The following is a 242,500-nucleotide window of genomic DNA, read 5'->3' on the forward strand; positions in this document are numbered from 1 at the left end:
TGATCATAAGGACAAAATGTGTCGTTATTCCGCGTCTTCAGCTGAAATGAAAATGTTCCTGCAATCTGGTCCAACTTGGACTGCCAGCAAAGGATTTATTAAATTGACTGATTCTCCTCGAACGGCTGAATGAATTGTCTTTCAAATTGCTGCTTGTCTCAACAAAATGACTGCGAGGAGCGCGTGGAAGATCTGCAGATCTTATCCGGCAGGATGTTACGGGTTAAGTGTACCTGGAGGTGTGAGAGCACATACACTCGTCTCCGTGTCTGAGTGTCTGTAGTGTGTGCAACCATTCGATTAAACCCACGGCTATCACTAACAGGATTAGCTGACTGGACAGCAGAAGTCTATCATTGCTTATTGATTCCCCCTGATTCCCATCAGCCCATCAGGGCAGGACATTCTGCGAGTGGCCCCAGTGGGACTCGCCCGCCATGGGCCCGGGGTTAACGCATTGTGGCAAAACGTATCTGAGGGGCTTCAAAGCAGGCCGCCCATCTTTCTGTGTCAGGAAAAGTCAAATAAGTCAAAGCTATCGGGGGCAACAGATGCCGCCGTCTCCCCTGTCTGCTTGAAAAATATAGTTTGACTCCCTCCTGAGCGAGACCCCCTGGTGATCGATGTAATCAATGGATTACTAAGACAGTGTGTTAAGCAACGGCGAGTGGGTCTCTTGTGACATTGTGAAAGTCCGTCTGTTCCTTTCTGGCCGGTGATCAATTCTTTGTCGAATTAAACTGTGACGTTATTGACATTTTGTCGTATTCCGCTCTGAACCTTTGCAGTGCCCACGTCACGCTGCGTACAAGCACACTGTATTAAGAGCTACACCAATCAGCCAGAATATTATGACCAGCTGCCTGATATTGTGTATTAATTTATTTATTGGTTTTTTTTTGTCTTTTTTAACAAGGAATCCTGGTTGAAATAGTGCAGCTCAAAATATTAATTAAAAAAAATACATTTGGGAACAGAATGTAGAGAAGATTCAATGAGAAGAAATACGTTTATCGTCATTATACAATGTATAACGAGATAAGAGAGCCGCTCCTCTCACAGTGGAAATTTAACACAATTGTGCAATATGACCAAATGGAACCAACAACAGAGCAAATATCACAATAAATACACAAGAGCACAGAACACACAGCTCCGGGAAAGAGTCTGTTCATGACCATAGGTGTAACAGGTATGACACCTGCAGCTTTTTAATGGATCATAACATTACTGAACAAAGACATTCACTTTGGATAGGTGAGAGTTACCAGATCTGCTTCAAGATACACGGACTTCATATGTGTTGTCCAGTCGGCTGCTGAGCTGCAGATGGATTTTATTCTTTCGCTCGTGAGAGAAATAATTCGGCAGAAGGCGGGGAGACATGGAGCGGAGGGGAATAGAGGCCCTGCTCTGATTCACTGTGTATTTTGACACTTTTCTATCAGGACCAATATTAACGTCTGCAGCGGTTTGAGCTGCAGTCGCTCATCTGTCAGCCTCGGTCGTCCCTGACCCCTGGACACACTCACACACTCACACGGTTTATTCCTCTTTGGACCATTTTTGGATTTTTTTATTTATTCTTTTTCTAAACGGACTTGGCTGCACAATACTAATTCAATAGGCAATGATGTTGTTGAGTAAAGCAATCTCAACTTGACTTGTGTTGAATAAACACCTACAAAGTATTTCATGTTGATGTTTCTGTGCTTTGGTATTTGTACTTTCACACAACTGCTCTTTTTCTTCTTGGACCTAATTTGAACCGACTGGGCTGCATTTCTTTTCTTCTTCTTTCTTTTGTTTTACTTGCGCGTCTGCAATTTTCACCAGCAGCGTTTCAGAAGCAAAACAGAGCAGTTGTTGACTTTTTTGTATTTTTCAGTTGTTTATTTAGTTTTATTTGATTTTTGTGCTTCTGGTTGGAGCCTGGTGCCGCCAGGCGTGATGCAATGTTGAAATAATGAAGTGAAAAATGTTATTAGCTAGTGCTATCAAAAATAACTTCTTCACTGAATTAATCAATTTAAAACTTTTAACTTGTTAAAAAAAAAAATGTAATGCAATTAATGCAGTTTTGTTTACTTCTGTTTTTTGTAGTTGTTTTTTTTTTTTTTTTTTCTCCCTGACCGCTGGAGCAGCACCCCGGCTACAGAGCAGCAGAACACTGAGCAACGACGGGATAGTATTAAAGCAGAAGATTTAACTTTAAAAAGTTACTTGAAGGCTGTTGAAGCAAGTGAAAGTCGTTTGAATACATTGTAGAACCGAATTTAAGGTCCTCAGAAGTAATTCCGCGCAGCAAAACTGCAGTTTGCCAAGTTGACTGACTAGTAGGTATATCAAACTGCTAAAGCTGGAGGAAATAAAATACTTCCAGTCAAATCATTAATTTCTCCTCTCTCTCGTTCCCTCATGTAGATGTGTTTGCGTTGCGTGGATGTCATTCTCTCTCCCCCTCCCTCTCTCTGTGTGTGTTACTGGATATTACAGCACATTATTGCAACTTTGTTCATGTAATAAGTTCACAACTTTGTTTCTAGAAATATTTTAAATCTCAGAGTGGTTTTGTTATATTATCTGTTAGTGGATATAAGAAAGATTTATTTATTCATCTATCTATTTCCTTATGTATTTGCAAAGCTTGGAGAGAAACGGTTTCACTCAAAGCTGAAAGGAAGTTTTTGAAAATAGTCTTTGAATTTAAATAAACTTTCTGTGTGCTGAGTCTACATTAATTCCATGGCTTGCCATGATTAGATATGCATTACAAGCACCAGTCTTAAGTAGACAAAAAAAAAAAAAGAATAATGTCAATTAATTACAGAAAATTGTGAGCTTAATTAGTTAATTTTATTTTTTGAAATCGTTTGACAGCAGTGTTATTAGCACAGAGTCGCTCACCAAAATGCTAGTTTTGCAGCAGGACTCTATCTGATTGGTCTAAAATATTAATTTCACAATGACAATGGATTGTACGGCTCTAAAACTGACCACTGCACGCCAGAAACACGCCAGAATTGTTGCAGCTCGCAAGATGCTATGGCCTAATCACACCAATTATACCTGCTTTTAACACATCATTTGAGGACCAAATATTCTCTTACCATCTAATAAATCCCCACTCACTAACAGACGCTATGATGAAGATAATTAGTGTTATTTCCTTCTCTTGTCAGTTGTCATAATGTTACGACTGATTAGTGTGTAATTAGTAGGAGGGACTTCAATTTTGCTCCACACTGTCAACAGCATATAGTTTGATTCATAGTTCACCCGACTGCTCCACTAACACATACCATGTTTTATATATATATATTGTGAACACATTTTGCTTTAATATGATAGACAGCAGCCCCACTTATCCACCTTGCGATACAAACAGCAGTTTTTACCACCAAACATGACCCTGTACTCGTCTCAATATTCGCTGTGACGAGGGCGTTTGGGTTTTAACTGGAAATGTCAGGTGCGGAAGCTGAAAGGGCGTCTTATGGTAGCTTCTACTTTTCTTGTCATTTATTCTGGATCTGTATTTGTGAGGTAATGACAGTCACAGAGTACCTGATTTCGTAGTTATGTTGACTCGTGAGGTTGATGTTTCTTGTGTACGATTTTCAGAAATAATGAAAATGAATGACAATGTGTGGAACCTCTGCGCTTCTCGTTCTACAGACGTAAACACTCGTTTTTGCCCTTTTGCTTTGGCAAAGCACCTCTTGCTTTCAGTCAGTATGACTACTAGATGCATATTTGTATAAAAACTAGATCAAGTGACTGTATATCCACCTTCAAACATAATGCGCTGAATACATCTAGTGAATAATGTATTTCTTTTCAAAATACATTACAGTGTAGTATAGTTGTACTCAGAAGCCTCCTTGATCTAGATACGGGACTGTAGTACATTTGACAGAATTCTAGTGATTCATTCAATTTTTCAAAGATATAAATGACGAGATATGTGCAATTTTGATCAATTTTATGTTTTTTCAACTGATTTGCTATTAAATAAATAGTAGATTACTGGGCTCCATTTGTTGGAATTCATACATCCTGATCTGTAAGTTTTTCATGTCCTTTAACAACCTTTGGTTTAAATTGTCTCTTAGGGCCTAAAACAGACACTTAATTATCAAGCAACCTGGTTTCAAAAAATATACAGTAAAGTACTGTACTGCCATCGCAGGGGAAATAAATGAAGATAAGGGCTCAAACTATTGTTATTTAGACATTGTATGTGTATTAAAAAACTGAAAGCAAACAGTGACTGACATTTAACCTTCATGGCAATCTACAAACCCTTGTTTACCTGGAGCACTACATATATATATATATATATATTTATATATTTGCAATTTTGATAAAAAATGGAGAGTCTTCTAATCTCAAGGTCAGTGGTTTGATTCCCATTTCCAGCTGCCCGTGTGTTGATGAATATTTTGCATCGCAGCTGGATGACTGAATGTGTGTGTGTGTGTGTGTGTGTGTGTGTGTGTGTGTGTGTGTGTGTGTGTGTGTGTGTGTGTGTGTGTGTGTGTGTGTGTGTGTGTGTGTGTGTGTGTGTGAAAGTTGTGAAAGTTGTGAAAGTTGTGAAATTGCACAATATCATGCCATGAGATTATTTTTGGAAAAGGAAACTTCCTGCTCATGGAGGTCAGCAGATGAAGAGTCTTTCAGGTTTGTACGCCGTCACATACAATAAGTCTTCACTGTAGTTTTAGCTGAGAGGAGCCACCTTCAAGCACTTTTGGGCAGCATAAGCATTTATTAACACAAAAAGTAAGGACGTTTTTTATTGTTTGGTGACGTATATAGAGTTGTACCAATGCCCTTAGCAGTGACTCTTATGTAATTGGAAAGCCCATATATTTCCACTTTAAATGGAGACACATCTGTGAGGAAATATACATTTGTGGGATGAGCAGCAGAACTGAATATGTGGGTAACAAATGCAGAATAAGATGCGTGGTGCGAGCAGCCTGGTGACCTCCATGAGGAGGTGCGCAGTCGTTCCAAACATGACCGAGGCTCTGCATTTCCAACATCCCTCGTTTGTTCAGGCGCGTATCACCCAATCAAAAAAAATAAAAGTCCATAGCAGAAGGAGCCGGATTGAACTGGCAGAGAAGTTTAACTGACACACTCAGCTCTGTCGCTCACCCCGCAAATGCCTCTTAAAAAGGAGGAATCGTTTTAAAAGAGAAGTCAACAGGCCTGTCATTGGTACGCTGCTGCAACAAAGAAATGACGTAGCAGGCTGTTAAGATAATACAGGGTGTTAATGTGTGACATAAACACTGACTAATGTGAAGAAAAAGGTCTTCTGTTTTTAAAAATGATCATTTAAATAGAAAAAGTTAACGTAATCATACTTAAAATATTAAATGTGGCTACAAGGTTGCATTGATAAAAAAGAAAATGTCCATAAGATTTTTTGGTTTGTTTCATTTTGCCATCTTAAAGAATAGCGCTAGAAATGGAGAGCACGGAAGGAGAGAGGATGTAGTTGGTCTATGAAAGGGAAAGATAGAGAGATACTGGGGGAAGATAATAATCTTGGGGAAGCTGACAGCAGTTCACCCTCAGTGGTTCACATGTCAAAGGCTAAAAGAGGTCCACAAAAATTAATAATAGCGTTGGTGAAAAGGGCGAAAAAGACACGTACAAGGAGGCTTAAAACTGTTCCTGTGGATGCAACTGTGACAGTACCAGAAGAATTAGTCCAATTAAAAGTGGTAATTGCTTTGCTAATTCCTCCTATTAATTTCTCACAGTGTAAGATAGAGTGGGAGCATAATAAGCAAAATGTTTTAACCCTTCGATGCCTTAATTTGTTCCCCTAACCTCGTCTACTCCGATGTCTGCAAGAGCTGCATAATAGCTCATGTCAGCTTCGTGCCTCTTATTCAGTCAGCCATGATTTCTTGAGCAATAAAAAAAAAAAACATCTTTGTTTACTGACAAATTCAATATGTTTATCTTGGACTGATTCAAAGTCTAATGTTAATAATTGTATAAAAAAAATCCTGAAACAGATTTTGGTTTTATCATGAAGATGGAATAAATATCGTTTTTTCACGAATGTATTTTTGGTACTTTTCACACTATCTAATGCAAAAACACATATGATGGTGTAAAATGATGAACCACTGCTACAAATAGTTTTATTTTGCATTATTTACCATTTGGAAGTAATCATTGTGACATTAATATGGTAAATTAATTCATCTTCTTATATTTTCGATTTCATTGTAGCTCACTTGACTTTTTGATGAAAGGTCCCGTATGTACAACTTTACTCATAATGTAATCTATATGAATGTATTTGATATTTTTTTCTCTAAAATGCATTCAATATAAAGTCATTACAGAGGAATTACTATTGATATCAGGTTGAAATGTAGTTAAAATGGACTTCCTCCTCTCAGTGGTTTTAGATTTTATTGGAGAATGGCGAAACAGGCTTCAGTTGGTCCACAAGTCAACAAACTGTCATGAAATGACCACGAGGCCCTTTTTCTGGTTTGATGCAAATATTGATGCAAATATTGGATGTACCTGATGTGTATGCGTGTTGTTGTTTTTTTTTTAAAATCATTTTCTTATGGTTTCACAAGTCACTGAGTGCTTCCACCCTTAGAGACGCCAAGAGTCTTCAGAACATCCAGAGCATGTTTATCCAGGAATGATTATGTTAGGAGATACTAAGTACAAGTACAAGTTACATCAACAATACTTCATCAAAATCTCACAAACCTAAATAGTTGGGAACCACTTCTTCATTGATTAACAAGCCCGGTTCAGTTGACATCAGTTCGAGTTTTTAAAAGTCACATTGAGCAGGCAGTGCACATAAATAAATAAATAAATAAATAAATAAATAAATAAATAAATAAATAAATAAATAAATAAATAAATAAATAAATAAATAAATAAATAAATAAATAAATAAAGCAACTAAGTAAATCCCAGTAAGCGTGAGTGGGACAAATACAACAAAGAATGAAGGTCAAAGGTTAATTATGTATCAGCAGGAGGTCAGGCTGTGATCAGAACTGAGTTTTAGGTACAACCGATTGTTATTTTTATGTTGAGATCGGGGGGTCTGTTGTCGGCAGCTGCTTAAAGCAACTAAAAAGTTACTTGTAATCTAACTCAGTTACTTTTGTAAACAAGCAATCAGTAAAGTAACTAAGTTACTTTTTAAAGGCATCAGTAATCGGATTACTTTTTCAAGGTAACTGTGGCAACAGTGGACACTAAACACCTCCAACCTGATGGAGAAAGGCCCCAGTAGAGGATGTTGTTCTTCCTGAGGAGGCTGAAGCAGAAAGCTTTACAGAAGTCCCACCGTCCTCTGCCTGTGTGGCACACTGGCTGCGCAGCAAGAGACAGAGGACATCTGTCCCGTGGTGGGACAGGGAATCGTCGGAGCTGAGCTGAGCTCCCGGACTTGGACTCTGTGTTTGCTACGAGCAAGCAGAGAGGAGCACGGGCCATTTGAATGGACGTCAGCCATCCGGGACTCTCCCTGTTTGTCCCACTGCCGTCTGAGAGGAGGTACACGCACCATCTAAACACACACCAGCAGGCCGAGGAAGAGCTGTAGTCTTCATCACACCACCTCCCTTCCTCTCCCCCTCCCTCGCCCACAAACACACACAACCCAGAGCTGGAACTTTTAACCCCCCCCTCAAGTTATTTGTTGTTGTTTGTTATACAGTGCTCTTTTTAAAAGTGCCAACAAAGTTTGTTTGTAAAAATGCAATGACAATAAATATCATTGATCCTTTCTTCTTTTTCTTCTGCCTCCTCCCATTTCGAGATGCTGTTCTACATGTCAGTTGAATAGAATAGAATAGAATAGAATAGAATAGAATAGAATAGAATAGTTTCTTAATCGCAGAGGGAATTGTTTCATGACTTGTTGGGCATTTACCCTGCTTTTCTTTTGATACCTCATGAGATTAATAATAATACAGATGAATAAATGTATCTTATTTCTAGGAAATACTTTGTCAGGACCATAATTAATCATAAAGCAGTGCTACTAATATATAATACATACATGCTGTGTGACCAAACTTGGCTCTAGCTGATTTATCTGAGCTCCATCCATTCATATCGGTAAAATCCAAAGCATTGCACCACCTCATGATTTAGGAGAAAAATATATCTTAGGATTTTTTGGGGTAGATATTGTGATTCTGTTTTTTTTTTTTCAACCTTAAGTTTACATGTACACATCAAGTATATTGCAGTATGCCCTTTTCCAGTAAAGGTCTTTTGCTACTAAGATAAAGTAACAGTAATGCTCATATAGCATTTCCTAACCTGTTTGAAGTACTTCAGACATGTATGTGTCGTTAGTTGTTATTCAATCCATAGTAACAATATTCAATGCAAATATTAGTGTGAATGTTGTCAAAAACAATGTCTAAACAAATGGACAGGAGGAGCCCACCTTCAAGTAAACAGTCCTGACTTTTAAATACATTTATCAAATAAATAAATAAATCTCAAAAAGCTACAGTAAATATCCCACACGTTAAATTGACTGTGAGAAGAATATCAAGTCGTGTTTCCAAAACCACTGGACATGACCACATGAGGAGCATCACTTGGTTACAGAAAGGAGATTTATTTCACCTTCATGCAACTTTGTTGGAACCGGGAAAGTTTTGCTGTGACGAAGCCGTTGGAGTCACGTCCCATAGACCTCATGTTCACCGAAAGAAATATATCATCGCATCAGTTCAACTAAAACTGAACTTTAAAAGTACATGTAGCAGTTTTCAGGCTAACACTTCCAGCTACTCCTGCATGTACACAGTCGAACTGGAACAGGACGACCTACGGTAGAGATCAGTGCCAAATTGTGAAGCCAGAAGTCAAAGAGCATAAAGTAAACAGGAGCTCAGGCAGAAGGAGGCGACTGACTGCTATAGAGTGTTTGCTATGTTATTGTCTATGGTAATCCCTGTAACTCTCCAGCCATCCATCCAGCTCTCTTTTGCTGGTTGTTTTGGTCCGTGACGTTGTGAGCCAACTGGAAATTGTTGTTAAATTATATTTTGATTAATAGGGCGAGAAATGAACCCGTAAAGCCATTGCACATGATTAGACACACACGGCTTTGCTTTCCTGCATTGAAAACGCAACAGTGTGAAAGAAAACCACGGTGTCAGAATCGAACAAAAACCATTGTGAATTTATGACTGATATACAAGATACTGCTGGATGTGATGGATTATCTGACTCACGTGAGCGGGCACATTCATGAAAAGCACAGCGTCGACGACACCGCGGCTGAAAATAGACAAGGATGGACTTTGAGTGTTTTACACTCATAACTTCTCAGTACACGAGTCACAGGATGTCTGCGAGCAAGAAGGTACCAAGTGCTTCCTACTACAAAAAATCAAGGGGATCTGAGGCTTGTTGTTGTTTATGAATTGCCAAGCATTTTTGCTAACAACACCTTGCGAAGGCTTAAGGAAGCTCCAGATCTGTTTCACTGACTCTCTCGGCTTTCCGCTCACCTCTGATAACATCACCCTCACGATGGAACAGTCAATCATACATATATTTTTTACTCATTAATCATCATATCAGTCTCTGGTGACTGGACATTACTGTTGCGGGGTCAGAGAGGAGGATTTCCCTCACAATGCCGTCCCTTCTGAATTGATTAAAGTCCATGCATGTGTCAGAAAATATTCTGGGAACAAATGAATTTTCTCTTCTGCCCGGGCTGACAAGGTGGTCAGCTATGTAATTTGTTCCTGTCGGGCTCCGAGTGTGCGGAGTAGGCAGTCCATTGAATTCCCATCCGTCATGGTTAGTTACACGCTTGTCAGCTGCTCTCCCACTGCCCAGCAGTCGAGCCATCACCCCTGACCTGGAAGCATTATATCTAAATCACATTACATGGCCCTGTGTTCTTTCTTTCCCTTTTGAAGTCACCGGAGTGAGACATCTGTCCAACCCTGTTTGAGTTTACTTCCCACTCGGTCGCCACATCTTAATTAGCTGATCTGATTTTCTGTGTGTGTGTGTGTGTGTGTGTGTGTGTGTGTGTGTGTGTGTGTGTGTGTGTATTTCACAATGTGTATTCTTATTTGTGCTACCAGGGACGGTGTGTGTTTATAGGCAGAGGTGATTGACACGCTGATGTGAAGATAATATGCTGAGAACGACAACCAAAAGAACCTTGAATTCATTCACTGTGACGATAATGAATCTGAGCGAAAATCCTTGTGTTTGTTCATTAGCTATTAAGACTGGATGACACAGCTTTACTGGCACTGGCGGCCACAGATGTCCCTCACTGAAGGATTTTGCAGCACCTGAGTCCTTCCTGGCTGATAAGGTTGTAATTAGCACGGCAGTGAGAGGTGCATGGCCCTGAGACGCGCATCTCAATTAGAAAAAAAAATAATAATAATGAGGTAAACATTCGGTCCTCATTTTTCCATCAAGGCAGTCCTACTTCTACTCAGAACTCCTGCATAGCTCAATTCCCATATGTAACCTGGACTCTCTGAGTGTGTGTGTGTGTGTGTGTGTGTGTGTGTGTGTGTGTGTGTGTGTGTGTGTGTGTGTGTGTGTGTGTGTGTGTGTGTGTGTGTGTGTGTGTGTGTGTGTGTGTGTGTGTGTGTGTGTGTGTGTGTGTGTGTGTGTGTGTGTGTGTGTTTGTGTAAAACACTCTAGAGCCTCGGTTTGCACCTGAACTATAAAACGACTGCTTGCTTGCTTTACATTTGTGCCTCTACTGATAGGAAATTAGTTTAACTTGTTTTGCGTCCTTGTCCGTACGGTAAAGTGTTTGGCGTACATCGACTTGTCTTTTCTGTGTCCTCTCTCAGACTTTTGACCAGACAGTGGATGTTGGACGAGAGGAAAAGTCTATTAAAAATCTTTATTTATTTTTTTTTTAAACTGTGTGGTAGATGAAGAGGTGTCTTAACGAAGGTGGAAGAAAAGACTTGTGTCTCTTAACATTAGGCCATCACCCTGAACCTGTCACTGGAAACATTGTGCCATGAAATAGTTTCATTTGTATTCTTCTGGAAAACTAATTAGCCTTGCAGTACTTGACCCCTACTTTCACTCCACATACCATCTACATTCAGTGTCTGTGGTGCTCAAGGTATGCTGGCACTCAATTACACGATCGTGGCTGACAAAACTAAAGTATTTGTGTGATCACAGGCATTAACCTTAAGAAATAGATTTGTGTGTTACCTGTTGGATTTTAATATTCATCATTGACACGTAACACATTCAGGCCTGGGATGTCTCATGCTCGGCTCTCCCTCCACAGCCGGAAGCCACTGAGGCGGCTTTGTGATCATCATTTCGGATGATGTCACCTTTTCTAAGACCCGTGTCTGATCGCAGGGGTTGTTATTTCCAGAAATGTATGTGGGAGAAGGTGAAATCACATCACGCACAGCCATGCAGCAGGAAGACCGACCAGTGTCTCCACAGGACTCAATAGATCATAACAGCTCAATAACGGTCTGCTTGAAATGCAGAGGGAGTGAGATGAATCGTTTCACAACATTGTGCTTGGGAAGATATTTCTCAATTTCTCGGCGAAAACACCGTCTTTGTTATTATATATACTTTAATATTTAAAGTAGACGAAGTACAATCAGCTTCTAGTCGTGTCTCGTGTCAATGGGAATGGGCTCACGTATCAGAGCAGAGATAATGAATGGTTTAACCCTAATGCATTTTGTAAAAAAAATAAATAAAAAAAAGATCTTGATGTTTCATCTGTCTCTATAAACACAACCATTAGATGCAGTTAAAACCCTGTTTTATCTGGAGCTGGCATTCACTGCCCCTGAGATCCCATGGAAGTGCACTGGATAGAGAGTGAAAACTATCAGCCTTTTTAACCGGGAAAGAAGCGGGACAGCTTAAGGCAGGATCGGGCTCCTGTAAAGGGCAGGTGAACGTTAACTGAGTCCAAGGGCAAGGAAACCTTTAGTTTTAAAAATGTGGTATTAAAAGAGGCGATGTGGAGTTAGCTTATGTGGCTGAAACTGCCACTTTGCCATTTATAGCCATCTCAGAAATGGCATGCGGCATTGGGTTGGGGAAACACGTCATGCAGCTCTTTCATTGTGTCGACAAGGAGGCAAACTGAAAGTACGCTTGAGTAAAAGTACTCCCCATTAACGCCCGAGAAGACCATGGCTCTTTCGTCTACATGTGCTCGACTGGATTGCATTAACACCTACCACACGTGTCATCCTGCTCACATTGAAATAAGGTGGTTTTATATGTGGCAAAACATTTTTTTTAAATAAAAACATACAACCGTGAACATTCCATTTCCATGGAAGGATGGTGTGAGAACAAAAGAATTGGGTGCAGGGCAGATGCAGTGGGAGCTCGGCTCCTATACAGATTAAGGCAAGTTGTTCTCGGACAAAAGGCAGATTTCTTTTTTTCTATTTTGTGACATCGCCTCTATTGACTGATGCCACCGAAGGCCTTGTATATATTGGACCTTCACATTGATACATCATCCACCCACAGCTGAATTCAGAGTTCTGATTACTTTGAATGAGGGTTCAACATGACCTGACATTTAAGAAGTAAATTATGACCTATACTGTGAACTATAGAAAAACCTCCCGATGTAGGCAGTGTGGACAATGACAAATCATGATTGTATTATTGAATGACAGCGAACATTATCAAGAAAACCTTGTTTGGGGCCGTTGGCGTTGGGTTTGTATCAAGGGTCTTCTACTCCGAAGTTTTCCAGTTCAATACTGCATCTCACCCGGTCCACAGATCAAGGAGGATCGTTACCTTGTGGGCATTTGTCATCCAAATGCATTATCAGCGGTTCAATCCCCGGTTCTGCCTGTTGATGTGTGGAAGTGTCCTTGAGCCAGATGAGGTAGTAGGAGCGTTAGTTTGAATGGGTGGATGAGACTGTCAATGTAAATCGATTTGAGATTGTGAGTGAAAGTCCTTCTACTACTGTACTAAATGGGTGGCAGGGGCTTTCGTACTGTCAGGTGATGCCAAGAAGTGTCTTTTGATTATTTTCGAAAGGCAAATCAGGCCAGACATGAGATTTTTTAGTTTTAAGCCTAAACACAATGGAACTTTTTGTGATATTATTTGAAGACATCTATAAAAATACCTCTCTTGCCTTTTCTCTCCCTCGTCATTGTGTCTTTGCCTGCGTCTTTTGATAAAGTCACCTTTTAAATCCCCCAGAATATTCACAGGTACAATAGCTAATGATTTAACAATAGAGGCGACACGTACACACCTTCCCACACTCAAGATGTAGACAAAACTGTCAGTGGAAATATTTATTATATTACCATTTTTTGATTGAGACAACTTTGCCCCCGGACTGTTCCTAATAACTAAGTCAGGGCAGCGAAGTGTTTTCCCGACCTGCCGTTGATTAAAGCTGAGCTCAGGCTGAGAGTGGTTGAAGCTGTTCTACAGAATACATGAGGTTATGTGTTTTTATCTCTCGGGGTTAAACCTTTGCTGAACTTGTTTAAAGAGAGCGGTGCCTAGTGGAGTGGGAAAGCAGTAACTATGGAGTGAGTGTCAGCCTTGTGTTTAGTTAAAAGACATTTCTTTTTCACCCTTTCGGTTTGATATTAAACCAAAAGGGTTTGTCCCAGGAACATTATTCAAAAGACAATTTATGACTGTCAGGTTTCAAACTCAAACTGTCTCAGTTTTTTATAGACGAATACGCTGAAATGACACCATTCAAAACTTAGTTAACAGTTTAACACCATCATTTCAAACATAACATTTTTAATTCCAGTAATTTTACCGTCCGTCAATAAACATCCATCAGCGATTATCAGAGAAGCCAAATTTTATAAAAAGAAGTGTGTGTGTGTGTGTGTGTGTGTGTGTGTGTGTGTGTGTGTGTGTGTGTGTGTGTGTGTGTGTGTGTGTGTGTGTGTGTGTGTGTGTGTGTGTGTGTGTGTGTGTGAGAGAGAGAGAGAGAGAGAGAGAGAGAGAGAGAGAGAGAGAGAGAGAGAGAGAGAGATTGGATAAAACAAGAAACCTACTGAACTGAAAAACAAAAGAAAGTGAGCCAAGGACAAAACGTGGGATAAAGTCCGTCTATAGAAAAGCACCTTAAGAGAGAATTAAAAGAAGTCACAGATTCTCCAAGTGGATCTCCTCATGCTCGTTGTTTTTAAGAAAGACACACTGTCACTTTTTACCCATAATACCTTGGTACCGTGCCACTTGGTGACTCTTGAAAACAATATTACAGATTATGCCTGCAGTTTATTCAAATGAAGTCTTCCCTTGGGAGAAAAACTCACATGAAACCTTCAGTAGTTGTAGTTTGAATCCTCACCGCCACCGGGCTGACCGACCATCGTTTTCAGTCGAATGGGTAGAAATGACGTGTGGCTGAAATTCTCACATTCCTTTTACTTTGGTACTCGAGCTAAATGTAAACCTTTGACCGCCGCCGATCGTCCTGCAAGGGGCCAATGAGGAATCAATAATAATAAGAAAATTAGTAAACAATTTGAATTGCCATTATCAAAGAAAAGAGAAGAGAATCTTGACTGTTGCAGATCATCACGACATGAAACCCCGTGACACGAGTCTTTTTAATGAGATGTATTAATTTCAAGCAGAAATTATCTTTAAAATTAATTGTGTCGAAACTTGTTCTAATGATTGTATATGGAGGACAGTGCGTTTTGAGGTAACGTGTTGAGGCAAACTGAAGCTCTGAGCTCCACAAAGCTCCTCAACGCCTGTATTGATGGTGTGCATGTTTTCCATAACCAACACTCCAATGTCAAAAACTATTTATTGTATTTCAGAAAGGGGAAATGATAGAATAAGAATAATAAAACAAACATTTAGCAATGGAAATTGATACTCACAATGTAAATGATTCGATATTCATTAAATGATTGGTATTGTTTTGCTTTTCAACTTTTAACAATCATTTGCAATACTTTTATAAATGAGCTTATCTCACAATGTCTGATTCAACATCTAGGTCGAGAACATTTTATTTGATTATTATGTGTGTGTGTGTGTGTGTGTGTGTGTGTGTGTGTGTGTGTGTGTGTGTGTGTGTGTGCATATACTATATATATATATATATATATATATATATATATATAGTATATTGTGACTGTTAATGACAGTGAAATAGAAATGTGAAAAGAAGTGTTCATGCACTCACGTTCACAAGTAACAAGAATCTACACACCGCTTTTAGCTCCTTGTGGCGTCCTCAGTCCAAGGCCGCGAGCCACTCAGGCTCTCACAACTCACATCCAAACCTCTGCTGCCTTCAATTAGCATTTAACTCATGGGAGTCACTCAGTGTCTCCTCGTTCACCAAAGTAGCTGGGAATTCAATTTCCCCCATGCCTCCGTCCCACAATGGACACGGAGGGACTGGGATGGGGACAACCTGAAGACGATACCGAGTCCTCACAGTCATCTGCGCCTCTTCTGTCTCCCGTCGTCCTCCACCTCTCTCATTTTATATTCCTCTCTTTCCGTTCGTCTTTTCAGTTTTGTTTCCTACAGCTGCTGAAAGAAGCACAACCACTTAGATTTGACCATTAATCCACAATGATTATAAAAATAAATAAATAAAAGCAACTGGTCATTTTATTGATTTTCCACATGAGCAGGTATGTCTGAAAATGCCTGCGTGGAGCCGCATTCACACAACCGCACGGACGGATTCTTCAAATTCCTCCCATTAACATCACCTGGGCGGTGGTGAAAGACTTGCTCCACTGCAGAGAGCAGAGACAACAACAAGAAGCAAACGTATTCATATGGGGCTTTTTACAAGTTTTATGCACCATACAAACTAGATTTTTTTTTTTTAAAAAGATGAACGTACAGCGCTAAAAGATAAAACACAATGTGCAATGTGACCGCGGCACTAAACACAGAAGATTCGCCGGGGTCATCCAAATGCCCGTCTGAATAGGGGAGTCTTTAGCCGCCGTCTGAAAGTCAACAGGATCAACCGATGGTAAGAAATACTGAAGACCACGTTCACTGAGGAGAACTGCTAAATGACTGAATCACTTGGTCAGCAAAGCTCTTAGTTTCATTATTTTGAAGAGTTTATTAGGATTTTTTTTCAAATTTCAACAAACGACCAGATAGAAATCTCATTTCATGATGTTGCCTAAAGCAGCAAGAAGCTCAGTGCATCTTGTTTTAATACTTCGCTGCTTCCATCAAGACAGTTTTTCACAGTTTGTACGTTGACGCCTGCAATAGTTGCATCTTTCGGTAGCATAGTGGTAAAGTGACCAAAATTAAATTCTACAATTTTCTTTCTTGCCTTTTTTTTAAACCTTTGAAATCATAACTAATGCAGGCAACAAGCAGTTCTTCAAGTGTACTTGTTTTGGTTGCTTTTGAATATTCATCATTTCAAAATAAAACATTCAGCACTTCTGTTTGCTGAAGCACAACGTGATTAAAACAAAGAAAAAAGAAACAAGTAGTTTAGAGTTGCAGCGCCGTCTTGCCACTGTATGTGCGTGTTATAGAGTATTTCAGAGGAAAACATGTTTTATTCAAACAAATGTTTTTCAAAATTAGTACTTGGATCAAGTGTATTTACCACAGACTACAACTCAGTTCTTTGAATTTCTCTCCTTTCCTGCGTCAATGCAGCAGTGATTTAAAGGGTTGAATGAGTTTCTCTGTGATTAACTAACATTGAATATTTTTTACGAGCAGTTTACAGAGTTTATTTATTCTTTCTATAAGTGAAAACTCAAATAAGTCAATATGTATATATTATTTCCCAGATAGACTGGAACTCGTGTAAGTTTTCATAAATGATGAATCAATTGATATAATTCCTAATGAAGTGTCAGTGAGTGTAAATCATTATTACATAACTATTTGGTGCTTTTTTCCCCACTAAAAGTTGGTGTTTTCAACCTTTTCACACTACTGAGTCTGTTTGTTGTTGTTTTTTTTTTTTTTTGGTATCAGCTCCTTCCTATTCTCTATTCAGCTGCTTGTTTACAGCTTGCTCGCAGCCTTGAGCACTGCTCCTGCAGATACGAATGATGTAAATACACCGAAATGTTAAAATGTGGTAACAAATATTATGTGTGATATAAAAATGCCAAACCCAGGTCTGTGTCTGTGTGCACATAATTTAAGTTTTGCCATATGCACACTCCTGATAGGATTATCAGCACAGCTTGTACTACTTTCTGTTCTCTCTGCAAGTCCATGTGCCACTTAGACTGACCTCACTTTGCAATATACATCAGCTTATGGACTTAATTTATAAAAATGCAATTAGAGCTATTGAATCTTGCATTCATATCATCTCATCTAATAGAGTCTAATAGCCTGATGATCATTGTCTCTACGTGTTGCTTCTCTTAGTAATTCTACTGAGGCATTTTGCATAAAAACAAAATAGCGAAGCGCCACCGGCAGTCTGAACTTCTCTAAATATTCTGCATACACATAATGAGAACACACATACGGTACATGACACAGCACACACACACACACACACACACACACACACACACACACACACACACACACACACACACACACACACACACACACACACACACACACACACACACACACACACACACACACACACACTGGTCCATCAAGCCTCTCTCCATCTGTATATCCAAGAGTCTCCTGCGACCTTCCTCCCAACAAGGCCAAGGGATATTCATACTGATTTATTCAAAGGGACGGTTCTCATTCAATTTTCTCCATATTCATAAGCGTGTTTCGCACCCCCGCTCTCGTTTTCCTTTTCAGCTTTAAATTAAAGGTACAGGAACGAGCCAGGCCTTTCATCTAGGGCTGGGGGTGGAGGGGTGTGGGAGGAGAAGCGTGTGTGTGTGTGTGTGTGTGTGTGTGTGTGTGTGTGTGTGTGTGTGTGTGTGTGTGTGTGTGTGTGTGTGTGTGTGTGTGTGTGTGTGTGTGTTGGGAAGGCGGGGGGGTGGGGGGGTTGTGGTAGTGGTGAGACTCCCTCCACTCTGTATTTATTAGCCCAGACTCCCTCCCTCAGCAGCCTCACCCCCACCCCCCCAACGACACCTGGCGAAAAATGATTCATTAATTCAAAAAGCAGCATTTTTGAAAGCCGTATTTCAAAGGCATCGACAGGACAGAGAGAGGAGTTGAGTGGGGCAGAGTGAGCCAGGAGAGCGGAACGAACAGGAGGAGGGGGAGGAGGAGATGGAAGAGGTGGAGGAGGAGGAGGAGAAGAGGGCAGGGGGAGGCCAAGCCAAGGTGTTTGAAGGGGCAGAGAACACTTCAAGTTTCTGTCACAGCAAAGCTCAAGTTGGGAAGGAAGGAAGGGGAACGAGGGTGAAAACCGAGGATACCCTGGATTCACTGAAACTTTTGTTTGGCTCTCCTTTGGATGCCGCTTCAGACATAAAAAATATTCATTAAACATTTGTAAACTGCAGAGAGCAACCGTTTAGAGGTGCATCCATCATGGCATCGTGGCTGGATTTTTATTTCACCTGTTGGATAAATCAGAGGCCTCTTCCAAGTCGCCGCGGCCGCGGCGCGTTCGCTAACACACGCGCATTTATACACACAAGTGGTAAACACCAACAGCAAGATCAGGTGTCGGCCACTCCCAGTCCAGCTGAATCTTTCATACGGCTGCAGATGATGTGTTTAATTATAGATGGCAGGACAAGCCGGGATCCTTAGCCTCAATTAGACAGGGCCATAGGGTTACTGACCTGCACAACAACTGTCAGTGCCTATTACACACTACACATGGCCAGTGACAGCAGAGGGTCTCGGGGTTGGAGGGCAAGGCTGGGTTACAAGGGCTACGACTGTATTCTTTTCCTACCCAGAAAGATTTGACGGACACACACACACACACACACACACACACACACACACACACACACACACACACATACACACACACACACGCACACACACGCACACGCGCGCGCGCGCACGAACAATCAGAAACCCATAAATGAAAACACAATTGTCTCAAGAAGGTTGATTTTGTAATCAGTGAAATTAATCTCATTATTAGCTCATTACTGTTGCCTGATTGTGTGTGTTTGTGTGTCCACGGTGGCGCAGCGTTGTCTACATTGTTTTAGATGTTTGGTTTGGTTTTTTTAATTAGCATCAATCAAAAATCAGTAAACAAACAGAAAAATCTCAATCAGAAGAATATTTGGAGCCTTTACCCAGTATGGTTCCTCCACTTGCTCACGTGTTCTCGAGGTACTTGATCAATCATTTCGGACTGATGGTGTGGCTTTTGTCTCTATTTGCGATGCCAGACTACCATCTGTTAGTCGACTCCCACGGCTCCCACCGTTCATGGCTTGATGTATATTTCGGCTCATTGTTTTACCTCAGAATGAATTCGTGAGCGATCCGCTGTACCCACAGTTTTGAGTTTCAGTGAAGAACAAATTTAGCACGTCCGTGCTTCTGGAAATTTTTTCCGGTGTGCTTGTTAAAAAAACTTATTTGTATATGAGGCGAACGATTTTAACATTGTCTGACCAGTCCAGAGTCATGCTTCTATTTTTCTTCACGTATCCATTGGTGAGCCTCTTTGCTTTGTTTCTACATTACCAGCCAGTCACTGTGCCTGCTGCTAAATGAATGACAGTTCTGGATCTTTTTCCACGTGAAGGCAGCTTGATGTATGTGTTGTTGTTTTTTTTTGCTGCATCCCGGCACTCTCTGTTGTCTTTTGTTCCAACGCTCTCGTTTTTACATGAAACCTCGTTAACATTTTCTCTTAACTGATCCATATTTTATTCCCTCCACACACCTCTTTCTGTTTGAAGTTATTCATTATGGTGTCTAACTTTGTCGGTTTAAACCCCAACCAGTTAACTCGTAAAAAAATGTTTTGAGAAATTTTACCGGTGCAGTGGTGAGTGACCTCACCTCACAGTCAGAATGGCTTTTCTGTGTGGAGTCTGCATGTTCTTCCCACATTGGCATGGGGTTTGTGTGATTACTCCAGTTTCCTCCCTCTGTTCTAAACAGAGTGTGTGTGTGTGTGTGTGTGTGTGTGTGTGTGTGTGTGTGTGTGTGTGTGTGTGTGTGTGTGTGTGTGTGTGTGTGTGTGTGTGTGTGTGTGTGTGTGTGTGTGTGTGTGTGTGTGTGTGTGTGTGTGTGTGTGTGTGTGTGTTTGTCCTGTGATAGACTGGTGACTTGTCCTGAGTGCAGCCTGCTTTAGTTGGATTGGATTAACGCCAGCGCTCGGTATCCCAGAACAGGATTAAACGGTCTAGAAGATGATTGGACGGATGCTCAGTTGTTAAAAGCTTCATTTTGTAAAGAAACCAAACGGTGGGACACACGTATCCTTCCCTAGCAAATCTTATTTTTGTATTTTTGTTTAACAAGAAATCATAAAATTCAGTCGTTCGAAACTAATATTCACTTTATTCCAAAATGTTTTTACCACAGAGTGTAATGTAAATGACATGAGGACAGATTAAAATGATAAAAGACGCTTCAGTGTGAAAGCAAAAGTGCAACAGGTGCTACGAGATCAGGTTTATTAGCTTTTCAACGTCTCTAACTGGCACGTGGCCTGTAATGCTTTTCCTTGTTTTTCGATCCAAAGCAGCAGCAAACAACAAACATGTTTATTGTGAAACTTTTCTGAAATCTGATATCAACCACAATGATCCCGGGAGAGATATGTTAGATCACGCACTGCTATATTAACGGTCAGCTTGTTATTTGTGTGCTTTTATCTAATGAATAGAATGAACTGACTGGGAAAAAAAGAAGAAAAAAAGAGACATCTCACTAAAGTAGGTCACACGGGCAAAAACAAGACGGACGTTAGTGAAAAGAAAAAGTGATTAATGTGGAATTTTTTGAGCAGGAACGTCTGTGGGCTGAATGAATGGGTCATCCTGTAACTAATCCAGTTGTTTTTGTGTAAACCAAACCGTACCCATGTTTATGTGACATCATGGAATAAACTGATATAATGACTTGGGACTAATTTAGAAAGCATGAGTGTTTGTCGGATTATATGTGTGAATTGTTATGTCATAGAGAACAAAGCTTTGACCTGCAGTTTTAGATACTGATCTCAGCATATAGGTTGTTGTTTTTTTTCAAGTCAATCATATGTTTTGTACCTTTAGTTTTACTCATAAAGAAACAGGTTAGTTAATTTGTTTTGACAGTATAGTTGATGATGAATCAGTGATGTTTTTTGGATAATTGCACACAGCACAATGTTACCATGAATAAAACAAAAAGCAACAACCTCAAAATACTGAAAAAGTGGATTTTATTTAAATGTGAGTTTCAAAATGACTAAACAAGTTGATTTAAAAAATAATAATAAAAAAGTCAAACTTGTACTTTGTCTGAAGATGCTGGTGAGCGTTTAAAGTATTTTCTTCTCTGTGATAATGTTTGGTGACCTCCATCTGACTGAATGAAAGCAAGCCCATAAAAACATTACCGCTCATTGGCACAGAGCGTTGATATTTGCCATGTTTTTCTCACGGAGCTAGCTATTGGTGTAGAATGTCCCATTCCCAGGGTGTCTCTCAGAATACTGTCTCTGGGAACAAAACCAGGCAAATAGCCCTGAAATCTATCATATAATGATCCGACCCTAATGACTATGGCTTCAGCAATAGGACAGTCCTTGAGTTAATCACTGCTGTCTACCTTAAACTCTGTATCTTGGAATTACTGTGTCCTCCATCTACCCCCTCCCCCCGGCCTCGTCTCTATTCTGCCACCAGTTTGTCCTTCTGCGTACAATCGGCTCAACAAGTGGAAAGTTTGTTTTCAGAAATATAATTTTCTCAAAACTGAGGTTGTGCGTCTATTCAGCGAATTATTCATCGTTGAGAGTGTACAACATGAGACAGTTGAAGTTTTCTTCTCCTGATCAGAACTTGAGTCAAAGCTGCCGCCGCCGCCGCCGCCGCCGCCGCCGCCGCCGCCGCCGCCGCCGCCGCCGCCGCCGCCGCCGCCGCCACCACCCACGTCAAACCTGCTTGTGGTGCCCGCCCGCCTCCTCCTTCCTCCCTGCTGCCTTACCTGTACTCACCTATGTCTGTCTGTGCAGGTGAGTGAGAGCCAAGCCACCTTTGGGACCTGCTGATTAGGGTATTAAAAATAAATGGACTCCGTTTAGGGGGGAGGGGTTGGTGGCACGGTGGTATATATTTCTGTTAATTTTTCTTACCCCCCCACCCCCACCCCCCCGCCCTCCCTCTCCTATGTAGTGACTGATCTGGCAGAATATGATAGCATGGGCTGTCACGGTAATAATTAGGCCTATTTTCCGTGAGGTCATCTTACAGGGACGCTGGGCGGCTGTGGTTCACACACAGGGTGCTCTATGCTGCTCCTGCCCCAGAGCCCCCAGGATATGATCGTCCACACAGGGCAACAAAGAATCACTCCACAGCAAATGAGCGAAACACAAAACACCTACAATCTGATATGGACCGTGGTTTCCAACGCTTTATACGGTGGGAGAGTTTACCTATCTGGCCTTTTATGGCCAAAAAATCAAACAGCCTTTTATTAAATTGTTTCTAAAATGTTCCAAGATCCGTTGAAGGAATTGAAGTGTCAAGGGGCTGATGTGTGATGGATTTCAGAGGGTGAGCCTGAGTATGTTTGTATGATTTGGTGAAGTGGCTGAATTTTGAAAACTTTATATGTGACTTTAAATAAAACCTGAAAGGGAGCGGTAGAGTACTTCGCAATGGTTTTGTTACCAGAAAGCCAACGGTGCCAAGTAAGAGCGCAACATATTTCAATTCCATTCAAAACACTCCCTGGTTGGGTCAACAGCTGCAGGCTAGAATTAGAAATCAATTATTCAGCTTCGACAAGCTCATTAAGTCTCTGAATAGGATTTTCTGTTCTGAGTCGGCCTGCTCATTTCTCCTAGCTTGCAGTTTCTAATTAGTATTTCTTTTCTCTTTAAAGTTTGATGGGAGTTTGGGTAAAATCGTGGGCATTGACTTAACACTCACGGGCCCGCTGGCTCCTCTGAACAGTATCATTATCTGTAGAAGAGGCTGTATCGGTACATTGGAAGACCACTAAGGTTGTTTGCTTTCAGTTTGGGCACCGTCTAATGACTGGTGTCATCGGGCTAAATTAGGCATTAATAATCAAAGGAGTGTAATCTGGGTAAATTAAGCATTAATAATCAAAGAATGACTGGAAATTATCGCACGCAGTAAATGAAGCATCACTAATCAGCAGTAAGAAAGAGTGCACGGGGCCAACAAAGTATTTTGAGACAGAAAAACGGGAGAGATGTGTACAGGCAAATGCATTTCTAATCAGCTGCTACTGAAAGACTACTCCGTGCTAAAATGATTGATGTTGTCATAGAAACATCCATCCACTCCATTCAAAGGCATCCTTTGAGTGAAGCTAGACATGCGCTCGCTCGCCTTTCATAACGCTGCCTACTCATTGCCTATACATCACCTACAGTGCAAGAAGGCATATTTGCAAACCCCGTTCCCTCATCCATACCTCGTTCTCTGGTCACTCTGCCTCCTCCCATCGCTCTCTCTTCTTTCTCTCTCTCTCTCTCCCTCTCTTCTTCCTCTCCTCCCTTCCTCTCCTCTCCACATTGTGTGTGTCTATCTGATCCCGTGGCCTTTTGTTGCGCTATGAAAGGCCTGATGCCACACTCATTATTTTCTCCTTTATCTCTCTCCCCACTGCTCTGATTAGAACAGTCGCCCCTGACAGACGCCCTCAGCCAGCTCCTATCCATTACAGTGCGTGTGTGTGTGTGTGTGTGTGTGTGTGTGTGTGTGTGTGTGTGTGTGTGTGTTTGTGTGTGTGTGTGTGTGTGTGTGTGTGTGTGTGTGTGTGTGTGTGTGTGTGTGTGTGTGTGTGTGTGTGTGTGTGTGAGAGAGACACTACTTACCTATATAAACCATAAGTGTTTTGGGATTGTGAAAACACATAAATGATAAATATGACAGGTTTTTGATTTTAAGGTTCTTTCACATGTGATTACACACACACTCGCACACGTTCCTCTTTCTTGCACACGCAAATTCACATGTCATGTGTCACAGTAACTCGCTCTCGCTAAGTTTCCTGGACGATTTTGTATATTGCTGCGACAGAACTGTGAGGAGGGAATAAAATCTGGATTGCTGCTGAATATGCATTCGTGTGAGCATGCGTCCGAATCTATAGACCTTATTTACACACAAATGATTTTGTAGTGGGAAAATGAGCAAAGCATAAATGTACCAGAGAAAGGTTAAGCTAAATAGCAATTCCAGGGGATTTTCGACACATTCAAGTGCCCTCAAATGAAAAAAAAATAAAATACAGCGTCAGCCTCACAGCATCATGGTGACGGTATAATACTGTATAGGGTGTCATATATACAAAGTATGCAGCAAATCAGGAGCGAGCATTCGGCACATCAGTCGTTAATCTCCAATAAGCTGTTTACAGTTCAAGATTTAATTTATTCATAAATCAGTCACACTAACTTATTGGAAACACTTTAAAATATTTTTAAATAAGTAAAATAGAACAAAAAGCCTTGTTACTCACATATTATTTTCTTACAGGTGCTTTCCAGAGTAGTCTGAACATGTCATTATCTATTAAATTGTATTATTATTATGCAAAATAAAGCAAAGAAAATTGATGAAACTCAGATGGATTCACCTGAGTTAATGGAATATGGGTTTAAGAGGGAACTAATTATCCCAGTTTAGCAGAGAGTGAATGTATTTCTTTGCGGGGCTCGATTTTGAATGTAAACATTAATGGCCTCCTTGATTAGCATAAGAATGGTGCGTTATTGTCCTGCTCCCTCTGCATCCTATTGGATATGCATCTGTGGTGCTGCAGACATGCGCGCACGTGCACACGCACAGACCACAGGCTTTAATACACTTATTACCTGTCTTATCTACCAACGACGCCATTTCTGTTGTTATTGTTTTGCTAATCCATAAAATTATTTTTCTTCAATCAAATTATAGTTTTAAGGCCCAATATCATTATTCAACCCCCCCCCCCCCCCAGAATACCAGATAAACAAAATTTCATACTATAACTTTTGAGGTGAAGGACAAGATTTATTATAAGCACCCCTGAAGAGGCTGGGTTACTGCGATGCTCTCAGTTCTCGGGTATATTTCTTTTGGACGCGTGTATCATGACAACGCACCAAGTAAATAGGTCATTACTGTACAAACAAAGGTTGGAAAAGTGAAATGGCAAAGAAAGGAGGAGATGGGACCCAGGTGAAGAGTTAAATTAAGAAGAAAAAGCAATGAGGAGAGTTAAAGGGCAGGTGGAGAAGGAAGGCTTTGACTTGGAGCCTCCTGGGGACACTGACCTTATTTCAAATTCTGGGTGAGGGACTATAGTTCGGCAACTGAGAAGCCCACCCCCTAAGTCACAGACACACACACACACACACGCACACATCTACACGCACACAATCAAACACACTTTCAAGGCTGAGAACAGGAATAGAAGACCCCCCTGAAGTCCTGCAGCTCCCTCAAAGGCCAAGTCACTGCGCCTGTCGTTAGTGCAGCTGCACAATAGGTTCCATATACAATATTCCTCCCAGGTTCAACTTCATATCTGAGGAGCTCTCGAGGCAGTGAAGACACGCACTCCGCCTGACATGAGAGTAAATGTGTGTTTATTTTCTGACCAGTGGCTGATCTTTTCCTTTGCATCCCGACATGAAAAGAGTAAACTCCCTTGATAGACACACTGTGTGACGTGTGTTTTACTTCATTTGCAACTTCCTCCGTTATGTGAATTAATCTGGATGTTACGATCTCATGTCAGTTGTGGGCTCAATGATTTCTACCTCATGAGATATGTAACCTTAGATTTACTACATAAGTTACATGTACATACATATAACAAATAGTTTTTTAAAGCTAGCAACATGGAAGAAGGGCAATTTTACAACTGTTGACAGTCTTACAGGCTGAACAGGTTCTTTCCAGGGTCTATCAGTCTTAACTCACAGCGGCACCTTTAATGGCTTTAATGGTCTTTATTTTCCACTTTTGTGTCATTTCCTGCCCATATTTATTCTATGTTATTGTTTTTTTATTTGATTTTATTACCTCCCACACCATACCTTGTTGTTGTAACTTTTTATGTCGTCTTGCTTTATATGTACATTTTGGTTTTATTATTCATTGTCTGGCTTGTTATCGATGCACCGGCCGGCGGCAGCTGTGATATTTCGGTCATGACTTCATGTATGATGATAATAAAGCAATTCAATTTAATGACTATTCTTTTAAAACACAAGGCTTGTGTTCAGGAACTAATATAGGACAGTTCCTGATGTTTTAATGGTGAAAACCAAAAAAATTTAAATTATTTCTTAATCATGTCCCACATTACACTCTGGTTCTGTAACATCGTGTTGTCGATTCTTACTTAGTGCTGTTGCCTCACTTCAATTTTGTTTGAACTGTTGGTTGACCAACCTTTTGTAGTTTGTACTGTGCCTGAGTGGAACTTCAGCTTCTGTCCACAGTCTGGAGACAGCCTCTGCCCTCACTCTGATTATCCATCCCTCTGTGTGTCAGCTTTTGGTGGAATAAAATGAGTCATCGTACAACCTGCCTTTCACCAAGTGTTTGGATGGATGGATGGATGGATGGATGGATGGATGGATGGATGGATGGATGGATGGATAGATGGATTGATGGATTGATGGATGGATGGATGACCTTTGCCCCAGACAAAAGCGAGATCTATCTGATTCCTTTTATGCATAATTGAGTGTCGGGGTTTGTTTGTGAGTGAAGCGAAGTTTCTGGTTGCAGTGAGAAATTGTTTGTAGACGGAGACACTGAGAAGCGTTCCTGAGCCCATGCAGTGATTTCCAACACACATTTGTTTCTATTTTTACCTTCGGAGCATGAAAATGATAACCATCTAATACTGGTTTTCAACCTTGTCCCTTGTGCACTGAGAATTTCTGGATTCTCTGAGTCTTTTGGTGATATTATGTGCTGTAGATGAGGAAATTCCTAAAAGTCTTTGTTATTTTATGCTGCAGAGCATTCTTAAATCATTGTAATATTATCCAGTGGAGCGTTTCAGATAATCGGTGTACCCCCCCCCCCCCCACACCTCTCTGACTCATCTTTACTTTTAAAAAGACTCTCCAGCATCGTGGGAATGCTCTTTTAATACCCCAGCATGGTCTCAACCTGCTGCTAGATAATTGTAGGAGGTTCTCATGGGCAGATGTTTCTGTGATTGTGGTTGAGATTACACAATGTTTGCGGCAGCTATTTCAAACCTTTTAAAGGTTTATTGTTGACAGTAAATGAATTTTACTTTCTGAATGTGTGCAACACTGTAGTTATGCTGAACTCAATTAAGTATAGAATTTAAATTATCCACAAAGATTCTGTTGTAGTTATGGGTTATAAAATGAATAAATAAAGACAAAAATGAAACAGCTCCTTTGGTGAGTTGTCTCAGTTGTTCTCTCATATTTACTGCAATGCGACTACTTGTTAAATGAGGTACAACAGAGGTACCTGTACATTATTTCTCAAAAACACCAAAGCCGATGTACATTATGTTTGTTTAGATTCTTCATCCACGCAAAAATACAAACATTTGATCAAAAAAAAAGTCAACATAATATCATATGACCCAGTAAACATCTGATTCAAGGTCATTTGACGAAGCCATCCGAACTCGATCCATCCATCACACGGAGGCGGTGAGGAGAGCCTGCTGCCCCATTTTTTTTTAAAACTCCGATTCTTTTTCTCTCGCATCATTGGACTCCTGTGAGCCACCTTCTTCTATCTGTGCTTCTGTCACTCTGTTTTGCTGCCGCCATGCCAATTTAGTGCTGAAAAGTGTAAAAACATGCATCAATGGCTGAATGGATTGCAGAGTGCATCAGTGCTAACAAGGTCTAAGTGCCAAAGTGGTTAACTGTGAGTCTGTCTCACTGCCTTCCTCCCTCATGGTCATTCTGCCTCTCTTTCCGTCTCTGGCTTCACCTGAAGCTGCCAGCCGCTCATACCTCCTTAATTTTTTTTTATTTTAATTCATTTCTCTCCTTTCCCCCCCCACCAACGTGTACACCTGTCCAATGTCTAACATGAAAGATTTTACTATCATCAAAGAAAGAATTTCCATTAATGGGCCCTGACCTTGTCTGACTACTGTACTTAAAAACCTTCTGTGCAGCAAGGCACACTTTCCCTGCATCGCTCCATTCACTCCTTGACCCCCCCCCCACCCCCCACCCCAACTTTCCATTTCACCTCGTCTCCTTGCCGTAATCTCCCATTTTCTCCCCTCCTCTCCTCCATAAATTTTCTGCTCCTCTCACCTTACAAGAGCCCCCCTCTGTTGTTTGTGGGGGCTTGCCTGATAGCCATTAGTGTTACACCCTATTACATCAGTAATGACTGACTGTGAGCTCTAATTAGAGATGTGTTAGAGAGAGCTGACTTACCCCACCACCACCACCTCCTCCTCCTCCTCCTCCTCCTCCTCCTCCTTCTGCTTTTCCGCAAAGCTGTTACTGTGACTCCATCGCTGTGGCGACACCATTAGCACAGCACCTCTAAGAGTTGCAACTCCTGACTGTTAAAACCATTATGTTCATTACAGACCAATCAGAGGGGAAGGTGTTATGGCTAATTGATAAGCTGAACAATGCATAAAATCTTGTCTCTAATTGCCCTGCGGGAAAAGGAGAAAGCACCCAGGGAGAAAGAGACAGTGAGAGAATGAAAGAGCGAGAGTGGGGAAGCGACTGGCGTGCTAATTTCAAAATCTGATATTTTTCCACTCGAATAATTTAGGCTTACAATATGTCTTCATCCAAACATGCTGTAGATTTTTCCCCTCTTCTTGAATAATGGGATGTTTCTTCTGGGTTTGTCATCTGTGATAAGATGATTATCTGAAAGGTCTGTGGCACATTGTGAAGAGAGTCTCGCCTTCTCTGCTGGAGTAGGTAATCCTGGGTAATAGCATTATGGACACAGTGTTTTCCTAAAGCCCATGATTATCCGCTGCTGTTTGCCGTGGGATTGACATTGGCCTCCCTGGTCTCTCTCTCTCTCTCTCTCTCTCTCTCTCTCTCTCTCTCGCTCTCACTTTTGTCACTTCATGTCGTCCTGCCTCGGACTCACCACTCCATCAAACCCTCATATGCTCTTCACTTACGGCTCTAACAAGGGAAGAAGATGAAAATAGAGCACATGGAGCAACAAAAGAACAAATTGCTCGTAGACAAGAGTGCCCCAGATTTGAATGACATGTTATGCTCTCTTTGTCAAAAAAGAAATAAAAAATAAAACTCACACTTTTATTTGGCAGTTTGGGGTTACCATCCCGCTCCAAACTCAATAGGATCTGATGCATTATGCTGTTTACTTAAGTGTGTTTTTAAATCCTACGTGTTGAGCAGGTTTAGTCACTGTAACTATCAACTCAAACAGTGGATCTCCAGCCATGCAACTGAGGATTTCTGCCTTTTTATTTTGTGCATGAACTCTCTGTGATGTTTGTGTGTTGTGGCCCCGTGCTGTTTTTGAAGCCTTCACGATTTTGAGTGTTATAATATGGAGATTTGTGTATTGGAGAGAGCCCAAATGAACCGAGCAGAGACCTCTGCTTTTACCCAATTGGCTCACTTTTCCCTCAATGCTTTTAGGCTTGAACCTGATCTGATCTCTCTCCCGCTCTCTCCTGCGTTCCTTGCTTGCCCCCCTCACCCACTTTTATTTGCAGCAGTTTACCATTCTGTGTCAATCACCTGCTTGCGTGGATTTTTTCTCGTTGGATATGCTCGATCTCGACTCAAGTGAATGTTTAAAAATGACAGCGCGTAGAAGGAGTTTTAATCTGTGGATAGGCTGTCTTTTTTTTCCAGGAAAAAAGTACATAAAAATGTTACTTAACCAATGAGTCGAAGTCAAGAAGCCTCCTGAGGGTTATCTTGAGATTGCATGCCAGGGAATAAATGGGGTGTTCACGGTTTAGATGTGCCTTTCTATACAGTGTCCATGACTTCTTAACGATAATGGATGGAAGAAGGTGCACATATGTTTCGCATTCACAAAACAATGACTCTATAATAAATGGTCACTTTTATTGTAAAGCGTCTCTCAGAGTATGTTTTGTTGGGCCCTCAAACAATGGAAATCCCTGGAATGACATTTATTGGACCCACAAATTTTTCACCTTGGCTCTCCCAGTGGGCAGATGGATGCATGAAGCGGCAGAGACACCTGCCAGCTCCAGCAGCCACAAGTCAGGGAGTGTGTCAGCTCTGGCAGCCCTGGAGCCAGGATGCAGCAACAGGCAAAGGAGCAAGTCAGCAGAGAAAAAAGTGCCGGATTCATTAACAAGGAAGGAGCTGATCAGCCAGGCTGGACAAACTGGACCTGCAGGGTTCTACTGACCTGAACAACACTAAGCAGACAGGAGGAGTGTGTGTGGGCAAAAGAGTGTGTATCTTTGAAACCTGTCTTATAGTTTGTCTTCTCTGTGTGTGTGTGTGTGTGTGTGTGTGTGTGTGCGTGCGTGCGTGCGTGCGTGCGTGCGTGTGTGTGTGTGTGTGTGTGTGTGTGTGTGTGTGTGTGAGTGTGTTGCTTCGTGGCTGTCAGAATCACATGCTTACAAGCTGTGCATGTTGATCTGAACTGAACATGATTGGATACTGTGGACCTCACAGCGTGGAGCAATATTTGATGATTCCAAGATCATTTTGTTGGAAACAGCGAATGTCCTGAGTAAGAAAAAAAATGTATATAAAAAAAAAAAAACAGCCTCCAAAGTCAATATGTCTCCCATTCTCCCTCCCTTTGCGTCCTTTTCTGTTCCAGGATCAGTAATGGGAGTCAGTATCCAGGAGGAGGCGAAGGGGGTGCGGGGCTCCTCGCCAAGTCCTCGCCCCTCCTCCCCGAATGCGGCACAGCTGCCTTTCAGAACCCCGCCGCTCCAGCCCATTCATCCTGGAGAGCCCAAAAAAAAGTGGCTATTTATTAGAATACTTGTTTTGTATTGTTCTGTGCCGCACAAAAGACGCTTCATTATGGTAGAAGCAAGCCCCCTTTTCGCAGAGAGAAACAATAACTTGGAATTGTCTTTTTTAGAGTGTATAATAAATGTCATTTCTTCTTGTCTCTGCCCCTCAGTGTGTGTCGAGTGGTGGGTTTGGGTATACCGGGCACGGATGGCCTTGGCACTCGAGCGGCCAGATTTTAACGGGGAGTAGCTGTCTTACATACAGCTTTGGAGGGGTTTAGGACGGCTTTGGGGAGTATGGAGGGAGAAAACTGCCCATTTTGTCTGGAGTGAAGGGAATCGAGGGAAACATGCGTAAGTTCGCTCATGATATTGCCGTGCGTAAAATAAGACTGTATATATGGTCATTCAGCTTTTTGTTAACCTGTCTATTGTGAATTATATTGTATTGTAATGTCTTACTATTGTGGTGTGGGGGGTGGCGGGGGGATGTTGCGCATTCCAGTTTTAGTGGCTGCGCCTTCGGAAATGAAGGTCTTTGTTGAGTACCTTTATTTCTTTCGGAGCGTCTGCACTCTGCTGTTCAGTTCAGTGCAGATCGTATGTTTCCAGCTGCAGACTGTCGAATTATTTTGGGAGAAGTGAGCTGCACAGAGGTTTGGCTGCAGAGAGCGCGCAGTTCTGCCGCTCCCCCTGCTACCAGTTGCTCTCAGTTTGATTTCTCCGAAGTGGCTTTATATCGGCTCCAGATCTGTTCCCGGCTGAGAGGTTATCATCTGTGCCATTTTCATTTTATTAATTTAACATGAAAACATATCAAATTGTGCAATATGCACCCATCATTATTAAATGATCAATTGTTCCACCTGTTAGTGGCTGTCAGTCTTTTAACTTGCGTGATTCTGTGTTTCTATTTCTCAGTGGGCGGGGGGGTGGGGGTGGGGGGGTGCTGAGCGTCACACGTTTAGATTTTAGGGTGTGTAAATTAAAGCTGAGAGGCAGGTGCTTTGTCTCTGAAAATTGGTTAAATCATCGACTTCGGTTTATGTCCAGGTGTTCTTTTTTTTTTTCACTCTCCCCCAAAACTGGCTCCTCGTTGCCAAGCGCGGTTTTTTTTTTTTGCGCAAACGCACGGAGACGGACCGCAGAAGAGAAATGCGGTCCTCACTCCGCTCCAGGGGAAGACGATTAAAAGGGGCTGAGCTACAATTGTTCAACTGAAGGTTTTGTGTGTGCGTGCGTGTTGACGGTTACTTTGCGAAGGGGGAACTAAAAGTCATAATCATACACTTGCTGGTTGTTCCGCACAAGTATGCATTTGACGTAATTTAATTTCCATTTTGGTTTGTTGGGGGGTGGGTGTAAGTGTAGGGGTGGGGTGGGGGTGTAACTGCTTTGACCCTTGGCCCCAGTCGTGCACCATCCTCGCAGTGCGCATACATCCTGATACAGAGGGCGCGCACAAAGGAGCGAGGGGGGCTTGAAAAGAGGTTTGTTAAAAGACAGGTGACTGATGGGGGATGACAGAGAAAGTAAACGGGGGCTGTCGGGGTCCTCGTGTCACCGTAAAGGCTAATCCTCTATGTGCAGCCCCGAATCTACTCAACAATGAAAACGAAGAACAATGATAATAATTATGAGGGCATTAATAATTGTAATTAAAATCATTTTTTTTAATTGTTCCTGACTTGTTTTCTGGAAAAGGAAAAAAATGACACAATGAACAGGTCTTTTTTTTGTCAACTTGTTTGACTTGATTGCCACCGTGTGTGCCCTGGTGCTTTAATATATTGGACAACTCTTTGCTCCAAAAAGTCCGAAAAGTGTAGAAATATGTTTCAAATGTAGAATTACAAAAATGTCAAATTCTTTAAGTAATAGGAAATGTTACGATATAATGTTTATCTTTAAATTTAAAATACGTATTTTGGGGAATATGAAGGTTAAACTCTAATTACGCATGAATTCGTTATATTCCCACGTATTATTGTTCTTTTTTTTTAGTTTTGTCTTGTTCCTGGAAGTCACCTCCCCGAAGCTCACCGGATTGTTATCATTATAGTGTCATCGTCCCCGGGCCTTCAGCCTCTTGGCCCGGACCACTGGAAACGTTTATTGACCACTGTGACATCCCGTTAACCCTATTACCAAAGACGTGTGGATCCGTCCGAGTGATCCCGCTCCCTCGGGCCCTAAACAGGGAGCCATATCAAGCTAAGCTCTAATTAAAATAAAAAAAACACCAAAGGACGATAGAATGATTAAATCGTTAGTCTCGCCGCGGGAAGTGGTATTTCGTTTTCCCTTTCAATTAGAGGTTGGTTGGGCTTTTCAGGGGAGGTCAGCTGTGAAATCTGGATTATATATGCGCGGGCTCGAAGACACATAGACCCGCTTCCCTCTCGTGGTTTACATATGGGCTACTTGACTGGATATTAAATAAGAGGCGTAAAATGCAACAGCCACATTAAATGTCCGCAGCAGCAGCGGGGCAGTTTACGCGGGGCAATTCTTCTCATCTGTGGCTCCACTCTGTCACCATCACCAGCAGACGGCGGTAACGGCGCTTTGCCCCGGTAATTTCAAATCATTATATTGCAGTCCATCCTAACTGGGTTTTCCAGTATATTCGCTTTGTCCACGTTGTTGTTGTTGTTGTTGTTGTTGTTGTTGTTTTAACCAAGTCTCTTTCAGGTCGCTTTCTGTGTTGAGTGCGCGTAATTTCTGTCTTCTCTGACATCTACAATTACTATATACTTTAATTGCATACCTGGGAGAGCAGAAGTAGACGGAGAAGGAAAAAGAGATGGTCTGAAATGTGATTTTGAAGCACTGGTTCAACATCCAATCATCTCAAATTCAATTGGTTTGGCCTGATCATAGTGCGTAAAAATAACAGAAGGTCTGGAATAAATGTCAAAGTTGGTTTTTTTGTATAAGATATGAAAGAGGGTTTTCTTTCAGGTTGAAAAAGAAAAAAAAATGCAAATAAAGAGCACATATTTCTATATCCTAACTAATCTCAGTTATTTTGGGTTATTTTTGTGGTTAAAAACTGAGTGTGTTTGAACATTTCAAATGCCTCGTGCTATTTGTGGGATTGACCCTCCTTTCTGCCTCCTCCTGCTCCTCCTCCTCCTCCGGTGTGCTCTTCCTCTATGGTCCTCTAGTCACCTGACCAAACGCCATGCAAATCATTCTGCTGCTAGAGCCTCATTGGCCGCTTGTGGCTCATTTAACCGCTGTCAGTGCGCATCATATGGCCGCCGCTTTTACCAACTTCTCAACTCCGACAGGGAAAGTGGCTCCAATGCGCATTCTATCACAGTGGACGTGAACCAACCCCAGCGAAGACAGGGCGAAATACTGGTTGGAAACATTTCATATGCCTTCTCGGATTAATTTTTATCTCGCATTTGACTCATTTGGGGTTAAGATACTGATTTCGTAGCCCTGTCGTCCTGAGCGCACTCGTACTTGTGCGCGCGAGACTCGTCTTGAACTAGACTTTTTTCTCTGTTGGTGGTGAAGTTTTAAACCAGGTGAATGTATAGCATGATGATGGAAACTGACCTCCATTCCCCCGGCCCCCAAACGAACACGACCACGGGGCAAACGGGGCCGAATAGCGGGTCCAAAGCGAATCAGGAACGGGTGAAGAGACCGATGAACGCGTTCATGGTGTGGTCCCGTGGGCAGCGGAGAAAGATGGCACAGGAGAACCCCAAAATGCACAACTCTGAGATCAGCAAACGACTGGGAGCCGAGTGGAAAGTGATGTCCGAGGCTGAGAAGCGTCCTTTCATCGACGAGGCAAAACGGTTGCGAGCCATGCACATGAAGGAGCACCCGGATTACAAGTACCGACCCAGACGGAAGACCAAGACGTTGCTGAAAAAGGACAAATATTCGCTTGCCGGAGGACTGCTTTCTGGGCCCAGCGGTGGCGGTGGAGTTGGTTTAGGGGTCGGCATGAGTTCATCCGGGGTCGGACAGAGGTTAGAGAGCCCCGGGGGTCACGGAGGCTCCGCCAGCTCCGGCTACGCGCACATGAACGGCTGGGCGAACGGTGCGTACTCGGGGCAGGTGGCTGCTGCCGCGGCGGCCGCGGCGATGATGCAGGAGGCTCAGCTCGCCTACAGCCAGCACCCGGGGAGCGGAGCGCACCACCACCACCACTCACACCACCACCACTCACACAACCCGCAGCCCATGCACCGCTACGACATGACTGCCCTGCAGTACAGCCCGATCTCGAACTCTCAGAGCTACATGAACGCTTCTCCATCCGGCTACGGCGGGATCACCTACACACAGCACCAGGGCTCCGGGGTCTCCTCCTCGGCTGCCATGGGGACGTTAGGGTCGCTGGTGAAGTCGGAGCCGAGTGTAAGCCCTCCCGTCAGCAGCACACACTCACGGGGCCCTTGCCCCGGAGACTTGAGAGAGATGATAAGCATGTATTTACCGACCGGAGAGCCGGGGGACCCGTCGATGCAAAGTAGACTCCATGCCTTGCCGCAGCATTACCAGAGCGCCACGGCTGGAGTGAACGGGACGGTCCCTCTAACACACATTTAGAACTCACTGAATAATTTGAAAACTGCAAACGAACACATAACCAAATATTTACCTCTTTTCTAAATAACCCCGGTCCCGAGAACTACCTGCATTTTGTACAGAATGTTTATGATATTGTAAATGAAGGGTAAATAGCATATTCATCTCGGCTTTTTTGGAATAGCCACCCGTGGAATTATATAACGATTATGATGCTGAGATATTGGTTATTGTGCTCTCATCTTTTTGTCCATTACTTCACAGTCTTAGTTGAAGGTTATGCCAGGTTCACATGGGGGTATTTGCTTCAATTGTCTCATTTTTTTTTTTTTTTTGGGGCGGGGGGCGGGGGGGGGGGGGGGGGGGGTCTTGTAAGTTATTTGAAATTGAGATTACGTGTCATAAGAAAGTGCTTTAAAAGATATGGGAAAATCACATTCTTTAAACATTTGTGTTCATTTGCAGAAGAGCCTGTGTCTTGATTCTTTGAAATCATCTCTTTTTATTGTAACACTCTAATTATTGTAAATTGTGAATAATTTTAATATTTCAAAGGATGACGGGCAACTGCTGTTGTAATTTAAGTGCTTTTCTGCAAGTGAAAAGCCCTGATATTGCAATGAAGAATAATGAATAAATTTCACAAGATGTTGCTTTGATTCTTAAGAAAACGGTCTTAGATTGATTATTTTCCACAATGTTTTTTTACAGAACTGTTTTACCTCTTTTTTTTGACACAATAATGTCATCCAGTCTCCCTTCGAGGAAAAAAAAAAGCGTTCTCTTAAAATTTTGACACCGCTGCATTACACAGAAGCTTTTAAATGGCTCAATTGTTTCTGCGTAATTACGCGTAAAAGCTACCGTGTGCATGGCTGGAAGGGAAATATTTTAATAAATGGCTGTTGCTTCATGTAGTCAGCTTTGTTTGAGTAAAGATAAATGTATTCATAGTTATAGAAATATAAATATACATAAATTTTAAATATCACCAGCATCTAGGCCCAGAGTTATTTGAATATTTAGTAGAGGGCCAAAATCATGGCCCACATTCTTCTTCCAAATACATTTAATCCCATTTTCATCTTCTTTTCAATGTTTTTAAAAAATATATATACAAACATAAAAAGTGCAAGGATGCTTCCTGTTACCTTCTCAAGCTTGATTTATTAACGAAGCTTAGTCAATATTTAAATTATTACTTAATTATGATGGCAATTTATTGTTTTTACCTTTAACCTCTTTATCACTTAGATGACTGTTTTCAAATGTAAATTAACAAATATATTTTTCAAAATCCAATCTTTTTGGAAAAACGGAAACTTAGTATATTGTAGCTTTATATTTATGAATAAGACATGTTTATTTTGCTTATGACTTAAATGCTTGTGCAAGAAATCCCCTCCTTCAAGAAATGTAACCAGATTTTTATCTGAGAAATGCTTCTCCAAAATGTCTTTTATTTTGCATACCTATTACAATATTTTGGTAATTAATCAGTCAGAAAAATAATGTAAATTGTGTGAACTATGGGCTGACATGCGTTTTTGTTTTAGTAATTTAAAATAAAACTCCTCGAAGAACACAGTGAAAGATTAGTGCTCAATGAACAGTTGAGGGATTAGGGAAGAAACAATATTCAACAAGATTTAAATAAGCAAAAATATTCCGTAATTTCTACCTGAACTGGAAAGGTTGAGCATGCTACTCTCACTCTGATGCATATAGTATGTATAGGTTATTAACCAAATTACTGCATGATAAAGTAATTAGCAAAATATCAGATTTGTAAAGAAACAAAGTTATTAAACGGTATTTAAAATGCCACGTGGAGGCTTTTCTGGATAATTCCATGAACCTTGTTTTCCAGCAGCCTTTTCCTCCTCTGTGCACGGTCCCATCCTGTGTGAGAGCCTGTGAGGTGCGACGAGTGTGTTTCCTCTGTTTTGCTCTTGACACTTGATAGTCAGGGAAGTAAAAGGGAGGTAAAAAAAACAAAAAAAAACTGCATGAGGCACAAACTGGGATTTAGACGTCAATGTCAAGTTCGACGTGCACGACCACTACCAGAAAGTTGGGAGTGAAACAGCGAGACGGTGATTGAAAAGGCACAAAGAAATCTTTCAAGGCTACATTGTTCAGATGGAGTCTAAAACAAAGGTGCATTCAGTGTTTTTTAAAAAGAAAGAAAGAAAGAAAAACAGCACAAAAACAAACTGTTGCACAGAGACTGGACTTCTGGAGTAACTGATGACTCATCAAAATGTCAAACATATATGTTTGATTTTTAGATGAGATGTGGATTCTTAAATAAATCACACCTTGAAATTGTAACTGAAATAAATGGGGGAAACAATGTGAAGATGCTTTCATTTTTCTTGACAACTGGCTTTGAAATGCTACGTTTTTATTGCCTGTAGGCCCCATATGAAGATACAGACTAATAGCCATAGACATGCAAATGAGGGAAATGTATGCCTACTTAGACATTTTAAAAAAATCAATTAATCTCAAATACATAGTTAAAGGGCCTATTTCACACTGATGAAGACTTGCATGGTATGTCAATTAAACCTGTTAGGCCTCACAGTAAAGCGTGTAACGTCTGGCTGCGCGTTAATCTATTGGAATAAATCAGAGGAACAATGTCTGAGAATTAGTTTAAATTCCCAAAACCCGAAAGAAAACCGCATCTATGGAGACATCTCTGCACCACGCACCCGTATGGAAAAGGGGGCTGGCCTCCCCGTGTGTTTTGCATCTGTTTTCTATCTTATCTGTTGATGTGAAGAGATGCGGATTAAACAGTGAATAACCCGGAGAGGCGGAGCGCGTCACGGCGCATCGCCTGGCTAAAAGAGGAGCGTTCTGGCAAATTTAACCCGAATAAATTACACCTTGAGGTGGAAAAAGGGGTAAGTGTAGGGTGCATCCGTGTACAGGCGACGTGGCAAGCGACGTTTGCTGCTGCTGCCTCCTGTGCGTGTGTGTGTGCGTGTGTGTGTGCGTGTGTGTGTGTGTGTGTGTGTGTGTGTGTGTGTGTGTGTGTGTGTGTGTGTGTGTGTGTGTGCGTGCGCGCGCGCGCGCGCACATGTGTTTAGCTGACCGGCCAATAAATCTCTCCACCGTGCGCTACTCTTATCTTGTAGCCACCGATATATTCCGTGCTAGGAGGCCATCAGCACCAGCGCACACTCGGTTGTTCGTAAAGCCCCGATCCCTTGCACTCCCTGTCCTAAATGGGGATAATTAGCGTCACTTTATCACGCCTCTGCATATTTTCTCCGCTTCTCTCCCCCCCTTTTTCCTAAAAAAATTACCAAGCAGCCTGCTCTCGTCGTCCGCTCTGTCACAGAAGATTATGGAGACAGATTGCACAGAGCGAATGTGCCGGGTGAGATTAGCGCGGAATAGAGAAAGCAACTGGGCCAATGAATTCCTCGGAAGGGCCTTATCGTGCAATTACACGTTGACATGTTTAACAATCTTGCTGCCTCTTAATCCTGCAGTGCTGCTCTATCTACCCACAGCTACCACGCTATATGCCGGCACACAGACCTAATGCACCGAAACGCAGCACAAATGCACTGAAAAGTTATGAGAAATTGCTTTATTTTCAAACTTTGTCCGGCATCCACCAAAACGTCTTTTCCATTTTTTTGTATTTTTCAGATTTCTCCGTTGTTGGAATAGCATCTGCACTGGGACGTTTTGAAAAGAGGTGAGATACTGAATGCACAGTGAAATTCTGCATTATTATTATTTTTAGATAAATAATAAATAAATAAATAAATCACAGTTTCACGTTAAGGTCCCATTCAAAACGGGGATGTGTGCGTGCGTAATGTCCACTCGGAGGGGCAAAATGACGCTGGAAGTGTGCGTCTTCTATGGAGTTAAAAGAGGACTTTTTCCGTTTCTCTGCCCAGCAAACACATTTACCATCACCTCCTCCTCCTCCACCTCCTCCTCCTCCTCCTCCTCCTCCTCCCTCCTGCCTGGCTATATATCGGGGCCTGTGTGGGAGTGATTGTGGTGCGCCACTGTAGGAATTTGGCAGCGTCCGCGGTTTGGAGAGCCGCCCCACGCTGAGCCCCATTCAGCGGCCAGCGCGCTGTGAGGTTGGGAAGTTTCAGTCAGCTGAACAACTCAATGGCCCCCACAAAGGCGATTACAAGCCCCAGCGCATTCCTGTAGGGACCTGGGAGCAGCGCAGGTGCGAGGGGGACCGGGGCGACCCGTCAGAGGAGTGATAAAAACGGGACAGTGGTGGGACCACACAAAACCAGCCACTCCACGGGACCCGGGGAAGGAGGAGAAAAGAAAGAATAAGTCTGTAGAAGATGCAAGTTTAGGGGGTGGGTGCAAGCAGCATACTGAGTGGCCTCACTGTCCATCACTGAATGGAAATGCCACAGGACTCCCAATAAGGGCTGCAGCCAGGATTACACTCAGGTCAGGAGTGCACAGCCTCCCTGGTCCAAATCATACATTTGTACCACGGCTTCTAAATTAAAAGGAAAAAAGTCACAAACATTTGCATTTCCTGTAAAAACATAACTATATATTCTGATTTAAAAAAATTTAATTATTGGATAAAAATGGTTTCTATCCTCACATTTTAGACACTGGGTGTAAAATGAAATTGAATATCTGAAAGCAAGCGTGTGTAGTATGTGTCTTATTGTGGGGGGGAGAAAAAACCTCTGTAATACCAATATGTTACAAAAGGCCTAATCCCAGTCCAGCCTCCAATATGGAACAAAAAATGCTCTTGCTGAAAAATCAATGTAAAATAATGCAGCGCTCACTTGCCTTTGAAACAACTCTGCAGCTTCAATCAATTTACTCAAATCAAGTCACCACAAAAAAGACTTCCTAATGTACATTCTTTTTATCGGTTTATATCTATAATCTCACCATCTGACAAGATAAAGAATTTGTTGAATTCTCTTTTATACTTTTTCTAGTTTATTGTAATGCTTCAGGTGGTCAAATTCATTTATGAAAGTTGTTAAAAAAACAAAACAACAACAATAGTGTTTTAGTTAACACTGGCAAATCTCATATTTATGGTATAAAAGGAAGCAATGTTGACAGTTGGGAAGGAGATACATTGAGAACAACAGTCTCCTATATCAGAGTCGGGCGCTTTGTTTGGGTTCCATTGTCATAGACACTGTATTGTGCCAAATCATCCACCTCAGCGTCCTGCCTGGGACTCTTCTAACGCACATAGACGTCTTCTGAGTGAGATTCAACACACCAATCAAAATAAATGAGTAGTATGGAAAGTTAATGTGCAGAAAATTCGTTTAGACTCAAGGACACAAGTGGTAGCTATATTTCATTGAGGTTCCAAAGGGACTGAAGTGGGCTTGATTTTAATGACAGAGCTGGAGGCCGTGAAGGCAGCGCCACGTTTCCGTTGCCCTTCAGGCTCGCTGTTCCCTTCTCTGCTCGCTGTGTTTGTGATCGGGGCTGAGATGCTGCGTGGCACACAGGTGGGAGAGGAGCAAACCCGTGGGCGTTTTATTCAAATGAAGCAACGCAAGTTGTTGGTGTTTAGGTCTCTCATTTACAAATTGGATGACTCCGTCGACGACGGCGAGCTAAATACTTTTATCCATGACAACACTGCTTCAGTTAGTGGAAGCGTATGACGAATCGGCCTGCCGACCTCTGAGGGCTGCAGGGAGTCACGGTGGCGTACGATATCCGGTCCATACCGCCTCGGGCACGGTCATCATTCACAGTGACCTGCTGCCACTTAACACACAAACAACGACCCAAGTCACACTGTCGAGTTCCAACAGCAGTTTGTGCAGGAGGAGATAAACTACGCGGCCTTCTTTCCCCACTTATTTGACATTTTCATACTTTATCCTCAAAACCGTTTTTCTTGAAACAGGTATTTTTGCTTCTTTGTTTCCTCATTTGAAAATGATAGTAAAGATTGTACGAAAATAAAGAGAAATATGTAGTAAGATCCTGCCAGCGGACGGAGAAAGCCAAGAATTCACTGCTGAGGGCAAACATGAGCCTGCACCTTCAGAATACCAAAAAAAAAAACAACTTGAGAAATGATGTCTTGAGGAATTACGTTTAAAAATCTTGAACTAATATCACATAACAAGCATGAAATAAAAAGGCTTCACAGTTTAACTTGACTGAACGCCACCTGTGTGACATTAATATTGAAATATATGTTGGAGATAACGATGTGTCAAGATGAAAGGGGGATTATAAATAGTGTGACACCATTGAACTTTCATTATCTGCACAAACACAAACTCCTTCCTTGGCTGTAGATTTCTGGTGCTCGGCTCTCAGGTTAAGCAGCTCTGCACCGTTCAGATAACGAAACCACGTCTTATGAAGTTTGTTTACCACTGGGATTACCGTAACTGTTTTTAGTGGCATGATGCTGTAATGATTAATCACAACCATTTTCTTCTTCTGGCTTTGTATTTACAAGCCTTTTTTTTTTTTTGTTTTAGCTTTCATCTCTCCATTGCGTTCTCCTAAGTCATGATATTTGATATTAAAAACATTTTTTTTAAAGAAATTCTCTTGTTAAATTCTTTTAGAAAAGACAATGAAGACAAAGCTAAAGTTTAAAAATTCATTTTCCAATCATTCCCTTTAATCCTTATGATGTTTTAGATACTGTTAATTTAAGGTTATAATGAATTTTTAATGATTTGAAAACTTTTGCAAGTTGTTGTAAAGTGCAGTCTGAATTATGCTATATAAATAAACCTTACTTGTTTAATATGACAGTCCTGGATTGAATCCAGATGTAAAAAATAGTTGTTTCTTCCATATCAGAGAAACAGAAAACTTCTAGTCATTTTGGAGTTTTCGGTTTGAGGTAAACTGCTTCAGGCCCATTCAGAGAAGCACTTCTTTTTTATTTATTTTGCCTCACCTTGAGGTCAGTGGACTAAAATGTTGGTTTGTTTACAGTCTGTTTGACTGTTTGACTTCCCTCCCTGCCGATCTATTTTTCAATACACCTGCATTTTTAGATTTCGGCAATTACTTTTGGTGAGTACTCTGACAGGTGCTTCAACCTGAACGACCGCGGGTCATTTGTGTGTTCCTTCTGAATACTACAGACACGGTGGTGTTCCTGCTCCTGTTTGGTGAGTTTCCTGGAAAGATCAGAGCTCCTGATAAGGTAGAGGACCATCATTTTGGGAGCAACATTAAACACACATTTCAGGTTATGGATCAGTCACGGCTGAAAAGCAATTTTGACTTTTACGAGAGGAAACAAACTGCTGCAGCCCAGAAGAAAATCTAAAGTTTGACCGTAACCTTCCTCCCGATGCACTCAGTAACCTCTATATTTCTCCTTTGCTACTGCCATAACTGCTTTGACCACTAGAGAGCACTGTCAACAATGGAGTGTGGGTTACGACAAGGTGCTCGCAAAAATAATTAAAAGGACAAACTTCCTGTATTTGAAAGATCGATTGTACATTTTCTTTAAAATGCAGCAATTTCAGAGTGTGATAATGATTGTGCCACGAATGACAACCATGAGAATAAGACGCATGTGTCAAACGAAATGAAATATAAAGAGAAAATTAACCCACAATCGGCCGGATTGACTAACATCATGATTATATTTTAGGAAGATTGATATAAGAAAATGCACCATAAAGAGGGTAGTAAAGTCAGTTTGTTCCAGTTTGATTTTACAGACTTAATCTGTAAACCCCAAAGAGCAATCTCCACAGATTGGCTCCTACATCAAAACACTAAACTCAGTGTTATGATGCTCAGATAAGACACACACCTTTACAAATAAAACAACCAGGAAGTGCCACATGATAAGTTTTAAGATACGTCTGCGATCCTCCTGTTGGTGCTTTTCAATTCAGATTCTCTAAACCAGAAGTCACTGTTGGTTTTTCTTCTTATTTAATATACAGGTAATGTTTCTTTTGGGGAGATTTGCAGACAAACTTTCTGTTTTGGTTCAAACTGAAATAGTTTAGGTTTTGATAAAAGCTTTTTTTTTTTTACAGATTTTCCTGCTTTACAGATGGTAACAGTAACTCAGCAGGTTTTAAATTTCAGGAATAGTTCAATTTTGCCTGTCCTAGATAGAAGATGAGCAACAATGACAATGTTTTCAGAATGGTGTTGTTATGTCATGCGGTGGAAGGGGTTCACAGAGGGCAACGTGTGAACATGCAGCTTCAGCTCATTTTGTGACTGTTGCTTCAACATACAGTTGCTTACAGCTTCGCACAACCAATAGAACCGACAACCGACAGCAGTGCTGCATCCATATAATGGTTTGCAGATTCCTGAAGAGGTATTTCTAATACCTTTTTTTAATACCCTATACCTAGTTTGTCCCTTCTCAATTCCTGGTTATTTATGAAATCCCCAGTTCCGTTCCTCGATGTCTGAAGTGTCAAATGTAGTTGTGCTTACCACCTGTGATTCCGGAGAAAGGAACTTCCAGCAGTCAAACTTACGGTCGTATCCAAGTTTATCAAGTCCATGTTTGCCCATGAAGTCTGTAGGAGCCTTTATACAAGAAATCTTTTTACAGTCCCTAGATGACTGCTGATAGTTTCCCTACAAACAGCACAAGACTGGCAATGATGCGTTTTATTAAAATGTTTCAACCAATACCAATTAATCAATAGGACCCTCATATATACGTTTCTCTTAGTGCCAGGAGCAGGCCTGGAAATACACCCTATTGTATGATTAAATGCCAGAAAAGTAAACGTCCCCATCAGCTTCAGTGCACTTAAGATGCAAAAGTCAGTCCACATAGTACCTTTGTAACAATATGCTCTCTTCATGTTGCATGTCATATCACAAATTACAATTTATGAACATCTGACTTGATGGTGAATATCCTACACCATTATACCTAAAATGACACTTAATAATAAGGAAGACGTGTCTGACAGCCAACCAAATATCACCAATAGACACGGTGTCATACTGTCAATGCACAGTATTTCAATCCTCCCCCAACCAGCTCTAATCACACAGCTGTCCTGCTGAAGCAGAAAGTTAAAGCGCACGGCTGCAACCTGTCCCAAGTGACACAAACATCTGCGAGTTTTCCTGAAGAGTTCTGGGTGGAAAACAATCTATAAAATCTTGTTCTTTAAAACATTACGACAAGCTCTGTGTCTGACTGACGGCCTCTCCCGCCCACCAACTCTCACTAACTCGACACTCACTCAACAAAGTGTGGCGCACAACACACCTGCTGGGTTTCTCTATCACTGGCCCGCACGCACGCCAACCCACCAGATGCTGTGGAGGATTTCTGCTCCTCTGTGGCAGGCGATAATTCTCGGAGCGGCGGCGAGGGGTTAATGAGGGGTCAAAGAGTTCAGATAAGAAACAGCAGTTTTGTGGTGCCTACTGCAACCTGCAGCTCGCTGATAGCTGTTTGAAGTGCGCGACCTTTGACCTCCCCCCGGGTCAAGTGATCCACACACTGGGTCGTTTAGATAGGTCAGATGGAAACACGTGAAGGATGCGTATGTCGCAGCAAAATATCGAAGCGGGAGGCCAGATAAATTGTGCTTAATGATTATAACCCTGCTCAATTTGTTTTGGGAGCCATTAGATTGTTGTCAGCGATCGGACTGTTTAAGGTTGGGGGACAAATTTGATTCATCTGGAATTAATTCATAGCCAACTAACTATTAAGCAGTCGGCTTAATCTACTGTCCGCAATGTATTTTCACAATATAACAGCCACATCTGTGAAAGTGCTGGATTATAGTTCTTCTTCTTTGCTGTGTCTTTGTTATTGACTTTTGACAATTGATATCCCAACAAATTGAAACCCTGTTTGTCCGTCTCCTCTCTCTGTGTTTCACTCTCTTCCAGCAAAGTGATCATCGCGACTATCACCAGTGGACATGCATCACTGTGGGGCGACTGTGATTAGCAGATAACACCTTGTCTCTTCTGCTGGCAGGCCATCATTACATCGAGCACTGGGAGATAGGTGTTGTGGGGAAAAAAAAAAAAAAAAAAAAAAGACCTTTTGGAAAATGTCAGTAACAGTCAGAGCCCCAAATTTCCTCCATTAACTCCTTCCCCCGTGATGCCACCCGCTTCCGTTAATTACACAACCCCTTCCTCCAATAACTCAGTGTTTTTTGTTGTTGTTTTTTTTATTTTATTTTTTTAAATCTAAGTGCAGTATTTTGAAGATGGGACATGAAGAAAAAAAAAATAAAAAAAATCCAGCCCCTTATTTCACCTTCTTTAGCAACGCCAAACACTAAAAAAAAAAAAATAAATAAACTGCCTGCAATGGCTCTGCCTCCCCGCTCCCTTTCACTGCAGCCAGCTTCACTGTCTTAATACTCTTAGTCCCTCAGTTGGCATGTTTTCCAAGAACCCCGGTGCATTTTCAGATTTGTAAAATCCGTCAAAATGCCTGTAATGAATATTTCTACAGCCTTGAGTGTATTTATTGTGCTGTGTGACCAGCCCAATAGGAAATGTGCAAAGATCCAGAGACACAGTTGATGCTTTATTGTTAGTTTTCATTGGGCCACAGCCTTCAGTCAGAGGAACGAGTGACTCTCTTTTGTTCTCAAACGTCTGCTGAGCTCGGAAATACACATTTATCATTTGAATTAAGCTGATATTTTCTAATTGCATCTCTATATTGCATGAGTGTACATATTATGTTTATATTTTAAACAGAATTGTTTTCTTTGATGGATTGGATGTCATCTTGGTGAAACAGGTCTTTGTTATGCTCTCAATACTTACATTTCAGTTTGTTTTTACCGCTGTCTTACATTGCTTTTGTGGAGAGAAAAAAAAAAGAGTACATATTAAATAAACTCCTGCATCTTATTACTGCCTAAGAATAAAAAAAAAGGTGTGTTGTGCTTTCTGTCATTTATTTTCACATTCAGCTTGAGAGGTAAATTAAATCTCTAATGTGAGAAGTTACAGAAAAGTTTGAACATTTAAAACTAGGTCATAATTTCAAGGCCTTAATGCGCCCTCAATTATTTCACCATTGCCCCTATGTAATTGATTTTGGGTAGAGAAAGCGAGAGGTTGAGGGAGGGAGGGTGGGGGAGGGGGGGTGAACCACACAGCCAATAAATGAAAAAAAAAAAAAAAAGAAACCTGACGTTGTAATTGCAATGAGTGTTGTAACCTTGCTCATATTGATTTTATTTTTTTTTAACCAACACATTTTGCAACCATCAAAGTTGGGCCCATAATAACACAAATTACTTCACAGCCATTTGTGATAATTTGGATTTTTCTTGTTTTCCGCTCCCTCGCTGCAGTCGTTTGGTCTCTCAGTGACTGGTTCAGGCGTGTGCAGCCTCGCTACACAAGCAGCGGAGTGACACGCCGCATGCTGAGGTTCAGACTCAGTGAACAAGTCAGAGACAGACTCGTGTACTCGGACCCGATAATGAGCATCTCAGGTGACTACATGCAGTGATTATAGAAAGTATATCACATAAACAAACGTTCCCACTCTGCATAGGCATGTTCAGCTTACTGTATATGCACACACACACGTACATACACACACACACACACACACACACGCGCGCGCTCACAAACACACACTCTTGAGAGATCCTTGGTTATCACACCCTTCCAGATTGTTCTGAACTACTTATGGAAAACACACACACACACACATCTCAAGATGTGGCCACTCTTGCCAATATGAGCCCAGTGTTAAGAACAGTTGTTGTTGTCGTTGTCGTCGTGTGTTTTTTTTTAGCATCTTTAAATTCCGAGCGTTGCTAAGGTGCTTTGGGAGGGGATTAACAGAGGCTGGCGCCGATGAGCAAGCCTTGCAGATTTCCAACCAGCAGGAAAAAGACAAAGAAAGAGGGGAAAGAAGGAGGAAAGGCAGCAGAGGGGTTAGACAACAGGGAAATGGCAGGAACAGCTTGTGTAAACATGATGACTTGAAGAGAGGTAAAGAGGTAGAAACGAATGAGGGATGAGCAACAAAGTGGGACTAAATAACAAGTATCCCAAAGAGGAGGCCTCAACTTTCTCAGAGACAACTTGGAAGACTCTCTTTTTCTCTCTCCCCTGCATCGAAATTTCTCCTTGCCCTCCTCTCCGCGTTCCCTCGTCTCTATTTCTTCTTCCCATGTTTTTATTCCCCCAAGGGCAGCGGCTTCAGATCCAGACGCTTTTGTCCCTCCTGCGCTCCGTCACAGCTTCAAACAGAGCCGGCGCTCAGGTCATGCTGATGTGCCAGGAGCATCGGTGACTGCGTTGTCTCAGGTGAACGTCTCCCAGCGTGTCCTTGATGACACTTTCTCCCTTTCTCCCATCTCGCTGCTTTTAATTAGTGCAGAGAGCAGCGGAGGCAGCGGAGGCAGCGGAGACAGCTGAGCCTCATTTAGCAGCTATGACCCCGCTCGTGGCTTCCTCCGAGGTGGTACGGCGACACCTGTAACTATTCTGTTGCTGGTAGGAGAAGAAATGAAATCAATAAAAGCTGTTCTTAAACTGTACTAAACCTCTGCATGCATCGGGGAGAAATCACACTGGGGTTTTTTTTCTAACAGTGAAATCTCCATTAGCCAGCGGAGGTGCACCAAAGGGAGGGAGGTCCACATGCTTTTCTTTGAATCCTCTCCTCAGGCTCAGCTTCTCAGGTAAAGTGTAACTGGATGCGGCCTGTTTGTGGAATACAAGGCACTTGACCAAGGGCCAGCACTGCTCCTCCCTCACCTCCCATCCCCTCCCTCCCCTATCCTTCCCCTACCTGGTTCAGGTTTCCCCTCAGCCCCCCTCCTCTTCCTACCTCCCCCTCCTTTCGTTTCCTTGAGTTGGGGCAGGCGGTGTGTTTTGCGGCCACGTCAATGCCTGTGGATGCTGAAACGCATGTGTCTATATATGTTGGTACTTCACCAAGACAAGTGTTTATGACTCTGTTTGGGCTTCGGCAGCTGGGCTCCTGTAACTGTGCCCGTCTGGCCGGCACTGGCTAATGTGACTGGGTTGGCTGAGGTGCAGAGGCGGCTGTCTTTCAACCACTGATCCCTCAGAACTACTCATCTGATCAGGCTGGATCTGCGCTTCACGGCTGCTGGGGTCACACAACCCAACCCCGGGGTCAAACAGCTAATTACAGACCCCGGTGTCCTCCGTCTCTGTCACCACAGGGATATGGGAAAGGTAGGGTGGAGAGAGAAGAAGCCTGGGCGAGGGGAAAAAGAGAGAACATTGCCTCAGACATCAAAAGGTCAACAGTGAGGATAACCAAGCCGTGTGCTCGTTTCCTGCTCTGTGAGAAAAGAGCAACGAGTTCTGGTTTGCAGCGTCTTGGTCGCACCCTTTCCAGCCCTCGGGCAGAGACAGAAGCTTAGACCCATGAGACCAGAGCTGCGTCATTGTATGTGGATTTATGTGTCAGCCTCCCACTAACTTTACTTCCAGCTTTGTGCCAGTTTCTCTGTCATCTCACCTGCCTTTGTTTCCAGGATTTACTGTAGCCGCCCTTCATAACTCTGCTGTGGTGTGTCATGTCCATGTGTTGTGTGTGATTTCCTGTGGCCTGACCTTTAGCTGTGACGACCGACTGAACTGGGATCTGAAGAGTACACCACACCGGCACACAAGTGCACGCACACACATAAGAAAATAAGTAGCAAACTATTGTTATATTATATTAGGCTGCGGGTTCATTAATCAAAAATGCGAGGGCTTCTCAGCCAACGTAGGAAATTAATCAAAAAAGGGGACATTAATCACATGCATGAACAGCAGTAGTTACACCTGTGACAATGCCATCTGATTTAAACGTGTTACTCCAGCCTGTGCTAATGATGCCACCCAGGGCCAGGCAAAGCAACCTCTCTGCCATCACTGAAACAATAATGCACTAACTAAGAAGCAATTTTCTTACATGTAGTGAAGGGGTATGCTGATGCTCATTGCACAGGGGTCAGTGGGTGTTGCAGCAATTACCAGGTGTAGCTTTTTCCGCACAGCTTGACCACTGGGTTTTTCACTCTGGCTGTTGAAATGTCTCTTGAAATTATATTAGTCTCACTTCATTTCTTTCTTCTTTTTTTTTTCTAACCGCTTTGCCCTTGACAAATAGAATAGTCTTTTAAAACAAAAGCTAGTTTCAGCTTAAAAGGTTCAACCTGCAGCTATATAAACTAGAGACACATTTGTGTGTTTGTGTGTTTTAGAGAAATTGTAATTTGGCTTTTGTGAGGAATTCCAAAAAAGAAAGATGAGCTTCAAGTAAACCCTGCATGTGTGGTTACACTGCCCTCTTTTGAAGGCACCGCAGCGTATCCCGGTAATCTGCTGCAGGAGAGGAACATTTAGAAAAGAAGAAAGAGAAAGAAAAATGTTGTCAAATAGATATGTAAAAAAAAAAAAAAAAACCTACACCACCGCAAATTATTTTTAAACACACTGAATAATTCTCATAGTGCTAATGAGGATGTGACGACAAATACAGAATAAATAATAAAATCACAATTACATTTTTTATTTTAATGCAGCCATTCTTCTTTTTTGATTCTCTTACAATCACTCCAATGCAACCCCATGTTAACCTCTTGGTTTATCTTCCTCCTTTCACACATCTAAAATACACTTTTCTAAACCTATTAGAAACTATTGGAAAACATCAGAAGATAATTTGTTGATTTCTATAATGAGGGTCTTCTGTCTTATGCATTTTCTAATAATATTGCTTTATTGAATTCACAAGCAATAAGCAACTTCAATGTGAAGATTGCTATGTTAGAGATGATGGCTTAAATGCATAAAGTACTCTTAGAATATTTTTGAGAAATGTGAAATAAGAGCAAAAGGAAAGAAGAAAAATAGCGGTGGGGATTGATGGATTGAGCTCCTCCGCCAAACTTTCAAAATATCTGTTCAATTCAATCACCTTGACAATTAAAAGCAGTGAGAAGTAGGACTGAAACTTCTAATCCTTGCCTTACCTTGCAGAAAACACTGACAAAAGGTCATAACTGGGTTGATTCGTCTCACTGTTCAATGTAATCTGCCAAATGAAATCCCAAGTGCTTAGAAATTAATGATGAAAATCACTGAAGTGGTGCAACACAGTAAACCTTTAAGTTCATGGGGAGCGTCAGTCTTTCAAAGACAACTCAATAAATGCCAAAAGAACATTTTTCTATCAGTGGACTTAATAATGAATACTTTACATCCAGGCTGGAGCCACAATATCATTTAACGACTCGTTCTGTCCTCTGCTGAGGCCGTCTGCTGCATCCCTGAGCTCGACAACCAAACGCCTCCGTTTCATTTCGCCCTCGTGGCTGAGTTTGTGCTGAAGCTGCTGCGTTGCCCAACAACACGGTCCTCTGACCCCTGCAGCCTGACAGACAGCTCTGATAAACTCATATCACACATGGCAGGGAAACCCAAGACCCGGCCTAATTAGCAGGCGGGACGAGGGAGGAAGGAGCGAGTAGTAGATTGAAAATCAAAACGAGGAAGACTTTATTAAGAGAGCTGGTGACCCCTGCTTATTTATTCATGGGATTATTAAGCAGGACATTGGAACAAAGCGATCTGCCAAGTTCCTGCCTGCTGCTTTTGATCCTGACGGGCTGCTGAGAGTCAGAAACTGTTTTATTTCTCTTCCTTTTCCTCTATCTCGCATTCTAACTCACATATGACACCTTCCAGGGTGGAGCTGTACCTGTACAGGTATTCCTGTAATCCAGGCCAAGGCTTGTCAGGTGGAGGAAAGTCTATCCCAGGGTGGAGACGGGAGGGAGGATGGGGAGGAGGAGGAGGAGGAGGAGGAGGAGGGGAAGGGGGAGTTGCAGTAAGTCTAGCCGGTGATGAGGTGGAGGAGGGAGGGTGAGGACCAGAGACAGGGGGCAGGTAAAGGGGATCGTATTCAGGCTCCTGGGGACAGGAGGCTTGGCGTGGCACCACACTGCCCACCCAACATCAACACTCTCAGGTTCCCTGGCTCAGATGGGCCAGATAATCACCGTCCCTCCACAGGGACCATCTGGAGGCAGGGAGGGAGGCGAGGGCCATGTTTCCATAAAACATAAATTCACTCATCCGCTTGGGGAAAAAAAAAAAAAAAACCCGAAAGAAAACCCTCCTCCTTCTTGCCTCCGCCTGACAGCTGATTCACACCACACATCCACACATGAGCACAACATGGAACACCCGGTCCGCAGAAAACATCCCACGCGTGTTCACGCTCCCGGCAGCGTTTCCTCTCATCTCCGAGTGCCCCCAGTTTGATTGACGCTCCCGTCCCTGTAGAGATCAGAGGACAGCTACTGTGATTATCATCTCGCAGTGGTAACCGAGACACCCTTAATCCCATAATAATCCCTCACAGTCGGCACAAGAGTGTCCTGACCTCCTGCGGGGAAGGCACATGCACACATGTGGACATTTTACAAACACTTTTCCTTTGAGGAAAACAAAGATCCTTCTCTCCAGTTCCACCGTTTAAATCTCTCTCTCTCCTACGCACACACACACACACACACACACACACACACACACACACACACACACACACACACACACACACACACACACACACACACACACACACACACACACACACACACACACACACACACACACACACACAAACCTCCACCTTCACTTTTCTGATGTTCACAAACTCTCCCCTAGCGACGAGTCTGTGGGCATTACTAAGACAACCAGCCTGGGTGAGAAACACCTCCTTCAGGCTGGAAGCACGGCCCATTTTGGAAACAGACACTCACCTGCTGCCTCTCATTTTCAAAGGCAGCACCTGGTGTCGACGTTGTCAGGTTTGAAAACATGTCAGAGATACTGTTGCACCGTGTGCACACAACATATCTATGACCATTAGACACACATATATTCCCACAGATCAGATAAACCTGAGCAAAATGACTTTGTTAGAGTCGTCAAAACAATTTCTTTCTTTCTTTTTTTTTTTTTTAAAAGCATCCGTTTAATTTAGTTTTGTCGGAGCAAGCATGACATATTTTCTTTATTCAATGTCTTTTTCTTCTTTATGAAAATCTGACACCGAAATCTCACACAATGCTACTCAACTGCTGTCACTACCTTGAGAGCGTTTTAGTGTGTAAGTCACTGAGTAATGAAGCCTTGAGCTGTTTTGTATTCTTTAGCCAGCTCCACCTTTTAATGTCAGCGCTAACAGAAACGCATTGACAAATTTATTCCTTCTTTTTTAGTCTTTATTTGTCTTTGGGGCATATAGAAATAGACAATTGTTAATAATGGCATTTCGTTTTGACGTCTGAGCGTCGCTCAGCCTGACTAGGTGGCAGAGATGGTTCAGTCAGGTTGAGTGAAGGTCCACAGATCTTCGGTCATGAATAGTTTTGCTTAATCAAAACATTTTGCAGGATATTAAAGGATTACTACATTTTGTGACCCATACAAAAGTTAGTCAACATGTAAAGCAAGCAGAATATCAATGTACACTTCCTTTTTTTTCTTCATAAAACTAATTAGGAATAAGGTTTTTTTAATGTATTGAATGGCCCATAGATAGGCGGGATGGGCTCCAGCAGCCTCAACCGGATAAAGCAAAAGGAAGATGGATGAATGGACACAACTCATAGTGAGAAAGTTTTTGAATCCAGGCCGAGTTTTTTCTGTGGACTTTGCAGCGTCTCCCTGTGCTCCCTGTGGGGGTTGTTTCCAGCTTCTCCACTTTCCTCCCAGAGTTAAAGAAAAAATGCATTTGAGTCTCATTGAAGAATCTAAATAGACATTGTGATTATCAGTCTCTGAGTTTTGTTTGTATGCTGCTTTCACCCACACTCAGCTGGGACCAGCTTCTTTTATTAAATATGGAGCAATAAAGCACTAATACATATGGTAAGCCAAAGTTAATGTGAGTCACAAAGTTAACAATTAATATTAATAATAAATAAATTTCCCTAAGAAGAAGTTCAAGCCCTCATATCCCCAATAAAACAATGCCAAGTCAAGACATTCATCTATTCAGTCTCATTTCAGTGGTCATCAATATTTACCGTTAAACTTCATATCTTTTTTTAAGAACTGTACACTGGTGCTGTGGTTCCCCTTCTTGCCCCAAAACATGTGTTTAAGGATGATTACCGACTCTAAATTCCCCACATTGGATTAAGCGATATAGATCACGAATGCATGGATGAATGGATGAATTACTACTTATTTGGTAAAAAAATCTCCTGTGAGCTTCAATCATACATGGTTGTGTCTTTATGGTTTAACGGATGTAGTTTATGTATAAAAAGTCCTTTTATACTTCAGTTTCAGGCCTTATGAAATCTTTCTCAAATGTGGAGCTTGGGGGAGATGTCTTTTCCCAGCATAATTAATTTCTATTATTTTTGATAAACTTATTGCCATGAAAAAAATAACTCAGTGGTAAAGCCATTCATTGTTTCTAGTACAACATATTTTAAAAACTGAATTTATTTAAAGTGGAAAAGAGGTGAATAAGAATTACAATTAAGCTTCAATGCAAAGGTGGAACAGTTGTAACAGTTGTGGATGTTTCTATCATCATTAAAGACTGACGAGCAGGAGAGGACGGGTGTTTTACTGTCGATCCCAACAGCCAGTGACAATAAACATCTTATAATGTGGAAAACATTAGGAAGTCTGGTGGGAGGGGTGCGATGTGGCTAAAGCTCTGTGAGACGCATCATCCTCAGAGACATTGAAACCAATAATCTAGGATAAATAAAACTCATGCCAATTATCACATGTGATGGATTAGAATGTATAACACCCACAGAGCAGACACATGTAATACATGAACGCAAACAGCAAGAACAGCTACAGAGAGGGGTATTTACATTTGGCTGAGAAGAAAAGTTATTTAACTAGCTGGTACAATAACAACAGGAAGCGCTGTGTATGGCGAGCAGGCGCATGTGTGTCTGTCTGTCCTTGGGGGGCCCAAAAAACACGTAACACATTTGTTATGTGTGATACAGAGGTGGTGTTTACCACAGAGGTTATAAGACTTGGGTAAGTTTTGGGTCATTAAAGTGGATCAGATTGATTTGTGAAGGGTGTGTGCGTGTGCGTGTGCGTGTGCGTGTGCGTGTGCGTGTGCGTGTGCGTGTGCGTGTGTGTGTGTGTGTGTGTGTGTGTGTGTGTGTGTGTGTGTGTGTGTGTGTGTGTGTGTGTGTGTGTGTGTGTGTGTGAGTAACGCATTCTAACTAGTGTGTTCTTTCGATTTGCTGTCATAGTTAGCAATATGAAGGCTGAAGCAGCCCAGCAGGGGTCCGATTTGGTTATTACTGTACCTCAAAGAAATTGGTCCTTTTTTTTCTTTTTCTTTTTTTTTTTATAATTTCTGACAATCAAGAGGTTTTCTGATATTTTTTTACGTATGCTAAATGTGTCTGATGATTGTTACATATAAGAAGTACTGTGCTTCAACAGGCTTTCATGTTTGTTTCAGAATTAACATTACTACTGCAGTTCTTTTTCTTTTGCTTTTCAGATTTGTTTCAGTGTTTATATTGGACCCAGCTCTGTTCTTTAGTAATCAATTACTTGTCTTTTTTTTTTATATACATATAAAGGTTGCAGTCAGGCATTTTCTTCAAGTGGTAAAACTGATTTCAGCCAATTGAGTAACTCTCAATGCCTCAGCCTCTAAATTAAATGATCTGTTGAGAGACGTGATGAGTTTTCAGTGAGATCTGAACTATTTCTGTAGCCACTGGATTTAAAACGGTACACCACCACTCAGCCAGACACGTCAACAAATACTGCATGTAAGGAACAGCTCAACACGGAGACTACAGATTATCTTCTAATGATATAAAGTCTTTAGACAAACACACATACAAAAGCTGTTCTCAAAGTAATTTCATATATTTAAATACTAAAAATTTAATGTTTTCCATTAAATGAGGTTCGAGGATACGGTTTTTGTTGGTGATCGGAGTCTCGCATGTGGTAAAAATTGACATCTACATTTATTTGATTGCATTCATATTTAGTGCCAGATGTTTTTGTCATCTTTGTGGCCAACTGATTTCCATTAAAATAATATTTTAAACACTGAGTGCGATTCATTTGTAAAACTATGTGTTCTTTAAAATTTCATTTTGAATAAAAAATTTTTTTTTATGTATTCTGTGTGTGCGTGTGTGTGTGTGTGTGTGTGTGTGTGTGTGTGTGTGTGTGTGTGTGTGTGTGTGTGTGTGTGTGTGTGTGTAATTTGTATTGCAGGGGACAAAAGGTGCAGAATGCATTGAGGCTATAAACGATATAATAGATTATATTAATGATCACCGAATCAAATATATGATCAAATAAAATTGCCAAAGATGGCATAAGGTCAGGATCAGCCACACTGATCATAGTGATGTTCACACAAATGTCTTCCTCCAAACTTTACTGGAAATTGTTGGGAATTGTATGTGTGTACTAGGTTAATGTACAGAATTAACTGAATACCAGAAATTACGCTTATTTGGATTCCTTTGATGCAAGCATATTTCCACTTTAAAATACATTCAGTTTTACAATATTTAGGGATTAATTGTTCTTTAAATTGACTTCAAATGCGGTTGATAAACCTTCCTTGCATCCCCAGATTAGCAGATTGAATGTGGCCCGGTTACATGAGGAAAAACACTCTGAAGGATCCACTGAAGAGGAGAGATTTTGTTTTGCATGTTTGTATTCAGGCCGCTGTTCCTTCTGCAGAGATGCAACAGGGACATATTGATGAATCTTTATCATTTTATTTTAGAACAAATTGGTTAACTGAGCCTGTTGTGTATTTCATTGTTCCTTTGTCATCATATTTTCTTTAAAATGCTGAAAATGTAGGTGTTCTTTCTTCTGGTTTTTACTTGCAGAAGTGAAGAAGTTAAAAGTTGGAGCTGCACAGAGGGTGATTCTCACTTTCCAGTTTCCACAAAATGAGTCTTAGAGAACTTGAACAACAATGGAAAACACTTTAAATGTAGTCACAAATGCAACATGCTGATTGTCCGGTGAAATAATTGTATATAATCTACTTGAGAGGTTTCGATGTTACCTCGCCCAGCGGGATTTAACCATTTTAGCATTGTAAATTTACTGTGAGAAGCATTGTTTTTCAACCTGGATTCTGTCAGAGGTTTTACAAATACAACCATGTATTAGAAAAGTCTGCTGCGAGTCACTGTCTGTCTCTTAAAAGACAGTTTTCGTGGCTTAGGTGCACACGCCAACTTACTGTACATGGATAAACCTTGGAAAAAGAGTGCACCAGCTCACTAACACCACAGGATGTCACATTTTTATGACTGGTCTCAGTGGTCTAAGTACAGCACACATCCATCTCGTCGGCATTAGCGTGATAGATGTATTTTTCATGCTGCCATTAGGGCTGAAGCAGTATGCTGTGCAACGCTTGTGTATGCTAATGTGCCCTCTCACACCTGCAGTTTCCAATTACCCCTGAGGATTGGAGCCAAGACTCGGTTTGCAGCCACCAGTAATAATATGAGTAATGGCACAATTGCACAAGTTCTTTTGTAGAAATTGGGAAGGAGAAAAAAAAAAAAAGACAGAGAGAAATCATTCAGAAGGGGGCTGCAGAGGGCAAAGAAACAAGAGGTAGAAAAAGAGGTGACAGGTGAAGTAGTCATGGGGAAAAGTGTTCGAAAAACAGAAAAGATTAACAGTTCATTTTTTTTTTCCCCCTGAAATGTAATAGATTTCCTGCTTTGATCAACAGCAGACTGTCTCAGAGCGACGCCGGCTTTCCTCGGGTCAGAGCCGATCGCTGTGTGGTATAAACAAATGTGTAATATTCAGACGGAGCCGAACTCAAAAAAGTTCCTTTGAAATGCCTCCATGAGCCCTTCAGTCGTCTGAACTCAGGGTTGTAACTCAGGCGTGTTGAGACACCTCAACACGCCTCATTTCAGCATTTTCATTTCAGAAATGATTCACGTTTACATTTTAAATAAGAATGTCCATTTCCATGGAATCAGCAGAAACACTGACAACAGTGTAGTTAACATGCCAGGCCAGGGGTTGGCGCTGTTGTTGGTTTTTGTAGTGAAACCACACACACGAGAACAATACACTATAAATATTGATAGTGGCGAGTAACAAACATTCATATGGACGGAGGACAGAGTTGGACGAGTGACTCCAAACTCTAAAAGTCCCAGGAGAACATGGACTGGGAGTCATGACCCTCTGGAGACAAACATTGTTGTTATTGTCTATCTACTCTCATATGTGCAGAAGAAGTATTTACTCAGGCCGTGGGCTGTTGCGTTTCGTCCCATTTACACGGAGATGAAGTCGGAGCTTTTTTTGAAAAGTTCCACCCTGGGACCCGTTTTCAAAAAGTTTCCTTTTCCGTTATTCCAAGAACCGCTGTGGTATAAATAGACCCCCAAAGTGTAACAAAAGTTTGTCGTCTTCACAGAAGATGCTGTGGAAACGGGGTCTAGATTAGTCTAACTGGGAACTAACTACTCTCACTGGCCACTTTATCCGTTACACCGCTGGCATTCAGAATCGCCTCGATTCTTCTCGCCACAGTGTGGAAGCCAGTGTCACTACTGTCTATGGGGAACATTGGATACCCTCCATGCTTCAGATGATTTAACTTTGTAAATACTATAATTGTTAACTCATTTGTAAGGTTCACGATACTCACCTTGGTTAACACTTTATGGACAGGCACTGTGGTTTGTTGGGCAGATTAGGTACACAGGCACTTCGGGCAGCTGCAGGGTCCTGTGTTGCAGGTGAGTGGTGAAAACGTTAACGTTACAGTGCACCAGGAAGATTGTCGGCGTATCTGTGAGTGAGGAAGCCAATTCCGAGAGTAACCCGCCTGTATAAATGTGTAATAGTGACGGTGATTGTGTGACACGTGTTGATTTCTGGTATGAGTCGCCGCGACCAGCCAACATCAGCAGTGATGCTTGTATATGTTTGAACGGGTGTGTAACAATAGATTCAGACGTTCTGGTCCATGATGACATGAGAGCTCCACACCGTTGCTGCAGATGTGTTGTCCACACATCCCTGCGGCCCCATTCCTCCATATCTCTAAGGCATTCAGATCGGGTCCCTGTGGAGGCCGTTGGAGTTCATTGTTTTGTTCAAGGAACCAGTTTGAGATGATTTCAGCTTTGTGGCATGGTGTGTTATTCTCCTGGAAGTAGCCATCAGAAGGCGGCACGCTGTGATGATAAAAGATTAGCCATGGTCAGAAACAATGCTCAGGAGGGCTGTGACATTTCCACAATGTTCAATTGATAAAAAAAAAGGTTCTCAAGGTGTTCCGGGAAATTATACTCCACACGATTACACCACCAGCATGAGAGTCACCAGCGTGAACTGCTGTTACCAGTCAGGATGAATTCACACGTTCATGTTGTTTGCTCCATTTTCTGATACTGCCTCAATGATGCAGCAGAAATCCAGACTCGTCAGAGTGTCCTATATGGATGAGCTCGTCTGAACTGTCGCCTCAGATTCTTGTTCTTACCTGACAGGAGTTACACCTGACAGTCTTCTGGGTGGTTCTTTGAGTTACTGTTGCATTTCTATCATCCTGATTTCGTCTGGTCCAGAGAACTGTCGCTCACTGGACATTTTCTCTTTGTTTTTGTTTTTATCATTCTGAGTAAACCCTAACGATGACTATGCATGAAAATCCCAGTGAATCAGCAGACCAGCTTGTCTGGCATGCATGACAATGTCCTGATCAAACTCTTCTTTCTACATCTGTCTTCATCTTTCTTTGATTTAAACTTCATCCGGTCATCTTGACCTAAATACACGGGAATGCCGCCATGTTGTTGGCTGATGAGCCACTAGAGTGATCAGGTATACCTAATAAAGTGGCCAGGGAACGTATATTCTCCCTTTTGTACTTTCACACGTTCACATACAGAGCTAATTATGCTGATTGGATATTTGTCGTGACCACGTGAGAGGAAAAGAGAAAGATGATGACCACACTGGATAGAGGTGTGTGTGTGTGTGTGTGTGTGTGTGTGTGTGTGTGTGTGTGTGTGTGTGTGTGTGTGTGTGTGTGTGTGTGTGTGTGTGTGTGTGTGTGTGTGTGTGTGTGTGTGTGTGTGTGTGCGTGCGTGTGCGTGTGCGTGTGCGTGTGTGTGTGTGTTGGATAGGGTCCTTGTGGCTGCTGTCCTCGATAACAGGGGGCGGAAAATCAATCACCTACTTTGACAGGCATGTGAGAGGCCTCGCCCTCTTTACCACCCCCACCACCCACCCCCCAACCCCCACCCCTGTGTCTCCTCAGCCTCTGTCCTGTCACCTATTGACAAAATGCATGCAAGGAAACAGAGCTCAGACACACACCTCCTATGCAGGCACACACACACATGCATATGCATGCAGGAGCACCTGGTAAGGCTCTGGCAGGATTAGAGTTGTGTGAGTTGTTACGGTGAGGAACACATGTTCAGGTCACCGTCTCTCTGACTGTTACTATGTTATTGCTCCAAACACGGTTCCTCTTATTATACTCCCCTCTCTTCCTCTCCACTCTCATCCTCCCCCCCTCCCCTCTCTCACATCCCCGTGCGCGCGCGCGCAAAGAACCTGAATGCATTGACAGGGTAGGGGGGCGGGGGGGGCGGGGGGGGGGGGGGGGCATCAAATCCGTAGAGAGGACTTGGCAGTTGCTTTTCCTCCCTCTCGCTTCATTGCTTCGGTCCTTCCCAAATCCTATTTCACGGTGCCAAGCATCCGCTCCCTGGGATCTCACAGCTCCCATCTCCAGACGCAGGTTTAAGCCCCTCTCCTGGCACCCGGACTGGGCATGGAGAGATGGCATGTGACGCACGGCAGCACCGCCAGAGACACAAAACACACCTATTATCTTTGCTCAGAGAGGGACCAGCGTCCTGCAGCTTGCACAATGCTTACTCACACAATCTGAAGTCTCAGAAGCTGCTTTAACCCCCAGACAGGAGTCAGAGGAGGCCACACGTTAAAACACCCGATTCACTCGTTCACCCACTAAATCACTCAGGCAATCAAAAACTCATTGAGTCAAGTAACAACAAATCAGTCTAATGTGGTGGCTGACAGTGCTGAAGCTTCATGAATTAATAAACAGCAGGAAAAGAGACAATAGTCCTAATTGTCACCTTCTGCTCATTTGTTCTGCTATGATGCAGGGTAAAGTCATCCTTTAACGGTCCTCCAATTACAACTAATCAAAGCTATTAATTAACTACCAAATCACCTGAATCCGCACGAGGAGGATGCGTCGCCGAGGCAGCTGCTGTGTTTTTGCACAGCGGCCACTAGATGGCACCACATACCTGAGTTTACTGCATGCGTCTTTGATTCTCTTTTAAACCAATGGAGTGGAGCGATGCAGTCCCACCCGGGTGCTGTAGGACCCCGGACAGGGACTCTCCAGGACCAGGGTGGGACACCTGTGCTGTTAATGTTTCCGTCCATTGATCTTATAGACGTCTTTATGGAACTCAGGGTCTTATGTATCTGATCCCAGCTGTGCACACCCCGAAGAGTCACATTTTATCCAGAATAAACTCACGCATGCACAGGGAGAACATGCAAACTCCACGGAAAAGACCTTCCATTTCAAGCGTGCATACAAACTGGGGATACTCTTACTGAGTGGCACCAAACAGCCCCGATATTAGAGGTTTAATAATCTCAGAAAATTATACATGCAAGCAAACAGATCTGTAATAAACAGCCATCCATCCATCTTCTTTCCTGCTTTGTCCATTTGGGGTTGCAGTGAGAAAGCAGAGAAGCCCAGGCATCCCTGTACCCTGCAACTTCCTCCAGCTCCTCTGGCAATAAACATTTTAATCTTAATTAAAGCCCAAGATGCATTAAAGTCATATCACTTGATTTCGCTCATAGTTATGCAGATTTATGCTGCTGATAGTTAAACCAGGATCTAAACAGCATGAAGCAGAAAATATCCTTTTTATTTTAGCAGACTTTCTCAACCGTTTCTCAACAATTCAGGATGTCTTATTCAGTACAGTACATGAGCTATTTTCAAGTAAGTATTAAAAAAAAGTTAACATTTCGTTCGATGAAACCAATTGATGAAATCAGCACTCACAATCATCAAATTTCCCCTAAAAGGACAAAGAAGCTTCCTAAATTGTATTCATATGGTGTACTCCTTAACATTGTATGATGAACTGAAAGCCTGCAAAACTAAATATCCATGTCACATAGAATAGTTTAATGTCGTCTATATGATATCTTTAGATCTCAATGCTTTCAGAGATTACAGCAAAGACAATTCAGCTGTTTTTCTCCCCAAATTCCTTTTTTTTATCAGAGTCAGTGTGTTGTTATGTGGCTATTTCACATCTGCAGCATAATAGGATCCATTGTTTGTGCTGACAGCATTGCAGTGTCAGCGGCTCACAGTGCAAAGAAATCTGCAATGATTAAACAACTCTCAGAAAATGTACAAATTTTTTTTCGTTTTTATAAATACTTTAACAGTTCACTGGAAATGAAACATGTCAGCATATGGTTGATTAACGCAGTGTTTTTCTTTTTACCAAATTAAACTGTGAATGGTCTCTTTATTGCACCTTTGTTAGATTTTATTGACTCTGTCTCCAGTTCCTGCTTTAAGTCCCAGCGTTGGATTCTTTCTGTGTGTAGTTTGTATGTTCTCCCCTTGTTGCTTTTCTCCAGGAGCTCCAGTTTCTTCACGCGGTCCAGAAAGACGTGTTTGAGGTACGTTGTTTCCTCTAAATCATCAGTAGTTGTGTTTGCCTGTCTCTCTGTGTTTGCACTGAAGTTCACCCTGCCTTTGTCCTTAGTAGTTGGGGTTGGCTGATACAGATAATAAAGCTGTGTAAAAGATGGAAGGATGGATGGACCGTTTACATGTTGCAACAAAGGCAAAAACTGACTTTACTGATGCCACCTTTTCTGCATTTTTCTATATACCGGTACTTATTTTCTACTTATTACCAGTGTACAGTGCTATTACATGCTTCCAGAATCAACATATGATTGAGTCTTGCTGCAATAGCAGACCAAAGCTTTGTGGATAACACAGTTTGTGATGGATGCTCTGTGACGCAGCGGTAAACTCATTCTACTTACAGTAAAATATCTATATTTGAATTTCAGCAAAGGATCTCTCTATGTGATCTTTGCATTTTAATTCTTCTGCGTTTGAATTTAGTTTTCTTGTTTGGTCCAGCTTCCTCCCAGAATCCGAAGATATTCATGTAATTGATGTCTCTCAATGGCTCGTATGGCTTGAATGTCTGTCTCTCCGTTAGCCCTATAACGGACTGAAGACCCTCTCAGGATGAACCACACTTTTCACCCAGAGTCAGCTGGGACTGACTGCAGCTGCCTGTAACCCCATGTTAGGTAAAGCACACGTTAAAAAAAAACATTATTGCTGACAGTGTGCGATAACTGTGTGATGCAAGAATAAACACCACGTGGACACTAAACTACAAAAATATATTTTAAAAGTTGATTAGCTCATGCTGCAGCTTTTTTTTCTCTGATTCATGTTGATGATTTACTTTAGCCGTGCAATTCTAACAGCAAACCTGCTGTTTGTTAAATTACCAAAACAGCTGACGGCAGTGAATCTGGGTCTTCTGGAAGCCATTGGGAATATGTCCATATGTCCATTAAAATGTGTGTAAAGCTTGTGCTTTCCTGCAGGGTCAGCAGGAGTGGTCGAGAGAGAAACACCTGAAAAACAGTAGAATATGGAGGTCACCGTAAGAGACAAGTTTGACACCTGTTTTTGGTTTGTTAGTTTTTAACATAATTTGCAGCCACGAGTGTTTCTCTCTTCAGTGCGTCGTGTCGTTCTCATCTTTTAGACACAGTGTCTTGTGGAGTCTGTAAACACAGCGACTACATGTAGTACAGTACAGAGAGTCTGCCCACGCTGACGTGACGTCAGCCTGAGGAAAGTGTCCCACTGTCCCATCTGTAGCTCTTTCTCTCTCTCTCTCTCTCTCTCTCTCTCTCTCTCTCTCTCTCTCTCTCTCTCTCTCTCTCTCTCTCCCTCTCTCGCCCACACAGAAGACAGGAGGAAGGAGTGAACAATGACCCAGTTCCTCCTCTCAGATGGAACGGCTAAGTCAGTCGACTATGTGATAATCCCAGCAACAGCAGTGGTAAGAACACAGTTTGCTGCAAATTGAACGGCAAATTCTGGGCCAGTTCACTTGGAAAACCAGGCCAGCTGCTCGTAGTGGAGGAAAAAGTGATTTCATTATCAGTGAAAAAGCAGATTTTCACATAAAAAAAAAAGATAAAAAAGATAGCAAATGGATAGAGGGTAAAAGATAGCAACACCATTGCACTGGGAATCATTGGTTTTGAGCATAGAGGAAATAATCTGTAAATATAAACGTATGGTTTTATCCATTAAGAATTTATTCCCTACTCTTAAGCGTACGTTAACATGACCTGATAACAGTAATGTATCTGCTGCTCTTGCTATCCTGACTCCTGACAGACTGTTATGCTGGAAAAACTCTGTAAAAAGGGCAACCGGGATTTTCTCCACAACATTACAATGACATTAAAACGTGCATATAATTGTTGCAGCCCATAAACAAAGAACATGTTGTAATCTGTCCACTGGGGCAAACTCATCGTTCGACTCTAAATGCCTCGAGGTCTTGAGGGAGGTAAACAGCCACATCAAGCATTAGCAGGTCAGAGCGGAAAGTGCTGGATCCCTATGCATTATTAATAGTGTCTGTGCTAATTGAAAGCCATAACTCCACAAATGAAATGTCTGGGGCAGACATCATGCCCTGCTGCCCCGCTGCCCTGCTGCCAGAGGATCCCCCCTGTTGACGGAGGCTGAGTGGAGATGCTGTTAATTTTAGATTTTCTCTCTTTCACAAAAGCACTCAGATTTTTTTTGGAATATATTTTTATGACAGAAGGTCTAACAGTGGCATGAAGCTCCAATGAAAACTTGCCACATAACAGGCAGGGAACTTTGCCTTCTGTTCTTGATCTGCTAATTTGTGAATTTGTGTCTTTATATGTCTTTATTTTTGCTTTGTGTTGTAATATTACAAGGTCACGGGTCCGTCTGCATCTCCTGCAGCCGAGTGTCACGTTGCAGAGAACATTAAATAAAGTGGAATAACCTTTGGAGTTCATCGTATCGTACTTGGTATTTTCTGTTTTTGTCTCATGACGTTCTTGTCATAATGTCACAACAAACCAAAATATCTGATGTGCAGCAGCTTGGACAGGGAAGGCCGACTGAAGAAAGAGCGGCCACTTTCTAAAATTGAATGCATTGTCACTACTGTCCTTAATTATGATCACTAATAATAAATCAGCTAAGTACCCCCGTCTTCTATTGCTGTTTTCAACTCAGGGCTGCAGGATGATCCCAGGAGACACTGAACAAGTTGCTTGTCCATCACAGGACAAACACGGACAGACAGACAGCTGATAAGACAAAACTATGGAGTCTAAAAATAAATCTGTGTGTCACAAAGAAATCATACAAGATCGATGAGTGTATAAACTTAGCATTAATACAATGGGATATGAGGAGGGCGGAGCTCCCTTCTGGGAACAAAGAGACAGTTGTCAAGTGTGCGACCCCCATAAAACCCCCTCATATATTATTCATTCTTTATTGGACCATTAAAATAGATTAAGTCAAACATTTGTGGACGGTTGTTGTCATCTAAGCTCGTAATCTCTTTTCAGCCATTGCATTGGATTTTTTTATTTGCAATCAATATATTAAGATTATTGTTACCATATAGTAGGAAAACATACATTCTGAATATCACCTCAATACTTTATGATTTTCTTTTTTTTTGTAAAGGCATCACTCACTTGTTTTTACTGAGAAATGCATTAATATATTGTGATATCAACTAGCAGAGCAAAACAATTAGGTTAGAGTGTTTTAGGATTTATACAAATGTTACTTTAACAGTGATAAAAGGTGAGAATGTCTGTGTGTGTGTGCCTGTGAGGTGCTGCTATTTTCCATGAAGCGGAAAATAGCTGCTAGCATTTGTAAAATGTGAAATATCTCCGCTCATACATTTACTGAGTGGCTAAATATACTGTGTGCAAAAATGATTACGTCAGAGATACAGGCCCAGAATACAACGGACACGGAGGTGAAAAGTAGCTTTTGTAATCATTTATTCAAGCACGCTACTTGAATACCATTCTGAGATACTTCTTATTGTATATACTTCTCTATAATGGCCCAGCAGCAGGTCACTCTGCAAATAAGAATCTTGTAAAAGTTTATAATCTGCTTGAAGAATGTTTCATTGCTGTTGTGTATTTAAAACCGACACTTCAATTACAATTCTGCATATACTACTACTACTACTACTGGAGGTTGCATTGGTGTGTAGCGGTGAGTACTGCTGCCTCTCAGCAAGAAAATACCTCAGAGTGGTTCCAGGCCACAGTTTGTATGTTTGCCCTGCACACGTGTTTCTTACATGCATGTTAGGTGAACTGGTGACTCTAAATTGAACTTGATTGTGAATCCAAAGATTCAGCCCAAATATAGATGAGTCAGCAATATGTAAAAAAAACTACAAAGTGGAAACTGACAAACAAGTAAAAGACAACAGCTTCAACCGCCGCACACAGAGACAGACGTTACAGTAAAAAAAAATAAAATAAAAAGTAAGAAAACTGGAAGGTTACAGACACTGGACTCGGAGAGTTTCACTGAATATGGCTTCATGAAAGCAAAGGACAAAATAGGTTTACAGGTTTTAGAAAATGGGTCCCGCGAGGAAAAGGTTAAGAACCACTGGTATAGAACAACCTGTGAATCTGGAGCCACATATGGCTCTTTAGCCTGTTTGTAGTGGCTCCCTGAAACTTTCACAAAATTCTATGTAAAGAAACATTGGATCTTATTTCGATTACATTTACACACCAGAGTCCTTTTTAAAAGGTTTTATATCTCTTTGCTAAAAAGGGTTTTGAAAATTGGCACAGCTAAAAAAAAGAAAACAAGATAAAACCACAAGAAATGGGAAAAAATGCAAAAAACATCTTAAAATTATAAGATGGGGGGGGGGGGGGGGGGGGGGGGGTTTACAAGACTGCTTAAGAGGGAACCAAAATGGTTAAAACAGCTAAAATGTCAAAATTATCTTGGGGGAAGGTGAAACCATTAAAACCAGCTGAAAAAGAAATGTTGACCCTCCTGAATTGTAATTTAAACTTCCTAAACGCAACAAGAGACAGTTTTTATGTGTGCATAAGCTGCATTAGCCTAATTTTAAAGGTTAAACGTGTTTTGCGAGTCCAGTTCAATTTGATTTGGTGGAAAATCAAAAACAAAATTCTCTTTTGGTCGTAAAGGTTGCAGATCCCTGATATAGAAGACGGTTTTTCTTCCCCCAGTCATCGAGCAAACTATTTGGACATTTGTCATCCAGAGTTAGTTAGTTTTTGTTGTGGCTCCAGAGGCTGTGCGGTGATGTGCAGACAGCAGTGGTTAATGCGCGGCTCTGAGGGGACATGAGAACTTGTCTCAGTGCGCCACTCCGGGACATGCTTGGAGCAGCCAGTGCGCATGCGCAGCCCGGTCATCTGACGACGTCTCGCGGCCACACGGAGGACCACCGCGGCTTCCACTGAGCGGGACACGGGCAGCCTGCGCGAGGGGACCAGCATCTCCTGCAGGAATACACGGATCGGTGTGGATCAGAGCCCCCGGCGGAGCCTCCCGGAGCTCCGGAGCTGTGCTCGGTGCGAGCGGCGCGGCTCGCCCTGAGATGTAGCGCGAGCTGCGGCTCGTTGTGTCGGCTCGGTGGCTGCATGGCTCTTCCCGGGGATGCCATGAAAATCAGAGCAGCCGAGTGACTGAGAGCCCGCTGCTTCATCCCCCACCCACCCTCCCTCCCTCGCTATCACGGACACGGCGGAGGTGCGATGGATCCCGGCGGTCAGACCCGCATCAGGTAGCGTCGAGGAGGATCCAGGGAGAGCTGAACGTCTCGGTCCGCCGCGGAGCCGCCGGAGCTGACGGGAAGGATGGATTTCAGCCGGCTCCGGAACATCATCCGCAGATACGTAAGGCCCCCAACGTCTGTCAACACTGTCACAAGTGTACCCCCCCTTCGTTTGATATCACACACACACACACACACACACACACACACACACACACACACACACACACACACACACGAAAAAGAAATGGATGTTTGTGTTTGCACCTGGCCCCGTGTTGCAGGGCTGATTGTGCTTCCTCCAGGTTTTATTGTTGAGGGACAGGATGATAAATACTTTGCTCATCCGCAATGATAAGCACTTCACTGGAGCTGCTCTTGGCAGGCCGGGGACTGTTGGGGGGCTTACAATGTTTTTGTGGGGCTGAATGGAGAATGTGCCAGTGGCTACAGATGCAGTGATGGCTGGTGAATGTGTAGAATAGAAATGAACTTGGCTGGCCTATTTCAGGGAGGAGAGAGAGAGAGACACAACATGCATGCATACTAAACTATCTGTTGGTGTCCACTGGCTTCGGTCTGCAGAGGAAATAAATCCAAATTAAGGCTCACACAAGCGAGAGGCCTTGCTGGCACTTATCACATTTTGCAGCAGTAGTGGGGTTTTTTTTAGTTCCAGAAACTCTTGGTAGTACTTGTTGTACCCAGCCTGACAACAGTTTTCCATAATCAAGGGGTTTTTTTCTGAAGGTAAAACAAAACTTGCTGCACTTTTAACTTGTAATTTAAGATATTTTATGATAAAGATCTAATTGTGGATCAATGCAAACACTTATTTCAATAATGTTAATGTCTGTGCTTTCAGATTTGTGCTTCCAAATAACAGTGCTCTTTCGCTTGCCTCGTGTTTTGATATTGGTTTTGTTTTCCCATCACTTGTACACCAGCAGTTCCATCCAGCAGCTGTTTAGAGACATTTATAGTAGATTTATGTGCTTCTAACTTCTACCACGAGGCCCCCAGGTTTGAAAATAACACCGGTTGACAATTGATTGAAAAATTGGACTGGTAAATTGCATTATTTTTGTGAAGTTAAGATGAATGCACAGTGCATGGAAACATTTTCCTAATGTAGTTTTTTGTGATCCATTATGTTGATATGGTGATATTATGTGCAGCCATAGATACAAGAGGCTGCCAGGCTTGTTCCAGATAGTTTTAACCCTTTTAAAATGCATTATTCTGTCCATGTTATTGTGGATGCACAATATATGAGAATATGTTGCCTTCTTCTGCATGTCCACACATTTAGCCCGTCTGCACTGCAAAATTACATCAAACCTGGCAACATCCATCCATTTTTTCCCGCTTATCCGTTTCCGGGTCGCGGGGGTGTCAGTCTGAGCACCGTCACCCAGATCACATTGCACCGATTAAGAACCTTTCCTGCAGGTGGTGAGCCCACGGGAAGTCAAACCTGGCAACAAAAGGACAGAAATTAAGGAAAAAATGTCTTAAAACTGCAAAGTCAACAACTCATCAGCTTCTGAAATGCTGCTGATGGAAACTACAGATCATCACACTCCCACAATAAATGACGCTGTTATTTTAAGGCACGGAAAACATTGAGATCAAACACTTGATTGTTTAATTATCACAGACATACAGGGATCACAAGACTCAAGAAAAGTATATTTAACTAATGTCCTTCTGCCCTCGTGTCCACTAATGGATCACGGTGCTGGAATCTGCATGGTTTTGTTATGGTTATGGTTTTGGCACACGTTCTTGCTGTTTTTATTATCACAGGTGCTTCTCAAAAACCTAACAAGACAATGATAAAATGTACTTTTTTTTCCTCCATGAAAACAAGTTCGGACTGTGAAACTTTACTTCCCATAAACTGAAATGTTTTGTTTTATTATAATTTGTGGTTGATAAGTCATGAACATCAAAAGTACAGTGTCTTAGAATATTAGAATATTTAATAAGATGAGATTTTTCTATTTTTGTTAACTTTTTTTTTTTCTTAACTATTTTTAAATGTTTCTCTACGGAGGTAGTTCAGTTGATATATTTGGTGGGACATTGTCACTTTTCCCAAACGGCCCATGGCCCCCTCATGATATCTGCCCATGGTTATGAACAGGAGCCACCAATAGATCAGTTTGAAGGCTGCATTGTTTTGTTTCTGTTTCTGGCACAAGAGTCTTTGGTCATTATTAGATGGTTAGAAGTTAACTCGCATCCTGTTGATTGTCAAAGTAACACTGGTGTAATTTACACAAGGGCTGCTCAATATATTGCAAAATTAGAAATCTCAATGCTTTGCAAAGTTTGATTGAAATACAAAACAACATGATCACAAATTGCTTTTTCACCTGATATCGTGCAGCTGAAATCTAAAGTGATTCCTTTAAGCGGAGCTGTCAAACATGAGATCCGTGGGCCCAATCCGGCCACACCACCCAGCAAACTGCAAACTCCCAAGAGTAGCAGACACGACGCAACGCTGAGATATCATGATGCTGCTGCCATGGAAGATAGAAAACAAGCATGAGCCCCAAAGCCGTGCTGTCAGGGCGAGTTTGTAAAAACAGCTATAGGAGGAGTGGGGGGGGGGGGGGGGGGGGTTTGTGTGGGGGGGGGGGGGGGGGGGGGATTTCACTGTATTTTGCAGCAGATGGTATCATTAGAATTAGTTTTATGTTGAGATTTAAGTAATTTCTAGTCGTAATTGTTTGATTTTGCATAAATATCGACATTTTCATCATGTAACAAAGAAAACCTTGGATTAAATTTGACACTTCTGCCTTAAATTGAGCACGATAGTGAGCTGTAGTCCACTGCATAATAGTAATAATGGCTTGGATTTATATAGCGCTTTTTTCGCACTGACTCAAAGCGCGTACAGAGACCATTATTCATTCACACCAGTCCCACCAGTGATGGGAAGCTACGTTGTAGCCACAGCTGCCCTGGGGCATGCTGACAGAGGCGTGGCTGCCATTTTGTGCCAACGGCCCCTCCGACCACCACCAACGTTCATGTTTTGTTTTTTTTTCTTTAAGGAATGGGCTAAACCCTTAATTTCCACCTGTGAGCAGGTTATAAGTGGAGGGGTTTATAAGAGTAAAGGCATGTTGTCTCTCTCATTAGAACAACACTTGGATAGGCTGTTCGGTGAGCATCCTTTACCATCGGTAATGAGTGATCACGTCTGTCTGTTAGCAGGAAATGTCCACATAATGACAGTGAGACCGAGCTGTAATTATATTACTGGTTGGCCTGGTTTGAATGGGCTGGTGCCGTCAGCAGCCTGTGATTATCCAGCAGGACAGGAAGCAGCTGGCTGGTGGGCGGATCATTTAGAGAGAAAACACGTCTTCAGAGGAGCCCGCTCTGACGGGAGCGCTGAAGTCCATCAGACGGGGGCCACCTCTGGAGTCCTGACAGATCCGCTGTATGCTGTCTGGGGCCCTTTCACCTGACCCCGGGCCCGGGCTCAGGTGTTGTGAATATAATGGGCAATGTGAGCATTTGAAGTCTGTATTTTTCTCTACAGATTTGTGCGTCTGTGTGTGTATTTGTGCGTGCGGCGGGCGGATGACAGCGTGGAGGGGGTTTGATGGATGCTCCAGAAGGGCTAATATCAGGGGAAATCAGATCCACTGGTGAGGCGGGGACGGGGTGGACGGGAAGGCCGGGGTCACTGAACACGCCCATCATTTCTCACCCCCGCTCCTTTTGCACCCCCTCTCCACAGCGTTATGAAAGCAGACCAGAGATTAATCAATAATTCAATTATCCACATATTGATTTGGAATTGGGGGTGATGGGTGATGTATGTCAGGCCCTCTATTACTTGCGTATCACCTTCTATTAACCCTGCCATATTCTGAACAGCCGCTCCCGTAATGAGGCTGCATTGTAAAACAAACATCACATCACAGGAGGCATTAACATGTGAGCGGCTGCGGAGATCAAGAGAATGGGCCATGGGTGCTTTTAATTTAGTTCATGTCAGATTCTCTTGGGGATTCAATTAAAATTGTGCACTTTATATTGTTGTTTTTCATCTTGCTACTGGTTTTTATGAGCGAAAAGGCAGATGTTTAAGGAACCACAGCTCCAGATAATTAGAATAAAATCTAAATTTTGCCATGTCTCCATTGTTCTGTCCTGCTTATAAGTAGTTGTTTTTTTTCCAATGAGAATTCACAGTGTTTTTCAGTGCATGAAGTTTAAATGGGACAATTTGTTGAATGCCAAACTGAGTCTGACTTTAATTAATTTTTTTCATCCTGCCGGTATAAAATAACAACTCAGCTCTCAAACACTGCGATATGTCATATAATAGAGAGATAGGCTGGAGAGGCCGTGGGCCAGGCCGTGGCAGGAAGAGAATTTATTTTTTTTATTAGATTTATTTGTAAGAGGACCTGCTGTGCTGCCAATGGATCTTCGTGTGTGTGTGTGTGTGTGTGTGTGTGTGTGTGTGTGTGTGTGTGTGTGTGTGTGTGTGTGTGTGTGTGTGTGTGTGTGTGTGTGTGTGTGTGTGTGTGTGTGTGTGTGTTACAGGCGCACCCTGTCTCCACTTCACTTCCCTCACTGCCTTTTCACTATCTGGGGGTAATAATAGTGACGGCGTGATGCCAGAGACTGGCATGAGGTCATGGTTTGGATTAGATGGATGCTGCCATGTGTCACTGGTGGTCTTATTAAAAATACCTGATTCCATGTAAGGACGTAAATATGTCCTCAGATTTGCAAAGCTTACTTGTTCATCTCTCATAACGACCTCTTAAATGACATCTATATGGTGAATGCTTTCCCAGTGCTTACCGTTACTTACCCACGTGTCCCACTGGTGACTAATTACATTTTCCTGAGGGGACTAATAAAATTAGGACTGCTGAGTTTTAAATTGGACCCAATGATGCTCGATATAATATATATATATCCTAATTAAAAAGCATCATGTTTAGTGTTTGTTTACCTTTTGAGTTCAGTAAATAAGAGCTTAGATGTCCACGTATGTTAAAAACGTCACATTCTGCTTCAGTCTTTCCTTTTTTTTTACCAGAAAGTGTATAGAGAGGGAAGCTATGACAACAAGCACGACCTACATATATAGAAAAAAAGAAGAGAAATAAATACCTGGAATCCAACAGGCAAAAGGGCTTAAATGAACAACAGGAGGCCGGACACAGCCAGCGTCCTGGTACTGTGACTGGAAGAACATCGGGGAGGTCGGCTGGGTCGGGGGTCGCCTCAGTGGATCATGTGATACGCATGTTTGAGGTTTTACTCTTCATGTTCTACCCGACACAACCTGAGCAGTTGGATGTTAAAAGGCCTTATTTCGATCACATAGACGGCATAATGGTGGCTAAAGAGACGATAATTCTGTTCAGCATCACGATCAGGGTAAATAAACAGGCACACGTTGCTGCAAAACTTTGCTGAAACATAAACATGAAGCTCTTTTCAGCCGATTGTTGTCACGTTAATGGAGCTTGATCTTGATTTTTCTGCGTCTGACATTTCTGACGTTTGTTGCCACCAGGTATGGCGTACTGTTGGGGGGGGGGGGCTCCATCGGTCGGCTAAGTATGTTGACACGCAGAGCGCGTGGAAACCTAACCCGTCGTCTGTCAGTCGATATTGCAATAACAAATTGACAATACATCATGCAGCCCTCGTGCTGACAGTGTTGAACTGTCAGAGTGGGTTTCAAACCAGTGAACTTTTAGTTCCAAGTGGACTTTTCTTAAATCCGTAGGGCTTAAGGCCGTAAATAACACAAATTTGGTTTGATTCAAAATTTCCCGCTGACATGGTGCGTTCCAGTTAAGAACTGCCACATGCCTGCACTGTGCCCATATCTGACCCTCGGCCTTATCCCTGTACGTCTGACTGTTATTCTAACAAAGTCGTCAGATAGACGAGAAACACTGGTGGCGTCTCCCTTTGATCACGAGGATGCCAGTCGCGCCGGGCGGCTTAGGTCAGGCTTGCAGCATCTTTACAGCTCTTGGAATCCCCTGGCCGGTGTTAAAAGGCAGAACACAGCCTGCTAGATTGCTATTTGCCACATTAGTCCGCACGGCTACAAACAGTTAAGGGCAGTCTATTCCTGTCCGCTGGCCCCTTTGGAGACGAGGCCCTGGCGGAGAGGCGGCGGCGGCGGCGGTAGGTGAGAAAAACACACAGGATTTGTGTTTTGGTTGAGCTGAAAACAGCCCAGTGTCTGTGGCGTGGCTTATTCACAGGCAGCTCTATGATCCAAGGACAGAGCTCTCATTATAAGACACACTTTCAACCCCGTATCAGCCTGTCGATGTGAACAGAAGACAAAATGAGAGGATTTTTTATTTCATATTTTGGGGGGGGGGGGGGGGGTGCAGATTACAGTGGCAGGAGAAAAAAAAGGAGAGATGAGAGGGAGGAGAAAGGAGAAGCAGCACAGCTGGATTAAGGAGTTATGTAACTGTTGGATCACGGCGAGTCAAGTGGGAGAGGAAGCTGGGACAACAACGGAATACAAATGTTGTCATTTTAAAGTAATCTCCTCTTGTTTATCCTTTGATTTTGTCGGATGTGTACAGATATTTACGTCACCAGGCGCCCGGTGGCTGATGTCGCGAGCGCCTTAGACAGATTTTGCAGGTTTATAATCACTATTTGTTTTAGAAATATCACATGGAAGCACTTTTAAATCTGTTTTCTGTTTGCATCTGCCTTCTGCCTCCCGTATTATCCTCGACTAATTAATTACACCAGCTAATGGCTCTCACCCTCCCTATCAGCTATCTTTCTTTTCCTTATTTCATCGGTTTTGTCTCCACCGTGGCTTTTGATGTTTGTTCTCTCCTTTTACTTTGTTCCAAAAAAAGGATTTTCCACAGAGAACGGAGTCTTAGAAGCTCTGTTTGAAAGAGATAATGGCATCAATACGATCGTGAGGATAAAGACTGCAAACTGCAACATTTAGAAATGTTCTCAAAGCCTCGTAATCTCTCCTCAAATCCAGTTTCGCGGCATCACGTTGAGGAGAAAATCCAGCGCGTTCGATTTGCAGTCCGTATACGACGAAGCCAGCACGTGTTACTTTTACATATTGAACTTGCAGACATGTTGTTAGTTGCTGCATGCCGTGTTGCTCTGAGGTATTTAGGTCAATGAGCTCCTCCCATTTTAGCTGATCGAAGTCTAACGGCTCCTTTTATCTGCGATCAACCTTACGTCAAATTCGGGAGCTTATAAGTGATTGAATTGCTTTCAGCACCCTGAGTTCACACAGAGAAGTTTCTGCTCAGCAGCTGAGCTGCTTTCATTTGAATATTGTGGATAAACGATGTTGGTACGGCCTGAAATATAACACAACATACATTTAGTAACAAAAATGTTGAACTATAAACATAAAGTTATTTCATTTTAAATCCGACAGATGTTATAAAGGCTCTAGTGCTATTGTATGGCTTTTATAAATACTTACATGACAACCTGTGTTGCATAAAGCGTATGCCCTTACATCGGTGAGCCGCGACAAATCATTTTGTGAAGGACTTCCCAAAATAACTTAAAAGATTTGCTGGGACTTGTAATGAGCCACGGGGGCTTGCAAACAGGTCGCTCGAATTTTGAACTTGAACAACAACCTTCTTCTGCATAATGATCTCATAGTCGCAGCAGATTTTCTCAATCTGGTTTCCACAAATGCACAAAAGTGTGAGAAGTGAGAGTTCAGCGGTTCTGTCTGGCCTCCATCCAGCAGCTTAACGTCTGATGACAAACCTTGAGAGAATCTGTGTTTATTTGGTCAAAAAACTGCATCAGGCAGTCGCAAGTGTTAGAAGTTTACAATTATATTTAGAAAATGTCGTGCAGCACGACACAAATATCACCAATATTTTATGTGACACTCTTGCAACATTTGTGTGACCAAAGCAATCATCACAACTAGATGCACATTGAAAATTCGAGCGATATTAACTTATTCAAATTGTTCGGTTTGATATGAAACCGGAAACGTTTACTACTTGAAGTCTGTGGTATGACAAAGACTCCTGTCACAGTCATATTACTGCTGACAGGACTTGGCATATATGTTTTCAAAAAGTACATAAAACATAAAAAAAAAAAAGAGCTTTGTGCTCATGTACTAGTTGTTATGATGGACTTCTGCCAGACATCATTCAGTTACAGATTCCAGAGCATCACACGTGTGTAACATACACACTCACACACACACACAGTAATATCGAATGACTGCTGGATATTGAACGGTGAAGCCATCTTGGAAAAAGCGGCACAAGCACTCACAACATGCACTTAATGTGACAATTCTGCACACATAAAATGTAAATAGACTCAGTCTATTTAGTCATAAGAGGGTAAACAATGCGTCTGCAGCTCCTCCTCCTCCTGCATTCTGCCTTTAAGGGCTCCGGGTTTGGTGAACTCTTTGACATGCCGCTTATGGCTGTTGTGTAATTGTGTTTGCATGTTTATACATCCTGCGGTAACATGAGGACTTCATTAAGGTGGCGCTCAGTCAGAAGAATTTGATCTGTGGGTTAATGAGGGATCCCTGCTCGACATGCACGGGGCCTCGGCGGCGCGGCGCGGAAGGACAGTGGGGGAAGTCGACGACACGACCATTTAATCAGGCCAGTTAATGGTGTATGTCCTATTACACCTCTGGCAAAGGCAAACTCCATCATGGAAGTGGCACGGATGGATCATGGCTCTGGTAGCTTTTCCACAATGAAAATGTACACATCCATAATGCTATTAAGCGCGATGGAGCGAAGCCTCTGCAGATGATGGGGCGCATTAACAGACAATGCCAGCAGTGGGAATGTTTCAATGGCTTTTTAACTCTTTATAGGTTATTCAATCGCATCTTGGAAAGTAGGCAACTTTTAAAATATATCTTAAATGATACAAATGAAGAATATATGCTTCAGGCCCCATTTATGCGACAAAGCACCTATTTTGCGTTTTCGTTTCAGAAAGGCAACGTTTTGAAAAAGATGTCAGTTTACTCGGAAACGGCAGAAATGCTGAAAACGATTGTGCTTTCATATTGAGCCACTAGTGGGGACCTTTGTTAGTTTTTATAATGAAGCCACACACACATGCGGGCCGAGAACAACGCGCCATAAACATTAACAACAGCGAGTACACAGACCAAATTGGTTTGTTGTTACTGGTGACTCAACTATACGACTACCAAGTACCAGGAGAATATGGAGTCCTGACGCTCTGAAGGCAAACGTTGTTATTGTTCCGTCTTGTCCGTCCGTCCTGTCCTTTTCTAACCCCGACTGGAATAGCAGAAAGCCACCTGGTTCGGTAAAGGTTTCTTCCTATGAAAAGGGGAGTCTTTCTTTTCGCTTATGCTTGCTCCTGTTGAATTGTTGGGCTTTCCCTGTAAAAGTGCCTTGAAATGACTCTTGTATTTGGCACTATATAAATAAAGTTGAATTGAATTGTCCAATGCACAGTCGCAGCGTATCCTTTGTCTACACGGACACCCAGGATAAGTCCGAATTGTCCCTCCTAAATCCTTTTATATCAACTTTTCCTGAACCCTGGAAGTGTTTTGTGTGGCGGCCATGATAAGGACTGTCCGAATTCTCAATAAGCAAAGGAAAGGAGGATGTTGCTTCCTTTAGAGCCTCCTTTAGCTTAGGAACCACTGATGCCTCCTTTCGCAAAGGAGGCGAGCTCATGCTGCCCCACAATTCCTTGCGGTGACAACATTTAAAGGGACCCGCTCATCTTGAGCGTTCAGGGAAACTCACTATGTCAGAAAAAGGAGCAGATCATGGAAGTTACCAAAGCAATAATCTGCCCTGAACAACTTTAAATCATATAAAACCCAAATGCGCTTTTTGTAGTCCATTTTCAGATACTTGTAGTTCTTTCACCACCATGGCAGACGTCACTAACTTGCGCCGCCGTCGCATTATTATGACGTCACTAAATGAAAGTGCTGTCCGACTGCCCCACTAACGTGATCGTCTTTCACTAACTCCTTTAGGAAGCCTCCTAACACCTTTCCTTAAGGTAAAGTCGATAGATACGGAGATAGGAGGGACAATTCGGACGTACCCCAAGACTCCCCCGATTACATCAAAACAAAGTCAAATCGACCCCCCCCCCCCCCTTTTTAAAGTTGCATTTGCAGTGGCTCAGAGCACCGTTGTCATGTAAGCGGACGCCCAACACCCAGCAAAACCTTAGCGTTTTCACTTTACGTCGTCGTGTGGCCTTGGTAGCCTTGGTTTGGTCCAGAGTTCCGAGTTGTCTACCCCGGGGCTTCCGCCACTGTTCAGCCAGAAACATGGAAGGAGAAGTTGCCGTGATTGGATGTTCTGCTGTTATTAACTCCATCTCTTCGTTGTCCATGATTGATGGTGATGTAAGAGCAGCGCTCTATGTGCGGAGACTCTTTCACTGTTAATAAAGACAAAGCCTCCGTGTCCCACAACCAACCAGAGAGCCACTTTGTCTGATGGAGCAGTGAGAGCGAAGAGCGAACTGTTGGCCGAGGGTTGATACGGATCAGTGAGGATTAATGATGAGATAACCGCGAACCACAATGCAATCTCCCTGCGTCTTCCTCCATCCCTCTCCCACCGCCGCACTGTCATAGTGTGACACTCGCTGCCAGGAGACAGTGGGAACAAAAGGAGATGACACCACACATTGAAGTACTGCCAGATGAATAATGGAATCAAAGAACCGTTTATTTAAGGGGAAAATCTCAGACAAGTGGAAAGTAGTAGATATGACATGAGCTCGGAATGTTCTTGGTGAGTGATTTCTCTGTCAACTAAATTAAAATATGAATTCAAGACTAGTCTAAAAAAAAAAAAATGTAAACAATTAGAAAACAGTCCAAAACTACAATCTTTAAAGGAGTGTTTTAAACATCATCCCTGGAATATATTGCCTGTATATCTATATCAGGTTTTCTTTTATAGAAAAGGACATTTGTAATGTCAAAGTCGGACTACACTCCCAGATGTTGGATGTATACAGAGTGGTTGGACTGGAAAGAGATGTGTCGTTTCGTGGATGCACTACAGCTCCATGTCAAAAATGTAAATAAAGAAACAGGAGCTCAAAAAGAAGAAGCTTCAAGCTGATGGGAACATTTTGTGATCGCTACGTCTCTGGGAGAACAGAAAGCTGCGGTCTGTGATGCAGTCGGTCAACCGGGAATAATTTTAAACTGACAAGCTGAGAAAGAGCACATCACCATAAACAATCATAACTCTTGTTCATGTATATTAGAACAAAGACAATGAAGTCCATTTTAGGTAATTCTTTATTATAGATTTGGTAAAAACAAATGAAAGTGTATTGAATGTGAAAATTCCATATTTTCTTTTGTCTGTAATTTTTTTCCTACTACAAACATAAAATCTGGAGATTTCAATATTAATAGATTATTATGCAATAACATTACTGGGCTAGCCCAATTGAGATCAAAGATTATTAGTTAAAACCTATTATTACACACCATTGAACAAAACATGTAAAATATAGCTCTCAGCTGCTATTTTTAATTCTATAAGATGATCTAATTATTAATGTACTTTAAAAATGGATGATACAGAGGCTCCAGCAGTGAAAATGGATGAATGTGTCATTGTTCTGAATGGAAAGATGTCCTTTTCTTTCTTGGGATTTGTGTCTATCTGAGTTGATATTATTGTTTGTCATTGTGTGTGTTTTTCCTCCTGTAGTCCAGTTTGATTGTGAGCTTAGAGGTTAGAGGTTATCACACCAGTCTTTCCTGCTGTAAAACGGGACTGGGTGTCAACCCTTTGGGTGTTTCAGTTATCTTGGTTAACACTGAGACATTTGTCATTTTAAAATGTGAAATGGCTCAATTCATCAGAGTCACTATCAGACATGACGAGAACAAGAGATGTATTGTTATTGCCACTCGTACAGATAACTCTTGAAGGTCCTGAGCTGACTGGCGAGATGTAACCAGGGTATTTTTAGCTTTCTGTAATGTTAGCCAGGATCCTTTAAGTTTGAAGGACGGGTCCTGAGGAGGCATTTCTTGACTTTCCACTGACTGTTTTGCTTTGAGATGAGTGAACATGACACTGTGTCTCCCTGTGGTGCACTGCAGGTGTTTTGACCCTTTAGTTTGGTGACTTGGGCTTTTTCTTCATGTCGGCAATGAGGATTTATATTTTTGCTGTCGACCCTAACAAACTTTGTTTTCTTAAAAAATATGTTATTTTCCATGTATTTCTGTCATAATGAGTTTATTTTATCCTCGTGTCCACTTCAACCCACTTCACCCATCCATCCCTCCCTCTTTTTCCATTTCACTGTATCTCTCTGGGTCCCGTTGCCCCCCACAATGTTTTGGAGGGGTCTGAAGTCGGTCGACACTCTTGGCTCCGCGGCTATTTTTAGCTCGGTGCCAAGCGCCTGTTGATCAGAGGGGACAAGTTTAGAGCCGTGACTTGGAGCTTTTTGGCTGTTGCCGGTGGACTCTGACGTCTCCCTGTGATCCCGAGCCCAAACTTCCCCCCGAACTTGCAGATGGAGGTCACTACAAACACATCGAAGCGAGTTATAGTGGGAAGAATATGCACCCGTGGACCGAAGTCAAACGTATTAAAACTTTTTGTCATTGGCAATAATGAGCTGCGTCTCTGCCAAAAAAACGTTGAGCACATTTAAAGCGGTGAAGCGCCGCTTCCAGCGAAGTGCTTGTCCCGGAACTTTTCTGCTAATGGTCAACACTTCTGCTTTGAGCTGCGTCAGGCCGGCAGCTTTGCCAAAGGCGGCGCTCACACTGGCCAGTCAGGCCAAAGCTTTAGGAGCCATGGAGGAAGCCAGATGGAAACCAACAGCTGACTGCCGCAGCCCCTTGACCCCTTGTTTTGTGCTCTCTTTGCCACTATAGCGTTTAATGAAAATATGCGCTGCGTTAAACTCCCGCTTTGAAAGTCAGTGGGGATCTGCATGCACGAGAGCCCGTGTGTATTTAATTTTTGAAGGCAAGACACTGAATGGATGGTCGGTGGGACAGACCGGCAGATGGACTGTTGTTTTGGACCTTGAATCGATCGACGGATGGAGCCGAGCGCTGGCTGCAGAGAGGGAGGAGTGAAAAGACAAATGACAAATCCACACCAGTGTGACTCAGAGCAGATCTCTCCTACACACATCAACAAACATGCACTCATCCCTCAGCCGGGCCTGTCTTGTCTGCAAACATGTTTGTTCAGAGGGATCGCTCGTCGTGTGACACCGTCTTGTAGAACAGCGTGTTTCCTGACACTTTGGTCTGAGTTGCTCTTCATCCTGACCAGAATAAATACGTTGCACCGCAATCCAGAGCAGCGTCACTGCATTCGTGAGGAATGTTTTTGTAAAGGTGCAGGAAATTGTTCAGATTTCTGTTGAAAAATCCAGAGAAAAGGTTGAACGTCGGAAAGCTTGAATCCGTATTCTGTGTATGAGAAAACTGTTTTGCTATTTGGTGATGAGGGACGCGCTTACACAGCATTTCAAATGAAAACGCATCGTTTCAGAGTTTGTTTGTTTCAATGAATCCGCACACACATGCATGCAGAGAATAAAACGTGATGAACATTAACAATGGGAGTACATTTGTAAGCTGGACTGTTATTACGGGTGATTCTCAAGAGTCAGCCGCCATTGTTGTTATTGTCCCTCTACCTCGAGCGCCTGAAGAAGAACTATTTACTACGACCGTGGTTCGGGCTGGGCAAAAAATCAATTTAATCGATTCATCGAATTTGTATTTGTATTTTATTTAGCAAGTTGAGTTTTTTTTCTCCCGACAGTTTTTTGGCGTTATTCACGTTCCGTTCTATCAATCCTTGTGGGTTTCCGTAGTTGCTGTTACACTTTTGCTTAAATCCGAGTTAAAGCTTGAATTTGTTGAATGACTGAGCCTCATTCACTTTTTATTTTGTTTATATGCATTTGAACTCCGATGACAATCACAGCAATAAAGTTGCACTTTTGACAATATATTTGATGTCTGCACTCATTCTTAAGTGCATTGAGAGACAAAAAATCTAAATCGAATTGACAATTTTTTCTTTTTCGGCCAAATCGCCCCGCCCAAGCCGTGGTGCGCATGACCAGTAGCAGCGTTTTTCAAAAAGTTGCGTTTACCCCCGTTTACACGGAGACGGCGTCGGAGCGTTCTTCAAAAACTTCCACTTTTTCTCAGCCGTTTTCCAAAAATATTTTCACCCAAAAACACTGTCGTGTAAACTGCACCTGATATTTCCTACGTCGGCTTTAGGGTGGAGCAACGGTTAGCGTTCTTGCCTCACAGCCAGACGAGCTGGAGGTCTCTCTGCGTTGAGCCCTGAACAACAGGCAGACATGATGGACGGAGTTTCTCTAAATTGCAGCTGCTGCCCGATGCTTCAGCATTAACGTTTTGTTGGTGATAACAAAATAAAAGCTCTGGTGCCTGATGGTCGAGTTCATGTCGTTGGGAACTTTCCAGGAGGCTTCTTCAACAAACGTCTGCAGCGAGTTTTCGCTTTATTGTGGCGGGTCAGTTTAATTCAGTTAAAGAGGCGAATAGTTTTGCCAGTTTCTTCTTTCCTGGTTCTAATCGTTGTGGCGAGGAAAATCCCAACACAGAACCTAGAAGCAGGTCATGAGTTAAGCTCACGCAGCCAAACAGTGTGATTCAGGCGCATCTTCTTCTCTCCCTCTGTACCTGTATTTCTATTTATATCTCTACGTATCATCTCTTTCTTCGTCAGTGTGTGGGGGAGGAGAACTGGGTGGACAGTCGGACGGTGTATATCGGGCATAAAGAACCCCCGCCGGGAGCTGAGGCCTACATCCCTCAGCGTTATCCCGACAACCGCATTGTCTCTTCCAAGGTGAGCGAGCCGCAGCCCCTGAGCCGTTTGTCATCGCGCTGCTTCTTCTGTTCCACACTCAGACAGCCATGTAATCTCTCCCGACGTAACGTTATTAAGGATGACACATTTCACTTCTCTTCCTTTTGTCAAGCAGTTTATCACAGTTTCTCTCGCCAGAGGGACTGTTACCATGTGCCTTTGTTTTGTTTTGTTTTGTTTTGTTTTTTGTTTTGTTTTGTTTTGTCTTGCCCCCCCCCCTTCCCATGTTTATGTGTCTTGATAGTAATTTTGCTGTCACTTTACCCCACAGTACACCTTCTGGAACTTTGTTCCCAAGAACCTGTTCGAGCAGTTCAGAAGGATCGCTAACTTCTACTTTTTGGTCATATTTTTGGTTCAGGTGAGATTTCCTCAATTTTAAGAAGCCGTTGTTTTTCCTCCCGTCGGTCTGTGATTTGATGATTTAAGTGAAGCATCCAAATGCTTCAAAAGTGTAAACATCTATTTATCAGACGTTTGAAATAATGAAGATAAGCTGAACAGTTTGACTTCCTGTCAGGTCAATAACAGGAGACAACCTGCATGGAATTTTCTGATTTCCACTGTTGACCTAAAAGCAAAAAAACCAATGTAGTTAGTGACATTGTTTGTAGACATTTAGAGGTGTGTAAGATAATGTGGCTAACCCAACTGAATGTAAATAGTTCCCGTTACATAGCTTTATAATGAGTAACTTTAGTAGGTGTGGCTTTTTTGAGGAATTGTATTGATTTCTGTTTTTATGGGTTTTTTAGCTTAAAATAAAAAATTGTTAATACAAATTAACAATGGAATTCTTGATGATGACTTGGTGGAAGTAACGTTACATGAATGAAAAAGCATAAAATTTCATCCTAAAAAGAATTTTCTAACTGTGCAAACGCATGAACGCTTCCACGGGTCAGAATGATGACTGAGAGGATTCAAGAACACAGAAACGCATTAAAATAAGGACCTTAAAAACAACATATTTTGAACATTTTTGCCTGATTCATATCATTTAAGATTCAAAGTTTCTTGCTGTAGTCATTTCCATCCATCAGCTATAAATTCCTGTTTATATTTCATGTATATTGAGGTCTAACTGAAGCAGCCAGCTGCTTTCTATGTGCAGCGACCCAGCTCAGGTAGCAAAACTAATTTATTCTCAGTAATCTGCTGCAGCTCACCCGCGTCACCGACGCACTGTTTACAGCTGTCGGCATGTTGTTTATATCTTCCCATAGTGCGAATGCCACACATATTTTTATAGTTTCCACGCCCGAGCTGAAATTAGGTCTTCACAAATTGTAAAGTGGAACTTTCTGAATATCAGTTAAAGTTTCAATAGAGCAGAAAGAAACGGAGCCACAGCTCCAGCCTGTCTTGTATTTTCTTTAACAGCAGTGTGTGAAATACCGAGTCCTCGTAACAAAGCAGGCCGGGCAGGCAGCTCCAGTGTCATTTTTCCTCTCTAAACTATAACTTTGCTGTGTTGCTTTCCTCCCCCACATTTCTCTGTATGTGTAAAGATTTTTGCAATAATAGAAAAAATATTTGGGAATCAACCTCCTTGTGCAGTGATGCTGACGCTCCTATTTAAACTTTTTTCCTTCTGCACTTCCACACTTGGCGTCGCAGTATTTGGCAATGGCATCCTCTCCTTTCTCCGCCCCCCCCCCGCGGGCTTTTACATCTTCCTCTCACTGTTTCTTTCCCCTGCAGCTTATCATCGACACCCCCACCAGCCCGGTCACCAGCGGCCTGCCCCTCTTCTTCGTTATCACTGTCACCGCAATAAAACAGGTAGGACACACACACACACACTGGCATTCCCAGGAAATAATACCCACAACTATCCTCCACACACACACACACACACACACACACACACACACACACACACACACACACACACACACACACACACACACACACACACACACACACACACACACACACACACACACACACACACACACACACACACACACACACACACACGCGCAAACAAACACACACACTCCCCACCAATCGACTGCCCTATTATCTGTATATGCACATTCCTCTCCAAGTGAAAGGACATGCCATTGAATATGTCTGGTGATGTGAGAAATATGATAATGAATGGTCTCCTCTGTTAATCACTGGAGCTGAGGATCCCATGCCCCTGGGAGATGCATCCTCTCTACTGTGTCCCGGCGCTGAGGGATGGGGTGCTATAGCTGATAGATGGAGCCGTTCGGGCTCAGGAAGCCTGAGCTTTACTGGGACATAAATCTAAAACATGACACATTGGCTAGAAATCCAGGAAACAGGTCACTAAGCTCAGAGAGCACAATGCTAATTAATTACAGTGCATGACTTTCACCTCTTTCTCTCTCTCTCTCTCTCTCATTTGATCTCATGGTGGCCCCAATTCTCTCTGTACAAAAATCTATCTTTCCCCCTCTTTCCCCCGCTCATACCAACAAACACATTCGATTTCTCTTGTTTTCCCCTTACAGCCTTGTTTTCCATTCCTCTCGCAGGGCTATGAGGACTGGCTCAGACACAAAGCTGACTGCTCTATAAACGAGTGTCCGGTGGACGTGGTGCAGCAGGGGAAGGTGGTGAGGACACAGAGTCACAAGCTCCGGGTAAGAATGGCCTCATTATAGCAGCATAGCACCTGAGGACACAAAGCATCGCTGCCGTACTGCTGCATAGCTCACTTTTTCTATAACTGTCGCTCCCCTTTCCCCTCCCGCTCTGCAGCCCACGTTTGCTTCCTGTCTCTCCCACTGGCTTGTTTTTCCCACCAGTTAATTGCACTGAAAGTGTAGTAGACGGTCCCTCGCTGCAGCACACGAGAATCCCCGCGAGGCTGAACGGGATTGATGTATTTCATGAGTTAGGATATTCCTGTCATCATCGCCTGATGCTCTCTGATGTCACCCTGATGCAACAGCAGATCACCGTTTGTTAGCGAGGCTCGGTTTGCCTCGTAACTTTTGTTTTTTTAAACATGTAAACCCTTCAGAGCTGATCCTCCCGGTGGCTGCCTTTCATTTCTGATCTGTTTCTTGTTTTCATGTCCAGTTCAAAGTGAGTCAAGTACTGCTTTTGATCAGAGGTGAAAACAGTTCACACAGTTGACCTGAAAACTGAAAATATCTGTGGTTTTTCTATATTTATGTATTTCTAGTGGGAGCGGGTCAAACGAGAGATGGATTTATGGATTTAAAAAAATCTTTATTGATCCCAAAGGATATTCAGAATTTTTCATCAAACATAAATGAATGAAAGGTTTACTTACAGACGAATACTGAAGTAAGTACACAGATACGATTGTGTGTTTCCTGGTTTCGCCCCACAGTCCAAAAGCATAGGTTTGATTTGAAATAGTTATTCCAAATTAACTGCAGTTGTTGACTTATTAGATTTCCTTTCAGCCACAATTAAAATGAAATATAGTGAAAGAACAATGATATATATTCTCATCATCACAAAAGTTTAGGAGAAAAGAAATCATTAGGAGAAAATGAGGCGTCATCCAGATTTGATCGTCATTCTAAGACGTTTTGAATAGTACAGACCCTGAGAGAATCAAGCCCATGCTTTTATTAGTGCAGGAGAGACATTGTGAAGGTTCAAGTGCATTTTATTCAAAATAGAATCAGTAATTATCCCGAGTGGATCAGAGTGCAGGAAGAGTTGATGTGCACATACTTCTGAGTTTTTTATTATTTTATTTATTATATACTTATTTATTCATTATTTTTATTTATTTTTTTTATTTAAAAAAAAGTAGACTTTCAGAAAACCTCTCTGCCAACTGTTTTTGATCAACTCAAAAAGTTCAAAGTTTCCTACCAAATTAAAAGCTCAGAAACGTCTTTTAGAAGCTTTAGTCTCCTCAGTATCTGAGGTGAAACTGCAGGTTTCCCTTTAATCGCCTGTGTTGAAACTAGAGGAATCCTGCGATCGCCCCTCGTGTTGTTTGGCTTTGCTGAAATCGAATACACTTCTTCCTTTCCGACAGATGAGCCGGACGCATGTTTGCTGCCTTGCGTTCGGTTCACGTGCCGTTTATGACTGAGCCTAACCCGGAGACCTTCATTTTGAAAACGCAGTCAGCAGAGTAAATCTGGCTAAAGTGGGAGATCTAAATCCAGCTCCGGCTGTTGCTTGTTAGCGAGAGAGGAATATTATTTGTTTTGATCTGTTCATGGGCTGTCAAGAGTAGACGCCAAGTAGAATCAACATATTTTTTAATCGTTTTGAGGGGTTTCAACTTGTGAACTTTTAAACTTCTGGTCCTTGCTGATTTTCAGAACTTTGTAAAAACCTGAAATTAAGAACGTGCAGTGAAATACATTTTTGTATCAAAAAAGGGCAAACACCGTTTGCATCAAGATGACAAGAGAAACTATTTCATCAATTTTAGTAATTTAAAAGGGATTCATACAAGGATTGACAATGATAACAGGATCACTCCTGGTTTGTTATCATTGTATGAAGGATTGAATAAAAAAATACAAGAAAAAGGTGGGAAAAGAAAAGTGATGTTAAAGATAAACTTAGATTGATCATTTAAATGAAAGAAAGAGATTAGACTTAGGACAGCAGCTAGACAAGATCAAATATAGAAATGTGGTGAAAGTGGTGTAAAAACAAGATAATAGAACCTTTAAAAATCTCAAAAGACAAAAGAATAGATTAAAACGAGATACGGTCAAATAAACCACCAAAGGAAGATTCAAAGTAAACTGAAGATGATGTCAAGAAGATGTTTGTATTTGAAACAAAAGCCACATTTTCCACTTTCTTTTAGCTTTGTTTGAGGTTGTTCCTCTTTTATTCGCCGTTTAGCTGGATCTTATTTACAGTAGTACCAGCCCTGGCAACAGCTGCAGGGGTGGATGTCAAGATTTGTGAGTTAAAACATGAGCCAGCGTCACTTTGCCGGCTTGCTGCTCTGCAGAAATTGCTCCTGCATCAGTCGAGCGTGAATGAAAACAGTGTCACGCAGCATAATGTGAGCGTCTGGCTCATCACTTCCTCTGGAGATGTGTAGATACAGTACAGTGTATTACTGCGGGGTGTCAGCAGGTGCTCGTACGCTTAATTTCTGCTGCGTCGGCTGCTGTGGCTGTGTGGGATGTCGAGGGTCCGCTCGCAATGTGCTGTCAATACAGCTGCCGAGTCTTAAAGGTTACAGAGCACTTCAGTTTGTGTAACCATCTCTGGGAATTTCATTGGTTGAGAGGAACGTTTGACATTCACACACTTAAAGGCGTCTCGGTCTGTCCTGTTCTGTTTGATTTTGCCAGTGAAGGTCTCTCTTCCTCTTCTCTTCCTCTTCTCTTCCTCCTCTCTTCCTCTCGCTGTGTCTTCCAGTGTTTCCTACACCAGGGTTTCTCCCCACCATAGATCAAACACAGAGGATTAGAGTGTGAATTGGGAGCAGGAATAATGATGAATACATTAATCATGCAAAATCAGAGCGCGTGTGTCATGTGTATGGTCACCGTGGAGATGGGATTTATCAGAGTTTAAGCTGCTCTGCTCGCATAATCCGTTATGCAACTTCTCAATCCTTCAAAAAAAAAAAAAAAAAGAATGGTAAAGGGTGAGCAGACAATTACCCGCAGGTCTGTCTGCTTGTCTTTTACTTGTGTTTATGTGCGCGAAAGATGAATAAATGCAGGGAATTTGTTTGTGTCTGTCGCCTCCCATCAGGTCGGGGATGTGGTTGTGGTGCGAGAGGACGAGACTTTCCCCTGCGACCTCATCCTGCTCTCCTCCAGCCGCCATGATGGGACCTGCTATGTCACCACCGCCAGCCTCGACGGGGAGTCGAGTCATAAGGTAATCACTGGAGTAAAAAGTCATTTCACTTGGCTCTTATTACCTTTCATGATTTGAAAAAACCCCAGGTTTTCAAAAGTCTGGAATATGGATGCATCTAGATTTTATGCCCTTTACGATGATAAAATAATACATACGTATAAACCATTTGGAAATAAGACAATGCATGTTTACTCACAAAGAGCTGCTGTGATTATGTAATAGTATAATAGTGTTACTGATGAGATTTGCTTTCCCCATGCATTCCTATTATCAAAGAAATCAATTCATGTCGGAAACAATGAATCAGGACAACATATTCAGACGCCGGTAAACAATTCTGTCTTTTTTATCATGTATGTGATTATAGCTGCACCTAGAATAGATTAGACTCTCAAACATTAAGGACATGGAATGTCTTGAAATATAATGCAAATAGACCATTTTGTAGTCCGGGATAGACATGTTGAAAACTGTAATGTTTACATCAAATAATCAAGAAAAGCAGCCAGCAGATAAATTCAGTGGCAGAAATGGTGGTCAGCTGCATCCCTGCTAGTGTAAATGAACACGTGCGCACAGATAAACGATAGTGAAGGTGACACATCGTCACGCCTTCCTTTCGCATTTTCACTTTTCATCTGATGTTCACTGATGTCACTCACACAGCAGCACGCATGGCTGCGCCTCCACCAACACACACACACACACACACACACACACACACACACACTGATTGCCCTTTCGTGTGGCACGGACCACTCAGTGCTCCCACCTCGCACACGCTCTCTCAGGTCGACCCCCTGATGTGCTCGCCATCGCAGCATGCTGTCGGCGCTGACCCGGGGAGCGCTCCATAGCAGCCCCACTCCCCCTTCCTAATGTCTCCTGGTCATTTAGGACACCTGCTGAGGCTAAAGCATCAAATGAACCCTGCTCTCATTAGTGGCTGTGGATGACATTTTCCCCTGTTGTCGTCTTCTTTTTCTTCCCCCTTTCTCCACCTTTATCTCAGACCTATTATGCTGTACCAGATACCATGGCCTTTAGAACAGAGCGGGAGGTGGATTCGCTACATGCCACTATTGAATGTGAACAACCACAGCCTGACCTCTACAAGTGAGTGTGACACACGCTCACTGATGCATGCTTATATCCAGACCTTTTCGGCCTCTAATCTCGTTTCTGTGCGCGTCTTGATTTGATTTTGCTGTGACTTCTTCCAGATTCGTGGGACGCATCAATATTTACAAGGATAAAGAAGAGCCTGTAGTCAGGTGTGTAGTTTATACATTTTATGAGATGATTTTGTGAATCAAATAGTTGGATAGGAAAAGGACTCAGCAGATTGTTTACCAATCTCTAAGTATTTCCCCAAACATTCGTTGAAATAAACGAGACAAAGTGTAAGGAAATAGGATTCAAACATATAAAAAGGGATGAGTAGCGCAGGGATGATTTGAAATAGTAACATAAATCCGAGTTCGGTTTAAAAAGAATCGTAGTGGAATCAAGAATTTATTTGTAAATAAGCATTCACACACAAGGAAACCCAAAGTGCTTCACAAACGCCTGAATTTATTAAAATAGACATACAATAGTAGGAAAGAGGTGTGAAGGCGGTAGAAAGGATAAATTGATGAATGTCGGTGAGAGGTGCAAGAGGAGGATGGAGGGATAAAACGAGTTCTGGTAGGAAAGCGATGTGGAGTGAGGATGAAGGGATGAAATATTTAGTGGTTTTAAAGGGAAGCAGGTGAGTGAATGAAACAATTAGTGGATATGAAAGAGATGTAGGATGAAGGGATGAAATGTGGGATGTGGCAAAGGGAAACAGTATACGGACGACAGTGATGGGAAAATGAGAAGAAGGAATACATTGATTGGTTGTATCAACGGAGATGTTTGGGGAGGATGAATGGCTGAATGAAGGATTATTAGGGAAGAGATGCATGATGAAGATTGGATGAAATTAATGATGTAGCAGGATGATGAATAAATTAAATACGGTATGTAGTGTAAGAATGACGCAGGGAGACTGGATGGATGAAATAAAGGATTGTAGTGGAAAGATATAGAATGAGGCATAGATGGGAAGCTGCGGATGAATGAATGAAACAATAGATGGAGGGGAAGAAAGCATGTGGTATACAGTATACAGTACAGTAAGACATGACAGGAGAGGGATAAGAAGGGAAGGTTATGGGATGAAGGTGAATAGATGAAACATGACGTAGGTGATGGAGGAGTAGAAGATGAAGGGATGAATTGAGGGATGTAAGGAGGATGTTAAAGGAGGATGAGTGAATGGGTGAAGGAAGTCTCGTAGGAGAAGGATGAATGGATTAAATCAATGCTGGTAAGAGAAGGATGGAGGAAGAGGGTGGATGCATGAAACAAGTATAGACGGATGTGGGGGGAACATGAATAAATTAAACCAAAGATGTAGCTGGATGAAATGTAAACTGAGCATCACTGGATGGTTTAACCTGGTTTAAGATCAGAGGCCAAACTAAAGTCAACAAGCTTCGTTTGTTTAGTTTTCCCCTTCACATATTGTCCGAGCCAATTTTCTTCCTCAGATTAATAAACATATTTGATAGTGTATCTTTAAATACGGTGTTTCTGTTGTGCAGACCGCTTGGTGCAGAGAACCTGCTCCTTAGAGGAGCAACGCTGAAGAACACGCAACATATTTATGGTAAGTAAATTTTACATGCAGAGTGCTGAAATGTTGTTGTGTTTACTAAAGGCTCATGTCAATGTTTTCTCTCCCTTCAGCTGTTGCGGTCTATACTGGCATGGAGACCAAGATGGCACTTAACTACCAGTCTAAATCTCAGAAGCGCTCCGCTGTGGAAAAGTATGAATCATGTCTCCTCCTCCTCCTCTCGCTGCACACGATTCAGAGTTGGCGCTTTACATCCTGATAATCTGACCACTCTGAACTCTCTGCAGGTCGATGAACGCTTTTTTGATCGTGTATTTGTGCATCTTGATCAGCAAAGCAGTGATCAACACGGTGCTGAAGTACGCCTGGCAGTGGTCTCCAGACCGAGATGAACCCTGGTACAACCATCGCACTGAGAACGAGCGCCAGCGCCACGTGGTTCGTCCACGCTTCTCCGCAGAAGAGCCAAAGTCTCACCGCCCAGCCGCTAACGTGATTTCATAGCTGCTGTTTGTCTTCCTTCATCCTGCAGGTAATCAGAGCCTTCACAGACTTCCTGGCCTTCATGGTCTTATTCAATTACATCATCCCCGTGTCGATGTACGTAACGGTAGAGATGCAGAAATTTCTCGGCTCCTATTTCATCACCTGGGACGAGGAGATGTTCGATGAGGAGCTGGGAGAGGGCGCTCAGGTGAACACGTCGGACCTGAATGAAGAACTAGGACAGGTACACCGGCACGCACACATCCCCAGAGATTATCTGGATGTACGCGCTGTGGAGCCCTGCCCTCACTCTACCCTTCCTGTTCCTCCCGCCCAGGTGGAGTATGTGTTTACTGATAAGACAGGCACACTGACGGAGAACAACATGGAGTTTATCGAGTGCTGTGTTGACGGGAACGTCTACATCCCGCATGCAATCTGCAATGGCCAGATCCTCAGCGCCGCCTCCAGTATAGACATGATTGACTCCTCGCCTGGAGGATATAGGAGAGTGAGTGTGCACACTTCACCAAATCCTGCCTGACGGCAAACTGGACTTTACTTGCACATGTGCAGAGACGAGAAACGTACAGAATAAATAAATCAGCCAACAATTTTAAATAGGCATCAGTAAGCATGCATGCTTGTTTGTTTTACTCCTTACAGCTGATGCCAGACACAGTTGCCCGTATCTACTTCAGAAAACTTCGACATTTCCTTTGTAGAGCCTAAGTGTTTTCTTTGTCTTACAAGGGGGAAAAAGTCCTCTGGTACTTGTAAAAGTGATGAGCTCTGCATTCATGGCAGAGGAACAAAGATTAGTTTAGATTTAATAGAATAAAAATTGTATAGTCAGCATGGAGAGCAGTGGCCACCACAGATGCCTGCGGAGGGAGAGAGAGAGAGAGAGAAGCCTGCTCCCTTGCCAGAGCTTCCATTTGCTGAACAGAAATCCTGCTGTACGTCTGTTTTCTGAGAGATGTCCAACCCAAGTATCACAACAATAATTAAAGTGAGTCTGCTGTGGCCGGAAAACTGTAGAAACCTGATTGCTGTATTTGTCTGTTTGCAGGAACATGAAGATCTATTTTTCCGAGCGCTCTGCCTGTGTCACACGGTCCAGGTGAAGGAGGAGGAGACGGTGGACGGCATCAAGAGGGGCATCCACCAGGGCAGGCCCACCTCCTTCTACATCTCCTCCTCGCCGGATGAAGTAGCTCTGGTGGAGGGGATGAAAAGGTGAACACACTGAAAGACATCATCATCCATCCATCCATTCATTCATTCATACCGCTTCCTATAAGGGCCCTGAGGGGTCGGACAGGGAGAAGAAAACAATCACACACTCACGTTCACATCAGGGAAGTTTTAACAACCACCAACTAACATTATGCAGATTATTTCTGACTGGGAGTAAAGCCATGCCTGCACAGAGAGAACCCAGGCTCACCACTATACCATCATACAGCCTGTCGCTCTCTGAAAGGAAATATGTCGAGTAGTTTTTGCGCTTGTTAAAAGTTTATGGAAAATCAAACGTAAAGGTATTTTATGGTTTTAGAAACGGGTGTTTTAAGGACAACCCTTCAAATTGTTATTTTCTCATGTTTTGCTTTAAGCATCATGAGGTAGTTTGACCCGATACGAATACTCTTTGTCCGTTTTTCCAGTTTATTCATTTATTCACACAGCCCCCTCTGGTACAGTGAATGACATGCAGGGGTCTTTCGCTTTGGCTGGAACTGCTGAGGCGTTCAACAACAAATTTGTTCCTGGCCGAACTCTTTCTCTCCTACATTTAGACAGTGTGAGTTGTGAGCGACTCGGATAACTTACACTCCTGGAAGAACACTTTCACGCATAAACGTTGGGGGCAAGAGAGCAGGAAATGACTCGCTGCTGGGAAATTTAAGTGCTGTATAATCCTTCCTTGGTGTATAACTCCTGTGCAGTATTTTAATGTCCAATAAATTTGCAAATTGACCGATCTAATTGTCAAACTGACCTTTTGGGATTGTATTCAATCTTATTTATTGTTGCTTCCTACCTCCTTCCCACATTTGATACTGAGCTTACTTCTCTTTTTTTGTTAAGCTGTGCTGTTTTCCGTCTGACTGTAGCTGAACAGCCAACATGCGCCATCACTCTTGTGTGGCTTACACAGATGTGTGATGTCGTCTGTGTGTGAGTTCAGGTTACGTTGAATGCGTCAGGACAGCTTTTAGTCAACAAGTGTGACAAACGTGTGTAACAGTGTGTTTGTGTGCAGCTTCATTAAATAACCCTGCCGTCACTCTGGTTGCCAGGCTGGGTTACACTTATCTGAGGCTGAAAGACAACTACATGGAGATCCTCAACAAGGATGATGAGATCGAAAGGTTGGTTTACTGAGTGTGTGTTGTGGTTACACCACAAGAGGTGAAATGGGAGCAATTTACTTGATGGATGTTGGGTCGTACATCAGCTCACTTAAGGGGAAACGGCACACGGCTTGTGTTTCATGTTCGGTAGAATCTACATTCAAAAAAAGAAGGAGGGGAAATAAAAAAATAAAAAAAACTCGAGCCGGGAGTTGTTTTTGGAAACCGCTCGATGGGATCAAACTGCTTCGACTGATGTGTAAGAATTGAAGGCAGCGAGATTCCATTAGAGAGTGGTTTGGTGGAAAGTGTTTAATGTTTTGATCTGTGGGGTGTGTTTGTGTAACCGCCGTCCCTCTCCATTACTCTCTGCAGTGGCCTGTCAATAGTGAGCTATTTTAAGTTGGCGGGGGAGCCACAGAGGGGAGGGCAGAGGGGGGCACCCTGCAGCCGGGGCTTAGGAAGCGGTGGGGAAGTAAAAGGTTTCAGAGTATTTTGTAGCGTGCTGTTTTTACTCCTCGTAATGTGTTTGTATTTCACGTTCCTTCATCTGAACTACTGTTCAATAATGCGCCTGATTTAAGGCCGGAGGCTGTTTTGACACATTTTGTTTACCAATGCAAAATCATGTGCAAAACATAAAGATTGGGAATATCGTCACTAGATAACATGCCTGCACTTTTTTGGATCAGCTGTGGCCATTGCAGGGGCGTTCTTGTGTTTAAAAAAATAAATAGGATTGAAATGTTAACACAGTATCAACAAGTTCTGTCTGATTCTACTATTATTCATATAGTTTTCATGATTTAATATGCAGTTTCCATCTCGTGGAAATCATGGTGAAGCCACTAATTCACTTCTCAAACCTGTAGTGGTTATTCTAACAGCTTAGTTGTTTATCTTTATCATCACCTTCAGTTCAGTTCTTTATACATAGCTTCAATTACAACATAGCCATTTCATGGCACTTTACATTCAAAGAAAATATATACAAAATTAAATAAAATACAACAAGCTGTGGAAAGAAAAAAAACCTCATTTTTTCTTGAGAGAAATCACCGACAGATCCAGACTCGGGTGGCGACTCTTTGCTTGTACCAGTTGGTGTTAGAGGATAGAAAGTAACAGACAAGTTGACTACAGCACAGACGACAGTAGAGATTAGAAAACTCTTGTTCTCCTAGTGGTCTAAACCTGCAGTAGATTAACTGAGAAAGCGGTCCAGTGTGACCTGTGCCTGCCCGAACTAAAAGCTTTATCAAATACAAGAAGTATTTAGAGAAAGATTCAGTTAGAAGTCGGTGCATTTTGTCTTTCAAGAAGCACACAGTGCCAGCGAATGATGACAAGCAGTGATTGTAGGACAAAATGAAAGAAAGGAATCAAGCATCATTCAACATTGTTGGACTCTAGATGAGTGATAAAGATGGATCTCTTTCAGGTTTGAGCTGCTCCATGTACTGAACTTTGACTCTGTGAGGAGAAGAATGAGTGTCATAGTCAAGTCAAGCTCAGGTAATACGCCTCCACACTGCGTTAATGCAACTAACAACCCCTTCATCAGCTTGAAGCGTGTTTGGTATCGTCTGTGTTGGTTGATTCCAGGAGAATACCTGCTGTTCTGTAAGGGTGCCGACTCGTCCATCTTCCCACGGGTGGTGTCTGGAAAGGTGGAACAAGTGAAAGCCCGGGTGGAGCTGAATGCAGTGGTAAGTAAACGACCGAATCTGAACCGCGATGAGGGATTTTATGCTGCAGGGGGGTTTCTGTGTGGGTAGAGTGACTCACATGCTTCTAAATTTAGCAAAACCTGAACAAAAGTGACATTTTAATTTATTGGTTTGAGTCTTTTTTTTTTTCTTTCTTTTTTTTAATGCTAAATATATGAATTTGTGAAAAAAGTTTCAGTGCGGAATTAATTGAATGAATGCATGAGTGGTTTATTTTGGTTACAGGATACAGTGCAAAACTCCAAATTTTGTGCTTTCAGTTTATACTACTGAAATGTTTTCACACACAATTTTAATTTTTTTTAAACTCTTTAGTCAAAATGGGTGTAGGCTGAAGCCAAGGCTTATTTTTACATATCTCTTAAAAAGTCCATAAAGTTACCCTAAACACCAGTAATATGAAAGAAAAGAAAAAAACTGAAGAACAAAACATAACAGAAGTTACACAAAAGAAGAGGAACACAAAAACTTCCTGTAAGTTTTTCTTCTAAATCGCTTCTGATTTCAGTCATTTTGCATTGGAACACTTCATTGTTTTACCTTTCAATGTTTTTTTGAAGCACAAGAGATTTACACAATTTGAAGTCATCACTGTATTTGTATTAGTTCTCACACTACCGCTTTCAAAGATACCCAATCTTCTGAAATTATAATTAATAATCTAATTAATACTGGTGGGAAGACTTTTATTTTTCACTCAGGATAATATTTCTAATGTTTTTAAGTATACAATATCTACGAATTTTAACGAGCAAGATTCTATAAATAGTTTATTTGTGGTTTCACGATATAAAACTTTATTATTCTAATAATTCTTAAAAAGCTTGAATAGGAATCAATATATTCTTGTGTGTGTATAACAAAAGTGTCTATTCAGCAAAACGGACAATTAAAATGCAACTCTTCAATTCCTCTCAGCTTTATGGAGCTTTATAGCTCCTTCAGCTCCTTTGCTTTTGTTTCATTGCCCTCCATTTAACTGGGTTATACTCTACTTAACCAGCTCTCTCAGGCCTGTTGGCAGAAAAAAAAAAGCAGTCAAAGTTAGCAACTGTTTAGTGAATCCAGTGGAGCGTGGAGAAGTTAATGAGGCAGAAAGTCTTCTGAAGAGACCAAAGCAGAGTGAATATCTTTGGTTAATCCAGTCATGATGATATTTCAGTGTGAGAACCGTAAAGCAGGAACGTATAAAAGTGTGCAGCTTCTTCCTCTAAAGCCAAATTTTCTTGAAAAGGACAAGTTAGAAATGAAATGAAAGCGAAGGCCGATGATCTTTCTCTCCGACACTGATCTTTATTTTCCTGCCGTTCATCGTCCAAAAGTGGGGAAAGAAATGTGATTTGCATATTGTTATAGCGTTCAACAATACCAACATTTTGTTTACATCCGTGTAGTGAGGAGAAGCTTCGTATACGAAGAGACTTTAACTTCATCTTCAGTGTTCGTGGGTCTAAGATTGTTTGAGCCTTGAAAGATTCAAACAGACATTTAAAGTACTGAACATATCACATTTTTAAATCCACCTTACTACAGATGCTCATCTCCTTTCCAGTGCTGCCTCAATAAACTGGTTTACAAGGCAGTAAATCCTGATCACAGGCTGCACACTTCTTCTTAGTTTGAAAGTCTTCATTGCTTGTCCCCAAGTCATCATCCTGATTGGCATGATACTCCCACGAGTTCAGGCCACGGTGGAAACAGACACAACAAAAGGCCATAGAAACTATTTTAGTTCTTTAAAGAGACGCACCGGGAGCTAAAGCTCCTCGGGACGTTGGTTGAAATAGACACGAGCCGCAATTTATGCAATTTGGGACCTAATTTTATAAATTAGTTTCTTATAAAGTGTGTTTATTGTTTCCAGGTAAACTTTTCTTTCATAATGACCTACAGATCTTCTCAGAGTTTAACTTCACATACGTTTCATTTCTCAACATCAAACCAACGTTGGAGGGTTCCGAGCTCTCTTCGCAGTCATACGTTTTCACTTGTGAGATCAGATTGCATTGTGCAGTTGTGAATTTAACGATCCCTGCTGGTCTCTGGTTGATCTCCAGGAGGGGCTGCGGACTCTGTGCGTCGCCTACCGGAGGCTGTCGGAGTCTGAATACGTGGAGGCGTGTCACTACCTGACTGAAGCCAAGCTGGCCCTGCAGGACAGGGAGCAGAGGCTGGCACAGGCCTATGACATCATCGAGAGGGAGTTTGTCCTTTTGGGCGCTACAGCAGTGGAGGACAGGTTGGTCGGGAGGGGAGGGGAGGAAGAGAGGTGGAGGGAGGGAGGGAGGGAGAGGGAGAGGGAGAGGGAGAGAGGGAGGGAGGGAGGGAGGGAGGGAGGGAGGGGGAGAGAGGGAGAGAGAGAGAGAGAGAGAGAGAGAACACGCTGTGTGAAACAGTGCAGCAGCAGGGAGAGAAGGGAAGATTAATGAATCATTAAGCAGTCTTAAGAGAACTGTCATGACTCATGAGGGCAAGAAACATTCAGTCAGACCTTGTATAGGTGACTTACTACAAATACTGCAGAGCTGAAGTGTTTCCTTTCTAATTTTTCCTTCTCGACTATCATATATGGCGCTTTTTTTTTTATCTACTCTGACAAGAAAGACTTCAATATTGATCCAAACTAATTGATTAACGTTGTGACAGTTTCATTTCCTAATAGAGAAGCTGCTGATGGGCAGGGACAGGGGTGGTCGTGCATTGATAAGTTATCACCAGCTGGAAACGGATGGATTGAAGCCCTGATTAATGCCCTCGCCCACCCCAGCGGAGGCTGAAACACTTACTGACTTATTGATGTTGCAGGCTCCAGGAGAAAGCTGCAGACACCATCGAGTCCCTGCACAAGGCAGGCATGAAGGTCTGGGTCCTGACGGGGGACAAGATGGAGACGGCGGCGGCCACCTGCTACGCCAGCAAGCTGTTCCGGCGCAGCACGCAGATCCTGGAGCTGACCAAGAAGAGAACGGAGGAGCAGAGTCTGCACGACGTGCTGTTCGAGCTGAACCGGACGGTCCTCAGACAGCGCTCCATTTCAGGGTATGAGTTATTGCTCACATGTCTGCATGGATCACGGCGCAAAGTGGTAAATGTGCTGCAGCCACGCTACACGTAATATATTCTATTGGTTCCTTATTAGCCGGGAGGTTTTCTAATTTAGATTCACCTATCAAAAGAAAACCTTTTCTAGAATCTAAAGGTGAACTGTTGATCTGCTCACTGCTTGTGTGAGTCCACCCTTGTTTGTCTTCATTCTAATTTTGGAGAAAATTAGACCTTGGTGGTTCTGCATCCTTTCTTGGAGGCAGTCTGAGGTTGGGAACCGCTGATCCATTGATTTCTGCTCGTTCTGCGGTCTCTTCTTCCAGGTTGTCAGTGGACTGCCTCGACTTTGGCCTGATAATCGACGGCGCCACTCTTTCTGCCGTGTTAAAGGCCCACCAGGAGGGCTCTGGCCACGGCAACTACAGAGAGATCTTTCTGGAGATCTGTCGCAACTGCAGCGCCGTGCTCTGCTGCCGCATGGCGCCGCTGCAGAAGGCACAGGTAACGTGTCTGCAGGTGTTGTAGACGGTTTCCTAAACGACACGGGTTGACATTGGACTTTGTTTCTGCAGATTGTGAAGCTGATTAAAGCTTCCAAGGAGCACCCCATAACCCTCGCCATTGGCGACGGCGCCAACGATGTCAGCATGATCTTGGAAGCACATGTGGGCATTGGTGAGTTATTTCCCATTTTCTCCAACCGTTGAATCCAGTTCAGGGCCGTTGGAGCCATTCCCAGCTATCAGTGGGCGAAGTCAGGTTTAACCCTGTGCACGCCACCGCAGAACAGACGGTCGCATCATTCAAACCTTCAGGAAACCAGAGAAAACCTGCAGAGGGAGAGCATGCAAACATTCTGCAGAATAATGAATGGCTTGATAACAACCGAGTCCAGCACCTGTAGCTTTTTTCTCGCACCCACAATACGATCACCACCTTCACTGTGACCACCTGATGATTGACTGTTTCAGTGACGCGCAGCTTGAGACCCTCATGCTGTGGATGTCCACATAAAATCCCACATTAACTAAAGGACCCTGGATATAAGACAACCACACTTTTTCTGACCTATTTACTGATCGATACGGAGCCGCTGAGTGGCCATAGAGAACAATTTCTTAGAACGCGTGGGTACAAGATAAAAGGTCGTTACCCCAAGTTAGTAAAGCGAGGGAACGAGACCATTTGACGAGATAGTAACTTCTTCCCTCGTGTTATTATACTTGAGGTAATGACTTATTATCTTGTACCCTTGTATTATATTTTTTTCACCAATGTCGCCTCCACCCCCGTCTAATTTGCTGTTATGGAGCTTTGATGTCAAATGATGCGGACCACATTAGATATTGGTGTTTTCTTACTGAAGCATGTGAAATAGGGACATGTTAAACTCACCTTGGTCCAAAAAGAGAGGATGTAAACCTCATCAGCTTCAAAATCTGCCCTGCTGAATCATATAGCCCCTCTTTAACATGAAGGAATGAGCTTATGGCTTATTTCTCAACATTTCGGCATTACATTGGGAATTTCTGCTCCCCTCACTTTATTTCTGGACGTGCCTGAATCAAATGCTTCAACATCAGGAGGGATGGAGGTGGAGAATAGTAGACCACAGCTCTACTGCAGTTTCTTATAGCAACCTAGATAAACACGCTGATCGACGTCAACAAAGGTTCTCTTTCATATGAAGAGCCATAATAAAGCACCTTTTATGGCAGATATCCAAGCTTACGTTGCAGTACTATGTACTTTGAGCATTTTGGAGTTACTGATGTGCCAAAAGTATCACTTCATTAGAAAGAAGTTCTAGGAAATACCGTTATTTTGATCTTAAGTACTGTTTTACATTTAATGCTGACGTGTAACAGACTTGAAAATGCTTAAATATGATAACCATGTTTGAACACATGCTTGTGTTTATTTTCCATCTTTTCGTCACTCAGGCATCATGGGTAAAGAGGGCCGACAGGCAGCAAGGAACAGCGACTATGCCATCCCAAAGTTTAAACACCTGAAGAAGATGCTTCTCGTTCACGGCCATTATTACTACATTCGAATTGCTGAGCTTGTTCAGTACTTCTTCTACAAGGTACTGGATCAATGCCTTCTATATTCCAGAAGCTCACACATTTTAATCACTTTATCGTAATTCCCAGTGAAGCCGAGTTACAAAGCACCCGATTTCTCAGCGACTCCTGACAGATTACTGGATTCATGATTCCCTGGTGCAACATTCTCCAGGATTCATGGCCGTGATGATCAGTGTGGGCGGCTTCCATAGCGAGCAGCGCCCTGCCAACTGATTCATTTTTTCCTTTTGGCAGGCCGGCTCGCTGCGGCCCACTCACTCAGCTTATAGCACCCAATCTCTGCAAAAACAGAAATGTGTAGATAGTAACATTTTTAGATTCTCAAATCTCTTTGCTTGTAAATGTCACAAGCTTATGACTTTCTCTTCTTGTTGTTGTCTTTTTTCTCTCTCTCTCTCTCTCTCTCGTCTCAAATCCCTCCAGAATGTATGCTTCATCTTTCCTCAGTTCCTGTATCAGTTCTTCTGCGGGTTTTCGCAGCAGGTCAGTAAATTTAACTGGGTCCGAACTGCAGTTATCGAGCACACGTTGTTAGTTATGTGGGTCAGTGACAAATTAGGCAAACGTTTTTTGTTTTTTTTATGTATTTAATAGCTCAGATTAGAATTGTTGAAATTTCCAGTTTGTGTTTGTTGATTTGGAGTTATTTGGGATTACAGTAATGCATTTTCACGATCTAGTATATAACCAAAGAAAAATGAATAATAATTATTGTTGGTGATTTTAGATTGATAAATATCTTCAAACATTGATATTACATTTATATTAATTGTGCAGCCGATATAATGTAGTTCGACACAAACTTTAAAGATAAGTGAAATGTGATGAAATAAAAACCTTTCAGACAAACCTGATCATTGTTTGTCCTGAAAAATAAACTTTAAAACCGAGTGTTCACAATCAATTTATACATATAAGTTTTCTAATTTTTCAGCAGTTTTACTTTTAGAATAGAATAGATAACTTTTATTGTCATTCTGACGATTTACATTAAAGATGCATTGCAGAATGAAATTTTGAATTACCTACTTCCTTTTTTAAATAGTGAAACTCACATTTATACAAAGAGAAGATTCTACCGAATCAGACACACGCTTTTTATATTTTATTATTTTTTTAATTTGCTCAGCTCTTCATTTTATTTATTCATTTGTTTTGAATAAGGGATGCTCTCTACATGCAGTGAGAGACAACCCGCCACACCCGACATACTTTCTCAAGGAGTTACTGATGTACCAGATTGCTAGAGTAAAGAAACAGCAGAAAATTAAAACTGAGCTTTGTTTACTTGTTTACTTGTTTACTTGTTTACTCGTTTAGTCCAAGTCCCACAATCATAGTCGTGAACTTTGCGTGAAGCCTGACAGAGTGAGATCCTGGACACAAGCAGCTAAACGAGCTCTCTGCAGGGAGTTGTAGAAACAGTGCGGCCGTTTGGGAGAAACTTCAGAACCATTCATCCTCATTATGAGGAGCCACTTAAGGTGGTTTGATCTTCTGATTAGGATCCTCTACTGTCACCTTCAGTTGGAGACGTACCAGATGTACCAACTGGGCCAAAGCCTGGAGGTCGGTTCAGGACCCGTTTGGGAGACGGATGTCTCTCTGTGGGTCTGGTCGCAGCTCTGGGACTCCTGAGTGATCCCGTGTGGGTTAAACCAGGAGGAGTATTGATGAATAGATGGACTGCAGAAGCTTACCTTCGTCACTGATGATAACGCATTCCCACAGTAGCTTTAGTTATGAATGTGAATTCTCAATATTTTGGATAACATCACATATTAATAATTGTTAGCACTCTGCCTGCCATTGATGGCAAAAGAAACTCCTGATTAACCCAGCTAGAGAAATATTTTCAGCACCAAATGGAAGTCAGACATGGTTTGTAATACGTCTGGGCGATTTGAACAATTCAAGTGTCGATTCGATGTTCGAGTTGTTTTCTCAAAGCACTTCAAAATGACTAAAGACATCGGATATAGTGTCAAAAGTGCAACTTTATTGCCGTGATTGTCCTCAGAGTTAAAATGCATCTAAACAATCCCAAAATAAAAAGTAAGTGAGGCTCCGTCATTCAACAAATTCAAGCTTTAACTCAGATTTAAGCAAATTCGATAAATTGATCAAATCGATTTGTTTGCCCAGCGTTAGTTTGTAACCAGCAGGTCAACATCAGGATTAGATTTGCACAAGTTGAAGGAAATGTTAACAAGACACTTTATAGAATCCACAACATGACGTGCCCACTTGCTGCTGCAACAATGCAAATTCCCCCATTGTGGGACACATAAAGGATCATCTCATCTGTTTGTCAGGTTGACTAAAGACCTCCTCTGTTGTGTAAATAGTAACTTTTCTATGACACCAATACGTCGGCTTTACATTTTGATATGGCCTCACGGCTTGTTGTTGTTTTGCCTTTGCAGCCGCTGTACGACACGGCGTATTTGACGCTGTACAACATCAGCTTCACCTCACTCCCCATCCTCCTGTACAGCCTGGTCGAGCAGCACGTCACCATGGACACGCTGAAGAGGGACCCCTCTTTGTACAGGTGAGGCCACAACAGACACACTTATCCCCAAATGGTAAATTTGTAAAACGTGTGTTCCTGACTGCCGTGGTGAAATGTTCTTTCAGGGACATCGCAAAGAACTCCCTCCTCCGATGGCCTGTCTTCCTGTACTGGACGTGCCTGGGCGTGTTTGATGCTGTTGTCTTCTTCTTTGGTGCCTACTTTCTGTTTGACAACACCACCTTCACCAGCAATGGCCAGGTGAGCCTCCGCCTGTGTATCGTTTCATGAGTCGAAGCTCGGCTGTTATGGGTTTATCCTTGAGATCTGAAAGATTAAAAGTAAGCGGCGTCCGTATGAACACTCACTCATCTCCATTGGATTCTCACTACAGAGGAGTTAAGTGCAGTGGCTTGACTCGCTGGTCATGTTTTTGTTATTCTGGATATGTGACGGTGACGTTTTTTGTCCTGGGTCCCCTCATAGGTCAGCAACATTGGATCTCCATTCATATCGACAACGCAATAGCATCTTTCTCTGTATTGTTGAGTTGTATCATGTCAACTGTTTTTGATTGCCTTCGGTCCTGTTTTTTAAGTTGAAACATCCTGAAATTCATTTTTACCCTTTGTCCTGATTCTTTTCTCTTTTTCTTCCCCTTCCTTCTCTCTGCTTCCTCTCTCTTTATTTTGCTCCTCTCTCCTTCTTCACCTTCCTCTCCTCCTCCTCCCTCTTCTTCTGCCTCCTCTTCTTCAGCTTATGACCACCAACACGCAGATGGTAAGCCTGTCTCCCTCCCTGTCAGCTCTCTCTGTCTTTCACGCTCTTTTAGTTTCTGTCGTATCGTTTATGCTTTCGTTTTGACCGTTTCATCCGGTTTCATCCCCCCTCACTTCACATCATCCATGCACTTTCATTTGAATGTGTAGTTTTTCCAGTGCTCCATTATTTCCCTAATCTCTGTCAAGCCCTGAATCCTGCACTGATTTTAACAACTCCACTGACATGGTAGAACTCCTCGACGCTTCCCCACATTATCCCCGTGTTTCCTTGTGGTAGTGAATAAAATATTACTAATATGTGCTGGAGACTGAGAGCCAACATCTGTTTCTTTCTGTGTCTGCCGTGTTTGTGCATTTGTGTGTGTATATATGTGTTCCTCCATGTAGTTGTGCTCGAGGTTTGGTGGGTATTAGTTGCCCTGCTCCAGCAGGTTGGGGAAGGAAAGTTTAAAAAAGAGAAGAGAAAAGGATGAGAGGGTTTCAGTAGACAGGTGTGTCAAAAAGCAGGTGTAGTCTTTCATAGTTTGCTCTTTTCCTTGATCTCTATTCCCCTAACCTCCTCCCTCTTCCATTCTCTCATCCCATCTGCTCACTCCTGATGTTTACCTAACTCTCTAGGATTTCAGCATGTAGAAAAATATGACAGCTGTGAGACAGAGAGAAAAAAAAAATCGAGTTTATTGGCTGAGTGAAAGATGAGAATGCTTTTTTCTTAAACAGATAGCAGTGAGGGTGTCTGGTCTCTTTTGTTGTGCTCACAGATGCACTTTAAAACCATAAGGTGTTAATTGATCAGGGTGTGTGTGATTGATGTGGCCACTAATCTTTTTCTTTCTTATCTTCTTTTTTTTTTTTTTTAGATGTTCGGAAACTGGACGTTTGGGACACTTGTCTTCACTGTGTTGGTGTTCACCGTTACACTCAAGGTGTGTGCGCCCATCCATCCTCTAAACAACGGAACGATCTTGTAGCCCTACAAATGCACAAAAACAGAAACGTGCTCCATACGGTGTAAACTTCACTGCCTTTGCATCCATTGGGTTGCAATGAGCTTTCAGCGATCAATATATCCTTACCTGCGTACCGACCAAATAATAATAAGAAGAGCAGAGTTGGTTTAGCGAACATGGCAGAGGAGGGAGCACTAACAGTGATATTTCAAAAAAAAAAAAAAAAAGAAGGAAAGGCACGATCGAAGGTGAATTCTTGCTACAAGGCGCAAGTGTTAACGACTACGCTACTCCGCCACCCTGTGAGAGCAAACGTCTTTAGAAATTAAATCAGGCACACAAAAAGCCCACTCATGGCTTTTGTGTTGCATAATCTCTGTGTGTGTGTGTGTGTGTTCATGTCTATATGTAAACAAGCTGGCTGCGCACATGTTAACTATTGTGTTACATAAATGATTGACTCCACTGGCCCGCTCAGTTTGCATAGTAGTAAAGCCTGAAGGCAAAGCCATCGACTTCATTGACTGGTTTAGAGTTTACTGTGTGTGTTTCTGCTTGTGTGTGTGCGTGTGTCTGCCTCTGTGTGTGTGTGTCTGTGTGTGTGTGTGTGTGTGTGTGTGCGTGCTTTGTTTCAGCTCGCCTTGGACACACGCCACTGGACCTGGATCAATCACTTTGTCATCTGGGGGTCGCTTCTATTCTATGTTATTTTCTCGCTGCTCTGGGGCGGCATCATTTGGTATGTTGTTTACCAATCACCTCCTGCAGCATCTTGTGCGTCAAGTTTTGTTGGACTCAATCCATTTCCTCTCTCTCTCTCTCTCGCTCTCTCTCGCTCTCTCTCTCTCTCTCTCTCTCCTCATCAGGCCCTTCCTCAACTACCAGAGGATGTACTACGTGTTTATGCAGATGCTGTCCAGCGGTCCGGCCTGGCTCAGCATCATCCTCCTTATTACAGTCAGCCTGCTGCCAGATGTCATCAAGAAGGTCCTGTGCAGGGCCGTTTGTCCCACCGCCACCGAACGTGCACAGGTACGGCCGTGGTATCAGGACTACAGCGAAGCAGGAGCTTTAGCGTCTCCCATCCTACACAGTGATGTCCGTTAACAGAATGCTCTGCTAAACTTCATTAACCAATGACTAATAATGTGAATTGAAATGACAGTACAATACAGCTCCAAAACTAAAGTGACTTTATTTAATAAGAGGAATTCTCTGAAGTCCTCGCACACACTTTATATTTTGATATCATAAGCTGCTAATCTGTTTCACTCTGTTAATCACCGATGAAGGCTATTTACATCCGTAATAGCTCCGAGCAGCAGCAGGATTTACTGTGACTTCCTGTTCTCTGTGGCTTAGCCTTACTTCCTGTGAAGCAAGCTTCTCCATGAATGGTAAAAAAAATTTTAAAGAAAGGTCTGACAGATTTCTTCCACCTGTGCTTTTTCTTCTCTTCTCTCCTTCCTCACTGCACCCAAACGGATCACCGTAATGAAAATTCACGCCGTCCTGCATCGCTCCTTCCCCCCTTTCATTCACGCTGTTCCAATTTATCCTCACTTCTGCCGACCTCCCATTTTTTCTCTCTCTCTCTCTCTCTCTCTCTCTCTCTCTCTCTCTCTCTCTCTCCCCCTCCCTCCCTCCCTCCCTCCCTCCCTCCCTCCCTCCCTCTCTCGCACTCACACTCACACACCCTCTGGTGGTATCTGCAGTCCACCCGCCCGTGCCTTACTGTGGAGCCGTCCACCATCTTCATGCTTTCTCAGTCCTCAAGCAGAATGAGTTTCTGATTGGCCCAGAGAGACAAGGGAGGAGCAGGAAGAGGAGGTGACCCCCTCGTTCCAACCCTCGTTATTCTTAGCATGGCGGCATGTCTCAGTGTAAACCCTTCTGCGCTGCCCGGCAATCTTACCTGGTGTGACACTAACCACACGCTAACGATTACAAGCTCTGGTTCCATTTGTTTTGTCGTATCCGTGATCTTACGTCGTGTTTTGCATTTCATTCGTGTTCCATTCTGCATGCAGGGTACCATGCCTTTATGTCTTTCATGTTGTCCTTTTTTTGTATTTGGTATTTTATGTTTGGTATAATATGGCCTTGCTACATTTAGGACCTCAAACTACGACAGAAAGTTTAGAATATAAACCGCTGAATCTGAATGCTGCAATCTAAATATTAGCTCTTTTCCATTCAAATTATAGTGTTCCGAATTCCATTTCACTAGACTCATCTTGAATCTATTTTTAGACACACACACAAAAAAAACGCAACAGGCAGTTTTTTAGATCAGTCCTGCATGTCTTCACTGCCTTCCTGCTCCAAAACACCTGAATTCAACAGATGTGTCGTCATAAAACTACAGAGAGCCTCATACTACGATCCCGCCTCCTTACGGTCTGGCTTGTTGCAGCACAACATCTGGAATCAGGATTACCTGCATCTGTTCCCAGAGGTGTCCTTTAATGTTTCACTCCATAATGTGAAAGTCTCATTTCGATAAAGACTCACGCGCCTCCCAAAACGGCTCCGTGACCTCAGGTTTGGAAGCACAAATGTCCCCTTCGACTCTGAATTGGTTTTATATATTTGGATGTTGGCGACAGCCACAATCGTTGTCATCAGTAAACAATTACATCCAAAACGGTACGCAAAATTAAATTACGTTTTTGCTGTTTTAATTCACAGGTTCACTGTCCATACGTGCTTCAAAAATGTGTCTTAACAAACAAAAACAAAGCAATGAACTAAATGCATTCCTGCCTCAGCCATGATGCACAGAGGCTGCACCGGTGTTTAATATGACGTTACTTTAAGCAGATAGATGTAGTCTCGTGACCTTATGTGCGTCATGTTGATGTATGTTTGGTCAATAAGGTTCACAATAAAGATCTAATGCAAAGCAAAGACCAAAAAAAACTGAGCAGCATCTTAAAAATATCAAAAGACAGAAGAGTTGCTCTTAGCTGCTGAGTGGATGAAGGCAAGTGTAGAATGAGCAGCCGCACCAGCGTTTGTTTAAACAACGTCTTTGCGTGCCAGCTGTGAACAGCAGTTAGGCTTTAAGTAGGTGTTGACACAAATTATGTGCAAGACGCAGGCAGGGTTGTTGGGTTTCCATTATCACCTCCTCTCCTTTAACGTCCTCCACAGAAGGTAAGGACAGGGGGGGCCCTGGAGGGCCGTGTGGCCCCCGGCCCCGCGGGTGGAGGGAGAGGCAATGAGAGGGACCTGCTGCACCCTGACAGGACCCGTGAGGGCGACACTGCTAAGACCTATGACTCCATGACGCCTCACAGCCACAGCGCCCCGCTCAGCCAACCCTAGAGTCCCGGGGTCGCCATGGTAACGGCACACAGAGGGCGTAGACCGTGGGGGTGTCGAGTTCTTAACGCCGCCGCCACCATGCTTTCTGCTGCTCTGAATTGCATGTGGCTCGGCCCCCCGCTGCGCCGCCGGCTGAAGGGGGGGTATCTGAGTGCGTTTGGCGAGAAATTTCCCCTGTCAAACCTACTTTCAGGAATCACAATCCCCAATTAAGTCTGCAGTGTCGGTTTCAAAGCGTGCTGTGCTTCTCACCGCATGTGGGGCAGGAATTAAGTTGATCTGGGGAGCAGCCAAATGAAAAATGTCATCCAGGTTTTATGAGATTCGGGCGACTTTGAATCCGTCGCCGCCACTTGTCATGTGGGCTCCAACAAGTTGCAGAAGCCCGCTGTGACTTCTTTTCTGGGTTAAAGAGACTTAAACTTGATGTAGTTATTTAAACGTTGGGCAGACAGCTTCAGCCTTCAGGGGTTTTAGTCTGGAAGATCAGTTGCAAAATATACTAACTGTCTCTATTACAGACTGATGTATGATTTTTAGGTCAGTGGTGGGAAACATGATCATTGCGAGGACCTCAATCATTTCCTCCTTACCCTCAGTTATGAATATTGATCTCATTAAGAGGAGCAACTGAGTGTTTCTAGATCAAATCATTATTTTTTTAATCCTGGGATTTAGTGACACAGTGTGTAAAACAGAGTTCAGAGTTCAAAGTGGTCGTTTCCCCCACCCCCTCCTCCATGAGCCAATAGTTTGTTGGTTTGTGTAAACGTGGATTGGGGGCGTCAGTTGTCCACGTCTGACTTAGAGACCAAAGTCACATTTCAATTGATAAAGTCACCAGCAACTGACCGAATCCAAAACTCGTCCCTTCTCAAGTTAACTGCTCATCCTGGTTGTCCAGGTAGTTTGACAAACTGTCCTGTGTCTGAATGTTTCCACACGCACTGATGACATCTAGTGTTGGAAGTAGGAATTGCACGTGTGATTTATCTTATTCATGAGCATGTTGACTCTTTATGGCACGACCGTGAATCAAGAAGGGAATTTTCAGAGGGTTTCTTCCTATTTATAAGTAAATTCTTGTTTTTTTTAGCCTGTTCATATCGTGATCCAAAAATCTTTATTAATTAGTTGTTTAAATGAAATCTAGATGTGCAAACAAACCCTCAGAAAACAACCTTCCCTCTTGTCCTTAATGTGTCAAACCTTCTCACATCTTTTCCTCATCTGCTGTTGTGTTCTTCTTGCATGCCCACCTAATTTCTTTTGTTTTGTCATTTCTCACAGTGGCACGTTTCTCGTTTCTCCGCAGGACGACGGGAAGCTGCTGCCGGGTGGCGTGGCCGAGCTGTCCCCACTGTCCTTTTGTCAGTCCTGCAAAGGCCTGAGCACGGACTCGTCTCACCTCCACCTCGGCGCCGCCGAGACGCTGTCGCTTCGCAGGTCTGATCCTCTTCCCCACAAACTCCTGGCCCACCTGGCCGAAGGAGGAGGGACGGACTTGTGCTCGCTCAGTCCCTACATGCTCCGTCTCTCGGGGGCGGGATTCGCCTACTACGCTCCGGGGCCGGAGACCTCCGTGTGAACACACACACACGCACACGTACACACGCAGACTCAGCAAACGTGTGTATGTGATACTTGTGGGCGGGAAGAGCTGCGTGGCGAAGGATGAAGGAAATCTGGAAGGGAACACGCGAGAAGCACGGCTGGACGGTCCGTGTTGTGTTCACCATGTGCATTTTCAGGGCTACGCCTGAGTTGAGAACCCTTTAGCTGTTTTCCCCCCCGACGCCTCATTCTCATCCTTTTAGTTTGGTTTGTTTCCGTTTGTAGCCCTCGTTTCCGTGTCGTCCCGCTCAAACTCTTACTTGAATAAGTCTGCGAACAAACGGGGAACCATTCACCAACATGTTTCTTACACTGTGGAACCGTCTCGCGTCTGCAGTCGACTTTTCTATTCCTTCTTGTCATTTTCAGTCTCACACACACACTCGCCTGTTCCTCCACTTTTTGTTTCCTTTTTTTTTTTGGGGCTTATTTGTAAATGTTTGTCCAAAAAAAACCCACAAAAAAAAAAGAACATTTCTGTACAGTTCGTGGTCCGGCCAAGTAAAGGGCAGCTGTCCAGCTCAGCCCTTTAGGTGTGCGTGTGCGTGTGCGTGTGCGTGTGCGCGTGCGTGTGCATGTGTGCGAGAGTACGCATGAATCTGCCTGTTACTGTATGTTTGTATGTGACACACCTTTGCCTTACAGGTAACCACACAGCAGCAGCAGCAGGCTAAGAGCCAAAGGAGAAAGGTGTTTTAAAAAAAAAAAAAAAAATGGCAGAAGTGGTGTATTACAAAGCCTTACACACACACACACCTATCAGTTGAAGGAGAAAATCTAAAGAGGGATGTGCAGTATTTTTAGCCGCCCTGCCTTAATTCATACAAACTCATCGTGGGTGGATTTCATGTGTCGGTCAATCCGAACACATCTGTGAGAGTACAAGGAGGTTCTAAGGGCATCTATGTCTGGTACAGCGTGTCTATTATTCCTCTTTCTACTTTCATATCCCCTCACGATTGTGTCGTTCTTTGTTTCCCGTCTTATCTCTGGGTGTAGCATGTCGGATCTCTCTCTGCATGCTGCTCTATTATTCCCTCAGTTGTTCCTTCCTTATCTTCCTTTTGTCCCGGGCGTCATTCATCACAAAAAAGGACAAAAAAAAAAAAAAACGTAGCATGGCACTTTTTACTTTCTCCTGAACTGCTGCACCCACTGCCGGCGCCACCATGTGGCCGTGCGGGGTAACTGCAGCTGCAGCTTGGAACTGATAAGGTTGTTTTTTTTTTGTTTTTTTTTATTTATGTTTTCTTTTTTCTATGACTTGCGATTCCTCCCATTGTGCTGGTGTGTTTGCTGCCATGCTCTGTGTTATGCAAGCGTTACTGTACGAATGCTGATGTCGTCATGTTATAAGGGGGTTGTCTTTGTGTTGCATTGATCCATGAGGTTTTTCTTTCCGTATTGTTCGAAAAACTATTGATGTCAGTCACTGTTGATGTATGGATGTAACTTAAGAAAAAAAAAAAAAAAAAAAAGCTATACATTATATTGAGACGGGGCGTTCTAGTCGGGTAGCTATCGCTTGTCGTAAGTAGGCGGGAGACTTGAATCGGCGATGTCACAATCAAATCCAGGAGAATGTTGAACCGATTTGTCCATCATGTCCTCCAGCTGAGGGATTGTAGCTCATAATGGATGAACGTCTCTTCTGCATCTCGGACGCCCGAAGTCGTTTTTTTTCCAAAGCATATCTGTCGGGTTACATAGCAAGTGGCTGACTCTGGGAGTCTTGAATGTGAGATTCTGACACATTTTTGTACGTTGATACAGTTTATTTTCATAAACACGACCATCTGCCAACATGTATAGATTAAATACCAGGTATTCAATTTTTTATTTAATTTTTTTTTTTCTCTAAACCAGGGGCACAGATGATTTTGTCTGCTTGGTGGGAGGTCTGGATCTCTTTCTTTATTTTTGGTTCGCCACTCGAAAGCCCACAAACCTCCACAAGTGAACGTGGGCCCTCAACATCCTGACCTCAGTTGTTTTAAAGGAAAGACCTCGGTGCTCGTAACGCAGCGCCCCACCTCACTGTGCTGTTGCCATATCGTGTCCAGATTCTTCTTCTTTTTTTTTTATTTCTTACACGACATGTACGATCAAACCACAATGATGCTGTAAGGTCTATTTAACCTTCACCATGTGATGGCTCGCTCCTCAAACGCATCTATTCAGTAGCCGAGTCCTCCACAGCTCACATTTCCCACAACTTTTGTTTTTTTTTATTTTTTTTGTTACTTTCCGTTTTGTCCATTGTGAATATTTCTTTTGCTACTTTTGTATCTCAGAGAGAAAAAAACTATATTTTAACTGTTAGAATGTGTTCAAGTTTGTAACCAAAATGAGAGCAAAATCTACATTATATGATTCATTAGAGATTTACCAGTATAGTTGTACACACACTGCACTTTGTTTTACAACAGATCAGTTTTACCCAGAGAGAGAGAAAGAGAGAGAGGAAAATAAAAAAGGTCTAATGTCTGTCCACTGAGGTTTATAGTTTACTCTTCCTCACGAGTTATTTTTCTAATAAGATTGTGGAGGGAGAGAGAGAGAGAGAGAGAGGGAGGAAATAAAAAGAAGTGACCAAATAACTTGACAAGGAATGAACCGTCTGTGGGCGTCGGCCTCTGTGTCAATGGGTTTATCACACCAGCCTTCTAAAGCTGATCCGAATGTCAAACTGCTTTTTCTAAGTCCATCAGCACAACAGCAGGTGCTCATCCTGTCACTCCTGAGCTCGGCAAAGGTCTGAAACGTTGACTTCTGTGCTCTGGGCAGCACGCTTCACTTCATACCTTTAGTATGGCACTGTTTGTATTACTAAACAGGTTTTGAGAAAATTTCTTTGGTTTCTTCTTTGGATAAAGATTTTAAAAGTTCACCTATATTGACTTTTTTGCCAGCCTGTCTGTAGCAAACGAGGGCAAAGCACTGTATTGTCATTCTGCTTGTAATAAAGAAAGAGAGAAAACACTCTTGTCTTGTAAGAGCTTGACGGCCAACATGTATTTCATGCTTTTGTTTCTTGCATCCAGTCATTTTCACTCTCGCACACTGGAAGTAAAGCTTCCATAGGGAGCAGTGGGAGGTTCAGTTCAGCTCCAGGACACTTGGGGACAATCTGGGGTCTCAAGCACAAAAAACTTGTGACTGGAAACTCGACGGCGGCCTACACCTACTGCAGAACCTCCACCCACAGGCGAATCCTGTCGGTGAGCCCGCCAGCCATCAAGTTTTTTCATTACTGATCCTTATTTATATCAGATATCAAATCAATCCAAATGCACCTTTGTTCAAAGAGAATAGAGCTTTATTGCTTTTTTCCCTTTATCCCACATTTTCACAAATGGTTGTTAGTTTTCAGAGCTGAAAACTTTTAAATTGCAACCTTTACCAGGCATCTCGGCCTCAGATTTGATCTTAATGCTCCTACATGCAAAATGTTACTGCTTAATTGACTGGAGGGCCATTCAGTGGTGTAGCTGACCGTTTGCTAGAAGCTGTAACTTCACCAGGCTGTGGAAATGTAACTCTCACACACACACATCCTCACAGTGGCAGCCCACCCCCCCATGTTTTTATAATGTAGGTGTGGGACCAGCAGGTTCAAACGTGTTTGTTGTGAGGTGACAGCACTAACCACTAAACTACTGCCGCACTGCCACGACAGATCTTCAGAGGAGAATTGGAAACGAGGAAAGTCGCAGGTGGAATTCAAATACCGACCAATAATAATGATTCATTCTGGTTGTTCTCTGGGGGAACTTGTGGAATTACTGGGAATTCCGAGTTGTTTCTTGAGTTGAGGAGTGACAGTAAAAGATTCCCATGAGGTGGAATCTTGAGTTTAAACTCAGAACAAGCTTCAAGGATTCTCAGTAACCCCTCTTCACTTGAGAATAACGTCTGAAGCATTAAATTCAATCAAGTTCAGTTGCCTGATCTCAATTTTTTGAAGTTGCAGCCCTTCAGTTTGTCTGGTTCTGTCTGATAAGTGTTGTCATCTTTGCTCTGAGGCGAGCGAAACCAGCTGAGCATCTCCACATGGAATCTTTACTCCACTGCCAAGTCAGACTAAGCACCAGAAATGTCCTTTTTGTGAGCAGCCGAGTTGTTTGCTATAAAAAATAAAGTACCCGACCATCACAGGGGACGATGCATTTGAACATTTGGCAGAACAACTTGGACGGAGGGAATTTCACTGATGTTGGATCTCCTACAAAGTGGTTGTCTGCAGAAATGCACCTTAAGTAAGTAAGTACATTTTATTTATAAAGCGCTTTTCACAGATAAAATCACAAAGTGCTGTACAACGAGGTGAAACTAAAACAATAGCAGGAACACAGTGGATAATAAAACATATGTGACTTTAAAACACCAGGAGCCACATAATTAAAGAAAATAACAATTAAAAGGCAATTCTACTAAAGCTTTTCACGTCTTCAGATGCTTTTTAAACGAGTCCACACAGTCGAGCTCACGAAGGGACTGGTGCAGGTTATTCCATGCAAAGGACTTAATGCTGCTTTCCAACACTGGGAACTGGATTTATTACCAGTTGGGAAAGTTCTATTCCTCAGTTTACGGCATTCACAAGACAATAAAAAGCAAGAAACATCTCCTGCAATGCTGCTTTATTGTTGTTATCAACGTAGAGGACGTCACCCAACCATGAAATTAAGCTCATGAAGTACAATTTATTGCCACAATACACTTCCTGTAGAGTCTTGTTTAATTTTCTCTTAACATTTCTAGCAATCATAATCATCATTGTGAAGATTTATAGTGACTTCATTTATACCTTTGAGTTCGACACAAGCGAGATAATACTTGTGTGGTACATTTATAAAGTATGCCAAAAATATTCTCCTGGAATGCTCCATGGAAGAATGCATATTTCCCACTGGGAAGTGGGGCATTTCCCACCTCCCAGTTACTCATGAAATCACGAGTGTGTTCCAGTTGTCTGGGAGTTTGACATTCTGAATTTATTCCCAGTATTTACACGTTTTGTAAAGTTGTACTTGGTTTTTTTTTGTTTGTTTTTTTGTAGAAATAAAGGTATTATAGTGTATTTAATTCCTAAAATAATTTTATGTTCGAACGAAACACTATTTCAAGTTTATTTTTCAGATCCTCAAAAAAGCAAGAGGAGTTAATGAGGAGAGAAGTGAGCGCGTTGAACCTGCTGCTGCCATGATTGGCTGTTTGCTTGTTGTGGCCAGTCACGCGTAAAGCGCGCGCCCGTGCAGGTGGAAACATGGCGACCAAAACACCTTTTGGATCAGACGGAGAAAAACATCTTACCGGCCACGTGTTCGGTACTCCCGTTCAAGTAAGCATTTAGACTTTCGTCAGGACGACCTGAGGTTCAAACTCAGAACGAGACTGGTGAAGAAAAGTGATAGAAGTGAAGTTGATCATCATGGATGAAGCAGAAACTCCTCGATGCTCTCGTGTCAATATGGACTAAAATCTCTGAGGGATGTTTCTTGATAAATCAATGGTACAAAGACTTAAGGCGGTTTTGAGTGTTCAAGGGGGTCTAACCCATTGAGGTGTTCCTAATGAAGTGGCTGCTGAGTGGACATCCACTATCGGTGCTTTTAGTCTCCATCAGTAAACACTGAGGGGGTTTCACCTCACAGACTTCTTTTGTATCATTTGTTTTTCATTTAAGTCATTTGGTTTTCTTATTTTAAGTAAATGTACATGGAACTGAACTTTGGGGACGATGAGTGCAACATCGGTTATTATTGTTAGTAAGAAGGCCATAGGTCCATCACTCCATCAGATTCAGGGTCGTCGGAGGCACCAGAGGTCTTCCAGCTGAGAACGGGTGGAGGCAGTGTGCTTGGACCGTGAGAGGAGTCCCCAGAGGAAACTCCACGAATTCACATGGGAAACATGTAAACTCCACACAGAGAGATCTCAAAGATTGATGCGACATTTCCACTGTTATTAGTTTTTTAATGTACAGATTAATCTACATTTCAATGCAAGATTTGTTCTGTTTGGTTCAGAACTATTATACATGTAAAACCTGGAGTTAATCTCTCTCTTTTTTTTTTTTATCACATTTAACCTATATATTATATCATATTTGGCAGCAGCAGTGGTGTAACCTTATCAAAACTCTTGTTTTTCTTTATTTGGCCAGGAGGCCCCCATGGTACTTTAGTTGGTGTGATGTAACGTGTGTTGGCCTCAGTGTTCGAACTTGTTGAACGAAGCTGTATGTAAACAGGTTACCAAAACAATAATCCATCCTTTGTATTTAAGAGAAATCGCAACGCCCAATGACTGAAGTTTAGTGGGACTTTACCACGTTTTGCTGCAGCCAACAAATTTTTGTCATAACCTCATCTGGTCACATGGTGGCAATGCAGCATAATCTGTGATGCAGGACGTGTGTGTGTGCGTGTGTGTTTCATGACAGCTGTTATACCTTTCTTTGCACGCTGGGTGTCACTGTTGGATCGACTGTTTGAAGCTGCACCGCTGACCTTCACTTCCCCCCCCCCCCCCTTTCTGCCAGCTCTGCACAGGTTTGCACCATCATGTGTGGCGATGCTGAAGCATGCATGTGTGAATGAGGCTGCCGTCTGCGCCGCCGCCTCCTCCTCCTCCTCCTCCCCATCCTCCTCGCTGTCGTTCGTTTTTGCGCCGCATCCCCGAGCGTCGTTCTCTCGTCAGTGTAGCTGGGGCTGTCACGGCCGCAGCAGCATCGGCATCATTCCCTCTGCTGTCAGCGCAGCATCGTCTCCATCCTCAGGAGCTTTTTTCACCAACATCCTTCCACTGCCAAGCTGCTTGCATCTATTTTCTTTTTCTTTATTTTTGAATCCGTTTTCTCCAGAATTGGAGAATTGCAGTTCCATGCTGGGCTAATTTTCCGCCGCTTGCATCTACGTCTTCAGTTCAGTTTGGTTGGGCTTGTCATTGCCACGTCCCCACCACCACCACCACCTTCTGCCGACCCTTTCACCATCCTCCTCTCTCTGAGGCGTCGGTTTGCAATAAGCAGCCAAGCTGTCTCTTCTTACCGCGAGAGCGTCTTTTTGCTGGACAGCGGGTCTTCCACTGTCACTCTGGAGGATGATCCTGTGGATGAAGACGGAGGAGATGGCCGTGGGGGAGCTGCTGGAGAGACTGAGGACTGTCACCCGGAGTATAGGTGGGTGACGACAACCACGACGTCGACATGGGCTCCGGTTGATATAGTCTTGGTCTGCTGGCCTCAAACGTATTCATATCTAGTGATCTCCCTGCTGAGCTGTATGCTGGTACAGTACACGAATAAAGGAAAAGCAGGAGAATCGTGTGAACGATGCAGGAGGGAAACTATACTGGGATTAATAAACAGCTGGATTACGTTGTGTAATCTGTATGATGAAAGAAGCAGAGCGGACTGCTCAGGGTCGTGGTGCCTTTCTGACCTGTTTCCCTTCAGGACTCCACACTAATCAATCACTGTGTTTGGAATATATTTATATATTAATATAAGAGGGAAGAAACGGGGGAATAATTTGACACACATATGATTCTCTCACCTGTTTCTCCTCAGACCACAACATTACATGGATCTGTCTCTTTGAGCTCCACTGTGTCTGCTCGGGCCATTTATTTTATTGTTTTGAGTGCTTCGGGGAGAAAAATGTAGTTGTGGTGGCGGTTTGTTGTGCTGCTTTTATTTCCACCTCGTACTCTGTGTATGTCTGCCTGTTATCTTGACGTTGCTCCTGCGGCCTCTTGATTTGTCGCCTCTGATAAATGGACAGATTCATCTCCTTTGTCAAGCTAATGCCACTGATGCAATTGTGGATGTTTGCCTTTCTTCTCTTTTGATCCATTTACAGAGCTCAGCCTTAATCCAGCAGCCGCCCTCACAAACACATAAACACCACTACATGCACTGACTACACACTTTCACAGACATGACATGGGAATTCTGTTTCTACGGTTCTATGATGGCATATTAGGGATACATCTTTTTCTTTTTCCTCCTCTTACATGACTGATTTTCAAATGTAGTGAGGCTGTAGCTATAAATATCAAGATAGCACAATCATCTCTATTTGTATGCTTTCCTTCTCGGCAACAGGGAGGGTGAAGCTTGGCGGTAGTGAGTGGGCGGGTTTCATTATGAAGCGAGAGAAATAAAAATGAACAAAATTTAAAGTCGATGGTGAATTGCGAGATGCGATGGAAAAGCCATACTGTCATTTAGTAGTGGCGCGTCACAATGCTTCAGGATGTGCAGAAATCCGACCCCGGCTCTCCGTTCAGAAGGAAATGTGTGGTGGCAGGAGGACGAGAGCAATAATCGGCTCAGAGGAGAGCCTAACGCTGATCACAGAAGACAGCAGAGAGGAAGAGAGAGTGAGGAGAAGAGAGATTCAGGGTAACAAAGTCAACTAACTGTCTAATCTGGTAAAAAGCTCTCTTCTGCTCTCTAAATCATCTAAATCCCCACAATGCCCCCCCCCCCCCCCCCCCCCCCCATCAAACACTCTAGCTCACTGCAGGCGGGTTGAGATACTATGAGCAGCAAAACGATGAAAGCTTGGCAGATTTCCTCACTGCCTCACCTGTGCATGTCTTTTTTTGGTAACGTAGCAGAGATCCAGTTCATCCATCAGTCCTGCCAGTAGTGAGTGGGCACGGCTCTCTTCCACACACTGAAAATAGTACTTGAACTACATGCAGTAGTTGAATTACTTTCTCTCACCTAATCAAATGAATATGTTTTTTTGCCTGCCGAATAAATGGCTGATGGACGACGCAATCTTAATTATCCTATATTAATTACAGTTCCTCCTCAGAACACTCTTGGTTTTTAATGTGTATTTTTGTACATCCGGGTTATTACTGTTCAGTTGTTCTGCTCCATTCAAGTCAGGGTTGTGAGGAACCGATGACGACGGGCAAAGACAGAGTACGATGTGGACGAGTCGCCAGTTCATCACAGCGCAGACACACAGAGACAAAACTGGGCATTTGACCTACTTCCAGTTGATTTAAAGGGACACGTCCAGTTCAGTGATTCACAGGTTTCTGCTTCTCCAGCGGTTTGCAGCTGGTCAGTCTGGAGCAGGGGGCAGTTTTTAATTTGTCTCAGGAAAGCTGTAAGTGATATCATATAGCCACAGCTCCCTCGTGCGTTTCGGCAATGCCTGCAGTTCGGCTGAGCCGGGAAGTTAAAGAGATTTACGTGAGTTTTTGAAAGCGGCCCAGCTGCCTCGGCACCACGCCGCTTCTCTTTGACCTCACCCGCTCGCAACTGATCTAATGTTCCTCTTTTGTACGGCTTGAACGTAAAGCTTGATGCATAAATCAGACGTGTGGAGCTTTTTTGTGAGCACTGTGTGGGTGTCGGGTTGCTCTCTGAGCCAGAGGTCAAGGGTTCATTCAACATGAGCGAGCTGTGTGGTTCATCCCTCCAGGCAAAGCAGGTGTACAGCCAGATGGATTCAGCCGCTCGCCATTAGTTTTAATCTGGGCAGAGACGGACAGAAAGGTGAAGGGAAGCGATGCCGGGGAGCCGAGTCGGTGTCGTCACATTTTCCAGTCACTAGAAATGCACAGACATACTTTTTACCCTCTTTTAAAAGGTCAGCGGGCCACTTTGACCTGAATGCCTTTGCAGAGCTGAGGAATTTTCATTTATAATCTTTGATTTGCTTCCAGTTGCTTTCAGGTGTTTCTGTGAATCCCATCAAAAGGCGTATATTTCTTTTTAAAGATAAATAATTAGGCTTCAGCGAGGTGCACTCTCATTCCACATTACAAAAAAAGAACTATAGTAATGAGATTTTAGCTGTGTAATTTATTACTCTGTAGCTGACGTGAACTCATTGGATCCAATCAGCAGAATCTTTTTCTTTTAAAGTGGTTAAAAGAGTTTCTTCACACAAACATTTCTATAATACTTAGCTAACATACTACTATACCTTTAAAAAGCTGTTTTTTTTGGTGCTATAATTGTTCTTGATAAATTACTAAGTTGATTTTTTTTTGTATTCACCTACTCTCCAGTCTTTTAATCCATGCATGTTAATAATAATATGATATTCACCAGCACTGGATCGTAGCACAAGCCTACAAATCTACACGTTGAGGTGGATTGTAGCACAATGTCTATGATTTTACTTTCAGATAAAATTGTGTCCATTAAATATACAGCTCTGGAAAGAATTAAGAAACCACTGCAAAATCATCAGTTTCTCTGATTTTACTACTTATAGGTATGTGTTTGAGTAAAATGACAATTTTTGTTTCATTCTATAAACTACTGACAACGTTTCTCCCAAATTCCAAATATAAATATTGTCATTTAGAACATTTATTTGCAAAAAATGAGAAATGGTCAAAGATGTAATGTTTTCAGACCTCAAATAATGCGAAGAAAACCAGATCATATTCATTTTAAAAACAACACAATACTAATGTTTTAACTTAAGAAGAGTTCATAACTCAATATTTGGTGGAATAACTCTGATTTTTAATCCCAGCTGTCATGCGTCTTGGCATTCTCTCCACCAGTCTTTCACATTGTTCTTTTTGTGAATTTATTCCACTCCTGGTGCAAGAATTCAAGTAGCTCAGCTTTGTTTGTTTGCTTGTGACCCTCCGTCTTCCTCTTGATCACATTCCAGATGTTTTCAATGGGGTTCAGGTCTGGAGATTGGGCTAGTCCTGACAGGGTCTTGATCTGCTGGTCCTTCATCCACACCTTGATTGACCGAGCTGTGTGGCGTGGAGCATTGTCCTGCTGGAAGAACCAATCCTCAGAGCTGAGGAACATTGTCAGAGCAGAAGGAAGCAAGTTTTCTTCCAACATAACTTTGTATGTGACTTGATTCATGCGTCCTTCGTAAAGACCAATCTGCCCAATTCCAGCCTTTCTGAGGCTTCCCCAGATCATCACCGATCCTCCGCCAAATTTCAGCTTTGCCCAACACCTGGTCGTCTAATGGTGAGACGGAGACCTGGAGAGGCCGACAAGCCAGTGTCTTACACCGACTGTGAAGTTTGGCGGAGGATCGGTGATGATCTGGGGATGCTTCAGAAAGGCTGGAATTGTGCAGATTGGTCTTTACGAAGGACGCATGGATCAGTATTAATCGATTTCTTATGTTTCCTTTAAGTGTCGGCCTGCAGTGACAGCCTCTACGGAAACTACTATTTGGCACAGAGCTGTGGTGACGGTGTTTGTCCCCAGATGATGAATCATATTGATTTCCCTGAGCCGAGGACGTTACAGTCGCACCACTCTAATGTCTGCAGCCACAGTTGCCGGTGTGATGAGCGGCTGTAGATCAGGTAGCACACAGGAGGTCCATAAAGGAGGGATCAGACCTGCTTAAGGAGGGAAGAGGGGAGCGATGGGGGGGGGGGGGGGGGGGGGTGGATAATGTCGCTGAATAGGGAGCCGGTGTTGTGAGTCTCTTCCCCTGCAGTCACCTCATCAGTATGTGAGAGAGTGCAGCTCCTCGGCTCTATTCTAAGCCTGCAAACTGCAAACTGCTCTTCGCTTGCAAGCTTTAACGGCACAATGCAGCTCGACACACAAAACACACAGAGAAACTTAAAAGCTTTCCAAGTAGCGACCTCCTCCTCTTGGCCATCATGGTGCACTGACTCCGTTTGCTCCTCCACCCCAGGTCGACATTCAACAACCACCCGAACCTAAACAAGGTCAAGTTTTCATTTGTTGTTGGGGTTTTTTTTCTTTTCGTTTTTGGGGGTCAGAGTTTAATGTCTTGTATTTTCTCCTGGAATTTAATGCATGGAAGAATCTGGGAAGATAGCGGGGAGTAAAGAAAAGGCAGATTAGTTAAGCGGTGGAGGAATATAATTAGCCTTAGCAGCAGAAGGGGATTTGTGATCCACCGGCTGCCCTCTGCTTCTGCTGCACTCCACCCTCCTCCCCTTCTCATCCTTCCCTGGAAACCTATGCTACTCTGGTTATAGTTGCAGAGGCGACAACGCGTGTGTGTACATCCCAGTGTGTGTGTGTTTGAGCAGAGCGGGCCAATTCTCACCTCCAGTGTTTGTTTCAGAGGTTGTGCAGGCAGTGATTCAGCTGTTTCTGACTCCACCGGCTCTGCACTGTTCCGTTCCCTCGAGTCCCCAATGTGGCTCTGCAGAGGACAATATGCTTGCCTCGTATGTGGCCAGTACAGGAATCTCTCCACGGGTTGCATGTGAGAGCATGTCACTGTGATCCCTGAGTGACCTGGCAGATTAGGACAAAGAAGACTCCTTCCCATGTCTACGTTTGGCAGCGATGCCGAGGAGTGTGACGGAGTGTGCAGTGGAGCTTTGAAAGTGCAGCGAGGGATCTCTCTGGATGACACTGCTTTCTAGGGGGTGTGCGACCAGCAGCCAGCTCTCATGTCTCTGCATGAGTTTCTGCGGGAGGGCGGCGAGGCGTCCTGCCGGATCATGAACAGGCTCGGTCACCTCATCCAGAACTTGGACATTTCTGGAATGGGCTCTCCTTTTCCTTTCAACCCTGCCAGCCGCAGAAGCTCCTGGAGGGACTGGGATGGTAAGACAAACAGCCAGGGTGAACTGTGTGTGTGTGTGTGTGTGTGTGTGTGCGTGTGTGTGTGTCCTTCAGTCTATTTCTGCTCAGCTGTGTTTGCACCTTCACAGCAGTGGAAAGTTGCTCATAAGACTACACGTGCATAAAGAATTATGTGTGCGCACAAATTCCTGCTTGAAGATGTGGCCAGAGTTCTGCAGGGGAAACGCGCCCAAACCCTCACATGCAGCGTTTCCTGTGGGCTTCCCTCGCTCCCCACCGGCCCGCTTCTGTGCCTTTTGTGTGTATAACATTTTGCGTATGTGTGCGAGTGCGTGACAGCGCAGCCTAAACAGATTCTTCAGTTTCTAACTCGCGGTTCTCTGCAGCTGCACTGGCATTTTGCAGTGGCAGTAAGAGATTCTTCAGCTGCTGCAGAAATTGCAGCACACAGCATCTTCCCAGCAGATGAGCTGGTGCAGAGGAATGGGAACTGCTGATTGAAGCTGCTGAGTTTTCACTTTTGTGTATTTTCAGCCGGATTGCGGCCACTTTAAGACCTTTGGTTTTTGCCATTAGTGTGAAAAAGAGCTGCTAAACACACGAAGTAAAGGATGGTGAGGAAAACCAAGAAGAGCGCTTCTCAATGGGATAGTGGGATACCAATGGTCCCGCTGAACACACGTGAGTCAGAGGACATGTGGATGTTATTTTGGTGTATCCTTCGTGTCTTTGTGCTTTTTTTAGTCTCTTTCCGATAACTTGCTGACGCGGTGTAAATGGCATCCTCTTCTCTCACCAAGGTCGTACTCCGACAGTTTTGTTTGTTCAGGATGTTGCTAGAGCTTCTTGCTCTTTACTTTACCTGCCGGTTTGTCTGCGTTCATGCGCAGAACAAATAGGCAATATGTGCGTCTTGGTTGTACATGAAGCTGAGGGTTTTCAGAGGAACATTTTTCTTTTCCTGCCAGCTCTGTTAAAGTCGTTAGCCCTGAAGAGAATTCAAGTGAAGGATCACTGATCCTGCTGTGGTTTTGGAGCCTGACTTTGACTCTGTGCAAAAAAAACAACGTCAAGAAAAGTCATAAAGATTCTGCTAATGTTTGAAATACTATTGATTTGCATCTATGAGGTACCAGCAATTCCATCTGTAGTCGGATCAAACAGACCAACGCTTCAATCTGTGACAAGTGGACAATAAGATATGAATGTGCAGTGATTGTACTGTTCATAGGATCAGATTAGCCATCACTGCTTTAATAAGAAGATGCATTTTGATGATTTTAGTTTGACACAGTGCTTCATTTTACTAATGTCAAGATGATGTGACAATATGAAGAATATAATAACCTGTGTATGTGTTGTTTTTAGCCTTTGTTTGTCTTGACTCATCATGTATTTTATAGACTTTCCCAGACCGGAAACAAACATTAGTGTGAATTACACATGCAATACGACTTTGCTTTGATTTTGAATGTGCAAGATTTATTTCCGTGAATTCACGCAGGTCTTGCTTTGTGGGTGAACCTTCATCGTCTTTGCAAAACTAGCAAATGTTACCCCACTAAAATGGGGCTCTGAGTAAAAAAAACCTTCAAGGAAAAGCCACATATGACTGTGAATTAGAATTAAATTGGCCCTCTCAAGTAGTTGTAGTTTTTTAAATTTTTTTATGTGACCTCAGGAATTTAAATTGCCCACTTTTTTATCAGTCCCAACTCTGATTTCGTGTCAAAACACTGATTTAGTCTAAATTAGAGACTTTGCACTGTTGAAGTGTCCCTTTGTTTGACCTCTTGGGTTGCATTAAGTTGTCCAGTCCTCCAGACTATTCGCTTCAACGTTTATCTCTCAAGGTTTACGACGCTGATAACCTCACCCGCCCCCTCGGCTGCAGGGCAAACACACATATTGACCGCTGCGCCGCACAAACTCCTGCAGCGCCGAGCTCATGCAGCTGTAAGCCCCCTTGCTCAGACACACTGGCCTTCTTCTGAATCAGAAGGCACCGTATAAAGGCTGAATCAGGAGACACAACATCGCATCTCATGAGCTTTTCTCCACTGAAATGTATCTTTCGCGCAAGTCACAGAAAAGGAATCTGAATTGCCACTTTCTGTTAAGAGACAACGTCGGTCTTTGAGGGATCTCGTTAGAATTAAGTCTTTCAGTAAGTTTGTAAGAATGGGGTCTTTTGAGTGGAGTAAACAAGAATAGAGGCTTTGAATGGTTATAGCCAGCCAACGGTTAAATGGGGATGCAGGCCGTGTTTGAATGGGCCGGGGCAGAAAGGAGGCTTTGTACTTTTCGTCCTGAGATAAGGCGGACGAGGATCCCGGGGTTTTTGTGAGCCTAAGGTAGAAGTGCAGCACCGACCAAAGTGACTCAACTGATCCTCCATATCTCCTCCCTGTTCTCGACTGATAATGAAGCCTCTCGGCGTGGCCCTTCAAAGAGGTCAGTCAAACATATCTCAGCAGGTTGAGGACTTTGTGTTTGAGTTGGTGGCTGTCATGTAATTGCTCTGGGAGGGGAGGGATGGAGGTGGCGGAGAAAGGAGCGAGGGTGGGGTCGAGCACGACACTGTTGCTTTTGTATGTGAGAAATGTAACCTGAGGTCCAGGTAGGAAGTCCTCTCAGTTACTGACTGACGGCCGTCCGGAGGCTGTGGGGCACCCGCAGCCTGACGGAGAGTTTGGAGGAAAGGTGGAGTCCGAATGAGAGGGGGAACTATTTCTTTGATGCTTGTTGTGTTGACCAGAAGTGGGACAGGAGGATGGGAGGAGAGGAGATGGCAGGGTCCGGCCTTTTGCTGGAGGCCCGGTTAGATTCCTGGTTTTGCTTGGAACCGGACTCGGAGTCGAGTCCAGGAGGTGATGCGGTCGTAGGTTTGGTCAAATGCGCAGACGTAGAGGAGACGGAGGAGGGAAACTCAGGGGGGAGTCAGCCTGGCGGTGAGGGTGAGGAAGGGGCTGATTTGTGTTCAGCGGAGAACCGGAGGAGTGAATGGAAGTGCGGAGAAGAGATTGATGCTCAGGATGAGATGGAGGGAGCATTAGAGGGAGGTTTGTGTTCAGGTGAGAGCGCAGGTCTGGTCCGGATCTCTCTCCAGGAAGTGGAAACTTACTACAGATTCTCCCGTCGCTGTCACTGGCTGAGTGGTAGGTGTCATTTTTCAGACAATTTTCTTCTATTATATTTTTTATTTCTCATTTCTGTCACTGTATCCTTTTATTACAATTCTGTCATCCCAACACGCCGTTCACCTGTCCACTGCTGATTATTTCTTTAAGTCTTTAGTTTGGGAAGATTCAGACGATGTCAGTTAAATCTACTAGAAGAATAAAACATGGAGTCTGTCACTCTGTGAAATCTGAAGCTTTGCATCTCGCTGTGTCCTGTGTTGCGCTCGTAAGTGGGATTGGATGTGGCGCTGTGGATAGCGGCGAGCCCGTTTGAATGATTAACAAACTGATAACTGAGAGGAATCAGATAATTGCACTAATCAGATACGACGTGTTTACATGCACTTCAGAAACGTGATAATCCTGGTTTGCATGTCACAGTCCATTATCAGATTCTGTCGGAGTTTGTGTGTCTGTTGTGAACCAAGACTGAAGCTTCCTGTCTTTAAAACAGTTTGTTCTTGTTGAACGTCGGTATAGAAGTGGCTCTTCGTCAACTTTCCGCTGCTGCACATTATGTTTGTCTCTGATCTTCCCCTCATGTCGCTTCGTCACTTCCTGTTTGTTTGGAAAGAATTCAGATAAACAGGTTTACATGCATAAAGAGATGTCAATCCATTTGATCATAATCAAGTAACTTGTTATGTGATAAAGACATGATCACTTGTAATGATCAGAGTTTTAGACGGTGGTGAGCTGAGGTAGAACAGAGACAACTGCTCAGGTTTTACATTTTAAGGTTTTAAATTGTTATTTATCAACCAGATCTTAGACGCATCCTTTTTGAACCCTGTCACTTGCATATTATTTATCCGGCTTCATATTATTTTGACTATTTTCTTGTTTCATTGCACAGAGAAGAGTCTTTGCTTGTGGGGATTATTCTCAAAGCAATGCAGCACAAGACATGATTCATTTTGATTTATTTGTCTATCCGTTAATTTTTTTTTGGGGGGGGGGGGGGGGGTTGTTTTGGTTCCTGTTAAACCAGGATTTCAAGTCCTCTGCTGTAGTCTGGCTTAATCTGTGTCAGTAGTGGCCGTCTGTCCAGGTGTGTGACTCTGACCCACTAACGTTTGACTCGTCACCCACAAACGTGAGCGTGAGTGGACGCTAATCTCCTCCTTAAGCCCTTTTAAAGATCATTAGTGCTTCAACCAGCCGGTGGTGTGCATGCAAGGGCATGTTTACATGTGAGGATGCAGCGTCCATCCGTGTTATGTTATCTTATTTTAGATTGATCCTTTTAAATATAGTTTTAAATATCTTCCTCTTGTTCAATATGTAAGTCAATCCTGTAATAAATGTTAAACTCTTCTTGGTAGCGTGCATCATATGTGCTGATGTCAGGATGTTTGCTGTTTTTTGTTTCTGCTGAATGATTGTGTGACGTCACAGAAACCTGTAGCTGATACAGTGAAACATCGAGAAAAGACACTGGAGTAGTTTCACCGTCGGTCCCTTTGTTAGAAGTACAGTTGTGTCTGATACAGGATCATCCTCTCTCGTTCAGATAGCCGGAGGGTCGTTTTTATATCGCGTGATTACGGTACCTGTAAAGATTTATACAAAGTGTGGGTTTAAACTCGTAGCTAAAGAAAAGATAAAGGTGTTCTCATGTTGTATAGCATAGGCCTATAGAGGTTAGTTATTACATAAAGTGACTCAAGTGAAGCCGAAGTTCAAAGCCGACGGTCAGAAGGGGATTTTTCAGAAACAGAAGAGCCTGTTTGCAGAAACAATGTGCTGCTCTTACTGGAGTCGGTGGGTTTGATTTTGATATGTGTGGGACTTTCTGGGGGAAAGGTGTGTCTGAGTAGGTAAGTGGGGCCAGGTCAGAAAGTGGAAACCGAACCGGGAGGAGGGGGGGGGGGGGGGGTGGCGAGGGGGTTCCTGTGTGAACTTGAGTACATGAGGAGCATGTGAGCGTTTTGTGGCTGGCGAGACAGTTGCATCTTTGTGTGTGTGTGTGTGTGTGTGTGTGTGTGTGTGTGTGTGTGTGTGTGTGTGTGTGTGTGTGTGTGTGTGTGTGTGTGTGATCACCTCAGGCAGAGCGGGCCTCTTATCAGCATCACAGTGACGCGTCGCCAAATCAAAAACATCACAGGAGTGGCCATTAAGTGTTTGTCACTTCCACTCCATTGACTTGAGGAGAAAATGTCGTCCAGTATCGATGCTTTTGAAAGAAAACAGGAAAAAGAAGCCATTTCTTGTGTAAGAAGAAATTGATTGCTCCTGCTGACTGAAAAAGACGTAAACAAGGTGTTAATGTCAGGTCTGCGGATGTCACCTTCATCATGAGCACAATTTACAAAACGGTGCACATGCTTGCCTGAGTGTGTGTGTGCGCGCGCGTGTGTGTGTGTGTGTGTGTGTGTGTGTGTGTGTATTTCTATTTCTCGACACGGTAGATTAGTGTAATCTGTGTGTGAATCTCAGAGGTCTCCTGCTGTCAAGCAAAGATTTAAAACCACCTGCTTCAGTAAACACAGGAAAATATTAGTGAGAAGAGCTCGGTGACGCCAACGAGCCCTCGTCTTTCTTAAAACTTGTTTTCGCCTCGTCGTGGTATATTATACCCACCAGCCATTAAAATCAGCACTGTAGAGAATAACACTGTCAGTGATGGTGCCAGTGGTTGTTTATTTGTACAAAAGACAGAAAAGGTTGTTGATGACGTCGGTGTGGCTTCTTGTATCAGTGAAAATAGTTCATGTTGACTTCAGTGTGATATTTGTATAGGAAATGATCCCTAAACATTTGCTGCAGGTTGAATGTGTATATTTGTATGATGGAGAAAAGTGGAGCTATATTAACATGATTGATGCTCTGCCCACTTTGTTAGGAACATTTTTACAAATCTGGTTGCGGCTCAGCTCAGATGGCAGTTTGTAATAATGTGGAGCTCGACTAGATTCCTTCATATTATTTTTATATTATAGCCTTTATATTCACATATATATAATAAACACCATTGTTACTGCAATTTAGAGTCCTCCAATTCAGCCTGGTACCATAAAACAAAGTGATCTCTCTTTTTGATCAATGTGATGAAATCTGGGGATTAACTGCCAGAGTGGTTTCAATTAACTGCCTAGACTGTAGCTGTAAATACTAAAATACTCAGCCGGCCTTGGTGAATAAATACAAAGAGTGTTCAAGACGTAACAGATATATTATAAAATATATTGTACAGAAAGTAACTACCCACCAAATACGAAATATTCCCAGACTGGCTGACTTACAATCCCAGCTGATTGTGAACGAAGGTACATCCTGGACAGGTCATCGAATACAGACTGAAACACTCACATTCACACATATGGAATATTTAGAGCCACCAGCTAGACTTAAAATAAAGATTTTTGACCGTGGAAGGAAATCAGCGTATCGAGAGGAAACCCAGAGACGCACATCAAGAACCTGCAAACCCAGTCGAGCCTCAGACCAACGACATTCCCACTATGAGGCTGGAGCCCGAGCCACTTCACCGCTGCCTGGCCCAAATGAACATTATTGTGACACAAAACAGACGTGTAGCACTCGTGTTCCTTTAACTCCATCAAAAAACTCTGAAACTCTTTGATGGATGCAGTTGGTTTTTTTTATCATTTGGTCTCAGCTGGTCTGAGAGGAAAAATGGCAAACTGAGTGGTCACACCTGAACGAGTCCTGTCAACAAATGGCTCGTGTGTGTGTGTGTGTGTGTGTGTGTGTGTGTGTGTGTGTGTGTGTGTGTGTGTGTGTGTGTGTGTGTGTGTGTGTGTGTGTGTGTGTGTGTGTGTGTGTGTGTGTGTGTGTGTGTGTGTGTGTGTGTGTGTGTGTGTGTGTGTGTGTGTGTGTGTGTGTGTGTGTGTGTGTGTGTGCGTGCTACCTGATCGGTATCTTTGCCAAACATTTCCGACTTGTTTAAATGAACTCTAGAGTTCGGAGTAAAAGAACAAACAGATATTTTAACGACCAGGAGGAGAACAGGTCGTCTTGTGATGAACTTCAGTGAGTCTGAACTGGGGTTGCTCTGTATACCGGTACTGTATTGGTATCGCGGTACTGACGCCTTTAAAACGATACCATACTGGGCCCGGCTGGTACCGTCGTGGAGCATCACTGTTGTAATTTGCACCGAGGAGAGTCGGTCTCTCTGTGGGGGAAGCGTCGGCGGGCTGCTCCGCTTTCTGACTTGTTTTGGACAATCGAAGGTGCGGAGAACAGCGCTCCGGTTCCTTTTATTTTATTTTTAAATTTTTTGTTTGCACTCCGGTTTCTCCGAGACGGGGTGCGATAGCGACCCGAGATCCGCAACTGAGTAAGCGCTTCATACTCGACCTACACAACTTCAAAATAAAAGTCAAAACAACATTTTCAAAACAATGTTCTCCCAACCGATCTTGTACTGGGATGCGAATGCGGATGCGTAAATGACATGGCGTTTGCGTCCAGCCGATACAGCCGATACAGCCACAACTTGTAGAAAACACAGGTACTACAAGTGCTATGTGGAAGTACGTTGGCTTCAAAACAAAAGAGCACGGTGTCTCCATCAACACTGAAGCTCCACTGTGTAAACAATGTTTGAGAACACGTCTGGTCAAGGCTTGAAACACTACTAACCTGCTAAACACCTGAAGGACAAACACCCAGACCTGCATAAGGAGTTCAAAGAACCACAGGTAATAACTTATATACCCATGAAAAAATAGCCCTGGAAAAATATGTAAGCTATTATAAATATTAGTATTATATATATAATATAAAAGAATATAATATGAAAATATTTTATTTTAGCCATTTAATGTTATAAAGATTACTGCATAGTAACAAACCATTTAAAGACATTGGTCCTACTTAAGACAGACTATCTAATGACATTTATTTGTGTTTTGTGCTTTTTTTATTTGGAAAAGTATCGAAAGTATCGAACTACATGGTATCGGTATTGATACCAAAATGTTGGTATCGTGACAACACCAGTCTGAACACATGAGGAGGAGGAATTTTAACCTGATGTTGCTGCTCTCACACGGTCCTGGATCAGGCGTGGTGCCATGCAGGGAAACTTCTTTAGTTTAGCTCCTGTATGCATTTGTGAAGATTCATCGATCGTGGTTTTAGTCCACAAAGTCACGATTTTAACAGGACGATCTGTATAATTTCACCTTCTATAGACGCTCTTCTTATATTAGGTCTCCTGAACAGGAAGAATTTGTCTTCAGCCATTCTCCTGACGACAAACATGAATCCGTCTTCACTGTTGTCAATATTACTTTATCGTCTTTATTTCAACAGAGAGATCAATGTAAGACTGATGATAAAGTAATGATGTGTTATCTGGGATGATTGCGAGGCTTCTTACTGTGTATATGTTGTAGCCCAACACGCATCATTGAGCCCAAGTGCTTATAGAAAGAATAACAGACCTGGACAGGCCTGTACTTCACTCTTCTTTTTATTCTTTTTCTGTCCTGAAGTGCAGAATAAAAACGTACGTATAAAATATGCCGACATTTTCGGACACCATCTCTGCAGATGTGCGCAGTAATGGAGCAATGCTGACTCGGCTTTCTTTTTTTCTTGTATTATTTAACAACTCTCATGTAGGAAAACCCAAAAATATGAATAATGCTTTATGCATTAGTCCTGGAAATTTGTTTTTCTTCCATAATGTGAAGTTTCTTTTTGGTAGTTTCATTTCGAAACACAATTCAGTAAAGTTCTGTTCTTTTTCAATTGTTCCATTTTGCTTTTAGTTACTTTACATTTGCCAAGAAAATAACTGCTTTACTGTTAAATTAAAGATTTATTCCATTATTGATGCTTCTCAAACGTCATATAAAACCTTGTATTTGTCTCTGGCAGACATATTTAAAGCTGATACAAAAACTGTGATGAATTATTGGAAGATTCGACATCCAGACGCAACCTCAATACTGAAAACAGCGTCTCCATTTAATCGATTCTGGTGTAGAAAAAAAACACTTCCATGTTTTCTTATTGAGTCACTGAGAAGATCTGAGACAAGAAATACAAACTAATGTTAATAATTGTACACTATATACCATATCATCCCGTTACTACTGATGCTGATGCACAATTACGAGCAGTCGCAGGATTTCTTGGCTGTTTGCAGCTGACAGATGAACATATTTGAGTAAAATAAACCTTTTTTAGCACAAACTCTGGCAGCAAAGAGAAGCTGAGCATCGCTTTAAACAAACAACTGTAATAAAGTTCTATCCACATCTCTTTACTTTGTCTTACTGTTTCATGATATATTACAATAACAAGCTCATGTTATCTGTATAAATGTGTGTGATAATTACTGATGCATTGAATCAGTGTGTAATCTTTCGATAGTGACTGTTTGGTTCCTGGTGTAGTAGAAACGTTGATCTTCAAGTGGGGGATGAACCTTAAATCTGATTAATTTAATCTGTATGAGGCGAGTGCTTGGGGGGGCAGAAAACACTGAGTGAGGTCTGGGAGTTTTAGATTAATTCACGTTATCTACAACGGAAGAGACGGTGGAGATGGATTATAATTGCTATCATTTATCATTTAAGCGATCATTAATGTTGATCCACAAATGATCATTTTGGCTTTTACATTTTCGCGAGTAAAGTTTTATGATAATGCATCAGTGTTGTGTGCCTTACCCTAACCCTGTGTGAGGAATAACAAGATAATTATTTATCTCTGCGTTTAATGTTTTGTCTTAGTATCTTTTCTTTATTATATCTGCAAACCAATTTCCCGCCGAGGGCACAATAAAGCTTCCTTTGGCTTTTGGCTGTTGTAAAACTGATGTTGATTCAAGTTTGTGAGTCAGGCTCTCGTTCTGCTGTGAACCTTTTCACTGAGATGCTCTTAGTAAAAATGTTTCTCTCTTTTCTCTCTCCAGATGAGATCATGCAGTTGGACAGCAGTCCTCTCCGTGCCGCCGACATCACGCCGGACCTCAAAAAGCAGTTCGCCTTCCTTTCAGGTGAAACTTTTTTTTTACCTCATCTGTCTATTTAATGGTGCAATGTGGTATTTTTATTTTACCTGTAGTTAATGTAACCTCAGATGATGAGCAGAATGAGACAAAGCAAGAGTCCCAATGTTACTACCTCAATGACAGTTTTGTAAAGTGTGACTCGTATATCTCCCAAAATTTTCAAGCTTCTTCAGCCCATTTAGTCTTGTAGTACAGGTTTACACCAGCAGGTGGTGTATTGAGTCATTCAAAGTGGCTGAAAAGGCTCGATTGCAGAGATCCAATCTGGACCTCTGCAAGTACCAACCGAAAAGAAACCAGACTCATTGAGCGAAAGGACAGAATAAAGTGACTCAACACTGAGGCATGATGTTTTACATAGTGTCACTTTAATTGAATGATGGTACTATGTGTGGATCTATTGTTTGTTGTTTTCATTTATGTTCTGCTCATCTATCTATCTATATATATATATATATATAATTTTTTTTTAACAAAACAATGTGCCTTCCTCTAAAAGAGATAATGTACTGAAAAACATTCTCTGTGTGTGTGGCAGTGGTGATTTTGCAGACAAAGCTCTAAACAGACGTTGAGACTATGACCGTGCACTTGCTGTTGCTATAGCGATGAGAGAAGAAAAGGCCGGCAGATTGATATTCCAGTCACATGCGCTGACGGAGTGTGTGTGTGTGTGTGTGTGTGTGTGTGTGTGTGTGTGTGTGTGTGTGTGTGTGTGTGTGTGTGTGTGTGTGTGTGTGTGTGTGTGTGTGTGTGTGTGTGTGTGTGTGTGTGTGTGTGTGTGTGTGTGTGTGTGTGTGTGTGTGTGTGTGTGTGTGTGTGTGTGTGTGTGTGTGTGTGTGTGTGTGTGTGTGTGTGTGTGTGTGTGTGTGTGTTGAGATTCCGGGTGTCAACATTAATCATTGTGTGCAAACACAACAACAGGCCTTTTTCTCACTGCACTCTATTATTCTTTCTTAAATTGTTGCATAATTATATTTATTTCTTTCACTTTAGAGTTTGTTTAAAGGTTAATAGTTTGATTTATCATCATTTACATTATTTAGATTTTTTTTTTACTAAGCTCTAGCTATACAACACCAAAATAATTATGTTTTAAGCTTTATAAACATATACAACACTGGTAAAATTATTTTTTCTATGGCGTTCTGTGTTTGTCTTGGTTGCTTTACTACGTTGTATAAAAAAACCAAAGGTGGTATATTTCTGTGCACCAATCATATTTTAGCAGAATTTAAAGGTGCAGTCTGTTGAATTTAACTCTGCATATCCGAAGTGGCAGATTAAAAACCAGACAAATACAACTTTCCTCATCCTCCTTCCTATGCAGATTATTTAGAACTCTCTCTGAATTGTTGAAGGTTTTCATTACTATATTCTATGAGGCCAAACGGACACGCTCACACATTATATATCAGAATCCACTCACGTTGAAATCAGTCAAACCTTTTTGCACCACATTTGCATTGATTACCATGCTTGTGTAAAAGTGTCACATTCAATTTAAAAAGGATAGGAGACTAACGTAATTATAGTTGTCATGATTTAAAATAATGTATTTGACCTAAATTGCGTTTTATCCTTCATGCATCTCTTTTATTTATTTTTTTTAAAAAGTGTTTAAATTTGTTCTTTCCATCATAAACCTTTTTTTGTGTGCTTTAGTAGAGAAATACAAATTCAGGAGTATACTGTACTGTGCCTACTTCCCTGAATTATTCATGTAGAGGAGCATTTCCTCCAGACATCAGTCACAATATTCAGTAAGTTTAGCCTCAGTGCCTCCTGGTGGCCTTCTCATTCCTCTCATTTGATCTTTTATCATCCAGGAGGAGTGACGGCATGAGAACTTTCTAAACATGTCAAAAGTCTCAGGTTAACGAATCATAAAGTCCTGACGGAGTTTTAACTTTAATGATGAAATATCCATTTATAATCTCGGTCTTTGTTCCCTGGAGCCCAGCAGACTCCTCAAAAAGCAAATCCCTCCTGCGATCTGCCAAAACATTACAGTGACATTGAAGCGCTGGCAGTTTTTCAGGTCTGCTGTACATTTTAGAAAGTGACGTGTTATTTTAGAGAGAATCGGCCCAGGATGTGAACTGTTGTCCAATGAGCTCTTTACATGGACAGAATGGATCAGAATGTTGTATCTAAAGAGTTTGTGTTCCTCATTTTTTTATATTCAGGGGGACGAGGAGATAACGGCAGCCCCATCGTCGTCTTCCCAGAATTCCCTGCATTCGGAGAAATCTCGGACAAAGAGTTTCACAACGTGCTGACCTACCTGACCAGCGTTCCCAGGTAACCTCACTCACTGGCTTATTGTCACACCGAGAGACTGACGCTGATGTCGGTGTTTATAAATAAAGTATTCTCATGTCAGAAGTCCTGCAGTAGGTGGCAGTACAGACTTATTGTCAGATCGTTCTCATGGAGGAGATCCAGTGTTTCCCCATACCTGTCAAATAAAACATGGTGCTTTTGAAAACGTTGCTTTAAACACATCATGGTGCTTCATTACTTTTATTAAGAGATCGGATTTGATGGACAGGTCAGTTAAATAAATATAGACACCAACATCATCTCACACTTTCAAGTTTCTTTCTTGCCTTCATCACAGCTTAGAGCTTCAGTTTGTTGATTTAGCTCCTCCACTCGTCTGTGACGACCTTCCTTCATCTTGCCGGAAGGTCTTTAAAAATAGAAAGCGCACCGATTCTGGCGGCTATAATCTGAATAATGCATACAGACAGCAGAGCTGTGAGGGAAGGGCTGTTGTGTATTTATATTGGAGTCTGTTAATACACCTGCTCGTACAAGCATGTGGATTCAGACACGCTTCTGTTTATGTTCCTGGGCTTTCAGATGACATACCACTAAGACTGTCCACATGTTGTTGTTGTTGTTTTTGAAGTTTAACTTTCCACATGGAAGAAATCGTTTGCGTCTATCAGAGCGACTCTGCAGAGATTATTAGCGGCGGTCTGAGGGAAGGTCAGCCACGGAGGTGAGATGTTGAAAGGTGCAGACAGATGGCTGAAACCTCCCGTAGGTTAAAGAGTCTGACGTCTGTGTCGTGACCTCATGCCGCTGCTGCGTGTTTGAAATGAAGTCGAGCAACATTTTTGATGCTACTGATTTATTCCTGTAGTTTTTTATTATTCACAGACCCTCACTGTAAAACCTTATAACTTCTTATAACGTCTCATAACTTCACTTTCCCCTCTTTTCAATCTTTCTCCGTCCGGTTATTTCAACCAGCATTGCTTCCACATCGGGTTTCTGGTATCTGCTCTGCGACAAGGAGGGCGAACATACAGTCTATATTCATGTTGCTGCCCTCTGCGTATGCATTCATGCAGTAAATTCCCTTCATCGCTGCGACGCTGTGAGGCAAAGGTTTTTCACAGCTCAACACACAGCTGGCGGTGCTCCTGCACACCTCGTCCTGAGGAATCCACTTATGATTAGGACACTCATGCATGTACGAGTGCAGCATCATTACAATATCTCTGCCATTAATTGAATCGTATTTATGTGGGCCGAGTGTCTATTTGCAGAACGGTGCCATAACTAGATAAAATATTGCATAATTTATAGATTGCATGCAAATTTAAAAACGTAGTATTTGTTGCTTGTGTTTCAAACGCAATATTGACGTATTTGTCCAAAGATTAAATACAAAAATATCGTTTGTCATAATTTGCGTGGCGCAGTCCAGTACAAATGTGCCAGTTTACACACTTTCTTCATGCAGCAGTTTGCAGACACACTTTCAGGTCATAGCTGGGGTTTTTCCGGTCGCTGCAGGACGGCCGTTTCATCTTGTTCATCTCCTGTTTTTTTTAAGACCTGGAGCTCTTTATGTTCAACATAAACCACACTCTCATCTCAACAATCGTAAATGTCTCGGGGGCGGATAAGCTCTTGTCTCTCTTCACCCCTCCTCCTCCTCCTCTTCCTCCTCCTCCTCCTCCTCCTCCTCCTCCGAGATGTACAAAGAGAAAAGGAAAAACAAAAGAAAAAGAAAAAATATAGATGAAGTGATGAGAAAGGGCTCTTGAAAGGTGCTAGACGTGTATGAATACTAAGTATTTCCTGTTGGAGACCTTACAGTGCACAATAACAGACCACGTCCCTCTTCAAGCATGTTCCCTGTGCGACGTGCTCACACATTTTCTGATTGGCTGGCAGAACCGTCCATTAGTCTGCAGCCTGGTTGTCATTGGCTTGTGTCCCGGCTGCTTCCAGTGTCTCATTGGACCCTCTACAGATGCCGTGCAGGAGGTACAGAGGCTGGATTCTGTGATGGTCTGAAGCTTTAAGCTGCTTCTCCTGCACGCCGCGACCCACATCAGCTACTGTGTTTTTATTTTTGCTCTCCGGGTGACAAGGACTGCTCGAGTTAACTTCTACCTCCGTGCCTGCACTGTTGATAGTCGCAGAATGGCTCACATGAGAACAAACACTTGAGGATTACTGGGATATTCCTACATAAAAGGTAATGCCAGTACTTGTGTGCACCTTTGCAGTGGATGAGTTGCGTTTGCAGGTACATGCGCGGCGGAGGATCCTGCAGATGAGCTGCGCATGCAAGTGTCTCTGATCGTTGTCTGTGTGTGAACCATATTGCTCTTGTCTCTCGGGACCACAAGAGGCGGCAGGGTATGGGGGTGCACGGATAAAGACAGGGATGACAGGCTGATGGCCAAAAAAAAAAAGCTGGAGGAGCTGCACAGCACCGTGTTTAATTCCTGCACCAGCTGGTTAAGCAGAAAAACAACAAAATGAAACACTCGGCTGCTTCTCTGTGTCACAGAGGAAACTCCATACATTTTTTATTCCCTTCTCGTTGCTCACTGAGGACTTCTCTGTGCTGTGTGGACGAGACGAGTCACTGTGTTCGAACAGTTTAGGTCTCCCCTGGCAGATCAGTTTCTTCTCACCTCTGAGCCACCAAGTGGGAATCACATCGGACCTGTGTCAACCTCGTTGCCTCATTGTGTTTTGCAGCTTGTCATCGACTGGCGTTGGTTTCATCCTGGTCATTGATCGCCGACAGGACCGATGGGCAGCCGTCAAGGGGACCCTGCTTCGTATTGCAGTGAGTTTGTGTTCTGAGCTGTCAGTGACTCTCAGTCTCTCATTAAAACGCTTGTCAGGCACTTTCTCCAGGACTTCAAGCACGTCATCATCATCTCAGACTGCCATGTGTCACCAAAGCATTCACATCTCAAACCATTAAAATGCCTGTTCTAAAATGACCTTACCACCATTTAAAATCAATTATTACCTTAAGACCAAAGATAAGAAGCATCCAGACTGGTTGAAAAGCTGCTCTGCCGTTGCTCAAGAGCCACACTGCTCCAGCTTCTGCTGCTACTTTTATTTTTAATTTTTTTTTGTTTTTTGAATCATTAAATCAATCCCATCTTCTTTTAAGATTAAATACCAGCAGGACACAAGTCTTGTCACTCAAACTGGTGAATCGGGAATAAATTAGACTGAATTGTATGGTTTTTTTTGCCCATTTCAACCTTTTTCTTTTGTCAGTGAATCATAATGTGTTAATCAGTGTTTCAGCCTTTCTGTAGAGACGAGATGAAACACTGGCAGTGCTCCACTGTGTCTATGCTGGGGGGGGAGGAGGAGGAGGAGGAGAAGGAGGAGGAGGAGGGTCACCCTCTAATCCCATTGCTTATTCCTTTCGGTGCTCAAACAATAGAGTTTTGAACAGAACCGTGATTCATAGTCAAGTTCTAAAAGCTTTGCAGCTTCGCTGAAACCTGCACTGCAACTAAAGCTGCTTCTTCACATCTTGCTTTTATTACCTGCTTTCAGGTACAGAGCTGCATTGTTTCGGCCATACAGAAAGAAAAACACTGTTGAAGTGATCGTATAGGACAGCTTTCTTCAAAGGCTTTGCATAAAATAGCTCCGTTTCAGGTTGAACACGTGTCTACAATTACCTCTGAAGCCAGTGAAATAATAAATCACCACGTCGTCGTGTAGAGATGAACGGCGCCACCCACAGTCTCCAGAGACGTGTCAGACCTGCTCAGTCATTCTAAATTAAATCAAGCTTTTATTAATCCCAAAAGGGGGGGGACTTTTACCGACTGACAGGCCAGTAATAGGGGACCTCCAGTCATCCCTGCAATAAGGTTCTGATTAGAGCGAGTCGGTCGAGCCGCTGAATGTTCGGTGATGAATGCTGCTCCTCTCTGTCTGGAGTGGGGAGGCTCTTCAGCGAGTGTGGATTTGTTTGAGTCACAAAAAAGCTTGTGCGTGTGCTGTGAGATGAAAGGCTTGTGTCTGGGGTTTATCACCTATATGGGTGCTTTTCTCTGTATTTGATCCCGGAGGGTTTGAGTTCATGCAAGGCTCAAGCGGACAGCAGTGAGCAAAGACTGGTAATAATTAAGTCTATAACCAGACATGCTCTCCCTGAAGCTTGTCATTTATCCGGCTCCTCTTTTAGGAGTGTGTGTGTGTGTGTGTGTGTGTGTGTGTGTGTGTGTGTGTGTGTGTGTGTGTGTGTGTGTGTGTGTGTGTGTGTGTGTGTGTGTGTGTGTGTGTGTGTGTGTGTGTGTGTGTGTGTGTGTGTGTGTGTGTGTGTGTGTGTGTGTGTGTGTGTGTGTGTGTGTGTGTGTGTGTGTGTGTGTGTGTGTGTGTGTGTGTGTGTGTGTGTGTGTGTGTGTGTGTGTGTGTGTGTGTGTGCGCTTCTGACAAAGAGCAAGTAGACCATGACTGCCAGCGACCACAGACCCAAACACAACGGTTGACTGGTGAGAAGCTACATTATACATTTAAAGGGTTTAAAGCAGATATTCTGCTGGTTTATTGACCACAAGACCAAAATCTTCTGCGACCTTCAGCTCATACGCTCATTTCGTCCCACAGATGAACAAAATCTTCATTCAAATAGGTGTAGGTTCTTTTTGATAATATAGAAAATAGATGTACTATTTTGCAAATCCAATTTTTAATGCCATTTCATTGCTGAGAATTTACAGCTGCACAACCTCGCATGAAATGAACAGAATAAACTAACGTTGGTTGTGATGAAGAATATTTTTCTCAGTGACGATAAGAAAGCTAAACTATACCTGGCATTTGCTTTACAAACGTATGTAATATGATTAAACAGGATGGTATTATGATCTAGACCTGTTCGTGGGTCTGATTAATGATGGGGAAAAAAAACAAAAAACATCCTTGCAAGCGTAACCTTGCTTCACAACACAAATTTTCCCATTAATCCTGAAGACATCAAGTTTCTATGTCGTGCGATAACGTCTACCACAACAGTTATCTTCCTTTTCCAGCTGGTTAGCAAAAGCAAACACCAAGTTGATTTATTAATTCTATTAACACTGTCTTTCCCAGGGGGATTTTATTCACAATGTGTTTGCTGCCATTTTTGCTTCGAGCTGCATTCTTCAATTCTCTTGGGGGGGTTCAATCAGACGATTCACCCATTTAGGTCATTTGCTAATTAAAGCTGCGTTAACAGTTGTGTTTCCCGTCGAGGAGAGATCAGTGTCTGTCCTCTGCTGCCGCAGCAGTATGTGCTCTGTCAGGACTCGTCCATTATCACATCTTAAATAGTATTTCATTGCTTCTTGGTCTGGTGGATGCAGAGAACAATGATGATGAAGACAGTCGGGGGGGTGAGGATGAGGATGCTCACATGTAACAAACAGTGGATGCATGAAAAGAACAAAAAGTAAAAGATTGTCCTCCATCTCCACTAGAAATGCGTCAACTCGAGCACAGCAGCTCCTTAAAAGGTTAAAAAATGCAGAATTGCTGGATTTGCATGCATCAGGACTTTTTCCACCTCATTATTCAAGCGGAAACGACCCGCAGACGTAAAGATGAATGTCCCTGCCATCAGACGCCAACCTGCATCCCACGCATCCCTCTCCTCTGGGACTCCACGGAGTGTCTTCGCACGCTTGAATGTTTTTGAGCACCAAATCTTTGAGAGGGAGGATCCACTGTCGGTGGGAAGAGCACGACATGTCCCGCTGGAGAGTGGTGCATAACTGGCTGGAGGGTGGAGTGAAGCGCCGGCTGCTCTGTTACGTAAGTGACGGGCTTCGTCTCCCCTGTGATTTCAGGGCTCCTTCCCAGGGAACCTCCAGCTGGTTCTGGTTCTGAGGCCCACCACCCTCCTGCAGCGCACGCTCTCCGACATCCTCTTCAAGTTCAACAAGGATGAGTTCAAGATGAAGGTGCCGGTGCGTGTCACCACTGTTTTAATATGTCTTGACTTCCAGCAGGTCACATCCCGGAGAAATCCAGGCAGCGCTTTCATAATCAAACCAAATCGAAATGCACTTTCATGTTTCCGTTTTAGGTGATTATGCTGAGCTCTATAACTGAGCTGCACTCCTATATCGACCGCTCACAGCTGACCCAGGAGCTCGGGGGAACGCAGGAATACTGTCATGAGAAGTGGATTTCACATCGTACGGTATGCACATGCCGCTCCATACAAACTGCTTTTAAATGATTAGTCCTGCAGCTAAGAGACACAAGACGGACATGAAATGTGCTATTTCATGATAATCGCAAGTGTTTGTCAACATTAGTTAACTATAAACCCAACCGACGTGAAGAGCGTGCACGCTGTGCCGTGTTTCCTCCAGGCGATTGAGGGCTTCGCGTTGATGGTGAAGAAAACCGCTCAGACGCTGCAGTCCTTCGGGTCTGAGCTGGCAGAGACGGAACTCCCCAACGAAATCCAGGCCACGACTCTCCTGCTCAGCACGCACACCAACAAGAAGACGAAAATGAAGGTAAACCTTCCACTTGTGTCCTTCAGCATTAATTCTTCTTCTTTCGTTGGTGCATCAGTTGTAAAGTTGGATGTTGATTTGAGTGTGTTTCTCTCCACAGGAGGACATTGTGGTGGCTGTGGGTCAGGGCAGCAGGCTGCTGGAGAGCATCAACGAGCCTGTGGTGCGAGACCCCGACCACAACATGAACCAGGACGAAATGGAGAACCTCGCCACGGTGCAGAGGTTAGGATGACCACTGCACAAATAACATGCTGCTCTGAAATTAGAATTACAGTTCATTTATCTTCATATTGGAAATTCTTTTTACAGCATCTGTTACCTTTGTTAACCAAAGGTTTTTAACTTGCATCTCTGAAAATAAGCAACAAGTTAAAAGGTCTGATTGTGGAATTTTATTTATTCACGTCCAAAATACAGATCGTCTTTTATCAGCCACTCTTAAGTTTGAATCATCAAATCTGTCATCAGTGTTCACAGTTTACTTCCTGGAGACTCAGACACACTTTAATTGTCATTCAAACCAATTACATGATTGGAAAGAAGCAGTTTTGGGGGGTTTTTTTTTAGACGAGTGTGAACAAGGGAATTAGGCCGAACTAAAATGAAACAGAACTAAGACGATCGTAAAACAGAATCCACAGAAAGGGCCTTTGACAGACGGTTTTATGATGTTGTACAAAGTACAGCAGCATCAGCTTGAAATCGAGGCTGTGCAACGGGCGGCGCAGAGCAGCAAAAAATACACAGACGTAAGATTAAGATGACAGGTGAGTGTTTTGATAGTGTGCAGTGTTCGGTCCGTGGGCGGGTCAGCGGTCAGACTGCAGGTTGCTAGAAGCAGTGTTTTGTTCTGGCTCCCCCCACAGTGAACAGGAGGAGTCACAGAGGATGTAGGGAGATTCTTCTCTGCAGACTTTACCCGCCTCTGCCTGGCGGGCCTTGTTAATGAGCTTCGCTGCGTTGGTGCAGCAGGTGTTGGTGAGCTGAACACCGACAGACCCGTCAGAGGGTTTATCAGGGTTTATTGTTTCAAACCTTTTCTTCACCTTTGACGAGGATGGACTGCCGGTGGGTTTTAGAGGACGGCACAAAGTCGTGGCACTCGCAAATAAAGATTCGGGGTTCTACATGTTACTATTGAGTGCTTGTACAGTTCTTCCTAATTATTCTCAAAAATGAAAGTAATCACTATATTATTCCAATTTTCCCCATCAAGTTCTGTTGGAATAACTCTTGATTGTAATGTGATACTGATTAATATCCCTGAATCTGAAGAGAAATCATGTTTGTATCCGTGTTGCTACAGATTCAGAGATGAAACCATTGAAATTGAGCTGTTTACAATGTAAAAACTCTAATTAATGCACAGCTTTATAACGTGCTCATTAATAATTTAGGTGAGGAAAAAGGCCTTTTTAAAGCGTGATTTAGAGTTTTAGGTTCTTTCTAATATCTTTTTATTAACAATAAGAAATTTTTAGCGACAGCATAATTAATTGAACATTCTCAGTGTTAATACGTAGGTTAAATCCCATTTTACAGTTGGTTTTCAGAACTTTAGTTTTTTGTGGCCGTCTAACCGACCATTACTATCCAGTATTTATATCACTAGTTGTCACGGCAGCGTGTTTTCAGGTCAGTCGGTATTTTAAACATTTGACAACACATCCAGCAGCCTCCACCTGCTGATTCAGCTTTACTCCACTGTCAGTTTTTCTCCCCCTGGTTTGACTCCATCTCCCGCCGCCTCCTTGGTTCCCCCTCCCGTGTTGCCAGGTTGCTTTCTCAGCTGGACGAGACAGAAAGGGCCTTCGACGAGTTCTGGGTGAGGCATCAGACCAAACTGGAGCAGTGTCTCCAACTGCGCCACTTTGAGCACAACTACCGGGAGGTGAGCGGAGTCCGTTAACTCGACCCGAACCTTCTGGGTCTGGTTAAATCTCGACGCGCTGACCCGGGGGCTTTCTGCTGCAGGTGAGGGCTCTGCTGGATCAGGTGTCCGAGAAGCTGGCGACCTTCTCGGAGGTTGGGATCAGCCCAGCTCACGCGGAACACATCTTCTGTGAAACCACCGCCTACGAGGAGAGAGTTTGTGTAAGTTGCACCTGATCGCCACACCGGTGCCGAAAAACATCTTTATAGACGTTTTACCATAACAGCACATCAAATTAATTCAAAATAATTTCCCCAAATTTGGTTTCACACGTCATCAGAGAGCTCCTAAAATCCTGACGGGATAATTCACACACTGAAAAGTAGTTCTTTTTTTTTTTTTTTATATTTCACTTATATTTGAAACTATTTGCATGCAGGCAGTGGGGTTGGTGGAGTTTGGAAAAATGTTAAAGAAATCAGATAAAAGTGGAATAGAATAATGTAATATAAAATAGAAACACAAACATTGTCCTAGTAAAAGTCTGATCTGATCAGTGTGTGAGACTAAATTTAATCAATGCATTTATTCAATGTGAGCGATCCGATCTGCTGGTGAAGTTACTGATAATTGTGAATATATGACATCCGTAGAGTGTATAATTAAGTCCTGATGCTAAATACTGAGATGGGTGCAGATACTGATGTGGACTTGATAGAAGAATCTGTTGAAAACGGCTTTGATTTCAACCCGGGTGGGTTTTTCTTAATAAATGTGCTATAAAGTGTTACTAGTTAGGTGACAAAACGTTCTAAGTCCTAAACTGGATCCACAGCAGAGAAGAAAACACTTGAGCACAGTTGCCTGTTTTCAGATGATATTTGTTCAATGTGCAGAACAAACATCTTAAACCGATGACAGTTTTGAAAAGTCGATGAGTAAGTGTGTGAAAAGGCTTGTGCATTCAAATGTGGTAACAAACAAATCTTTTGTAAATAAAAACTACATGGAAATTAAAGCATTAAAGCCACTTCTCTTACACTTTATTTAATGTTTATCTGTGGCAGCTTTACTTAAATACCACCCTTTCCCGGGTAGAAAAACAGAGAATAACAAGCAGAAGGAAGCTCAGACCGTCACGTTCCAGCTCCTCGTCCACAAACCAGTTTAAGTTTAAATTATAATGTGGGGAATCAAAATGGCCGACTGAGTGACGTCTCCGCTCCGGTTCCTCAGGAGGTTCTGGACCGAGCCTCGGCTCTGTCCCGCGAGGGAGAAGACCTGATCCAGAAGTCTCACTACGCCGAGGACTCCATCCAGCCCAAGTGCAGCGAGCTCAGACAGATCGTCCAGAGTGTGACGAGCAGCCTGAGGGTCCAGAGGGAGCAGCTGCTCAAAGCCATGGAGCTGCACCAGCGCCTGGACAGGGTGAGAAGACCACACACACACACACAGACACACACACACACACACACACACACACACACACACACACACACACACACACACACACACACACCTCCACTCTACTTGCCAACCAATTAACCGTATTGTTTCCTCCAGGCGTCTAAATGGGTGGATGAGGGTATTTACCTGCTGGCTTCTCAGCCGGTGGACAAGTGTCAGTCCCACGAGGGGGCCGAGGTCGCCCTGCAGGAGCTGGAGCGTTACCTGGACGGCGCAGCCCAGAACCAGCTGACGGAGCTGGGCGACATCTGGAGCGAGTACGAGGCGGTGCTGAACCAGCAGTTCAGGGTGAGAGGAGGGCGTGTGTGGCGTCAACGCCTTAACTTCTACCTTTCTGCAAAGGAGAGCAGCAATATGATGTTAGATACTGTGACCAAAGTGGCCAATCAAACCAACGTTAACATCCATGGATGCTTCATTCTGACGGCTTCATTCTGACGGCTTCATTCTGACGGCTTCCTCTGCGTCAGGACCAAGTGGAGAGAATCTTCCAGAAGCAGACGTCCATGCAGGAGATGTTTGACAAGAGGAGAGTCAGCCTGAAGAAGCTGGCGGCCAAACAAACCAGGCCTGTGCAGCCCGTCGCCCCGAGACCTGAAGCCTTCATCAAATCTCCCCTCAGCTCGCCCGGTCAGTCCACACACACTCTCTCTCTCTCTCTCTCTCTCTCTCTCTCTCTCTCTCTCTCTCTCTCTCTCTCTCTCTCTCTCTCTCTCTCTCTCTCTCTCTCTCTCTCTCTCTCTCTCTCTCTCTCTCCCTCCCTCCCTCCCTCCCTCCCTCCCTCCCTCCCTCCCTCCCTCCCTCTCTCTCTCTCTCTCTCTCTCTCTCTCTCTCTCTCTCTCTCTCTCTCTCTCTCTCTCTCTCTCTCTCTCTCTCTCTCTCTCCCTCTCTCTGTGTCTGTCTCTCCCTCTCTCTGTGTCTGTCTCTCCCTCTCTCTCGGTCTGTTTCTCTCGCTCTCTCTCTCTCTCTCTCTCTCTCTCTCTCTCTCTCTCTTTCTGTCTCACACACACCCACAACTTCACTGATCGTCTCCTCATGTGTTTCAATCATATGTCAACGTTCATCAATTCTACAGAAGAAGAAAAGTGAAAGTAGCTGAACTTGTTTGAATCAAAGTAAAATCCAATACCTGTTCAGAAATGACTGAAGAAATTCTTAACCGTAATGATGTTTTTATTAAAACGTGATATATTAAATGTAATGCGGTGTGAGGTGAAAGACTGTAAAGTAGAACTGTAACAGGTAAGACCGTTAAAACAGAGTTCGAAATACTTTTCTGAAACTTCGGTTGATATTTCTCTGTATAAACACTGTACATCACTGGATGTCTCCTATTTTGTCTCTTATATTAAATCTTACTCCGTCTGGGTTAAAACAGGTACTGAGCCAATTTTAAGAGTGTTGAAGGTAGAAAGTACAAAATATCTGTTTAAATGCAGCCAATGAAAGTAAAAAAGTTTTCAGTAATTAGTAAGTACTCTAAGTACAGTACAAATCCATGAAAAATCTATTCAGGTTCCGTAATAAAGTATTTGTACTTAGTGAATTAATAGGATTCTATACAAATGAGAAAACACACAAACAGTTATTGTCGTCACTTTGTGTATCAGAACTACAAGACAAATACTGTGTTTTAATGAAAGTTTTCTGTGACAACAGTGTAACCAGAGCATTATGCATTTAATCTAAATCCTCTAAAAGAATTAGTAAAGAACCTTCTGGATGATAAAATTCTACTTTTATGCACGCTCACTAAAGGTGGAGCTCAAGACTTGAAATGTACGTCGACACATTTTCCTGAACTCGTGGCCATTTTATCCGTCCTGAGTGAAACACATCATGTTATTTTAAATATCAAATCTTCTCTAAAATAAACTTGAGAGAAACTTGACCTTTAACAGGGTGACGTTGTGTAACACATGAAAATAATAAAATGTTATTGATGTATTTCTACATTTCTTAAATAATTTGCTAATACTTTTCATTAATATTTTTATTGTTCTTCAGAACAATCTGCCACTCCTCCTGCGTCCTGGAGAAAAACCAGAATATATATTTAACTTCATTAATATGGAGAAAATCCGATGGACATGAAATGATTCACTCACTAAATTTAATCTAAGAGTCCTTTTATTCTGGAATTCATTTTGTATGAGATTTAGAGCCTTTCCAGCTTCTTATGTTTGACACTTTGATAGTGGGTGTGAAGCAGATTAATCTTTTCTTCCTCTTTGTTCTGTATATTTATTTCTGTTTTTGTTTTTTTGTCTTTGTGTTTCTGTTGTTTCCTCGTTTTCATTTGTGAGTTATGTAAAAAAAAAAATTTAATTCCATTAAAAAGAATGACTGTTATAGCAAGACGTAGCTTTTATACTTTCATTAATGAAATGCTTTAGACGTTTATATTTCAAACGTACGTTCAGGAGATCTGCTCTCGACTCTTCATTATAATTTGACATAAATACAAAGTGCCTGATATGTTATATTTGCACACTAACTGAAAGTAGTGAATTTCAACATAAGTCCAGATGGTTGATCCATCTTGAGTGAGTGAAACAGTTATTTTCTTGCCTCTCACAGCACACAGAGCTCAGCTGGAGAAATCCACCTCGCAGTCGGACTCTGGAAACGGCTGTGAAAAAGTGAGTGTCCCGATGCCGACGATCCCTCACTTAGTCTTCGTGTTGTTTGGCGTTTATCTCGGTGACACCGACTCGTTTTGTTTTCTCCCAGCAGAACGGAGACGGCGGCAGCAGACACGCCTCCCTGTCGGAGGAGGAGGAGAACCTGGCGGTGCTCCGGCGGTGAGGGATTCTGTCTCTGTAATCATATTTCACGGCTGATGGACGACGTGAAAACGGTTTTCTGTTCATCTGTCTTTCTGCGGGCCGCACTGAAACCCTTCATTTTCCTTCCCTCGGCCACATTCTGCCGCCGTCTGCAGACACGTGATGAACGAGCTGCTGGAGACGGAGCGAGCCTACGTGGAGGAGCTGCTCTGCGTGCTGCAGGTGGGTTCCTTCGCTCCGCCGACGGTTCCTCATCCGTCTCTCTTACCCGCACCTCGGATCTCAGCGGTTGTTTTCCCTGTGATTTGCAGGGATATGCCTCGGAGATGGATAATCCATCAATGTGTCACCTCATTCCGGCTCCTCTGCAGAACAAAAAGGAGATTCTGTTCGGCAACATGCCGGAAATCTATCACTTCCACAAGAGGTGACTGGGCGCCACCTGCCTGTCACGCTGGGTATTCATGTTGCCTCTGTCACGCTCTTCTTCTCAAACATGCGTTTGGTTCTTCTAGAACGTTTCTGAGGGAGTTGGAGCAGTACACCGACGTCCCAGAGCTGGTTGGTCGATGCTTTTTGGAGCGGGTGAGTGGGATGGTCAGCCGTCCACTTTGAATTTGACTGCGTTTGTGTGCGAGGAGGCTTGTTGGGTGTTGATCTCTCTCACCGCCACCAGATGACCGACCTGCAGATCTATGAGAAGTACTGCCACAACAAGCCTCGCTCAGAGAGCTTATGGAGGCAGTGCTCAGACTGCGCTTTCTTCCAGGTGAACAGACCGCCTTCCAACGAACCGATCATCTGCGTGGATTATCTTAAATATAGTCTAATTCTTTTCCTCTTGTCTTCATCAGGAATGTCAGAAGAAGCTGGAGCACAAACTGGGTTTAGATTCATATCTGCTGAAGCCGGTTCAGAGAATTACCAAATATCAGCTGCTACTGAAGGTATCACACTTTTTGTCAAATACAAACCCAAAAGCCTCTTTTCTGCTATTTTTAGATGTAAACAGCTTTTAAATTTTTTTATTTTTTTATTTTTTTAAATTCAGGAAATGCTGAAGTACAGTAAAGGCTGCGAGGGCACTGACGACCTGCAGGAGGCGCTCACCTCCATCTTGGGCATCCTCAAGGCCGTCAACGACTCCATGCACCTCATCGCCATCACAGGATACGAGGTGAGACGTTCAGGACGCCTCGGGTCTGTTCATCACTGAGTATGTGCCTGAACACATTGTGATTTCAATGTCAGGGGTGTCAAACATAAGGCCCACGGGCCAAAACCGGCCCGCAAGAGGCTCCAATCCGCCCAAACCACCAAGCAAATGGTGAAAATTTAAAAGAAAACATAGATTTTTTTTTTTTTAAAGAAATTACTTAAGAGTAGTGAACCCCGAGCTGAGATGTCAGTAATGACATGAGCCTGAGAGCCATGTTGTCAGGGTGAGTTTGTAAAAACAAGCATAACACAGCAGCTATAGAAGTTTGTTTTGCACATTTCACTGTATTTTACACCAGAAGGTTTCATTATCGTTGGCTTGATGTTGAAATTGTAGTAATTTTTGTGTGAAAATAGTAACATTTCCATCATGTATCTTCTGCACCACAACAGAGAAAAACCTTTAGATTTAAAGGTTATTATATTAATATTTTACCAGTCCGGCCCACTCAAGAGGACGTTGGTCTTTATGAGCTAAAATGTGTTTGACATCCCTGATTTAAGTTGCTCATAAAGAAAAATAAACATCAACAGAGAGATGGGACACAAAAAGCCAGGTGATGGAGCTTTAACAGCATGCCTTATTTCAATTATATATTTTTTTTGATTGTAAATTCAAAATGAAAGACTCCCAGTATGTTACCATCAAACCATATTGCTGTTGGTGTTTTGACATAATGGATCAAAATGGAGACAATCGTAAAAAACAAAACAACTTTTGACTATTTGTTGGAGGGACGGTATTACAAGATAAATTATGACTTAATTAGAACCACAGCAGGTAAATTTAGTGTCACAGCAGCTCCGTGGTTACATGAATAGACATAAAACCGTTTTACAGCATTTGCCCAATTTAAATAAATTGAACAAAATTAGAATACTATAGAACCCAGAACCTTTGTTTACGGCACATCGGTGAAATCACAAAGACTCGCTGCCATTGGTTTTTGAAACATTATAAAAATGTGCAAATCTACAGGTGGTTGTTGCTGCAGTTTTCAGATAAATGTAGAATATTAAATTTCACCCTGAAATCCCATCATACCCCCTCAAAACATCTGTGGTACTTCCTCTTCCTCTCTGTGACATCAGTTTTCTTCCTTTTAAATTTAATGTTTGGGTTGGATGGAGAAATGCGTCACTAAATTTAAGATACGATGGAAAAAAAACCTCCTTTTGTATTTTACTGACACGTTCAATTAATCCCAGCTGGATAGAAAAAGACAAAGTGACACAAAAGCTGTGAGAGTGAGGCTACCGGGAAACATAGAACTGAAACTCTCCAGGCTGAGACGTCTACAAAGAGAAGAAACGAGAAAAACCCTCTATCATATTCCAGAACATTCAATCGGTCGGATCAGATGTTTCTCACAGCCTCTTTCCCTCCGACACTTTGTTTTCAGGGGAGTCTGAGCGAGCTGGGCAAGCTGCTGATGCAGGGCTCGTTCAGCGTGTGGACGGAGCACAAGAAAGGTCACGCCAAGGTCAAGGATCTGGCCCGCTTCAAGCCCATGCAGCGACACCTCTTCCTCCACGAGAAGGCTTTGCTCTTCTGCAAGAGGAGGGAGGAGAACGGGGAGGGCTACGAGAAAGCCCCCTCCTACAGCTTCAAGCAGTCTCTGAGCGTGAGAACCGTCACCTTGTCTCTGTGATCCTGGTACTGGTTGGGGGGTTGGTGGTGATGTGGAAATGTTTGGATGTTTCCCGAGCAGATGAGCGCTGTGGGCATCACCGAGAACGCCAAGGGAGACAACAAGAAGTTTGAGATCTGGAGCAGCTCCAGAGAAGAGGTCTACATAGTTCAGGTGGGATAGTAATACCTGCTGGGACCTGCTGGTAATCCGTCCTCCAGAGGGTAAAGTCAGCACCTTTTAATTCATTTCTATTCTATTGTATTTCAGGCTCCCACAGCTGAGGTCAAAACCACCTGGGTGAATGAGATCAGGAAGGTCCTGACAACACAGCTGGAGGCCTATAGAGGTACGTCGCTAGATTCTAAAACAGACTTCAGAATAATTCTTTGATTCTTTTAAAACAGTGTGGGGGGGTCTCCTCTGGGGGGCGCCAAAGAAACACACACGTCCTACAAACATAATCTTTACACAGAATTACAAGCTGCTAAACTATTACTTCTTTTTTCTTTCTTTCTTTTTTTGATAAAAACACAATGTTTTGGAATTGAATTTATCATAAAATAATCGTATGTTATGTTATTTGCAAACTATATATAACAAGAGCCATCAAAGATTTCTGACATCCGCCACACCTGACCTTTTCCCGATCACCTGGTGGATGTAATAAGCATCCAACCACCATAACGAGATGTTTTTTTTAAAAAAGATCCAGAGGTAAATCAAACATCTGCTTTGCACTTTATCAGTGCCCCATAAAATTCTCTTCATTTGATTCAGCTTATCGCAGAGCTTTAAGATTTATGCAGACTTTGGTACAACTTTCCCTATGAATCCACTCTTGACCTGCTGCCTTCATATTTATCCGCCTACTTAAACATCCATGTCTGCCTCTCTGTGTTCTCAGTTTGTCCACGATTATGGGGAAATAAAACCAGGAATTTGAAACCGTCTGGTCTGATGACCCTGATTTTTCTTTTAATGTGAGACATAAAACTCCAGAGAGTGTCTGATGGCTCTTGTTATTGTTTTATTTATCATTTATTTCAATATTGGGAACATCATAGCTTTGCACTTTCTGATATCTGTTGTTTTACACTTTATGTAATATAATGTGATTTTGTTATGTGTCTGAACAATCATTGTTGAAGATGAGAACAAGATTACATGTGTTAAAAAAAAAAGTCAAATAAAACCTCTGTGGGGTGTGGGGGGGGGGGGGGGTTCTTTCATAATTATGAATCATTATAACCATATTAATTAATGTTCCGTATTAGTTTTAAGTGTCTTTCCTGTACTTTAAGAAGCCAGCCAACAGAGGGCGCCAGACCAGGTTTTCCAGTTTCCACCTGTGCCTACTGGAACAGTAAACCTCAGGTAATTCACTAAATCTTCTCAATGTATAAATTATTATTAATTACGTGCTACTCTTTGTTGATTTGTGTGTGATGGTTTTTTTTTTTAATGTTTCTCCATGTTTTGTCCTTCCACAGTCCATTTAAGAACGGTCAGAGGAGCTTTAAAAGAGGCGAGGAGAAGAAGGCTGAGCCCTGCAGCCCCGAGGTGAACTCCTCCTCTTCTTCACCGAAGCCCTCGGGAAAAGGTGAGAACCGGCCAGATCTGGTGGGACGGAAACTTCTTCTTTCTCCTACACCAAATCTGCTCTGCGTATTTTCAGCTGTGTGCTGTTCCTACGTTGCTTTGCCCCTTAATGCTTTACTTAACGTTGCTTTTCCCCTCTTTCCTGTTCGACCTCCGGCCTTCCTCTTCGGCTCAGACGAGGCTGCGACCAGCCCGACCGCCGACCGAGCCGCTGTGGCTAAAAAGCGTTTTACCTTGCAGGGATTCAGTAACCTCAAAGCTCAGAAAGGTAACGGGGCTTTTTATTTACTGTCGTATTGAATCAACGTCACACAGCTGAAGCATTTTAACTTGAGAGTTTGTGGATCTGAGACGAGGTGCCGGCCGGCGTCGGCTGAGAAGTTCCTCTTCTGTCGCCAGTGACGGGAAAAGTTAGTGATTTTAGTCAAAAACATAGTTCAGGTTATAACTGTCTTTATGAAGGAAGCGAATTTAATTTCAGTTTCAGTCAACCGGAGTATAAAAGGTTTGAGCAAAGAAGGAAATAAAACAAGAATTTTATTTAAAAAAATATAGAATCTAAATCTAGATAAAATAAAACTGCAGGATTGACCAATAAACTAAGTAGAATTAAAAGCTTAATCCACATTTTCTTCTCAGTTTTGTTATAAAAATCATCCAGAAACTTTAAAATATCAAGCAGATACTTTCTGTGTATCTGTCCTCCAACTCTTAACAGTTTCTTTAAGCTTTACAAGAAAGAACTCGCTTTTAATTTGTCAAGACTGTTTACAACTTTTACATTTTTAATCATGCTTATCAGACGTTCTTCACTCTCCTCCTATAGACAAGAGAAAGTTACAATCTGAGTTATAATCTCTAATCCCATTGAGCATCATTAACACACATGCACGTTTTAATAATAGGTTTTCAGTCTGTGTTTTTAAAGACGTGCTTCCCTCCACAGACGCCTCAACGGCCGATGGCAAATGTTTTACGTTGCCCATGATAATCCTCTCGTCGTCAGGTACTGCAGAGCCGTAGAACCCACTTTTATTCAGGTTCCACAGCAGACATGCTGACTCAGCAGAAGCGTGGCGGTCTTCAGACTTTGAAGCAGCTGGTTTTATTTTTTTATTTCTCACGTCAACGTGTCGACTGTGAAACGATCAAGTCCTCCTCAGCTCAGAACCCTGAAGTATTAGAACTAGTTCTGTGTGCTTTGTATCGGTTCTCTTGTTCTCTGCTGTCTGAATGTTCCGGTTTCCCTCTGAGTTGAAGCTAAACTGCTGTTCCACTAGTGTTCCTCCTCTCAGCCGTTCACACCTTGCTGCTGCTGCTGCTCTTGTGTTTCCTGTGTTTTGACGTTCCCCGTTCCGTCTCTCCTCTCTCGCCGCCGGATGGCAGGATCTCCCACCAGCCCGGATCACAAGACGAAGCGGCAGAGCGACCCCACGCCGTTCGGCTTCAAAGGCGGTCAGTCCCTCCAGCGTCGCCTTTCCCTCTCTGTTTAGCCCGAGCGCCGCCGAGGGGAAGAATCTAGTGTCTCATTACCTCCTGTCGCTGCAGATGCAGGTCCTCCTCCTCCTCCTCCTCCTCTTCCTCCTCCGCTCCCCCTGAGCAGGGCCAGGTGGTTCAGCACCTCTAGTCTCTTACAGACAAAGTGGAGAGGTACACGGCCTCCAGCCGAGCGGCGGCTCCGCCGGGTCGCTGGAGCAAAAACCTTCCTAGAAACTTTTACTTCTGCTTGTTCACTGTGGAAACTCACTGACACTGTGCATGCTGGGGGGACTGCTGGGGCTCTGTGGTGGCCTCTCCTCTTCACTCTCCTCTTCAGCCTCCTTCACTCTCTCCTTCACTCTCCTCTTCACTCTCCTCTTCACCCTCCTTCACTCTCTCCTTCACTCTCCTCTTCACTCTCCTCTTCTCCCTCCTTCACTCTCTCCTTCACTCTCCTCTTCACTCTCCTCTTCAGCCTCCTTCACTCTCTCCTTCACTCTCCTCTTCACTCTCCTCTTCACCCTCCTTCACTCTCTCCTTCACTCTCCTCTTCACTCTCCTCTTCTCCCTCCTTCACTCTATCCTTCACTCTCCTCTTCACTCTATCCTTCACTCTTCTCTTCACTCTCCTCTTCACTCTCTCCTTCACTCTCTCCTTCACTCTCCTCTCCTCTTCTCCCTCCCTCACTCTCTCCTTCACTCCCTTCTTCACTCTCCTCTTCTCCCTCCTTCACTCTCTCCTCTTCTCCCTCCCTCACTCTCTCCTTCACTCCCTCCTTCACTCTCTCCTTCACTCCCTCCTTCACTCTCTCCTTCGCTCTCTCCTTCACTCTCTATTTCACTTCCTCCTTCACTCCCTCCTTCACTCTCTCCTTCGCTCTCTCCTTCACTCTCTATTTCACTTCCTCCTTCACTCTCTCCTTCACTCTCTCCTTCACTCTCTATTTCACGCTCTCCTTTACTCCCTCCTTAACTCTCTTCATTCTCCTTCACTCTATCCTTCACTCTCTCCTTCACTCTCTCCTTCACTCTCTCCTTCACTCCCTCCTTCACTCTCTCCTTCGCTCTCTCCTTCACTCTCTATTTCACTTCCTCCTTCACTCTCTCCTTCACTCTCTCCTTCACTCTCTATTTCACTCTCTCCTTTACTCCCTCCTTAACTCTCTTCATTCTCCTTCACTCTATCCTTCACTCTCTCCCTCCCTCCCTCCCTCCTTCCCTCTCTCACTCTGTGACTCTAAAGTGACTGTTTGTCTCTTCAGGCTGGAACAAGACTTCGCTGTCGCTCGACGCCTCAGAGGAGCATGACGGCTATTCCAGCGCCGAGGATCCTCTCAACTCCGACCCAGAGGAGGAAAACGGCAAGAAGCTGGTGAGTCCCGGAGAGGTTGAGGCTTTCAGGGCCGGAACTGAGTTAAACATACACTCTGGCCAACACAGGCCGCTTTATTTCTCATTTTCTCACTAAATTACTGTTTTGGTTTATTCAGATTTACCACAGAGTTTACCGTTTTGTAGCATTCACCTGTCACATCATTTGATTTCTTGCTTTAGTCGCAGTATTTTGAATTTATTCTCTCCACTACATCTTCACATGCAATTTGTTGTGCTTCCATGCACTGATAGAAATATTCTACTAGATTTTTTTTTTATTATTATTATTCTTTTCATGAATATGAAAAACTTGTGCAAGCACATATGCAGACAGATGCATATATATCAATATACACACACAAATATACACACATGAGAAGTAGGAGTCACTAAGTGTTTACTTCTTCCCACTCCTTTTCGTTCATATAAATGTAGATTAAGTGGATTATGTTGATCTTTGTTTTTGCTTCATTCATTTCAATCTTTCTTTTTTTCTTTCTTGGATTATTTGTATGTTCGAAATAAAGATTCAATCAATTGAATCCAGTTCAGTATATAAACCCCTTTATGATCATTTAAATAAATTTATATTTCATGAAAATATATTTAAACTAAATAATCTATATTGGAGTAAACCCACAGATACTTGTTTAATCCTACCCCTTCTCTAATATTCAATCATCACATTTTATAATCTTCCTTCTCTATTAAAAATACAGTTTTACTTAAAAAACCAAAAAGTAAAACAACGTTTTGCATCATTTATTTGTGTCAAGCAAGATTGTTCCGAGTTTTTAAACTACTTACTTTTTCCACATGAAATATAAAATCCAAGTAAAGTGAATTTAATTTATTAGTCTTTTTATATCTTCATTCTATCCGTCCGTGGTGCTTGAGAACGCTGATGGCTTATGGGTAAAGATGAAAAGATAGTTTTTTTTGTTATGTGGAGGAATTTAAAAGATTTCCTAAAATGATTTAAATTACTCATGTTCCATTAAAACAAACACAGTCTCCTGTAGTTTGAACAAATATTTTTGTCTTCAATATCCTGTGTATTTGTATAAAGATACTAACCTGATTGGATTAAGTTAAATGGACGTCTGCTGGGCTGTGTTGTCTCAGTGTTGCTCCTCGTCCTTCCTTCAGAGTGCGGGGAAATACACGGCGATGGCCGACTGTGAGGAGGCGGGTCAGGAGCTGCAGGTGAAGAGCGGAGACTCGGTGCAGCTGGTGAAGGAGGGCGAGGACGGACAGTGGTGAGCACTCCACCGCAAAGACCCTCGACTCTAACAATAGGACACAGCGCCGCTGCAATGCTTGTTTTGTGTTCAGGTTTGTGCGAAACTTGAATACTTCTAAGGAGGCCTGGGTACCTGCTGCTAATCTCATCGCCCTCATCGGAAAGTCCAAGTCCTGTCAGTCTCTCACCAGCTCAGGTACTGCAAACCGAGACGGGGAGGAAAAGATCGCTTTGTTCTGGGCTTTTCAAACGATTGAATTAAGAAAGTCTTTAATGTCTCACATTGTGTGATCAGTAAGCCATTTACACTGAAACTGCAGAAAATACCAATAGGAAGTATCCTGCTTCCGCCACAATACTTTTCATTTAATCCTTCGTCCTGTGGGAAGAGATCCAGACTTTTCAGAACATCTGAAAATCCACATATCAATCGGTAAACATTTTATTTGTTATCATTTTTATTAAACTACCCACCAGAACTGCTGATCATTTTCTATTTGCCTGAAGAATGTTGAGGGAACTTTATTTGTTTGACACTTGGAAGCAGATCAAAGGGCTTTATGACAAGACACATGAAAGTTGGAACAATTACGGAACAGAAAAGATGAATAAAAACATGATTTAACAAAAAAACATAAGATGAAAATAGTTGCTAAATAGTAGAAAACCAAAGTTAAGATTCCTTAATTTCTCTGGAAGTTTGTTCCAGATATTAATAATATTATTATATAATATTAATATTAATGCATCACATTTAATAAATTTCTGGAAACAGAAAACAGATTGAGAGTTTTACACATTTCTTGACATGAAGAAGGACCAATGAGCATAAGAACAGTTTTAACACGGTTCTTCACTCTGCCTCACTCTTTCAGCGCGTGGTTAGCATTAGCATTACCAAAGCAGCTCTGTAACTATTTCGCTGAACTCCTGAGGACGAGCGCCTCATTAATCCAGAACCAACTCGTTTACCCAACAACGAATACCAGTGTATCCGCAAAACTCTCTTCACTTTTGGGGGGGTCCGTTTACACGACACCAGTGTTCTGATCCACTGTATCCGCAAAGTTTTTATCTCGGCTCCCAAGGTGGAAACATTCTTTCACGGTCGTTACTGACGGAGGCTACGGAGCCGTTACTGCACATGTGCATCTCTCCCCCTCCCTCCCCTCCTGTTGACAATGGTTCCTTCTACTCATTCACTTGTAAACAAACATGGCCGACCCGTAGTGGTTTGACTCTAGTTTAGTATTCCAGTTTTATCGTCCATATCAGTAGTTTAATAGTTGAGATTCACCTTGATAACATCCGATGCGTCATCAGTCGCCTTTTTCTCGATTCTGTTCAGGTTTGTAGCGTATTGCTCTCTGCACACCCGTCTGTGTGGTTTCATCACAGAAACAAGCAACAGCGCCCTCCCGTGGCCCGCCATACTAACTACACGTGTCCACTGCTGCAGTGTAAACGCACTCCTTTTTTTAACGGATTAGGCGTTGTCACGTGAAACGTTGTCGTGTAAACGGGGGGCCTCAGTAATCCTGACAGGAACATGAAAGATCTCCAACTGTGAGTCACACCGACTCCAGACTGTGAACAGAGCAGAGATGAAGCGTGAACGAGCTGAACATACACCTCATCGCAGAGCTTTTCATTCTCTTCTAATCTGTGGACACGGAGAGAGACAAGAAAAGCCTTACATGCACACGGAGAAGCTGTAAACTAAAGACCCTGGATTCAAACCTGCATGCAGCTCCACGCACAATTCACGATTTAAAGATGACAACGTAGCTTATATTAAAAAATCATATGAACCAGAACAGGGGAACCGCCGTGCACCGAGAAAACATGGAAGACGGGAGATCTTCTTGCTGTGAGGGAACAGCACTAACCATTACACCGGTGTGCTGCACATTTTGGTTGCAGCGTTTCATTTTGCAGGATATAAGAAGTATTTTTTGCAGTTTGTGGTTTTGTGAATTAAGTATTTTGATTAAAAACAGCCGAGTCGGCAAATAAAAACGGTCAGGCGTGGCTGACGATGGTTTTGTGCGTTTCCCTGCAGAAGGCAGCGGCTCGGGAAACCTCAGCACGTCGTCCAGCTGCAGTGAGACCTACACCAGCTTCTCCGACGTCAAAGCCTGAGCTCCAGCTCGTCTGTCTCCATCTCACTGCCCTCCTCGACGCTCACGTCACACATTGCTGTATCGCCGACATCAGTGCTCCTTTGACTTTTCCACGGAAAGCCGTATTTTTTCATTATTTTCTATTCGTGCACATGCCACGCCGTCGGCACAAGCAGATTAAAATGAGCTGATTTCACAGTTTAGTGATCCTCTCCTCGTCACAGTCGTGTCCGTTTCTTTTCTACACAATCGGAGGAAGGGTGTGATTACAAGGGAGGAGATGTATGAACGGGGCAGCGGGACTGATCTCAGTTAATGCATCTATTTATGTTTGTATTGAAATAAGGGAAATATTTTTGATGTTGAGCGGGCAACGGACAGGCACATCTGCACTAACCGACCCCTGGAGGTTGTTTATAATCCAGCTGTTACTGTGAATAATACAGAAGGAGAGTATTAGTAGGGCTGATTCAGCCCGAATGAATGTTATTTAAGGTTCACCTCCCTGTCTTCTGCTTCTTTTCATCTCATCTTGTTAATTTATTTGTAAAAAAAAAAAACAAAAACAAACCTACAGTATATGAACATATATCCTGCCACTGTTTGTTCCCCCTGATGTCTCCTTTACTTGCCGTCCTTCTTACCCTCCTCCTGTCTGTCATTAAAAACCTGTCCTGACTTTGTGTGTGAGACTCTGTCCTTTCGCGTCTTTGTAGACACTACAAGTTCAAACCGTTTCCCCACGTGAAAGGTCAGACGTCACTGTGTAGCGCTAACTCCTCCCCCTCACAGGGAGCATATCCTGAATGTAGATACTGTCTATTAACGTCTGCCTGTTAGAAGCTGGTAATGAAGATGTTCGATTGTACATTAAGTATGGTGATGTCACGGTTTTGTGACATTGATTTCTTTTTCTTTCTTTTTTTTACATAAACGACTTGTGATAATTTGATCACTGCCTTTGTTTTGTGTGTCTGATTTCACAGGCTTGTTTCAATCTGCTTGCACTGAAATGTACTCCTGTCCGGAGTGTTACGCCGAGTTCTGCATGGCGGAAGAAAAAGTGCAGCCCTCATGTAGCAGAATTCAAAAGTAAATCTAATATTATCTTATTAATAATAATTAATATCCAAAAGCATTTCTACTAAACCATATGTGTTAGGGGAAGTGCTGAAGTTTTATATATATATATATATATATATATATATTACTAGCATCTTTCATACACCCAAGGTCACTTTACGTTACAAGTTAAAATTGCAGTTAAAAACAAATAGAAACATTAGTAACAACAAAACAAAAACATAGACTTAAAAAGTTTTAAGAAAAATAGGCTTGACTTAAAACAGTCCAGGGATTGAATGTTTCTTATTATATATATATATATATATATATATATATATATGTATATATAATACTAGATGGCATGAGTCCAAAGTTGGAAGTCAAGGAGTAAAGTTCCATGGGGAAAATGTCTACTTTTAGAAATAAATAAAATCTGTAGTAAAAACAAAAAAAAAGCAGAATACATAACAATTTAACTTTTATAAAACAAAGTCCTGCAATGTGAAATACTTGAATTATAAAGTAAAAAGAACAAAATTGTAATTGCAGTCTGCATGTGCCACATAATAAATAAATATAGAGGAGGTTGGAAAAGTAAAAGAGCAATGAACTTCTTTAAAAAACTGCATGTACCACAGTATGAAGATATGAAGGAGGTAGAAGGTTTAAAAGAGAAGCCCTAACCCTAAATCTACATGAAAAACACTCAGAATATGGATTTTGTTTTTGTGTGTGTTTGAAGGGAATTTTGGGATAAAACAAAACCAGCCGCCAGTGTCTTTAAATAGCTAATATCATCTTTTCTATTGGGATCACGTCTGTAAATCTGACAGTTTAACGTTTTCTGATACAGGCGCTGCGCGAGGGGGGCCATTTCTGCACGCATACCAGACTTTGCATTACACCACCAGATTCAACCGGAATCGAAAGTTAAAAACTATGTGGGGTTGCCAGATTGGGTGTAAGAATGCCATTTATACGTCTTTTGATACTTTTAAGTTTCAAAACAGTTTCAGATATAAGAAGAGCGACCTAATTGTTATGGAAATCACAAAGAATTAGATTTAAATAAAGTTATTTAGAGGAATTTTAAATCCTTGCTGGTTGCATTCACACAGAGTTTTGATTCATGTATTGTCAAAACATTTCTTTAACAAGGCAAGGCGTTTATATGAATCAGTGATAAAACTAGAACGTATACAAGTAAGGAGCTGATGTGACAAATGAACAGTGAATGTCACGTCTATTCTCTTGTTTGAGTCTTTGAGTTATGAAAATGTTATGAAAATAAGATAATCCAGTGATAATCAAAATAGAAGATATTTCATGATGTAACATGTTTTTCTTTTTGATATTTTCCATTTTCATAACAGGAAGCTTTAAGTAATATATATATATATTTTTTTTTTTTATTACAAAATTGTACAAAAAAGAAACAAAAAAAGTTTAAGCTGTTTACTTTTTTTAATGACGTAACAATGTTCGTTTTTCTTGCTATCTCTGTAAAAAGTGAACTAATGAATAAATAAAACCCTACGTAGTGTGTATTTAAACATAGCCAAGTCTTTGAAAACTGTTTGCTGTGAATCCTCAGAAGACGTGAGGGAGGGATAGTTCAGAGCAAACCTGGCAACCTCCGAGCTGCGGAAGGAGGGTTCTTTTATAACAAAGCGGTTTGATCCGCTGCAGATTGAAATAAAGCGCTAAAACCTGCAGGACAAACTCTTCTGGGCGAAATGAATCGTGAAGCGTTCTGTGTCCTGTGTCAGCGGTCCGAAGAGACGGAAACGACCGGAAACTTGAGGGAGGATGACCAAGTCACGGCTCATGAGAAGTGTATGGTAAACAAACCTTTTGTATTATTATTGTCTTTATTGTTGTCTTTATTATTGTCTTTACAACGAGCTGCAGGTAAAACTTTGATAGAACTGATGGTGACACATTTCAGGGTTAAGAGGGTGTGTGTGTGGTGGGGTGGGGTGGGGGGGTGTTGGTCCACTGGGTGACAGGGAGCTTTCCCACCGGAAAGAACCAGGTGCTAGTTCGGAGCCAGGGCCAGACTAAGCACCATTTCTTTGTCTTTCCACTGCCCAACCCCGGTCAAACAGGGGCTAAACTGGTGCTACGCTGGCCCCACTTCTAGGGCTTTCCCACCAAAAAGAACCAGGAGCTAGTTCGGGGCCGGTGCCAGAGCCAGTCCACCAAAGAACCGGTTCTTTTTCCACCAAGTGAGAGCGACGTCATTACGTCACTCCAAAACGTGATACGTCACTGATTTCACCAATTTGGCGCTGACAGCGCTCAAACAGGAACCAGGAGACGGACTGTATTCATCGGTTTAGTCCGGCTCGCTCCATCTAGTTTGGCCTGAACCTCTGATGCACCAAAGAGAAAGAAGACATTACGTCTCTTCGTATCTTTATTGGTGTTTTTTCACGTCCGTCTTGTTTTAGTCCGGAGCCCCGGAGTGGTCATAGAGGGGGAAAAAAGAACGCGTGTATGAGTTTGGGGCTTATTTTTCAACATTTGGGCATTACACTGTGAAATTCTGCTCCTTTCACTTTATTTCTGGGTGTCTGAATCACATGCGTCAACATTGGAGAAGAATGGAGGTTTACAATGATAGAACGAAGCTCTAAAACTGTTTCCATGGCAACCTCCTTAAACACACTGATTACAATTCTCTTTCACATGAAGCCGTTAAAAGGCTAATTTTTTATGCCTATAAAATCCAAGCTTTCATTTACAGTAGTATGTAATTTGTTTAGTAGTTGCTGGTGAAGCAAAAGTATTTATTATAAAGAAGTTCTGTGGTTACCACCCCCCAACACGGCGGGGCAGAGAAGGCCACAGCTGCCGTGCCCCGGACCAGCGCCCCCAGGTCGGGTCCGGCCGGAGGACAGCCAACTCCCCGCCCCCAGGAGCCCTGTAACACGACCACCCACGTTCCTGCCCCCTGCCGCTCCAGTTACTCCCCCCGATCCCTATGGACACGCACACACGCACTTGGGGTGGGGTGCTTCCTGCCCCCCAGGCCTCCAGCTGGGCCCCCACCAGGCCACCTCGAGATCCCATCCTCCACCAATCCAACCGCGTATGGGGACCCTCCCCCCAAAGAGAACCAGGGGCAGGAGGTTGGTCTGGTTTTAACTGCAGGAGCTGACAGGAGGGGGTGGAGTCACAAGACCGTACCTGAGCAGGTGCTCGGTGCACCTCTGCTGAGTGTGCATGTGTGTTTATACAGTTTATCAGATAGACGGAGAGGTGGGAGGGTGGATTCAGGCTGCCTTCGTCTCTTCAGATGTTATAGCAACACTACTGAGAAGCTCATGTATGGAATGTTTGACAAACGGGTGATTCTCTTCAGCCACAAGGGTTAAAACGTCGGTGTGATCCATTCTTCCTTTCTCAGATATATTCTGCAAATCTTGTTTGCAAGGACCCACCTCAGTATGGGGACTTGGCTGGTTTTCATGCGGAGGATGTGAGGAAGGAGGTGATCCGCGGGAGTAAATGGGTGAGAATCTTGCTGGAGAGTCGTTCTGTGGCCGTTCGCTCGTCTGGAGCTTCTCCTCTCTTTGCTTCAGGTTTGTAAACGCTGTAAGAAGAGGGGAGCGACTTTGGGGTGTGAAGTCCACCGCTGTTCGAAGGTCTACCATTTCCCGTGTGCCGTTGAAGCCGGCGCTAAGTTCATCAACGATGAAACGGAAGAAAAATATGTGCAAGTTGACAATCTAACACACCTGCAACTTTTCTAAAACTTCGTCTGATCCTTGTAACTTTGTTCAATCAGTTTACCCAACAAATTATTCCTCTTTTTCTTTTTTTTACAACAGGATATACTGCTCGGAACACTCCCCTGAACGTAAGTGCTCATTGTTTCTTCTGTTGAGGTTCCTTCAGTACAGAAGCAACAGCATTCACACACAAAATAGCAGTTTTTATCAATAATGAGAAGTTTTCATGAAAAGTGTTGAAGCTCGTTTTTATTTATTTATTTATTTAAATTAAAATCACATTTATTGAAACAAAAATAGATGTTTTTCTGAAGCCAGATTATCATGTTTCTAAAACGCTGCTGGACTTAATAATCCTCTTTCATGTTTGACTGACAAAGAGCCGATTGAGGCTCTGAGGAGACGTACGACCTGTCCACCTGTGAGTCTCTGTTGGATCTCATGATGCAAAGAGTCAAAAACGTTTGTCGGCCTCTCTTAACATTCTTCACCAACTATATCTTAATCCACAGATTTGAACCTGAGCCCCCAGACTCATGTGTCAGATGTGGTGCCGAGGCCTTGGTTTGGCGTTGCCCCTGCTCCTTTACGATGCGTCCTACTTTTTGACTTTAGTGACATTAGGATCAGTCTTGCAGGCTTTGCATTCACACTGGGCCCACAGGAAGTATATATGTTGCGGCGACATGGAAGTCTGAGTCCCGTCTCAGGTTGGGAATGGAAAACCGGTTCCTGTTGAGAACCCAGTGTTTCAATTCTTTGGAATCATTTTCCAATCTTGCAAAAGATTCCCTGATTGATTCCATGGAATAAATAGACATTATATAGACGCCTCATTCGTGCCCTGGAGAGTGATCCGGCGCTGCCGCCATATTGGTTGGGCCGTCTCACTCTCCAGTAGCACCAGAGTCAACGCAGAACGAGCGACTGTGTTTTGTTTAGAAGATGAAGGGAAGCTGAGGAGAGCCGACCAGTGAACCTCCCAGCAGAACCTCAGTCTGATGATCTGAGTTTTTATATTTGATTTGTCCCACAGCCGTGAGCACGAGTCTGCTCAGAGTCAAATCTCGTCCTTCACTTGCTTTTCTCCAACTATTTTCTGATTTTCTCACATATAGACTCTTTACGCTATGTAGCCTAGCTTGCGTAAGCTCCGCAACGCAGCGTGGTGACGTCACTCACCAGCACAGCCAGTAGGAAACATGGCGACCCAGCGGCGCCGTCGCTCGAAAGCTTAGTTCCATTTCGTTGTTCCGGAAACATTTGCACTCGCAGCGGCGATAGCTTTGAATGACCGTCGCGTTTTCAACCCAGTAGCCGTGGCAACGTGAGCGTGTCCTCTGCTGGGGACGCCGCAGGCAAATGACCGACTGACCTCGTTCCGTCCAGCTCCCCCTGAATCCCCTCGTCGGACACCAGATAAAGAAACGTCCTCGTTGCTCCACAGGGTTGATTTATGTTCATTCGTGTTTATTTATGTTTATTTATGTTCTATGGAAACAGTGACCAGCGTGTCTTCAATATTTACTTCTGTCCACAGCAGCAACACGGCAGCCTGATAGAGGTCGTGTTTCAAATGGAACGCCAACGATCAGGCAAACAAATCGGATCCCAGCAAATAATCAGAATTCAGCATCAAGGCCTGCAGTGTGAACGAAGCCTAAAAACAGAATGAATACCTTCGGTATCATCAGCTTCTCAGGACCAACTAAAAACAACATGGACTCCATCATAGACAGATTAAAGCCACAGAGTGAGGAAATTAGAATCTCCGCTACTAAAACTGATGTCATTAATCCAGACAAGCATCAAACTTCCTTTAAAGAGACGTTTGAACTGAATCATGCAAACGTGGTGTTTGTTTGGAGTTCGAATGTGACGTACCAGCGTAGCTGTTTTAATGTTTTAATCTTGGTTTTGTTTGTTTATGAGCAGGAGACAACGGCTCCATCACGGGACCCGACTCCGTCGCCAGCGGTAGCGCCAGTGGAAGGCGACCGTCGAAGGTGTGTGAGGATCAATCATATATTTCACCTTGAATTATATGACTCGGCTGGTACTTCATAGTATTTTCCATTCAGCAGCTCACAAAATGAAGCTTTGTTTTATGGTTTTGTGTAATTGAGGCTTTTTATGTAATTTTGTCTTTCAACAGAAAACCCGGACTGACGTTAGGTGAGTGTTGAATTCTCGTTTTGATTTGCACAAAGTGTTTTGCCGCAGAACGATCATGCAGGTTGTGTGCCGCAGGCTCGGAGGCAGACCGGCGAAACGCAGGACTCAAGACTGCCTTCCGCCGCCTTCTGACGATTCCTTCTGCGCAGGTTTCATCACAACCGTCGTCTGTGAGTCGTGAGTTTGTGCGTCAGATCAAAGTTTCACACGATTCTCCTGTTTCTGCAGAGGACATGAACATGTACGCGCCTGTAGAATCGGATATAGAGGACAACGAAAACTCAGAGCAGCAAGTGAGTCCAACTCAGTATTATTTCTCAGTGTTACAGTCCATCCATCCATCGTCCCTCCATCCGATCATTCATCCCTCCATTTTTTCGTTTTTCCCCTGATTTTCTTCACATGGTCGACTGTGCTTCAGATTCACAGGTAATAGTAGCAGTTTTGTTTTTTTTACCTCAAATGATTTTACTATGTTTTATTTATGATTAACTACTTATGAATAAAACAAAATTCATCATGTTACAAGTGTATAAGTTTTGTTATAGTATGGATTTATTTGCTTATTGTTTATATTTTTAATAAAAGTTTTCTTTGTTATCTTTCATTGTGCCTCCATCGGTGCTTTTTCTCTCATTTTCTATGACATTTAATTCTGTTTGCTTTATATAAATATTGTGAAAGCCAACCAAACTCAACAAGACGCCTAATCTTTGGTGTTTTTCTTAAGTACTTGGTAAAGGTTTATATTTCCCACATAACTGAAAGAAAAGTACTTCAAATCCAATAAGAAGAGCAGCAGCCATGATCATTGACGGCAGTCGGTGACCTTTGACCCTTTCCTCCTGTAGAGACGCCGCCGAAGAGCCCGGCGTGTCGCCTTCAGGTGAGACGCCGCCGTGGTTTGACTTTGAGCTGCGATGCGACGCACAAGCGACCCTTCAACCCTTGTTTGTTTCCAGGAGGTCGGCAGGACGACGAGAGCCCAGGTGAAAACAGCGACGAAGACGACACAATCATAGATTCAGTGAGTTTTCAGGATTTGCGTCGGCGAGCATCTTTTCCTTTCAAAACACGTTCAGAAATGAAGGATTCCAGCTTAAGATGCCCTGGTGTTTCTATTCTGTTAAATAGATCAGAGTTTGGCTTGTTGTATAAAACCTATTTAATATATATGATTGTGTTGTGGTGCATCATTAGCCGGAGGTTGGATCTCAGGATAATGATGATTCGCAGAGTCTGCCATCGCCTGCGAGTTCGCAGCCCGCTTTGTTGCAGTCGGAGCAGGAGCCAGCAGGGGGCGCAACTGAAGGTAAGGTCGCTATTCTAATGAATGTTTTATACAAAGAATTTCACATTAAGCCTTTTATTCAAGAGTTTAGCTCAAAGGTTTGTGTGTTTTGTTCTGGATTACTGAAGCTGTGCGACGTGTATTCTTGAAGCGACGTTCTAGATTACAGTTGCAGGTTCTCCAGGGTTATTTAATCTCTTACGAATCACAATCAACTGCCAATGAGTGTTTGAAGTATTATAAATGTGCAAAACAACAATAATTAGCGTGCAGACCTTCACCAGCGCCACACTTCAACCGAGTTAGCATCGCTAGCATGATAGCCGTTAGCTCGTACTAATGCTAACTAGGTAGGTCAGGTCGTTGCATCTCCATGGCAACAGATGCTGGTTTCCTCCATGAGGTGCCTCCTTCATCCGCTTTGTATGGGAATTTGTTTTTCCGCCATTTTGGGGAATTTATTCAGAAGCGGTTAAACGTTAACGTTCCAAAATCTAATCTAATCCCAACTTTTGTTGGCAAAGGTATTTAAGACTAGATTAATAAAGAAATGACAAGGCAACATGTCTTTTTTTAAAAACACAAAACCAAATCAAACTCATAGCAACATGCATGAAATTAAGCCCCAAAGACAATAGCTGAAGTGGTTTATTTGATTTGATTCACAAATCAAAGTCCATGAAAAGAAAAGTTCAGTTTACTAAAACTGCAAGAAAATACACTTTTTTTTTTTTTTTTTTTTAAAGTTTCCAATTCAACACTAGAAAGCTGATCAGCTGCAGATTGAAGAAGGATCAATCAGTTTCTGTATCTCTTCCCTCAGATTCCAGTCCGGTGCAGCGTTCTGGTCAAGACCAGGCGTCCCACGAACCTGTCCCCCCCCGCAGCTCCCCCATGTGTCCACCTCCCTCTCCCCCCCGTCCTCCGGCTCCAGAGCCCAGCATCAACCCCAGCAGCTTCTGGAAGCGTTGCAACGTTGCCGGCTGCACGCAGGCCATCTTCCAGGATTTCATCAGTGAGATGAACGACGTCGCCGAGAGAATCTGCTCCGATCAAGCCAGCGACGCGGGTAGGAGGCGCTTCTAAGATGATGGTTTCCCTGTGTTGGCCGTCCAAACGGTGGAATTTGACGGTCTATCTGCTCTGCACAGATTACGATCTGGCACTATCAGTCATGGCAGCGTCGGGGAAACTGGCAGCGTACACGAGCAAGCAGCAGGAAGGTGAAGTCTTGTTGATCTCGGGGTGGAAATGTTTGTTTAAATCAAATTTAATACCCATATTTTTGTCTTTTATTAGGTTTGCTTAATTATGTAATGCCTGTAGAGATATAATAATATATTAATGCAATTTGACACAATAGATGATCAGGAGATAAGCTGAACCTCGAATCTATCAAGTTTTCCATTTGGCGTTTTTACAACATTTACTCAAGACTTCTCCTCACTCAGTGGAGAAGTTCCAGAACTTCAAACGTCAGTCATTTTTAATCATTTTTTTTAAAGGCTTCTTGGCAGATCCTCATAATCTGAATAAATAAATGGCCTTGTTTCATTGCCGCATTACAGCTGCAGGATGAGCTTTAGTGAGAATTTACTTGGGGAAAATGAGAAACACGTTCATCTGAGAGGGAAAAAAATCAGTTTAGTGTATAAATGCCTGCTTCTTCACGATGTTCATTAAAAAGAGAGCAGTTGCATTTTAAGTTGTGGAAGATATGCAGATTATTTGAGGTGGAGTTACTGACCATCAACAAATGCTACGCGTCCCTCCATCCAGGAGCACTAATGAGCTGTTGAATTCAGCGCTGACGTTACCGTCACCGTTTGTAGTTTCTCAGCAGCTGCCTGATGTGCTTACAGAGTTACAAAGGAAACAAGAGGAACTGCAAAAGGCTTCGGCAGCCATGACGGAGGTCAACACAGCGCTGAAGAAAAGAGCGTCAGCTTCACTGGGATTGTCCATCTGATTCACATTTTCGAAATGTCTCACAGTAGTGTGAATAATATATTAAATTCAGCATCTATCCATCCGTATTGAACATTTCTAAGGTTCGTCACTTTTCATTTGCTCTTTTAAAATTCTGTTTCCATTACAACTTGGGAACTTTTTTCGATGTTTAAAACTGATTTTTTTTTTATCTTTTTGTTTGAGAAGCATTATGCAGTTCACTGCATAATGCTTGTGGCCCGCTTGTGCAGGGATCTGTGTTTGTTTGAAATGGCCCATTAAGAACTTCTTCACAATATTTTGTGACTCAGAGTTCAAGATGTTCAAAGTATAAAAGCTTTAATAATTAAAAACAAAAACAACACTTTGTTGTGCTGGGTGTATGTTCTACTCTCTAAAGGACAAAACAGTCATGTTGATAGAAAGACACAACCTCTGGATGAGACGGGAATGTATATTCAAAACCTCTCAGAATATTTCATTTTCATTTGCCAACATTTATTTACAAAAAGTAACTGGCACTTCACAACACTCATCAATAAGAAACGAGCCGATTCAGGCTGATATGTCCACATCTGTCGTACAGATGTCATTAAAATACTCAATGAAAAACTGTTTGTCAAAACTAGAGCTTCCTATGATGACATGAAAAGCCTATTGAGCAGCTCCTTTGAGATTGTAGATTCCCCTCCTGCAAGAAACCTGGGGCCTATACTACAACCTGTGATAAACATACCCAGGATATCTCCGTTACCTGGTTAACAACTCGCTTGTTTAACCCAGAGTTTTCCTTCAGGATCAGTTGCCGGGGGGATTTATCTCGGTAAGAAACGAACAAGCGACGCAGTACGGAAAACCCAGGGTTAATCCTGAAGTTACCCTGATAAGAGGAATACCACAGTGGTAGTGCAGACCCCAGGAGTCGAACCTGAGTCCCTCCACTGTCACGGTCAAAACCTAACCCACTGCACCACCAGGGGGAGCCATGACAACATGCTCTGAATAATGGAATTAAAATGGTCTACATTTCTAACCTGAGTCCAAATCTTCAGGTCTCTCCTGCTGGCAGAGTTGACCTAAACCAAGTAAATCCAGAACTAAAAGCCTGAACATTCATGAAACAGTCACATCCATTCATCCAACGCTTGTTTAACCTGGCATCTATAAGTGCAAAGAGTGTCTTGACTGCAAACTAATAAACTATAAACCACAGCAGCGTTTTTCAAACTAAGATGTGGTCGTCCAGTATGAATGAGTAAAATCTCATTTAAAACGCAAAAGAAAAGTCTAGAAGTAAATTGGTCAAATAAAGTGACATCAAGCGACTGGCAAAGAAGGTTTCAAGTTGGAAAAGCAATAAGTTGATATGGAAACACCATTCCTCTCAGGCCCCGTTTACACGACAACGTTTCACGTCACAACACCCAATCAGTTAAAAAAAAAAAAAGAGTATGTTTCCACTGCGGCGGCGGACACACCGACCACGGTGTAGTTAGCATGCCGGGCCACATGCACATGCGCAGTAAGAGCGCTCGTAGTCTCTGCAGGAGGGAAGAGCGTCCGTGAAAGAATCTTTCCACCTTGAGAACCAGTATAAAAACTTTGCGGATGCAGTGGATCCACACACCGGTGTCGTGTAAACGGACCCCCCCCCCCCCCCCCCCCCCAAAAGTGAAGAAGGTTTTGCGTAAACACTCGTATTGGTTGTCGTGTAAACGGGGCCTCACAAATCCAGAAGATCAGGCACTGTGGGAAACGGCTACCACATAACGATGCTCCTCACCGTCATCCTGTAACTTCAATATGGACAAATTGTTTCTAGTTCGTAAAAAGCGGAACGACAGACCGATGATCCGTCGATTCCCACCCGTCAGCGACGGGAAGAGCAGCCGCCTGAAGGCGATGATGGAGGAAGAACTCCCCTGGAGTCTTCAGCATCTGGTCCCATCACTACCGGGCTGATGTCAGTTCTTGAAAGCTCCACAGCGACTCGCTCGGCATATGAAGTCTTTCAGCAGGTTCCCGTCGATCTGCCAGAAAGCAGCAGTCTGCGTCACCTCCGTCAGGTGGTGTATGCAGAACCGGAAGCAGAACTCCTCCAGGTCCTGATGTGAGGAAGAACCAGGGCAAAGAAACTTTAAGTGTTTTGATCACAGGTTCGGGGAGACGAATGAGAGGCTCTCGGCCGTTTGTTCCCTCCAATATCACAATAAAAGAGCAGGAAGTCAAATAGCGGGCATCATCCAAAGATAAATTTCATTTATTTTGTTGTGTTGGTGGATGGATTTTGATGTAATCCTAAATCTAAATACATTAAGCATAACTTGATAAAGGCCAGACTTTATCATTAATTTTTATCTATTTATTTAGTTTCAATGAGACCGAAAGACATGTCAGCGGCAGGCGGGTGGTGAAGACTCACCTCTGCGTCGTAGCGCACAGCAGCAGCCAGCAGAGAGAAGGCGTTCTCAACCATTATTCCCCTCTTGATGATGTGTTGACAGAGTCGTTTAAGGCGGTTCTCACAATACGACGTGGCCAAATCCAGCAGCCCTGAGGGCGCAGGGACGAGAACAGAGTCAATATAAACGGCACAGGTCAGCCTGTGTGTGTGTGTGTGTGTGTGTGTGTGTGTGTGTGTGTGTGTGTGTGTGTGTGTGTGTGTGTGTGTGTGTGTGTGTGTGTGTGTGTGTGTGTGTGTGTGTGTGTGTGTGTGTGTGTGTGTGTGTGTGTGTCACCAATGGCATCTTCAGGAGGAAGTTCCACGTTGTCCGTGTAGAGAAACTCCAGGAAGGAGCGGTAGACTGGGTAGGAGAACTGATCTATTTCAATCACCTCCTTCATGTCTTCATTCCAGTGGGACTGGAACATTGATCTGAAGTGTTCACACCTGCACAGCCACAGGAAACACTCGCGTCAAATAAAAAAAAAAAAAAAGGTTTTAATCAATGAAAAAAACTGCTGGAAGGTGAAATCCTGACCTGATTTTGAGAACTGCTTTGTGGACATAAATATATTTGCCATCGACGCAGAACTTGAGGTCAGCCGTCTCGGGATTGTCGAACTCCTTCTTCAGCGACTGAGCCACCGTCAGGAAGTCGTCGTGCTCTGGAGGGGGACACACACACACGCACACACACACACACACACACACACACACACACACACACACACACACACACACACACACACACACACACACACACACACACACACACACACACACACACACACACACACACACACACACACACACACACACACACACACACACACACACACACACACACACACACACACACACACACACACACACACACACACACACACACACACACACACACACACACACACACACACACACACACACATCAAGCACTGCAGCAGAAAGCAAAGCAGTTGTCTGAATCATTTGTCTTTTTGCAAAAAAGACGGGAAGAACCACGGTTCTGTTCAGCCTTTGAGATGCAATCTGACAACATGTAAGATTTCCAACAAATAACAATATGCATTTATTTATATTTTATTGTGTTTACATGTAAACCAGTCAATTATGATCCACCTGTTTGAAATTAATCAGTCATCCCCACTTTCTCCAACTAAAAATGACCCCCTTGCCGAGCGTCTACATGACACGCTGCCCCCGGGGCGCCACGACGTCGTGGGACGCGTTGAGCTCGTCCTCTTACCCGTCGAAAGGAGCCTCCACATGACTGTGGGCGTGGCGAAGCACGCGAACACGTCGTCTGTGCAGGTGAAGTGTGTGAGGAGGGGCAGCACGATGGACTGGCCCCTGCACTGGCCCCACATGTACACCTGCCCACTCTGCGACTTGGCGGCCGACGTGTGCGTGGAGTGGCAGGCGGCGATCTCTACGATTCTGTCGGCAGAGAGGAGAGACGGTGCAGTGGCAGAAGCTTTTCTCACGTGTGCGCTGGTGGCTCGGCTCACCTCTCCTTCTCGGTCATGATCTGAACCGGGCCCAGCTGGTTGCTCTTGTTGCCGGTGCCCAGCTGCCCGTAGGTGTTTGAACCCCAGGCGTAAAGCAAGCCCTCGTCTGTGAGGGCCAGAGAGTGAGCGTAGCCCGAGACAATCTACAGACGCAAAGGAGGGGGGAAAAACAAGTTGAGAGGGGAGACCGCTCTCTTTAACCAGTCAATGAAGTCAAATATCCTTAACGTTGAATAAAAGTTCGATTTTTTTTATCAGATTCTGTTTGATCACATTTAAAAAAATCCTTTTGACAAATGTGATGATTCATGCAACATTTTCTTCTTACATGAATTAAAACGATGAATCCTGACACTGCATTCATAGAGATTCAGTTGAGGTGCATAATTGGCAAAAGCACATTTAAATGTATGAATAACACAACTGCTTTCCATAATCATCTTATAGAGGCCGCAGCTTTCCCTCACAGTTTTTTACCTCAGAGTGCACAAGGTGTTTTAACAATATAACAAAATATAACATCTAACTCATACGATTAACAGCTATACTTAATTCTCCATTAAAAGTAAAAAAATATTGTGAATGAGATGAACTGAGGTAGTGGATTTCAATGATTTCCTGTTTACTTAACTCTACAGAGATTTTACTCAACCTGACTGTTTTACAATTTCATTCTCAAATCAAACATGCAGTCTTCTACTATGCGGTGACACACACACACACACACACACACACACACACACACCTGCTGGACACACACACCCTGCAGCCCTGCAAGGCGACAGGGGGTGAGCTGGTTCCCGTTGTTCCCAAGTCCCAGTTGTCCGTTCCCGTTGTATCCCCAGCCGTACACCTGCAGACAGGCGGAGGGAGAGCGGACGTTGGAGCAGACGCACTTTTCATTCTGCCTCGGCGGAAGTTCGACGCTCACCTCTCCGTTGTCGACGACTGCCAGAGACGAGGTCTGACCGCAGACGATGCCGACGGCCACCTTGTTCTGCAGGCAGCTGGACACTCTGCGGGGGGTGGGCTGGTTGGCCGTGGACCCCGAGCCCACCTGACCACAGTTGTTGTAGCCCCACGCGTAAACCTGCGGAGAAGGTGAAACAATGTGCTCCAATGATAAACTGAGAATGATGAATAAGAAATCTCCAAAGCATCCATGTGAACGGTGTCTGTACTTGTGTGGTACTCAGGCTTTTCTCTTCTTGCGGTGTTCATGTCGACCATCAATAGGATAACATGGATATTATTCATACGTTCATAAGATGAGATTTGTTGTTAAAAAGCAAAGAGAAGTTGAAACATCTGTATTGGATTAGCTACTTCAAGAGGAAATGTTTAGTCCCTGAATACATTAACGGTCCTCGGTGCCTCCGCCTTCTCGCTTTTAAAGCTATTTACTGTTGAGCCTAAACTCCAACAAACATTCCTTCATATGTACAGCATCCAAGCTTCTTAGTTGGCGCTGCGTTGCACAATGTGTAGCTCATAACGACGACTTTATTGTGTTCCAGCTGACGTTATGTCACCGACTGCTACTGAGGCTACAAAACAGTTTTCCAAGGAGGACAATACAGAGTATTGTAGTCTACAAGGTTACGCCGTACAAGGCTGAAGGAAAAGTCTGACAAGACTGAAAGTTACTTACTGTGTGATTATTGTTATTAATATTGCATGTCTGCCTGTAGTTTACTAACTACGTGTCAACCTGAGTGTTTTCAGGATGCAGCTATAATTAGACTGAGGGTCTAGTCCTCAATGACTCAGCACTTCCACAGCTCAGTCACTTATGTCACTGGAAAGGTTTTAAACAAGCCAATTCACTGTTCCGTCCTTACTCTTGCAGTAAAAGTAAGACTTTCTCATGCAGATACTCACTTCTCCTGTGTCAGTCAGAGCCATGGAGTGGTGGGAGCCACACGCCACCTCCGTCACCTTTTTGTTAAGCAGGTTGGCAGACACGAGCAACGGAGCAACTCCTTGGTTGGTTGTCCCATTGCCCAGCTGGCTGTAGCCGTTATGGCCCCAGGCAAACAGCTCTCCGTCTGAAATGCACACAGATGAGTTATACAGATGAAACCTTTAATCCCACTTGTGAAGCTGAAGCTGAAGTTACCTTCTGTGGCCAGCAGGACGTGAGGCCCGCTTCCATAGCTCAGGCTCACCACCTTCCTCCCACTCAGGAAGTCCAGCTTCTTGGGGACAATGGTGCTCTGGCTGTCCCCCGTTCCCAGACAGTTACTGCAGTTCAGTCCGAACACAAACACCTGAGGGTGGAGGGACAACAGAGAAAACGAGTGGAGCAGTGCTGAGCGCTCTAAACACAGGGTCACTTTCTAGACAGTTGGTGATGCTGGTAAACGTCTCCATCTGCTTCATTACTGTGGTGGACAAACTCTGTTGTGAAGAATCAAACGATTCATTTCTACATTTGTATGTCAAGTAGTAATAAAACCAAAGTTACATTGGTTGAGACTGTATTTTGGGTGAATCTAACATGAGTAACATTCAGCTCTTTATTGGTCTCAGAATGTCTTCACCTCTCACTGTGGTGAAGACTAAAGAACAAAACTACTTTAAACACATTCGCAATTTAAAGTGGTTTACTGCTCACTACCACATCCCAGTGCTCCAGTATTAAGTTCTGACATTAAAGGCATCGTGTGGTTACAACGCGATGGATTTTCTACGTACAGTAAGCAGGAGGTAGCAGCTTAATCTAACAGCTGCTTTTAAACCCAGAGAAGCCGCGATCTGATGAGTCTGATGTAAACTCCAGATGTAGTTTATTGGCTGAGACGAGCAGCAAAATACCCATCAAACCCTTCCATCATGTGATGAACACACAGCCACACTGCTCTCACCTCATCATCAGCGGTAATGTAGATGGCCTCATTAGCCGACATTCCAAACACGCAGGCTTTCCGTATCAGGGCGAGCTCCTGAGGGCCCATCAGGCTGAACAGGGGCCATTTGGTTACATCCACCATGTTGCGCTCGCTGCGGGTCTGTGCAGCGCTGGAGCCGTGAGCCTGAAGCCTGAGGCAGAACGGGGGGCAGGGGCAGGGGGTTGCTCTGAAGACGCAGGCCTGCCAGTGCTGCAGTCTCTGCTGCAAACAAGTCACAAGAAATACACATTCAGGTACATTACTGCCTCTTGTTGCAGGGTTTTATCTCATCCAGCCAATCCACCAGACAACAAACAAGAGCCGGCTGCTTTGCACTGCTGGCAAATTTGCCTTGGGCTGTTCATCCCACAAATGCATTTTCGCTTACAGATGTAATCAGACCGCCAAACATTTATTTTCAACATTGCCTACCTCTTTCTACTCCTTGATTTTGACATTAATGGAAAAACACAGGCCTCGCATCTGAAAGTGACACTAAAACTAAAAGCAAGCCATGAGGTTGGAGGTTTGACCTGCACAGCTCACAGTCAGCTCAGCCACAACTCACACAATATGCTGATATTCAGCTTGTTAGGGAATGAAGCTCCACTCACACCCGACCTCACCAAGGAGATTAGGGTCATGAGGTTTTGACTTCATATTCTTTTAGAATACAGCTTTTCATATACATTTTGTTCACCATTGCGAAGCCATTTCTTCTTCTAAAAAAAAAAAAAAAAGGACCTGGATTAATTTTTTCCATCATTAACTCCAAAAAACAGCATCAAAACAACACTTATTTTATCATCAATAGGCTGAATAATTAAGTCCTACTACTATGGTGGCAAATAGCAATACAGCACAAAGTATGAAAAATAAATCCTGAAGAAATGACTGATTCATGTCAGTTGCTCAACTCTGTCAAAAACGGAGTTGTACATGTTGATGCTTTGACTTATAGAATTTCAGATCTTATCTTAACCCCAAGGACAGTTTCTCTGTTGTTTTGCAGGACCCAGTAAAACTGTTATTGGTGACAACAGCTGATGAAGCCTGGAGGCTCAAAGGTTTCAGAGGAAGTTGTCTTGAGTTTCATTATTTAAACTATACAGTTGTTTATGTTTTCTCCCACACAAATGGGAACTCTGAGCATATTTTAACCTAAACGGATGGCCAGTGCATAAATTGGAAAAAGAAATTCTATCATGACATGTCCTTAAAGAGGAGATGTTCGTAAATCAAACTTTAATGAAGAGGTGTTGCACACATTACTCTATTTTTCTATTTTGTACATACTTTATCTCAGGATAGAGGAGAAAACGATTGATTTGTCAAGGCTTATCAAGGCTGTCAGTTTGAAAGCAGTTTAACGGTGTGCAGAGTGTCAGATTATACACATCCATTCTCTTAATACAACTTTATGCTTACAGTTACATCCTAAAAGTCAAATATTACCACGTGTGTGTGTGTTTGTGTGTAGTGAGAAAGACACATTGAACGTATTTATCTATTTGTCAACCTATTTGTGGAAGATAACTCCTCCAAGCTGTTGACAGTCAATGTGTTGAAAATGTATGCTATTTCAGAGTGTATTCATGTTTATATCTGATAGCGTAAAGCCTCCATCATGTGTTGTTGTTGTTTTTGGCATGATCTTTGTTGTTGAAGGTAAAAGAATCCAGTGACTTCTGAACCGGTAAAACTCCACACAGCCAGCACGACGGTGAAACACGGTGAGTGAATGTTTGTCATTGTTACAAAGGATTACTCAGCAGAGCATCCAGCTGACACCCACGGCCGCTCCACCGGGGGGGTCTGTCCACCGGGGGTCCGACCACCGCGTTTCCGACCACCTGGGGTCTGTCCACCGCGGGTCCGTCGTGCGCTAACGGTTTCCTGTGCCGTTTAGCCGAGAAGAACCAAAAGCGGCTTAAGCCTAAAGCTGCTATCGCTTCCGTTTAAAGCTCACCTGCTGGGTTATCTGTGTATCTGGAGTCGTTACCGGCGGCGGGGACGCGGTTTTTGACGGCTTTCAGCGGGGAGTCGGCGGCTTGATTGCTGCTGTTGCTGCCGCTCTGCTTTCGGTTGTTTCCGGAAGTTTGGAGAATAAACTAATGTCACGTGATGCAAAGGCGAAAATAAAGTGCGCTGTCAATCACGTCCTTGGATGAATTCGATTGGCTCAGGTGCCGCAGCAACTGTCCAATCACAATCAAGGATAATCGTCAGAGGGGCCTGCCTCCATAACGAGCGCCGGCTCTATTTATACAGCTATAATTAATCAGTGTTTTACAACAGAATAAATAAGGTGTAAAAACCCACAGTGCACAATTCACACATTATAGAATAGATAAACATTACAGATTATAAAAATAAAACAAAACACTTAAAACAAATAGAAGGGTAGAATCAAATACATTAAAGGGGTCATATTCTCCAGCTTTTCAACACTTTCACATGGTCCGAAATCATTGTACTCAAAGTTTATTGCCCCAAATCCAGCTTTTCCTTTATTTTCCTCCATTTGAATAATGGATCACATGAGCTGCATTCAGGATCTGCTGTGTCTGTGTGAGCTGGACTGGCTCCGCCCACACATGCCCATCTTGGGAAGAGGAGGAAGTACTTCCTCTCGTGGCGCCATGTGCCAGAGCAGAGCTGCCTAATTGTTGAGGGTCAAAGGGAGCAGTGGCACCGCCACTCGGACTCTTGTACACACTGTGCGTACAATTTTTTTGAAGGTGTGAAAAATGTTTATATTTTAAGGGTGTGTTTGTTTTTGTCTCTGCCTGGTGTGCCATCATCATAACGTTTTGCTGGGCTGTTTTCATCTGTGTATTTCTGACACCAACAGGCGGGGAAGCGGCCTGTCTGTCTGATAGAGGCTCAGGCCAACAAAGGCTCTTAGTTTTTGGCACTCTTGGAGCACTTGAAGCAGCTGATCAGCTAACCTCAGAGCGCGAGTGGGGGTGTAAGTCTGAATCAGCTCAGAGAGGTAGGGTGAGGCAAGGCTGTTAACAAATTTAAAAGCAAATAAAATGATTTTAAAATGGATCTTAAACTGTACAGGCAGCCACAGCAATGAGGCTAAAACAGGAGAGACATGCTCATGTCACATGTGTAACAGCTAAAAGAAGAGCAGCGGCATTCTGTACCACCTGTAGGTGGGCAATGGACGCCACGCTAAGCCTCACATATGGAGTCTTACAATAGTCCAGCCGACTTGTAACAGAAGCAGGAACTGCTATTTCAAGATGTTGCTTTGAGAGCAGAGGTTTTATTTTGGCCAGCTGTAACAGTTTAGTCGAACATGGGACCTCTGCTGTGAGCGGCACATAAATCTGGCAGTCATCCGCAGTGCAATGGAATGAAATCCCATGAGAATGGAGCCAAATGGGAGCAGGTACAGAGAAAAGAGAAAAGGGCCCAACTCTGAGCCTTGTGGGACACCTCATAAGAGCAGCACAGAGGAGGATCTTGAATCACCAAGGCTGACACTGAAGGTTCGGTCGACCAGGTCGGACCTTGAACTCCAGTGCCCCAAATGCCCCTAATGCCCCTAATGCCCCTGATACCCACCCCAGTCGTGAGACTAAAATGTTGTAGTTCACTGTGTCGAAAGCAGCAGTTAAATCTAAAAAGCGTGAAGGATTACCCCTCCTCCTGTTTTTAACAGTTTCATCTGTTGTATCATTATAGCTTTATAGTTACTTACTTTTCACCAGATTACCACATAGAAAACATTAATCTAAACCAGCATGGTCAAGATTAAAATGAAAATTTGAAGCTGTTTCTTATTCAGGATTCATTCGGTGAAACCTGCAGTGAAAGGCAGCGTGCAGGTGAGGTGACGCATATTTGGTTGAACTATTGAACCATCTATTCCCTAAGCTAAGTCAAAGCGAGGTAGAATTTTTAATTTACTCATAATTTTGTGAAAGCTGCAAGGAGTCCCATGCAGCTCCACATTATAAATAACTCCAACAAAAATAGAAATGAGTTTAGTCATGAGGCATGTAATTCTTCATTGGACGTTAAGGACCTGACACCTCTGTGTTTCTCAATACTGAATATTTCCTATCACTAAAGAGGAATTCCATTTGGCCCAGACCACAAAGCGTTCAAGAATGGATTGATTAAACCGTTGACAGTAATGAAACTAGGGATCAGAACCACTTTCTTTCCTCCCTCGTGTGCCAAAATACTGAAACTGAATGTGAAAGTACAAAATGTCACTACAAAACTATCAACTGAGAAAAGCTTACGAAAGTTTGCAAGTGTCATTCCACTCACAAGCAGCATATGTTGGGTGAACTACCGACAATACTGCTAAACATAAGCAGGAAGCCAGACTTTGGAGATAGGCCAGACAACCCAGGAATCCCTGTCCTCGAAAGATAACAGTGTCACATACCAGCTGATAAGAACAGTCAAAATATAGTCATTTCCAAAGCTAATCATGGTGAATAATTAGAATCTCCTTGAAATGACGGGAGTTGGCTCAGTTATCGCCAAAGCGGCAGTGCGGGTCCTTCCTATCAATGGCAGCTGTGGAAACAACCTTAAGCTCTGCAGCAACTGCACATGGCAGCGGGATCTTTTCCACGTCACGGGTGGACAACAGAGCTCAGCCTAAACAAAGCAAAACCGTCCCCTCTCAGGTTTCAAATGCACATATAAGAATAAATAGACTTACTGAATGCACCATGCTGAAGATGAAAAAAACAGATTTATACCTCAACAAGAATGCGGTTGTCTTTACCGATAAGGTTGACTCACCAATAACCCCTGCTGAAGCCGCAGCTACCCTGGAGATTCTGGATCTGGGTCGAGCTGGATTAATGTTCTGCTTATCTTATATTGCTATTAAAATAGATTAATTAATAAAACGCTCCACAGGAGAGCAAAATTCACTTTATGTGGGCAAATGCAAGGAAACTATAATATTCCAAGCTTTCAGTATGAATCACTGCAGGACAGGCTGTGACCCTGTGTTCGGGTAAATTCAAACAAGTCCTTTTGTTGGCTACTAAGATATTTTACCTGTTTAAGATGAGTCAGCACATATTACAAACTCATCCTGCAAATCTTTTAAAAATTAAAACATTTAAAAAATGGTTGTGTTCCAGGATGAAACAGCAAAAACCGTTGTGTTCTGCTTTAAAATGAAAGTATGTTAACTCTCTGTATGTATGGTTTGGTAGCTGTTGTGCTGTTTCGCATTAGTGTTTGAGCTACACTTCTTTCATTACGTGTAAAGCAAATTCCGTTTTAAAATTACATTTTCTTTCCCACTTTAAAACATGGTTTCTCCTCAAAATTTAATTAAGACAAATGCATCAACCTAATCGCTAGATCAAGGTGTCAAACATAAGATCCGCGGGTCAAAACCGGCCCACAAGAGGCTCCAATCTGGCCAAACTACCAAGCAGATTGTGAAAATTTCAATGAAAACATTTTTTTTTTTTTTTTTTAAAGAAAATTCTTGAGGAGTGGACACTACACTGACATCCGAGCTGAGGTATCGGTGACGCTGCCATGGAAAATCCCTCGTTGCTATCAAACGCTCCTCAAAGCCATGCTGTCAGGGTGAGTTTGGGAAAAACACCCATAATGCAACAGCTTTTTTTTGGACGCTTCACTGTATTTTGCACCAGAAGGTTTAATTAAAATTATCTTTCTCTTGAGATTGTAGTCATTTTCAGAAGTAATTGTTTGGTTTTGTGAAAACATAGGCATTTTCATCACGTATACTCTGCGCCACAACAAAGAAAAACATTTAACTTTAAAGGTTATTATTTGAAGATCTCCTGCATGCCATGAAGAGACGCATCACACGCTTCGTAGAGGTTCATTAACCTCTAACTCAGTCTAGAGTTCATGGGGGAAAAGTTATGCACGTTTTTGTCACAAATGCTTTGAAACCATCCCAGATGAAATCCATTCGCACTCATTCAAATACCAAAAAATAAATAAATAAAAAGCGTCCACTTCTTACGTGAATCACAACACTTGCAAGCTTGAAGGATCCAACGGCTAAACAGCAAGTTTATTTTGGTTAGGATCAGAAACACAGATCATGTCCTGAGGGCGAGATGAGGAGATCGCAAAATCCCCCGACTGAAATATGGTGATGATGACTTGTGGTGTTAAAGGAGGGCAATGAGTGGTTCGAGACGGTGCGTTACAATGTTGAGTGGATGAGAGGGGAGCGGTTACTCTCCACAGCAGTGACCATTTCCACGGCAAACTCCAACAACAGGGAGACTACACAGTACTGCAGCCACACGTCTCCCGTGTTAAAGACTCTGGTTGCTCAAAGAGTTTATTTTCTATTCAATCAAACCTAGGTTTAGTTGAAATGAAAAACAAAAGGCACAATGATTTTCAACTCATTCTTGTCTTTAATATGCACAAGAGTTGAAAGCATCAATGAGCCACCTTAAAGAGAAGATTTCAATCTAAAATTTATAAAAAGATATAAACAATCAGAGGCCAAAACGCTGTCTGTTGCTTTTCTCCTATTATTTTATTTAAAACAACTTTTCATTAGCAAGTAAAAATCTTGCAACAAACATAAGCTTGTATCTAATTCAGATACAAGGCAACGCAATTGTAAATCTTTAAAGTGGCTCGGTCTAGTCTGCTAGTTCATGACTGTACACCCTCTCTATACTTTTTGTTCAGTAATAAACAGCTAGTCCCAAAAACAAGCCCGGGCTGCTTACGACAACCCCTACCCCGATACTTTAAAACCCCATTGTGACCCCGCCCACACTCTGAACCCCTCTGAGTATTTAGCAGCCAACCGGGGGATCGAAGAAGTCTTCCATAACCAGGACCGAGGGCCAGGGTTTGAAGCTTTGACACTTTAAACCCGAACCCGCACGAGTCCCGGGACGTGGGACGGTACATTTTAAAACAGCCCGTCACCACCAAGAAAAACAAACAAAAAAATATAAGAAAGAAAAATCCAAAACAGCCTGTTCCAATTTATCAGCATATCATCACAATACATATGCAAGTCAAAGAAAAAATAAAATAAAATATTGCTTCAACAAAAACCCTCCCCAGCCATCTTTTGACAGATATCGTCCATCCAATGACTGTCAGCTGCAGCAGCTTTGTACAGGCTTTATGTAAATATATTCATATATATTCATTAGACGGCAAGGAGAGATACACATCACATTTTATTCTTTTTTTTTTTTACAATTATTCAAATCGAGTGATGACGTGTGACCTCTTCATTGGAAGTAGTTAAGTACTGTAAAGATCAGGACCTGTACTCCTTTTATAAGTCTAGTCTTTCATGAGTATAGGTCCCTTTCTGCAGGCAGACATCGTTATGCCTCTCAGACGTGTGCATAAGACTAAAAGAAAATTAAAAAAAAAGAAAAGGAAAAACAGACATCAGTCATCTCCACAGACTCGAGCAGAAGTAGCTGAAACATGTAACTAATATGTTTTTAGAACGTGTTTCCAAAAATTAAAACAACCTTAGAGTCTGATATTGAGGACGATTTTAGTTAGATGTTTTGTTAACAACCCCCCCCCCCCCGCCCCACCCCACAAACACACCTTTCAAGAGTTTCACATTACAGGGGAGTCCCGAGCAAACAAATAGTTCACTGGATCACACCAACGTGACCAAGCTCACGCTGCACGACGGATGTCCAGTGGGGGGGGCGGCGGCGGCGGGGGGGTGAAAGTTACAGCCGACATGTTCCTCTTCTCTAAAGTCTCTGTGCCTCCACCCAGAGGCGCGTCCTCCCGTGACACGTATTCACGTCCATGAAAACAAAAAAAAAGAAATGTGGTCACTCTGCTGAATCAGCAGCAGGCAGTTAGCAGGTCTTAGAGTTGTATTGGAGGAGAGAGAAAAAAAGTTATGGCATTTTATTCACATTTTTGATGACTTTGTTGCATTTTTTTTTGTTTTGTTTTTTTTAAAACAAACATTACGTTTTGATAATTCAACAGAGGTCACGTTTAAAAAAAAAAGAAAAAGAAAAAAAAAGGGACGTCACTGAGTCAGAAGTCCCGTCGGTCAGTTTTGCCACGGAGTCCTCATTTTGCTTTAGAGCCCTTTCACTCCTCCACCTGGCCGAGGACCGCTCCGAGGAGGGCAGCGGGGGTCCGTGGTTAATCATGGCTTAAGCTCTGGGATTAACTCTTTAAACTGGGTGGGGAGAAAGAGGAGGGGGGGGTGTTGGTGCGCCTGGTCGACAGGGATCGGTGGGACTAAGTGCGTCTCCTGTGTGTACTTTGATGCCAGTGTGCGTGCGCAAAGGGTGAAGTCACACCAGAGGACAATCCGGGGGAGGGAAAGCACAAAGTAATAAACCACAAACAAACAGCAGTATTTCTTCCCCATAAGTGATATGACGTCTTCTAACAGAAGTATGCACACATATTCTAAGTGTCAAAAAGTGTGCGTTTATAATGTGTGTGTGTGAGTGTGTGTGTGTGTGTCTGAAAATGTGCTTTGTCTTTGTGAGGACTTGACATTTGGCAATTGCATCTTGCCACGAAAGCTTTGTTTTCCTTCTGGTTTCGTTTTTGTTTGATATTTAGAAGCACTGGCAGAGAACGCTGACAATCCTCGTGAAGCAGGTTGCCAGATTGTGATGGTGCCTTTTGAATAACCAGGACTCCTATGAAAGATTGTAGTGTTCAGTGAAGGATGACCATTTTCAAAAACAAAAAACAAAAAAAAAATCTCCCCACAGTGCAGAGGTGGGGGCGGGTAAACCCTTCAGTGGTGAGTTTCCATGTGCGAAGTGATGTTGGGTAAATCCTTCTGTACCAGGTTGCCAGATGAGGAGAGATGGATGAATGTCTGGGATTACAGAGTACCCGTGCAACTGGTTGAAACAAGCATCCCGGCTTTTAGAAATTAAACTCCTTCGTTTGCATGTTGGAAGCTGGATCAAAGTTGAAGGTTCCTCCTTGAGTGGTGTCGGGGATCAAGCTGGGATCTTCATCAATCTAGAGAGTGACACAGTGACAGGCCACATGAGAGAAGTTTGTTTTTGAAGACAAAGGAAAAATAAGATAAAATCACCCGAGGTGAACTTACATCGTCTCCTGAAAAGTACTGATCAATAATCTCAAAGGCTAGTTTGTAGATATCCTCATTCTCATGCTGCTGGAGATTTTCTATCTTCTCCAAACCTAAAAAAAAAACAAACAAACACAGTTTGGTTATTAATAAAACCAACAACACTGAAGGAGCTGCAGCAGGAGCTCAACACAGAGTCTGAAATGCAAGCTGACATTTCTTGCGAGGCTCGTCAGGATATACTATTTGAAATGGAAGAATATAAAGCAATGATCTTACAAATGGTCCTCAGAAAGGAAAAGTACAACAGCTTAAATATGAGAGGACAAGAAGGATGAGAAGAGGGACACAGACCTCCACACTCCTCTATGATCTCTGCGATGGTACTGGCTTCGTCTCCTGCCATGATGAGGATGTTCTTGAGGCCGTCCAGCACAACTTGAACCACCTGGGAGTCCTTCACCGACAGCAGGTTACAGAACGGAGGGATGACATTCTGCTCCACCAGGTACTCCACCTACACCAGCCCACACATACACACCGCATCCATACTTGATTACAACATAAATGCATGGCTGCAAGTGTGGAGGAGGTTAAAATTCACTCACAATCAACTCCGATTTCACTTGTTAATGCTTCAATTTTTTAAACCGCCTGTCTGACAAAAGCGCCAGCCTGCTGCCGAGCGGCAAATGCAAAGACCTGCGCCAACTTTCTACATCACTGGTCCCCAAAGCCGTCTCACCTGGTCTTTCCTCCCACTGATGGTGAGGTTGCTGATGGCCCATGCTGCCTCCTTCTGAGTGCCAAAGTCACCCTGTAGAGAGACAGGCTGTCACTGAGAGGAACAAAAACAGTATTTTGCCAAGAAGAGCTGGGCTGCATTAACATTCACGGTGTACATTTCATTTGTCAAGATCCGAGTACGAGGCTCGGTTATGCTCGTCTGCTTGATTCTGCCAGGAAAGCTGAACAGAAGGCGCAGTGGATGTAAAGCTGGACTTCTCTTCTGCACTCTTGACGAGGAACAAACCTTTGCCAACTGGTGGATGATCATAGGAATCAGGCCGGCATCGATCACAGCCTGGACCTGCTGCTGGTTCCCAGCTGTGATGTTGGACAGGAACCAGACCGCTTCCTGGAAACAGACCAACCGCCAATGGTTAAAAGCTGCACCAGAGCCCCCACGCACACACAGATACTCCCTCGATGTGCGAGTCATTTCTGGATTTCACACAATCTACATTACACTTTCACATCTTTTACTTAAGGCAACGGAGCCGCTTCACAAACACGTTTCAGTTTCGATTTAATCCATTCAGTCAGTGCGAGGATGAGAACGACAAATTTGTAGTCTGAACTCCAATCATGGGCTCAACGGTTGTGTAAGTGGGAGACGTCACAACACATACCTTGTTGATCTTTTCTTTCGGGTGTGTGAGCAGGTTGGGGAAGTGTGAGAGGACGTCACAGTTGAGGACCACCTGCGTCTGCTCATCTGTCCCCGTCACAATATTTCCCACTGCCCTCAGAGCTGCCGTCTACACAGGAAGAGGAGCAAACTTCAGCATCCCAAGCGTATTGAATTGATGAAGCATGACAATGAAGAATATGAAAAAAAAAAAAGTCTCACCTGAACTTTAACCTCCTGATGACTGAGGAGAGGCACAAGAAATGGAACGACTCCAGAATCAATGACCATCTGGATCTGCTCGTTGCCTCCGTCCGTCAGATAAGACAGAGCCCACACTGTGTCGACTAGGATCTGAGCACACGACGAAAGAGATTCTTCAGCAACCACCCAAAATCACTTCACACTGAACACTTGGATAATCACGTTTCAATCTGATACTTACATTAATATCAGTGTGATATATTAGCACACAAAGAGCAGGCAGAATCTGCAGGGGGAAAGACAAGCAGGCGGTAAGTGAGTTGGATGTAGGTGGAATATATTGAGATGAAGGTAATTCAGGGCAATACAACAAAAAAAACTTGAGAGGAAACTTCAGCTGATGCCAACAGAGCTTTATAGTCAGAGAGTCCCCTGGGTGATGAAGCTGCTTTGGCTACTGAGGAGGTTCTGAAAAAGTTCTGTGACTCAGCCTGCAGAGACAGAGTCGACTACAAAGATGCATCCATCTGTCCACCACATGGACGTCTGCGCACACACGCACACGCACACACACCCACCTCTTGCACAGTCTCCATGGGGGGTGGAGGATCCTTGTTGCGGCAAAGGTTAACAATGACCCAGGTTACATTGCGGAGGAAGGTGATTGGGATTGATGGGTTGATGAAAGAAAGCAGGGGCTTGACCACACCCAGGGAGATGACGTAGTCCCTGCACTGTGGACCGTCACCTGCGCAGAGTAGAGACTCACAATTCAACACAACTCCAGAGATCCGCTTCCATCCAGTCGTCAGTGCAGAGCGACACTCACCGATAATGTTTCCTAAGGCCCATACTGCCTGTTCACATACGTTCTGGTGAGGAGAGTGTAGCAGTCGCAGGAACAAGGGCACTGCATCTGCACAAGCAAAGAACAACTTCAATGATCAGCCTTGTTCTTGGTCACAATAAAAGCAAATGTTTAAAAAAATGAATAAATCAAGACTGTGAACATAACACTGTTTATTTAAGAGAACAGGAACATGTTTACAGTGCAGAGGGAAAACAAATCCCTATACAGTTTGTTTATTTAACCCGTTATTCAAGCAGAAAAAACCCCACGGAGAATAAGAACCTCCTGGTGGAAACACCAAAGGTATTCCTGAAGGCAGAGTGTGTACACTACGAGCGAATTAAATGTCAATCATGAGCACTAACAAGCAGTAACGCAGCCGCACTGTGAGGACATGAAATGCAACATACAACACTTAACGGGTTGACTTACGGATGGGTTAAAAACTAAACGGCGTGTAACTCACTTCACAATCACTTTCTGAAATGTGCTGACAGAGTTTGAGCCAATGAGCTAACGGCCCCAAATGCAGAGGAGCAATTTCAGCTGTGTGCAGATTTATTTAAAATGAGGAAAGTAAAGCGGACAGCCAATTATACAGAAAATGTGCCAAATGTCGATCCAACTGTAGATTAGTGATTGAAAGATGCTAAGCTGCATCAAGGATGGATCTGAAGTTCATGCTAATAGCTACTAAGTGGCGCATTTAACAGAAAAAAAAGTAAAAACATGGAAAATAAGCAGGTAACCTCGAATTTAGAGAAGTTGATGTGATTGGCAGCCTTTCCACACTTTGCACACTTCAAGTCGTGTTAATCTGTTTAGCGCAGACTGAGCCAGACAAGATGTGCACGGACATAAAAGACAAAGTAGATTCGGATCATTTTTCATTTCATTCATTAAATGTTAAATCATACCTAAAGCAGCAGCCCCCGCCAAACCCCCCCCCCCAAAAAAAAAAAACAAACATTGGCAGTTTGATTAATACTAACTTCTTTCAGTCATTAAAAATTAACAGTATCTAATAGGAATAAATTATTCTCAAAGGGATGTTAAGAATTGTAATTACCACTTGAAATGCCCAAATCTGACTGAGCTATAAAAGATGCCACATTTTAAGACATACTGATCATAAAGGCTTGTTAGATGTTTGACCTATCTGCCTCCTTTTGATAAACGGCAACAATCTAAAAGTCATCATGCCTTACTGGGTGGAAAGAAGAAAAAAAGAAACCCAAATCTGCTTTCTGTGTAAATTGCAGACAGTGTGTAAACACAGACTGTGAGGGGGGGTGGGGGTGGGGGTGGGGGGGTGAAGGGCAAACTTACTGGATTTAACCACAGCCTGAGTCTGTGCCGACGTCCCGGATGCAATGTTGGTCAGAGCCCAAGCTGCCTCAAACTGAAGAGAGGGACTGGGACGAGAAAAGAAAAACAACTTGTTTAAATATTTCCATGGTGTGAGGAGGCTGAGTTAAGAGCAACGGAAGATTAACGTTATCTCAGTTTCAAGGCTGATTCAAGTCCCTGAACACACATTACACAGTTATTTTGGTATTTCACTGTTAGATTTAACTTTCTTATAGATTGTTGATGACGAGTTTGGGTTTCTGGCCCTTTTATTTCACAACAGGATTATTTACCAACAGTTTCCAAATCATCGAAGCCTTGCGAGTGCCGTGTGTGTTGATAGATACACATCTGACAGCATGAATGCTGATCTACATATCATGCTGATGGGCAGAGAGAGGTTGAGCTCACAATAGACGACCGTCCATTTAAGAAAAAGACATGACGCAACAGAAAATGTTCACACACTTGCAAGTGATCCTCACACCACCCACCAGCCAAATGCTACTGGATTGTGGCAAAGGATGCCGAGTACGTCTACCCGGATAAACGCATTATCAGACAAACATGATCTGGAGCTTCCGTTCGGTTTCTCAAGCTGCATCTTTCATCCAATAATCAAGGAAATGTAGAGCTCCTCAAAAGTTTTACCAAAGGGGTTGTTTGTAGACACACAGGCTTGATTTTCAACCCGGTTTCATTCTCAAGTCCCAAAAAGCAGACTTTACATAAAGATAGGATATGTTTATGCTGCATGTTTAAGCCCAATGTCAAAGTCAACATGCTTGGCTTCCTGCCAGAACGCTATCTCCACCACAGAAAATTTATCTGATTAATCCACATTCATTACACTGCACCAATAAACATAGTCTAATGCGATACTATCTCTTCTGGCTTGCCAGGACCAGAGCTTCACAAGTTCTTCCACCCTAACGATCCAGTCTGCCCTCTCAGTGGACACAAGGTCCTGGGAATTTGGGAACTCCGAGAGACAGGAATGTTGATATATTTGGCTTGGCTTGTACCGAGAGGACCAGCCAGCTGCCCCGCATGCCTCCACACACTCTCACGTGTGGACACAGTGGGAAACATGTCTCACGCACTCAAAGCCAACGTAGTAGCGAAGGCCGGATGCCGTATCATCCGTAATCCTTGAAAAACACGGCGGCGCCACGTCAAAGAGAACCATCGGTCTGTTGTGTACGAAGGGAAAGGAAACGAAATGCCTCGTTTGCACACTTACTTGTCGTCCCTTTCCAGGCATTTGACTAAAATGGGCAAAATCCCAGACTTTATCAAGTCATCAATGGGAGGGTTTCTGTCGCTGGAGAGCAGTTTTCTGAAAACAAGCACAAAGACGTCTTAAAGACAAGTAAAGAAAAAAAGCTTACAGGCTTATTGGATGCGTTTTGTGAGTGGCTCACCTGGCCGCCTGCACGGCACTGAGCTGTATAACTGCATTGTCACTTGTTGCGTTCTGTCGTGAGAAAGAGCCAATGTTAGCGCCCAGCGGGGAAAGATTAAGGAAACATCTGGGAGAGGCTTTTAAAAACATTAGTATAGATAATTACCTGTAAGATGGCATCAAGCGTAACATTTTGCTGCAAAAACGAAAAGAAGAATTAGCACTCTGCCGTCATCAGCATTTAACCAAATAACACACAAGATGATTAAGAGTTACTTTCTGTTCACGATTTTCCACTAATTCTACTATATATATATATATATATATATATATATATAATGCAGAACATTAATCCTGGCTTCAAGAACACCTAAAAAAAAAAATAAAAAAAATTTAAAAAAAGGCAGCTTTTCAGCAGTTTTTGCAAACAAGCTGGAACGGATCTGACATTGACCTGCGGATGTTTGAAATATTTTTGCAGAACAAAAAAGAAAAGTGTAACACCATACTCAGCTGACCCTGGATTCACAAAACCTCACAGAAATGTACTGATGTGTTCTCAAATGGTTTCCTTGAAACTTCACTCAGGTGTTCCCTGTATGAGCACCTGTGGATTATAGGTTTTTCAGGCTTTCACCTGAAATAGGTTGAAGGTAATCACAGTGAGCTGCAACATATTTTCCTCCGGGCCAAAAGAGACGAGCTCCGCATTTTATTCCAGCTCGAATTCTCAGTCAGAGCAATAAAGTTTAAGGATCCGTCCGTATCTCAAGATGTCAGTCTTCTCTTGTACCGACTTTGATGGATTCCTTGTTGCATCACACGGTGACAGCAACAACTTATGACTCCAGTTCCCATAAAACTGTGTCCTCAGCCACATTTCTTTGATTGGGGATGAACAAAGGTTCTGTCAGTAGATTAAAAGCTCAAATCAATACTGACAGTGAAGACAGCATCAGTTCTCCTCGCTACACCGACACTTTACTTCTCACATTTTTTGGGACAATTCAGACTGTGTCAGTTTCTCCTGTCTCTTCAGCTCAGTAATCCCAGACTGGCTCTCTGATGCTGTGATCAGCACTCTGGGATTTGTGGGAGCCTTATAATCTGTTTCTGGACTCCACATTATTCTGTTAGCTAAACAAATTCAACACTTACCGGACTGAAAAGCTTCTTACACACGTGTGTGTGTGTGTGTGTGTGTGTGTGTGTGTGTGTGTGTGTGTGTGTGTGTGTATAACACACATACATTTTGGGCCGTCGTCTAAACAGTCGTGTCTCCTTCGCTCACACACCCAACGCACACCCACACTTACTCCTTTGAAGTCTAAGTCGACATCAGAGTCCTCCAGACTTTCCTCCTGCGGGACATTTCTCTTCTTCAGTAAATGTTCGTCTCGTTTGTTCTGACAAGAGGAGAAAAGACAGAAGAGTCATGGGGGGGGAGACAATTCATTAATGCACTGAAGAAGACTGAAAGACCCAGTGAATCTAAGCCCACCTCAAAGAACGCTTCCCCCCACTCTTTCCTCTAAACTTTTACTTTTTGCAATGTGGCCTACATGTTGGAAATCCTGTTCCAAAGTCGTTAATCCAGAGAAAACTGCCTGCGTGCTAATCCACGCAACAAGCACACACACTCATCTTTGAAGGACACTGAACCTTCACCCATTAACCCCGCACACACTTAGCGACCCCATGGAGCACATATACACTGGGAGTGGATCTTGGGGGCTTGTGAGTCAGTGGTAGGAGGAGATTCCCTTGCCCTACATTCCAGTGCATCATGCTGATGTGCGTCACTGATGACTAATCAGCCAGTGCAGTGCGTCTCGCTGCTCTGATCCAGTTGGATAAAATGTGCTAGACTTTATGACCACCTCAGCAGCAGTGACGTTTCAGGCTTCAACACATATGACCGTGCCTATGTCGCCCCAAACCTTCCGGATAGGAGCACAACCTTACAATATATTCATTCACAAGCGTGACATTGGGATATTGTGACTTCCTCTGCAAATCTCCTCGTTTGAAAACATGTTTGGGTTATAAACTAAGCACAGTGAATTTATGTCTCACACAAGATTAGCAGAACCAGCAACCTGCCTCTACCGGCTCATTTTTCCACTTCCAGGACACAGTGTGTCTGAATTTCTGAAATGACATAACTAGAAACATAGAGGTCAGTTTGTACCCGGGTCAGTACGCAACTTCTGTTTAGAGTTACTCCGCACATTCAGTGGGGGTTATTTCAGACCTGACCCACACCCGAGTTCCACACTTTATCTTAACCCTTGTATTTACTCCACATTGTTTTTAGTTATTTGCCATTTTTTTATTCTATTATAGCTGATGCGGTGAGTGTAAAACACCAAGGAAGACACCTTAAAAAGGCAGTCGATTTGCATCCTAAGTTTTATGTTTGCCTGCCATCAGACTGTAGAGAGAAAACTTTAAAGACCTCATGTGACCCGAGATTGCAGGAGAAAGTTCACATAAGCACCATAAATATGAACGCTACACGTCAGTGTGTGTCAAGATTGAAGCTGTTGCACAACCAAAAGCTGACGCAAATTAAGACCAAATTATGAGGGAAGAAGATCAACAAGAAGAAGGGCAAAGATGTTTGTCTGCGGTGTGTGAACGTAGCCTCACAGAGCAAGAGGATACACTGCACACTACAAATAATTATATTTCCTGACAGGATCTACAATAAAATTCTTCACGACGAAAAGGATTGTGCGTCCTGTTTTCAAATGTAATAACTTGCACAGACAAAGACATCTCAACCTGTACAAGATGTGACTCATTCATTCGTTTCAAGATCAGCCTTCAACATAAAAAAAGAAAATGTAAACAACCTTAGAGCGACCAGCAAGACAAACAGGTGCTTGAAAGAGCCGATTTCTCAAGGCAGCACATCAACGGCATTCAAAGCCTCAGAGCACGTTGACACACTATTATTGATGTGCTGAACCTCACTGAGCAGACTGAGGAGCCAGGCCCTGTCCTCAGTACTGTATCTCCGATTCCAAGCAACAGCTTCCCTGTGACTTTGTCTTCACGCTTTAAAAACATGCATTAATATCAGCTAGAAATACTCCAGCAGGCCACGGAGGCTCTCTCACTGCAAGCGTCACTGAAGCAGCTCTGAGTGTCAAATCACAACGAGTCCAGGAAGCACTTACTCCTTGTACTTTTTAAATGGCCTTATAAAGTCCAACTTTCTTTTGCAAAACGTGGATTTGCTTTTACACATAACAAAAAAAAAAAGGGGTTTTTTTCCAGGTATCTTAGACAAAAGTCATCCACATCAGGGTGATAGGACTGATTTAGTGTCTCTATTTGGTTATCAGGACTGGAAAGGTCAACAATAGTCTAGTTTATGAGTGAAAATAGTGTCTTTGTACTTCTCATAGTAGTCTAATAAAAGCACAAGCACTTGACTGCACAGCCAAACTCGCGGTGCACCACATCGACACTTTTTTTTTACTGTAAAAGATCCAACATTTTCCTCCGGGGAGACACCAGAGGGTCCGAGCGACGTCCAATAACCAGACGCAGAATCCATCCTGTGGGAGCTGCAGGGTGACGCTCAGTAACCGTGTTCCTCCAGAGGGAGGCTGAGCAGAATGGATGCAATATGTTGTCTGTTCAGAAAATAACTAAAACAAAACTCTTTGGATTGTCTTGTTGTTTTTGAAGGACGAATAATTCCAAATACAAAGCTACTGCTGAAACGCACTTAACATTTGAAACATGGCCACATCTTCACAATAAAGAACATAATATTACAAAGCTGAGCCCTTCAACACAAACCTTACTTTTCCAAATCGTTGAGTTATTTCTCGTGTTTTATGTAGTGATCATAGCATAAGCTTTAATAAAGTGTGTCTACTATGTTGATTATGTAACTCCTGAATGAGAAATCACTTGTATTTTAGTAATATTTGGGGATATTTAGTCTGCTTCAACTGTAATAATTAGCTTTCAAATGAATTCCTCAGTTACTGCAGACTCAACTAACCAGAAGTGACTTTGGGCTTTGAGTTTATTTTTCTACATTTCACACTAGAAGTAAAAGCAGTGGGACATTGACGCGCGGAACTAACGAACCACACTCCGTTTCACTCTCTTGAACCATGCAGCTGATGTTAAATGTCACCAAAACACAACGGAGACTCGGCACAGGATCGATTTGTGAAATTACACCAGTGTTGGATAGAAAACCCCTCATTTGGTTCACATTTGGGCATATTTGCCTGCACTAAGCAGCCACTGGGTGTCACGCCTGTTGAACACATGTAACCTCACCTTTACAGAGCGTGACAACAAATCATCCCAAGATGACTGTAATTTTACACGAGTGTGGGAAAAACCCACTAGCAGAGGATAGAAAGTATTACACTTTGACATTAGAACATAATTTAATTTATTCTGTGGCGGACAGCTGAGGATCACGATGTAGTTACTGTACTTATTCAAGAAAATAAAGCTCAGGAGTAGTCAGGTGTCACAAATAGCGACGTTTTATTGCAGGCTCAAATCAAAGCAAGATGCTGCTTCCCCTATAAAGAACATGGTACCTTGAATGGAATTCTTTTTTTTTTTTTTCTTATTATTAACCCACGGATCTCAAACTAAAATGAGCCCAAAGCTGGCACAGTCCTCTCATTGGAGTAAACCTCATAAATATAATTGCTACTCACAATGTGTTTTTTGAATTGCAAATATGGTTTAATATTACAAGAGAGGATACTTAGGGGCACATCTTTATTCTTATGAGCCAAACTAAAACAATCAAAAATCTAAAGCAGGGGTGTCCAACTCATGTTACTTCATGGGCCACAGACGGCGCAATTTGATCTTAAGTGGGCCGAACCAGTAAAATAATTACATTATATAAACAACTAGAACTTTAAATCCATCTTTGTCTCAGTGAAACAAAGTATTACGAAGTTAACATTTAATGAACTATCCTTTTACAACTCATAAGATAACTGATAATTGAATTAAGGAACTGCTTTATGTCTCAGTTCACCGTGTACTTTACAACTTACAGATCACAGTGGATTCTTATCACACTATTTACATTTTCATAGGCATAAATCATTCAGCCACATGGAGCAAGATCTCAAAAATATAGTTGGCAAGTTCATATTATGATCAGGTTAAATTTTAGAGATGATCTTTGATTTTCTTCATATTAACCAAATTAAGAAGTATAACATATTTCTCTGGTTTGCTGCTGCTTTTTTTTCTGGGCATAGTGTCTTATTCTTTAATTGAATTGTTTTTCATTACTTGAAGGGGTTATTTTATTTTTACAGGAAAAAAAAGCTCAATTTAAAGTAACCAAATTGAAATCGCTGGCCACATATGCTGAACGTGCTGGCCACTACCAGCCCCCTGCGTCAAAACATTACTGGGCTAAAATGTGACAAACAGTTTCAATGAATTATCCATTTTTATGACTAAATATGACGAAGACTGGTTGATGAAATTTCCGGAAAAGCCTATTTTGACCTTTATGAATGAGAAGATATGCAATGTCTGAAATAAAATACAAGATGCTGTTCTGAACAACCCCTTTACATTATCTCCCGAGTCAGGAGCCGGTGTGTGAGCGCGACCTGTCGGGCTGAAGGTTCACATCCTGCTCATGACCCGCCCTCTGTGTATATACACTGCTAGTCAAGGATTCAATCCATGCTGCTGTTCTAATCACTGGGACTTTGTTTCATTCTGATGAGATTTCAAATAAACTGGTGAAACAGACCATGTATAATTAATTAGACCACAATACTGACAGCTTTCTTTATACAGACAGAAAGAACGGTCAAACCCATTTCGCACTAAAATGAAAGCATAATAATCTGCAAGAAGTAAATAAATAAGTACATCTGTGGGAAAATTATTTTCAAAATCTTTCAACAAAACTCAGGTTGTTCCGTTTACATGAGGAAAGTGATCAGATTAATCTGTTCATCTGTGCGAAGACATTCATCACATTGAGCCAGTGGCTCAATCCCATAATGCTTCGCAGTGTGATGTTGGTAGTGAAATGTGCATATGATCCTAGAACCAGCCTCATCAGGCAGTCGCCAGGATTAAAGATGGACTTGGTCGCTTGACTAATTGAACTGGTTTCTTTTGAAAACTAAAGCACCCCAAAAAAAAATAAAAAATCTATATTTTCCAATGAATAATGTACATAGATTTTTTTTTCAGAGGAAAGATCGGCAGAAATCAGAATGACATTTTTCCAGACACAACTCGTCTGTTGGATGGAATCATCCAACAGACGAGTTTACATTAGGTTTTTTCATTCGATCAGTCTCACATTCCCATCACCTGCACGCATGTAAACACAGCTGCTGGACATGGATGGATGAAACAATTTAACCCAACAAGAGAGGGAAAACTGTTCAAGACATGTAATCGATGGAAAATTCTTTAGTTCTCACAACACCTCCAGCTCGTTGCATGAATTTTGTGGCACACAAGGCATGTGTAATATTTTGGTGAGGTGTGTGTCTTTTCTTACCTTTCTCAACTCGACCGTCACCTCATTTCGATGTCTTCGCATAGTCTAAAACAAAGAAACGGAAGAACATTAAAACATCTTCTTACTTGTGCAAATTAAAAGGTAAAAGCTCATTTTAGTGATGTATGTGGAGTTCATCCTGAGCGCTTCAAACATCCCATCAGTAAACTATTTCAAGCTTCAGGACGTCATATCCGTTCATATTGACAAAGCAACAACATGGTCAGACTCCCATTTCTTTATTTCATTTTGTGGCGACTGAATCCTCTGAGCAGCAGCAAAGCTTCCGCTAATGCGGCTGAAAGTCAGACGTATGACAAACTGAGAAAGTGTTGAAGTGATCGCTGTATTTGTGAGTGTGCGTTTCCACAGGATCTAGAACAGTCTGAGATGGTCCGAGATCTTGTGACTGTTTGAAGAGGTTCATGTTGCCTTCCTAAATAGCTTCTTACGTAATCTGGGACAGCCATAACTCAGAAGGCTGTGGAGAGGTGTCTCCCAACCGCCACAAAACAACAATAAAGCCTGACTCAGATGAAACGGCCTCTACACAGCCATCCAAACACAGACTTACCATGACAATTACCGTAGACCTGTGTGTAAATAACACTCACAGAGATACACTGATTTGACCAGCGAGCGAGCCACATTTTATACGACACGCTGGAAAACAAAGGAGCTTACGACAAACAGCATGGGAGCCTTCCCCGCTTTGCATTTGAGTCCTGCTCATAATGGTGTCAGAAATGAAGAGCAATCTGTTATGCCTGACCTAAATAAATAAAAGCCAAACTGCCCCCCCCCCCCCAGCTTCAGTCTGAGTCATCCACGTACAAAAACTCAATTCAAACATACGGAGGCTCTTAAGAGGACCTGGGTCAGACATTGGAGATGCCTGAAATAGCATCAGGAATGCACTTGGCAGAAAGCGTCTGTCATAGTAGCCATGTGCTTCACAGACTGAGTCCCAGTTTCAAAACAACCCCCCTATGGAAAGTTTTTTTTTCTTTTTACAAATGATTGAGGAACTCTCACATGCCAGCCTGATGAGCCGTTTTCAGACATACCTTTGTTTGAGGATTATCTCAGGATTACCAATAGATCAGAGCAACACTTCACAACCATGTGTGTGTTGGTAACCCTGACACAGAGACAGATCTGTGTGTGTGCGTGTGTGTCGTGGATCATTTGGATCTCTCTTATTTATTGAGGCCTCTCTGGTCCATCACAGTGAGCTTCCTGTATCCTGATCTGTAGATCTCAGCCTTCGCCGAATGGTTTGGCGATCATGTCAAAGAAGCATTGCAGACAAACGCTGTCGTACTGATTTAAAATTAGAAGTGTGAGTGTAATGATGAGGCAATATCCAGCCAATGTAGGACACTACTGATGCTGCTATCTATTGGATGTGACCAACAACAAAGCTGAGGCATTAACATCTTCACAGCTGTGAAGATTTGAAAAAGAAAGAAAGCCAATTTCACACCGTTAGAATGAACTGGATGGAGCTCAATGTTAACCAAGGTGTCCACTCTCTCAGCTGGATTAGGCTCCAACGGTGAAATCACAGCTTTAGTCTTAGTCATATTCAAATCCCCGCAATAAAACCCGACATAAATGTACGATTTCCATTGTATTCCCGTTTCAAACAGCCGGTTAGGAGCTCAGCTCGGAGCTGCCTCACCTGGCAGTGCATGCTAGGCTGACATTAGCTCGCTAACTAGGAGGGGCTGGGGTGGATGTGGAGCAGCCAGCTCAACCCGCATAAATATACCTTTTACTCAAAAGATAAAGACGGGATGTGACGTTTCTGAATCGGCGCTTGGTGTTGCAGCGGGTGAGCGGGGTGTAAAAGAGAGAAAATATGAAGATTAAGGTGCCGGGTAGGCCGAGCCTCGCTCGCGACCGGCGTCCATCCGCCTAGCATAGCCTCCGCTAGCTGGCAGTGACAGCTCCGCCGCCCGGCGCTCGAGCACTGCGATTTATAAAGTCCAGCGCTCGTCTTCCCCGCGGCTCGTAAAAATAAAATATTGTGGATTGGTGTGGCAGTGCTGGCAGCCTGTCAGCTGTTGTGGTCGTCGTTTAATTTCCAGCCGACTGGACGCCGCCGCTGATGGCGAACCCTCACATAGCACACGGAGCTAAGCTGCGGCTAGCCGGTCGGTAAGCAGCTGCCGCCGGGGCCGGGCTCCACACACGAGAGGCCCGCAAGACTGCCACCGGGGGCCTGGCTCCACACACGAGAGGCCCGCACACTGCCACCGGGGGCCGGGCTCCACACACGCAGGCCCGCACACTGCCGCCGGGGCCGGGCTCTACACACACACACACAGGCCCGCACACTGCCGCTGTTCTTTAACATTAAACTCGTCCACTTCTTCACGCGGACTGCCGCGGCGGGGAGTCCACTCACCTCGACATCGCGCCCCTTGTTTTTAAAGCTCTTGATGCGGTGGTTCTCCAAGCCGGCGTTCTCTGCCATGGCTGTTCGGGGTTTCGCTGTTTCCTCCGGCTTTCGGGATCTCCTCCGTGAAAGACGAGGCACGGCAGCTCCTGTGCTCCTGCTGCTGCTGCTGCTGGATCCGGGGAGGAGGGGGAGGGGGACGGAGCAGAGCGCAGCCGGAGAGAGGAGGAGTCACGGCGGAGCTCCTGTCAGGGCTGCCCTGCTTTCCACGACGCAGTACTCATAAAATCAGCTGCGATTCACAGGACGAAAAGTCGATTTGAGACGCAAACGTAAAATGACTGGGCGCATACCAGGAACAGGGACCCAAACAGTCCGGGGGCCCCCGGAGCAGAGGCCCGCAGGGGCCCGCAGGCAGGGGGCCGGGCTGGGGGGGCCGCAGCTGGCTGCTTCAGAGCTCCATGTCCCCTGTGTAGGGGCTCCGGAGGAAAATTACAGATAAATAAATGACTAATACTGTTTCTTATTTCTTGCTTCTAAAGGACTCTTATCCAAGAATAAAAAGAAAGTAAACAGGAAAAATAGCCACAAATACTAATGTAGACTTCAATAAGTAAAAGTAGCTCAATAAAATGCATAAAAACAACTGAAATAGCTAAAACTACTAGGAAGGGTAAATTAACAAACAAAACAAAGAAAAAATAATAAGGCCCAGAAGAGTAAAAACAGCTAAAATTGAGCAGCTGAAAATGGCAAAATTTGTTAAAATAGCTAAAACGGCTACAATGGCTAATTAAAACTAATCATACTTCATTAATTCTCTTGGGGAAATTCCAGTTTTCTTTTTCTCTAGGTGTCCACATTATGGCTTGGGGAGCTGGTGGGGTCAAGGGTCATGCTCAGGTACCCACTGTGGTGACCCATCCACTGGGGATTGAAGCTGGAAACTCCAGGTGAGCTTCTCTAGCCTCTACTAGACCACCACTGTCCAAACCACTAAAACACTTAGAAAATATGTACTAAAAAAACAATAATTTCTAAAGAAAAAAAGGGCAAAAGCAGATAAAATGGCCAAAATGCCTGAAAATGGCTAAAGCAGCTAAAATGGACAAACTGCCAAAGGGGCTAAAGGAGCTAAAATGGCTAAAACAGATAGAATGGTCTAAAACATAAAATAAAACTGCCAGGATGGTTTAAGATGGCTAAAACAGCTTAAAAAACAAACAAACTAAAAACAGCTATAATAGCTAAAAATGTTAAAACAGCTGAAATGGCTTAAAATAGCTGAAATGGTTAAAGTGGCTAATGAGCGCTAATGGCTAAGATACCTAAAAACTGCTTCAAGCAGCTAAAAATGGTAAAATAGACTAAAAAAAAAATTTCAATAGCAAAATGGCTATAATAACTTAAATATTTTATATTGCTATGAAAAAACCGAATTAGAATGTAAAAAGCAAAAATTGGTAAATTGGCAAGAAATGGTTAAAACCAATAAAAACAAAACATAAAAAAACAGTAAAAAGTGACCTCTCCAAACTCTACAAAAACTTTAGTTTAAAATGTATTTTAAAAAATGCCTTTTCAAAACTGTAATTATGAAACTCTGCAAATGCAACCTGAAACAGTTTTTATATGTAAAGAAAAATTGTATATCACCTTTACGAGCTGTATAATCATTTTAAAAGTTTAATATGTTTTAGTTACTGGAAGTGATTTTGACAATTTTTCATTTCTGCTGGTTTGAGGTAAAATTTATACAATTTTTTAATGTTTTAATGGATTTTCTTCTGTTTTCATGTAATGTTTAATTTTCTTGTCTCATATTAATGGTGGTCATTTCTTGCAGCTTGTGGCTTTTTTTATTTTAATTTTCTTGGGACACACTATTGTGTTGCTTATTTTCAATGTTTTGTGTTTGTAACTGTGAATTATTTTTGCCCATGTTGTGTTTGTTGTTTTTTTTATCTTTTCTGGTCTTCGTATCTTGAGTTATTCTGAGGAATCAGCCTAAATGAATTCATAGATGAGCTTGAATCATAAGAAAATAATTTGTAAAGCCTTGAAGTGTATTGGATCACTCCACTGTACCGTGCTACTTTTCACCAAATGGTCAAACTCACCTACAACAAATGGAGGTAAAAAGACTGAAAACTGATGCTTTCAGACACAAAAGTTTAATGAATCAACAATATTTGGGCTTGTACAATAACATCATTAGTGCAAACAGAGACAAGCGTTTGAAATACGGAGCTGTCACATCTCAGCAGCAGGATATGCGATTCCAACACAACATGATAGACCTCCCAGATAGACATCCAATCAGAGACGACCATCTCTGGCTCTGGTAATACCCTCGTAAGTAGAATCAGTACTCGTACAGTACCAGGGAAAGGAAAAAAAAAAAAAAAAAAAAAGAGCTGTTCGGGGGGAAGATTAATACACATCGTTTCATTTTGGAAAACATCCTCCAGCACCACAACCTGGATGAAAAGCAACGTCCGACACGGGCTGTCCTCTTTAGTGTGCATCGCTCTGCTGCGATGATCAAATTGAACCCTCTCAGTATGAACACTAACCAAACACGTGCTGTGAAGGCGCTCAGCTCTCCCATTTTGTGTGTTTTTGTGGATAATTGTTAGTCTGCAAAGTCTCACAAGGCAAAGAAAAGACATGTTTGAACTGGAACTTAATAAATACAAATAAATACAGCTTGTATGTGGAGCTGTCAGCATGGCATTCAGATAAACAAATAATGGTCCAACATGGCTTCTCATCCTAAGGAAATGGGATTAAGTCAGCAGCGTATCGGCTGTGGGGCGTATTGTGAACGTAAGCAGCGACCGTCATAAAATAAGTGTTTTCCATTAATGAGCAGAAATCCTCCACGTCTCGGAGGATTTCTCCGTCGTCTCAGGCAGGGCAATCGGAGGAAAAGAAGACACACACATAGTGAGAACATCCAGATCAAGGTCAGACTGCAGCGGCACGGAGGTCGAGATGAGATACAGAGGAGGGCGACAACACGAGGACGGGCCGAGGCCTTCAGAAGATCTGCTGCTCGAAAAGGATCTTCTCAAATCCCTGGGGAGCCGTGTGATAGAAGTCGCTGAACTGGCAGTCTAAGATGGCGCTGTCGTCCACTGCAAACACACACACACACACACACACACACACACACACACACACACACACACACACACACACACACACACACACACACACACACACACACACACACACACACACACACACACACACACACACACACACACACACACACACACACACACACACACACACACACACACACACACACACACACACACACACACACACACACACACACACCAGGATGTTCTGTCAAAGAGAAGAAACTACGACAACAAACATTTTCTTTTTCTCGGGAACTAAAACTTTTTTCCACAGTAAACTCATGTGACCCTCCTGACACACTTCATGCGAAACACAGTTTCTTGTCTATATGCGGTAACGAGGACTCCCTTCACTCCCAGGACGAGCTGTCTGGGTCCACACGCCGTCTCCAGGTGTTTATTGAACCGTTTCAAACTTTCATTTGCCAGTTTCTCCCTGCAGGAGATGAATCCAGCTCTAATTGTGCCCATTGCTTCAAATAACTCATATTCTATGTAAATCTCTTGGCACTCTCTTTATTTTCCTTTTTGACCGACGCATCTTTCCTCTGTAGCCTGACTTTGTGAGGTTACTTATAATTTTTTTATTTTAAAGAATATTTTCAGATAAATGACACTTATTGCTTAAACTTAGTAGTTTTGTGACATACATACTGAACCGTTTTATTATAAAAAAAAAACAAAAGGTTATACCCCTTAAAATGAAAAAGGCTTCACAACCCCCATGAATCTTTGCCTTCAATTATATTTAAATGTACCGTGCATTCGTGCCCTGCACATACAAAATGACAGAATATTTGGAAAAAAAGAAAAAGAAAAGTACAATTAATCACAATAAATTCAGAGAAATCCTGCGAGTAACAAAGTGAAGACTTTTAATTGATTGACGGCTTTAATGATTTCATACCAGGCGGCTACAGGGCAGAATCAGAAGCAGAGAAAAGGACTAAAAAACAACTAATTCAAACAAACTCTGCTGCGTCTGAATCGAGGACACGAACATCTCGAGTGTTTAGGTGATATACTATAGTTCTCGCGATACTCTAATATTGCATGTTTACCTGATTTTGTGCTTCCCCACTTTGAATAAATTGAAATCAGAAGACATATTTGAGTAAACTTTGGGAATCATTTACTTATTTCTCTTTCCTGGAAATCAAATTATGATCAGCCAGGGAAAATGTGTTACGGGTCATTTCCCTACGACAACAAATTGACAAAAAAAATAAAAATAAAAGCCTGTTCAGTCAAAATCATTAGAGGAGTGTAAAAGCTGCTCCGCAGATCGATGGGATTGATAAAGTTAAAAACATCCTGCGTCTGTAGTGAGTCAGACGTACTATGCTTTACAGAAACCCGATTTCTTTCATATAGTAATAGATGTTGAGGTGCAGCGGGAGAGTAACTACATCTGAGTGGGGGTGAAGCCCAGCGCGATCATTTATCAACACAAACACAGTTTCGTTAACGACTGAGACCGGCTGAGTGGATTTCACTTCACAGTTTGGAACGGTCACTGAAGCGCTGCAGTGAAACATCAGCGGGTGGAAACTTAACAGTTAAAGACACACGCATATGTAGGTGGAAGGAACGGGAATCAAACTGCCAACTTTGGGATTGGAAAACAGCTTCAGGTTCAGGCTAAGATCTCTTCCCTGAAACTAGACGTGATATGTAATATCAATTTTATTATGTTGTAATGTTATAATTCCTGGAGCATCATAATGAAAGTTCCTGATCGCAGTTTATCTTTAAAAACAGAAAATGCAAAATTTTTTAACCATTTAAACTTTTTTTTTCTCCCTTTGGATGATTTTCTTCAAACTTCTAAACTACCGTTCTTTCCTACGAAATGTCATACCTCTTCTGTATCTGCTAAAGTTTTACTCGTCACGCCATCACGCCAGTACACAACCCAACAGGACAACCAAGATGGCAGAAGAGGATTTTATTTTCACATTTTTACACCTTTTTTTTTTGTATGATTGGCTGTGAACGGACAGAACTGAACCTTTTTGGGACGTATCAGAGAAAGGAAGGAAATAATGATTCAAATAAATTGATATAATAGACAAATACTACATTTAGTTTTGTGCCTCCACATATTTCCAGTGTTCAAACCGTTTCTAAAGAATCTCGTCTTACACGTTTTTACACGTTTAATCCACGTGTCAATAAGCTTGTATTTTTGGAGATTGAAAATAAAGATATCAGAACACATAAGTCTTGACGTATGCAGTTTCATTGGACATATCAGGTGTTTCATTAAAATATATCACACTCATAACGTGGAGCTCTAAATTTAATACTTGTATATTAAATATGATGAATTGGTGTTTTAGGATTATTGGTCTTCCTCCTCTAAATGTATCAGATTTGTTTACTTCTAATCCTACGGTAATCCAAGGATCCAAATCATGACGAGGCATCTTTTCAATACTTCGCCTCCAAAACTGTGAAAGTTTACCTGAAGGCGCCCCCTAGTGGTCACGTTTTTAAAAGAAAACCAGAGTTTTGTCTTTTCGTCCTCGTCTTCAACTGAATTTTAGTTTTTGCTGTTTATTTACACATTTAATAATTTGAGCATGTGCTGTCAGATCAGTTACTTATTCCATATTATTTGATTTATTCAAGTTGATTTTAGGGATTCAAACTCAAATTGTTTAAACAATTAAGTAGCAAATAATAAAGTTCCCAATTTTTATAATTACCAATGTGTCTTTGTTTGAAAGAAATGATGCAGAAAGTAGAATTATTTTAACTGCCTGTTACACTTACATACATATTACACACATATATATCCATGTCCATATATATAAGTTGATCATCTTTATAAATAATTTAAAAATTTTATGGAAATATATTTACACAAAATAAATAACCTATATTTGAGTATAACCACACATACTTATATATATATATATATATATATGAGTCATATATCTAATTTAACGTGCATGAAAAGCAGTAAGAAGTAAAACTTATTTGATCTTTCTGCAATATTCAGTGAGCTCGAGAAATAACCGATGCTTATAAAGAGTGGAAAAACTAAAGGTTTATTTTTATCTTTATGTTATAAATCAATCATTCATATCAGCTTTAATCTCTTTCTTGTTTCAGGATCACTCACCCAGTAAAGGGTTAACCCAAATCCTTTGTTAAGACACGACTGAATGGACCAGACTGATCCGGTGGATTTAGTGAGCGACCAGTGGGACATTTCAGAACGAATTTTGTCTGTTTGGGGAGTTCTTGCAAACGTTTCTAGCAACTGACCATACATGGTACCTTCTGCATTTTTACCTGGTTCTTTCACACTCACACCTGTAGAGTGATTCCAATTCTACACTTTAATATGTCATTAAACTGATGTGCTCAGCATTCAGATTGCAGGCATGTCTTGTTTGGTTCAACGGCGCAAACCTGCAAGTTCTGTAAATGTAGACTTTTAATACATTTGGTGTTTCTCTTGACTTTTGGAATAAGAAGTGGTTTGTTTGGGTAGATTTGATAGATTGTAAAATAAGACGTGTTTTGTGAACTGACCTTTAGTGTTGATGTCAATCTGGTTACTAGCCTGCCTGTTTATTTTAGTTCTTTAGTTATTGTATGTGGGCTGCTGAAAACTCTATCTATCTATCTATCTATCTATCTATCTATCTATCTATCTATCTGATCGATGCACCTAAAGTCAGAAAAGCATTGCACATATAAAACTAGTGCAAGTTTTCAAACATGTGCCCAATGCTTTACATAATGCAATACATTATATTGGTTAGAAAGAGGTACTGATGACACATTACTAATGCGTTAATGAGAAATCTGTATAGTTTAGAGACGTTCTCAGCGAGAATAAGGAAAACATGACACACGGGGGTGTCAGGTTTGACCACAAATCGATTCATCGCATTCAAAAGTTCTCTTAACTAATCCAAACCAGAGTCTTCAGCAGGAAGGAAGGAAGGTTTCGCCACAGACGCTCAGGACTTTGTTTTGTTCTTGTGAGAAGCAACAACAACACCACAGACTGAGCTCTCCACATTTGTCAATGAAATCGCTTTTCGTGTTGAAAAGAAAACTGTCAGATGACATCTTTGCCTCAACACAAGCTAAATGTTTTGTTTTGTGTGTTTTTTTCTCACCTAACAAAACTGTTGGGACATTATCATGTGAAATGACGCCATTAAAACCTTGATAATGTGTCTGAGCTACAGGATATGTTGTACCTGCAAAGTTTTAATAAATTAATAAATACATTTAACTTCACCATTTTGTTACACTTTAAATTCAACATCACTATTTGTACAAATCAAGGGATAAATAAAAGTTCCACAGGATTTTATCAAACAGCCAAACGTGAACAAATGTGTTTAAAAAATATAAACACTGCCCTCTAGTGGAATGCTTCTATAACTGCATAATCCCCACAATTCAAGTTGTTTTCTCTCCACAGTTTTGTGGCATTTCTGACGTTCCGTTCTACCAATCCTTGCGGGGTTCCGTTGTTGCTGTTGCACTTTTGCTTAAACCTGAGTTAAAGCTTGATTCTGTTTAATGATGGAGCCTCATATACCTTTTATTTTGAGAATATATCTGATGGCTTCAATCATTTTTAAGTGTATTGAGAAAAAAAATAGAAAATTGAATCTCTTGAATTTCTCTTTAAAAAAATATGATTTTTATTTTATTTTTAGTTCAAATCGCCCTGCCATAACGCCACAAATGATTTTAAACAAATAAATAAGAAAGACTCACCATAAACTACAGGGTATACGGTGCCTCGGATCCCGGAGGCGGGACAGTGCATGTTCTTTCCATTCAGGTAGAGATTCAGCTCCACATGGTCGTATGTGATGCCCTGCGGAACACCAATACAAACACAAACATGTTTCCAGCATCACAAATCATCTTCTTACGTCACAGACTAGAATGTTTGACGATGGGGAGCGAGAAAAAAAAAAAAACAACAACTCCAAAACATCTGCTTTCTATTCAGCTGCACTTTGTCCTGCAGCACTGATAAAGTTTGAGCTTCACATGTTCATGGTTAAAGCGTCGTCACAACTCGTGGCCCAGGAGGTTAAATCTTATGCTTGTGTGTCTTGGAAAGAGTAAAAAGTAAACAAGTCTGTGGTTCAAGCTGCACTGATTGACTGTGGTGAAGCAGAGAAGCTGAATAGACTCACTATTTATATCAACTGTATATTCATCCCTACTAAAAACATATGTGAGGGAAAATAAGGCCAAAAACTATCACAACTCCTTATTCAGCGGAAGGAACTTATTCCTACGTCTCAATTTAAACATTAAGAACTTTGTTGATATATGTCATGTCGAGGTTATTGTAAATATTGGTAAACACAACAAAACAGAGCTCATGCTAAAGATCGGATTCCTGTTTAATAATAAGTGATGAAGTGAACGGATAGATAAATCCATTTAGCAACTGTTTCCAACGTCATGCAGGATTTGACTAATAAACAAAGGACGGGCCTCTTGTTTGACCCCCCCCTGGTTGAGCTGTTCATCAACAAATCTAGAAAATGTTTGTTCTCTCCTGTTTCGCAGTCTGCAACGGAACAGAGAATCCAGGAGGCCTCCTGCGGCTGCACCAGGATGGAATTCCCTGAGCTCCAGAGAGCGACACATTCTTTCTCTAATGTTTACAGGAAGACCTCAGTGTTTGATTTGAGTCACCTGGGGGGGGGGGGGGGGGGGGGTTGGTCGTGGAGTGACTGGAATAATTGAATTCAATGATTTGGATATCTGAGCAAATACTTTTGGCAATATAGCGCATGTGCCTCCACTGTACAGTCACTCGGGGTCCGGGTATTTAACCAGACGCAGACGAAGGAGCTCCTTGTGGTTGGAACACTGAAGTCCGCTAAACGGTTGCCTCACCACGATGTCGCCCTCCTGAGGAAGGCTGTTCGCTGGGAGGCGATTCTTCTCTTCGTTGTTGTGGTACACAGACCCATCGTGCCTCAGGACGAGGCTGTTAGTGTCTCTGCCCAAAGGCACTTGGTTGAGATTCACTTTCTGCGTGGCCACGCCGATCCCCCACACACCTAAACACAAAGGCAGTTCATTGCGTTGACACTTGAGACAAAGTGACGCTCACATTCCAACTGGGACTATTACAACAATAAACAACCTTGTTTGCAAACAGCCTCCTTGGAGCCCAGCAGAATCTAGGAGCGTGTAGTCACAAGATGAGTGTTGTGACTATAAACAGCAGCGTGTCACGGCCCGTAACTCTTACTAAGAATGCGGCAGAAAATCGTAATCTGACAAGGTACAACTGCAGCAGATGTGTGGAGACGGCTTGACGCAAAGCGCCGAGCGGAGCGCTCACCTGTGGACTGGATCTTAAACTCAAAATAACTTTTGTTCTGGTGCAAAGGAGCGTTGGCCAGGCAGCCTCCGGTGCCACATATCCTCCGACCGCTCTTTACGATGACGACATCCGTGCCTGCAAGACGCAGGGAAGAAGCAAAATGAAGGTTTTTACCGTCGACTCCAGGCACACGTTTATTTGGAGCTTCTGGAATGAACTTTTTGAGGATACATTTTAATTTAACATAACAGACACCCAAACGCTTGCTTGTGATCACCTCGCTATTCTCTTTGGATAGACACTGTGTTGTAGCAAAGACAATAGTAGAAGAGAAATGTGCGAAGATTTAATAAAACCAACTCCAGTTTCTTATCGTTTCCACCTCGTCTGGAAGATTCTGGTGATTCAGTTGAGTTGCTTTTCGTTCAGACAGGCTCAAACGTTTAACGATCTTAATGTGACTTGAAGCATACTTTGTGAACAAATGTTTTGCAGACATGGAGGGAGATCTCTAAATATGCTTTTAGATTGAACTAAAACGATCAAAATCTCGTCTCACAATATTGGAGAGTTTATTTTTTTAATGAGAAGAAAATACCACTTTAATAAGGTGAAGCATGTTATTGGAAATCGTTTTTGTTTTTTTGCTGTGTGGAGATGCGATGAAATAAAAAATTTTAATTTGATTTTAGGTGTTTAAAAACAAACACATATCCTTAAAGCCACTGTAAGATTATATCTGGATTATCCCACCTGATTGCTGCTTATTTTAAGTTGTGATTTTTTTTTTTGTCAAATTTGTAAAGAAGTGAATCGTGTCATCAGAATGTGATGTTTTAGGCCCATATGTGTTATTATTATTATTATTAAATTATTATTATTAAAGGCAGTATGTGTCCCTTATCCCAGACAGACAGTGAGAACCACCAGCGGCTAAAGGCTAAGCAGCAGCAGCAGCAGCAGCAGCAGCAGCAGCAGCTCCAGACAGCGGAAGCAGGAGTCGCTGGATTCGGGTTGACGTGTGGAGACGCTTCACCCAGCAGCGGGAGTCGCGCGCACACGTACTCACCCATGTGGTGGGTGTCTAACTGCACCGTGGGCATCTCTTTGAGGGGAATGTGCCCCGATCCGCCTTCCCCGCAGCAGCCGAGACAACACGTAAACATCGCAGCCATTCTCTTCTTCACGGGCGGAACATCCGGAAACAAAGTGCAGCCATCAGAAACCAACGAGTGCGCGGAGCGGAGCGGGGCCCTCGCCCCCGCTGCTCACGCAAGCAGCGACACCCGGCGGGCGGACCCGGAACTGCAGCAGCGCCCGCTGCCCCCACTGTATCCAATCACAGTGCCTAAGATAGGCAGCCGCTCCTGATGGCATGGAAACAAGGGAAGAAAATCAAGGTCAAAAATAATACACGTGACTAAGTAACTATTGGATATCGATGTTACATAACCGCATGTGAACAGAAAGTGGATTTGGTGGAGGAAAACACGGAGCATGGGTGACGTGCGTGACTTCACTTTTCACTGCGGGTTTGTTTTGCCTCCACTTCAGTGTAAATGTTGACCGTCACGAGCTGCTGGAGTGTTTCTGTGCAGAAACGCGCGCCGCTAAGAAGCAGCGACTTAAACCGAGTTGACAGTTTTTCACGCCGTAATGTTTTGCATAGCAACAGCCCCTCCCCCATCCCTCCGCCGGGGATCGTCCTCAAATTACCGAACCGGGGCAAAAACGAAAACAACCCCCACACGCGCCACGGAGCTGTCAAACAAGTTTAAGAGCGGGCGCACTGTGTTGTCGCCGTGACTTGTCGCTTGTTGTGGTTTATCCGCGCACAAAACTCGCCAGATGTGGCTTTCCCACACTTTCCGCGCGCAGCAGAAATGGTTAACTCTGCACCCGGAAAAGGGGCGAAGTCTGCACAGCAACAAGCGCCATGATTGCGTTGCACTGTGCGTCTCAGCAGCTGGTGAGTGATTCTTTTGGTCCAGTAGTTGCATGTTACTATGCGCTTGCAAAATCTGTCACAGCCCTCCTTCAGCACCTTGCCAACAGGAGCAACGCAGCCGCGAGCCCCGCTCGTCGATAACTCGTCGCGTTGGATTGGTCAGGCGATGGCGATGGTTGGGCTCAACTCGGCTCACCGCCGTTACGCTTGTTTTGCAACACAGAGCTCAAGGAGGGAAATTATCTTGATTTTATTTTCTCGGTTTCGACAAAGTTGTTGACGATTGTCACATTTATTGAGCCCGCGACGCATTTCCAGCGCAGCGCAGCGCAGCGCAGCGTCAGCTGGACACAGCAGGGCACCAGGAACGAGGATGTTGCAGAACCTGAAATGCGCAAACGGAGCCGTTGGCAGAGCCCGTGCCAACCTTTTACGCGGGCACAGCATTGCGAGTCAGTTTCACTTTCAGGATGGGAATACCCCAGAGACAGCCGGAACGTGACTGCAAAATCTGTATCCTTTTGCGATGCCACCGCCGCTTCTGTGCGCGATTTAATGCCTCTTTTTCCCCCTGCATGTGGGTGCGTATATCGAGCGATCCATTTCATCGAGTTGCTGTGCGTCTCATGCCTGAATGGGGCTTTGATTTGACGTCTGGCTGCTGTGTTTACAGGGTGCCATGGATCAGCTGGAGGAGGAACTCACATGCCCCATCTGCTGCGGTCTCTTCGAGGACCCGCGGGTGTTGCTGTGCTCGCACAGCTTTTGCAAGAAGTGCTTGGAGGGACTGCTGGAGGGGAACCGAGTTCCCGCTTACAGGGCACCTTTCAAATGCCCCACATGCCGCAAGGAGACCCCTCACAACGGCGCAAACAGCCTGCAGGTCAACTACTCCCTGCGCGGGATCGTGGAGAAGTTCAACAAAATCCGGGTTTTGCCGAAGATGTCTGTTTGTAAACAACACTGCAGCCAGCCCCTCAACATATTTTGCGCCACTGACATGAAGCTCATCTGTGGATTTTGCGCCACTACGGACGACCACAGAGGACACACGTTCTGCTCCTTGGAGGACGCGTACGAGCGGGAGAAGGAGGCGTTCGAGGAGCTGCTCCGCGGCGTGGAGAGCTGGCAGAGCGCGGACACCCTGTCCTGCCTGGAGACGCTCCAAGCCGGCAAGAAACGGGCGCTGCAGTCGGTGACCAAGGACGCGGAGAAGGTAGCAGACTACTTCGACAAGCTCCTCAGCAGCCTCGAGTGCAAGAGGAACGAGATCCTGTCCGACTTCGAAACGCTGAAGCTGGTGGTGATGCAGGCGTACGACCCGGAGATCACCAAGCTGAGCGCGGCGCTGGAGGAGCAGAGGCTGGCGCTCGACATGGCGGAGTCCTTCAGGAGCGCCACGGACCCCCTCTGCTTCCTGCAGCAGATGCAGGAATTCAGAGAGAAGTTCAGGGTGCTCCAGGACACCCCGCTGCCCGCTCGGAGGGACATAGACGTCGGTCCACGCGTGCGTAACTTCGATGTGAAAAAGTGGGATTCACTGAGGCTCCGAGAAGTGGACAAGATCTCCGTGCCACACGAGAATGGGTCGTACCGGACCGGTCCACGGACGGTGGTGCCCAGATGGATCGTCCTGTTACTGATCACACTCTTCCTCCTCCTCCTCTTCCTCCTGCTGTCAACGCACAACATCACGGCCCCGGTGACATCGAGGGTTGATCCTCTTCTCACCGTAGCTTCCCTCCATCTCAGCCGTGCCGGCGTGTACCTGCGGGAGGTGACTGACATGTGCTCGAGTCTGATCGATGCAGGTCAGGAATGTATAATAAAGCTAATAGACTCTACTGTCCATTTTATTGGCAGATGGAGGTTGTCATTACTCTGACATCCCACCTGCAGATTAATTCCTAAGTGAACGGTGAGATGTGATACGGAGAAAGTAAACGGTGAACTTTTTTTTCTTCTTCTCGTATTAGAGAGGATTTAATCTGCAGTGGAGTCAGCAAACCAAACCAAATCAACCCTGCGAGCAGACACTAACTCACAATTCCTGCCAAATTCTTTTTTTTTCTTCCCCAAGATAATTTCTACTTGTCTAAGATGACTTTGATAAATAAAACTAAGAAATTTAAGTCACGTCCATGTTTGTATGTTTTTCAACCCGACAGGTCTTATTTGAGCTATTTTAAGGGGCACATTGTGCGCCAAAGCGCGAGCCAAAGCCTCTTCGGCACCACAGTGATGCTGCTGCAGCCTCCTCAAGGTTACACACGTTGCATAACAGGGCCCCGTGTGAAATATTCAGCAGGCTGCAGCCACACGGCGCAGGAGAGGAAAAGACGAGCACCGCAACAATTATACCTGATTTCAATCCCACGCAACACACACCCACACACACGCACACGCACACGCACATCTGTATCGTCAGATTATTCATCACTCACAATTGCGGAGTCAGATTTTGCTGAAGTTTGAGTCAAGCTCAGACAAGCTTGTCTGGTGTGTGAAGTCAAATATCAGCGGATGGTCAAATTAAAACTAGATCATTTATCCCCCTCCGACATCTAAAAGCAAAAAGTGCGCACATGTTAAAATGGATCAAATTGATTTTTCAGTTGATCAGTTTTTTGGTTTTTTTTAATCTAGTTCAAAGCAAAGGACCGAATTCTGTGACTATGGATCGTATATCATTTTATTTATTTATTATCTTAAGTTACAAGACGACACTCCTCTAAGATCGGACGATGGAGTGAATCCGTGATGTCAGCACTGACCATAATTCAGGATGTGCGTCATGGAGAGCTTGTACATATATATAGCTTTCTGTTGCCAGGCAAATATAGGATCAAAATATAAAAGTCGGGCTCTACATTAATATTTTAATTTTAATGTCACGCAAATATAAATATAACCCGAACCTCGGTCCGAATGAGGAATTTTCCAATATTTCCTGTTTTACGCAGACATTTTGAACACTTTGACACATCCAATGGGCTCCGGCAGGATCTTTATATTAAAGTTTGTGCTACAGGGGAGAAGGTTAAACTTTTAACTCACGAACTTATCTAATTATTGGTGACTAAATATTAGCATAATCACAGAATGGCTTCTTCATTGCGGATGAAGTCCCGCAATCCTCCAACCTTTTACACTCGGACTCTTGAGAGGACAAGTGACCAAAGGCCTTATTTCTTTATTATCACACTTGTTTATTTTTCTATTAATTATAGTTAATTATCCAATTTAAGACTTAACTCATATATATATATATAATAATATATATAATAATGTACAAGGATTAACACACGGTGCGTAATTAAGGCCAATATAAAAGGATTTAACGGGTTATCAAAGACCTGAGCAGCCGATAAAGGTCTCACAATTGAAATAAAATGCAATAATGTACGTAGATGTTTTTGAGCTAAAAGGTGAATTTTAGGCCGCAGATCCTTAGTGTGACAGCATTTTCTCTATTTGGATGTGCGCGCTGCGCAAAGGCGCAAACCGGAGCACAAAATAGAATAAATTTCACCTGCAGGGATTGTTTTTTTTTTTAAAAAAAACAACTGCTTTTAGTAAATAATAAAATGCCACCAATTCGAAAATTAACAAAATGTCTATCCCTTTAATACACACCTTATTTTATGTGCCATAAAATAATGTGAATAATATTTGGGCTCACGAGCATGTTTTAAAATCTCATGGAAATATTCAATCAAAAAACTAAGAAATTAAAAAAGGATTGAAAAACATTAATCTTTAGAGAGTATATAAAAAAAATGCCCATTTAAATATCTTCATAACGCCAATCTATAGATATAAAGATTTAAATGTATCGATAAAAAAGGCCCGTCAGGCCAATCGGAGGGTGACAGCCGCAGCACGCAGCATTATTTAACTTAAATTCATCTTAAAATCCGATCAGGAACGAGCGAGTATTTTTCCCAGGCAGGTAAAATAGTTTTGTAAAATTCTCAAGTGGGATCAGTTTTTTTCCAACAAGCAGAAACCACGAATACATTTTTAATTGTGTGGTTATACTCGCACGCCTCACATCAGAGTTGTGGTGTGAAATTTCATGAATGTGGGTCGTCACATCGTCCCAAAGGTCGAAATATCAACTTGAGGGTTTTGTTTTGTTTAATTTGTATTTTTTAAAAGGGAGGGGGGGGGGGTGATTTGGGATTAACGCCGGTGTGTCCGGAGAAGTCTGCGGTGCAGTCGCGTCCCTCTGAACTTAAAATGGAGGATTTCCGACGTGTCGCGCGACGCCATGTTACACTTCACAACTGGAGGCTTATTTTCTTTGGAAATGCATCATAGATGTAGTTTTAATGCGCAATAATCCGAAGTGATCAGATCGCCACGCAATAGAAAAATGCTCTTTTAGAACATGAGGACAAAATCCCAAAATGAATCAATCCTCACTTAAAAAAAGTTTTTGACGCATTTTTCCCCAAAGAAAATCAAATAATTTATTATATTAAGATGAAAACTATTTAAAATCTGATCCTAAATCACGGTGCTCCACAGGCCAGACAGCAGGCCAGAAAACGAGTCTCCTCCTTCCCAAAGCAGAGGAAGATTCACTGGAAGTTGTAAATTATTCTCATAATCCGACTACCTGAAGTTAATCAACACTAAGTTCATGTTCCAAACACACCACAGACAAAAAAGAAAAAAAGAAAAAAGCCAATTGAAATCTTTTATTTTCCAGTGTGCAGACAGTGAAGTGACACAAAACAACTGAAATGTGAGTAATCAGAGTACCTGCTGGGTTGGTGTGATTGTGAGCAGTCAGCTCTGCTTCAGCAGTACGATCAATACTGGAGGCTTCAGCAAGTCTTAACTCCAATATTTACGTGCTGCTACAGTAAAGCGACCAGTGAGTGAGGACGAAGGTGTCCAGAGAGAACCTGGGGACGGGTTGGAGGGATTCAGGCGTTACTGCGGCAGCACAGTATGGCCTGCATCTCAGTATAACCCACAAACCATTCCGTGCTGCTACATCACCACCAGAAACTGCCGCCCTGACCCCCCGACGCCTCGCGCCGCTCCCGTCGTCTGCGGCGCTCGCTCCCTCTTCATCATTGCGGCGACTAATCCTTGCCACATATTTAAGGACGGATACACTCTTTGCTTTTCGTTTATCCACCTAAAAGACACTCTGACGTTTGGCCACAAAGGGATTCCAGTCTTCTGTCCACTCCCGGAGCGGCGGGTGACGTCCATCTGAAACACACAAAAGAGAAATGACAGTTTGATGTAGTTTGTGTCGGCGCCTCCATGTTGGTGGACATCAGACGTCTACTCGCTGCTCATAGGATGGAGGTTAGAGCTTTGTGTCAGGTCTGCTGCACCAAACTGCAAAATACATGGGAGCATGTTGCCAGAGGCACATGGACAATCGTCTCGCTGGAGACGGGAACATTTTTTATTTATTTAAAAAAAAAAAAAAAAGTGGGCCACTTGAAATTGTTGCCACATTAGTGAATGCCGGGTGTTGTCTACAATATTACTGCATGCTGTGGCATTAGCACTGCTCCTTAACTGGAACTAAGTCGCTCCAGCAATAAAGCTGTCTGTGGGTCTTATAGTACTTAACGACTTGAAGATTGTGCAGAAACCTTTCTTAAAGCTCTCGAACACGTCCAGTTGAAGACGGCTGTGTTACATTAAAATGATAAGATGAAGACCGTAAAGGTCCATTTGATAACACTGGCACATTTTATTACAATTTCACAACTCCGGGAAGTGTCAACCAAGCTTGTGAAAACAAGGAGGCGGGACCAAGAGGAAGGAAACAAACAAGCTCTATTCTCCCGCAATATGTAAACTTCATTAGTCACGTTTCTATTAATGTCCAACGCTGCAACAGGTTAACGTCCAGTATGCATTAGTCCCACTGAGAACCGTTCTGATCTGAATCCAGGACAACGGAGAACCAACTCAAAGAAAATCAGTTTTCTGTTCTACTCAGTTTAGTCTGTTCTCATCAGTCCTGCAATAAACACAGGAAATTATTATTTCCTATAAAAATAACCTAATTGTGAGAAAGTGTCACGTTGCCGAGAAGGCTCAAGAATAAAGCATCAAATCCACGCAGACTTCAGAGAATAGATTCAATGGTTGATTGCTGAAAAGAGAGAGAGAGAGAGAGCGAGAGAGAGAGAGAGAGAGAGAGAAATAAAAAAAAAGAAGTAAGATTAAATTTAACAGGGACGCAAAACTTCGCCTGTCCTGTAAATGTCAACTAAACTCCAAATGTGAAGCGGACTTCAAAGAGTTGGTTGCTTCTTTGGCTTGTGTGGGACAATATTAAAGCAAATGTTATACTGATTTTAATCCTGTGGGAGATCCCGGCCAATGATTGTGTTGCCACTAGAGGTCTCAATGGACCTGTGATCATGACCTCCTTTCAAAATGGACCTGATCTATTAACATCTCACACATAACTTCCCTTTATAAAGAAGGGGGGGGGGGGTGGGGGGTTCTATGGGTGTGTCAGAAAGAAATAGAGAAACAAAAAAATACTGCAAGACATGATAAGATAGTTCATAAAAAAAGAAAACGGGAAAAAATGAATACCTGCTTCTCTTAACAAGTAACCTCTCATTTCTTAGTGACAATATAAGTAAAGATAAGAAAGGAACACAACCTGAAGTCACCACTACGCTGCTTTCAAGAGTTACACATAAGTAAACCAGGGAAACAAAGCATTCCTTTATCAAAGCATTAATTACAAAATCTGAATCCTAAATCCTGGACGCCAGCGCCCCACAAAAACCGTTTACCCAAACGATCAACACTAAGTCACAATTTTTTAAACGTCGCCTGCCACCACTGCTCAGATAAATGTACACACTCGACCCGACCGTGTTTCTGATGTCTATTATCAAGCAAATAATAGAGATTCATTCATCCGTTTCACAGCAGGATCCATGTTTTTCCTGAGGATGGACATTAATGGCTGATGTTGGAATTTGTTAGGAAGCAAAAAGCAAAGGTGCGACTGTGTTTTGACCGTCAGACACACCTGACAGCAGCAGCAGGGTCGTAAGACAGCAGCGGGGTCGGTGAGTGCACTGCTCCGTCTCCCCCTCCCACCAGTTACAAGCAGAAGCTCGCTGCTTTTTTTTTTAAATCACAGATAGTCAGTTATTCTGTCCCTGAGAGAAAAAAAGAAGAAACTCTAAAAAGCCAATTAAAAATCACACAAAAAAATAGCACATACTAATTTTGTAAAGCTGACCCTCCCTATAGATCACATACATTTATATTTTCAGAGCTACATTTTATTATCAAGCAGCCACTAAATTCCCCCCCCCAGCTTTTTCTTTTCTTTTTGCACAATCTTCACAATTTTAAGAAAATTATTTCAATTGCAGCTACTAAAAATGCTAAAACACACAAGGTCACAGAACCAACATTCCATAGCTCAGTCCCCACATGCTAAACTGTGGTTGATTTACAGCTTCACATCTGGGGTGTATAATTGCTCAATCTGTGTGGCATGGCACAATCTTGTGTGCGTCCTCGGCTAATGGCCTACATCTTGTGTCAAGAGGAGGAATGTCAACCACTTGGAGCAATATTTGAGCAGTGGAGCACCAGGCTTAAAACTCAATGTTGTCGAGAAAAATAAAAAAGGAAAAGAAATAAATAAAAAACAACCTTCCTATTAATGTATATTTAGTTTCATTTGTTCTTGTTAACCCGATAATCAGTTCGAGCTGCAAAGACAAAGAATTGCCTTTGCAGACATTGCAGGTGGAAACAGGAAATTATTTCCAATGCCCCCCCCGCCAGACTTTATAATTATTATTTTTTAAATAAATGTTATTGCAATTTTATTTTTGCAACTGTAATAATTGTAATTGTGTATCTTTATTAATACAGCAAATTAATTGACATGTGTCACAAAACTGTCCTAGGATTTCCTTATCTAAAGTGTATTATGATGGTGGATTTAAGCTGAAGCTGTAAAGAAATAAGCATTTCACCTCGTTCATCCTGATGCACTAAAAATACACAGAGGAACAAATCAGGTACGTTGTGTAATTTTTCTCCAGCTGATAATTTCTTTACAAGTCCAGGTGGAGCTGTGCACATTAATAACTCCAACCTCTCCCTCTCTTTCTGTCTCCTTTAGGGAAGCATGCCCAGACATGTCACCTTCTCTGCTCTGCCTTTTTAACCCGTTCCTGCGACACTTGCTCCCCATACAACACCTCAAAGAGTCACCTGACCCCAGGGTTCAAGGGTCAAGTAACCTCCTACACCCTGTTCGGTGGAGAGACACGGGCATGACGACCCATCACTTCCTCAGACCAAGTGGTCTGCACCAGCCTCTTCTGCTGTTTTACACCGTCTCAAACTGAAGAGTCCACAATGACTTCCTAAACTGGGAAAACACACACATAATCATATCTATTCAAACAGAAGGATCCATGCAAAAAACACACATATATATATATATAATAATAAAGAATTAATGAAGTGTTTCTTCTCTTTCAAGTTGAGCTTGCAAGTAAAATATCTTCCACACAATTATAAATCCATCACTTTTAAATGTAAGCCATTTAAACACCAGGTATTATTGCTGATGAAATAATGATCTATGTTGCCTCTGGCACAACTTGACAAGTTAAGAAAAAAAAGTTAATTTACTACTGGAGCAATATTTTCACAGCATGTGATCTTTTTGACATCTCTGTTCAAAACGCATACATTCACAACACCAATTCGAGTTTTTTCTCTAAATATTTTTTAACCAGCAGTATTTCAGAAGGGTGTGTATGTATAGAAAAGGCAATGAAGAGTTTTACTGCTAATGGTAAACCGGGGATACTCTCCATGAAAAAGTGTTTTGTGAATAGTACAAAACACTGGTACTGGTACTGGCATGTGTTAATCCAAGAAAAGCCTGTCACATTTGCACACCCAGCAAAACATGCAAAGCACAGACACCTGCAGTGACTTGGATTCCCAAGAAGCTACAGCTATAACTTGTCAAATGGAAACCATGTGAAAACATGTTCTGGGGATTGACAACTGAATAAACCAAGTTTTAGAACAACATCAGAAAATACGAGACTTCTCCACTAACCTTCACAGGTAAACTCCACCTGCTTCATTTCCTGTCAGGTCTCAGGGACAGAAAAAAAAACAACAAACCCTAACCTTAACCACACTTCTGATAAATTATATTTAGCTAAAAACACACACACACACAAACACCCCCCCAAAAAAAAAAAAAAAATAGAAAGTGTATACTCTTCACACATTGACAGCCGATTGTGTGAGCATTAGAAATGTAAGGGAAATATGATTTTTGAGCCATTTTACACTGTGTTACATATTTGGACCGGACACGATAGATCATTACAGGCATATTCTTAGTTAAAGACATTCTATCCACTGTCAGAGAAAGAAAGGACCAAATTAAGCGAACAAGAAATTGAAGTGCCTGTCATCTAAAGACACCAGTACCCCACTGCCCACAATGAAGCTGGTGAAACATTTAATCCAAACACACACACACACAGCTGTACCTGCGTTTACCATTTAAACATTTTTTCTTATTCTCAGTATCACAAAGTCCATAAATTATTTTCTTATCCATCCACTTATTTACAACTTAATTTGAACAATCTTAAACTTCCTCAGAGTCACAAAAGACAGCAGCAACAAACAGGATGCAGGCAAAGCAGCACAATGTGATGCAATTTTTTTTAAAGCAGACCCAGAAACTGGCTCTTTACTTGACCAATAGCACAAAAATATTTTCAAAAGGCAGGACCAACATGACACGTTTAATAATTGTGACATTTGTCCAATTTTAACATTACCACAGACTTCCCTATTAACAGATTCTCCCCGTTACAATCACTACTACCAGAATATGTAAAGATGAATGCAAGTATGTACATATAGACAAGAGAGGAGCAAAAGAGGAAGCAAAGAAAATGTGAGAGCTCACTCACACGTACACCAATGTCGCATTACACAACCACAGAACATACTTGTATGTTCTAATTATTACAACTGCAATGACCAGATACTGTTATCATTCTGGTCTCAATCATAAAAAAGTTTTTAAATAACACAGCAAACATATTTTTCTTCTAAAAACAACAAAAATGCTCCAATGTGGCTTAAAGTGGCTTTGTGGACTGTTAAAGAATTAAGATAATTTTCAAAATGTTTCATTTTAAAAAATAAAAAAAAAATTAAGTCAAAAATATAAGGTTTGTAACTGTTGTGATGGACTTAAAAAACAAATCCACACAAAAATTCCAGGTACAAGTACAAATCTTGATCATTTTTCATCTTTCTTGGCAGAACTCATCTTTATATTGATGACTGTGTAATTATACAGAGGTAAATATGTGCCAGCACACCAACATTAAATACAGTAGTAAACCTAAAATTATACTGGCAGGTATATCGAGTGTAAATACAGCATCTGAATTTCTAGATTTTTTAAAATGACCATACAAAAGAAATTTTGCTGGTGAAACAGCTGGTGTGTGTGTTTGTGTGTGTGTGTGTGTGTGTGTGTGTGTGTGTGTGTGTGTGTGTGTGTGTACTGATAATGTAAAAATGTGAAAAGTTGCATTTATCACATTTAGATCATCAGAATTTTTTTTTATTTAATTGGATTCTATTCAAAACCCTGCTGAATAATCTAACATGATAAAAGTTTTGCATCACAAAAATGACTGTGTATTTGGTCAGGAGACATGCTCTCAGTGAGCCAGACCCTACGGCCGGTGCTGTGGCAGGTAATCATGCTATACCAAATATTTAATTGACAAGCAGATCATTCACCAGCATTGTGACAGCTGATGCCTTTAAAAAAGGAGAAGTTCAAGCTTATGAGTACTTCTGTAATTACATTAAAAAAAAAAAAAAAAAAGGCCAGTGTCTTTTCAGTCCAGCAGAAGTGGTGTAAAATACAGTTCTCTTTTCCAAAACATCCCAACATGTTTAACACTCCAGCAACAATTCTTAATAATTCCAGTAGTAATGTTGCACTCATTCTGTTAACATTAAATGAAAATGTGAAAAAATATAGGAAAATAATACCAGCCCTTAATGGGTACGTGAGACAGATTATCCCAAGATGTCACACAACAGCCCTCGTCTCAGTTTAAGACTTTCTTTTAGCAGAACAGGTGTAAAACTGTCTTCACTGAAATGAAACAGCATTTACAGAATGAAAGAGCAAAGACAATGCAAAAACCATGCTTATAAAAAATCATGCAAAGACCCAGCCCTCATACGGGTGGTAGTTATTCTGAACCAACTTTAAGGTTCCACACATTGTGACAAACAGACACATTCAGTGAAGAATAAAACTAAACTTGAAGTTTAACTACAGTGGGTACTGTGAAAATCATCCCACCACTTGAACTGTCTATGAAAGAGGACTGACTGACTATTTGACAGCTTTTATTCAATTCTTCTGGGAAGTCGATCTAAAACCAAGGCCAACTCCTGGAAAATAACTAACAACATCCGTGCAGACCTGTCCCTATCATGGCAAATTTGAATACTGTAAAGTTTGTGCTGAGTGGTGCAGAAAGGAGGAAGAGAAGGGTGGGGGTTCACTGCAGTCTGGCTACAACACATGTGAGAAGAAGAGAGGCACAGTTTCACCAGGAAATGGGGGTGGGAGCCCATTTTGCCAGAGGGGTCAGAAGAAGACCGAATGATGAGTCACAGAATGTCATGTTAACAGCACAACGGTCCGCTACAAAGGGAGTCAAAAGGCAAATACCAGAGAACGGAGAGTGTACAGAAACCTGGTGCATTTGAAGGAGATTACCTTTTGGCACTGCAAGGGGGGGGGGGGGGGGGTGAAAAAAAAAATGCTGGTGCTAATCTGGCAATTACACATATAGACAGTCCACAAGGTTATAGTCCTTTCGCCAAAATACCTGACCAAAATATTTACACCATTGTCACTGGTACAGGCACATTAGATACACTCTCTACAGCCGAGTAAGCAGTGGGACGGATTACAAATTTTACTGTGATTTTTGATCACAAGATTTTACTTTGACAAAGTTCTACCTGCTGACTTCTTAACACAAAGTGTCATCTTAATATAACACACACATCAGCAAAAACCACACATACACTGCAGCTGACACAGATCACTAAAGCTCAGTCTCATCAAACAAACTGGACAAAATCTGATTTTAAAGACACTTGCTCTGCCTAAACTTTTATAAAATAGCAACAACACACTCCTGTATTTTTCTTTCCATTTCAACAAATACATGTATACACCTCAAGTCAAGAACTATGCTGACTTTCCCTCCATATAAAACACACGAGCCCCCAAACATGTTGTGATCAAAACCGTTAACATCTATCTGACACTGATACACCAGCACAATGACCGTTTCAACTTTTGGAACTAAACAAGTACATACGATTTGACAAGAATCCACTACTTCAAAACAATTAGACACTTCACAACACCTACATAAAAATGAAGCATAGTAAATAATTGACTTTTCAAAGCAATGTGCATCAATTTATTACTCCAAAACAAAATAATACAAATGTTGATAAACTGTAGGGTATAAATGCTAAAGTGTATTACATTTTTTGCAATTACATTTGAGAATGAAGGGTCCTCATCCACTCTCAGTACCTCGGGAGGTGTACTTTCTTTTAAATATTTGAAAATCCATGCTTGTAATTTTCTGAATTATGATACTCAAAATATTTAACCAATATAACCTTTTTAGTGAGTCACACACACACACACACACACACACACACCTGAGGTCCATTTATTCTTTCTCTAAAAAGGTGTCTGAAAAATACTTCCATATCAATCAGCTTCCTTCTGACTTAAAACCACCAAAATTAAAAATGATCTATATGGTGAGGAGTCTTGAAATGAAAGCACTGTTCCATTTAGTCAAACGAATATCACATCATAACTGTATTAAGCAATTCCAGGGGACAACTATGCTTAAAAGGGTCCATTTCGTTCTGATTTTCATCACATCATGCATGTCTAATTGAAGAGAAAGCACAATTCTTTACCTAACTGCAGCAGAATATGTGTGACAATGTAAAAAATCCTGGATACACATTAGTAAGCAAACTGTCAGATGTGACATGCTGAGGGAGGGAAGGGGAAAGAATGGACAGAGGCGCCTGCACTCTGCAAAATAATATTTTTGGGAGCAAACTTAGGCAAGAAATTAATCGAGATATGCAGTTTTTTGTTTGAATAAATGCAACACTGTAAAGGCAATACTGGAAGGCCTCACATTATGTAACACATTAAACCGAGCTCTAGTTAGAAGGAAGTAGAAGGGGCGGGTTGAGCTTCACAATTAAATGGAGCCTGTCTTTTCTCCTCATATGCTTAATTAGTCAAATAAGCATGCCCGTGACAAAAAGCCCAATGTTGCTAAAATGTCAAATATACAGTCTCATCTGTAAATATTCAGTCCCTATTAAATCGATCAGAGCACGGAGGAGTTTCCCCCCTTTCACTGTACTTGGATTTAACCCCAGTGCAGACGTACAGGGAGCTCAGCGAAAAAAAAAAGGAAGAAAAAAAAAAGAAAGAAGGGCAAATGGAGACAGAAAGCAGTGACTGAAGGAAAAGTCCTTCACGTTACACTCGTACGAAACACCCCCTAAAACTGTAATATCATGTATTTACATTAACTCAGTCTGATTCAGTATAATTACAAGTAGCCATGACAGTTAAGCACACCTTATTGAAGTTGAACCATCAGAAGTTGCTGTCACTTGGCCGAGTGCCATGCTGATCATCTAACGGTAATCTAAAGGAAGGCAAACCCATTCATGGACATTTTTTTATTTTAAATAAAAATAAAAAGCTGGATCAGATCGAGTCATGTACTTGATACTGGTGGTTCGAGCTACTTTAATGGACGAAGTGTCACTGGTATCGTTAAAAGATACGTGAACAGATCATTCGCAACACTGAAAAATAGAATAAACCGCCTGTTTAATGTCTTACACGTCATATAGCATTATTTCTAATGATCTCACCAGATGTTTTTAGGCTTTGAGTCCGAATTTAAAAAAAAATAAAATAAAGAAAAAAATAAAGAAAAAATGCAGCAACGCATATGTGATTTACTAACTCGGACTAAAGGTCTAATTTGGCAAACTGTCGTGTTAAAATGAGGTTTTACCACAAAAGGCACCGTGTCTGCTGTGGATTTTTTCCCTCCTAAGCCAGCAGAGGTGCCGTGTGCATTTGTTGACACTGCCGATTCCTCTGAGCTCGAGCCTGGCTCGTTCTGCACCTCCCGCTCAAAACTGATCTCCATCCCGGAATAAATACTCCGCCGCACTCCAACTCCCAGTAATAAAACCAAAGTTAAGTCTCCACTATGTAGAAAAAATATATATATTTATATAGTCGAGGATTTTTCCCCCCCCCTCTTTTGAAAAAGTGCTCATCTCCCGCTATGAGAGCGCTTTTTTTCCTCCACCGTTACAAAGTCAGAAATCCGTCTGTGAGCGTTAGCACGCTAAGCTAGCAGGCTAGCAGAGCTGGCCAAACGGCTAACGTCTCCCCGCCATGGTCGCTCTCTCTCCCTCCCTCTCTCTCCACGTAAGTCCTTTTCCCCACTCCGCTCCGAACTATCAGGTTGAATGTATATTTTAAAAAAAATTTAAAAAAATTAAAAAAAAATACTCGCAACCGTGGTTACCTGTGTTCCCGTCGAAAATGGCCGTTTTCCCCCTCGGAGAGCGCAGTTTAATTCGGAGCGCTCGGTCTCCGCGGCGGCGCTCCGCTCGCAGCATCCTCTCCCCGCAGCTGTCGAGGCGACCGCTGCTCACTCGAAAATGGCGCCGAAAGATACACTCCTCATTCAAATTCGACAGAGCCTCCCTTCCTCCCCATTGGCCGCGAGCGGAGTGGACTCCGCGCCGCTGATTGGCTGAGGAAAATGCACTCTCGAATGATCTCGCAGCCCACCGCAGCGATCAGCGGAGAGGGACAAGTTAACCCCTGCGCTGCCGCATGGCCGCTTCCAGAAAAGAAAAGAAGAAGGAAAAAAAAAGAGGTAACGTTCAAACTTTTACATGAACACCTTCAGTAACGACAGAGTAGGCTTCACCCGAACCACAAAATCTTTCTACAAGGCAAGCCTTAACTCCGCATTCTCAAACTTCCACTGAGCCTAATGACGACTTTTAAATAAAATAGTACCTCTGAGGAAAGGAGACACTGCACATGCACGCACACAAAACACACAAGAGCACTCACCAGTGCATTTACTCAAATGCACTGTACCAGCATACAGTAAACTGTCAAATTATGTTCCACACATGTCACTTTCTCCCAACAACTTCTGAATATGTGCAAACAACATGCTCCTGTAATGAATGCACATAGAGGAGAGTACTATTATACAAGGTAACTGACTAATAACTTGACTTGTACCAGTGACTAATACCATTAGTCTGCATTTCTTCCAAATTGGTCCCCCCAGCCTCCATGGCCCTAACTTGGATAAAGTGGCTACTGATCAGGGAGGTCAAACACATTTGAATTCCGGGGCCTCATACAACACAATTTCATCTTCATTGGGCCGAACTGATAAAATAGAGCCACAAAAACCTTTAAATTTAAACTTTATAGTTGTTTTTTGTTGCGGTGCAGCGTATATGTAATGAAAATCTATATTTGGTTATTTTTGCAAAACCAAATAATTATTATGGAAAAGGACAATCTCAACATAAAGCCAATTTAAATTATTCTTCTGGTGCAAAATACAGTAACATGTTCAAATAGAACCTCTCTACCTTTTTCATTATGCACGTTTTTACAAACCCTAGTTTGATAACAAGAAGGTAGCCCGCTTTCATGGCAGCATCACTCATACTTCAGCTCAGTGTTCTGTTGTGTCCACTACTCTGGAGAAATTTGTTTGAAAATCACTGTTTTCTTTGAAATGTTTATAATTTGCTTGGTGGTTTGGCGGGAAACTTTGAAGCCTCTTGGGTGTCCGGTTTTGGCCAGCCGGCATTACGTTTGACACCCCTGCTATGGATGATGGATGGATTACCAGAGGGATTGTAATCAAAAAGGTTTGCTTTAAAGTGTAATCCTGGCCAGTGTTATACAGATATTATAAGTATTTCAGTATAAGTATTCTGTATCACAAATGCAGGTCATTGATTTTGTTTGAAAATTTAGCAAGTTATGAACATTTAATTTGTCTTCAGTTATCCAAACTATAAATCCTCCGAGCGCCGCTGTCGGACCTGTGATGAAGTATTTGTTAGTAGGATAGAATACAAATATTTGACACATCCTTACAAATCTTTGAATTGTATATCAACTTCAGTCAGATGATCTCTCACATTTTCCTACAGGGTTTGTTGCTTGTTTCTGAATGGCCAAATCCACTATGATGAATATTAAAGATTGTTCGGTGTTTATTATGACATGATTTAAATGAATTTAAATTTGCTTATGTATCTAAGTGTACAAGGGTAAGACAACTTGAGCTTTATTCCATGAATTGAGAATCAGACCGCAGCAATTTACACCTACGTCAGATATACGCTATAGCACCACCATGAATTCAAAGTATCACAAACATAACTACGTTAACTTTTGCTCGGGAATGTCAGGTATTGATACCAGCAACTTTGTCAACTGCAGTGACACTGTTGAAAAGTGTTACATACATACCAGAGGCAGAATATTCAAAATACCAGTAAAGTGAACTATCACCTAACTAATAGTGAAAATAAAAAGTGAAAAGCATTGTGACTCTTCATTATTTGTAATCATATTACTATTAGTGTGCACTGTGCAGATATTGAGAAATAGAGCAGTCATTTATGGCTTTCTGAAACTTTCCTACCAGTGAAACCTCAATTAACTGACCAAAACTGAAACCAAATTGATGAAAGTGACACCAATTTTGTTATTAGGAGCCACTGGCCTATATTATGCATTGACAGGAAATACATTAATGTTTTATCTCAACGGTCTTTACCTTGGAGAAGGGGTCACGGCGGGAGTCTGGAGCCTACACTAAAAGAACACGATATAAACTTTGGCAATATTATACTTGCATCGGGGTCCTTGACCGAATGTTATACCAAACATTATCGTCTATCAATTTTCTCACCAGCTATGAATATAAATGAATAAAAAAACAGTTATGGAAAGCTCCACTTGACGTTACCTGTAGGAATGATGAATGTGTGCGGCGCCATCAAAGCTGAGAAAATTCATGTGTGTGTATAAATATATATTTATATATATAAAGACTATTATCAGCATGTAGATACAACGTCAATCATATGGATGCTTAAGAATTCTCAATACTTTTCTGAGGATCTTTGATATGAGGAGAATAAACGTCTATTCAAATGTTTTATTTATGGAATGAGCGGTGATCAGCAGTCAGCACAATAGTGTTTGTCTTGGAGTGACAGGACTATCAAAAACAACCAGATAGCCAAATAAAAGCTATCGTTGCAGCCACAGATGACAGAAATATAACATCTGGTATAGGTTTATTATCAGGTCAACAAGTCTTCGGGCCATGAAGTTGTGAACAAAGTGGTGTTAGGGAACTACAACAAAAACAAAATCCGTAAGGGAGCTCGTAAACATAAAGAGTTAGGCACCACCATTTTCCTTTAGTGCACTTCTCAATCTCATTCCGGAGCTGGAGTTCGTCTTATTTTCCACAGTTTGAATAAGGACATTGCTTTCTTATCTTAAATTGCTGTGACATCATATTGCACTCACTAATTGTAATTAAGTTTTCCTTCCCGTTGCCCCCATTTATTTTCACTTTTGACTGATTTGTTTTCCTCACCTTTCAAAGGGACGTGGACATCGAGCTTGAAGGAACACATTCCATAAGTAAATTATGGCAAAACCACTCTCTCTCAGTTCAGAATTAGATTGAGGACAACATATAAGTGCACGCGGCATCCGAGTCTGTGAACAGCGGCCGGAGCGCAGCCCAGGTTGGGCCCTGCCACAATAACCCTGCTGTTATCATATCTACTGTAGCATAGTGTACCTCGAGCTAGATAAACAGAGACGGCCATTTCATCCCAATGCACACATAATAACACTACATAACGCTGACCTGCAATGTCAGTAGTCGGCTTCATGAGGGTGCACTGGAACAAGGATTAGCAGTGACCTATTAGTTCCCGGGTGTGCTTAAGTGAATAAAGGCCAATGTTTGTACCGCAGAGTTTAGAGCTCGACTTGTCTTACAAACGTGTGCTCAGTTTCAAAAAGCCGTTGAGTTTTTTTTTCGTTCATTGTCACGACAGTTTATTACGAGTTCCAACCCTTGAAAGAAGTATATTATTTCTTTGCATTGCTGTGCGCTGTAATAAAAACCTAATGTTTTTTTTTTTGTTTTTTTTAAACTTTGGAGTACAAGAGCAAGCTGCGAGAGAGAGGGCGCCCATTGTGTATGCATTCTGGTGTGGTGTGGACAATGGGGCGGAGAGGAAAAAAACACACTTGTTTACAGATAAACTGGTTTGGACAGGAAGCCAGTAAGGAGGAGCGCTGTGTTGTTAAACAGGCATGTGGAGAGGCAGGGATGAGCCAGCGAAAAAAACACCACCGTGACCATGGGGAGATTATGATGCAGTGCGCACACGCATGTACACGCATGCATTCATATCTCCAGTGCATTCTCTGCAGATTAATGTAGCAACAAATCCAACTAGCGGTTTTCGAGTCTTAAACACATTTCGCGCAAAACCATCATGGCCGTCGGTGACATAACAGGAATTGTGGAGTTTCACTACGACAAAATTAACAAGACGCTCATGAGTTTCTATTAACGGCGCCAAACAGTAGCCAAGGAGAGCTCTGGTGAATACTATACAGTTGGGCCAGCATTGTGTCACCGTCACATGAGCACACACTGCCTTCCATTAGGCAGGAGATCCTTATGACTCACGAAAACACAAGTCACATGTCACTACACAAATGAACCATGCTACTCACACTGCTCTGTTATCCACAGCAGCTTTTTTTTTTTTTTTTTTTTTTGCGAGGCCAAATGAAATCACATCATAATGCATCTCTTCATTAGGAGGGTTGAGACAGAGTGGGGCTCTCCCTTGTCTTCTGATAGAAGAGCTGAACAACAGCCACAGTGTCATGTGTCACGGTGTTTGGCCACAGTGGGCTAACCCGGCTGCAAAGTTGCCATGCTGGGGTAGTTTTAGTTCAGTGTAATTCGATTTCATGTTGGAGGACTTGCGTGCGTGCGTGCTTGTGTGCTACACTCAGCTGCTTCCCATCCTATGAGGAGTTTTGCTCGTGTTTTGGTTCTCTCCTGACTTGCACGACTCTAAAGAGGGCCCTCCACACCGTGACAGGATCAAATAGTTAAGAGAGAGTTCAAAGACAAAAAAAAAACCAACAACAACACACTAAAACACCCCAAAGGACTTAAATCAAACCAGAGATAACTACCCAGAGAAGACCATATCCAGATTTTGTGTCAAGTCAAGGCAACGGCAGGTGGTTTTCACTTGTCCTGTGAGCGTTTATAGATTTGACCACCTCTCTTGTCTCTTCTTGAATTAAACAAGGTGTTTGTCTTACTTCACTTTGGAAGTGAAATATAAAATCCCATTCACCACGTTTTTAAAACAAACTCAACTTAGCGAACTTCTTCTACTCGCAGGACCACACTACCTATTCTTCAGCCAGCGAAACAGTAACTTCTACACTTTAGCAGCACGCACGAAGAGGCAATTTCACCGCAGCCCAACGGAGAACCGGAGCACCTCTCCAAAACAAAGTATAAGAGACTATAGACTTACTATATTAACATGGCCTATTCCCCCGTCCCGTCTTGGTCTTTAGAGAACACAATGAGCCCCACAGAGAACTCCATACTAGAAAAAGACTCTCCATTGATGTCTCCTCGGTTCCCCTCCCCCTCCCAGACATCTGTAGCAGCTGCCCCCTTGTGCTCCTGTCAGCAGGGCAGAGTGTGTGTTTGCGTGTGTGTCTATGCACTAGTTGAGGTGGGGTTGGCTTGGAGGTTAGTGTGGGGCGTGTTATGACACCTCCCCCTTTGGAGGGGTCCGGCCTGCACACTTGTGGGACATCACATTTATCAATGGCTAATAGTCACTAGCAGGTCATCCTGAAAACACAACAGAGACCTCTGACCTCTTTTTAGCACAAAGGCCCACATTAGCCCTCGGGCGCAATAAAAAAAAAAAAAAAAAAAAAAAAAAATGCACACATTGCGACTTTCTTGGTGTATAATTTTCCTGTTTAAAAACCTACAATGCCTTTTCGCCAGACAACTCCACGACAAATAAATCTTTTCAGTTGAAAGTAGAAAAAGAAAATCACCAGAATTCTGCTAAACACTATCACATGCTTTGGCCTCAAAGTTCAGATGCTACAGCACAAGTAGTCCTTTTAACTGAGACTCTCGGTAATATTACACACATTTCACACATGGCAATCAAATTAACTGGGAATGATTCATAGAGCAGGCGAAAGCTAAGTTCTAACAAGGCACAATTAAAGGGGCGATCTCAACTTGCTGTCGTGGTATTAAAGCACAGAGAAGGACAGAAAGTGGTGTTCCACTGAAGAAAAAAAAAACCTCTTTATAGCAGGGATTTCTTATGGAAATACTTGATGTTATTAAGCAGAAGGACGAGCACAAACCTCTGCGGACACTTGATTTCTCCTCAAACCGAAGTTTGCCCATGAAAAAACTTTTTTGTCCCGCGACCCGGAAACGGATAAGCGGGAGAAAATGGAAAAACTTTTTTGTGGTGATATGTTTGAAAATAAAATTGAAACATCCGGTGTGCTGGTTGGCATTAGAAATAACAAAAATATTTTTCATTCAGTATAAAATGTTACTTTTTTAATGGGTTTCAAATCAATCAACGACCCATTCATGTGGCCTCTGGGTCTAGTAGTATTTTTTTTTTCAATCTTGTATGACTCGTCCACGCCCCTCTGGTTTTTTTTTGTTTGTTTTTTATTGATTCAGACTGCTGAGGGGGATTATAGCGGAGGCTAAACACACACAATCCTAATCCTAGGCTACTAGTGTTACCTTAAAGTATACTTTTTATGAAGGCCAATGTCAACAGTTTTTTCTGCTCTAAGCTGATAATTGAAAATATTCTGTGCTGGTATTTCATATCATAAAAAGGAGGATGAATCTGTCAAAAAAAAAAAATCCAAATACAAGTGAACACTGACTTGAATGCAGGCATTACTATCAAGTTAATAACATCTGCATTCATGTCCATATTACTGTGTATTTGATTCAGGATAATGGATTCGAAATCACATTGGTGGTTCTATTAATCCATTACCACACAAGAAATTAAAATAAATATTTAAAAAATAACCGTTCAACAGCCACAAGGTCAGAGACTATTTGCAAACAAAAGTGCAGTATTATTCTTACATTAGAATTAAAGTGACATTAAAAAGGCTCTATGAGATCCAAGGAACAAAGGTCTCATTGAACTGCACTCTGAGATACTTTTTTAATACTATGCAAATCTGTACTCTTTTCTGCTTGATGTCTATTACAATTACCTGTGAGCAGTGTGGTCAGATAACATTGATATTTTACAAAGTATCTACACACCACCAAAGTATTCATACATTTTATTTGCACGCATTGAACAACAATTCTATTGTCATACTTTGTCAGTCTCGGCACACTCAGGCGACGCTCCTCTCACACTCCATCCGCCTTAATATTGAACAATTAACAAGGTCAATATTGCAGAACTAGCCCCACTGCATGAAACACCTTATATATTGAATTCAGACGGAAAGAATTCAAGATGACCGACTGCGTGCGGAGTGAAAAACAGAATAACAGGGGCATGCCAAAAGTATAGCTTATACACCATATCCTGTATAGCGTGTGAGGCTTTTTGGATTTATTCATTACAACTATCACGGCAGCTATGTTTGAATTCAGTAAAGAAAAATGACTTCTGTGTAATAACTATATCACCATGTGACCGGGAGATGACAAAACAGACATCATCCCAGCTCGAAAGCGCTGATGTTTTTAGGCACCGTGATGTTTTCTAGACTTGAAAAAAAAATCAATTTCTTTTGAAGTAACGGTCAGTATTTTTTGTACGTTACTTTCTTTAAGATCATTGAACTAATAATAACCAAATATTCCTTTAGAATGATATCAATACTCACATTAATGGACGAGACAAACGCAGCTCTTCAGTGTTTTTCTGTAGAATGCTGCTTCTCAGGAATTGTTTTAGGCTGTGGTGTAAATGCTGAAAAGTGGGACTTAGAAATGAGTAGAGATGCAAACAAATGTTGTTTTGTTGACCTAATGTATGAGGCCTGATTGATAATACTAATGATTTAGACGGTTTGCTCCAATAAAGGGTGGAATTAAAGAGGATTTTATTGATCCTGGAGTGTAAAAAGGACAATTCTGAACTGTGTTGTCGTCACAGTGTGAAAAATAATTCCACATAATATTACATTATATGGTGGTCAATGCAGTTAGTATTTCTGCCGCACAGTAATAAGAGCTTCTGGAAGGTTTTCTGAGGAATCGGCATGTTTGTTCTGTGCGTGCATATGTTATCACTGCAGTTCGCCTACAGTCCAAACCCCCCCCCCCGAACCATACATGTAAGGTTAACTGGTTCGGCAAAATTGTGTGTATGTGTGAATGTGTGTGACTCTCTGTGATGAAGTGGTGACCTGACCAAGGTGTGCTCTGCCTTCTTCCAGATTCAGCTCCAGCACCCGCGACCCTAAGATGAATTAAGTACCAGAAAAGATAGGTGATGAACAACACATTTAAGATGATGAGAGGTTCACATTATTGCAGCTCAATCACAAATAATAACAACTGGAAACCGACATTGCAGTTTGTATGTCAACGCAACAAATATTGATTTGACAGACCACATGAAAGCACTAGATGTTGGCTGTGGGTGGAAATCAGTTTTACTCTTTTGTTGCTGTTCTTCCTCCCGATTACGTTTAAGGTTTTCGTGCAAATGTGCACTGCTGAGGTTTCATGTTTTCCGCCAAATTATTGTAAAATCAGCAACTGTGTTAGAGGCCACAGTGACGAGAAAAAGTGTAATTTCTTTGAGAAATTAATGAGATACAAGCTGCGTTTTTAAAGTTATTAATTAGAATGAAATAGTTATAAATACTCTTTTAATGGACTCGCAACACATCCACGGCATACCCTGCCTTAGCTCATAGTCAGCCGGGGTCTGCTCTTACCTCACATGACCCTGCGTGAGATAAAGTGGAACACAAGATGGATGGACGGATTGATTAATACTCCTGCTAAAGTTGACTCTATCTTAAAATGTGCAGATGTCACTGTGCCAATATTTCTGGTCGGCTGCACAACTGCCCCGTACGAGGGCGTGAATAGATTTTAAATAGGATGTTGCTGAGAGATTTGATGTATACATGTGAATTAAAGAGCTGCCCTGTAAATCTTTCGCACCCAATTATTTTTAGTTTTGAAACAAGAAGCACGCTGATGACAGATACTTACATTTTCCATTGACACGCGATAGAGCAGAGTGTCAAACATACAGGAGCTTAACTCTGGACAACGGGATGGCATCGCAACATATACAAATTGCAATAAAAAAAAATAAAAAAAACATTGCCTGAAAGTCTTCCATGCAACGTTAACTCGTGTCGATTCCAGTGTTTCACTGGGAGTAGTGGAAATAATGCAACAGTGAGACTCATACTATTAGATTAATGATGCAGTGGCGCAGTAGCATCAGCATCAAACATGCATGCTGAAGGCTGCATAGGAAGAGGTAAAGAGGTTTTTTTTGTGACATTTTTCTTTATTTTGTAACAGGATGTGCCTTTAAGAATGTCATAATGTTGAAAATGCTCTTTCAATTTTAAACTTGTTAAAGTCTCATTTGTAGACGTTGAATAAAATGAAGGCTGGCACTTCAACACATCTACAGCATTTTTGATTAATTAATTGATTATAGAAAAAACAACATATTTAAAATGTCCACATGTAATTCAGCAAACATTTCTCTGTGCTCCTGAGAAAGTTCCTTTCAGTTGTCGTCCTGAAAATGCACCTGACACATCAGACAACCAGCATAAACATGATGTGAGGAAATATCTTGGTGGCGATTCAGTGGAGAAGGAAGTCCTTACAAAATCTGGCCAACTCACTGAATATTCAACCGCATTTCACAAGACATGTAGTCTGGGTCTGATGAGAGGAAAAGGCTCTTATTAAAGGGTAATGTTGGGATGTGACTAGTGAACAAAGTCAATACCGTTGCTTTCTTAACGAATTATTAAAAAAAACAAAACCCAGCAGTTTTAACATACAAAAGCCTCCTGGGTCATTGCTATGTTTTTGCCGTTTGTCACACACCCATAACATTGAGGTTATTCCTAAAGCTATAATTAAGCAATATATGGACTGCATGTACATAGTATACTGCATTTTCACAGTCTCAAAGTATTTTACACTGTAAGTCTCTCTCTCTCTCTCTCTCTCTCTCTCTCTCTCTCTCTCTCTCATGCGCATACACACACGCACAGACACACGCACAGACACACGCACAGACGGACACACACGGACACACACGGACACACACGGACACACACGCACACCAAATGCTATGTTAGTAACAAACCACAATTGCCGACATTAGAAATATAAAACCCAAACCAAACGAACAAACACATATGATTTTGTCATAAAAACATATGTAAGTAACTCAATAATTAATTAGATTATTTTTTTTAATCTTGCCCAATCTTGAAGATATTTTTTCCTCACTATGCAGTCATACCTGCATGTAGTAAAACAAAGGAAAACATTTGAAGTTGTTGAAAAATCTGCAATCGAATGTTCAAATGTATTATTATTTTATCTGTCTGGATCAAGCTGGACTGTATGCTGCCCCTGAACTAAAATGAGTTTGACACCCCTGTTATAAAGGTGATATTCAATTGCCAAGCCTTGCTGGTATTTGTAAAAAACATTCTCATAAACTATTTCCAATGCACGCTTGTTATATGGGAGTGTAAAAGAGATTCTGAAAATACAAAAGCAGTCCAGAGCATAAGATTTTAATCTTCCAGGACAAAACTAGAGTATTCATTGTCCTGCTTCTGGACTACAAATTGAGAATTCCTGCGGAAGTCCCGCCCTCCGCAGTCTGCCGCTGTACCTCGATGATGTAACCACTTTCCAAATATAGCGTGTTGCTGATGGCGACGCGGCCTCCCCATTGGTCCGCCCCGCTGCCAGTCACGTGACGTCACCCGGACCGTGTTATTATTGTAAACAGCCCGCCTGCTCTCCACCGACGCGCTGTGCCGAGCCGACTACTCCATCCAGTCCTTTGTTCATGCAGTAAAAACACCGACGCGACAAAGCGAAGTGGCCGTCCGCCCAAACCCCGGACCAGCGCCCAGAGCCGAGTAAAAATAAATGACACCGCGTCGAGTCAATCAAAACGATCGCGCTCCAGCCCTGGACGACGTGTTTGTTGATCACCGGGCTCTTCTTCTTCTTGCAGCCGGCGATCGAAAGCTCAAAGCTGCTGCATGAATAACAAAAACAAACTGAGAGCCCGTGTTGAAGACTTGACAGTGCACGGCACATTCACGCCAAGTCGATGGTGTTTTTTACGCATTAACCTCATGAAAACTGATTTCCCATTCACATTTAACAGACTAATCCAACAACCCGTCTTTATTTTAAAAATTTTTTTTACAGTGAAAGCCCCGTTGCCAACGGCTTCTCTGGTAAATTGTAAAAGATGTGGCTCCAAACTTGTCATTTCGAAAACAGCATGCACAACGACATCCCACACAAACGACAATACGGGCCTATAAGTTATATTCTGCTCCGTCCTCTCGACAGCATTACACCTAAAGGGACTTTACTTTGTGCCCGGTGCCCCGCGAATAATCGACCAAAAACGACTCCATTTCTGCGGTGACCGGCACCCAACTCGTCGAGAGGTCACACAAGAAAAGTTGAAATTACTCCACTGAATGTTTAATGACACTTACTCGATGCCGGGGCGCGTTTCGGAGTCACACGGCTGCATGTTTCTCTGTGCCAGCCTGCCACCGGTGACACCCTCACCTCGACATTTCCATCCAGGGCAAGTTGACAACAAGCTCCCATTCTGCGACTAAGTGCAGTTTCAGCAAAGCTTCAAGGAAGTTGTTTCTTTTGTTCCAGTATTTTTGGTTGCGTCAATGTTGCGAAAAGGGGGAGGCGGAGCGGTGGATACGGAGAGCGACCGAGGAAGAGAAAGAAGAAGAAGAAAAAAAACAACACACACACACACACACACACACACACACACACACATCTGAGCGCGCCGTAGCCTGGTCCGCACGTCTGGCCGTGAACGCACAGAAAAAGCCTTCATCCAAATCCGCGATAAAGTCTTTCTCGTCAGCTCAGCTCACGTGTCTGGGGCGAACAGCATCCCTTCAAAGTGAACCGCACAGGCTGCGCCGCGCGCGGTGCACGGGTTCGATAGGCTGTCCGCGAGCAGGCTACTACAGGTCCGTGCGCCTGTGCGCGCTCAGAGGAACGGGGTGGGGGGTGGGGTGGGGGGGCATTTGCACAGCCCGGCTCGGTAACTTGGATTTCCGTATCAGAAGTACCGGTTCGGGATCATTGACACGCGTCACTCTGTTTTTTTTTTTGTTTGTTTGTTTTTTTCGCTTCCAGCGACGCTCGCAGGTTTTCTCTTTGTTATTTCGCCGAGGCAGAGTCTTCCGAACGGGAACGCATGCAGCATTCACGTCTTCCGACTTCAAACTCTGCTGGTTCCCGGACAGTGCAGGGCGGTAACGAGATGCTCAGTAACGCGTTACTACCGACAAGGAGTACGAGCAGAGAGGCGTACGGTTCAATTCCCTTTTTTAAGAAAAGAAAAAGAAAAACTCTCAATCTACATACATTTACTATGCCTTTAGGATAAATTCGATTTTTAATCCAAGTTACCTACAAGTTACACCGTCTCCCACAGATTACAGAATGTAAAAAGTTCCCTTTTCTCTGCACCCTGTCATAGTTTCGCCCCTCGCACACATGCTATGTTGATTTCCCCGTTTTAATGTTACAAAAGACCATCAAAATCAACGCAACAAGTACGGTGCACTGAAAAAGACCTCCTCCTGATGTGAAAATTGGAATCCACTCAGACTCGCCTTTGATGCAACCAACCCGTCACTGTTCTTGGAACAGAGTGTTGCGAGAGCTGAGGCGGCTTACTATGCAGAAATAGGATCATGTTGGTTCATCGGATAAAAAGGTGAGCTGCCTATTTCCCCGCCGCTGTTACAGTAGCGTTGCGTCAGGAAGTTGTTGGTGTCAGTGAAGTCACCGGCGAGACGCCCTCCTCTCCCTCCAGCTTGACGACTGTCAGCATATGCTCGACACGGGCCGTTTAGATCTTTTCTATCAACTCCAAAAACCTGCAGCTCCTTTCACCTGCTAAATGCCCTTGAAATGTTTTGACCTCATCGCGCACACGACGCTGTAACGAAGCGCTTGGCACAACATAAATAAAGGGCTGCAGGTGACAGTGAAGAGGAAGTACATTTCAAAGGCAGCATATATATATATAAAAAAAAAACGGTTCAAAGCATGTATATCAGGTAAGTCTGTTATATTTATCCCAAGTTTGTGTTAAGGTGTGTCACTTACTGCGCACCATAGGCCTGTATAGCCGCAGGCCTGTTGCGTAAATCTAGCAAATCCGTGAGAAGTTGTGCGTCAATTACGAGTGAAACAAAATAAAGGCCTTTGAAAGATCATGTAGATGAAAACTCTCCGTAACAAACCCACACAGGCTGTAAAGACAGGGCGATTAACCTGAAGCAAAGGCACAAGAATGGCATGCGTAAAAAGCGCAGAGACCGACTGAAAGGGTCGGATTAACCAAAACATCTCTCAAAGTAAAGATAATGTGATGGCATACGACTGTAATAATTAGGTTAAATTCTTATTAAAGACGCAAATATTACGTTTGCACTATTGTCTGCCTGTCGTGGCATCACTTTTTTTCAAGGTGGGAAAGTTTGAAGCAGCCTCCCGCGTCGTTTGATTTGGTTTATCTGCGCCACTACATTATAAATGAAAACAGCAGCGTTTGAAACAGTGATTGCACGCTGCCTGTTTCACACTACAGGTGCTCAGCAGCAGCAGCTGCGTGACTCGTCTGCGCCACATGTCATCCGTGACTGGGAGTTTGCAACAAATACAAGGCGTTGCAAAGTGATGAATATCATAACAGCCGTAAAAATATAGCTTGAAAAACGTCTAGCTTGTACTTTCTTCTTTTACATACTCAAAATCTTGTTTTATTTCTATTTCAAATGTTAAAGTTTGTTCAAATTTGTTTTATGTGACGCAGTGCGTAATAGGAACAGTTAGATTTAAAGGTTTAACTGATAAGCACGGAATTTGTTTTAGAACGCAGATTTCCCCAAAATTTTAATTGCGATGTATAACTTGACTTGAGTGAAATGTCTATTTTTAATCACACATTAACCTCACCGAACTCTGAAAATATGTGCAAAAATGAAACTGTCACGAACAGATTTCTATTTGATGAGTTGACAAAACTGATATAGCTTGAATATTGAATTCTTGTGGGCTGAAAAATAGAAAGAAAACCCTCAAAATGACACATACTACAATTTCTTTTGCCACCTGCTTTTGCTCTAATTCACACACGCGCCTGGAATGAGTGGTGTGAGGTAAAAAAAAAAAAAAAAGGAGCTGAAGAAAACTAAGTGTAAATGTTAAGAGTCTTCCTCTCTCCGCCTGTGTGTGTTTGGGAGTGTCACGCTCACAGTTATGAAGCAGTATTTGAATATTTGCCCGATGTGTGGGTTGATGCACAGTCAGAATGCAAAGAAGAAACAGTAATCAGGCGCAATTATCTGACGGGCTGCGGTTCCTCTTAAAGGTCACCGAGAGAGCGCCAAAATAGAGCCTACCCTCTGCGTCAAAGATTGCGCACCACCAACAGTTAATGTGAACCAACGCACAGGTGGCTGAAGAAAGTTTGGGTTCTTTAAGTCTCAGGCTTCACAACTGATTTTTGGCTTATGGCCCCATGCGTAATAACGTGATAGTTAACACGTTATGAACGACCCCGAGTGACTCAAATTTGAAAAAGACTGACAACTCCCTCCTGAAACACAATCAGTTACTCAATCGGCGGTTTTCTCTCTCCTGAAACTGAAATGCATGCAGGTTAAATCAATCAGATTGATGGATATCAACACTGTACGCGTAATGAGTTTGAGATTGCGCAGCCAAGTCTTTTTCCTCATCACATTTTTCTTTGCTTTTCTTCATAGCGCGCGTTTAGAAAGTGTTCTCGTTTTGCGGTCGATGACTTATTTGACGCATTTGCACCAGAAAATACCCCCCCCCCCACCCAAAATAAATAAAAATAAATACAATGAAATAAAAAATAACCCAACTCATCAAAGGAGCGCAATCAATCGCGCAGGAGTCGAACAGATGAAAGCGTCGCTCTTTTTTGTTTTACTCAATTTAGATATTTAGTGCACGAGGAGCCACTGAAAGGTTATATTGTGTGGGAGGAATCTATATGAGTCAAAAAGAAAAACTCCTGAGCCTTTCTCTCTGTGTGTGTGAACGTGTGTGTGTCTTTTGGTGGTGTGCAGGAGTGTGTCATCACACACATGACACCACACAGCTTCTCAGCATTTCAGCAGCTGCTCAGACTGTTCTTTTGTATTGAACAAAAATAAAAAATGTAAATATCACTCTTAAATAACTATGAGAACGAGATGAAAAGGGTGTGATTAAACGTTAAAAGTGAACACACAGCCCTGCAGCTGGTGTCTTTGGAGTGACTGTAGCTTGCTTAGAAATTAAGTTTAAGTTTAAGACTGCTAGAGGACAAACATCTTCACAGCAGTGCACGCTTCACATGTTCACCAAGAGTTTCACATGTGCCACACAGAGTGAAAATGGACTGCCACCATGCAAACACCACTGTCGCTCTGTCAATTGTATCTCTGTCAGCTGGGGAAGCATCTGAGATCAATGATGTTCACTCAATTAAGCCGATCGATAATCTGTCAGAGAAGTTATGGATGAGAGTGTGTATAGGCTCCCTGCCTGACTGAATATGTTTACATCCTGGACTCTGCTTCTCCAGGCCCTCAGAGGAGACAGCGGGTGAGGCCTGTCCTTTCTAAAGAGCCCTGTGTGCAGAGCAGAACTAGGTCAGCAGAGACCGCTGGTTGGTGAGTTGGAACGATGCTGCTCTCTCACTTACTCACACACACACATCACACACACACACACAGGAAAGAAAAGGAAGAAAAAAAGGAGGAAAAGCAAATCCTTCGATTGAGGGATAATTAGAGACTGTTTGACCTATTTGTCCCCTTAAATAAACGGCCGGCCATTTAGTTGGGAGTGGGCTCCGAGCATGTTGAGCCCTTCACTGGACCCCTCCAATTACGCTTTGCTTTTTAATGGCAAACTGCCTGATTAAGTTCAAAGGTCCTCTCATTCTCTTTCCATCTTTGTCTCCGTCACAACTTACATTCAGAGATGGTCATTGTGCAGCAACAGTCACAGTCTGTGCCTTCATATAAAGTAGGAGGGCTTAATGAAAAGCCCTGCGTATGCAGTGGATTTGTATCTTCCTGAAACCCTATTCAGGAAAAAAAAAAAAAAAAGGACAGCATATGAAGCACATTATCACGATTAAGAGAATCTCAGAAGAACTTTGAAAAGATGTTTTCGTAAAATGTGGTGTAGCGAGGTTAATGTACAACACAAAGGAACTTTACCAAAAGCAATTATTGGATTTTCGTCAGTACGGGGGACTCTGATGTATGTTTTTTTTAAGGGATGGGGGTCCTTGACACTTGTCTCCCCCCTCTAATTTCCACCTATGTTGTGACCAGATGTTGTAAAACCTGCACTTCTATATCCAACAAGGGTGTTTTAGATTTTTAACTCTTAAGTGTTGTTAAACAATATTTCTATACTTCAAGACACAAAAGTAAATGAACGTCAGTTTTGTGATCACATTGTTTGCAACGTGATGTGAAACTGACCAAAAGTGCCCATATTATTTTACCAAGTCCAAAAGAATTCTGCAACTGGACTTTGAATTATGACTTTAAAGTTTTCTTTGTGCAGAGCTCAGGTTCGAGCACACGAATATGTTTATGATGAATTCCACAATCATATGCACTAACTGGAAATAGAAGGCGTCTTATGCAAAATCAAAGGTGTCAAACACTGGTGTTTATGCTCTTAAGAGAAAGACGACTATAACAACATCTGATCTCAATAATTAACAATACAATGTTTCCCGTATTTAAATATTTCCTCCACTTTACGATTATACGTTAAGAAACAAAAAGGACAAAAAGATACACAAGTTACCAAATATGGTCACTTGAATGATAAGGTTAAAACATAACACCCATGCACACAACACTGGACGCTGAAACAGTTATTGAACACTGCACATTTTGTAAAAACTTTCTTCTGTTTTGAAGGTTAGATATGAAAGTGCCCTGAGAGTTAATCATGAAATCTTAGCTGACATGTTTTATTTCTCACTAAGTATTTAATTAAATCCATTCTGTCTATTTGTAAGCGAGGTCAGGCAGGTCAGAAGCAGTCAGTGTTGGGTCACCGGTCACTGCGTGAATCACACTTATATACATGACAAAGCTGTCAGCATTCATCGTTATCTCACATCTACAGTGTGGTTATATAACATGGATAATATAACCTGACACAAGCTGACAGGAAGTCAAACAAACAGACCTACAATGCATCATAACTGTGAGCACTAAAGGTGTCCAATATTCACTGAGCGCCCAGCTGGTGTCCATAGGGACGGCGCCTGCGATAAGAGCCCCGTCCTGTCCCGCTTGGTCTATGAGCACAATAAGAATCAACAGGTAACTTAGCGACCAGAGCACAATGGATAACCTCAACGATATATGCATCCTTTCTGTTGACCCAGAAAGACCCAGCTGCATACAAAACCTACTTACCTGTTTAGCCAGCTGAGGCAGGACCGCGTCTTCAGCAAAGTCCCGTTGCATCTTCATTCGTGTTCCAGGGCTGGAGTCAGCCACCATTTGCATTTGTACAGTATGTGCAGGAGTGATAAAGGCGCAGCGAGAGAACACACGGAAGTGACCAAACATATCAACTGTTGGAGGACTTCAGCTGGTGCCTCATGAGTGAGGCCTATGACTAAGATCGGAAAAGAGTAGGAGTGTGCCTGTGCCAATGTTGCCATACCAATACTGCAGAGGGAAGAAAGAAGGTGGGAAAGAGCGCCCGGTGATTGGACCGGGCTCGGACACACCAAAGAAGACCAA

General features: G+C 42.6%; 8 protein-coding genes across 17 annotated transcripts; 5 read left to right on the forward strand and 3 right to left on the reverse strand.

Moving 5' to 3' along the window:
- Positions 1-34,626: 34,626 nt before the first annotated feature.
- On the forward strand, positions 34,627-35,661 carry sox1a (SRY-box transcription factor 1a; the record flags this gene model as incomplete). The annotated part of the gene is made up of 1 exon (XM_080478698.1): positions 34,627-35,661. One exon carries the CDS (start codon positions 34,627-34,629, stop codon positions 35,659-35,661), a length of 1,035 nt encoding a protein of 344 aa, XP_080334824.1.
- Positions 35,662-67,245: 31,584 nt separating this feature from the next.
- Positions 67,246-111,421, forward strand: LOC308118383 (phospholipid-transporting ATPase IH-like). 2 transcript variants are annotated; one of them, XM_080477779.1, is made up of 31 exons: positions 67,246-67,752; positions 82,439-82,561; positions 82,854-82,943; positions 84,287-84,367; positions 85,093-85,200; positions 88,286-88,414; positions 89,409-89,512; positions 89,620-89,670; positions 91,030-91,094; positions 91,175-91,256; positions 91,352-91,502; positions 91,597-91,794; positions 91,888-92,061; positions 92,623-92,789; positions 93,857-93,928; positions 95,352-95,425; positions 95,516-95,619; positions 97,698-97,879; positions 98,446-98,679; positions 99,009-99,186; positions 99,258-99,360; positions 100,629-100,774; positions 101,199-101,258; positions 103,202-103,329; positions 103,416-103,551; positions 104,047-104,070; positions 104,933-104,998; positions 105,658-105,761; positions 105,889-106,054; positions 106,738-106,852; positions 109,668-111,421. In XM_080477779.1, the coding sequence occupies exons 1-30, from the start codon at positions 67,714-67,716 to the stop codon at positions 106,813-106,815; spliced, it is 3,417 nt and encodes a 1,138-aa protein (XP_080333905.1). In that variant the 5' UTR covers positions 67,246-67,713; the 3' UTR covers positions 106,816-106,852; positions 109,668-111,421. The 2 variants fall into 2 exon arrangements, with proteins under 2 accessions (XP_080333905.1, XP_080333904.1); XM_080477778.1 differs by lacking the exon at positions 106,738-106,852 and having other exon boundaries at positions 109,668-111,415.
- Positions 111,422-116,517: 5,096 nt separating this feature from the next.
- On the forward strand, positions 116,518-159,252 carry mcf2lb (mcf.2 cell line derived transforming sequence-like b). Of its 4 annotated transcripts, none has more exons than XM_080478264.1 (32): positions 116,518-117,152; positions 132,591-132,674; positions 134,879-134,993; positions 137,706-137,796; positions 140,819-140,938; positions 141,058-141,174; positions 141,350-141,499; positions 141,600-141,724; positions 143,279-143,393; positions 143,477-143,596; positions 144,612-144,803; positions 144,939-145,130; positions 145,313-145,472; positions 147,423-147,484; positions 147,579-147,646; positions 147,787-147,853; positions 147,943-148,058; positions 148,147-148,216; positions 148,308-148,400; positions 148,486-148,578; positions 148,683-148,808; positions 150,253-150,474; positions 150,562-150,654; positions 150,751-150,829; positions 151,788-151,857; positions 151,974-152,083; positions 152,258-152,350; positions 153,469-153,537; positions 154,824-154,933; positions 156,085-156,194; positions 156,271-156,374; positions 158,241-159,252. In XM_080478264.1, exons 1-32 carry the CDS (start codon positions 117,074-117,076, stop codon positions 158,318-158,320), a joined length of 3,495 nt encoding a protein of 1,164 aa, XP_080334390.1. In that variant the 5' UTR covers positions 116,518-117,073; the 3' UTR covers positions 158,321-159,252. The 4 variants fall into 4 exon arrangements, with proteins under 4 accessions (XP_080334390.1, XP_080334388.1, XP_080334389.1 ...); XM_080478262.1 differs by having other exon boundaries at positions 116,670-117,152; positions 147,576-147,646; XM_080478263.1 differs by having other exon boundaries at positions 116,673-117,152; positions 151,785-151,857.
- Positions 159,253-160,983: 1,731 nt separating this feature from the next.
- phf11 (PHD finger protein 11) lies at positions 160,984-169,126 on the forward strand. 4 transcript variants are annotated; one of them, XM_080478612.1, is made up of 14 exons: positions 160,984-161,207; positions 162,779-162,883; positions 162,954-163,087; positions 163,203-163,231; positions 165,039-165,109; positions 165,259-165,278; positions 165,354-165,427; positions 165,507-165,571; positions 166,130-166,164; positions 166,241-166,305; positions 166,479-166,590; positions 167,393-167,638; positions 167,721-167,792; positions 168,432-169,126. In XM_080478612.1, exons 1-10 carry the CDS (start codon positions 161,103-161,105, stop codon positions 166,269-166,271), a joined length of 669 nt encoding a protein of 222 aa, XP_080334738.1. In that variant the 5' UTR covers positions 160,984-161,102; the 3' UTR covers positions 166,272-166,305; positions 166,479-166,590; positions 167,393-167,638; positions 167,721-167,792; positions 168,432-169,126. The 4 variants fall into 4 exon arrangements, with proteins under 4 accessions (XP_080334738.1, XP_080334739.1, XP_080334740.1 ...); XM_080478613.1 differs by having other exon boundaries at positions 166,515-166,590; XM_080478614.1 differs by lacking the exons at positions 166,130-166,164; positions 166,241-166,305; positions 166,479-166,590; ... (1 more) ...; positions 167,721-167,792; positions 168,432-169,126 and adding an exon at positions 165,700-165,884.
- Positions 168,953-177,467, reverse strand: LOC308118911 (RCC1 and BTB domain-containing protein 1-like). The gene is made up of 12 exons (XM_080478610.1): positions 177,331-177,467; positions 175,338-175,583; positions 174,590-174,740; positions 174,352-174,518; positions 173,402-173,560; positions 173,216-173,323; positions 172,471-172,613; positions 172,209-172,399; positions 171,501-171,627; positions 171,258-171,409; positions 170,942-171,072; positions 168,953-170,624 (listed from the first exon to the last, which is right to left on the reverse strand). The coding sequence occupies exons 2-12, from the start codon at positions 175,461-175,463 to the stop codon at positions 170,484-170,486; spliced, it is 1,596 nt and encodes a 531-aa protein (XP_080334736.1). The 5' UTR covers positions 175,464-175,583; positions 177,331-177,467; the 3' UTR covers positions 168,953-170,483.
- Positions 177,468-181,755: 4,288 nt separating this feature from the next.
- Positions 181,756-198,776, reverse strand: kpna3 (karyopherin alpha 3 (importin alpha 4)). The gene is made up of 17 exons (XM_080478756.1): positions 198,603-198,776; positions 196,190-196,234; positions 190,962-191,051; positions 189,812-189,841; positions 189,665-189,717; positions 189,484-189,579; positions 188,220-188,305; positions 186,870-186,956; positions 186,619-186,788; positions 186,282-186,326; positions 186,059-186,190; positions 185,838-185,966; positions 185,459-185,563; positions 185,171-185,242; positions 184,780-184,942; positions 184,444-184,538; positions 181,756-184,352 (listed from the first exon to the last, which is right to left on the reverse strand). The coding sequence occupies exons 1-17, from the start codon at positions 198,669-198,671 to the stop codon at positions 184,254-184,256; spliced, it is 1,566 nt and encodes a 521-aa protein (XP_080334882.1). The 5' UTR covers positions 198,672-198,776; the 3' UTR covers positions 181,756-184,253.
- A 1,948-nt stretch (positions 198,777-200,724) lies between these two features.
- spryd7b (SPRY domain containing 7b) lies at positions 200,725-209,737 on the reverse strand. Its single transcript, XM_080478540.1, has 6 exons — positions 209,603-209,737; positions 209,152-209,449; positions 208,101-208,217; positions 207,647-207,813; positions 206,501-206,603; positions 200,725-201,733 (listed from the first exon to the last, which is right to left on the reverse strand). The coding sequence occupies exons 2-6, from the start codon at positions 209,255-209,257 to the stop codon at positions 201,636-201,638; spliced, it is 591 nt and encodes a 196-aa protein (XP_080334666.1). The 5' UTR covers positions 209,258-209,449; positions 209,603-209,737; the 3' UTR covers positions 200,725-201,635.
- On the forward strand, positions 207,953-212,162 carry trim13 (tripartite motif containing 13). Of its 3 annotated transcripts, XM_080478538.1 has the most exons (3): positions 207,953-208,248; positions 208,992-209,482; positions 210,704-212,162. In XM_080478538.1, the coding sequence occupies exons 2-3, from the start codon at positions 209,453-209,455 to the stop codon at positions 211,913-211,915; spliced, it is 1,242 nt and encodes a 413-aa protein (XP_080334664.1). In that variant the 5' UTR covers positions 207,953-208,248; positions 208,992-209,452; the 3' UTR covers positions 211,916-212,162. The 3 variants fall into 3 exon arrangements, with proteins under 3 accessions (XP_080334664.1, XP_080334663.1, XP_080334665.1); XM_080478537.1 differs by lacking the exons at positions 207,953-208,248; positions 208,992-209,482 and adding an exon at positions 209,546-210,051; XM_080478539.1 differs by lacking the exons at positions 207,953-208,248; positions 208,992-209,482 and adding an exon at positions 209,843-210,611.
- Positions 212,163-242,500: the final 30,338 nt, after the last annotated feature.

Source organism: Lipophrys pholis, assembly GCF_963383615.2.
Source record: "Lipophrys pholis genome assembly, chromosome: 13".
NCBI lineage: Eukaryota > Metazoa > Chordata > Actinopteri > Blenniiformes > Blenniidae > Lipophrys > Lipophrys pholis.

Coding starts and splice junctions, on each gene's coding strand:
- LOC308118911 (XM_080478610.1), bottom strand. CDS start 175,463: ATGGTGGATGTAACCAAATGGCCCCTGTTCAGCCTGATGGGCCCTCAG. Junction 172,614..173,215: donor AGGGTGTGTGTGTCCAGCAG/GTGTGTGTGTGT, acceptor TTGCGTCTGTAG/ATTGTCTCGGGCTACGCTCA. Junction 171,073..171,257: donor TCCTCCTGAAGATGCCATTG/GTGACACACACA, acceptor CTGCGCCCTCAG/GGCTGCTGGATTTGGCCACG.
- kpna3 (XM_080478756.1), bottom strand. CDS start 198,671: ATGGCAGAGAACGCCGGCTTGGAGAACCACCGCATCAAGAGCTTTAAA. Junction 186,957..188,219: donor TCAGGCTGTGGTTAAATCCA/GTAAGTTTGCCC, acceptor TTGCTTGTGCAG/ATGCAGTGCCCTTGTTCCTG. Junction 185,243..185,458: donor TCATCCACCAGTTGGCAAAG/GTTTGTTCCTCG, acceptor GTCTCTCTACAG/GGTGACTTTGGCACTCAGAA.
- mcf2lb (XM_080478262.1), top strand. CDS start 117,074: ATGATCCTGTGGATGAAGACGGAGGAGATGGCCGTGGGGGAGCTGCTG. Junction 143,394..143,476: donor TTGAGCACAACTACCGGGAG/GTGAGCGGAGTC, acceptor TTTCTGCTGCAG/GTGAGGGCTCTGCTGGATCA. Junction 147,485..147,575: donor CTGGAAACGGCTGTGAAAAA/GTGAGTGTCCCG, acceptor GTTTTCTCCCAG/CAGAACGGAGACGGCGGCAG.
- spryd7b (XM_080478540.1), bottom strand. CDS start 209,257: ATGGCTGCGATGTTTACGTGTTGTCTCGGCTGCTGCGGGGAAGGCGGA. Junction 208,218..209,151: donor GTTAGACACCCACCACATGG/GTGAGTACGTGT, acceptor TGCGTCTTGCAG/GCACGGATGTCGTCATCGTA. Junction 206,604..207,646: donor CTCAGGAGGGCGACATCGTG/GTGAGGCAACCG, acceptor GGTGTTCCGCAG/GGCATCACATACGACCATGT.
- phf11 (XM_080478611.1), top strand. CDS start 161,103: ATGAATCGTGAAGCGTTCTGTGTCCTGTGTCAGCGGTCCGAAGAGACG. Junction 161,208..162,778: donor CGGCTCATGAGAAGTGTATG/GTAAACAAACCT, acceptor TTCCTTTCTCAG/ATATATTCTGCAAATCTTGT. Junction 165,428..165,506: donor TGACGATTCCTTCTGCGCAG/GTTTCATCACAA, acceptor CTGTTTCTGCAG/AGGACATGAACATGTACGCG.
- trim13 (XM_080478539.1), top strand. CDS start 210,501: ATGGGAATACCCCAGAGACAGCCGGAACGTGACTGCAAAATCTGTATC. Junction 210,612..210,703: donor CTTTTTCCCCCTGCATGTGG/GTGCGTATATCG, acceptor CTGTGTTTACAG/GGTGCCATGGATCAGCTGGA.
- LOC308118383 (XM_080477778.1), top strand. CDS start 67,714: ATGGATTTCAGCCGGCTCCGGAACATCATCCGCAGATAC. Junction 97,880..98,445: donor GCTACAGCAGTGGAGGACAG/GTTGGTCGGGAG, acceptor TTGATGTTGCAG/GCTCCAGGAGAAAGCTGCAG. Junction 105,762..105,888: donor CTCTGGGGCGGCATCATTTG/GTATGTTGTTTA, acceptor TCTCCTCATCAG/GCCCTTCCTCAACTACCAGA.